Source organism: Lepidochelys olivacea, assembly GCF_965140295.1.
Source record: "Lepidochelys olivacea isolate rLepOli2 genome assembly, chromosome: 27".
NCBI lineage: Eukaryota > Metazoa > Chordata > Testudines > Cheloniidae > Lepidochelys > Lepidochelys olivacea.
Genome location: NC_140437.1, coordinates 3,786,457 through 4,067,327, shown reverse-complemented (window position 1 = coordinate 4,067,327; position 280,871 = coordinate 3,786,457). Strand labels below are relative to the sequence as shown.

The following is a 280,871-nucleotide window of genomic DNA, read 5'->3' as shown; positions in this document are numbered from 1 at the left end:
AGGGGATAATGATATTTACTCCTCTTTGTCAAGTGCTTACAGATCCACCCAGGCAGAGGACCAGCTCCCCAAGCTGCGTGTCTACCCTCAGACACAGGGCAAGACAGGGATCCTGGGGGATGGGATCCTTTTCCCACGTGGCTGGGGAGGGAGAAGAGAGCAGTGCCTAGTGAGACCCAAGGAGCTGTGGGTCGGTTTCTAAGCTGGGTCAGGGATTGGCTCTTCTTCTCACTGTGAGCAGAGGCCTGTCCTTTCTCTAGCACCTTACAGCCACGGGTATTGCAGCACTTTACACGCATTTCTGGACCCGCACAACCCAGTGTGGGCTAGGAGATCTCCCTCCCCAGACCAAGGGGCTGAAAGGTCACAAGCTAGATTTTCACAAGTCATCCAAGGTTTCATTTGGAGCCAGCAAGGGCTGGGCTTCCTGAGGCTCTGAGCACCCCCGCGCCGGGCGCCTGCCCACGTAAAAGTGGGCCTCAGGACTTCTGAAAATCAAGCGGTGCCCCCACAATGGATGTGCCCCAAATCATGGCTACTTGTAGCCAAAGTGACTCGCTCGGGTCACAGTATGACTCTGTGTCAGAGGTGTCAACGAAACCCAGTAACCTTGCAGGGGCAGCAGGTTTGCATAACTTTTGGTGGTGCGCAAAATGGGAGCAAGTCCTGCCCCCCCTCCAACCTGCCTAAGGCTCTGGAAGAAGTTTGGGTGCAGGAGGGGGTTTGGGGTGCAGGGCTTGGGAGGGAGTTTGGGTGCTGGGTGCAGACTGTGGGCTGTGGTGCAGGCTCTGGGAGAGAGTGGGGGTGCGGGAGGGGTGTGGGCTCTGGGAGGGAGTTTGGGTGCTCAGTGCAGGAGGGGGTTTGGGTTCTGGGTGCAGGCTCTGGGTTGGGACAGATGGTTAGGGTGCAGGGCATGGGGCTGGGCATGAGGAGTTTGAGGTGCAGCAGGCAGGCTCCCCTGGGGACTCCCCCCAGCCCTCTCCCTGCTGGCAGCAGCAGTGAGCTCTGGGGGAGAGGGGGACCCCTCCCCCGCATGACACTCACCCAAGCCCCCCTCCCAGCCTGCTGCTCAGGAGGTCCAGCCAGTATAAGCAGCCTGCCCTCAGTGCCACTCCCTTGTAGCCGGCTGCAGCAGCAGCTGACAAGCAAGCACAGTATGGAGCTGCAGAGGGAAGCCACCCGCTACCCAGGGCAGGCAGGGCTGCTTGGGGAGGTGTGTGGGGGCAGCAGGCAGGGCTGGGGGAGAGACCAGGCCCCGAACGTTGGTGGAGCCGGGCCCCTCGGGCCCTGAATTTGCTGGAGCCTGGGCACCAAAGGCCCATATAACTTGCTGCCCCTGACCTTGACTCCCCGCTCTTGTTTTAACAATGCTCCCTTCCAAGGGACAGCAGCTGGCTTAATTTCAGGTCAGGGAGTTTGATAGATATTGGGGCACAATCCAGACAAGTGGGGGCTGTGTCACCCTTGACCTGCACCTTGGACACCTTACCATACCCTGCTGAAGTAGCTTTCAGCTGGGCCTCTCACAAACAGCCTCCAGCATGCAAGCCACAGCCTGAGAGTCTGTGTGTAACTGCAGCCTGCCAGCCACTCTCGGGTTACACTCTGGTTCTCGCCAGCCTGGGTTATACTGCAGGGCAACCCTGACACACTCCCATCCCAGATCTTCCTCCAGAAAGGTCTGTCCGGTCCTGCCCAGCCCTCTCCTGGACAGTCCAAATATATGAAGTCCGTTATTCCTTTATGCCAATAATATGCCAGCTTACTATTTTTAGAGATACCCAGACACTTCACTGAAGCACAATGGCTTACATAAACAGTAAAGCAAGTTTATTAACTACAAAGAGAGATTTTGAGTACAAGTAATGAGGCATAAAAGTCAGAAATGGTTAAAAGAAAAATAAAGATAAAACACTTCCTAGTATCTACTTAAGAAACTATCTTAGTTGCAAAGCCCTCTTTCTCATTACATGCTCCCACAGATTACTGACCAAACTTTCAGGTCAGGACCCTTCCCCCAGAATCCAACGGCTGTTTCCTTTTATCTTCTCAAGTGCGGAGAATGTGATGGGCAGGGAGAGAGAGAAGGGTGACTCGGGGTGTTTGCCCCTCCTTTTAATAGTTTCAGTACCACTCTTGAAAAATATTTCCACCTGGGCACCAGGAGACTGAGTCTGTGTGGTAAGATGTTCCCTGCTGGTTTTTCCCATCCGTCTTAGCTTCCTTTATTTCCCTTCCTGCTCGATAACTCCGCTTAGTACTTAAATGCAAACTAAGGCACACACACATTGTTTTCTTTGTTTAGGACAGACCTGACTTCTGCCTGGGCAGGGCTGTGGGCTTGGCATATGGGTTAATAACACCATACAGTGGAACCTCATAACATCCCATACATCGTTGCCACACATTTTATCAGAACAATGCTGACCAACAAATTAGGAGTTTCAAATGATCCCTGACAAGGCACACCTTGTACAAAGATTGTCACAGTCATGTGCAGGGTGTGAACACGGGTGTATTCCGTCAGCATTAAAGCTGCTTTCCAAGTGCCAAAGCTTCTCAGGTTTGCTGTCTACACTGATGAAAACCTGTCTGTCCACAGAGCACAAAACCGCAGGCAGCCCCTTGCTGGGCAATCACAGCCGAACTGGAGTCAGCGAACGCTCTGCTGTGACTCAGTCACTTTCCCCATGGCCTGCTGCCCACACTGGGCATGGCGAGGGCTCGGACACCTCGCTGGATGTTTCTTGGGGCTGGAGTATCTCAGTTAACAAGAACTTGGAAAATTATGAGTCACTTTGTTTTGGAGGGGGGAAATGTGGCACCCCAAGATCACCTTCTCCTTGAGGCTGCGGCTGTTTCAATGCATCCCCAGCAGCAGGCTGCTGCTGGGGGTGCCCTGAAGCAGCAGCAGCAGGATCCGCCCCCCCGTTCCCATCCTCCCCTCTCCCCCCAGCCTGCTCCCTTCACTCCCAGAGCTCTCGGGCTGGATGGGACTCCACCTGAGCTGCCTGGCCTGAGCAACACATCGCAGCTCCTCTTTCCACCCTCGAAAATGCCCCGACTCACACTCTGCAAAGCAGGCAGGGGAAGCCCTTGCACTCCAGCAGCAGAGAAGGATAAGCAGCCCTATGTAGTGTGTGGGTGAGCTCAGCCTGCAGCCAGTCGCCCTGCTTCTTCCTCCCTCCCTCCCTGTTCACGCAGACATGGTGAGTGCTGCAGCCAGAGGGAGCCGCTGTCTCCTCACTGCTGGGCATCCAATGGGTTTACAATGGTGCCAGTGGCTCCATGGAGCCAGGCCCATGCTCAGACGCGGCCCCGGCCTGCTCCACTTGCACTGCGTCCCAAGACCCCGCCAGCTCGTTGGCTCCCCCCACCCATCACTTGCCCCTCAGGCCGAGGGCTCCTCTCCACCCCCTGGCCCCACGCCCTGCTCTTCTCTGCCCCCTGGCAGGTCTACAGTGCACCTCTGGCTCCAGGTATGGTGCCCCGCCTGTCTCCTCAGAGCTGAGCTGCCTTGGACTGGTGCAGAAGCCTGCCCAGTCTCAGCCAGGTGAGGGGGGATGACAATGTTGGGGGCTTGGCTGAGTCCCTCCAGGCAAGTGGGTCCTGAGGGAGCCTGGCCAGGGCAGGCCGTGGCCTGGCTTATCATGCCACTCCCGAGAGGCTGTAGTGATTCCCCGCCCCAGGACCAGCTCTGGCTGCGCTGCCGGCTCACCCCAGCAGACACAGTCACCTCCCAGCCGGGCTGGTGAGTGCAGCCGGGAGATAGGAGGTGGTGAGCGGGTCTCTGGGGGGTGCTGGGCTGTGAGGTGGCAGGGAAGATGTGTGTGTGTTGGGGCACTAGGGAATGGAGCTTCTGAGGTGGGGGGGGACCTAACCACATCAGTCACACCATCAGGGACTCGTTCACTTGCACATCTACCAATGTGATATATGCCATCATGTGCCAGCAATGTCCCTCTGCCATGTACATTGGCCAAACCGGACAGTCTCTACGCAAAAGAATAAATAGACACAAATCTGACATCAGGAATTATAACATTCAAAAACCAGAAGGAGAACACTTCAATCTCCCTGGATACTCAATAACAGAGTTAAAAGTGGCAATTCTTCAACAAAAAAACTTCAAAAACAGACTCCAACAGAACTGGAATTAATTTAAAAACTGAACACCATAAAATTAGGCCTGAATAAAGACTGGGAGTGGTTGGGTCATTACAAAACTTAAACCTATATTAATTTCCCCCATATTAATTTCCCCCTACTGTTAGTCACACCTTCTTGTCAACTGTTTGAAATGGGCCACTCATTACCACTACAAAGGTTCTTCTTCTTCTCTTGGTATCCTACTGTTAATTGAATTGTCTCATTAGACCAGGGGTCGGCAACTGTGGCACGCGAGCCGATTTTTACCGCCCCCGCTCAGCCCTCTGATGGCCTGGTGAACGGAACCCCAGACCGACGGCGGGCTGAGCTGCTCAACCCACCACCGGTCTGGGGTTCTGTCTGCTGGCGTAGTGTATTAAATGTCTCCCCACAGGAATGTGCTACTTGCGGATCACCAGGACTGGCAGCTGTAAGCAGTACACTGTAAGTAGCATATTCCTACGGGAAGAAATTTAATACACTACACTGGGGTAGGGAAGGCTGTGCCTCCCCAAACAGCCAGCCCACTTCCTGCCCCCTAATAACTCCTGACCCATCCAAACCCCCCCCCAGCTCCTTGTCTCCTCACCACCCCCTCCCGGGATCCCCCACCCCTAACCACCCCCCAGGACCCCACCCCTGCATCCAAGCCCCCCTGCTCCCTGTCCCCTGACTGCCCCCACCCTTATCCACACCCCCCGACCGGCTACCTGAGACACCCACACCTATCCAACCCCCCCGTTCCCCGTCCCCTTACCATGCTGCTCAGAGCATCAGGACTGGCATCCGTAAGTAGTACACCACGAGAAGCACATTCCTATGGGGAGCCATTTAATACACTACACCCAGCCCCGCTTAGCCCGCTGACAGTCTGGAGTTCTCAAAATACGTTCTCTCACCCCTTATAAAAAATTACAGTACAATTAGCTTAAAAACTTGAAAACTTAAAAACTTTGTTTGTATATTACGGTAATCATTAAAAAATGTATACTGTTAATACAGAGGTTTGATGAAACAAAGTAGTTGTACTTATCTGCCTGTGCTTAATTTGTGTTTTTCATGATTTACCTTCTAAAAAAACTCACATGTCTCACACCCCCAGAAAGGGCATCTTGCACCTCCAGGGGGGGTGTGTTCTCCAGGTTAAGAATCACTGCACTAAACTGATAAGATCTGCATTTTAATTTAATTTCAAATGAAGCTTCTTAAACATTTTAAAAACCTTGTTTACTTTACATACAACAATAGTTTAGTTACATACTATAGAATTCTAGAGAGAGACCTTCTAAAAATGTTAAAATGTATGACTGGCATGCAAAACCTTAAATTAGAGTGAATAAATGAAGACTCGGCACACCACTTCTGAAAGGTTGCTAACCCCTGCGTTAGACTGACGTCACACTTGGTAAGGCAACTCCCATCTTTTCATGTATTTATACCTGCTCCTGTATTTTCCACTCCATGCATCTGATGAAGTGAGTTCTAGCCCACAAAAGCTTATGCCCAAATAAATTTGTTAGTCTCTAAGGTGCCACAAGGACTCCTTGTCGTTTTTTCTGATACAGACTAACATGGCTACCACTCTGAAATCTGTTACATGTAGGGCATCCGCTCCCTACCCCTCCCACAACTCCTTGGGCCGTGCTGGTAGACTGTTGTTCTGCAACCTAGCCGGAAATACAGAGGCCTGTTAAGAGAAGGCTGGTAACCACAGGTTGGGATTTAGCTGGCTGCTGCTCAGACAGGCTGCTATCAGTGTAGTGGCTGCCCCAGGCAGAGCTGTGGTCCTGAGTCTGATACAGTCCAGTCTTTCCTCCCAGCTGGCTGCTCTACCAGCACCCAAAGACAGGGCTGAACTGTCCCCCTCTCCCCCACCAGAGCCTGCCCAGTTTCAGTGTGGAGTCTGAAGAACCCGTACTGGGGAGGGGAAGAGTACTTTTCCCAGGGAGAATCACACTCACGGACAGAGGCAGGAAATGTTTGAGGGAGCTCCTTGCTAAAACTTCAGCAGCATGTCTGTCTTCTAGGCTTTGGGGCACTGAAGAAACAAAGACTAAATCAAAGAACATTAGTTAGGTTGCCACCTGTGCACCGAAGGCAGCAGTCCTGTGGGAAACCACAGTGACCATATAGTGAAAGACTGTTTTGTAATGCAGATTCGTCATGTGCTGTGGGCCATAAATTTCAATGGGTGCTGGACAAGTGGCACAAGGAACTGGCCCTGTGGATTTCTTACAAAGGTAGCAGGTACTGACTCTGTAATAGCCTGTGCATGCCCTTGGTCAGCAAAGCCAGAGGGGGTGACCTGCAAGTGGGATTGAGGAAGCAGGATTTCTGTTAAGTCCCTCACCCAGTTTCTCTCTTTTGGGAGAAACAGATGGAATCTGACTGTCCTGCTGCAGACACAATGGGGAGCTTGCAGACACCTGGTAACTAACAGCCTGGTTAGTGAAATGGAGAAGCAGAGATTTGATATCCAGAAGGCTGCTCCATTTCTGTTGTACAGTGTTGGAGCTACACACAGCGCCCAGCACAACAGGCCCCAATCTCACCTGGCCCCCAGGCTCTGCTGTAGGAAACATAATAAATAAAATAAAAACTCAGAGATTCCGGATTCCACTCATGGTCTGGGAAGGGAGTGCCCAAATAACACCGATTATGTTGGAAGAGTCTAGGACCATCTTGCTAAGCTGTCCTGGAAGGCTCTGAGCCTGGATGCAAACTCTTCCTACCCCCCGATCAGGTGGAGAGGAAATTAGAGCAGAAGGAAGATCAGAGACTGTTGTTTGCTCAGGAACAACGGGGGGCGGGGCGGGGCGGGGCTGGCCCGGCCCGGCCGGGGAACACCGGGCACGGCGGCCCCCTGAAGGCAGCGACCGGCCTCTCGCTCCGCCCCGCGGGGCAGGGCGCCCTCGGCTTCTAGCGACGAGGCGGCTGGTGGCCAAGGCCTGGGGTTAGGGCCGCGGAGACTGCGCGCCGCCCCCCCCCGGGACACCGCTGCGCGCGCGCACCCCCCCCAGGGACACCGCTGCGCGCGCACCCCCCCCCAGGGACACCGCTGCGCGCGCGCACCCCCCCCCAGGGACACCGCTGCGCGCGCGCACCCCCCCAAGGAAACCGCTGCGCGCGCGCACCCCCCCCCAGGGACACCGCTGCGCGCGCGCACCCCCCCCAGGGACACCGCTGCGCGCGCGCACCCCCCCCCAGGGACACCGCTGGCGAGGAGCCTGCCTTCAGCCGGCCCCCCGGGCCCTTGGCTCTCAGCGGGAAGGGGCCTGAGGCCTGGGCTCCCCCCCACCACAGGGGGGCGGGGCTAGGCGCCGGACGCCTGGGTTCCTTTCTCCTCGCATCCCACGCAGGGAGCTGTAGCTCAGGAAAGCTCATGCTCAGATAAATGGGTCAGTCTCCCAGGTGCCACAAGCCTCCTCTCCTTTTGTCCCCCACCCACCCCCCAGGCAAACATGACCTTTGACCTCCCCCAGGAAAGCCGGCCTGCCAGAGGGGGGGTCACAGGAGTCTGCGCAGGCGCACGCTCCCGCGAACGAGCCTCTCCCCACGCCCCGAAGGGCGGGGCCAACAGCCCACTCCCGAGGGTTGAAATCCCAGCGGCCTATTGGGTCGGACAGTTATCAATCAAACAGCAGCGAAGCCCTATTGGCTAAAAACGTGACATGCCGGACCCCGGCCGCAGCTCGAGTCGGTTCCTCCGGCCTCCGCGGGGGGCGCTGTTTTCCCGCCGGCGGGACCCCTCGGCGCGGCCGCCGGGCTAGCGGCATTTCTGCTCATCCCACCCCAGCCCCGCCCCGCGCTGGCGCAGGAGACCGCCTCTTCGGCCGGCGCAGGGGAGGAGGTGCCGGAAGCGCGACCTTCCTGCGGGGCGCGCGCAGTCGACGCACCTTAGCTCCGCGCTGAGGCAGCTGGCGCGCATGCGCCTGAGCGGGGCGCCGCCGCGCGGCCCCGCGCTGGGGCCGGATCCCCGCCGCCGCGTGCGGCGCTTCCCGCGCGCCTGGGTGCGGGGCCGGCCCCGGGGCTGCGGTGCCCTCCCGCGGCCTCTCGCACGCGCCTGGGTGCGGCGCCGGGGCCTCTCGGGGCTGGAAGGGCCCGCAGGAGGCGTCTCGCCCAGGGCAGGGCCAGCCCCCCCCAGTTGCCCCAGACCCCTCAGTGGCCCCTCCGGGATCGAACTCGGGGCCCGGGGCCCAGCAGCCGGCGCTCGGACCCCGGAGCCCCCCGGGCGGGCAGGCTGGCCGGGGGCGGGGAGGCTAGTTTCCCTCTGGCGCCGCTCGGTGGGCGAGGTTCGGAGCCGGGTCCAGCGGGGCTCGCCGGGGGCTCGCCGGGGCTCTGGGGCGGATCCTGTCCGGCAACGCCCCTGCTCCGCCCTTAATCAGACCTCGGTCAGGGTCCTGGGTCCGCAAAGGCCCTCTGCAATACGAGGGAATGCTAGGAAGAGCATTGCACCTTTCAGCCCCACCGGTTACTCGTATATTGCCTGGGATTCACCGCTCCTGGTACTGCAGCAGGACATTTAATTCAGTGCTGCCATATGTATCATGCACACTGTTCCCCCTAAGCCCTGGGCGCGCGCAGATCCTAAACCCCGCGCACATGGCAAACACTGCACACAAAACTTCGCACAGAAGAAAATTTTTGGCCACACAGCCTGTCAAAAATTAGGGGGAACATTGATCATGTATGCAGTAGTTGCATGTATCTTAGAAAATAAACCTAACAGCATAATCCCCAGGTCCAAAGTTTGTGTTAACTGGAATCACAGTAGCAAGATCACATGGTTACCTTGGCGGTGTGGGTATCTTATCCATTTAAGTGCTGAGTTATCACAGAAGAAGTGTCTTATGATGGAGAGACTTGAATGAAGATAGGGTAGTAGGCTGATTACTTCTGGATAAAGAGCAATTTAAGAACAAAAGAATGGCCACACTAGGTAAGACCAAAGGTCCATCTAGCCCAGTGTCCTCCCTTCTGACAGTGGCCAATGCCAGGTGCCCCAGAGGAAATGAACAGAAGAGGGAATCATCAAGTGATCCATCCCCTGTTGCCCATTCCCAGCTTCTGGCAAACAGAGGCTAGGGACACCATCCCTGCCCATGCTGGCTAATAGCCATTGATGGACCTATCCTCTATGAACTTATCTAGTTCTTTTTTGAACCGTTATAGTCTTGGCCTTCAAAACATCCTCTGGCAAGGAGTTCCACTGGTTCACAGTGCATTGTATGAAAATATACTTCCTTTTGTTTGTTTTAAACCTGCTGCCTATTTATTTAATTTGGTGACCCTTATTTCTTGTGTTATGAGAGAGTAAATAACACTTCCTTATTTACTTTCTCCTTATTTATTATCAGTCCTTACAGCATATACTGTACCATAAGGCAGGGCATTGTGCTGTACTGACAGAATAGTATAACAAAATCATAATACTTGTCATGTGGCCCAAAGGTTCTGAGTTGTTCCCTCCTCAGCTGAACCTCAGGGCTACTGGTATCTTTCCTCAGCTCCAGAGGACCGTGACAATCTTGGCAGATGAGCCCAGATACAGCTTTATGCAGATGAGAGAGGACCGGAATACCTTTCTCTGCACAGCACCTGCAGGTGGCTCCAAAGCTCCTAGGTCAGAAAGCTCTACCTAGCAAGAGTCTGTCTAGACTCAAAAATGGATGCAAAAAATAAAAAAATTTAATATACCAAAAAAACCCCAAAACAAAGCCTCTTACTTTCAGTCTGTCACAGGGGTGGGCAAACTTTTTGGCCCCAGGGCCACATCTGGGAATAGAAAATGTACGGCGGACCATGAATGCTCACAAAATTGGGGTTGGGGTATGGACTCCGGGGTGGGGCCGGAAATGAGTTCAGGGTGCAGGAGGGGGCTCCGGGCTGGAGCAGATGAGTGGGGTGCGTGTGTGTGAGGGTTCTGTGGTGGGGCTGGGGATGAGGAGTTTGGGGTGTAGGAGGGTGCTTCGGGTTGGGATCGAGGGGTTCAGAGGGTGGGAGGGCGATCAGGGCAGGGGGTTGAGGTATGGGGAGAGGCTCAGGGGTGCAGGCTTTGGGCGGTGCTTACCTCAAGCAGCTCCCAAAGGCAGCAGCATGTTCCTCCTCCGGCTCCTACATAGAGGTGTGGCCAGGTGGCTCTGCACGCTGCCCCGTCCGCAGCCCATTGGAGCGCTTAGGAGCCGTAGGGGGGCCATGCCTCTGCTTCCAGGAGCTGCGTGGAGCGGCCCCCGACCCTGCTTCCCAGCTGGAGCGCTAGAGGGTGGCCAGGCCGCGGTTTCCAGGAGCCACGTGGAACAGCCCCTGACCCTGCTGGAGTGGGGCAAGCCCAAAACCCCGCTCCCCAGTGGGAGCTCGAGGGCTGGCTTAAAATGGCTGGTGGGCCATATGCGGCCCGTGGGCTGTAGTCTGCCCACCCCTGGCCTATCAGCTGAAATTTGCGTTACTGTATTGGAGTGGCAGGTTCCACCCTCTTTTGTTAGAGCCCGTCCCCAACCAGCTTTTGGAAGGTTTGGAGCTTGTTGCCCCCCTCCTTTTCTCTCTGCTCAAGACAGTTTCTGTTCTTGAGTCAGCTTCACTATCTGCTTTCACCCTCAGCATTTTCTCTTCCATCTTACTTTTTTTTACACGACGCCTGATTGTGCGGCGCATAAAGCCATTAAGAGTTTATTTTTGCTATCTAGTTTCCTTGCTCCCTAAACTTATTAGCATGCAGGCTGTGTCTGCGTTCTGGATTTCCCAAAGTTTCCCCACCGTTACGGGCTCACCTGTGCTAACGCCGCTGTAGGCTGGCCACCGGGACCGTCAGCACTAGACAGGGTAGCAAAAAATGTCAGAGGGGCAGCGCTGGGGCGAGCACGAGCTCGTCCGCGCTTTGGGGCGGTGACTGTCTTTTTGTTCGGTTTGTACAGCACCGAGCGCAGCGGAGCCCTACTCCATGACTGGGGTGCTCAGCGCGACAGCAGTACGGACGCTTTGTCGCCATACTGAATAACAGCAGCCCCACTGGCAACGGCAATGGGAAGGCGGGGCCGGGACAAGCCCCACAAGGCCAAACTGCCCCACGGCTTCCACCTTCTCCCCCGCCAATTGCCCTCCAGCCTCCCCCTGCCATGTCCCTGCCCCAGGCCCCTGCCTCCCGCCCTCCTCTGAGGCTCTGCTCACGCCCCTCTCCGCCCCTCGCCCCCCCGCCCCAGACCCGCACTCATGCCCCCGCCCCCCCCGCGGCAGGGCAGGAGAGGGCAAAGCCGCGGGGCAGCCGCTCAGCTCAGCGCGCATGCGCGCGGAGGCCTCAGGGCGCGCTCCCGCGCGGTGGCGCAGCGCGCTCCCGCCGGCGGCGCGCGGCGCTGGGAGCGAGGCCGAGCCGGGCGGCGGCGGCGGCTGCGGAGGAGACGGGCGGAAAATGGCGGACAGGTTCTCCCGCTTCAACGAGGACCGGGACTTCCAGGTAACGCCGGCCGCCCGCCCGCCCCGGCCCGCTCCCCTGCGCCCCCCGGCTGGCGCGAATTCGGGACGGAAGGCGGCGATCGCGGGGGGGCTCCCGGCCTCTGCCCCCCCCGCGGCCGAGCCCAAAGTGGTGGGGGGGGCGGCATCTGCGCCCTTCTCCCCCCCCCGCGGCCGAGCCCAAAGTGGTGGTGGGGGGGGCGGCATCTGCGCCCTTCTCCCCCCCCCCGCGGCCGAGCCCAAAGTGGTGGGGGGGGCGGCATCTGCGCCCTTCTTCCCCCCCCCCCCGCGGCCGAGCCCAAAGTGGTGGTGGGGGGGGCGGCATGTGCGCCCTTCTTCCCCCCCCCCGCGGCCTAGCCCAAAGTGGTGGGGGGGGCGGCATCTGCGCCCTTCTTCCCCCCCCCCCCCCGCGGCCGAGCCCAAAGTGGTGGTGGGGGGCGGCATCTGCCCCCTTCTCCCCCCCCCCGTGGCCGAGCCCAAAGTGGTGGGGGGGGGCGGCATCTGCCCCCTTCTCTCCCCCCCCCGCGGCCGAGCCCAAAGTGGTGGGGGGGGGCGGCATCTGCCCCCTTCTCTCCCCCCCCCGCGGCCGAGCCCAAAGTGGTGGGGGGGGGCGGCATCTGCCCCCTTCTCCCCCCCCCCGCGGCCGAGCCCAAAGTGGTGGGGGGGGGCGGCATCTGCCCCCTTCTCTCCCCCCCCCGCGGCCGAGCCCAAAGTGGTGGGGGGGGGCGGCATCTGCCCCCTTCTCTCCCCCCCCCGCGGCCGAGCCCAAAGTGGTGGGGGGGGGCGGCATCTGCCCCCTTCTCTCCCCCCCCCGCGGCCGAGCCCAAAGTGGTGGGGGGGGGCGGCATCTGCCCCCTTCTCTCCCCCCCCCCGCGGCCGAGCCCAAAGTGGTGGGGGGGGCGGCATCTGCCCCCTTCTCCCCCCCCCCGTGGCCGAGCCCAAAGTGGTGGGGGGGGCGGCATCTGCCCCCTTCTCCCCCCCCCGTGGCCGAGCCCAAAGTGGTGGTGGGGGGGCGGCATCTGCCCCCTTCTCCCCCCCCCCGCGGCCGAGCCCAAAGTGGTGGGGGGGGTGGCATCTGCGCCCTTCTGCCCCCCTTCTTCCTCCGAGCTGCAGCGTGGAGGTTGGGGGGTCTTTGGCCGCTGCAGCTTCCCCCCCCCACGGAGCCCAGCGTGGGGGAGAATTCATCTTTTCTCCCTTTTCTGTAGAGAATCTAGTTGGGGAAGGGGAGAGGCATGCACTGGTCTATTTCCCCTTCTCCTCCCCCAGAGAGCCCAGTGTGAGGGGTTTCGCTGCCCTCTGGGGTGTGTGGGGTTGTGGGGGGTCCACACTTCTCCCTTGTGTCCTCAGACTCCTAGAGTTCACTAGTCTGTACGCTCTTCCTTGGCTCATTCTGGACCCTTTAGTATGTAGGTATCACCAGCCTCTGCTCCCTCCATCCCTTCCCTCTCTGGCCATGATATTGGAGGATGGGGATCATTGTCTACTGAAGTAGCTTGTGAGCTCCTGGGTCATCTTTCCAAATCCTGGTTTTCAGTCTGAAGAGACAATCCACCTGTCCAGCCAGCGATTCTGCCAGGATGTAGCCTGTGCCTGCAGCAGGCGCACTCGCTGCCTGGAGAGGGTCAGTGTTGATGTGGGGTAGGGAGGGGGTTAGAAATGGTGCTTCAGAAACATTACCTAATCTGTGTTTTTAATTATTTACTTGATGCTTTGTTTGGCTTTTTAGTACTTGATTTTTGTATTGGTTTAAATGTCTGCTTCAGTGCCATGGTAGTGAGATGCTCTATTAATAAAAAGAAAGGGAGTATTTGTGGCACCTTAGGGACTAACAAATTTATTAGTAAATAAATTTACTATTACTATTAATAACATTTGAATGAATGCTATACATTACGTAATTTGAGGACCGACATTGAAATTTCCAGAGAGAAACTATCACTGGGTATGCTTGTCTGTTGATTGAAGTTTCTGGAATGGGGTAAATAATTTAGTTGTTTTTTCTGGAAATGTTAAGCATTCATTACAAAACACTGTATATTAGTTGGTATCTTTCTGAAATGAGCCTTAAAATCTGTCAACACTTGTTCTTTCAAATATCTTACTGTTGAGCAATGTCACTGGAAAATATTGAATAAGACTGACTAGAGTTTGCCTGTTCCCTGTGTAAAATGAAACCCCTGAATCGCAAAGAAACTGCTGCATTACTGCTGCATATCCTGGCAACAGTAATTTGGGTCAGGGGATGAATACTGGCACTCATTTTTTTTCCCCATCAGACTGCAGGTCCTTTTTTTAGAGTGGTATGAAAATAGCTGTGTTCAGGCAACCAGATTAAGCGGGATTTGGGATCTTTAAGTAACTGGGGCAGTAAATGGAAAATGCAGTTCAGCATAGATAACTGTTAAATAAGTCTGACAATGGTAGAGCAAAAGCAAGTATACACAGGAACGTTTATGCAGCATATGGAGCATGAAAACAATGGTTGAAAATCCTTGCAGTCATGAGCCTTCTATAAAAAGGATACTAGAAAATTAACAGAGAATTCAGCTCAAAATAAAATTACTGTGCTTTGTGCCCTAATGTAGAATATGGTCGTTCACTTTTGAATTCTCTTTCATTGGGTGGGGTGGAGAGCTTTTTGTGAAGAAGGTGTAACCTGGGATTGTTATAATTTTTAACATTATACTTAAAGGCTAAAGAGGGGTGAGCTGCTTCTCATCCTAGAGGATGGCAAGGTGACCTAATGAAAGAAGTCAAATTATAAAGGAGTTTAATAAAGTGGAACAAGACTTCAGAAATGTAACTTTGCAGATGGAAGGAATTTAAATTAGGAATGGGTACAATTTAAATATTCGGAAATTAAAATTATTGAGGAATTAAGACAAAATTTTTAAACCAATATAGCAAATATATACTGAAACAATTTAAAGGTTGGTAAACATCCTTTGGAAAAGAAAACCTAAACATTGACAGTGAAGTTATTCAGAAATTCAGTCATTCAGAAATTCAGTCATTTTAGTTTCTCCTTCAAAAACAACAGATTAGTATGTGTTTAAACTGGCTTTCTTCTTTGATCATTTTGATTCTATTATTCATGATGAACGCTACAGCAGATCAGGATTTCTAATGAGAGGCTGTTCAGTTTCCGGACTGGGTTACCTAACGTTCTCCTCTGCTTCTCAACTTGTTTCCTGCTTTCATACAGAATGGTATTTACACTTCTATTTGGGGAAATCAAAAAGAAACCTTCCCTGTTTCTCCAGCTGTCTTCAGCATGTGCTAAGGTTCCTAACTTAAGGGGAAAGAGCATTCTTTATTCTTGTATAAAAATTAATTGATTCATTCATTCCGTAAAATTAACATTTGCTGCCATGTGTTAAACTGAATTTTTTCATACTGTTTGAAAGTAAATGAATATGTATTTTAAAAAGAAATTGGCATTATTGTTTTGGAGGAAATGATAATTGGTATTCCCTAGCCAAAGCATAATGAAAGATTCTACTTATAATAAAACATATAATAATTATTCAGGGTGAATGACCATTAGAGAGCATATATTGATTAGCTTTTACGTATGAGGTGGTCATTATGTTGATTTAAGGTTCTTGAAATGATGTTTTGCACTTATATAATACTGCCTTTCATCCAAGAAGCCTAAAGCCTGTTTATAAACAGCAAATCAAAACTCACCCAAATCTAGTTAATGCATTAAGATTATTCATTTAAAAACAACAAGGAAATACAACAGTAATTCAGTCATGCTATGTATCTGTATATAATTGTATGTTTTACTACATAAAACATGTTAAGCTATCTGTTTAGAAACAATAAGAATGGAAAATAAAATGTACAAACCTAGTTGACTTGACTTTGCTGTTGGGTTGTCAGCTCTTGCATTTTCTGACTTTTTGTGAATTTTAACCGTGCGCTTTAAATGCTCCACTGACATAGTTTTTTTGCATAATTTCCTTGTTTTCTTTCTCAATTTAAAAATTAAAAATACTTAATATTTAAACAATCCAATTAGACTTTCAAGCCCCTTTCTGGGGGGGATGGGTGGGGTGGATTTCAACCTTTGGTTGGAGGCAGATTTCTATTTATCTTTTGAAAACCGTGTAGATTGCGAAAAATATTGCAGAATTCAGCCAAAAAATTGTTCAGACCCTAAAATCATGGGTTCCAGAATTTTTTCTTTGCTTGCAGTTTTCTTGCTTTCCTGTTAAGGGAGAATTTTTGACTTCAGTGAGACAGTTTCCTTCATGAAAATTGTCTCAGCAAGTCCTGTTATTGCTTCATTTTTCTGTTCTTGTCATGCTGTGAAAATGTGTAGTAATGTCAAAAAGGAGGCAGATCTCCATTAACCGTCTGTTAGAATCAGCTGATCATGCTCAGAAATCATTATTCAGACACAATTTTATTTTCCTATAAAACTAAGAAAAGATACTAGTCTTAGATATAGTCCTCACTAATGCCAAGTTTCTAGTTTTTGGTGCAGCCCTGTTTAAAAAATAAAGGGAGGTTAGCGTTATTGTAACAGTGTGGTAGGACTACTTTTCCTAGCCTCTCCCAAAAATTGCAAATTGATGGAGGAATTTTCTCTCATGCCTTTAAACTTTCCATTGGAGGTGGTGGGTGGGTATTAGTTGACTTTGGGAAGAGACCTAGCATGGAATAATTTGGCTCTCAGTTAGAGGTTACAGAAAACTGAGAATATTAAAGTGGACGGCTATAAAGAAAACTATATTCATGGGGTTTCAGAGTAACAGCCGTGTTAGTCTGTATTTGCAAAAAGAAAAGGAGTACTTGTGGCACCTTAGAGACTAACCAATTTATGCTCATATAAATTGGTTAGTCTCTAAGGTGCCACAAGTACTCCTTTTCTATATTCATGGGGGAAAATGAAGTGAAGTGTCTTGGCCAAGGTCACACTGAATTGGTGGTAGAGTGGGGAATATTGCCCAGGAATCCTAATTCCTAGTAGTTTATTCTAATCGCATCCCTCCTTAAGAATGTTTCATATTAAGACATTTAGTCTTGTTTACAGTTTCTCAGTTGGACTCATCTTTAGCTTTCAAGATAACTGCATCTTATGAAAGCACGTTTCTACATTTTTTTTCTGAACTCTGATTAGGGTCACTCCAGGTATAAGTTTGGGGTGTAGTAAACTCAGTAGAAGAGGAAGCAATTCAATATTTTGAACCTTTTAATTGCAACATATACCTTGAAAAGTTACCTTGTAGTTGAGCAGATGTAAAAACACTCACTGGTCTGCACTTCCCTAATTTTTGATCAGCAATATTCAATAATGACCTTAGAATCAAAAAGAAAGTAACTTCTTTCCCTGATTGATTTAGTGTGGTAGCTAAATTAATTTGTTCTAAATATTCTCTTTAGAAGCCTACCTACACTGCTGTTTCCAATGGCTATTTAAAAAGTCTTTCTTTCACAGAAGTGTGCAGCAACAAGAACAGATTAGTTTCAGGATCTATGCATCTCTGTAGTGTACAAGTGGGTCTTGGTTAAAAACCTACAGTTTGTTTCAGTGAGCACTGCATTGCCTGGCAATTTAGAAAGCAGATACTGGGATTTTTGCTGGGTGCCTTTGTGTGGATTGCTCTCCAACCAATTAATGTTAAACAAATATTTGAGACTTGTAGCCAGATTCTCTACTAATGTTAGCAGGTGCAACACCATAGCCGTCAATACAGTTTATGAGTTAATACTAGCTGTCAGTTTGGCCGCTTGTCGTTACTACTCCTGTGGTGCCATAGTTGAGCTTGATAAAGGCAAGACCTTGCTCCAAAGATCAAACAATCTAAAATAGGCATTGAACAACATGGGGGATGATAAAAGTGAGAGAGGGGTCATGGAGGAGGCCCTGAGACTTCGCTGTGAGCAGCTTATTTGGGATCTTGGTGATAGTCTTAAAATGGAGCAGGCAGAAGCCACGTTGCCGAACATATTGAAAAGAGTTGGGAGAGGAAGTGGAGACAGTAGGAGTATGTAAGAAGAGATGGGTGAAGGGAACACTTAATGGTTGGAAGAGGACAAGAGGGATACTCTGGAGTTAATAAGGAGGCCAAAGGAAGATGGGTGTGTGGAAAGGAGCAGTATAGGAAAATTCTCTGTAAATGGTATCAGTTTTTTTTTTCTTGGAAAGCAATTGGAGAGACTCTCGAGTTGGCATGGAAGTGGGGCATTAGAGCGACAATATGGGGTTGGAGTCAGTGAAGGATGGGTAGGCATAAGTCAAGAGAACTGCTTAGCATTTCACAATTGACAAAGAAACAAATGTAGAAGAAATCTGCATGGTCTTGCTTTCTTTGTAGATGCTCTGCAGAGGAAATGGATTACAGAGGAGGGTTGGAATTGGGGGTTGTTAGATGCACAGAGTGAAAGAGAAGCAAAATTGTTGACTAAGGGTGGAAATCATAGCTAAACGTTGGAGGGAGGTCAGTTCAGGAAGGACTGGGCTGAGAGCAGGAGAGTAATAGGAGATAGTAATAGACTGAATGTTGTGGAAAGGTAGTTTAATAGGGGGTGTGGAGAAGCAGGGTTGCTGAGAGAGATGGGTGCCAACTCAGAAATTGATAGATCAGAGGGACTATGGTGCTGGATGAAGATGAGGTTGAGTGACTGAAGTGATGGCTGCAGGAGTGAGCTGAGAGCTGATTGGGATGGAAGAAGTTTCCTGGAGGGAAGGAAAAGAAGGGTGGCCACTGGTGTCAGGAAGAAAGAGCCGAGCATCAGTTGGAGGAATGAGAGAAGGGAGGAGGCATTGAGAGCTGCAGGAATATAAGGCCTGAAATAGCTCCTGCATCCTATAGGGCAGGGGAATGAGAAGAGTAGTTGGGGAAGCTGTCAAGGGGACTGAAGGAATGGAAAATGTAGATTATAAATGACAGGTTTCAGAGTAACAGCCGTGTTAGTCTGTATTCGCAAAAAGAAAAGGAGGACTTGTGGCACCTTAGAGACTAACCAATTTATTAGAGCATAAGCTTTCGTGAGCTACAGCTCACTTCATCAGATGCATATCGTGGAAACTGCAGCAGACTTTATATATACACAGAGAATATGAAACAATACCTCCTCCCACCCCACTGTCCTGCTGGTAATAGCTTATCTAAAGTGATCATCAGGTGGGCCATTTCCAGCACAAATCCAGGTTTTCTCACCCTCCACCCCCCCACACAAATTCACTCTCCTGCTGGTGATAGCCCATCCAAAGTGACAACTCTTTACACAGTGTGCATGACAATCAAGTTGGGCTATTTCCTGCACAAATCCAGGTTCTCACATCCCCCCCACCCCCATACACACACAAACTCACTCTCCTGCTGGTAATAGCTCATCCAAACTGACCACTCTTCAAGTTTAAATCCAAGTTAAACCAGAACATCTGGGGGGGGGGGGGAGGAAAAAACAAGAGGAAATAGGCTACCTTGCATAATGACTTAGCCACTCCCAGTCTCTATTTAAGCCTAAATTAATAGTATCCAATTTGCAAATGAATTCCAATTCAGCAGTTTCTCGCTGGAATCTGGATTTGAAGTTTTTTTTGTTTTAAGATAGCGACCTTCATGTCTGTGATTGCGTGACCAGAGAGATTGAAGTGTTCTCCGACTGGTTTATGAATGTTATAATTCTTGACATCTGATTTGTGTCCATTTATTCTTTTACGTAGAGACTGTCCAGTTTGACCAATGTACATGGCAGAGGGGCATTGCTGGCACATGATGGCATAGATCACATTGGTGGATGTGCAGGTGAACGAGCCTCTGATAGTGTGGCTGATGTTATTAGGCCCTGTGATGGTGTCCCCTGAATAGATATGTGGGCACAATTGGCAACGGGCTTTGTTGCAAGGATAAGTTCCTGGGTTAGAGGTTCTGTTGTGTGGTATGTGGTTGTTGGTGAGTATTTGCTTCAGGTTGCGAGGCTGTCTGTAGGCAAGGACTGGCCTGTCTCCCAAGATTTGTGAGAGTGTTGGGTCATCCTTTAGGATAGGTTGTAGATCCTTAATAATGCGTTGGAGGGGTTTTAGTTGGGGGCTGAAGGTGACGGCTAGTGGCGTTCTGTTATTTTCTTTGTTAGGCCTGTCCTGTAGTAGGTAACTTCTGGGAACTCTTCTGGCTCTATCAATCTGTTTCTTTACTTCTGCAGGTGGGTATTGTAGTTGTAAGAAAGCTTGACAGAGATCTTGTAGGTGTTTGTCTCTGTCTGAGGGGTTGGAGCAAATGCGGTTGTATCGCAGAGCTTGGCTGTAGACGATGGATCGTGTGGTGTGGTCAGGGTGAAAGCTGGAGGCATGCAGGTAGGAATAGCGGTCAGTAGGTTTCCGGTATAGGGTGGTGTTTATGTGACCATTGTTTATTAGCACTGTAGTGTCCAGGAAGTGGATCTCTTGTGTGGACTGGACCAGGCTGAGGTTGGTGGTGGGATGGAAATTGTTGAAATCATGGTGGAATTCCTCAAGGGCTTCTTTTCCATGGGTCCAGATGATGAAGATGTCATCAATATAGCGCAAGTAGAGTAGGGGCTTTAGGGGACGAGAGCTGAGGAAGCGTTGTTCTAAATCAGCCATAAAAATGTTGGCATACTGTGGGGCCATGCGGGTACCCATAGCAGTGCCGCTGATCTGAAGGTATACATTGTCCCCAAATGTGAAGTAGTTATAACATTCATAAACCAGTCGGAGAACACTTCAATCTCTCTGGTCACGCAATCACAGACATGAAGGTTGCTATCTTAAAACAAAAAAACTTCAAATCCAGACTCCAGCGAGAAACTGCTGAATTGGAATTCATTTGCAAATTGGATACTATTAATTTAGGCTTAAATAGAGACTGGGAGTGGCTAAGTCATTATGCAAGGTAGCCTATTTCCTCTTGTTTTTCCTCACCCTCCCCCCCCCCCAGATGTTCTGGTTTAACTTGGATTTAAACTTGAAGAGTGGTCAGTTTGGATGAGCTATTACCAGCAGGAGAGTGAGTTTGTGTGTGTATGGGGGTGGGGGGATGTGAGAACCTGGATTTGTGCAGGAAATAGCCCAACTTGATTGTCATGCACATTGTGTAAAGAGTTGTCACTTTGGATGGGCTATCACCAGCAGGAGAGTGAATTTGTGTGGGGGGGTGGAGGGTGAGAAAACCTGGATTTGTGCTGGAAATGGCCCACCTGATGATCACTTTAGATAAGCTATTACCAGCAGGACAGTGGGGTGGGAGGAGGTATTGTTTCATATTCTCTGTGTATATATAAAGTCTGCTGCAGTTTCCACGATATGCATCTGATGAAGTGAGCTGTAGCTCACGAAAGCTTATGCTCTAATAAATTGGCTAGTCTCTAAGGTGCCACAAGTACTCCTTTTCTTTTTAGATTATAAATGTTAATGTCTTTATTGGAAATAGGGCAGAAATTCCAGAGAGAGTAGGAAATAGGCTGCGGAGGGGACGGGGGGACGACAGCACAGGAACAGTCTGGGATTCAGACTAAGAATGGAGACAGTGAGGTGAATGTGTTCGCAGAGAGGAATCTGAGAGGTTTATCTATGTAATGTAACGTAAATAATTCCAAGGTGGCTGTATATTGATTACAAAAATGATTAGTCCGGTGGCACCATAAAGACTAACAGATTTATTTGGGCATAAGCTTTTGTGGGTAAAAAACCCACTTCTTCAGGTGCATGGAGTGAAAATTACAGATACAGGCATAGATACTGACACATGAAGAGAAGGGAGTTACCTTACAAGGGGAGAACCAGTGTTGACAAGGCCAATTCAGTCAGGGTGGATGTAGTCCACTCCCAGAGGGGCATTGCTGGCACATGATGGCATATATCACATTATTAGATGTGCAGGTGAATGAGCCCCTGATGGTGTGGCTGATGCTGGGTCCTCTGATGGTGTTGCTAGAGTAGATATGGAGACAGAGTAGGCAAAGGGGTTTGTTACAGGGGTTAGTTCCTGGATTAGTGCTTCAGTGGTGTGGTGTGTAGTTGCTGGTGAGTATTTGCTTCAGGTTGGGGGGCTGTCTGTAAGCAAGGACTGGCCTGCCTCCCAAGGTCCGTGAGAGTGACGGATAGGTTGTAGATCATTGATGATGATCTGGAGAGGTTTTAGCTGGGGGCTGTACGTCATGGCCAGTGGTGTTCTGTTGCTTTCCTTGTTGGGCCTGTTCTGTAGTACGTGACTTCTGGGTACCGGTCGTGCTCTGTCAATCTGTTTCTGAATGCTTGATAAAGATCTTGTAGGTGTTTTTCTCTGTCGGAGGGATTGGAGCAAATGTGGTTGTATATTAGGGCTTGGCTGTAGAAAATGGATGGTGTGATGTGTCCTGGATGGAAGCTGGAGGCATGTAGGTAAGTATAGCGGTCAGTAGGTTTCCGATATAGAGCGGTGGTTATGAGACAATCACTTATTTGCACTGTAGTGTCCAGGAAGTGAATCTCTTGTGTGGACTGGTCCAGGCTGAGGTTGATGGTGTGGTGGAAATTGTTGAAATCCAGGTGGAATTCTTCAAGGGCCTCCTTCCTGTGGGTCCATATGATGATGTCATCAGTGTAGCACAAGTAGAGGAGGAGAGCTGAGGAAGCGTTGTTCTAAGTCAGCCATAAAAATGTTGATATACTGTGGGGCCATGTGGGTACCCATAGCAGTGCTGCTGACTTGAAGGTATAAGTTGTCCCCAAATCTGAAATGGTTGTGGGTGAGAACAAAGTCACAAAGCTCATCCAACCAGATGTGCTGTGGCCTCATCAGGGATACTGTTCCTGACAGCTTGTAGTCCATCCTTGTGTGGAATATTGGTGTAAAGAGTTTCTACATCCATGGTGGCCAGGATAGTGTTTTCAGGAAGATCACCAATTCATTGTAGTTTCCTCAGAAAGTCGGTGGTGTCTCAAAGATAGCTAGGAGAGCTGGTAGCTTAGGGTCTGAGGAGAGACTCCAAATAGCCAGATGATCCTGGTGTAAGAGTGCCAATGCCTGAGATGATGCGACATCCAGGATTTCCAGGTTTATGGATCTTGGGTAGCAGAATACCCCTGGTTGGGGCTCTAGGGGTGTCTGTGTAGATTTGTTCTTGTGCTATATTGATTGACTCTTGCATTTCAAAACAAAATATTTCATAGTATATCATTTCTGTGTTTTGTAAAGTAGCCTGGAAATCTGTGCAAAAGGTGCAGATCCACTATGAGAAATACAACCGTGTAATGTGTTCTGTGCCAGTACCCTGCTCACAAAAAACAGGAAACGAAACTGAGCGGATGGAGATTAAGGGTAATGGAGGCAAAATGTTACTAATTTCAGAAACAGGGAGATGGAGCTCCAAGTTAAGTGACTTGGCCAAGGAGAGACAGTCAATCTGTGGAAGATCTGAGAATAAAATTTAGGGATCCCAGTTCCCTTACTTTTATCCCTTAGACCACACTTCCTCGCGAAAGATGTCTACAAAGGGAATGGGATGGGATGAGACCTTGGTTCCCAGCTCAGAGTGGAGATGGTGTGGGAGCGGAAAGAGAGGATACCCCCTAGATTGTGCAAAAAAGCCTTCCAGACATAAAGCCACTGTAAGAGTGTCAGTAAAGCAGGCTTCCCAAAACTAGGCGATGCAGAGGAAATGGTAAAAAGGATTCCCTTCTTCTCAGGGTGAAGCCCTTCATTGCCAGTGACAGCCTCTCCCACTGCCTTTTACAGAGGATGGAAATTGTCCAGTGGGGAGTGGGGGTTACCCGTGTATGGGTACCCCCAGGCAGTGCAGCCTCCATCCTCCAAACCTCAACCCTGCAAATGCTACATCTTGGCACCTCTCAAGTGAAACATGTTTAAGCATGCTACTTCCTTGACCAGTGCAGCTAGGGCCAATTATGAATGTACAGTATGCATAGTAGTTACAGATTTGTACAGGAACATGTTATAGCATTTACATGCTAGAATGGGCTGCCAAAGAAGCCTTAATAGATCACTTTTCCCCCTATAACGGTTGTTCTCAAACTGGGGGGTCATGACCCCTCATGTGGTTATGTGGGGATTGTGAGCTGGCAGCTCTGTGGAGCTGACATCCCCTAGCCACCATTAAATTAACCCCCCCTATTTTTAAGGGGGGTCACACTCAGAGGCTTGCTGTCTGAAAGAGGTGGACTTTGCAGTTTCTGAAGAGCGAGCAAAGTTTCTGCTGAACATGTTTCATTCTGTGCTCTGCTTTGTGGGATGATTTACCATGTAGAATGAGTCGGTATGCAGCTTGGTTGGGAGAGACTGCAGCAATGTGGTTTGATGTTGTCCATCCAAATTCAGCTTCTGAACGCTGGCCCTTTTTTGCTACTATGGCACGGTTTTCTTGTTTTCTGTCAGCTCTCCCCTGTTGTCGTGCTGCTCCCTTCCAGACTCTCTCATAAGCATTTCCCTGAGCATGTTGGTGGACTGAACATATCCAGGTCAGACAGATCTGAGTATCTCTTCTATTGTTGGCTTATCTGTTTTGAAAGCTCAGGTACGTATAGTGTCTGCCATCCGCTAGGGATGTGCTTTTGGCAGTCTTCCACACCAGAGGGACAAATTCTCCACAGTGCTCATGTGTCAAAATAATGTTAAGATGGATTCACCCAATTCAAAAGTAAAACCTTCCCATCAGCCTTTCTGAAGCTGAATCTCGGCCTTTATTTTCCTGGGTGGTTCTGCAGCCTCTACTGTCACTTGCAGTGGTCTATGCTGTGATCTGGGGATCACTGCTGTGACCTTCCTTCTGAAGTTGCCTGCATTTTCAGAGGTGACAAAGGCTAGGTCAGGATTGACAAGTATCAGAGGGGTAGCCATGCTAGGGCATGGCTACACTTGCAAGTTAGAGCGCATTAAAGCAGCCCCGAGCGCCCTAACTCGTGACGCTTCCACGCTGGCAAGGCACGTAGAGCACCCGGACTCTATAGCTGGAGCACTCCTGGTAATCCACTTCCATGAGAAGCAGAAAGCTTGCTGCTCCCTGGCTGGAGCACCGCAGCACCAGTGTGGACCCCCTAGTCTGTTAATGCGCTCTGATCGGCCTCCAGAAGTGTCCCACGATGCCTGTTCTAGCCACCCTGGTCATCGCTTTGAACTCTACTGCCCTGCCTTCAGATGACCAACCATCAGACCTGCCTTTTAAATTCTCTGGGAATTTTGAAAATCCCCTTCCTGTTTGGTCAACCAGGCTTGGAGTGCTCTCAGTGAATCTTTGGGATCCCAGTTCAAGACACGACGAACCTGATTCCCAGGCGTGACACCTGCGCAAAGCTCCAGCCTAGGTCAGAGAGAGATGCAAGTGTTGAAGTAAAGCAGCAGTCCCTTAATGAAAATCAAAAAGCGCAGAAGTGGCGGGAGAGTGAAAGGAGGGTCTGCCAGCAGAATGCGGATTGCCGGCACCAGAGCGGCTGCTAAGTATTATGGAGCGCGAAGCGGACTCAATACAGGGGCTCGTAGCAATGCAGGCAGAGCACTTCCACACACACCCCCCTCACCCCTCTGCAGCCCTTGTCCCAGAACGCTTTTCCTTGTGCCCCCATGTCACCTCCAACCCACTTTCCCCAACATCCGGGTTCTTATCACCACCAGCTGCCTCCCAACACCTGTAGCTTCACCACCCAGCCCTGCAAACTGCCCATGCACTCAGCCTCCATCACCATGCATTTTAGCCAGCCAGAATTGCAGCACTCGTTGCACAGCACTCCAGGCAGGAAGGCTGAGTATGATAACAGGACATACACAAATCTGTGGTTGTACCATTCCCCACCCCACCCCCCCTTGCCCTCTTGTTTCTTTATTATTGCATTAAGTAAATGATACCTTAGCCCAGGAAAGCAACAGGCACCACAAGTCAGTGGAGCAAACAGAGATTCCTACTAACATTGGAACCACTGCACTTCACTCCTATGCAGGGCACCAAACATTACTGGTGGTTTTCAGCCTCAAATTGCTCCCTCAAGGCATCCCTAATCCTTGCAGCCCCACACTGGGCCCCTCTAATAGCCCTGCTCTCTGATTGTTCAAATTCAGCCTCCAGGTGTGGAACCTCCAAGGTCGATGCCTGAGTGAATCTTTCACCCTTCCCTTCACAAGTGTTATGTGGGGGTATAGCACGCAGGTATAACTGTGGGGATGTTGTCATCTGCCAGGTCCAGCTTCCCGTACAGAGAGCGCCAGCGGCCCTTTAAATGGCCAAAAGCACACTCCACAGTCATTCTGCACCAACTCAGCGTGTTGTTGAACCGCTCCTTGGTGCTGTCAAGGCTCCCTGTGTAGGGTTTCATGAGCCACAGCATTAAAGGATAAGCAGGGTCTCCAAGGATCACAATGGGCATTTTGACATCCGCTTCTGGTCTGGGAAGAAAGTCCTGTCTTGCAGCTTCCTGAACAGGCCTGTGTTCAGAAAGATGTTTGTGTCATGTCAATGAAACACCCACGGTGATCTACAAGCTCCTGGAGAACCGTAGAGAAATATCCCTTCAGATTAACGTACTTTGAGGCTAGGTGGGCTGGTGCCAGAATTGGAATATGCGTCCCATCTATTGCCCCTCCGCAGTTAGGGAAACCCATTTGTGCAAAGCCAGACACAATATCATGCACGTTATCCAGAGTCATGGTTCTTCTGAGCAGGATGCGATTAATGGTCCTGCAAACTTGCATCAACACGACTCCAGCTGTCAGCTTTCCCACTCCAAACTGCTTAGTGACTGATCAGTAGCTGTCTGGAGTTGCCAGCTTCCAGATTGCAATAGCCGCCCACTTCTCCACCGGCAGAGCAGCTCTCAATCTCGTGTCCTTGCGCCGCGAAGTGGGGGCGAGCTCCTCACACAGTCCCATGAAAGTGGCTTTTCTCATCTGAAAGTTCTGCAGCCACTGCTCATCATCCCAGACTTGCATGATGATGTGATCCCACCGCTCAGTGCTTGTTTCCTGAGCCCAAAAGCGGTGTTCCGCTGTGGTGAGCAATCTTGTGTCACATCTGTTATGCGAGTTGACATCATCGGACTCCTCACTGTCAGTTTGTAACTAAGGAGTAACTCGACTGCCATTTGTGACGTGCTGGCGAGATCTATCAGCATATTCCTCAGCAGTTTGGGATCCATTCCCGCAGACTGAAAGGGAAGACAGCGCGTGCAGTACAAAAAGCGTTGAAAGATGGCGCCAAATATGGATAGAAGCCCAGGGATTGCTGGAATGTGGCGTTGGGACAGGACCCAGAATCCCTGCAGCCCCTGCCCCCTTCCCACAAGCCACAGCGGCAGAATGGGAAGAGGTGCTCTGGGGGATAGCTGCCCATAATGCACCACTCCCAATGCCGCTGCAAGTGCCGCAAGTGTGGCCACACCAGTGTGCTTGCAGCTGGTAGTGTGAACACACTGCAGTGCTTTCCCTTCTGCGCTCTCCGAGGGCTGGTTTAACTCACAGCGGTCTACATCTACAAATGTAGCCGTGCCCATAGTCTTTAAGGTGCCACTGGACTCCTCATTGTTTTTGTGGATACAGACTAACAGATTTATTGGGGCATAAGCTTTCGTGGGTTAAAAAACCCTCACTTCAAATGCATGGAGTGAAAATTAGATACAGGCATAGATATACTGACACATGAAGAGAAGGGAGTTGCCTTACAAGTGGAGAACCAGTGTTGAGAAGGTCAATTCAGTCAGGGTGGATGTGATCCACTCCCAATAAGAGATGAGGAGGTGTCAATATCATCCTCTCACCTCATTTTTATTTGTGGATTAAAAGAGGAAAATGAGCATTCTTGTTTTTTCAACTCCCAATCAGCAGTTCATTGAACTAGCTAAATCTACTGAAATTAATTTAATTTGAAGTATGTTTATTTTGAAAAAAGAAAAATATATTCAATTTAAATAAAATCAGGTTTAAGTTTAAAAAAAAAAGGTTTAAAAATACTTTTAAAACCTTTTTAAAAAGTCAATTTTTATCCGCCATGCTGCACATACCGGTTGCAAATACTACTCTAGAGGGCGTTTTGTGCCAAAAAATTAAAAATTCTGTGCCAAAAAAATGAAACTTCGGTGTACAATATTTTAAAATTCTACAAATTTTGTGTCAAATAAATTTGGAGGCTCCAGCATGGCATTGGGGAGCACAGGCCACTTACTGCACAGAAGTGGGAGATCACTGTACAGCTCCCTCCCTGGGACCCGGACTCAGCGGTGAGGCTGCACCCAACCCTGACACAGTGCAAGGACCGGGCCTGCCCCAGAAACACCCCAGGGTACTGCCCCTCCATGCTGGTCCACCAGGTGTGGGGCAGGCAGGCTCAGTAAGGCAGGATCCAAGTGTGGAGGGGCTTAGTGTGGGAGAATCCAGGTGTGGGTTGAAAGGGTTCTGTGTGGGACAATCTGGGTATGGGCGGCTCAGTTGGGGATCTGGGTGCAGAGGGGATCTGGATGCACAGAGGCTTGTTGGTGGGGTTCTGGGTGCAGTGGTAATGGGACTCTGCAGGGGGGTCCAGGTGAAGGTGGTTGGGGCTCAGCAGGGGGAAGTGGTCTGGTTGTGGGTGGTATAGAGCTCGGTGGGGGGGTCTGGGTTGGGGGCTCAGTTGTGGGGTCCAGATCCTGGGGGCTCAAAGTGGTGGGGATCCAGGTGCAACTGGTTGGGGCTCAGTGGGGTGGGGATCTGGGTATGGGTGGCTTGTCAGGGTGGTCCAGGTGCAGGGGGAGTGGGGCTTATCGGGGGGGGGGTTCTGAGTGCAGGGTGGTGAGGCTCAGCAAGAGGGTCTGGGTATGAGGGGTTCTGGATGCATGGGGTTTGGGTGGATGCAGGAGCAGCACCCTGTACGAGGATCACTCCCCCTACAGCTGAGGAACGGTGGGCGCAGGAAGCAGTGGGGGGGTCGGGTGGTTGTAGAGTTTCCCTCAGCCAGGGTAGAAATTGGGGGGTGGGTCTGACCCGACCTCGGATGCTGTACAGGGGTGGCGTAAGTCTCGTCCTCTGCAGCCCAGCCTGCACTAGCAGCTGAGCCTGGCGCAGGTTGGGAGCCACCAGCTGTGTCTTTTCCAGTCCCGATTCCTGCCCAACAGTGATTTACCTCTCTGCCGGCTGCCCTGGGCACTTAAAGCTACTGTTGGGTTGAATTGCATGACCGCTCTTGTGGCTTCCTTTTGCTTCTCCATCAGAAAGTCATATTTCTGCTGGGAATCAAAGAAATCTGCAGGGGACATAAATTTTGCACATGCGCAGTGGAGCAGAATTCCTCCAGGAGTAAAATACTCTCTTGCTATTGGCAAGTGAAGGGAGGAAATTTGTCAAGATATGGCATTATCACCATTTTACACTAAGGTAGTTGAGGCATAGAGAGGCAAATAAACTTGCTCAAGGTCCTGGCTTCCTTGCTTAGACCCCACTGTATTTCTCAACTACTCTGTAAGTTGCTTTTTTCATCGGGCTGTTTTGTACCTGAATATTTGTAGTAATGCATTTTTTCTAGCTTAAGGGTCTCAACTTGTTTCAAGATATGACTCTATTTTGATGGTGTTGATTTCTCTTGGTGCTTAACGACTTAAATATCAATTCATTTCCTGTCAGTCATTTTTTTACTTTTTTACTTTACTTATTTTTTACTTGTTCTGTAATTTCAACAGTGTCATCTTAAATAGGTAATTACAAGGCGCTCCTGAAAAAGGTGGGGGGGGAAGGCATTTTAAATTCATACTGACAGGTTTCAGAGTAACAGCCGTGTTAGTCTGTATTCGCAAAAAGAAAAGGAGTACTTGTTGCACCTTAGAGACTAACCAATTTATTTGAGCATGAGCTTTCGTGAGCTACAGCTCACTTCATCTGATGAAGTGAGCTGTAGCTCACGAAAGCTCATGCTCAAATAAATTGGTTAAATTCATACTGAATCTTAAGTAATTTGATCGCTTTTGTTGTAGTAAAATTATCTCGCATTTTAAGCATTCTCAAATGTAATTATGGTATATTCACTTATCTAAAACTTAAAGGCTTGCTGCAGCTTTCACAAAAACCTGACTGCATGTATTTTCAAAATTATTTTTGTCCATAGGTATGCATTGTCGATACTTGTACTCTGCTTATTTACAACAGAGACAAAGCAATGTATTGTAATAATGCCCTGGATGGCATAAGAAAACTAGCTGTTGCCTTCTGCATTTTTTTTTTTTTCCTGTTAGAAAAGTACAAGCTAAGCCATCTGGTACATTCACATGATTTCAGGAGACTCGTGGAAAGAGAGATGTCCAATATTATGTGAGGCTTTAACAAAATATTTCTAGGTCCCAATGGAATCTTTGCAGAGCTGCCTTTATATTCCGTTTTTCTAGATCACAATACAAGTTACTTGACTTCTAAAAATCCTGAGAGTAGTTCTAGTGCAGGCAATGGATGGGATACATTTGCCATCATAGATTGAGTTAAATTTTTGCTTTTAAAGAGTAATATCTGTTATTCTGACTAGATAATGAGTGTTCTAGAAAACCTACTTCTAAACCTTGTTTTCCTCGTGAATTATTTCACACACGTCTCTAGACGTGACATTTCTCTAACACCGACACCACTTCTTACATCAGTTAGGTATTGGAGGTCTCCTGTCTGCCTATTGACTCAACATGATCTTATTGGGCTTGTAGGAGCTGCATAAAGCTCTGTTAGTCTTGAATTTGCAGGCAGTCATTTTAAACAGGAAGCTTGCATTAAACAAGTAATACGGATGTTGTGATGAAATTGTAAAACCAGTAGTTTTTGGTTCTGGTGTGTCTATGTCATAAAGAGCTGACTAATTATGATTCACTAGTTTTAGCCATCTTCCATATGTATAACTCATTCCAAAAACTACTTTGAAGAGGGCTTCACGTATAATAGAGCTCATAGAGATGCCCACACTGAATATAACTTAATGCTTTCCATTATAAGCCCCTGTTTTCCATTGCTTACATCCTTGCCAGTCTTTAAGCAGAAATTTTCCATACTTGCTCTCTGCCTTAGGATGATTTTTTTTATAAAAGGTTTTGCCCCCTTGTAATTCCTCTCTCCTGGATGCAGATCCTGTCTCTCTTCCCTAGGATCAGAAGAGAATTACTTGTGTATCATACATCAAAAGTACATACAGTTGGTCTGAGGTCCAGAAGGAAGTGAGAGGTAGACCAGTTGAAAATATCTGGGTAATGATAAAAGGGATAAAAAAGGGGTTACATGTGATGGCCTTTGGTGTTCTGTTGCTTTCCTTGTTGGGCCTGTCCTGTAGTATGTGACTTCTGGGTACCTATCTCGCTCTGTCAGTCTGTTTCCTCATTTCCCCAGATGGGTATTGTAGTTTTAAAAATGCTTGATTTAGATCTTGTAGGTGTTTGCTGGCACATGATGGCATATATCATATTAGTAGATGTGCAGGTGAGTGATACAACCGCATTTGTTCCAGTCACTCAGGCAGAGACAAATACCTACAAGATCTTTTATAAAATATTCTTAAAACTACAATATCCAGCTACAGTAATATACTACATAACATTTATTTATTAACAATCACCGAAAACAATGTGCGCGCACACGTACAGTGCTCACCACTCCCAGTAAGACAGCTGAATTTTTCTCAATGGCCAGTCAGGATCAGGTCCATCTGGGGGACTCCCGTTTCTGCACGGTGTCATTGGCAGAGTGTTGAGGTCTGGCAGCTGTGATCATTGGGGCTGTGTCCGGGAGTTGGTTCCTAAAGAACATCCTTTTGGACCCCAGTTTATATTGTGAAATTTGAGTCCTTTTTAGCTATACCGTAACCAATCATTGTACTAAAATTTTACTAACCAATCCTAACAATAGTGTAAAAAAATTCTTTAACCAATCCTACCTGCAGGGATGCAGAGCGTGGTAGGAAGCCCCTGCCAGCCTCGCCAACCCTCCCAGCTCCAGCAGGGGTCCCAACTCCAAGGTCATACACCACAACCTGCTCCTCTCCCCCTCCCCCAAGTGCCTGCAACACCCCCCCCCCCAGCACTAGCGGTGCCCCACCCCACCCTGAGCACCCACAGCCCTCTGCCCAAGTTTTAGTCATGGGGGTATTTTTAGTAAAAGTCATGGACAGGTCACTGGCCTGTGAATTTTTGTTTATTGCCCATGACTGGTCCATGACTTTTACTAAAAATACTCATGACTAAAACTTAGCCTTACTGATGAGTGCCATCTTTGGCTGAGGCCCTGAAAAGAGCTGTTAATGTTGACATTAGACACTGAGACTGTAATAGAAGACAATTGTCAGATTTGTGTCAGAGTAGCAGCCGTGTTAGTCTGTATTCGCAAAAAGAACAGGAGGACTTGTGGCACCTTAGAGACTAACAAATTTATTTGAGCATAAGCTTTCGTGAGCTACGGCTCACTTCATCCAATGCTCCAGTGAAGTGCTCTTTTTCTTTTTGTCAGATTTGGTCTCTCACATGGTTAATTGCAATAGGAGATTAACAGGGGTCATGATGTGAATGTATCCGACACACCCCCCATCTTGCAACATTATTTAATTGGATTTTTTCAGAGGCAATAAATAGGCGTGGTTAAGGACATGGCTACACTTGCAGATGTAGAATCATAGAATATCAGGGTTGGAAGGGACCTCAGGAGGTTCTAGTCCAACCCCCTGCTCAAAGCAGGACCAATCCCCAATTAAATCATCTCAGCCAGGACTTTGTCAAGCCTGACCTTAAAAACGTCTAAGGAAGGAGATTCCATGTAGAGATGTAGAGCGCTTTGAGTTAAACCAGCCTTTGGAGAGCACAGTAGGGAAAGCGATGCAGTCTGCCCGCGCTGACAGCTTCAAGCGCACAGGCGTGGCCACATTTGTGGCACTTACAGCAGCATTGGGAGCGGTGCATTGTGGGCAGCTATCCCAGCATGCAGGTGATTGCAATGTGCTTTTAAATGGGGTGGACAGGGTGGAGTGACAGGGAATGTGTTTTGTATGTATGTGGTGGGAGAGCATGTCAGCATGCTGTCTTGTAAGTTCAGACAGCAGCAGGACCCCCCCCACACCTCTCTCTCTCTCACAGGGCATTTCACACTAATGGCTTGCTTTGTCCTGGAGCAGATAAGCAGCGGGCTGTCAGAAACGGACCTTTCAAAGGGCATATCCGCATTCCTTGCAGCGATTCAAAAACAATGACAAGAGTGGCCACTTGACTTAAGGGGATTATGGGACGTTTACGGAGGCTGATCACAGCGCAGTAATGCAACACCTCGTTCACACTGGCGTCGCAGCGCTCCAGCGGGGGCGCAGCAAACGTTATTCCACTCGCCGAGGTTGAGTACCAGCAGCGCTGTAGCGGCGGAGTCAGAGCGCTCCACGTGCCTTGCCAGTGTGGACGGGGAGTGAGCTAGTGTGCCTGGGGCTCCTTTATTGCTCTGTAACTCGCAAGTGTAGCCAAGCCTTACGTGTTAGGTGGAGTAACAAGTCTGGCTGAAAACTCTGTGTGAATATTAGCCTTTTGGTGGTTGCTGATTTTATCATTTTGGCATCCAAAAGCATGTGGTAGGAATGCATCCATGGAAGTTTGAGGTTTATTTCTGTTGGACTAATCAATAGTTAACCTCCATTTAAAATGTTTGCTGGGATACATTAATTTTACTAAGTTTTTTTGGATTCTGTTATCTAAAATAGAAACCTTTTCTTTTGCAGCGTTCTTTTTCTGCTCTCCAGCCACAGAGGTTCTGTAGTAGGTTTATAGAGTACCAATCATATGTTCCTCTCCCAGGCAATTTAGAAAATAGTGATGATGAGCCTGGTGAGGCTTTCTTTTTCCCCCCTTCCTTCAAGGAAAGTTTTTTTTTCTGCTGATTACTGTGCAGGCAAGCCATTGCAATTTATAGAACATTAGGAAAGGGATTGGTAATAAGCTGGAAAATATCAAACACTGTAGCACCCACACCTTGAATTCTGTGTACAGTTCTGGTCTTCCCATCTCAGCAAAGATATTCCAGTTGGAAAAAGTACACAGAAGGGCAACAATTAGGGGTATAAGTGAGAAATCCATAACAAAAAGGAATGCTGATGCAGGCTGTGAAAGCAAAACATCAAATTCCTTTTGTCAGATTTAAATTTCCCCATTTAGCTGGCATTTAGTCATCATTCAACTCCAGAGCTCACATTTACCTGAGTGTTCTGATTGATGAGGAAATGAGGTTGAAGTTGCAAGGATGCTAGCTCTGAAGTGACTGGAGGGAGAATACCTGGGGAAAAATGTTGGTCACACTACAACACAAGTCACATGGATGTTGACTTCAGGTAGGGTGAAGAGACTCCTAAGTTAAGGCCCCAGTTCAGCAAGGTACCTTGTGCACGAGCCTAGGAGAGTGGGTAAAAATATCCGATTTTTAAATTTACATTAAATATTAGCAAAAAGAAAAGGAGTACTTGTGGCACCTTAGAGTCTAACCAATTTATTTGAGCATAAGCTTTCGTGAGCTACAGCTCACTTCATCGAAGCTTATGCTCAGATAAATTGGTTAGTCTCTAAGGTGCCACAAATACTCCTTTTCTTTTTGTGAATACAGACTAATACGGCTGTTACTCTGAAACCTGTCATTAAATATTAGTTGTTTTTAATGAACCTATTTAAAATTAAATGTGAAATTATGACAGCCTATGTTAAGGCCTAATATTTAAGTGAAATAAGAATAATATTTAGTACCTGTTTTTGTTGCCAAGTTTTAAAGAGAGTCAACCACTGAACTGCTGGAAGTGACTGGCTAAGCACCTGGAACCAGAGTTTGAAGTGCTAAACTAGCTTTTGACAGCAGTGGCCTCTTCTGCGGTGCAGAGAACGTATTTTCTTCATTTCAGTGTATTCAGCTAGTTCATTTCAATGGCTCGTTCATTCAGAGTTAAGAAACCAACTGGAGATGAAAAAGCAATAGTTTGTTTTCCACTTCCAATCTATGCAGAAAACTTAGGTGTGGAAGGGTGAGATCAACCACTTTTTACACCTTGAAGGACGTGGTAACCAAAACCAACTGGTTCAGTTCACTGACTATAGACAATGCTGCCTTAATTTTAGAAGTAAAATGTGTTTTGATGAACTTTTTATAAGCTTTTTTTCTTATGTTCTAGCACATTTAAGGTAGGTTTATTTCACTAATAGTTATTTAAATGCTGTTTTTGTGCATTTTTAATTGAATTTGAATTTCCATCCAAATTAAGCTTGATGCAAATCACAAGTAAAAAAATTTTAAAAATCTAGTAAATAAGATTTAACATAAACAAGAATATGAATAATTGTCAGGCTATGTAACTGTTAATAACGTATATAGACATAGTATATCCTTTAGTTATCAAAAAGAAGCACCAGTATAAAGCCTATATTTAGTTGCAAATCAGCATGTTTTAATGGTTACCAACAATGAATTAGAATGAACATCTCTTTGAGAAAATAACTATAAACGTCTAAAATACCTTGTTTAAAATCAAGGTTTCCTCCTGCTGATTTAAGTTATGATTGAAATCGGTGATTTAAATCCATTCACCTTGGTGCCTAGTCCCACAAAAGTCAGTAGGACTACTTGTGCTAAAACTAAGTATGTGCCTAAATACCTTGGTGAACCAGGACCTAAAGCAGTAATGGATGTAAAGGAGATTCCTACACCTGAGCCATTCTTTTTAGGTGACAGATCTGAAGAACAGTCGCAGATTGAGAAGGTTTTGGAACAAATTGACGAATTAAGCAGTAATAAGTCACCAGGACAGATGGTATTCACCCAAGAGTCCTGAAGGAATTTGTATGAAATTGCAGAACTACTAACTGTGGTGTGAAGAAAAGGAGTACTTGTGGCACCTTAGAGACTAACAAATTTATTTGAGCATAAGCTTTTGTGAGCTAGAGCTCACTTCATCAGATGCATTCAGTGGTATGTAACCTGTCCCTTAAATCAATCTTTATACCACTTTAATGGAGGGTAGCTAATGTAATGCCTGTTTTTTAAAAAGGCTCCAGGGGCAATCCTGGCAATTGCAGGCCAGTAAGTCTAACATCTGTACCATGCAAATTGGTTGAAACGACAGTAAAGAACAGAAATATCAGATGCTTGAATGATGTGAGGACACTTGAATGATGTGATGAAACCTTGAAGAGGAAGAGGACACACTGAGGAAGAGTCAGCACGGCTTTCGTAAAGGGAAATCGTGCCTCACCAATCTATTAGAATTCTTTGAGAGTGTCAAATGTGAATAAGAGTGATCCAGTGGATATTGGAGCAGTGTACTTGGACTTTCAAAAAGCCGTTGACAAGATCACACACCAAAGGCTCTTAAGCAAAGCATGCAGTCGTGGCCGATCCTGTCATGGATCTGTAACTGCTTAAAATATAGGAAACAAAGGATAGGAATGAATGGTCAGTTTTCACAACAAAGAGAGGTCAATAGCAGGGTCCCTTAAGGATCTGTACTGGGACCAGTGCTGTTCAACATAAGAATGGCCATACTGGGTCAGACCAAAGGTCCATCCAGCCCAGTATCCTGTCTACCGACAGTGGCCAATACCAGGTGCCCCAGAGGGAGTGAACCTAATAGGTAATGATCCAGTGATCTCTCTCCTGCCATCCATCTCCACCCTCTGACAAACGGAGTCTAGGGACACCATTCCTTACCCATCCTGTCTAATAGCCATTAATGGACTTAACCTCCATGAATTTATCCAGTTCTCTTTTAAACCCTGTTATAGTCCTAGCCTTCACAACCTCCTCAAGCAACTTCCACAGGTTGACTGTGCGCTGAGTGAAGAAGAACTTCCTTTTGGTTGTTTTAAACCTGCTGCCCATTAATTTCATTTGGTGGCCCCTAGTTCTTATATTATGGGAACAAGTAAATAACTTTTCCTTATTCACTTTCTCCACACCACTCATGAGTTTATATACCTCTATCATATCCCCCCTTCGTCTCGTCTTTTCCAAGCTGAAAAGTCCTAGCCTCTTTAATCTCTCCTCATATGGGACCCATTCCAAACCCCTAATCATTTTAGTTGCCCTTTTCTGAACCTTTTCTAATGCCAGTACATCTGTTTTGAGTTGAGGAGTCCACATCTGTATGCAGTATTCAAGATGTGAGTGTACCATGGATTTATACAAGGGCAATAAGATATTCTCTGTCTTATTCTCTATCCCTTTTTTAATGATTCCCAACATTCTGGTGGCTTTTTTGGCTGCCGCTGCACACTGTGGACATCTTCAGAAAACTATCCATGATGATGCCAAGATTTTTCTCCTGATTAGTTGTAGCTAAATTAGCCTCCATCATATTGTATGCATAGTTGGGGTTATTTTTTCCAATGTGCATTACTTTACATTTATCCACATTAAATTTCATTTGTCATTTTGTTGCCCAATCACTTAGTTTTGTGAGATTTTTTTTTGAAGTTCTTCACAGTCTGCTTTGGTCTTAGCTATCTTGAGCAGTTTAGTATCATCTGCAAACTTTGCCGCCTCACTGTTTACCCCTTTCTCCAGATCATTTATAAAGAAGTTGAATAGGAATGGTCCTAGGACTGACCCTTGGGGAACACCACTAGTTACCCCTCTCCATTCTGAAAATTTACCATTTATTCCTACCCTTTGTTCCCTGTCTTTTAACCAGTTCTCAATCCATGAAAGGATCTTCCCTCTTATCTCATGACAACATAGTTATAAATGATCTGAAAAAGGGGGTAAGGAACATGGGGCAAAGTTTGCAGACAATGAAAAATTACTAAGATAGTTAAGTGTCAGAGTAGCAGCCCTGTTAGTCTGTATCCGCAAAAAGAAAAGGAGTACTTGTGTCACCTTAGAGACAGTCTCTAAGGTGCCACAAGTACTCCTTAAGATAAAGTCCAAAAATGGCAGATGAAATTCATCTATTGATAAATGCAAAGTGTTGTACAACACAATCCCAACTACAAAAAAAAAAAAAAATGATGAGGTCTAACTGATCGCTATATTTGGGGTCAGGAGAGAATTTCCCCCCAGGGCAGATTGGCAGAGACCCTGGGAGAGTTTTTCACTTTCTTCTGCAGCATAGGCATGGGTCACTCGCAAGTTTAAACTGGAGTAAATGGAGGGTTCTCTGTAACTTGAAGTCTTTAAATCATGATTTGAGGACTTCAGTAACTCAGCCAGAGGTTAGGGGCATAATGCAGGAGTAAGTGGGTGAGATTCTATGCCCCCAATGTGCAGGAGGTCCCTTCTGGCCTTAAAGTCTGTGTCTATGAAAATGCCAGACAGGAGAAGAGATAAGAAAGACTTGGATGGTAGGACATTTCATCAGATGGGTTCAGGAATATTTGACTCGAAGTGTGGAATCTTAAGCTGTTGTAGTTTATGGGAATTTTGTCATTGCTTTATTGGGGCCACAGTGTCACTCTAGATTTTCAGATTAATGATATAAGAGGAAGTTTGGGTTTAGGACTTGGTTGCTATGAGTGGAATAACATTGCTTTTTATATACAGCCTTTATTTTGTGATTTGGAGCTCATTTACAGTGACGCTTTAATCAGAGGTAATTAATTGGCACTATGAAATAGGAAGAGCATCCTTTGTGATACAGCTTGAGTCCACACAAGATATGGAAAGAATTCAGATAAAATTTGGTCAGTTTAATGTTTCCTTTTTACCAGGTTGCCATAAATGTCAATTATGTTTCAGAGTAGCAGCCGTGTTAGTCTGTATTCACAAAAAGAACAGGAGGACTTGTGGCACCTTAGAGACTAACAAATTTATTTGAGCATAAGCTTTTGTGAGCTACAGCTCACTTCATCGGATGCATTCAGTGGAAAATACAGGGGGGAGATTTATATACACAGAGAACATGAAACAATGGGTGTAAATTATTGTTTATGGTATAATTAAATAAATGTGTGTACTTCCATTAAAGATTTAATGTTACGATATTTGATGTCTGTGACTGATTCTAGACACAATAAAAACATCAGTTTAATGTGCCACATTGAAGGGTTTTGGACATAAAAATTAGATTAAGAAGTTGATCCTCCTTCCCCCTCCTCCCCCCCCCCCCAAATAAACCAAAGTCAACAGGAAGGGTATTCCACCAACTCCGGGGTGTGGAGGGAAAGAGAGGAACAGTGCTCTTCTACTCTGAGCTCCAAAAGCACTGTAACGTTTCAGGCAATGAGTATTTAGTTGTCTAGGAGTTCAAGAAGACTCTGTCCATTAAAAGCTTCAGATATTAATAGGTAACAGTCATCTTAAAAATTACACTTCAGTTTGATTTAACTTTTTTTATAATTAATAGGTAACAGCTGAGGTTATTGCAACTGACATTTGACTAGTATTTTTCTTTTTCATCTTATTTGATTAGTGTATTTGCAAACACTCTCTGCATAGTCAGTGTTTCCCATGTTCTTATGGGCCTTTCACACAGCTGCAGGTAGAAGGACATTTTTAACTATAGGAAAATATAGTTGAAAGGCCTCAAATTGGCGGGGAAGTTGTTTTGAAATTGGCTAGATTTCAAGTTGGCCATGTCCCTTTATAAGCAAAATGACAGGTTTCAGAGTAACAGCCATGTTAGTCTGTATTCGCAGAAAGAAAAGGAGTACTTGTTGCACCTTAGAGACTAACCAATTTATTTGAGCATGAGCTTTCGTGAGCTACAGCACACTGTAGCTCACAAAAGCTCATGCTCAAATAAATTGGTTATTCTCTAAGGTGCCACAAGTCCTCCTTTTCTTTATAAGCAAAATGTTACACTTTATACATGTCTTGGCAGGCAGTGCAGAGGAGGAAATGGTAGGTAGGCAGAGAAGCCCTTCTGCCAACCCCTGGCAATTGAGCTGTCATTCTGATTAATCTGCAGGCAACAAATCAGCCTCTTTGGTAGCCCTCAAGGTACATTGTACCAATGCGACTCTGTCAAAAAGGGCAGCTATCATGGTGGTTGGATACACAAGAGAAGAGATATGGCTTTAATCTGGTGACTTGCTTTAGAGAACAAAATCTTGCAGCCTTTTGACTATGACCAATGTCAGGTTTCTGAAGTAACTTCCCATAAAATATTGGAGATGGTTTTCTGCTCCTATTTTCTATTTGAAATAATGTGTATAATTTTGTTTTTGCTGAGATTCAATTTCAAGCAGTTTAGACTCATCCAGTCACAGATTTCAGTGATGCATTCCATCTGTGGCCTATGTGGACTGTATCTGTTGTATGTAAGAGTCATTTTAATTTTACTGTGAATTTAATCCTACAATATTTCTTCCAACTCAGTGTTTCTTAGGATCAGCATTTTCACTTACTTTACTAAAAGTAGCACGTGGTGTCAGTTTAAATAGTTATCTGGCATTCTGAAACCTTCTTAGTTTATGAAGGTCATCAATCCAGCATAGCTGGGATTACATCAGACTGTCATTTTTACGTCCTAATTATTTGAGTCTTATTTAATCAGTTGATTTCTTTTGCTGTCTAATATGAGTTTGGGGCTCAATTTATATTATGAGTGGGAATTACATAGTTTTGGGAAATGTCTTGATTACCATAGAGAAATAACAAAAAATATTCTTCTTTTGCAGGGTAATCACTTTGATCAATATGAAGAAGGACACTTGGAGATTGAACAGGCATCTCTAGACAAGCCAATAGAATCGGTAAGATACACATATCATCACCGTCGGCCCACCAGCAAATTAGACAGTGATCGGATGGGACTTGATGTGAATGCAGTTAAATTTGACAGGACCAGGCACTAGTGTGTAAATAGCAGTTCAGGGATATTCTTTTCTAAGATGCTTGCATGTCCTGCATTAATGTTAAGTGGGCCTGGGCTTCAATCTTTAAATAGTACTTTTTATAATCTAGGTTACTGTAAAAATAGTTCAGCTTGATATTTGAGAAACTATTTGAAATAATACATTATTTATGGCAAGTTAGTTTGCTAAATATTAAATTTTGTTGAGAAGTTAGTTTATTTTTGTGAACCTAATGAAAGAGGAGTAAAATGTATTTTGATCCTTTTAGCTTACATTTCCTGAATAGTCAGATGACCAACTAGTGTATATAACAATTTAATAAATGTTAGAACTACCATTAGCAGTGAAGAGAACTGAATTTTAATTGATATGCTTCAATAATGATAAAATCTGCCCGAAAAATTATCTTTCACATAAAACAACATTCCTGTGTAGTTTTTAAAAATGTCATTTTACTTTGTTGAATTAGGTATGGCAATTAATAATATCAAACTGTAGAATGGGGAAAGGTTCAATTTTTGGGTAGCTTTTCTTTTAAGCTTCTGAATCTTTTAACTTTGCACAGTATCACTTGCTAGTCTCAGATGTACAGTAACATTTCTTCTTACGCTGCCTAAATTTGTCCTGGGGGTTCAGCATTTAACATTAGTGCTTAGATGCAAATATTCATCTATAGTCTTAGTGGAGTGAAACCTGTGATTGGGGTGAGGGAGGAAAAAGGGAAGCTTACTGGTGATCTGATTTAGGCTCAATTTTTATTAAAGATTAGCACTTTTCAGATAGCTTTTTCCCTGAAGAAACTAAAATTGACTCTGAAGTTTCATCCCTTTAGTGTGCATTTTTTAAACTGTAGTGTTAGCAAAGGATCAATATATATTTGCATCCTATGTAGATTGGTGTTGTGTGTGTCTGTGTGCGTGTTTAGATGTTTACAGAAATTTACACAACTTGGGGTGTTCGACATTTTTCTTCCGCAGCAGTTGGCCCATATTAGCTAAGCAGCCATGATCTGGTTTGTATTGCACGGTCTGCCTTTTTTAATTTCTTTAGGGTTTCCTTTCCCCCTTCTTATTTCTGTTCTTCTGGTCCAGTGAACACTGCATACAGTACCTATTGTCTTAATGTGCTGGCATGATGCTAGATTTAGGCATGGCAGTAATTGATGACGCATGAGATAATGCTGCAGAGGGGGGAATTTGCATTTGATGTTCTGCTGAATAGTTCAATCTTGTGTTGTGACATGAGAATCTTTACTGACATGCCAAGCCTACTTCCCTATGTAAATGTCATGAGAAACAGCTAGAGTTAGCATCTATTCCATACCACGTTGGGGATTATCATTAGACAGATTATTCAAACGTTATCTACAGGCTAGACCAAGATCTCACTTTTACAAGTGTTTGTTTTTTCCAGAATAGAGGAACAAAGCATGTGGGTGACAAATTAAAATACTGCATGTATGTTTAAAATTTAAATCTCTTCTGGCCATTATTATGGAATAGTCAGATATACAAAATTATACAGAAAATGTAAGTACATCATATGCCCTATCGTACACAATGCCTAGGATGATAGTCACTGGGTGACCAGTGTATATGATATTTGGCTGCAGTTTGAGGAGTTTCAACAGCAGCAGATACCTTTGGTTAAATTACAGCACAAGTATTTATTATTCTTACATACGCTGTAGTGCAAATATAGGGACGTTATCAAATCTAAATACTTTAACTTGGGCAGGTTTTTATTTTAATATATAAAATGTACACAATTCGAAGTCTCATGACCAATAGTAAAAAAACGCATTTAGTGGAGAAGACAAGAAGATGGTCTGCCTGTTTGGTGTGGGGGACCAAAAAAATTCAGAATAATTCCTACCCTACCACCCAATTGGTTAAATTTTTTTCTTCTGTCTGTAGAAAGATAGGCTTTAAAAAAAAAAAAAAACACAAAAAAAACCAACCACCCGCATTTGGGAATTCGGGAATTGAATTATGTTGCATCAGAGAGAGAGAAATATATTCTGTAGAGGACAGACTGCTAAAAAAATTCTGTTTTGTGATCTGTTGGGTCAGGTATCTGTTTATAATAAAATATTTATCTCCCCAAAAATATTTAGTGACCAGTTGTCTGCTGTATGGTCATAGTATATATCAGAGGACTGGCTAGTAATTATTTTTGGGGAGAAAAGCTTTTTAAAAAATACATTTTTCTATGGAAACAAGAATTTTTTTTAAAAAAAGGGGATAGCCAACCTAATTTTAGATTAGGAACCAAATTTTACTTTTGAAAAAGATGGATCATCTTTCTGTTCTCTCCACTAAATATGTTGTTTGTGTTTAAAATAATCTACAGCTATTAAGATTAATATAATTTGTTACATAAACTGAAATTATTAAAAATTGCTTAAGCTCCCAAATTGTTTAACTGAGTATATTTGTAATCTTTACAATTGCAAAATTACAAATACATTTTAAATAAATGGGAGTGGGTTTTTTACCTGCTAAAACCAGAGTTTAGGGTTCTGTGTTCCTCCTGCAAGAGTTGGATCTCATACCTAAAGCAGCGTGGGGCATCAGATTTCTTTCTCTGCTTTGGGTGTGTGTTATATTATTTGGCTCTTCCAGAAGAGAGAATAACAACCATGAACTTAGATCATGAGAGGTAAGTAAAAGGAAATAATTTTAAATATTTAGTTTTAAAATGTGCTGTATTTGCAATTTTGAAGTTTACCAATTTGTTGTATTAATGATTTATGATCTTAAACAATTCTCTGTTAGTGTTTCAACTCACCTTTTTGCAAAGAAATTTAGCGGTAGCCGCACTAAGAACCCATTCCTGCACCATTGAAGTCAATGCAAGTTTTGCCATTCGTTACAATGGAAGCTAAACCTGAGCCTCTAAGTGTCTTCATCAGTAAAGAAAAAAAGAGAACCTGTTTTTAGCAGTGAATGTTAAAGCATTTTTCAGTTAAATTTTAGGGTTAATATAGAGAATTTACAGAATTAAAGTACATCCTATTAAAAATAAGTGGGTTTCTTTACAAGATTTTCAGATCTTCTAGGAGTGTGAAAACTATTTGAAGCCTAGTAATTGTAGACCACTTTTGGAAATGCCTAGGGAAAATGGCTTTGCTTGGAGCATACATTTTGGAGTATCACTGCTGAATTTAGATCCATCTCTGCAGCATTATCTGTTGAGAGATGCTGACTGTACTGCTACAGCATGCAACTCAAAGGTGGCTGAAATCGCTTAGGTTTGGGAGTCTACAGATCACTACACTGGTTAACTGTTTTGAATGACTGTACTGCATATTTTAAAAAAGCAGTCTGCAGCAGCTGGTGTCCATGGAAATCCTACATTGTACTGCTAGTGTAGGCCAAAGATGTCTCTGAACTGAGGCATGAGGAGAATATAATGATGAGAATATAATTCAGGTATTTCTTCTTCGGAAAAGTAGGATTAGAGCAAGTGGAAAGCAGAATTAGAGGAAGCTAGTGGCTTGGAAGTCAGAGGTAGAACAATAAAGGTAAAGCCTTAAGAGGACTTACATTTCCAAAATGTTACAAGTTAGTGAAATGATACCAAGATTTATTTTTCCTTCAAACCAAAACAGGAAAATATATTTATAATATTTAATTATTTGAAAGGTTTTTTATTAGAAGAGATTCTTTAAAGAGAAACAAATTTTTGTTGGGCTAAATGAGAACCAACTAGTCTACATTTCATAAAAGGGAGAAAATATTCAATATAGATTTATGCAAACGTGCAAGTCATTGGTCATATTTACAAATGAGATGGCTATGGAATTGGAATCAGATTTTTTTTAAATTTAAAAAAAAGCAACAATGAATTTGTTCTTTAAGGCGGCAGATCCTACTTCTTACAAGACTGTTGTCCTGCTTTAAAAGGTTCTGGGCGCTCTCAGCTCCTCCTCCTGAAGTAAATGGGAATTGTTGGCATTCAGAACCATTTGTTTTGAAACAAGCAGTCTGATTTTCAGCTATGTAATGAGCTGCGCACATTCGATTTGAAACATTGTAGGACAGTGCACTATTTCTAGGTTATGGACTGAGCAGTTACCAAGTATTGCTGCTGATTTACTAGAATCCTTGTTGTCCTTAATGTTTTACTAAGGAAGCTTGTAGACAGTTCTAGTTTTTTGTCGTGCTAATACAACTTCAGGAGTTCAGTATTAGTCTTAGCCTGGTCTACACTATATAGCTAGTTTAACGTAAGCCGCTTATGTTGCCCTAATTATGTCCATGTACACACTATAGCCTTGTCCTGCTGATGTAAGTGCCCTACTACACCAACATAACTCCGCGAGAGGTAGGGCTTACGTCGATATAGTTAGGGCAAGGCAGTGTCTGTGTAGACACTGCTTTACTTACATCTGCTGTTGACTGTCTTGTCAATTTCACAGCTCCAATATGGAGCTGTGAAATTTACAAGAAAGCCCAGCTGGGAATGGGGGGGAAGATGGGCTCCTAGCAGGAACCTGCACAGAGCTGAGAGTGGCTGTAAGTCAACCTAACATAGGTCAACTTAAGTCTGTAGTATAGACATGCCCTACACAAAAATCCACTGTCCTCTCCCACTACACACAGTATGCAGAATGTCAGAGTTAAATCAAGTTGTCATTGTCAGAGGTTGGAAGTGAGACTGCACATCATTCACTTACTCTTAAGCTTCTTGTTAGTTTGTCCTTGTCAGAACTAATGAATATCCTTTTCCTATATAGTTCTGCGCAGTTGCCTGAGGAGGCTCTTTAAAACTCTGCTGGGGTTCAGATTCCAGGTGTTACTTGCTGAAGATGACAGTTCAGTCCTCTCCTCTAGAAGTCTACAATAGCTTCTGAAGTTGCCTTTTGTCACATGGCATATTTGTGCAGATCTGTGGACTCCACTAGTTCCAAAGTATAACCTGATAAGGCTGCTGATTTGACATTTAGCAGTAGCCATATGTGGACAGCGCTATAAATAATATGCGTCTTGAAGCTGAATGGTGTAGCATTACTGTTTGTCTTTTCTCTCTAGTTTTCGTTGTCATCTGTAGTGAGCTATAGGTTTTGTGTTGGGAATCTTTACAACCTTTTGTTTGCATGGGTTCACCCAGTGGCATCCAGTCCTTGCTTATAGGTAACTTGATACACAGTCAGCACAGCTTACAAGCCACTCAAGAGATGTATGGTTCTTGTTTATGCTGAAATCAGATTAATAGTATAAAAGGAATGTCTCTGGGGCGGCGGGGGGGACTTTGGGAGGAGAGGAGGTGTTAGGCAAAATTAGCGTTTGGCATATTTGTAATAGTTGAACAGTTCAACATCTTCTTGTTGTAATTGTTAGTTACGATATTCCTCACACAATGCCATCAAAACCCTTTGTGTCATTTCCCTTGTGTACATGTCAGTTTACATCTGCCAGGGCCATTGCTGGAGACTCTTACTGCAGGAAGCATGATCAAGTATCATTGGTACATGTGAAAAGTAATTAAATAAGGCCGTCTTGTCTAGTGTTTACAGTACAAGACTGCGTTGGGAACTCTGGGTTCTGTTTTGTGGGCTCTCAAGGACTAGTTGTGTCCTCTTGGATATGTCACTTGAGATAAAATTTTCAAAAAGGGCTTAACCAAGTGACAAGTTCCATTGACTTTCAGTGAGACTTAGGCTTCTAAATTATGTAAACCAATTTGAAAATGTTATGCTTAATCTGTGTCCCAGAGTTCTCCATCTGAAAAATGTGAATGATCTCTCTTTTGTTAGAGCTTTCTGATCTTGGGATGAAATGTGCTGTATAAGAGTCAAAGTAATGTTAAAATAGTAGTAAAGCACATGAAAAGATACTGTAAACCATTCACTAATCTGTTACAGTTATGTGACACCACATCATTGGTTAAGAGGACAAATAGCATGGCTCCTGCATACATAGCTGGCTGGTCCTGCTAAACTGTCTTGATTGCCTGGGGGTTCTACTGTATCATTCTAGTCAAAAGCATATTGAGTGATTTTGTTGACTTGGCTGACTTGACAGCTTTTAATGTGACTCTCACTTCTGAGGTCCTTGTAGCATAGCCAGTGAGTTATAAGAGTAATGTCTGCATATGCTCTGAGGAACGAGTTGTTTCCTTGGACTGGCCAATGGCATGTTTGGGAACTGGCACACATGCTTAGAAAAGTACAGAAAGGAGGAGAACTACTACAAAATGGGGTTGATTTATTCAAAGGGAATATCAGTTCTTGACACCAAGAGGAGGAACTCTGTAAGTAAAAGGGATTTTCCTCTAGAGATGAACAAAGTTAATATATTATTCCAGAAAACGACCACAAGCCAGCAGCCTGGCTGCGATGCTTTGTGCTGCTGAATGAGAGATTCTGATCTGACTAATAGTGCGTCTCACTCTAGAGGCCAATAGGAGCTAATAGCAGTGCAACGCTACACTAGCACCACTCCCATCTGTGACCCGTGCAATTCAACCTCTCGTTTTAAGGGCAGCATTTAACCGGCGAAGAGCGCTCCTGCCGGCCTCCCTTAGCCAGAGCCATTGTCGCACGGAATGAATGTAGAACGAAGGGATAGATGGAAAATGGGAGGGGATCATTAATCTCTTAAATTCCAGTGGGGCCTACACGCTGAATACCTGACCCTTCGGAATGTTATCTTCACAATAGCAACAGAAAATGTGCCATTGCAGCTGCCTGTTTTTAACTATCCAGCAGTTTCACTGCCTAGTCGATGCCAAACATTGTGTTTAACTAATTTTACATCAGAAGCTATATATACAAGCAATGCTATTGGGAGAAAATGCCCCCTTTTTCCTGGGAACTGACATGCAGTAAGATATAAGTTTATTGCAAGTTGAAAAACATGACCATCCTCTTGAGTGGGTTTGTAAAAGTGGTGCTAATGTGTATAACTCTTCTGAATCTTTCTTTTTCCCCCTTTAACATTTGTTTACCTCTTCACTGTGTCAGTCACAACACCACTCTTGAATCTCCCTGCTGGTCTTGACTTGTTAAATTTATTTTATGCTCTCACTCTTCTTTAATAAATACATTACTTGCAAGCAGTGAATTGAAAACAAAGCAAAAGAAAAACTACCATTAGTGATTGGACAGTTTCTTACTTTGTGTTACATTTAACTGTTCTTTTGACAGCCCAGTTTTTAAAGCCAGGTTCGTATGGAAATGCTTTCACTCCACTTGCACTGCTTTTGGAAATAGCAAACTGCTTCATCTGTCTGTTTATTTTAGTGCATTCATGACACAACTCAGTCAGCACAATGTCTCATCTCCACTTAACAAACTATTGTACGGCAGTTCTTGTCCTTCTTTAAAAATGCAGCCATTTATGTCAGCATCAGCTTTTTAAATTTGATTCCCATAATCCTTTGTCAGATTCAGTTAATATGTTCATGTAGAAGGAACAATTACAATGTAATAGCCATAAAAATGGGGATCTGTGGCCCCATTTTACAAGAGGAACATGCAATTGTTGTCATTGTGGCATAAATGGTCTGCAGCAGTTACTCTCACAGGTAAGTTCTTGTAAACCTTAAAGTCTAAAACGCTCTTCCATGGTGTTCATAGTTGGAAACCATATTTGTTGTTCGTTTTTCTCTTTCACTCATATTGATTTAAATATTTATATCTTGGCATATTCTTACTGCTCCTCGTTTTTCAATGTAGAACTAACTACTGCTTCATAGAGAGACCCCATAGTGTGGGAAGGACATTGTTGTACACTCTTGTCTTGAAAAAGTTAGTGAGACTAAAATGTCTTTTTTTACCTGCAGAGCAAAAGAAAAAGGGCTCTAGTCACTAGAATTTTGGGGGGGAGTAGGGTGGAAGGGGGAAATGCATCCAGGCACACTGTAAATCTCAAACTCTTGTGCTCTTTAGGTCTGATACACCAGTGGCATTCACATTATTCAGTCATGTACACCAATGAGTGTGTAAAACACTGCTGTTCTGACTTCTGGGTTTTTGTTTAATACTTCATTACTGAATTAAACTAAAATTGTAGCATTTTTATTAGCTGACTTTTGGATACAATGCATCATTGTGTCACAACCAGACAACTCATTACAATTCAGGATATTCTGTAATATCCTGAGTTGTAATGGGTTGCATAACTAGAAGAATTTATGACAATGAACTGTATGTTGAGTTTAAAGACATTTTTAAAAAAAGGCTCTTTAGGCAATCCTGGAAATTACAGGCCAGTAAATCTAATTTCAGTACCAGGCAAATTGATTGAAATTATAGTGAACAGAATTATCAGATAAAAAGAACAGGAGTACTTGTGGCACCTTAGAGACTAACAAATTAATCTCTAAGGTGCCACAAGTACTCCTGTTCTTTTTGTGGATACAGACTAACACAGCTGCTACTCTGAAACCAGAATTATCAGATGAACATGATACACTGAGGAAGAGTCAACATGGCTTTTGTAAAGGGAAATCATACCTCACCAATCTGTTAGAATTCTTTGAGGGTGACAACAATCATGTAGACAAGGGTGATCCAGTAGATATAGTGTAGTTGGACTTTCAGAAAGCCTTTGATAACGCTGCTCACTGAAGGCTCTTAAGCAAAGTAAGCAGTCATGGGATAAGAGGGAAGGTCCCCTTGTGGATCAGTAACTGGTTTAAAAGATAGGAACCAGAGGGTAGGAATGAGAGGTCACTAGGGTCCCCCAAGGATCTGTACCAGGACCAGTGCTGTTCAGTTTATTCATAGATAATCTGGAACAGGGGTACACGGTTAGGTGGCAAAGTTTGTAGACAACACAAAATTACTTAAGATGCAGTAAAAACTGTATTATCCAGCATGTTACCAACCAGAAAGCTCTATAAAGTGGCATTTCTGATCTTCAATAGGGTCCGGTTGGCACAGGGCTGGCAGGCTCCCTACCTGACTCTGTGTCGCTCTCTGAAAGCGGCGACATGTCCCTGCTGCTCCTAGGTGGAGGAACGGCCATGGGGGCTCAGTGCACTGTTCCCGCCCCGAGTGCTGGCTCCACAGCTCCCATTGGCCCTGGCCAACTGTGGCCAATGGAAACTGCGAGGGTGGCGCCTGCAGGTGGAAGCAGCGCGGAAAGCCGCCTGACCACACCTCTGCCTAGCAGCAGCAGGAACATAATCGCTGCTTCTGGGGAGCCGCTCGAGGTGAGTGCCACCCGGATCCGGCACCCCGAAACCCCTTCCGCACCCCTGCCCCGAGCCACCTCCTGCACCCAAACTTCTTCCCTCTTAATTAACCGGAATTTTTGACTTAGCAGCACCCACCATTCCCCAGCATGCCGGATAACAAAGCTTTTACTGTAGTTAAGTCCAAAGCTGACTGCAAAGGAGATCTCACTAAACCAGGTGACTGGGCAAGAAAATGGCACATGACATTAAATGATGATAAATGCAAAGTGATGCACGTTGGAAAACATAATCCCAACTCTGCATACAAAACGATGGGGTCTAAATTAGCTTTTACCACTCAAGAAAGAGATCTTGGAGTCATTGTGGGTAGAGCTCTAGAAACATCTGCTCAATGTGCTGTGACAATCAAAAAAGCTAACATGTTAGAAACCGTTAGGAAAGGGATAGTTAGATGAAAAAATATCATAATGCCACTATATAAACCCTTGGTGCACCCACACCTTGAATACTGCGTGCAATTCTGGTCGCCCCATCTTGAAAAAGATGTATTAAAATTGGCAAAAGTTCAGAGAGAGGCAATGGAATGATTAGGGGTATGGCACAGCTTCCATATGAGGAGAGATTTAAAAGACTGGCACTGCTCAGTTAGAAAAGAGATGACTGGGGGGATATGCTAGAGGTCTGTAAAATCATGTAAAGGAGTAAATATGACTTTCTCCACACTATTCATCACACATGAAGCAGGGGTCACCCAATGAAATTAATAGCAGATTTAAAACAAACATCAGGAAGTATTTCTTCACACAACAGAGAGTCAACCTGTGGAACTCTGCCAGGGGATGTTGTGAAGGCCTAAAGTATAATTGGGTTCGAAAAAGAATTAGATAAGTTCGTGTAGGCTCTTAGCCAAGATAGTCACTGACTCAACCCTATGCTCTTGGGTGTCTCTAAATCTCTGACTTCCAGAAGCTGCCCCTGATGGCTGGGGATGGATCACTCAATAAATTGCCTGTTTGGTTCATTCCCTCTGAAGTGTCTGGCACTGGCCATTGTCAGAGACAGATTGCTGGGCTAGACAGACCATTGGTTTGACCCAGTATGGCTATTCTTATGTTCGTTCTTGTATTTCGTTTTCTGTGACGGATTCTTTTGCAAAATGTAATGAACCCTTTTTCTTTAGTCCCAGTCAAAAGCTGACATTTATTGCTGGACCAATACCTTTCAACTTACTTTATCATGAAATAGCTCTTTTTCTTTAGGAAGATGAGACATTATGCTTATTGTTTCCCCTACATGCACTAATGGTTCCTTGCTGTTAACTTATTGCTAGGCCTGTTTCATTCTAACATCTTAGTATTTTTGTTAGAGTATATGTGAAATGCATCACCCAGTCTGTGCTTGAGCTCATTTTATTTTATTTGATTGATTTTTTTTTTTTTGTTTCACTAACCTCACTGTTTTTATCAGTTTAATATTGGCTGCATGCTAGTTTATATATATACATATATATAAAAAAAACCCAATCAAGTCTAGCCTGGATTTTGCTATGATTGTGTTTTGGTTTCTAGTGGTGGGGCAGTCTTGCACTTACAACTTACTCAGTATTCTAAAAGCCTGACACAAAAACAAAATGACTAAACACAATGTAGATTTTCTTTACAAAAACAATCTTAAAGTGGTGCTGTCTAGGTGATGGATATGATTGTATAAATAACTTGATTTTATGCTTTTTAGTGTCAGTTTTTTTTATTGGTACAATTTATTTTCTCCCATATTGCTTTTTTTATTTTAAATGTTATGCACAAAAGTTGCCCAGAACACCATCAGAAAGTGACCCTCCCCAAGACCCCGTCCCCCTTGAAAAATGATAGCCAGCAATTTTTTGACATTTGTCTTCCCTTTTATTGGGCATCTGTTGCCTTTTCAGTAGCATTTTTTTGCATGCACATATGTAGAAAATCTCTTGCTCGTCTCATGTTTAAATGTCAATGGGAAGGGAAGAATATATTATTGGAATATTTTTGGTTTGTTTTCTCTGTTCTGTCTGTCAGGATAATATTGGACACCGCTTACTCCAGAAACATGGGTGGAAGCTGGGCCAGGGATTGGGAAAATCTCTTCAGGGTAAGTTCAAAAGTTTGTATTTGAGAAACAGATTCAAAACCAGATTCATTTTTTAAATTGATTATTTCTGCTGTTTTTCTAGTTTAGATTTCCCCCAAATGCTAATGTATCCAAACAAATGCACTGTTTAATTTTCATGTTTAGCAAGTTGCAAGTGGAAGTTGCTGCCTCCCTTAACTATACAGGTGTGTGTGATGTAGGTTTGTGAATGACTTTGTTTTTGGAGGGAGAGGAATTAACTGCCTACCTAGTAACAGGTAGTTTGTGCAGCTTCTAAAATTACATTAATATTTGTCAGACTGGAACATGCAGATGTTTGGTGTTAAGGGGAACTGGCAAATAAGAAATAGATGTGATGACTTCTATGAACATTCAGTGGTGTCAGAAGCCATTAGAAGGCAAGTAAAAGGGCCCACTGAAGACTGAAGTGGTGGCAGAGGTAAAAAGTGGTATGAGAGCATTGGGAGACCGTTTTAGAGAGCAGGATGTGGCAGTATAAGCAAAATAAATATTCAGTCATCTGCTCTGAAAGCCTACCAACCTCTCTGCAAGAATCCTATTCGACTTTGACCCACTGAAAGCAGGATGAGAAATACCTACCAGAAGACCTAAAACACGATGGCTGGATTGTGTCAACAGACACCTGTCTCTCACAGGCATCCTACCCTGTGACACATTAGGTTTGGCTCAGGACAGCACATGGTGAAAGTGCATAACACCTTTAGTGGTCTCTACATTGTCTAAGCAACACATAAGATTAACTAATCAACCTAACCGTATTGCCAGGCTGGCCTTGCATGTGTTATCAGCTGGGATGGCTTTGTGCATCTCGCCATATGATTAACTTCTGCAGGTTGCAAAGTTGATACTTATCAACATGCTTTTTCATTTTTATGTAGTTTTTAAAAGTCTGATTCTAGGCATAGGAGCAAGGGCTTCCCCTGACTTCCAGTTAACCAAGTAGGGAATAGGTGTATGTCACAATATCTCTGCCAATCATTAAATGGTATACCTCCTCAAATAGAGTCAGAACATTATTTTCACCCTCCCCTTCCTCCTGAGTTTCTTTAAGAACAGTTTTCTGTGCTGTGTGTCTGAGGTATGTTGGCTTTGTCTGTGTTTGTAACATGGTTCAAAACCAGCAAGTTGAGAGTGCATAATTCTGCATCTTCTCTGCATGGATAGTAGCTGCGAGTTTCCAAATTCACACTTGGCAATGGCCAGTGGCAGAATTAACTATAGCTGTTGTAGTACTGATTCTTCCATATGTTAGCTCATTCTCCACAAAGTTCCTAAAACAGGACAACACTTTGCATAGTGGAGTTGTTATATGACTGTTACAAGATATCAGCGCCTTGGTAACTGTTTTTGTAATGCTGATAGGAAATCCAGCATTGCTTGCATAAGGAAACATGTCTATCTGATATCCCTATTAAGTGACAGTTCACATGGTTAGTGTTCAAAGAGCACTGTCCTAAAAGGACTTTCATAGAGTTAAAATATAGCTTCTCTTAACTTATGTATTTAAAATACTAGATTTAAAATAGAGAACATACTTAGATATATCAAATATCTGGTATGATAAGGGCTGCCACCTGTGAACCTACTAACATTATGAAGCTGACTGTTTAACATTTGTTTGGTTCACAGCATACATACACAAATTCAGCAGGGGCATTTGTCCCCTCAGCCCTATATCTCTCTCATGTTGACACATTTTTGGCAAACAGGTTTCATTATTATACACAGTAAAGGCATGTTAGCCAAACCAGTAGCCAGCAAACATTAAAAAAAAAAAACCTGACCGAATAGAGCTCGTCAGTTGCCTAGCAACACCTTCAGCACTGGCCGTAAAGAGTGTCTTCTGGAGGTATTTTGCTCCAGAGATTGTATAAGGGTGGTTTTGTCAGGAGCAACATCATGGCAATTGCAAACCATTTCTCCTTTTTTTCTGGGAGAGGAGAGTGGGAGGGATGTGTGTGGAAGAGATGATTCAGGGACTTGGGCTAGTTGAAAAAGTTAGATCACCAATGGCATAGGCACTGACTCCATAGGTGCTCTGTCTCTCAAGCCCCACAGGAGAAAAAAGGGGGTGCTTAGCACCCACCAGTCGCAGCTGTTTGGCTGCTGGTGGGAGCACTTGTGGAAGCGCAGAGAGCCTTGGGGAAGGGGCAGAGTGGGGGCGGCAAGAGGCAGAATGAGGGTGGGGTCTCGGGGTGGAGCACTCACCAAGAAAAATAAAACTCAGCACCTGTGACCAATGGATACCTAGTCAGTAAACTCAGTATAGGAACAACTCTCCATAAAGATACAGCATAGGAATGTGAGGGGGCTCCCGCTAATTTTCATTTTGAGGCATTGGAAACGTGCTAAGTGAGATTGAATAGGAGAGGACTAAGTACAGATTGAGGATTCTGAATGAACCAGAAGAGGACTGTGAGGAGGCTAAGTTGAATGTAGAGGGGGAAGAACAAGTTTTCCCCATGGTAGTCAGTGCTGTGAAGCTGACTAACCATAACGCAAAGACAAGGAGGTTAGAACAGTGTGCTGCCTGCCTCCCAGAAGTTGAGAATCTGTTCTGTTAGAAGCTAAATAGGATCACAAAAGCAGCTTGAGAGAAAACACTCAATTCAGATGTTGCAAAAGAGGTTGAGAACCATCGGGCAAAATATTGACTGAAATTTGTGAACAATATGGAAAATGTAGGTAATAAGTGGATGGCTCAAGTGATCTGTTTTTGTAATATAAATGATGATTCTACAGGAGTATTTACTGACTCTGCCTTGAACACCTGCCTCAGGTTCACACTTGAATAACTTTGCCATTGTCCAGTTGCTTTTGTGAGCAAAGTGTCGTAATTATCCTTCAACATTTCTTTAGTAGATTTACTTATTTTAAGTATTATTAGCAGCATGTGCGTTTTCTTAACTCCTTTCTATGCAGAACACAGAAATTAATGTCTTAAAGAAGTCATGTTAAACTTCCCTTTACCAGAAATTGCCTGTATTTACACACACTGTTGCAGTTTGAATAGTTAGTATACCTGAAGCTTGTAGTCGTGTTGGTTTAAAGTGCTCCCATTGGATTATAGATACCAGATCTAGTTGTTGACTTTCATATATTTTGTCCAAGAGAATATTAATCTGGTGTCTCTGAGAGATACATGAATCAGAATTTAGTATCTTGGTACACTAACCAATAGCTAACTGATAACCCTGTCAGTGTAACAGTTGTTTTAGTGTAAGTTAATATTTCTCTGCTGAATCAAATCATTTTGGTTCTGTTTGTTTGGTCAAGAAGGGAGCTTTGTCGGTAAAAATCTGGGGCTCTGGAGTGTGTGTTTGCTCCTCAAATCGTCTGGTGTGAAGCCTAGGCAACTCCTTTGTGCTCTTTTGTTGCCATAGAAATATTTAGCTACATTCTGTTCCATATAGTCTCTTATACTGTACTCATCACCATAGTATCCGAGTGCCTTCTAGTAGTGCATAAAGTGACATAACATCTGTCGTGTTTTGTGTGTTCTCTCATCTCTTCTCCTGGAGGAGACATGTGCCATAGAGTGTCTTGTTTTGGTAGGATGTCGTTTCAAATATATATGTTGCTGTGTATTAGAAAAGCAATGCTGAGGAAATGTCATGCATGGGGAGCAGAAGGAGGCGAAGTTTGTGATGGTCCTTAGTTCCTGTGTGGGGTGTTCATTTCATAGTCTTGGATCAGCCCCCACGAAAGTGCCATCTCCCACACAGATGAGCTTTATCCTTCTTCTTGTAGAGAGTTCCATTGGGCCAGAGAAGCAAAATTATCAACAGAAGTCTTCATGTAGACTGGGGAGTGCCTTGAAAATAAGAACCAAAACCTTGAACTTGATTTGATATTCTGTGGGAAGTCATTGTAGAAAGTGGAGAATGGGTTTAATATGCAGGTGTTTTATTTAAAGGTGGTATAGCAACACCTAGTGATGTCTCTATTCTCATATCCGTTACACAGGGGACTGAAATATATGGTGGTTATAATAGATGGGGGGGATGCATTGAGGAAAGTGGCAGCCTTATAACTTTGGGGTTCTTTGCTTAAGTCAGTTCGTTATTCAATTATAGAAGGAACTAGTAGTATTTAGGTTTTCTAATACTTTCTTATAAAATGGAGATCTTGGGGGCAAGAAGTGCCAACACCTTTGCATGCAACAGGGAGATGGTCCTTGGCCCTGAGAAATGCCTTTTCTCTTTCACGGCATTTAGTTGAGATGCTGTGGAAGATCATCATTTTCTTTTTTCAGAGTAGCAGCCGTGTTAGTCTGTATCAGCATGAAGAAAAGGAGTACTTGTGGCACCTTAGAGACTTGACTTAAATTTGTTTGAGTATAAGCTTTCGTGGACTACAGCCCACTTCACTGGATGCCTAGAATGGAACATATAGTAAGAAGAAATGTATACATACAGAGAACATAAAAAGGTGGAAGTAGCCATACCAACTGTAAGAGGCTAATTAATTAAGAGGAGCTATTATCAGCAGGGGAAAAAACAACTTTTGAAGTGGTAATCAAGATGGCCCATTTCGGACAGTTGACACGAAGGTGTGAAGATACTTAACATGGGGAAATAGATTCAATTAGGGTATGACCGAGCCATTCTCGGTCTCTGTTCAAACCTAACTTAATGGTATACCATTGGTACACTAATTGAATCTATTTCCCCATGTTAAGTATCCTCACACCTTCGTGTCAACTGTCGGAAATGGGAGATCTTGATTACCACTCCAAAAGTTAAGGAGTACTTGTGGCACCTTAGAGACTAACCAATTTATTTGAGCATGAGCTTTCGTGAGCTATGCATCCGATGAAGTGAGCTGTAGCTCACGAAAGCTCATGCTCAAATAAATTGGTTAGTCTCTAAGGTGCCACAAGTCCTCCTTTTCTTTTTGCAAAGGCAGACTAACACGGCTGTTACTCTGAAACTCCAAAAGTTGTTTTTTCCCCTGCTGATAATAGCTCCTCTTAATTAACTAGCCTCTTACAGTTGGTATGGCTACTTCCACCTTTTTATGTTCTCTGTATGTATAAATTTCTTCTTACTATATGTTCCATTCTAGGCATCCGATAAAGTGGGCCGTAGCCCACAAAAGCTTATGCTCAAATAAATAAATGTGTTAGTCTGTAAGGTGCCACAAGTCCTCCTGTTCGTTTTCTTTTTGTTGCTTATGTTATCAGCAACATTTTGACAACATGTCAAAATCACTGAACGTGAATATTCTGAAAGGTCAGCCACACCTGCCTCCACAGCATCAGCAATGCACACTGCACTGGGAATCTCAGGAGCAGACAGCCTCTCTGTGATTGGGGGAAAGAGCCACCATGCTGGGCTCTTTTGGATAGCCCACCCTTCCAGACCTAGCATATGCGCCTTGTAACCAATCCTCCTCTTTGGGTGCACCACGTGAGGCCATGAGCTCCTTTCCCAAAGGCCTGCTCCTCTCCCCAGGATAAATTGCCTTTACCTGCTGCCCAGCTAATATTCCGGTAGCCCAAGCTGTGCTGAAAGTTCGTGGTTCAAACCTTAGTGATGTTGCATGGGATGGGGAGGTGTTACAGCAACACTTAGTGTTTTTAGCTTTTTCCTTTTATAAAACCTAGTGAATTACACACACACACACACACACACACACACACACACACACACACACACACACCCTCCCCTGTTAAAAGAATGTTATTTGGATTTCAAAGTCAAACACTTGAAAGTTAGAAAATGTCAGGATTTAGGTTGTGTATGCAACCTTACTTCTGCCTCTTGTGCATATGCATTATGATAGTTTTTATTTACATGATCACTACTAAGTCAGTACAAAAACTGTGTATAGACCAGGCCTGTTTTTTGTACAGGACCCTTTCCTCATTCAGAGCACAGGGTATATGGTATTAAACTAGGGGTGGGCAAACTGCAGCCCATGGGCCATATTCGGCCCACCAGCCGATTTAATCGGGCCCTCGAGCTCCCGCTGGGGAACAGGGCCTGAGGCTTGCTGGGCTCCAGCTGGGGAGTGGGGTCGGGGACTGCTCTGAGTGCATGTGCCGTGGCTCTGCATGTCTCCTGGAAACAGCAGCTTGTCCCCCCTCTGTGTGCCGCCCCTGCAGCTCCCATTGGCTGCAGTTTGCGGCTAATGGGAGCTGCGGGGGTGGTGCGTCAGGTGGGGCGGCGTGCAGAGCCACCTAGCCACACGTCCGCCCAGGAGCCAAAGGGGGGGACATGTCACTGCTTCCAGGAGCTGCTTGAGGTAAGCACCACCCGGAGCCTGCATCCCTGAGTCCCTTCCACCCCCCAGCCCTGATCCCCTCTGAACCCCTCAGTCCCACCCTGGAGCAGCACCTTCCTACACACCAAATCCCTCGTTCCCAGCTCCACCCCAGAGCCTGCACTTCCAGCCGAAGACTTCACCCCAAGCCCGGAGCCCCCTCCTGCACCCTGAACTCCTCATTTCTGTGCCCACGCCAGAGCCAACACCCCCAGCCGGAGCCCTCACCCCCTCCCGCACCCCAACCCCAATTTCATGAGCATTCATGGCCCGCCATACAATTTCCATAGAATATCAGGGTTGGAAGGGACCTCAGGAGGTCATCTAGTCCAACCCCCTGCTCAAAGCAGGACCAATCCCCAATTAAATCATCCCAGCCAGGGCTTTGTCAAGCCTGACCTTAAAAACTTCTAAGGAAGGAGATTCTACCACCTCCCTAGGTAACGCATTCCAGTGTTTCACCACCCTCCTAGTGAAAAAGTTTTTCCTAATATCCAACCTAAACCTCCCCCACTGCAACTTGAGACCATTACTCCTTTTCCTGTCCTCTTCTACCACTGAGAATAGTCTAGAACCATCCTCTCTGGAACCACCTCTCAGGTAGTTGAAAGCAGCTATCAAATTCCCCCTCATTCTTCTCTTCTGCAGACTAAACAATCCCAGTTCCCTCAGCTTCTCCTCATAACTCATGTGTTCCAGACCCCTAATCATTTTTGTTGCCCTTCGCTGGACTCTCTCCAATTTATCCACATCCTTCTTGAAGTGTGGGGCCCAAAACTGGACACAATACTCCAGATGAGGCCTCACCAATGCCGAATAGAGGGGGACGATCACGTCCCTCGATCTGCTGGCAGTGCCCCTACTTATACATCCCAAAATGCCATTGGCCTTCTTGGCAACAAGGGCACACTGTTGACTCATATCCAGCTTCTCGTCCACTGTCACCCCTAGGTCCTTTTCCGCAGAACTGCTGCCTAGCCATTCGGTCCCTAGTCTGTAGCGGTGCATTGGATTCTTCCATCCTAAGTGCAGGACCCTGCACTTATCCCTATTGAACCTCATCAGATTTCTTTTGGCCCAATCCTCCAATTTGTCTAGGTCCCTCTGTATCCTATCCCTGCCCTCCAGCGTATCTACCACTCCTCCTAGTTTAGTATCATCCGCAAATTTGCTGAGAGTGCAATCCACACCATCCTCCAGATCATTAATGAAGATATTGAACAAAACCGGCCCCAGGACCGACCCCTGGGGCACTCCACTTGACACCGGCTGCCAACTAGACATGGAGCCATTGATCACTACCCGTTGAGCCCGACAATCTAGCCAGCTTTCTACCCACCTTATAGTGCATTCATCCAGCCCATACTACTTTAACTTGCTGACAAGAACCCAGACATGCCCAGATGTGGCCCTGGGGCCAAAAAGTTTGCCCACCCCTGTGCTAAAGGAAAGAATTGCAGTTTTTGATTGATTTAAGCTTTTTGAAGGATTCCTGCCTTATTAACATGAGAAGTTCAAAGGTGTGAAGGGAGCAAGGCAGGGGACTGCAAGAAGAAAGGATGGTCTTGTGGTTAAGATAGGTGAGTGTTTCACAGGAGAACCCAGTTCTCTCCCTGCCTCTAATGGCCATCTTGTGGTATGCTACTGAACAAGCCACTAATACCAAATTTTGGCAGGTGGCCACTAATTGTGCATACCTCATTTTCTGGGTACCCACCTTTGAGGTACCTGGGGACTGATATGCAGAAGTTCTGAGCACTCAAGCAGCTGAAGTTAATGGAAGCTGTGGATGCTCAGCACCTCTGGCAGTAAAGTAGCGTGGTCTGGAGCAATGAGAGTCTGGAGGTCCTTAATTCTAGTCCTGGCTCTGTCGCTGATTCACTGAGTGGTGTCAGGAAAATATTTGTCTCAGTTTGCCCAGCTGTAAAATGGAGGTAAAAATGCTGTCATCTCACAATGGGAAAAAAAGTTTCTGAGGCCCTCAAATACTACAGTGATGAGCTCCCGAGAAAAAGACCATGAGGCAATGAATTTAGCTCCAGTGTAGAATAAATAAAGCAGCATTACGAATGATGAGGATAAAAATATTGAACTGCTGCCGTATTCCCAGAGCGCTGTCTATCTTGGGCACTAAATGAGGCAGACATCCTATAGAAAAAACCAGTATTGTAGTGAAGGACTGTATCAAACAGCATATTACCAGGGGCAGAATGCAGGTTGCACGGGCAGCCTAACTTCTGACATACTCTGATTTCCAGGTGCATGACATTGCAGCCTCAATGCTTTTAATAGATTCCTGCTTAAACTTAGGAAGTAAAGAAACTGGAAAACATACTTTTAAATATTTCCATTACAATAGCTGTTTCCGTTACTGTGTCAAAATACATGAGTTATGACAGGGCCCAAAGGGAGATTTGACTTGATGTATCAGGTCTGAGCCTCCTTATGAGAGCAAAACTGTTGCCACGCTTGTTTATAATGGACAAGATCCTTCCCTTAATGATGGAGTATGGTTTTGTGGATCCTTTGAACACAATATAATAAATTGATCCATTATTCTTTCAGTGACATGAGTACATCATAATGGAGAGAAATGATCTTCTCTTGACCTAATATCAGACTTCGGTGTGTTTTGGGCCTGATATGCTGCCAGAACTATTCATAGTACAATAAAATTGTGCAAATGGCCATTTCTGGTTTTGGCCACAGATGAACTGCCTTCCAACCCCATGAAGTAGTCTCAAACCCACAGAACCATTGCTTGGTTCTGTCTACTTACGAAGCACCAACACCGTGCTCACTGTTGTACAAGACACAAAGGAAGACCCTGCTGCTTCCCTGAAGAACTTATATTCTATATAAGCAAAGGAATGCTCAATACAATCCAAATAGACATGCATACCTACTATGGTATGCCTCCCAGGTTATGCCCTTCATTGCAGGGCTTCATGATTTGGACAGGATATCCAGAGCTCATGCTTGGGCTAGATCACATCTGGACACCTTACTAAAAAAGGCTTGCCTTTCTTTTAATCTGCTTTGTGTTGCAATGACCATACCAAGAGTTAAAGAAGTAAATGGTGCTCTTCTGAGCTCAACAATACTGCTTCTGGTTGGGCAGTAAGAGGAGTTGTTGAACCTCTGAAGGGTTGCCCTCCAACAAGAATTGACTATGTCACCCCCCTGTTAGTCCCTTCCTGGCTTGCAAAATGAGAGAATTGGAATCTCCCACTTGGCAGCACATTTGTGGTCATATAGGTATTGTAGACATACAATAAGTGCTGGCAAAATTTTCATTTTAGAGTAAAACAGTAGTTCTCAAACTATTGTATTGGTGATCCCTTTCACATAGCAAGCCTCTGAATGCGACCCCCGCCTTATAAATTAAAAACACTTTTTAATATATTTAGCACCATTATAAATGCTGGATGCAAAGCGGGGTTCGGGGTGGAGGCTGCCAGCTCGCGACCCCCCCCCAGTAATAACTTTGCCACCCCCTGAGGGGTCCCGACCCCCAGTTTGAGAATCCCTGTACTAAAAAAATAAAAATAAAATCAGTCTTCAACTATGAAAATAAAATCCTTCTTTACTCCTTCAAATCCTTTTTTAGAGGCAGTATGGTATAGTAGTTAGAGGTCTAACCACCACAGGATAAGTACTACTAGTGTTCATGTGTGACTGAGACAGCCAGTTTGACTTTCAGAGCCCACGCTGAGTTTGTGGAATGAGTAGTTAAAAATAACTATTTACTTGTGGGTTGTGCAAATTCAATCAAATTAATTGACACAGTAAACATAGAACCTAATGATGCCATTATCATGCACACTTAACTTTTCAAAGCTACCATTAGACAGCTTTGCTTCTTATTTTCACCCTGTTTCCAAGTTTTAGTACTTTTTAAGCACATCCAATTTAGAACCCCCTGAAAAACACATCCAGTTTCGTTTTCATTAGTGTTATGAGAATAACAATAAAAGCAAAACATCCTCTGCACTCTGTGTGACTTTATCACACACTCCTTTAAGAAATGTGTGTTATAAAAATAACTGAATTCAGAGGAACTGACACCTACTGAGATTCCGCAAGGTGTCTTCCTTCAGTCCATTTCCTCCCCTCCCCCCATGCTTGTTGGATTATCTTTCAGACTTTTGCAGATCACTGAGCAGATCCAGTGCTTCAGTGTGAAATGTAACTTGCAGGACAGATTTAAAGGCTGAACAATTTTCAGAGATCTGGAGAGAAGTCCTGCTTTTTTTTTTTTTTGATGAAAAAATGAAGTGAGCTATAGCTCACGAAAGCTTATGCTCAAATAAATTGGTTAGTCTCTTAAACATGCCATTTGGCTTCGGTCACATCATCCTTGCTATGAATCTTGTCTGAAAAGAAAAGGGATTGTGACTTTGCTCTAGAGAGTACAACTTGTCTGATTTGTTTGGAGGAAAAAACAAGAGTGTCATCTGTGTGATTCACCTTTTTGAAGTGGACTAGTTGTTGGTGCCGATCCTACATAGCCATATGACCGTTTGAGTTCCTGCCCTTCCTTGAAACCTCAACAACAATCCCTTTAGAGGGGTAGAAACTAAACACAGCTCTAAGGAGATTCACTTAAAATCTGAGAGAACCCAAATCTACGGCTACTTGTGAAATGCTTAAGATCACATTGTGGTATGAACTAACCAAGATCTGCTTATTTTTCTTGCACTGGTCGTCAGAGATCCCTCACTTTTTCCCTTTGTTCTCTACCCCTACCCCACTAGGCTTCACATTGCAGTCAGCGGGGTTAGATGTGTGTTTGTTCCCTAGCTAGTCGTTACATTTCTCTGGAGTCCGCCAGAGTGGCTTACTAGCATGAAACTGAAAAAAGGAGGAGTCCTTGTGGCATCTTGGAGACTAACAAATCAAATAAATGTGTTCATCTCTAAGGTGCCCCAGGGACTCCTGGTTGGTTTTGCTGATACAGACTCACACGGCTACAGCTTTCCCCTCTGAAAGCTGTTAGGATGAAACTGAAGTCTCCCAGTTGCTGTGGGCTCAGATTCTGGTCTTCTGCCTGGCGGCGCGTTGCCTGCACCCCACGCCGTTGGGCCTGCCTCCGCTATTTTAGTGACAGAAGCGCTCAGCGCTGCACATAGTTGCAATTTGTGTTTGCGCTACTAGAACCTGGTGCCTGCTTGGCCAGCTGCCAGGGTCGGCCAGCTCTCCCTCCCGATGAAACAAGGATGGTTCTAATTAAACTCAGGCAGCAGTTTGAGTAGTTAAAAAGTAACATTTCCCTTCTCTTGTATGAACACGCTATACCTGTGTGAAATGCCTCCTTGACTTCTTGCCCTTTAAAATATTTTTAATTACCTCAAGATCTTGATTTTTAAAATCTACATATTTGAATTTGAAAAAATGCAGCATCTCTTAAAACTGATTAATCACCAGGAGGTGAACCTCTTCCAACACCTGCTAAATCCTAAGCGAGAGCAGTTGTGAAAGCAAACAGTAGCTGCTCAAAACTGACCCCCTCCTATCTCCCCCATGCCACAGGGCGAAGTGTGGCAGTGGGGATGGAGGGGTGACGAAGAAGCCTTTAACCCATCCTGTCTGCCTACTGCCAACGGCCTATTTTCTGCCCCTAAAGGTTTCTGCCTAACAAATGGTGTTTCTGTTTTACAGCATTTTGATCCTGGACTTGTTGTGGTGATGGTAAACTTAGCAGTGGTAATTTTTTATTTTCAGACTGAATTACTCCTTTTGTCATCAGTGCACCAATATGTTAGGCTTACTTTCTCTGTTGTAGCCTTCATCCTTCTGCTTGGTCTTTCATTTCCTTTCCTTTCTTTATGCACACTTGTCTGATCCTTGTTCATTAAAGGGTATTGCTAAGAAGGGATGTTTCTGTTTGTGTTAGAACTGCCAAAAATCAGTTTAAACATAAAATTCTAATACTGTCCAAACTTGATTTTCCCCAACGTGATGGGCACTAGCACTTGCTACTGCAATTTATGAATTTTAAAAACTTTGACTGCCTTAGAAGGCAAAAGTACTGACTCATTGTTTGTATACAGGGGTTTACCAAGGTAATGAGCTTGCATATAAAGATTGATTCTTGCAGAAACAAAACAAAAACTGGAAAACAAAACAAAATAAATTCTTTTTGCACTTGTTCTCAATCATTCTATTGGGTCTACCTTTTACCAGTAAATCCCTGGCTGAGACGTTATGAAAGTGATATTGCACCTAGGAAGTCATTTTTATAACCTGTCTTTAATTTGGTCCTTTTGCTAAAGATTGCAGTCACTGCTTACTTATTATACCATTGGGCGTAAGAGAAACTTAATCTGGGTGAAAATTTTACTGTTAATACCTACATGAAAGCTAAATAGCTAAAAGCTGTTTTGGGTTGGCTGAGCTGGCTTAATAAATATTTTTATCTTTGGACTTGTTACGTGCCCAACTAAACGATCTCTGGGCATATGTACAAAAATATAAAAATGCAGTTGTTATAAATATAAAACTAAATACATGTCTGAAGTGGAAATTAATCGTACTTATTTCCTAGTTTAATTATTAAAAATACACCTGTCTTTAACAATCCTTAGGATCTCCTTGATGTCCCTGTGGAGTTGGAGGTCCATGGATTAATAGTTTTTGAAGGAGCTAGAAAGAGTTTCCCTTGGAGAACAGAGAAACTTGATGTAAATCAGAGGCTTTTCTGACGTGGTTTAAGAACTAAACCTTTTTTGTGCATGTGGATTGAAATAGTGTCTTAATTTTGGCATGATTAAAACTAGATCTTTTAGCCCAAAGGTATAATATATGTGTATATGTGTGTATAACAAAACAATTGTTTACACCAACCCAAGAATAATAATAAGGGAAGTAAACATTCTGTTTTTTTACTCAAGGTATGCACCGGATAAGGTAAGTACTTCTCAGTGGGCTTACATCACAACAAACAGTGCAAGTTGTGATGTAAAAAAGCTGTGGTAGTAAAGTGCTTGTCTGCCCCATTTTGCTTTGTTTGGCTGGTTATGAGTGGATTAAAGATATGTAAAAATCTCCAGCATAGTTTGATTAGTTCAAAGTCAATTTTCTTCGCAACTAGTCCTTTTCACAGCTTACAGGTTACACAGTAAGTAATAGAGCGGTTCTTGGTGGGAACGTTAGGAAGCAAGTTGTGATTAAATACCTGTTCTGGAACTAGTGCTCATTTTTTCATGAGAGAATTCTGGCCTACCCATGGCATCAGTTCATTTTTTTTTAATTAATAAGATGCAAAACTTGGGAAACTAATGAGTTGTACAATAAAACATGTTTGGTACTTGTTTTTCCACTGAGGGGTCAGAAGATCAGGGTTATGATCGAATAGTGTGAGGGTAATGAGAAAAGATCCTTTTAATCTCCTGGTGCCAGGACTTGGCAATGTTGAACATTAACCAGTTATGCAAAATGTACTTGTGGTTAATGTTCTGAGATTATAAGCACCAAAGGTCTAATGAGTACAGTTAACCTTAACAGGTTTGGAGCTGAGAGAAGCAGGTTTGGATGTAAGCTGTGAGAATGGCTTGTGTTTGGTTCACTGTAGCTTTCTGGTCTCTGCACTCAAAGGCAAGATCTCTAACCACCCAAACCTAATGTGTAAAGTGAGCTGTTGGAGCAGACTTGGCCTCTCACCTTGTTTGTGTGTTTCTGTTACAGGTAGAACAGATCCCATCCCTATCGTCGTCAAGTATGATGTCATGGGCATGGGCCGGATGGAAATGGAGGTAAGTTGATCCTGATACATCTTATTCTAAAATGCATTGCTTAATTTACATTGGGTCCAAAAGTGCAATCGGATAATGATGTAAAAGTAAGAACTTTGAGCAGCAAAGCTGGAGAAAAACTTTGCCTTAAATCTGAACTATAGGAAAAGCTTTTCTCCTCAAAACACATACTTCAGTTACCCATGGTTTACTGACTTTTGAGGCCTGGACTCTTTTCTTTAATTCCTTGGCTGTGTGAGTTGGGTTTCCATAAAGCTGAGCCCATTATTGGCAATGGATGTGCCTGCTGGAAACCAGCAGCATGGAAGGGTTAATGAACTATTTTGTAGGCAATGGGATGGCAAAGCAAGGAAAGTTAAGCACAATACTCACAAAGATTCCGTTTTTAAACACTTGAATAAATGACATTTTCTTGGCTGTTTGGGTACCACCAAGAATTTACGGGAGTAATTGCATATGTTCTTGTTGCTAAGCTTGATTATGCCGAAGATGCCACTGAACGGAGGCGTGTACTGGAGGTGGAGAAAGAAGACACCGAAGAGCTGAGGCAGAAGTATAAGGTACTTAAATGAACACATTGATGCCTGAGTTTCTATGGGCTGAATGGGAGAGACTTAGTTCTGCTAGGACAGAGCAGTCTGGTCATTCAACTCCAGTACTGATGGCACTAGTTAGTTACTCCTTGGTTGTATAAAATCATGTGCTTTGCTTCTCTCTTCTTTCTTTAATATGACTGCTGAATGCAGCATTGCCAGTTGAAGGTCCCCTGTTTAGTCACAGAACAGCTACTGCATGGGCAACAGCTATGCAAGTTTCTACAACACTGCCCCCTTCCACTGTGCCTCATCCCTGACCTGGATGGTAAAAAGGAAGTGTCGGTCTCTGTGGCCTATTTAATAGCCCTTAGCTTTCTGCTGAACCTGCCCACAGAGGGCTCATTTGTGCAAAATCAACAGGTGGAGTTCATATTATCACTCAACTGGAAAATGGAGTGAGTAGACCTCTTTGTATTGCCTCTGATTCCCTCAATAAATGGAATATCACTGTAATATTGAATAAATGCTGGTTTTATTAGAAGGCAGCAACCCTGCTCTGGTGTAGAAAAAATTGATTGACTGCATCTACTTAGCAGAATTTTTATATGCTGCCAATATATACAGCATTGTCGTGTCAGTTCTGAAGCAAGAATTTTTCCTGTTATATAGTCTGCAAAAGCCTGTGTTTAGCAAGCCAATGCGCTGCTGTGTTTTTTAATAATAAAATTAGGCTACCCTACTGGCACTGAACATGCTCCATTGCAGTGTATCTGGGTTCAGGACCAACAACTGACTTTCCTGTTTTGAGACCAATGGAGAGTGTATTGTCTCCAGGGTATTGGCTGGTAAGCAGAAGAAGGGATATGGAACAGTGCGTTTCCTGTGAAACACATTAAATCTTGGGAAAACTTGCTCATTCAGCTGTCCGGGGGCGTCTGCGGTGATAAGGATGAAGAAAAGTAGCAAGATACTAGATTTAAGGCATCCATTTTACCTAAAGTTTCATGCTTTTGGGAGTGGTGGACAGAGTTCCAACTGCATTAAAGTAAAACAAAGCCATGTCAATTATAAAATACTTGCCACTTCATTGGTGAGATAGGTGGCACTGAAAGCAGTTTATTCAACAGTAATACCTGTATGCTCCCTCTTACTTTGTTTTTTCTTTATTAATTAAGACCGTAACTTGCCTGTTACATGAACTTCTGTGATATTTGCCGTTTATTTTTATAATGATCATGTTAATTATTTCTGAAAATTACCCCTTAGTTTTGAACTGAAGTGCAGTTAAACAGGTCTTTTGTCATATTTAAAAGGATAGTATGTTTTTAAATGGTCATTTGCAGATTATAGTAAACAGTACATTTCCATATGTCCCTTTGGCACATTTCTACTTTAATATAGTCAAAATGTGTCTTTCATTTTGGTGTGGCATACTGTCCGACAAACCATTCACACACTGCAGAAGAAGTGAGGCTTTAGTTCTGACATTAGCTGTTAGAAAGCAATGTGTGACTAAAAGCTGGAATTTGTTTTCCTTGGTCGTGGTTTCCCTACAATATACCCCAAGCTGTGCTGCCAAGGATCTGTAGGCAACAACAGCTGAAGGCTATAATTTATATCTGCATTACATATTGGTGGGCAGGAAGCCCTTCTTCTCTTTTGTGAATTGTGTAATGTCTTATCTTATTCTGCATTGCTGTTTTTATAGCAGAGTTCTTAGAGTTTTTCCGATTACCTTTTCAAATGCAATTGAATGTGTGTATTATTTTTACAACTGAAAGTGTATTGCCTTTGTAACTCTTTTTTAAATCTATCTTTTTGCCAGCATTCAGAGCACGTTCTTTAAGAAACTGTTATTGAGAGCACTGACAAGTTTCTCCCAACACAGATTTGTTTTATTAGCATGCTTTATCACTAGGCTATTGCATTTCTGTATTAATCTATGGAAGTCTCCCCAAGCACAATTATTTCACTGCTTTAGAGCAAGCCATTATGTAATTGCCAACTGTGGCCACATTATTATTAGCCATTCACGGGGTCTCAAAGGAATTTCAGATAGTTCTCCAACCAAAAGTGAAGCAAGAAACTGTTTAATTTCCTTCCCTGGTGTAGATTCTAAGCAGGACTATTAGAAGAGTTACATTGTTCGGCCACGGGATGTTCTTTAATCTTTTTAAAGGTTCAGGGGAGGAAATCTGCACATGGTTTCAGAAGCAGAACTTTAAATGCCATTGTTCTCCAAACCTCATGTTGTTTTGCTTTCCTTTTCTAGCATCTTCATACTGAACATTTCTAGACTCAAGCCCTTACTTTTTTCATATCCATGTCCTTAGATAGTAAACACATTCTTCATATTGAAGCTGTGACTTAAAATAGATTTTTACCTAAATGTTCAAAATCCCTTTAAAAAAATTGTAATACCTTGTAACAATAAGGTCTTAGTGAGGATTTTTTTCCATGTGCTCTAAGAAATATTTGAACTTAATCTTGCATTTTAGAAATATGTCAACCTGTATAACGCTCACCTTTAACAGTTTAAAAAACATAATTCACACATGAGGAGTCAAGACATTAAAAAGCAACTAATTCCTCTTGGAGAAATTCCTAGCCAGTGTATTTAGAAGCATTTTTGCATGTACGCTGGTGGTTTTTCTATTTCCTGTATTTTCTGTTCTTTAAGGATAGTAGCATGAGGATTCAGAGCTCATCTGCACCAGGTATTTATTCTCTGTAAAGAGTCATAAGCTTGTTTTTAGTGACATCACAACTGGTTTGTGGTAGAAAGAATTGAGGTTACAAATTTAAACTGTAACTTCAGAGGAGCAGCAAGCAGCTGGTGCAGATGAACTCCAAGGGTTCTCGTCTCGAATAAATAAATGCATAATTATAGCACTGCATTAGACTTACTGTAGTTCAGAATGTAGGCTTTCTTTAGAAACCCCTTCTCAGCCTTGAAGTTACAATTTTAACAAATAATCCTTTCAAGCTGAAAGCTGAGCTTTGAGCATATAAAGTGGTTTAAAAATGCTAACTACTCTGAAAAATCTGGCCCTATGCATCTCAAAATGGGCACCCAAATCTTTTATGTATAAGCTGGATAAGTAAAACAGAATGTGTGCACGCATAAGCACATTGTGGATGCTGTTTTGTAGCTCAGGGTTGAAGGAATGCAAGAATCTATCCACCGATCTGTACTTGATATAAAGAATATCTTGCTTTCTGGTTCTTACAGCTAATGGAGAATCTGTGTCAGCTCAGTAAGTGAAGCTACTGTTTTGTGATGCAGCGTTCCTGGTTCAAGTTCATAAATAAATATCAAATGAGGACAAGCCTTCATTTGAATTTTACTGGGTTGCATCCCTCAATCATGGGTCATTTTCTTGACTGGATACACTTATTCGTATAGTACTCTTGTATATAATAATCTTAATATTTCTCACAGATTTTGTGAGAGGATAAAATAATGGAACAACTGGGAAAGGTTGGTGACCACTGCTCACCATGGACGGAACCCAGCATAAATTTTACATGATGTTTTGCACTATGTAAGCCCTAGAAGGCCACATGCATTGCAGGTGCATTGGCTGTAATTTCAGTGGAGCTGTGCCTGCTTATTCCAGTGGTGAATTTGGCCCAGTGTTTCTAATTAAAACTGATTCTTCTGATCCCTTAGATGGTAGTTGCTATCTTGCTGAAAAGTGGATTGTTACCAGGAGTCCTTTGTGAAATCCAATGTCAGTTTGAGTACCAGTCTCTCTTGTGCCCGTGTTAGTTTAAGACATAAGACCTTCACTGTATAGTAATTAATGAAAGTGAACATATACATTAGTTATCTTTCAGAACATGATTAAAGTAAAACTAATTGACAGTCTAGCATACTGCTCCCCAACAGATTGTTATACTAATTTACATTAATGTAAATTTAATGTATTTAAGATAAATTATTTTTAAACAGTTAAAAGTAGGATTTCAGTTTTGGAACTGCTAGCAAACCCTAATCTCTGTGGTATTACGGGTTCCTTCTGTATAACAGAAAATCAACCTGAATTTCTTTTTATGCTGGTCAACTTTTTGCAGGTGCCATTTCCAAGGTGCTACAATGCACTTTCACTCTTCAGAGTGCTTATGGTTTGTTTTACCCCAGAGTTTAGTAGTCACCGGGAATATATCAGATATAATAATGTTGCCATTGCATGCTTTATCCTGTAACACAAGGGAAATTTATTCTTCAATATATGTTTGTACAAAAGTTTCCAATCAGCCTTGTTTGAAATAAACTAGGGCTGTCAAGCAATTAAAAAAATTAATCGCGATTAATCGCACTGCTAAACTATAATAAAATACCATTTATTTAAATAGTTTTGAATGTTTTCTACTTTTTTCAAATATATTGATTTCAGTTACAACACAGAATACAAAGTGTACAGTGCTCACTTTATATTTTTGATTACAAGTATTTGCAGTGTGAAAAAAACAAAAGAAATAGTATTTTTCAGTTCACCTAATAAAAGTACTGTATTGCAATCTCTTTATCATGAAAGTTGAACTTAAAATGTAGAATTATGTACAAAAAAACTGCATTCAAAAATAAAACAATCTAATATTTTAGAGCCTGCGAGTCCACTCAATCCTATTTCTTGTTCAGCCAGTTGCTCAGACAAACAAGTTTGTTTACGTTTTCAGGAGATATGGTAAACAAGAAGTGGGCAGCATGTCACCTGAAAGTGAGAACAGGTGTTCGCATGGCACTGTTGTAGCTGGCGTTGCAAGATATTTACAGGCCAGATTTGCAAAAGATTCATATGTCCCTTCATGTTTCAACCACCATTCCAGGGGATATGCGTCCATGCTGATGACGAGTTCTGCTCGATAGCCATCCAAAGCAGTGCGAACCGATGCATGTTCATTTTCATGATTTGAGTCAGATGCCACCAGTAGAAGGTTGATTTTCTTTTTTGGTGCTTCAGGTTCTGTAGTTTCTACATCAGAGTGTTGCTCCTTTAAGACTTCTGAAAGCATGCTCCACAACTCGTCCCTCTCAGATTTTGGAAGGCACTTCAGATTCTTAAACCTTGGGTCGAGAGCTATAGCTATCTTTAGAAATCTCACATTGGTACCTTCTTTGCGTTTTGTGAAATCTGCGGTGAAAGTGTTCTTAAAATGAACATCGTGCTGCGTCATCATCTGAGACTGCTATAACATGAAGTATATGGCATAATGTGGATATAACCGAGCAGGGGACGTACAATTCTCCGCCAAGGAGTTCAGTCACAAATTTAATTAATGCATTATTTTTTTAATGAGTGTCATCAGCATAGTGATGGAATGGTGGCCAAAGCATGAAGGGGAATATGAATGTTTAGCACAGGGGTCAGCAACCTGCGGCATGCGAGCTGATTTTTAGTGGCACTCTGCTGCCAGCCGGGGTCCCAGCCGCCGGCCCCACTCAGCCCACTGCCAGTCTGGGGTTCCAGCCGCCAGCCCCTGGCACGCAAAACCTAAAATTACAGTAAATAAATCAAAACTTGGCACACCACTTCTCAAAGATTCCCTGGTTTAGCATATCTGGCATGTAAATACCTTGCAATGCGGGCTACAAAAGTGCCATGCAAATGCCTGTTCTCACTTTCTGGTGACATTGTAAATAAGAAGAGGGCAGCATTATCTCCTGTTAATGTAAACAAACTTGTTTGTCTTAGCGATTGGCTGAGCAAGAAGGACAATTGAGTGGACTTGGAGGCTCTAAGGTTGTACATTGTTTTGTTTTTGAGTGCAGTTATGTAACAAAAAAAAATCTAGCTTTGTAAGTTGCACTTTCATGACAGAAATTGCACTCCAGTACTTGTATGAGGTGAATTGAAAAATACTGTTTCTTTTTTATCATTTTTACAGTGTGAATATTTGTAATCAAAAATAATAAACGCTTTGATTTCAGTTACAACACAGAATACAATGTGTATGAAAATGTAGAAAACCATCCAAAATATGTAATTCCTTTCAGTTGGTGGTCTGGTTTTAACAGTGCGATTAAAACCACAACTAATTTTTTTAATCGCGATTAATTATTTTTAGTTAATCACCTGAGTTAACTGCGATTTAATCGACAGCCCTAAAATAAACACTTTCTTCTCAGCTCCTGAAGGGCAAAACTCCTTAAAATCATCCTTGGGTTTGGTATTGCTATTAACGTACCAATTGTAATAATTTGGTTTGTGAAGTAGGATGGGTAGGCCCAGGGTTTTAGGTAGTAACAGACTGGCCTTTCATTTCCAATAGCAGGTCCAGCTCAGAACTACATTTCAGAATAATTACAACAGCCAATTTGGCTAATCATCGAATAACTGGTGTCCAGATCACTGATGTATAGTAGGAAAGCTGCTTTATAGGCTGAACCCAGCAGACCTGGTTGGAGCACCGTGGAGTTAAACCGTGGTCTTTGTGCTGTGAGATTAATTGGCTGGATTAGGATTTGTACTGTGAGAGGAGAGAATGGAACAATGGGACCCAGAGCCTTTTGGCATTATCACAGTACAAAAAATAACCGTCCTTTCTAAGGAGTGGTAACAGTTCACTTAAAATTATATCAACCACAAAATATCTCCACCACCATTGGGATGTTAAATTCATGTGCATTTGATGGTAGACTGATCTAGCTGGCACGATTGCTGTGCATACATCTTCACTTTAAAAATTCAGTTTCCCCATTATTTCTGGTAAACTGCAGCTACCTGTGCACCTTCTCATGCAGCCGTCACCCTACTGGGGCACAACTTCACTTGTTTTAACTAAATCTAGTGGGCATCCTCATTCCTGGTATAGTTTAATAGAATTTGGTAGAAATACACCAGGGATGAACTTGATCTGCAGGTGTTACTGCATTGCTGTTCTTAGTTTGTGCTTGTACTCATCCTTGTTGAATTACATACCACTTAAGATTAGATAGAAAAGCTCCAGGTATCCCTCAAAACGCAGAGAATGTCAGTACTTGTAGATGGAGTTTTGTGTTCCACAGCAGCGAGATTGATCTTTGGGTGGGTTAAGGAAGTTCAGTCGGCATTTTGGTCTTAGCTTTATGTGAAGTAGCAGCTGCCAGTTTTAAAATTATTTTATTAATTGGCTTGAAAATTTGAATTGCTTTTTTCTCATGTGAGCTCAGCTCATCTGATGCACTTCATTTGTAGCCATAAGGTGGGTTTATTAAATAGTTGTACTAAACATTTTGTCAGTCTCCAGCTACAGAACCACACATTCTAGATTGTAAATTCTCAGTGAAGGTGCTGTTCTGTACGGTTGTGACCACTTAACAAATGCATTAGTTATAAGAATACTGTTTTCTGATGTAGAACATGTAAAGGCCAGTTTTAAAAAAAAAAATTATAATTAAATTTCTCACAACACTCACATATATTTTAGTTTGTAGGAGAACATGGGTGTATCATTAAGTTGCTCTAAAACAATGTTTATATTTTAACCAGTGTCATGTTAAGGTTTCCATACGAAGGCTTTTTTCCTTAATGGAATTGTTCAGTTTCACTGATTATTTTACAGGAACTTAACGGTACTGACTTTCATTAATATTGCAGGATTATGTCGACAAAGAAAAGGCAATTGCCAAGGCCCTGGAAGACCTCCGAGCAAACTTTTACTGTGAACTCTGTGACAAGCAGTATCAAAAACATCAAGAGTTTGACAACCACATAAACTCTTATGACCATGCTCATAAACAGGTAAACAGCTGCTGTCACTGCAGATAAGCACCATGATATTCTCATTACAGAGCCCTTGCGTGTTAATATCTTGAATGTCCCTATATCCCCAGGAGAAGCCTCTTGCTGCTCTTGGTTGAGATGTGTTCTATTGTCAGCAATGGAATACTCATTGAAAGTAATGTATCTGCTGGCATCAAGGGGTTAAGCTTTGAACTAACCATGTTCAGGAGCAGGCTGCAGTCAGACTGAAAAGGAGATTAGGTGTGTATGGATGGTTCCCACTTAATTCATCAATGCTTTGAAATGAGCACTGCGGCATCTGAGGCCCAAGTAATAGGCCCTATGGTGAATTCTAATAACTGGGATATCTGGCTTCACATACTAGACTGCAAATGGAATAGAGAACTGTGAATCTGGCCAACATAATAGATTTTATTAAAAGAATGGCCGTTGCAGCAAGAAAAAAGTCATTAGGAGTAATATCCGAGTCCTGTAACTCCATTGAGTTGGCAAGTTCTAAAAAATTCTCTGTTGAAACAGACTGAATTTCAAAAGGTGGCCTCTGTTGTGATATCTATAGACATCTTGCTTTATGTTCATTACTAAAAGTTCAGGCCTCCGACTTAGTCTGTTCAGACACTTTAGACCAGTTGTTTTCAAACTTTTTGTATTGGTGACCCCTTTCACACAGCAAGCCTCTGAGTGTGGACCCCCCCCCACATTAAAAATGGGAGGGGTAATTTAATTTAATGGCGTCTGAGAGCTGATAGCTTGCAACCCCCATGTAATCACCTTGTGACCCACTGAGGGGTCATGACCTCCAGTTTGAGAACCCCTGCTTTAGACCGATTGAGTTTTAGGCATTACATAACTTTCTGTTTTAAATGTGTCTCTATAGCTAGACCGGGTGGGTGAGGTAATATCTTGAATTGGACCAACTTCTGTTGGTGAAAGAGACGCTGAAGAAGAGCTCTGTGTAGCTCGAAAGCCTGTCTCACCAACAGAAGTTGGTCCAATAAAGCTATTATTTCACCCACCTTCTCTCTCCAATATAGTGGGACCAACACGGCTACAACAGCTCTGTCTATAGATATCAGTTCTCAGAGAGAAGGGATTTTGGTCTTCCGTAATATTACATCTAATAGAACCTCATTAATTTGTGCTGATGACTGGGGGAAGTATTGTGCATTACTGACTTTTGTAAAACAGGAAGTGAGCAACAAATCCAATTTTAAAACCAAGGAGAATGCATCACAAAATATACTTTGTTCATTTAAGTGTAGAATTTGATACTAAATAAATTCAGTATTTTTTAAAAGTAATAGTCTTAATAATATGAGACCTCACTATAGCACTCCTCAATTCTCCAAAAACAATAGTGCAATGAATTATGAGGTTTACAGACTAGCAAAGTACAAATTAGTGAGTTTCTATGGAATTATGGAAAACCGTTATACAACGGCTATTTAGACTAAGTTGATGGACACATTAGACTGCTAATGATGGAGTTGTTTCAACCTTCTGATTTAATATGGTTTGGACTTTTCATCGGTTTGGCTGAAATTTGAGTGCATGGCAACAGGGAGGGCCTGTTTAATACCATATCTTTCAGTGTGATGATATATTAATGGCAGCTCTTGATAAGTGTATCTGTGCAATTAACAACAATGCTCAGTGGTTTGAGCATTGGCCTACTAAACCCAGGGTTGTGAGTTCAATCCTTGAGGGGGCCGTTTAGGGATCTGGGCCAAAAATTGGGGACTGGTCCTGCTCTGAGCAGGGGGTTAGACTAGATGACCTCCTGAGGTCCCTTCCAACCCAGATATTCTATGATCCTGTGATCTACAGGAGAGTGACTGAATTGATAGTGTATGTTTCAGCCACTGCTTAGAGAGGCTTATAAAGTAAAAACTGACCTGCAGAGCACGGGCCAACCTCATGCTGGTGGAAGAACTGTCCACCACTAGTTCCCGAGAACAGGGTGGCGGAATTAAAAGCTGCTTGGGGAAAACTTTATGCTGGCACAGTCTTCTCATCCGTACAAATAGATTTCTGCTTTTGGTGAAAAACTGTTGGTGGTGGCCATCTGAATGGATACCACCACTGGGTAATTGCAGCTGTTACACCAGTATTGAATGAGTCCTGGAGCTCGTGAGCCGCCAGATTCTTTTTTTTATGGGAAATCATCCAATAAACAGTTCAGGAAGTCGTCTATAGAAAGTTAAAGGCAGAAGAAATCAAGCTGCATTTAGGAGTTTGGCCTGTGCAGTATTACGGTGCAGGTGGTCTTGCTAAGAAGATCTGAGTTTAGCAGCAAATCTGAAACTGCCTGGGAATAAGTGAAATAGAATCTTGCAGTAGAGAACTGTATCTTAGTATGTCCCATTGCCTTTACTAATTACAATTGAAGGTAGGGTCACTTTTGAGGGACAGATATATCCTTTTTATGAGGATAGCTTTTAAAATACTAGTCTGTAGTTTCGATGCCAGACAATAAAAGGTATATTGACTGTTCAGATTTCCTAGAATCATCTTTGATCAGTGAAGGAAGCAGTGATGTGAAGAAGACAAAAGCAAATATTCTTCTTGAGCATTGACTTATGCAAGTAGTTATTAAGGTTAGTTAATTAGCCCAAAAGGAGGACTAGTGTGCTAAAGTAAACCAAGTGCAAGTTGTTCTGCATAACCTTTAGTTGAAGTTGAAAATTTTTAAAAAGCTCTCCCATTTTCTAGAATATTTTTCCTTAGTTGTGCAGCCTCTTCATGGAAAAGGCAGCAGTAATGGTTACCTTCCAAAGAAATAATGAAGGTGGATTAGAGAGGACATTTTAGAAGTGAGTTGACTTTTTATTATCTAATTCTATACAGTAGAGAGATTCCAACAGGAAAAGAGAAGATACAGTTAAGGTGAATCACCTTCTGCCTATTGCCAGAATGTATCGGGGACTGAGATTAAATAAAGCACTTGCATTCATACTTGCTTTGGATCATTTTTCTTCTCAACTAAAACTTGAGTATGACGTAGGCTGGGAACTTGTATTTCCCATTTGGCTTTATTGCTGGGGAATACAAGACCCCACAACATCCTTAGTGATAAATATACCAAACCTCTGTAGTCACTGGAGTTTGGTGTGCTTGGCAATAGTGATCTGATACAGATGTGTGAGAGGGAGAAATTCTTAAGACAATAACTTCAGTTTACATTTTCCATAGCATATTACTTGTCAAGAGTAAATTTCCTTTGAGAATAGTCTTTGCTTTTAAATACTTTAAAATGGCAGTTTGCTTATTTCTAAAACTGCTCAGTGGACATTACTTTATCCCTATTAAATAGATCTTCCATCCCTACATCTCCTTCTATCCCCAAGATATAAAGACACTGTCTTGTATTCCAGGAAGGAACTCAAGATTATTGCGAATCAGGGACAATAGGTAAGTGTATGGATCCCTACCCAGTAAATTTTGGACCTGCCACCAAGTTGTCAACATTAAAAGTATAAAGGGAAAGTCCTGGTTATGTTGGGTTGTTAATGGAGGGATATATTTGAGTTCTCCAGCCGCGCTACCAAATTCAAAACACCAGGAATTCTCTTTCTGGAATTTTTCAGATTTTGAATTGTGCATTAAATTGTGAAATACATATTCTTGTGACTGCCAAGACTCATTGGCTGGTTTAATTCTCGAAGTTTTTAACCAGAATATCTGGGAAATAACAATTTTTTGTCCTTAAAAATAAGGTTAACGTTTGAAAATAAGAAGATGTAATGGATGTTTTAAAGAGTATAACCCCATCCTCAGAGTAGTAAATTCCTCTAAGGAAAAACTTGAGGACTACTTATGGCAACTGATATTCATGCAGAAGGGGAAAAATGACTCCAATAAATTAAGCCTTTTTGAGAACATTGAAAGAGCAGTTAAAAAGGGTTAATTTTGCTTTGTGCCATGGAAAGCTACTGTAATTTTTAATGGAGATTTCTAAATGAGGGGAGAGCTGTTGGGTTTGACAACCAAACGTTAACTGTTGTGTGAACTGTCCCACCTCTGAAGCTGCAAAAATGCCGATGACAGCCTTTTATTAAAGGTTCAAATTCAAAAAGAAAGTGTAGATAAAGGGAAAACTTTGGTAGCTAGCAGCTGATTTAGTGATATAGAAAAGAACCCCTCCTCACAGTTAATCCCTCAACTCAAATGCATGCCATTAGGCATGTAGAGAGCCCACCAAAGCCCTTGTGTTTTACGGGGGTGGCAGATTTCTCCCTTTCTCTATGGTGCTACATCAGTCACCTTTGAATTAAACCAGCTCTATGTGGCTTGGAATGATACATGTAGCTTTCCAGCCTCGGCACTCAAATATTCTATATTTACATTAAGAAGCAAAAATGGCCATTCTCCTTTCTTAGGGCCCTATCCCTATTTTAATAAGTCATACAGTATTGATGACCATCAGATCAGACAGGGATCCTCCATCTTCTGAATTGTGTATTATCATACACTACAGCTTTGCAAAACTCCTGAGCCTGTAACCGTCCTCCTCTTAAATCTTACAGCTTCTGGCTTTTTTTTTTTTTTTTTTTTCTTTAAATCATCCTCTCATTTGACTCCAGGAAGTTTTAAGTTCTGTAACATAGCATTGATCAAATGTTTTCTGAACTTTCCTATCTATATCCATTGCTACTGTGCCAAGAGAGGGAGAAGCACCATTGCACCGCCCAGCAGAAAGGAAAGTGCTCCATGTGTAGCACAGGATAGTTGAGTTTTCCGTGGCAAGTCTTGTCTTCAAATGGGAGCGCCCCAGAATGTTCACATGTGTGAGGGCTGCAGATTTACTTGAAATAGAATGCAACTCATGCAACAGTATGATCCGACTAGAGAATCCATCCCTTCCCGGCTACTGTCCTCATCTCTCTGCCAACTGTTATTAAAAAGTACTCTAATTTTATTTAATATATAACAGCAGATACTGGTTTTCTGAACCTTTTACATGAGTTTGTCCTGTATTATATAAGCTGCTGGGAGAGAACTATATGGTCTGTCATTCATTGTGCATACTTCCAGAGATTCTGGATTTCATTTCATAAAAATGAATAGAACTTTGCACTTGTTTTTTACACTCATGTAGCAAGACAAGTGTTTTTGCACCAACTTGTGTGTTGGACACGGACATGGTGTGACGGAAGTGGATTCTCATTTCATCTTTGACTCACTGAAAGCTATTGCCCTTCGCTGATATTCTTAGCATTCACAAAGCAACAAATTCCAGATGTGGTGTAGACTAAGATATAGTTCTGTAGTATGCCCAGAGCAGTGGGGATCCAGTTCTGTTAAATAACTTCCCATGTTATATATGGAATAAGGCAGACACAAGGGGAAGAGCATCAACAAAATAGCCTTCCAAAATGTGCCTTTCTTCATAAAAACTCCTACATCCTCATATTTCAGTTGGTTCTAAGATACTTGTTTCATTTTTAGAGCAGACTATTACTGCTTTAGTGTTGCCAGAGTCTCTACTTTATAGCATACAACACCGAGCAGCTTCAGGGTATTCTCTTCACTGTGTGAACTCCTCTGTACTTGAGTTCTATCTGAAGACAGATACACACTAAAGACCATGAGTAAACTTTTCTCCTTTCTCCCCACAACTGAGATCTATGCATGATTTTGTTTCAGATTAGCTTTCTCCTTCTGTCCAAAGAGTTCTGAGCTGAAAATACATACTCCGCAGACTCAGCTGTCTTGTACGCTAATAAAATAGGTACCAGATTAAATGGTGTAAAGTGAACTTCAGCCTGGAATGCTTTGGTTACTTAATGGGTCAGAATTCTGGCTTCACTGTTCGTTCTTACATGCTCTACTGAGCAGCTGTTTGTCTTGACTGAGTCTTCCTTATGTGTCTGTGATGGGCATATCTCCAGAGTCTTGTATGTAGCATAAATTTTAAAATCATCCAGGAATGTAGTCTGTTTGAGCTCGAGAAGTCTGTGGGCATATTTTGTAGGAGGGTTGCAAGTTAGTTGCTTTAAATGCCAGCAGCTCATGGCATCATAAGACACACTCCTTTACTTCTTTCTGTGCACCAGATTACAATGGTAACTAGAGAGCTCTAGAAACCCTGTTCTGCAAGCTCCTGAAATCATTGGGAATTTTGCCTTCCATGGGCACAGGATCAAGATCTAAGTCTCTCATGAAAATATTCGCACTGTCCGTCCAAGCTGAGGTTGGTGGCTGTGGATGAAAACACCACCAATCCTATGGGATGAATCATTTCAGAGTGTTTTGTGATGTTCTCCTCAGTGCAATCTGAGTGCCTTATCCAGCTTAAGTGTCTAAATTCTGGTAAAATTCATTTAAAGGCTTGGAGACTTGTGTGTTTCTTGATTGGCTAGTTTGTGTGATTTTGTGAAAGTGGTCTCTCAGTATAACCATTACTGCATTTTGATTAATAAAGTGGTGAATAATACTCTTGGTTTTCTGGTAACTTTCGTTCTGAAGTAGGTCACTAAATGTATTGCTACTTGGAAAGCATTTCTGCTTCCTAGGAAAACCAGTTCCTCAAGCCATGCCTTTTTCTTTTCAGGAAAAAATATTTCCTGATTTCTAAATCCTCTTGCAGCATGAAATTATAATTTTGGTTTAGTAAAGCTCATAACAGAAAAATCTCTTATTAATCAGTATTTAAGAAAGGAGTGATGTTCTTGTTGATGAGTTTAGGGACCTTAGAATTAGCTGATGAGTATTTGTTTAGGGATTTTAGATGAAAAAATGATTGCTTTAATACAAGGCAGATTATTAAATAGCTTTCTGTGCAAGTTGAGGCCTTGTGTGTTGAAAAATGTAAATTGGCATCCCATAATTGCGGATTCTGCTAGATTTAGGCCTTGATGGTTTTGGTTGTGTCTATCCCAATTGTGTTTGGATCGGTGGGTGGTTTTATTAGTATTGTAATTCCATTGACTGGTCATCCATTGGTGTGTTCATATGTGCTCCTTAGTTCAATTCTGGGCTTGGAAAGGAGGGGCTAATTGTTCTTTCCATGGCAGGACTTTGTATAAGACCACTCCACAAGTTGCTCTGCACTTACCAAACTGCCTATGAACAAGGACTTTTGGATCTTGTGTCCATAATAATCTGTTTTTATAGGTTTGCAAACTGATCTTTTGTTTTTCCATGGTTGTTAACATGTTTCACTTACAAGTAAATTAGCCAGATTTCTTGGCATTTGGCTACTTCCAAACTTTGTTTTTGCTTGAAAAAGAATCTTTCATAGAGCCAGAGAGACTAACTACATAATATTCCTCATTTTACATCTCATTTGGTACAATTCTGAAGAATGATGGTGCAGTGTTGTGTGGGAGAGTTTAAAATGCTAAAGCTAGCAGTTAGATCATCCTTACATCCAGTGAATAAAGTTAATGTGCACTGTTGCTGAATTAAATTGAAGATTAACCTGACCATTGTCTGTTGGTATTAAAGGAATTATGCCTCGTGTCCTGTAGTGCAGTATTCACAGGTCATAATTATCAAGAACATACTGTAAATGAATTTCCCATTGCACTATTATTTACTTAGACTTTCTTACTGATTGAGAATAGTTGACAGTACACGGAAGTTTTTATATTGATAGTTAGTGTCTGGAATACACTATGGATTGGGGCATGTTATGCAGAGTTTATGTAAAATCAGATAATTGTTTTTCTGGAGGTGGGGGATAGCACAGATTTTTGTGGATACAGACTAACACGGCTGCTACTCTGAAACCACAGATTTTAGGACACTGTTGGTTTGGCTCTTGAAAACCGTGTAATTACTGTTGTCCTACGCAAATCACAGGTAAAGATTCAGCTCAGCTATCTCATTCCCTTCCTTTACATAGTCGGCAGCATATTTGTATAGTATAGTGATACTGCACTTCCTAGTGCTTTGCATTATATTTCTCACTTCAAAATCAAAAGTGGTGGTGTGTGGAGGGGGGAAGAGCAGCGTTGAAGGAAGCATTAATTGTCTGGTTAAATTGTGTGTGTAATGAAAACAAGATTACACTGTGGGCAGCACCACCATATTTAAGCCTGCAACTCTAGTGAGCCTGCATTAAGTTCCAAAGGTGGGTGTTTAAAGCCACATCTGAAGGATGGCAGTGGGTTTCTGGGAGTTCTGCGTTTGCACCCTGCATTTACTCATACAAAGTGAAAAGTTGTAATTCATTTTTATTGTAAATAGCTGGGTCATTTTTTCCCCAAATCGTTGAAAAATCCAGAAACTTGGCATCGAACCCCAGTTAAATTGTTTTGCCAGCTGTTGGTGACTTTTAACTTCCTGGAGCATTTAGATAAGCAGTTTTAATCAGCATGAAAAAGCTGATACCATTGCTTAGCCTGTTCTTCCTCTCGAAATAAATTTACTATTCATTATTTAACATGTTACCCTTTTCCGCCCTCCCCCAGACCCTAAGCCCTTTTCATCCTGGTCGAAGTAGCAGTTATTCCAGGTGGGATCATTGCTGTGTATGTGTGTGTGTGTACATGCATTCCCTTCCTCTTACCCCTGAAACTGAACCTTTTAGCTTTGGTGGATCAGCTCCTTAGTCAATATAATAGTTTGCAGATATACTGAGAGCTTGTGTAGTAATGCTTGCTTTTATTTTTTCTCTTTTCCACTCTTGTTATATTTTTACTTTCTTTTTTCTTTGTGATGTGACATTTTCAGCTGATGTGTTGAAAGCAAATCCTTCTAATTTTGGAGTCCAGATCACAAGAGTGAGTTTCCTTCTACTAGTGTCTGTAGCTGTATTTCTTTTTTTCTTATTTTGTGTGTGTACGCGTGTCCTCCCTTCTGTTTTTGATAAAGCTCAATCACATTTAGTAAATATTATTAGGTAAGAGAATCCCCCCGTCTTGTCAAATCTTCATCTTTTTCACAAAGCAATGTTCACTTTACATTGGGTAAAATCAGTTCCTCAAACTTGATCCGTTTGATGGATTTTCAGATCCTAGCATGTGAAGAATATCTCTGTGCAGTTCTGTTCTAATCAAGAGTCAGCCTTCAGTAAAGGTTATATTTTGAAGTAAACAATTGTTAAATTATAGGCCAAGGTTTTTCAAAAGTGACTACTGATTTTTGAATTCCCCAATTTTTAGGAGCTCAACGTAACACACTTTACAGGGATCTGTTTTTCAGAGGGAGAGTGCTCAGTACTTTCTGAAAATCAGGCCCTTTTAAAGTGTCTCAAATTGGATACCAAAAAACAGGCAGCCAAAATCACTAGTCCCTTTTGAAAATCTTAGCCAGAGCTACTTGTTGTTTTTCTCTGTGGATCAGGACAGCACTCTTAAACTAATTGTGTATTTTTGCAAGCTAATCAGTGGAAAAAGCGTTTTTTCCCTAAGTTTTAAGACTGAGATTTTTCAAAGCTGCCCAATGGATTTGGACACCCAGCCTATTAAAGTTAATGGGCTTTGGGGATCACGCTCTCCTAGGGGCTTTGAAAATTGCTTCCTAGGTTAACTACTTGGACCTAGCTCCGTTTCCCCATTATACCCCAAGCTTCCAGTCCGTGCCTCTCCAGCATCCAGTGCCACTTCTGATTCTCTTTCAGGGGACTTACTAAGAAACTGGCAAAGCCATGCTGCATTCTTGCTAATATTGGAAGTTTTTCCACGCTGTCCAAACACTACATACAGGAAAATGAGTTACTGCTCTTGGTAGAAGGTGTATTCCATTTTGTTGATTAAACTATCACTTTCATAATGAGTTCAGTTCTAGTGTCTCTTTCCGCCCACCCCCCAACTGTAATTTGTACATTGCTTTTCGAGATATGTACCTGGATCATTTTTCTGCACTAGCTAATCCCTTTTCGTTCTTTGGCGCATACTATCAAGACTTCTGTCAAGTATATTTGCACCCTGCAAGAACAGCAGAGTAAAGTCATTTTTTTTTCCTTCCAGAATTTGCTTGTTGCTTTGAAATCAGCTTTATTGTACATGCTAAGGAAAATGTATAAACGCTGATTGGAACTGCAAACATTAGATGTGAAGTAGTAGCCAAAAGTGATCAACAGTTGTCTTTCCATTTAACTACTGGGAGGATGGCAATGTGTTCTGTTTGGCTTGTTGGACTGAGATGCTGTCACTCCATCTTAGCTCAGTAAATTTTTACTGGTTGGTGGTGGGGTGGGATGACAACACACTTTCCAGTGTTACAGCAGAGAAAAACTTCAATGCACTGATTCACTTGCCATTTTCATCTGATCTCTCTTACCGTCTCTTGCCACAGAGGCTGAAAGATCTCAAGCAAAGGGAATTTGCTCGCAATGTCTCTTCAAGATCGCGTAAAGATGAGAAGAAGCAAGAGAGAGCCCTCCGGCGTCTACACGAACTGGCTGAGCAGAGAAAGCAAGCTGAATGGTGAGTGGTTGAGATTTACGTCCACAGCTAGACAGCACTGAAATGGGTTTTGCCTGAAATAAAAAGGTTACAAAAACTACTGCTTGTAACCTGCACATGGTTTTTGCTGCTGTGCATCTGAGCCCAGTGCGAAGTGATGCATTTGCAAATAGCAAGGCTTGGGCCTCAGCCTTTTTTCCATTGACCTTCAAATGAGTAAATTAATCACTATGCAAAACAGTTGTATTTGTCTTTCATACCAGCCATAACCCACAGCTCTTCATAGTGCTAAAGAATGCAAGACATTGGGCAGTATTGGGTAAAAATGACCCTGAAAAGGGTGTAAAGCCATTATTTTAATATATTTACCATATATTTACTTATGCTGAGAACAGGCCTGGGGGCATTAGAAATTAAGCATTGGCAGGAGAAAGATGATTTAAATCGAGGTATGACACCACCTATAATCATATGTGAATCTCTCTAATCAGCCTTCCCCTCTATTTTAAAACATTCCATAGCGCTCCTGGAAGTGGGCCCATGTTCAAAACGACCACTGTGGCTGTAGATGAAGAAGGTGGTGATGATGATAATGATTCAGCAGCTTACAGCAGTTCTTCCATGCAAACAACTTCTAGCCAGGCCACAGAAATAACCACGGACAGGGGGGTCATTCTGAACACTGGACAAGTCAGCAGCACTGTTCTGTCAGGCCAAATGCCAATCCAGGCAACACAGGCAATCAGTTTTGGCCTTAAGAATAATTTGGGAACTCCACTGCAGAAGATAGGAGTGTCATTCTCATTTGCCAAGAAGGCTCCAGTAAAGCTTGAGTCTATAGCGTCTGTTTTCAAGGACCATGTGGAGGAATCTAATCCTGCAGATGGAACAAAAACTGAGGAGAGAGCCTCCTCTGATCAAGGGACTTTGCAGAAGACTGGTGAGGCCGAGCCCACAAATAGTCCTGACAACAGAGTTGAAGATGATGACCAGCACGAAAAAGACAATGGATCTCTTGCCACTACATTATCTAAGTTAAAAAAGATGAGAAGAGAAGATGGACCAGTGCCGCTAGAGCCAGAATATTACCATTATATTCCCCCAGCCCATTGTAAAGTAAAACCTAACTTTCAGTTCCTGCTTTTCATGAAGTCCACAGAGCAAATGGAAGCAGAAAATGCAAGCAAAAAAACAGTGCATGAAAGTAAAAAGAGTAATTCTCCAAAACCCAAAGCTGGCAAGCACACAGAAAAGACAGCTGAGTGCACTGTGCAGCAGAAGGAGCCAAGTACAACTGAACTTACAGATCAGAGAAGCAAAACAGAAGCAAAAGAAATTCCAGAAAATGCAAATGTACAAGAAAGCAAGCAGTCTACAGAAAGCAATCCCCCAGAACAAGACACTACTAAAGAAGCCATTCAGCCTGTCCCTGGTCGTAAAGAAGTCACCGAGGGACCGAAGCATCCAATGGGACCCTTTTTCCCAGTTTTGAGTAAAGATGAAAGCACTACTTTGCAGTGGCCTTCAGAACTTCTGATATTCACCAGGGCAGAGCCATCTGTTTCATACAGTTGTAATCCCTTGTATTTTGATTTTAAGCTGTCACGCAACAAAGATGCTAAAGCAAAAGGAGTAGAAAAACCGAAAGACACATTAGGTCTTTCTAAGGAAAATATACAGTCCACAGAATTTAGTGACATAAGCAAAAGTAAGGAAAGAGGAAGCACAGCTAACAGTTCTGCTGCAAAACCAGAAAATAAACTGGTCTCTGTCTGTGGTACCCAGAGCAAGCAGGAGTCCAGCTTGGCAAGCATTAGCAAACTGGAAGAAACGGATGACAGTAGTAAAACTCTAACCAATAAAAAAGATAAGGCTGGGAAATCCCACAAACATAAAAAGAAAAAGAAGCACAAAAAGTCCAGCAAGCACAAACGTAAACACAAGGAAGAAGCTGAAGAGAAAAGCCGAAAAACTGACATGAGGGAGGAGAAACCCAAGAAACGGAAAAAACACAAACACAAAAAAAGCAAATTGTTTCTTCCTTCTGAATCTGAACGGGTGCTGAAACCTGACATGCCCGACGAGGGGGGCCATCTGCAGAAGAGAAAGCACTGCTTTCAGGACCCTCAGCGGAAACCACTCTCTGCCGAAGAGGGTACTAGTGGCAAAAAAGAGGACAGTGGTAACTCTTCCCAAGAGCACAGCAGCAAAAAACACAAGACTGACCTGCAGCAATCATCTTCTGCCTCAAAGAGGCGGTGTTCTGCTCCTTCTCTTGGCAGGTCCAGCTATAGGAGCCGACAGAGTAGTGGGGACTATGACAGTGATGAAGGCTCTCACCGAAAAGACTTCCGACAGAAATCAGTGTCACAGTACAGTGATGATTATGACTCTGGTAGCGACCACTCCAGAAGCCGTTCCAGATCAGGGCGAAGACATTCTTCTCGCAGGTCCTCTCGAAGATCATACTCAACGAGTTCTGATGGCTCTTCAGACCACAGTAGGTATAGTCGCAGGAGAAGTTATTCAGATGATAGCTATAGTGACTACAGTGACAGATCAAGGTGTCATTCAAAGAGGTCTCATGACTCAGAGGATTCTGACTACAACAGCTCAAAACGCAGATCAAAAAGGCACAAGTACTCCTCCTCAGAAGATGACTACAGTCTAAGTAGAAGCAGGTCTAGAAGTCGGAGCAGGAGCCGAACCCACACTAGGGGAAGGTCGAGAACAAGAAGTCGGGGTAGAACACGGAGCAGCAGTTGCAGCCGCAGTCGAAGCAAGAGGAGAAGTCGAAGCATAACTGGCCGCAGTTGGAAACGAAGCCGGAGCTACAGCAGAGATCGCAGCCGGAGCACAAGAAGCCATTCAGAGAGATCTCTTTCAAGAAAGGGCTCTCGGGATCATGAGAGCCCTGAAGACAGGAGATCTGGGCGAAGAGACTTCATCAGATCCAAAATATATCGCTCGCAGTCTCCGCACTATTTCAGAGCAGGCCGAAGTGAAGGGGCTTTGAAAAAAGAGAGCAGAGGAGATGAAACAAAGGGAACTAGCTCTCTCCCCCAAAATAGCTGTAGTTCTGGCTTGGGGAAAGCTCCTGAAAGTGACTGTGGTCCAGAAGAAAAGAATTCAGTCACAGCAAAACTGCTACTAGAAAAGATTCAGTCCAGGAAGGTTGAAAAGAAGCCCAGTGCTAATGATGAAATCCTAACAGGGGCAAACAAGGTTGGGATAAAACTTAAAGATCCTCCACAGGGGTACTTTGGCCCTAAGCTTCCTCCCTCATTAGGCAACAAACCAGTTCTCCCTTTAATTGGGAAGCTCCCTACGATCCGAAAACCAAATGCCAAGAGGTATGAAGAGTTGGGAGTAGAGAGGGGTGAGGAACAGGAGCTGTCGGAGGCTGAGGAAGTTCCCCAGGGTAGCGGGGAGAGTCAGTTGGCAGGCCAGCCTCTGCTGGAGGAGGAGGTGGTGGTGTTGCTGCAGGACAAACCCCTGGAAGAACAGAAACCTGCTGAACCTGCTGTGGAAACACCACCAATTCCTCTTGAACCGCAGGCGCTTCCCGAATGCTACAGTTCTGGAGAGCTCGTTATGCCGCACAGCTATCTCTCTGATCCCAATGATGGTGATGTATTAGAACCTGTGGAGAGTAGGAACCCACCTGTCCCTGTAGAAACCAGCATGATGCCTTTAGTTCCAGATGTTGAACACTTTCCTGGTTACGTGACTCAGAGTGGGGAGCCAAGCATTGACGGAGAGCCAGAAGGAGCAGAAGATTCCTCCCTGGCACCACTTGAGAGCCAACCAATCACTTTCACGCCTGAAGAAATGGAGAAGTACAGTAAGCTTCAGCAAGCAGCTCAGCAGCACATTCAGCAACAGCTTTTAGCAAAGCAAGTCAAAACCTTTCCTGCTTCAGCAGCGCTGGCCCCAGCAGCACCTGCTCTGCAACCTATCCACATTCAGCAGCCAGCAGCTGCAGCTGCAACATCCATCACCACTGTGCAGCATGCCATTCTGCAGCATCATGCCGCTGCGGCTGCTGCAGCCATCGGAATTCACCCCCACCCTCACCCCCAGCCTCTTGCTCAGGTTCATCATATACCCCAGCCACACTTGACACCCATTTCATTGTCCCATTTAACCCACTCTATTCTTCCAGGGCACCCTGCTACATTTCTAGCCAGCCATCCCATACATATCATTCCTGCGTCTGCTCTCCATCCAGGTCCCTTTACCTTTCACCCCGTTCACCATGCTGCTCTTTATCCCACGCTTCTTGCCCCTCGACCTGCTGCTGCTGCAGCTGCTACAGCTTTACATCTGCATCCCTTGCTCCACCCCATTTTCTCAGGTCAGGACTTGCAGCACCCTCCCAGCCATGGCACCTGAAGAGATGGTAACTCCGCCTCGGAGCGGAGACGTGCACATTTCGAAAAGTCGGGTGACGGTGATCCAGCAGACAGGTGAGGCCTGAGAATTTCCTTTCACTCCTAACAGCCATGGAAGTGGGGTCTGGCTTGAAGGCCATAGAGATGGTGCAGCGGTTCTGTTTTGTGCGTGTTGTGTGCATTTGTTTACTATTAGGGATTTTCTCACGTTTCCCCATCTGAGAGAACATATTCATGTAGCACCATCATGGCCCAGATGAATCATCTCAAATTCAGACAGACAAGATGCTTTGTGAAGCGCTTTTTTTCCTGTATTCTTACGTCTTTATTCATCTTCCTTCTGCTCTCTTGTACATTACACAGTGTTTCATACTCTGGCTAATGGCTCTCTCTCTCTCTCAAATCCTTGTAATGAGGTCATCTAATTAAAATGGTCTACATGATTGAATCCTGGTTGTAATCAGTGATGCTGCATGCATAAAACATATAATAACTGACAGCTGTGTCCCGCCAAGGGGACTTTGCTGGAAGGGCATAGCCACTCTTGGTTTTGCTGGGGCAGTGACCAGTTAGCAGACATTGCAGAAGAGTTTTTGGTACCTGATGTCACATACCCCACTGTCTGACGTAAGCAGTGAAGGTGGAAATAAGATTTAATTTTAAAGCTTTACTGAACAAAAGAGCTAACTGTGTTCAAAGCTTGGGCACTTCTCCATCATGCGTTAACATTCTGCTCCCAGGTGAGGATTGTGTGGTGAAGCCTTTTGTGTGAAACAGAGAGGTGTTCTTAGATTGCTGGCTTGTGACTTTGGTCTAGGCTTTGACCACTGTACTATTGAGAGAGATCTTTCATACTCCGATCTCCCGAAGTGTTGTAAAAAGGAGGCATTTGAGAATGAAAAGAAAATCCCTTCCTGAGTTGAAGCAATACGGAGGACTGGAACCCAATAACAATCTGGAGAAATTAACCAGAATATGTAAAGTGTATTCTTTCCTCTGTAATATTGATGTTTGTTTATTAATTTATAGGATTTTTTTAAATGTAAAGACTTGCACTGAACTCTGTAAACGTAAAAATGCTGCTTTTTGTAGCTCATATAAGAAAGGTTACACACTTGTAGTATACTGCAATGATATTTTTTACAGCCCGTTCTTTTAGTGGTACTTGTTCTGGTGGCTTTTGTGTAAATATGTTTGCTGTAGTTGAAATAAAACACTTGTAAAGGTTAAACTAATCGTTTCAGCTAGATATAAAATGACTAAGCATGTATATTTTATCAAGCTCATGTATTTTTGGAGTTTTTATGTACTATAAAATGTAAAAAAAAAAAAATCTTCATTTAGCATTTTGCAGAAGAAAAATGTGAGATTTGGAATAAATGCGGTGCATTGAAGACACTGATGACTCTAACAGCTAATGAATTGTATCACGTTGGAAGGTCACGACTGCTGGATTTGTAAAATGCTGTACAGATGGAAGCAACATAGGCATATATTGCATGCTTGTGGTCTGGAGCTAAGCTGCCAGCTTCATAGGAATCTGACCCTGATGGCAGATTCAGGAGGGTCAGGAAATTGGGTTAAGTCCCATACAGAACAAAATGCCCATGTTTATTCCTGGGTTTGAACCACTGACTTGCAGATGTCACCCTAGCTACTCGTCAGGCACAAGTCCACTATTCCAATGATAAAAGAACTGTTGGCTTTAAAATGTGCCTTTTTATTTTGAGAGCGAGGTTTTTTGGCTGATCACTAATTAATTCAGACTCCTTCCACCGGTGACCTTTTTCTGAAGGGATTTGTTCACATATCAGCCCCATAACTTTAGAGACTGACTAACTCTGGAAGCTCTGTCCCTCCACTGAATAGCTGTTCCCATTGCATCAGCCCTAAACCAGGAGCTCCTCTCCCGCTTGGTGTGGAGGAGTTAAAGTCCAGTCTCTGGTTTAGTGCATTTTTCAAACGGAGCCCTGCACAGTTTACAGTAACTCCCTTGTGGTCTAGATTGGAAACATGGCCAGATTCCATGCTCTGTGCTGTCAGACCCAGGCCAAGGCAGGCCTGCTCTGAGATGAAGCAATGGGCATGGCTACAAGCATAACTAGCGTTCCTGTTCTTCCCTTTCCTCTCCACACCCCCTGAACACTGTACAACTGAGAAATCTGGGGTGAAAATTCAAAGGGTTTGAAGCCCTGAGATTCCTCGCTATTTAAAATAGAGAAATTTGCATTTTGAACAAATAGCACTGAAAAAAATCACCTGTTAGAATAAAGGGACTCAATTTATTGTAAATATTTTAGATATGGACGGAATTAATGTTTCAGTGCGGAGCTTCATGAGCTTTGAGATTCAGTGTGTGTGTTCTGGCACCTGGCACTGCAGTGGGGGGAGAGGGTTGACTTCCAGAATAGTGCTAAAAATTAACCTAACCAGCATAAACATACTGTATTTAACTTTGTGTCTCACACACACACACACACACACACACACGTGTGTGTGTGTGTGTCTGTATGTTGTAAAATGAGGGAAAAGAAACTTTCTAATAAACCAATGATTTGTGGAAAAATGGTGTAGTTCTTCCCAAAAACACAAGACAAGCTCTTGCAACTGGTGGTTAATCTTAGTAGTGGCATAGCACATTCATTGTTATCCTAAAGGAAAGATCCTCTCAGGCCAAGCAGAATTGACTCTTCCATCAAGGACATTTTTTTTTTTAAGTTTTGTAGATTTTTAGTTAATTGGAAACTTTAGTCAAAATAAAGTTTCAGCCAGATACACTTGAGTTTTCTGACCACCTCAGGTACTGGTGACAGAGGACTGTCAAGGTGTTCTGAAATCTGATTTCCTCAATCAACAGGACAGGTACAGCAAGATTCCATCCGGCTGTGGCAACCCTGTCATGGAGAAACCAGCTCTGAAGCAGAAAGCAGAGTTTGGTCTCTGTGACTCTGAAATTGTCAAAAGATCTTGCCGTTTCCTGTGCTGGTTTTAGGAACTGGAGTTAGTGACATATGTGCAGTGAGTTTCTGATCTAACCCCCATGAAACTAGAACGGTTTTCCCTTACCAAGGACTTGGGTGCAATTGGAACTAGCAGTTTAGAGATGGAATGACTCTACACCTTAGCACACTTCATCTCAGCCCTCCAGGCTTCTTAGCTCTGTTTGATTGTCCTTATATTATTTTGGCTTTTATCTGTGTAATCTGGGAAATCTCAGGCCCCTTTCTCCATCTCGTGGCTGCCTGCTTTGCCAGTCTTGCCAGGCCTTTGCAAGCCTGACTCATTAAACAGGAATCTGCTTAGCTTGGATTGTGCTCTCAACCTTAATCCACACTTGGTTTGGTTAAAGGTGACGTACAAAAGAAATGGGGGGTGCTGTCCTTTCTGGCTCTTTTGTTTTATAAAGAGCTAAAAGTTTGGGGTTTTCCTGTTACATTTCATGAGAATTTCAGGTTTTGAGGCCCAGACTCTGTAGATGAGTGGGTAAGCAGTGCGCTGGCATCTCAAGAGATGGAAACGGAGACGTTGGGGGTGGAATTTGGGTTGTCTTTTTGCATTCTCAGTCTTCTGGATTTCAGCTGTTTTAAAGGTTCATGGCAACAGAGCAGTACTGAGACCATTGCTACTAAGAACGGCTGGGTCATGTAAAGACCTGTCTTCTAGTGCTCGCTGTTAAGTGAGCACAAGCGTTTCCTCCCGTGTTTGTAAACGTGGTCTCTGGCCTCCCGGCATCTGGGGCTCTTAACAGGCCACATTTATGTATAAATTACACATGCAGAAATATCTCAGCTGTAGTCTCCAATATGCTGGTCTGAGCCTTGCCTCCAGAATTTTAGCTGCTGCTTTCCCAACTCCCAGCTGCTCTAATCTTTTCCCAGAGTGTAACACAGCCATCCTTTCCCTGCCTTGCCAGCAATGCGTTTGTGTCTGGTCTGTAGAGATGGGGAGGTGGAGGATAAAAAGCCCAAACTGATCATTCCTTAATTAAAGACGTTGCTTTCTTTAGGCCTTCAGCAGCACCCATTTCTTAGTACATTAGGCTTCAAGGAGAGAACTGGATCTTCCTTTTGAAAATGCCCCTCACGGTCACATCCTCCACCAGGCTGCGCTGGCTTTAAATTACAGCCATTAGGTGCTGGAAGCTTGTGGAAGGCTTGAGCCAGCTGCCATGAGATGGCAGGCAAAGCTTAGATTAGGTAGCAGAGGCTGCAAATGAAAGTCCTAGGTTCCCTCCTCTGAATCATAGAATATCAGGGTTGGAAGGGACCCCAGAAGGTCATCTAGTCCAACCCCCTGCTCGAAGCAGGACCAATTCCCTTCCCTCTGGGAAGGGAGAATCAGCCACAGGTCACTGCTTTGTGCTGTGCAAGTTGTCTTCAGGCTCTCTGCGTTAGTTCAGTGCCCAGACTCATTGGACTCAGATGAGAGCATGGAGATCAGATGCCAAATTTTTAATGTGGCTAAATGCAGTTTAGAAAGGTGGAAATTCCTCTAATGGGTTGCTTGTTTGGAGAAATGTACTTGGTTTTTAATTCCTGCTATACAGGGAAGTTGGCGATGGCCTAGTGTATCCAAAATGTCTAATCCGGATCAGGCTTCAAGAGGAGCATGTTCAGTCCTTCCCCCACTCTAGAACATGGGCGGCTATGGCTGATGTCTTCAGCAGCTGGACAAGGAATGAGGCACACTGGCTTGGCCTTACTCCGCAACACACTTTCTGGGTGAGAAGAAAAGGAGTACTTGTGGCACCTTAGAGACTAACCAATTTATTTGAGCATAAGCTTATTTGAGCTGTAGCTCACGAAAGCTTATGCTCAAATAAATTGGTTAGTCTCTAAGGTGCCACAAGTCCTCCTTTTCTTTTTGCGAATACAGACTAACACGGCTGTTACTCTGAAACCTGTCATTATTTCTGAGTGAGGGGAGTCCTGCAGTTCCAGACCTTTATCACAGCCCCAGTTTCAGTAAAAATTTACCATGATCCTACACAACCCTGGCCTTTCACATCATCTTTGTGCCTAGTGTGCAGAGGGCAGCCTTTCAAACCATTTGGGAAGGGTCCTTCCCCACGGCATAGAATCATAGAATATCAGAGTTGGAAGGGACCTCAGGAGATCATCTAGTCCACCCCCCTGCTCAAAGCAGGCACAATCCCCAATTTTTTTTTTCTTTGCCCCAGATCCCTAAATAGCCCCCTCAAGGATTGAATTCACAACCCTGGGTTTAGCAGGCCAACGCTCAAACTACTGAGCTATCCCCCTGAGTGCATTCAATTGATGACCAGGGATTGCCATCTTGATGAGCAAGTGACCATGCAAGCGGTCTGTCTGTAGGGGAGAGGTCTCTTGCAACATGTTCACACTTGCAATCATTACCTCCCACAGACTCGTAGTGTAATTAAGCTCCAGCAGGTGCCAGATCCAGAGGGGGTGGGATGGAAGAGGGTGCAAACAAGTGTGATTTCCTTTATCTAGTCCACAAGGGTGGTTTGGGAGTGGCACGGCTGCATGGCACCTGCAAGGCCATGATTTCCAGATCATCTTGGCTGTTAGCAATAGTTCCTCTCATCTTCCTCAAATCGGAGGGCACAGTTTCCAAGGTCCATTGCTTATCTCAGGCTTTATCTGCCCATTCTTTCAGGGAATTTCTATAGTCTCTAGACCAGTGTTTTTTAACCTCTGGGCCCTGGGGATCCACAGACTAAGATGTCTAAAGGGGTCCATGCTTCCAGTCAAAAATGTTTAGGGGTCCACAAATGAAAATGGTTGAAAACCTCTGCTCTAGACCATGCTTGCCGGCTGTCCTACAATCAGAGTTTACGGCCCTTGGGGATGAATAGTTGCTCATTGCCGTGAAAGGAGCAACGTGCAAGAAGTCCAGGAGAAATGGTTGGAAATGAACACCGAAGAGAGACTGTAGCTTCCTTCCAGGTAGCAGCACGGGTGGGGAGTGTTGCGGCCACCCACAACCAGGTACTACTTAAAGCACCTATTTTCCTGCCCTAGGACTGTCAGTTCCCCCACCCATCCCTCATGGCTGCTGTTTCTTGCTGTGAGCAGAGCCATCCCTTCCACTTTTCTCGGTTGTGGTTTGTGGCTGAGAAGTGCTCTGTCCCGGTCAGGCCCTGCAGTGTTAGGGTGGCCCGCAGCCTTTCTCACGGTTGCTGCTAGTCTCTATCTTGTGTATCTAAGTGTGTATCTTCTCATTTAAAAGCCGTTCTCCAGGGGGTATTGGTGAGGGACTCCAGCTGGGATTCAGCAAACTGCTCTGATTTCACGGCCACACCAACAAAACCATCCAAGAGAACTTGTTTCTCCACAGCTTTCTCACCCATCTCCTCTTCGCTTCCTGCAACCTTCCCATGGTGCCAGTACGTCACAATCAAATACTACCTGGGCTGTATCTTCCTTGTGCACATTCTTCATGTGCATCCCCTTCTCCCTGCCGCTCTGGTCCACTGTACGCAGGACCCTGTACAGGTGCGTGTGGGTGGCATTTTACGCACTGGCTGCTTCTGCAGGCAGCCAAAGCCGACTCCGTGGGCAGGAACTGACCTCTCCCTGGTGCAACTCAGGCTGCCAGCTGCTATTATTAACACAGAGTTCCTGCCACTGCCCTGCTACGAGTGGCGAATCCTGGGGGAGTTTGCAGCCAAAGTCCCGTTCCTCCTCTCCCCCCCCCCCCGCCCCCAGAAATAAAACCAATCCCCTTGTTTGTTTTCTATGACGTGCTTGTAGGTTGCATGATGGAGACTGGCACTAGCCTTCCCCACTGCCTTAGTCTGTGCCTGGACTGTGATGCTCAAATTCCCCTTTTAATGCCCAGCTTGTGTCCTGTTGTTTTCTCTCTGTCATGTGCTAATGCAAAACACATGCTAGTGTCTGGCTGAGCATAGAGCGGGGCCAGCTGTGTGAGCCAGGCCCCTCTTCTTTTGGCAGCGGGGAAGAGGGAGGCATGTGACTGCACCTCCGTTGTCTGTCCTGACTCCAGCCTGCGGCCTCTGCATCAGCCCTGGGCCTGAGGGCCGCAGCCAGGTGCTCACGGGCTCCCCCCGCGCCATCCCATCAAGCCCAAATGCCAGCCTCATTCTCGAGGCGTTTCCGGTCCTAGCCCTGCCCTCAGCCACTGCTCCTGCCCCGCTAGTGGCAAATGCCCATTTGCCACGTTTCCCAACAAGCAGCATCCTGCTGTACTGCCCCTCTGTCTGTGTGTGGTGCTCCCCATCACACCCAGTGTCCTAAGGCCGGCCTAGCCCCCCATGTGCTGGGATGCCTATGGCTGGCCCAGGGTCAGGCAGCCAGCTTGCTAGGGCTGATGCTTAGCCCGCTGACCAGGCTGCCCTAGGGGGCTGTGCCCACCTGCTGTCTCCTGGCTTAGTCTGTGCGTGTACTAGGCTGGAAGGGAAGCCAGCATTTCCCAGCGCTGGCCCACCATGCCACCCCTGGGCCCTGGCAAACATGGGATGGGTCCCACACTGCCGCAGGCTAGACTGGACCTGGGTGGTGCCCCCCCCCCACCCAGCCCCGGGGAGCTGCTCTGCTGGGGCCAGTGCAGGCGAGCTCGGGGGAAGGGGGGCAGCAGGATGGCTCTGCAGCTCATTGCACGGTGTGAGTGGGGCACCCTCAGCACCCATGGCTTGTTCCCGCGCTCATCACCCCCAACCCAGCCTGCTGGTTGGTTATCGTGGATTACAGCGGTTCCTAGGGTCCCCCTGTGCCCCACACCTTGCCCTAGGGACGGAGAGGGGCAGTGACTTGCCAAGTCACCCAGCCGGGCGCACAGCCCAGGTCTCCTGATCCCCAGGTCCACCCTCAGTTGCGCTGGGGTAGGCTGGTCCTAATCGCTGTCCATTTTGTGTCCGAGTGCTGGGTGCCAGCCATGCCCTGCAGTCAGCCACGCCCGAGGAAGCAGTCCGCAGCATGGCCACCCGTTAGAGCGGGTGTCTAGCAATCAGCACTCCTGGGGTCTGTTCCTGGCTCTGCCACGGGCCTGCTGCATGATCTAGGGCAAGTCATGGCCCTGCTCTGTGCCTTAGTTTCCCCCGGCACAAACATCGTATTACTACACTAGTGCCTAGCAGGAGAGGTCCCCAGTGTGATCAGGGCCACACTGCGCTGGGTCTGCATCTCCCCCCCACGCCCCCCACGCACTCTTGAGCTCACAGTCTCTATAGATAAGACAGAAGGTGGGAGGGGAAAGAAGGGCTTAGAGAGATGAAGGGACTTGCCCATGGTCAGCCAGCAGGTCAGTGGCAGACCTGCCAATAGAGCCCAGGTCTCCTGTCGCCAGGCCTGGTGTCCTGCCCCTGGGGCCTGCTTGCTCAGCGCATTGCAGCTGGACAAGGGCTAAGTGCACGGTATGGGGAGAGGGCGGAGACCTGTTTAAAAATAAAAGCAACTCCTCCAGCCACTGCTGGGCCGGAAGCTCCCGTGGCCCTCCTGCGCGGAGGTTCCCCTTTGCCCGGGTAGAAGTCGGCTGGAGTGGCGCGATAGGCAAACCGTGCTGCTTTATCTCTCACAGCCACGGAGGCCGGGGGCAGGAAGACAGGCCAGGCCAGGCCAGGGTTATATTTAACCCAGCCTGGCACAGGAGACCGGGTGCTGTAGAGGGAACTGTCAGGCCCCGCTGGGTCTTACAGGCCCGAGAGCAATCGCCTCCCCTGCCTTGGATGGAGAATTCTTCGTGCAGCTTCCGTGGGATTGGGAGTCTGCTCCATGGCGAACCTTCCCCGTAATCCCTCCTCTGGGCTCACCCGGGCGGCCCGAAATCCCCAAGTTGCCCGGTAGCCCCGTCACCTGTGGAGAGTTTCAGCCACCCCCTGAAATGTAGCCATCTCTGGGGTTGCAGTGTGAGAGCACCCCACACCACAGACACCCACCCCCTGAGCTGACCCAGCCCTACCCGCAAACAAACTGCTGCCCTGAGACCCAGCCACCCCTGTGTGAGAGCATTCACCCTGACACATAGCCCCACACCACAGACCCCCACCCCGGGACAGCCCCACACCACTCACCAGACACAACCCCGCCAGGCTCAGCCACCCCTGGGTGCAGTAAGAGAGCCGGGCTTTGGGCTAGGAGGGGAAGGAGAACCTGGCAGCCCGAGCTCAGCCCAGCCCCAGCTGCACCATTCACCCTGCATGAGGTGCTGCAGGATCTTCTGTAAAAAGAACAGGAGGACTTGTGGCACCTTAGAGACTAACCAATTTATTTGAGCATGAGCTTTCGTGAGCTACAGCTCACTTCATCGGATGCATGCCGTGGAAGGTGTAGAAGATCTTTTTATACACACAAAGCATGAAAAAATATCTCCCCCCACCCCACTCTCCTGCTGGTAACACACCCTACCACTGGGGGCAGCCTGCGGCCCCACCTACCCCCAAAGGAAAAACCCAGACATCTGATCGTCCCCCCACACTGTTCTCCAGGTAATACCAGCAGGAGAGTGGGGTGGGAGGAGGTATTTTTTCATGCTTTGTATGTATAAAAAGATCTTCTACACTTTCCACGGTATGCATCCGATGAAGTGAGCTGTAGCTCACGAAAGCTCATGCTCAAATAAATTGGTTAGTCTCTAAGGTGCCACAAGTCCTCCTGTTCTTTTTGCGAATACAGACTAACACGGCTGTTACTCTGAAAAAGGATCTTCCGTGAGCGCAGTGGGGGGGACAGGGAGAGTCCTTGGCTTGCAGCTGCCCTACAACGCTGCTCCGGGGCCCACTGGGATTCTAGCGGCAGGAACAAAGCTCTCGTGTGACTTCCGCCGTGCAAACACCTGCTCTGAGTGGGAATCCCAGGGCACCGCTGCGCCCTGACCCACCCTGGCAGTCTTGCCTGGTCCTGGAGCCAGGCCCCTGCTGGTCTGAAGAAGGGTCCCCAGGCCACCCCTCGCTGGCCTCCTGGTGCTACTTTCCTTGCCACTGTCGCCCCATGCACGGCTGCGTTCTGGGGAACGGCCAGGGCTGGGGCAGCTGGCCCGGCTTGGGCGAAGGGGGTTCCTAACCATACAGCATCTGTACCCTAGAGTTCAGAGTGGGGAGGGAACCCTGACAGGGTGGCAGAGCGGTGGGATCATTTTGAACCAGAAGCTCAAACCTCAGGATATTAAAAGGACTTTTTTTTTCTTTTCCTTTGGCTGCTTGGAAAGCAGGGAGGTTTGGGGGGTTGTTTTTTTTAAGGGACATTTTTTTTTCTTTTAGCTGAGAGCAGCTGGAGTTTTTACCCCCTGCCTCAGGGCAGAGTAGTTAAATCCGGCAAGGGAATTCACAAGCTGTGTTTTTTTTTCTTTCTAGCTCTCGGGTGAAGCTAGGCTAAGTGCAGAAAGGCTAGGATGACAGAAAGTGACATCCAGAAAAAAATGGAATTAACTCGATTTGAAGCTGAGGGAAGGAGAGAGGAACCATGAACTGGAGATGGAGAAGGCAAAGGCTAAGCAAAATATACCAGACAACCTGAGCACTCCTTTTCCAGGTACCGCTTCCCATCCCAGGAAGTTCCCCACCTACAAGGCAGGCGACGACACCGAGGCCTTCGTAGAAAACTTCGAACGGGCTTGCCTTGGGTACGGCATCTCTGCAGACCAGTCCATGGCGGAGCTGAGGACGCGGCTCAGCGGACCCTCAGCCGAGGTGGCGGCTGAAATGCCGAAGGAACACAGGAAGAGTTATGAACTTTTTAAAACACAGGCCGGAATCAGAATGGGGCTAACCCCCAAGCAGGCCCGTCGGCGGTTCAGAGCCCTAAAGTGGAAACCGGACGTGGCATTTTCCCAACACGCCAACCACATTGTGAAACATTGGGATGCCTGGATATGAGGAGCCAGCGTTAAATCTCTGGAAGATCTGTCTCTCCTAATGCAAATGGAGCAGTTCTCAGAGGGTGTTCCTGAGGAAATAGAAAGGTACATAGATCACAGAATCCTACAATCTCCGGGTTGGAAGGGACCTTAGGAGGTCATTGAGTCCAACTCGAAGCAGGACCAATCCCCAACTCAATCATCCCATCCTAGACGGGAAGCCCAAACCGGTAATCGAGGCGAGGGAGATTGGAGCCACATGGGTGGAGGTGGTGGAGAAGAAGAAAGCTAGTAGCAGTTGGAGCAGCTACCAGAAGGGGCAACGCGAGGCAACACCCTACCACCGGGGGCAGCCCGCGGCCCCACCTTCACCCCAAGGAAAAACCCAGACACCTGGTCGTCCCCCCACACCGTTCTCCAGCCGCCCAACTCGCCCCAGTGACCCGTCAGCTGGGCGATGTTTTAAATGTTACGAGCTGCGGCGTGCGAAGGCCAACTGCCCCAAGAACCCCAACAGATTACAGCTCGTTGCACCAGCGTCACACCCCAAGGCCCTCAGGCCCAGACGCCTCCCAGGTTCCCTCAGAGCGAAGGGAAACTCTGAGTGTGGGCGGGAAGAAGGTCACCGGGTGGCGGGACACTGGAGCACAGTGTCAGCTATCCACCAATCCATAGTGGACCCCACATTCATCAACCCAGAGGCCCAAGTGACGATTCAACCCTTCAAGTCAAACTCTTTTGACTTGCCTACAGCCGAGTTGCCTGTCCAGTACAGGGGCTGGTCAGGAATGTGGACTTTTGCAGTCTATGATGATTATCCCATTCCCAGGCTGCTGGGGGAAGACTTGGCCCACCATGTGAAGCTAGCCCAGAGAGTGAGAATGGTCACCACAGACGGGCTAAGCGAGTTTCCACACCTATCTCTGTTCCTGAGCCTCCTACGAGGGCCCCGTCTGTGTTACCAGAGACCCAAATGGAGGGGGTGGAACCGGATCCCCTGCCAACGACTGCAATGGCCGTAGTGGATCCAGTCCCAGAGACCCCGCCAAAGCCAGTCCCCGAACTGGAACTGACGAAGCAACCAGCACCAGAGCCATTTCCAGCCCTGAGTCCAGCACTTGCAACCCCGTCTGCAACCCCAACGCCGGAGGGCCCCACCGAGCCCGCCCTGGCAGCAGCAGATAACCCTACCCAAGAGGCTCAGCCAGAGCCTGAAATACCCCATAGTGCACCCATGGAGAGCGGTTCGTAGTCCACGGAAACAGCCCCATCCCCTGCATCGCTCCCCGAGGGACCAAGCCCAAGTCCACCATCCAGTGAGGAACTGATGTCTCCAGCATCAAGGGAACAGTTCCAGGCTGTACAGGAAGCAGATGAAAGCCTCCAGGGAGCTTGGACAATGGCACAGAACAACCCACCGCCTCTCAGCTCTTCTAATCGATCCAGGTTTGTTGTAGAAAGAGGACTTTTCTTTGAAAACTCGTGGCAAACCGGGGAAGTCCCGGATGACTGGAAAAAGGCTAATGTAGTGCCAATCTTTAAAAAAGGGAAGAAGGAGGATCCTGGGAACTACAGGCCAGTCAGCCTCACCTCAGTCCCTGGAAAAATCATGGAGCAGGTCCTCAAAGAATCAATCCTGAAGCACTTGCATGAGAGGAAAGTGATCAAGAACAGCCAGCATGGATTCACCAAGGGAAGGTCATGCCTGATTAATCTAATCGCCTTTTATGATGAGATTACTGGTTCTGTGGATGAAGGGAAAGCAGTGGATGTATTGTTTCTTGACTTTAGCAAAGCTTTTGACACGGTCTCCCACAGTATTCTTGTCAGCAAGTTAAGGAAGTATGGGCTGGATGAATGCACTATAAGGTGGGTAGAAAGCTGGCTAGATTGTCGGGCTCAACGGGTAGTGATCAATGGCTCCATGTCTAGTTGGCAGCCGGTATCAAGTGGAGTGCCCCAAGGGTCGGTCCTGGGGCCGGTTTTGTTCAATATCTTCATAAATGATCTGGAGGATGGTGTGGATTGCACTCTCAGCAAATTTGCGGATGATACTAAACTGGGAGGAGTGGTAGATACGCTGGAGGGCAGGGATAGGATACAGAAGGACCTAGACAAATTGGAGGATTGGGCCAAAAAAAATCTGATGAGGTTCAATAAGGATAAGTGCAGGGTCCTGCACTTAGGACGGAAGAACCCAATGCACAGCTACAGACTAGGGACTGAATGGCTAGGCAGCAGTTCTGCGGAAAAGGACCTAGGGGTGACAGTGGACGAGAAGCTGGATATGAGTCAGCAGTGTGCCCTTGTTGCCAAGAAGGCCAATGGCATTTTGGGATGTATAAGTAGGGGCATAGCGAGCAGATCGAGGGACGTGATCGTTCCCTTCTATTCGACATTGGTGAGGCCTCATCTGGAGTACTGTGTCCAGTTTTGGGCCCCACACTTCAAGAAGGATGTGGATAAATTGGAGAGAGTCCAGCGAAGGGCAACAAAAATGATTAGGGGTCTGGAACACATGAGTTATGAGGAGAGGCTGAGGGAGCTGGGATTGTTTAGCCTGCAGAAGAGAAGAATGAGGGGGGATTTGATAGCTGCTTTCAACTACCTGAAAGGGGGTTCCAAAGAGGATGGCTCTAGACTGTTCTCAATGGTAGCAGATGACAGAACGAGGAGTAATGGTCTCAAGTTGCAGTGGGGGAGGTTTAGATTGGATATTAGGAAAAACTTTTTCACTAAGAGGGTGGTGAAACACTGGAATGCGTTACCTAGGGAGGTGGTAGAATCTCCTTCCTTAGAGGTTTTTAAGGTCAGGCTTGACAAAGCCCTGGCTGGGATGATTTAACTGGGAATTGGTCCTGCTTCGAGCAGGGGGTTGGACTAGATGACCTTCTGGGGTCCCTTCCAACCCTGATATTCTATGATTCTATGATTTTATACAAGGAAACTCTCTCTGGTGGACACCAGGAAGACTGGCATCTGCAGAGACAGTTGGTAGTTCCAACTAAGTACCGGGTAAAGCTCCTGAGCTTAGCCCACGCTCATCCTAGTGGCCATGCTGGGGTGAACAGGACCAAAGACCATTTGGGGAGGTCGTTCCACTGGGAGGGAATGGGCAAGGACGTTTCTACCTATGTCCGGTCTTGTGAGGTGTGCCAAAGAGTGGGAAAACCCCAAGACCAGGTCAAAGCCCCTCTCCAGCCACTCCCCATCATTGAGGTTCCATTTCAGCGAGTAGCTGTGGATATTCTGGGTCCTTTCCCGAAAAAGACACCCAGAGGAAAGCAGTATATACTGACTTTCATGGATTTTGCTACCCAATGGCCAGAAGCAGTAGCTCTAAGCAACACCAGGGATAAAAGTGTGTTGTCACGGAGCGTGGGGGAGTCCGGGCCCTGCACCCCTCTTCCTAGGATTCACTGTGACTCTCAGCCAGCCAGTAAAACAGAAGGTTTATTGGACAACAGGAACACAGTCTAAAACACAGCTTGTGGGTACAACCAGGACCCCTCAGTCAAGTCCTTCTGGGGGAGCAGGAAGCTCAGACCCCAGCCCTGGGGTTCCCTGCGTTCCTCCACCCAGCCCCAAACTGACCCCAACACCACTCCCCCCCACCACACAGCAGGCTCTCTCCTGCCGCCTTTGTCCACATTCCTGGGCAGAGGTGTTACCTCCCCCTCCCCCTCCCCCTCCTGGCTCAGGTGACAGGCTCTCAGGTCTCCCATCCCCAGTGAAAGTCCCCTGCCACATTCCCAGGTCAACAGTCCCCCCTCCCTGCTGCGTCACATGTGTGCCAGGCATTAACAGACATTTTTGCCAGGGTAGGTTGGCCCTCCGACATCCTTACAGATTCGGGAACTAATTTCCTGGCAGAGACCATGAAAAGCCTTTGGGAAGCTCATGGGGTGAACCACTTGATTGCCACCCCTTACCACCATCAAACAAATGGCCTGGTGGAGAAGTTTAATGGAACTTTGGGGGCCATGATACATACATTTGTAAATGAGCACTCCAAGGATTGGGACCTAGTGTTGCAGCAGTTGCTCTTTGCCTACAGGACTGTACCACATCCCAGTTTAGGGTTTTCACCATTTGAACTTGTATATGGCCACGAGGTTAAGGGGCCAGTACAGTTGGTGAAGCAGCAATGGGAGGGGTTTACACCTTCTCCAGAAACTAACATTCTGGCCTTTGTAACCCACCTACAAAACACCCTCCGAACCTCTTTAGCCCTTGCTAGAGAAAACCTAAAAGATGCTCAGGAAGAGCAAAAAGCCTGGTATGATAAACATGCCAGAGAGCGTTCCTTCAAAGTAGGGGACCAGGTCATGGTCTTAAAGGCGCTCCAGGCCAATAAAATGGAAGAGTCGTGGGAAGGGCCATTCACGGTCCAGGAGTGCCTGGGAGCTGTTAATTATAAGGAGTAATGGTCTCAAGTTGCAGTGGGGGAGGTTTAGGTTGGATATTAGGAAAAACTTTTTCACTAAGAGGGTGGTGAAACACTGGAATGCGTTGCCTAGGGAGGTGGTGGAATCTCCTTCCTTAGAAGTTTTTAAGGTCAGGCTTGACAAAGCCCTGGCTGGGATGATTTAATTGGGGATGGGTCCTGCTTTTGAGCAGGGGGTTGGACTAGATGACCTTCTGGGGTCCCTTCCAACCCTGATATTCTATGATTCTATGATCTCATAGCATTCCCCACCTCCAACCAAAAGCCTAAGGTGTACCATATTAATTCTCTAAAGCCCTTTTATTCCAGAGAGTTAAAGGTTTGTCAGTTTACAGCCCAGGGAGGAGAGGACGCTGAGTGGCCTGAAGGTGTCTACTACGAAGGGAAAAGTGACGGTGGCGTGGAAGAGGTGAACCTCTCCATGACCCTTGGGCGTATGCAGCGACAGCAGATCCAGGAGCTGTGCACTAGCTACGCGCTGACGTTCTCAGCCATCCCAGGACTGACTGACGGGGCATACCACTCCACTGACACAGGTAATGCTCGCCCAATTAAAGTCCAACCTTACCGGGTGTCTCCTCAAGCTAAAACTGCTATAGAACGGGAGATCCTGGATACGTTACAGATAGTGTAATCCGCCCCCTGGAAGTGCATGGGCATCTCCAGTGGTTCTAGTTCCCAAACCAGATGGGGAGATACGTTTTTGCGTGGACTGCCATAAGCTAAATGCTGTAACTCGCCCAGACAACTATCCAATGCCACGCACAGATGAACTATTAGAGAAACTGCGACGGGCCCAGTTCATCTCTACCTTGGACTTAACCAAGGGGTACTGGCAGGTACCACTGGATGAATCTGCCAAGGAAAGGTCAGCCTTCACCACACATCTCGGGCTGTATGAATTTAATGTACTCCCTTTCAGGCTGCGAAATGCACCCGCCATCTTCCAAAGACTTGTAGATGGTCTCCTAGTGGGACTGTGAGAATCTGCAGTCGCCTACCTTGACAATGTGGCCATCTTTTCTGATTCCTGGGCAGAACACCTGGAACATCTAAAAAAGTCCTTGAGCGCATAAGAGAGGCAGGACTAACTGTCAAGGCTAAGAAGTGTCAAATAGGCCTAAACAGAGTGACTTACCTTGGACACCAGGTGGGTCAAGGAACTATCAACCCCCGACAGGCCAAAGTGGATGCTATCCAAAAGTGGCCTGTCCCAAAGTCAAAGAAACAGGTTCAATCCGTCTTAGGCTTGGCCGGTTATTACAGGCGATTTGTACCGCAATACAGCCAAATTGCCACCCCACTGACAGACCTAACCAAAAAGAAACGGTCAAATGCCGTTCAGTGGACTGAAGAGTGTCAGAAGGCCTTTAACCAGTTTAAAGGAACACTCATGTCTGACCCTGTGCTAAGGGCCCCAGACTTTGACAAACCGTTCCTAGTAACCACAGATGCGTCCGAGCGTGGAGTGGGAGCAGTTTTAATGCAGGAAGGACCGGATCAAGAATTCCGCCTTGTCATGTTTCTCAGCGAGAAGCTGTCTGAGAGGGAAAGCCACTGGTCAATCAGCGAAAAGGAATGTTACACCATCGGGTACGCTCTGGAAAAGCTATGCCCTTACATTTGGGGACGGCGTTTCCACCTGCAAACTGACCATGCTGTGCTGAAGTGGCTTCATACCGCCACGGGAAATAACAAAAAACTTCTTTGGTGGAATTTAGCTCTCTGAGATTTTGATTTCAACACACAGCACATCTCAGGAGCTTCTAACAAAGTGGCTGATGCACTCTCCCGTGAAAGTTTCCCAGAATCAACTGGTTAAAATCGTCCTTGAAATGTGGAAAATATTGTTAGTTTTTATATACTCTGTAGTATATCCAGAGGTGCACGTGTCTTATTCACTCTGTTTTCTCCTAGAGCTCCAGGAAGAAATCCCAGCCAGCGTGGAGCAGGCTGTCCAGCACCATCTGTGATCTGGGGGGGTGTCATAACCATACAGCTAAGAGTAGCCTAGAATTCCTCCTTACCTGTGAGGGGTTAAGAAGCTCAAATAACCTGGTTGGCCCCTGACCAAAAGGACCAATGGGGAAAGAAGATACTTTCAAATCGGGGGTGGGGCGGAGGCTTTGTTGGTGCTCTTTGTTTGGTGTGTTTCCTGGGGAAGTAGAGAAGCATCAGGTCAGAAAACTCCTTCTCCTAAAATCATCCTAAAATGAGTCTCAATATTGCAAAGAGAGTAAGTAAATAAGGCAAGGCGCATTAGATTATCTTTTGTTTTTAGCTTGTGAATTTTCCCTGTGCTAAGAGGGAGGTTTATCCCTGTTTTTTTGTAACTTTAAAGTTTTGCCTAGAGGGGAATCCTCTGTGTTTTGAATCTGATTACCCTGTAAAGTTACCTTCCATCCTGATTTTACAGAGGTGCTTCTTTTATTTTGTTTTTCTTTATAATAAAGTTCTGTTTTTTAAGAATCTGGTTTACCTATCTGGTTGGTAGATTATTCTCAAGCCTCCCCAGGAAAGGGAGTGAAGGGCTTGGGGGGATATTTTAGGGAACAGGAACTCCAAGTTGTCCTTCTCCTGAATCTTTGTCTAACTCACTTGGGGGTGGCAGCAGTACCCATCCAAGGACAAGGAAGGATTTGTGCCTCGGGGAAGTTTTTAACTTAAGCTGGTAGAAATAAGCTTAGGGGGTCTTTCATGCGAGTCCCCACATCTGTACCCCAGAGTTCAGAGTGGGGAGGGAACCTTGACAGGGGGCAATTCCCAGCTCAGCCAGGTGTGACCTGGAGCAAGCCATACCCTCTGCCTCAGCTCCCCTTCCGCCCACTGCGGACATCCACCCTGCAGGGCGCTGGGAGCCTGGAAAGGGGAGGAGGGACTGGGTGACCCCAAGGGAGACAAGGAGCCAGGCCTGCTGACCAGCCCCCTTGGCCAGCGTGGGCCCTTGGGGGTGCCTCAAGCTGGGAACCCCAAATCACTCCTGGCTTTTGGCCACTTCAGCCCTGTCCTCCACCTGCCCCGTGTGGTGCTGACGCCATGGGAAGCGTGAGGCCGCGCCTGGGGCAGATGAGGGTGGCAGGCGGCCCAGTGGGACAGTTCCGGCCAGGAAGGGGTGAGAAAGCCCCCGGCACACCAGCGCTGCCGTTTCCCACCTCCATGTTGTGGGTCCATCTGGCCCCGTGCCCTGGCTCTGACATGGGCAGCACCAGCTGCTGCAGAGGAAGGGGCAGGAACACTGCAGTGCCAGCTGTGTGATAATCGCCCCCCCAGCCTCAGCCTGGCTCTGACAGGCAGAGATTGGCTTAAACCTTGCACCAGGTTTCACCTCCACTGTCCAATGTTCGTCATCATTAATGAGGCCAGCTCTGGATTTGCCTGTTTCCTACAGAAATGTCCTGTCCCTTTCTGAATCGTGCTAGGTTCTTGGCCACAACCACATCCTGTGGTGGGGAGTTCCACAGGCTAATGACATGTTGTGTATTTCCCCCCTTGTAATTTCACTTGCTGTCCCCTGGACTCGTATCACGTCCCCTCATTGGTCTCCTCTCTAAGCGATTGGGCCTTTCCACCCAGTTCCACTCCCCTGGGCCTTGGCAGGGCCGGGGCCGTGCAGCTCTCCTCTCAGGCTGATACTCTCCCCAGCCCCTCTGGGCAGCGCCCCAGGCCTACCGGAAGCGGCTGCATCCCCTCTGATAAGGACCCGCTGGCAGCCGGGCCGTTTGCAGGGGCCTGCCTGGAGCGTTCGATCCCCACGAGGCAGAGGAGGAGGGATGCCACGCGCCAGGATGATGGCTGGAGCCCAGGGACCGTGGCTGCCGCTGCCTCCCCTGTGGCTCTGGTGCTGGGTCCAGGTGCTGCTGGCTCCCCCGGGGCTGTGGCCGGCGCGAGCCTTCAACTTGCGCTCGGACCATCCCACCGTCTACGCCGGGCCTGACCACAGCTACTTTGGCTTCGCCGTGGACTTCTTCAAGGACAAGAAGGGAGGGTAGGTGATGGGGAGGCTCATGCCCCCAGCCACATCCGCAGGCCCCACTTGTCAGAGCCAAGAACTGAGATGCTCAGGGGGGCACCTGCAGAGCAGGGTTTGGGGTGGGGGGTGAGAATGGGGGTGGGAGCAGGGTGAAAGACGGGTTGGGATGGGGGGTGAGCATGGGGACAGGGTGAAAGCTGGGTGGGGGTGGGGGTGGGGGTTGGGGTGAAGGCCGGGTTGGGCTGCAGCGTGAGTGTGGGGGCAGGGTGAAGGCCGGGTTGGGGTTGGGGTTGGGGTTGGGGCAGGGTGAAGGCCAGGATGGGGGTGGGGTGGATTGTATTGGAGACAAGTTTTTAGTTCAGAAGGGGGAGGAAGCGACCAGGGTAGAGGCTGTCCTGGGTTCGAGTCTGACACAGGTGAGTTTGAAGGCGGAAGGCAGCTGGGGTTGAGCTAGTTCCCTTTGGAGCCTGGTAGGAGGGAAAACAGCACAATAAAGACAATGGATTTCAGGAGGGCACTTTAGCAAACTCAAGGAGTTGGCCGGTAAGATCCCCCGGGAAGCAGGTCTAAGGGGAAAACCAGTCCAATTTATCGCTCCCCTCCCCTCCCTCCTGCTTCCCGGCACACTGGACTGGCTCCCACGCTCTGCCCCCCAGGATCATGTCCACGCTCCCTATTCCCCCCCAACCCCATGCTCCAGCCTTCCCCAGTAAGCTGGCAAACTGCAAGTGCACAGACCAGCCCCCCACCCCCAGCCCCCCGACTGCCTCCTTTTCCCCCCAGGGGTTTCTCCTGCTGTGAAATTCTCCTGCCCAAAGACCTACACCACTGTGGCCAGCTGCCCCTGTGTGTGCTTGTGGGCACGTGTGCATAGGTGTGCATGTGAAGTGTGCACACACATGGAGTGTGATGCACGTGTGCACGGGGGGGGGTGCGCACGTCTAACACTGAGCCCCCTGCCCTTTGCCTCCTACCGCGCACGCTGCTGACAAGGTCCCGGCAGGCGTGGGGCTCACCAGGCTCGGAGCAGGGGCCTGGCCCAGGGCAGGGACCCCGGGGCAGTTTGCTCAGGGGCCAAGCAGCCTGGGAGGTGTCAGGTGTCCCTGGGGCCGAGGGGAGATCGGAGGGTCATGTCATCCAAGGGGCCAAGGAGACCCCTGGGAGCTGACAGGAGCCGGCCCGGCTCTGGGGCTCTGCCTGCCCCATGAGCAGGTGACGGGGCAGCTGGGACAATCCAAGGGGTGACCTTCCCAGTGGCTTGGCCCCACCGGCTCTCTGGGGCTCGGGGCAAAGCCAGGGCGCCTGGCTCCATCCACCAGTGGGGGAGGGAATGGCCCAGCTAGTGCCCCCAGTGGGGGAGGGCAGGCGAGGACGGCACTGGGGCTGCAGTGGGGTGAGGTGTTGGGCTGACCCTCTGCCCAGGGGGTCCACAGGAACAGCTGTCCCCTGGGAGGGTGCCAGGCTCTGAGCGGGCGGGCTGCGGTGCTCCCCCTCCTGTGCCATGTCGCTCTGGCCCCAGGGCTGGGCTGGGCCAGGGGGTGAGACTGGCAGGGCCCCCCCAGCGTCTGTGCCAGGCACCTGTGGGCATTGCCCAGACGCTGCTGCAGACGCAGACCCAGTGGATTAGGCCCCTGACTCCTGGCTGGCTCAGTCCGTCTGAGGAGCTGAGCCTGGACCCCGCTGCCAATGTCCTTCATCCCCCGATTGTCTGAGGCTGCCCCCCTTCCTGTCCCCTCCACCAGGTGGCGCTGCATTGCTCTGTCAAACAGCAGCCAAGTCCCACCCCAGAGGGGGCTGCATTGCAGTGGGGGTGGGAGGGTGACAGGACTCTGCGGGGCTCTGAGACCGAAGGCACCGGGATCTGGGGGGGGGAGGCCTGCAGGATGAGGAGCCGGGCCAGCTCACATCCCAAAGCCACCCTCCCTGCAGGCCCCCGGAGCCCAGTCTGCTCCCGCCCGCACCAGGGGTCCTGCCCTGACAGCCTCCCCCTGTGCCCATAGCATGAGTGTGGTGGTGGGCGCGCCCCGGGCCAACACCTCGCAGCCCGGCGTGGTGGAGGCTGGAGCTGTGTACTTGTGCCCCTGGGCGCCCGGCGGGACCCAATGCAGCATCATAGAGTTTGATCCGAAAGGTGAGTGAGCCAGAGCCGGCCGAGAGGGCAGCTTGCGGTAAACAGGGGGTGTTAGTTACTGTGGGCCAGAGGGGGCAGGGGGGAAGGTGGGTCTCGGGGGGGAGGTAGGGACCCCAGGATAACATGGGTGCAGGGTGGGTGGGGTGGGTTTTGGATCGGGGGGGTAGGGACCCCGGGGTGAGGTGGGGGGGTGGGTTGTGGTTCGGGGCGAGGTAGGGACCCCGGGCTGAGGTGGGAATGGTGGGATGGGTTTTGGTTTGGGGGTTAGGGAGCCCGGGGTGGGTGGGGCAGGTTGTGGATCAGGGGTGTAGGGACTCCAGGGTGGCAGTGGGTGGGGCGGGTTTTGGATTGGGGGGGTAGGGACCCAAGGGTGAGGTGGGGGGGTGGGTTGTGGTTCGGGGCAAGGTAGGGACCCTGGGGTGAGGTGGGGATGGTGGGACAGGTTGTGGATTGGGGGGTTAGGGACCCCGGGGTGAGGTGGGGCAGGTTGTGGGTCAGGGGGGTAGGGACTCCTGGGTGGGGGGGCTGGTTGTACATCGGGGAGGGGGAGGGACCCTGAGGTGGGGGAGGCGGCTTGTGGATCAGGGAGGGGTAGGGACCCTGGGGTGAGGTGGGGGTTAGGGAGGGTTCTGGGGGACAGGGACCCCGGGGTGAGGTGGGGACGGGTGGGACAGGTTGTGGATTGGGGGGTAGGGAGCCCGTGGTGGGTGGGGTAGGTTGTGGGGCAGGGAGGCAGGGACTCCAGGGTGGGGATAGAGAGGCAGGTTGTAGATTGGGGAGGGGTAGGGACCCCGGGGTGAGGTGGGGAGGGTGGGGGGGTCAGTTGTGGATCGGGGTGCGGTAGGGACCCCGGGGTGAGGTGGGGAGGGTGGGGGGGTGGGTTGTGGATCGGGGCGGGATAGGGACCCCGGGGTGAGGTGAGGGTTAGGGAGGGTTCGGGGCGGTTGGATCTGGGGGGTAGGGACCCCAGGGTCGGGTGGGGGGGTCAGTTGTGGATCGGGGCATGGTAGGGGCCCCGGGGTGAGGTGGGGACAGGTGGGGCGTGTTGGGGATCCCGGGGGGGGGCGTTTCCGGGTGTTTTTCCCACAGTTGCACTGCAGTCTGTGCTGACCTGCCCGTCCCCACAGGGGACCAGGCCGAGAGCAAGGGATTGCTCCAGCTGAAGACCTACAAGTCTCACCAGTGGTTCGGGGCGTCTGTGAACAGCTGGGACGGCAACGTTGTGGTGGGTGCCCCGGGCACAGCCCCTGCCCCTGCCCGTGCCCATGCAGCCTGGCAACCGCCTGGCGATCGGCCGCCTTGGGGAGCTGCGCAGGGTCGGGCTGGGTGGGAGACCCCTGGCTGGGGGCGTCTCAGAGGGCAGGGAGTGACCCCGTCCCGCACCGGCCAGGAGGGGATGTGCTGAGATGAGGGGCTCAGCTGGGGCCCTGGCTGCCCCTGGCTCCCCAGAGCAGAGGGGTCTGGTTCTTCTCCCGATGCTCTCAGCCGCTGTGTCCTGGTAACCTGCTGCCGTGCTCTGCCCCAGAGGCAGCTGCATTTCAGTGCTGGGTCTGTCCCGCCCCGGGGAGACGAGGTGGGGATGTGGGCGCTGGTGGTTTGTTGTGGGTTGGACGGACGCTGGGGGTGGGGGGACAGGGCAGCAGGGGGAGCCCAGCCCAGGGGCGGGAGGTTCCAGGCCGTGCTGGGGGGCGCTGGGCCTGGCCAGGCGAGGGGCAGGTGAGCTGGGATTCCACCTGCAGCGGATGGCGCTGAGTGTCCGGTCGTCCTGCCAGGCCTGCGCCCCCCTGCAGCACTGGAATGTCTTCGAGGGCACGGCCCAGGCCACCCAGACGCCCGTGGGCACCTGCTTCGTGGCCACCGAGGGCCTGAGCCGCTTCACCGAATACGCGCCCTGCCGCTGCCACCACATGGAGGCCACGTACCTTCATAGGCGCTACAGTAAGTGACGCCCCCCCCCCGCGGCCACGCCGGTTCCCTGCCCCCGATGCCCCCCTCCTCCATGGCCAGGCCAGCTCTCCGCACCCACCGCAGCCACGGCGCTTCGTTTTCGAGTGGTTGCTCGTGTCTGTCCACACCAGGTGGGCGTGCTCACCGCGGGCACCGGTGCCGGAAGGTTTTCCCCTAGCCGCACCCGTGGGGGGGGCCCCCCGCGACCCCTGGAGCGGCGCCTGCCGGGCGCGGTATAAGGGGGGCTGCGCGCTCCCCCCACCCTCAGTTCCTCCCTGCCGCCAGCGAAGGGCGTCGGAACCGCTCTGCTCCGGGGGGTGAAGCTCGTCCCCAGAGCCGTTGGTTCAGGTTAGTACGAACTGTAGTTCGTTAGCTGTTCAGTCAGTTTAGTCAGTCAGTGAGCCCGGGCCGGGGCATGCCCCGCGCCCCGGGGTTTACGTCGTGCGGCTCTCGCAGGCGTTCTATGCCAAAGACTGTCTGCGCTGCTTGGGAGAAGCCCATATCAGCAAAAGGTGCAAGATTTGCAAGTCGTTTACGCCTCGGACCAAAAGAGAAAGGGACGTTAGGCTCCGGGCCATCCTGATGGAGTCGGCCCTGACCCCGACTCCAGCGTGCCGCTCCGAACCAGTACCTGGCACCGCGGCATCGGCACGCGGCGACCCTCCGGGGCCAGGCCTGGTCGGCACCGCACCCCACCCACAGGGCACACCGAGAGGGCCAGGAAGACTCCGTCTTCGCAGCGGCACCGAGGGAAGTCAGGGACAGAGGCCAGGCCCATGTTGGGCAGTCCCCGATCCCCACCGGGCCCCAGGCCTCCGTCTCATGTTGAGCGGAGTAGCCCAGCCCCTTTGGAACAGGCCTCTCCGGATGTCCGGATGCCGTCCGCGCCTGAAGCCCTCCGGCTGGCCTGGGACATTATGTCCATGCCGGTACTCGGAGCGCCGCCGCTGGGATCTCCACAGTCGCCTCCAGCCTGGTACCGGTCTCGGTTGAGGGAACGTTCCCGACGCTGATCACGGCCCAGCAATCGCTTGGGGAGAGTCCAGGTGGATCGCCCTCAACGCCGACCAGACTGTCTGGCTGGGTTCCGTCGGGCCGGGACTCGCTTGTCCTCAAGGAGCGAATATCTGCAGGACCTCAGCGGGCTTCGCCGTCGGTCCTCATCTCGGAGAGGGTACCGCAGTCAATCACGGCACAGTCATCGACCCCGTTCCAGCTCGGACTCCCGCTCCAAATCTCTGCCAAGACATCGCAGCCCCGGGTGTCGATTGCCAGTATTTTGCCATCGTGGGTCTGCTGGTCGAGGCCGTTCTCAGAGCAGCTGTTACCGCCAGTACCGGTCCTCCGTGTCGAGATCACGGTCCCGTGGCCGTCGTAGCTCTTCCTGGTCCAGGGACAGCAGCAGATCTTACACCAGCCCGGTCTCCATTCGTAGCCGTCCTTCGATGGGCCAGGCCAGGCAACCCAAACAGGTTTGCAGGGGCACCGAGCGTCATGGCCGGCCCAATGGTACCCGTGGGCACCGTGGCCTCCGGCGCAGCCCCGGTGGGAGCTCACTCAGTGGCTGGAACTTCAGAGGCACCGTCGGCCTCCCTCTCCAGACCCCCGAGAAAGGAGTTGGTAGGACGTGCGTCCCCGGAGTCCAACCAGGTGGTGGACCCTCCGGTGCCGGCCGACACCCAGAGCTCTGCACCGGCCTCCTCGCCCTGCCCGGAGGAGGCGATTGCTGCCCGCCCCCCTACGTCCCGCAGGAGGACTTCACGGCCCACCAAGAACTCTTAAAGCGGGTGGCAGCAAGCCTCCACCTCCAGGCAGAGGAGATAGAGGAGCCCTCAGACTCCCTGGTTAATGTGCTGTCCCCTTCGGCACCGGGCAGGGTGGCCTCGCCTCTCCATGAAGGGGTGGCTAAGATTTCAAATGCCCTGTGGCAAACACCAGCCTCGTTGGCCCCCATCTCTAAAAAGGCGGAACGCAAGTACTCTGTACCCGCTAAAGGGCATGAGTATTCGCATACCCACCCAGGGCCCAACTCCCTGGTGGTCAAGTCGGCCAACCACGGGGAACGTCTGGGTCAGTCAGCCCCGACCCCAAAGGACAAAGACTCTTGGAGGGGGGGAGGGATAGCTCAGTGGTTTGAGCATTGGCCTGCTAAACCCAGGGTTGTGAGTTCAATCCTTGAGGGGGCCATTTAGGGATCGGGGCAAAAATTGGGCATTGGTCCTGCTTTGAGCAGGGGGTTGGACTAGATGACTCCTGAGGTCCCTTCCAACCCTGATATTCTATGATTCTATGACTGGACTCTTTGGGAGGGAAAGTTTATTCATTTTGAGCTTCCAGTTACAAGTGGCAAACCATCAGGCTCTCCTGGGGCTGTACGAATTCAATCTGTGGGGCTCCCTGCCCAAGTCTGAGGACTCCCTCCAGGGGCGCGATAGGAAAGAGTTCAAGGCGCTAGTGGAGGAAGGGGCAGCGGCCCCTAGGGCGCCCTGCAGGCAGCCTCGGATGCTGAGGACACGGCCGCACGATCAGTGGCCTCCGTGGTGCGCATGAGATGGGAGTCGTGGCTCCTGCTCTCTGGGCTGCCCAGCGAGGTGCAGACTGCCATGCAGGATCCCCTGTTTGATGCCAAAGCTCTGTTTGCGGAGGAAACAGATACAAGGCTGCATGGCATGAAAGACTCCCGCACGACCCTCCAGACTCGGGGCCTCTATGTCCTGGCTCCAGCAAAACCTAAGTTCAAGCCGCAGCAGACTCCCACCCAGGCCGCCCTCCCGATGTACAAGGCCTCCCATAAGAAGCAGCGGGAGACGCCCTCAGAGGCAGTCTCGGCCTGCCCCGCAGCCTGGGTCCTCCAAGGGCAAGCAGGCGGGGAAAAGGCACTTTTGACAGGACACTCTGGGGCACCCCGCCAGTCCTCATCAGGGATCCACCCCCAATAAAGCTACCCTTCTCCAACCGGTTGTGTGCTTTCCTCCTGGAGTGGTCGCGGCTGACCTCGGACCGATGGGTCCTCAACACCATCTCCCGGGGTTACACCCTCCAGTTTACTTCCTCCCCGCCCAACCACCCCCTGCCCCCGTCCCCTTTGTGGGATCCCTCGCACGAAGCTCTGCTCTAGCAGGAGGTGGGGCGGCTCCCAGGTCTAGGAGCGATAGAGGCGGAGCCCGAGGAGTTCATGGGCAAGGGGTTCTACTCCCGGTATTTCCTTATCCCGAAGGTCAAAGGGGGCCTCAGGCCCATCATGGACCTCTGAGGTCTGAACCAGTACATGGTGAAGCTCATGTTCCGCATGGTCTCCTTGGCCTCCATCATCCCCTCCCTGGATCCCGGGGACTGGTACGCTGCCCTCGATCTGCAGGACGCATACTTACGCATCCACATATTCGAGGGGCACAGGTGCTTCCTCCGTTTCGTGGTGGGGCAGAATCACTACCAATTCGTGGTCCTACCGTTTGGTCTGTCCACTGCCCCCAGGGTCTTTACAAAATGCATGTCGGTGCTAGCAGCCTACCTCAGATGGCGGGGGGGGGGTCCAGATATTTCCCTATCTGGACAGCTGGCTTGTCAGGTGAGGGATCACGTGGCACCCCTCCTGTCCACGTGCACCACCTTGGGCCTGTTGGTAAACAACACCAAGTCCACATTAGTCCCGGTCCAATGCATAGGGTTTATGGGGGTGCTTCTGGACGCAGCGTCGGCCAGGGCCTCTCTCCTGCCAGATTTGAGACCCTGAAAACTCTCATCGACTCGGTCACAAGGTTCCCGGTGACAACAGCCAGGGTTTGCCTACAACTCTTGGCTCACATGTTGGCGTGCACGTACGTGGTCCGTTACGCCAGACTCAGGATGAGGCCCCTCCAGCTCTGGTTGGCCTCGAAGTTCTCCCAGGCCATGGACAGGATGGACAAGGTCCTCACTGTGCCAGACTCTGTGATCACCTCCTTACGGTGGTTGTCCGCCCCAAACAACATGCTCCAAGGGGTCCCATTCAGGGACAGGGCCCTATCGTTGGAGCTGGTGGCCGATGCGTCGGACCTGGGTTGGGGGTCCCATGTGGGGAACTTTCAGACCCAAGGCCTGTGGTTGGCTCAAGACCTGACCCTACATATAAACGTCAAGGAGCTCAGGGTGGGGCAGCTGGCGTTTGTGGCCTTCCGCTTGCACCTAGAGGGCAGGGTGGTCAGGGTCCTCACAGACAACACGGCCTCGATGTTCTGTATCAACAGGCAAGGCGGGGCCCGATCCTCTGCCCGCTGCCACGAAGCCCTCAGGCTGTGGGATTTCTGTACAGCCCACGACACCCACCTGAAGGCCTTCCACCTACGGGGTGCCCAGAATGAGAAGGCAGATCGCTTGAGCAGGGACTTTTCCTCGCAACACGAGAGGTCCCTCCACCCAGAAGTGGCTCACCAGCTCTTCCGAAGGTGGGGAACTCCCCAGGTGGACCGATTTGTGACTCGGCAGAACCGGCGATGCCCCCGGGTTCTGCTCCGAGGGGGCCTGGGGAGGGGCGCTATCTCCGATACCTTTACTCTGTCCTGGTCAGGCCAGTTTCTCTACACCTTTCCCCCGCTCCCTCTAATCAGCAGGGTCCTGGAGAAGATAAAGACGGACAAGGCCCGGGTCGTCCTGATTGCCCTGGCGTGGCCCAGGCAGAATTGGTTCGGGACCCACACGGGCCTGGCAGTAGCTCTGTCCTTGCCACTCCGCCTGGACCTGCTCTCTCAGGACCAGGGCCGCCTCCTGCACCCCAGCCTGGCGGCTCTTCACCTCACGGCATGGCTGCTCAGTGGTTAGGTGGAGCGGAAAGTTCGTGCTCAGAGCAAGTTCAGTGTGTCCTCCTCGAAAGTAGTCGGCCCGCCACTCGCCGCGCGTATTGGGCGAAGTGGTCCCGGTTTTCTAGGTGGGCGGTGGACCAGGGTGTCTTCCCGGTGGGTGTCCTGATCCAGCTTATCCTTGATTACCTCCTCCACCTGAGGGCCCAGGGCCTGGCGCCCTCGTCAGTCAGGGTACACTTGGCAGGCATATCGTCCTTCCATCCCCCGGTGCAAGGGCACGCGGTATTTTCCCATGCTATGACTGGCCGGTTCCTTAAGGGTTTGGACCTTTTTTTCCTGTATTCTAGACCCCCGGTCCTGCACTGGGACCTAAACCTGGTGCTGGCTCGTCTCACAAGGCCCCATTTGAACCACTGGCCACGTGCTCCTCGTCCCACCTCTTGAGGAAGGTGGCCTTCCTGGTTGCAATCACGTCAGCCAGGCGAGTCTAGGAGCTCAGGGCCCTGACCTCCAAGCCGCCGTACATGGTCTTTCATAAAGACAGGGTCCAGCTCCACCCACACCCCGCGTTCCTCCCTGAAGCGGTCTCCGCCTGCCACATGGGTCAGGACATTTTTCTGCCGGTCCTCTGCCCCAAGCCCCACGCGTCCAGTGAGGAGCGCTGTCTCCACACGCTCGATGTGCGGCGGGCTCTAGCTTTCTACCTCGAGCGGACCAAGCCGTTCAGAAAGTCCTCGCAGCCGTTTGTTGCCTCGGCCGAGCGCGCGAGGGGCCAGCCGATTTCCACTCAGCGGCTTTCCCATCGGATCACTTCGTGCACCCGCTCCTGTTATGAGCTGGCAGGTGTCCCCCCACCACTGATTGTGAGGGCTCATTCAACTTGGGCACAGGCCTCGTTGGCTGCCTTCGTGGCCCACGTCCCCATCCAGGACATCTGTAGGGCCGTCACGTGGTCTTTGGTTCACACGTTCACTTCGCACTATGCGATCGTCTCCCAAGCCAGGGATGATGCCGGGTCCGGCAGGGCTATGCTCCGTCCTGGGAACTTGTGAACTCCTCCCGCTCCCACAGTATAGCTTGGAATCACCTACTGTGGACTAGACGTGAGCAGTCACTCGAAGAAGAAACGCCAGTTACCTTTTCCGTAAGTGGTGTTCTTCGCGATGTGTTGCTCACGTCTATTCCGCACCCCGCCCTCCTTCCCCTGTCGGAGTTGTCCGGCAAGAAGGAACTGAGGGTGCGGGGGAGCGCTTAGCTCCCCGGGTACCGCCCCATGGAGGCGCCACTCCAGGGGTCGCGGGGGGCGCTCCCCCTACGGGTACGGCTAGGGGAAAAACTTCCGGCACTGGTTCCCGTGGCGAGCACGCACACCTGGTGTGGAATAGACGTGAGCAACACATCCCGAAGAACACCACTTATGGAAAAGGTTCTGTCTTTTCCCTGCCCCAACACCCACCTCCCCCACAGACCCCCCGGCTCTCTGCACCACCCCCCGGCAGCCACACCGGCTCCCTGCACCCGCCCCCCCAGCCACAACTGTTCCCTGCCCCCAATGCCCCCATCCCCCACAGCCACGCGGACTCCCTGCACCCCCCCGCAGCCATGCCAGCTCCCTGCCCCCAATGCCCCCATCCCCCACAGCCACACGGACTCCCCGCACCCCCCCTCAGCCACGCCAGCTTCCTGCCCCCGATGCTCCCATCCCCCACAGCCACGCCAGCTCCCTGCACCCCCACCGCAGCCACGTCTGTTCCTTGCCCCCAATGCCTCCCTCCCCCACAACCGCCGGTTCCCTGCCTCCGACACCCCCTCCCCACGCAGCCACACCAGCTCCAGGCTCCCCCGGCCTCAGGTAAAATGGCACTCTGGGCGAACTTGCCTTTTGGTGTCCCTGGCCCCCGTGGGCGTGGCATCCCTCCATTGCCCCTGGCCCCCATGAGCTCCCCGGGCTCCCCACCCTCCCTTCTCTCCCAACCCCTGCATTGTGCCCCCTTCGCCCCTGCCTGCTTCTGCTCCGGCACCCCAATCCCTACACCCCCTTCCCTCCCAACCCCTGCCCCCTCCTGCGCCCCAATCCCTTGACTCCTGCCCCCTGCACTGTGCCCCCTTTGCCCCTCACCCCAGCCCCTGCCCCCTGCCCTGGGCCCCCTTTGCCCCTCACCCCAGTCCCTGCCCCCTGCACTGTGCCCCCTTTGCCCCTCACCCCAGTCCCTGCCCCCTGCACTGTGCCCCCTTTGCCCCTCACCCCAGCCCCTGCCCCCTGCCCTGGGCCCCCTTTGCCCCTCATCCCAGCCCCTGCCCCCTGCCCTGGGCCCCCTTTGCCCCTCATCCCAGCCCCTGCCCCCTGCCCTGGGCCCCATTTGCCCCTCACCCCAGTCCCTGCCCCCTGCCCTGGGCCCCCTTTGCCCCTCACCCCAGTCCCTGCCCCCTGCCCTGGGCCCCCTTTGCCCCTCACCCCAGTCCCTGCCCCCTGCACTGTGCCCCCTTTGCCCCTCACCCTTGCATCCCGCTCCTGCACCCAAGTGGGGGGAACCTGACCTGGATTGCCCCCCCCCGACTGCTGCCCCTTGGCCCGCGCAGTCCTGGGGGCTGGCAGGGGGGAGCGAGCCTGCGGGCTGGGTCGGGGGAGGGAGGCAGCCCCCGGTGCCGCCCAGCCCGGGGCAGGGGCCTGGATGCAGGGAGCCCCGGTGTGTGTGTTGAGGGGAGTGTGGGGGGGATGGGGGTGTGAGTGTGTATGGGGGGTGCGTGCCTGTGTGTTGACGGGACTGTTGGTGGGTGTGGGTGGTTGTGTGTGTGGGAGTGGGGGTGTTTGGGGGTGTGTTGAGGGGAGTGTGGGTGTGTGTGGGTGTTTGGGGGATATGGGTGTGGGTGTGTATGGGGGGTGTGGGGGGGTGTGTTGAGGGGAGTGTGGGTGTGGGGGGTGTGGGTGTGTATGGGGGGTGTGGGGTGTGTGTGTTGAGGGGAGTGTGGGTGTGGGTGTGGGGGGGTGGGGTGTGTATGGGTGTGTGGGGGTGTGTTGAGGGGAGTGTGGGTGTGTGTGGGGTGTGTTGAGGGGAGTGTGGGGGTGTGGGGGTGTGGGGGGTGGGGGGTGTATGGGGGGGTGGGGGGGTGTTGAGGGGAGTGTGGGTGTGGGTAGGTGTTTGGGGGATATGGGTGTGGGTGTGTATGGGGGGTGTGGGTGTGTGGGGTGTGTGGGGGGTGTGTTGAGGGGAGTGTAGGTGTGTGGGGGATATGGGTGTGGGTGTGTATGGGGTGTGTGGGGGGGGTGTTGAGGGGAGTGTGGGTGTGTGGGGGGGTGGGGGTGGTTTGTGTATGGGGGTGTGGGGGTGTGTGTATGGGGTGTGTGGGGGGGTGTTGAGGGGAGTGGGGGGGTGTTGAGGGGAGTGGGGGTGTGGGGTGTGTATGGGGGGTGTGGGGGTGTGGGGGTGGGGGTGGGGTGTGGGGGGGTGTTGAGGGGAGTGTGGGGGGGGTGTTGAGGGGAGTGTAGGTGTGTGGGGGATATGGGTGTGGGTGTGTATGGGGGTGTGTGGGGGGGTGTTGAGGGGAGTGTGGGTGTGGGTGTGGGGGGTGGGGTGTGTATGGTGGGTGGGGGTGTGTGGGTGTGGGGGGGTGGGGGGTGGGGTGTGTATGGGGGGTGTGGGGGTGTGGGTGTGGGGGGGTGTGGGGGGTGGGGGGTGTATGGGGGGTGGGTGGGGGGGGTGCTCTGTCTCTTGAAGCTCTCAGGGGCAGGAGCCTGGACTAGGGTTTTTCAGCCCCCAGCAGCTCAGACTCCCCCTCCCAGTGGAAATTGGGTAACGGGACCCCCCCCCACAGAGCCGGCTGGGCACGTGGAGCTGGGAGGGCACCTGCCTCGGAGGCTGTTCTCCCAACTGCCCCCTGCGTGCGGCTGCGCCCCCCCATCTCGCGACAGCCACGCGCCTCGACACCCCCCCGCCAGTCCCCCCCCCCCGCTCAGCCCGTGGGGGCTGTGCCCAAGGCCGATGCTGCTGCTCCTCTTGTGCCGACTCTCAGAGCCCCCCAGGGCCCCCCGATCCCTCGCCCCCCAGGGCCCCCCCCGGCTTCCCCCATGGCGTGGCTTGGGTGCTGTTCTCTCCCGCCCAGCCTTCCAGCCGAGCCCTCAGCCCCTTTGCAGTGAAGTAGCCACGCTCCCGTATACAGATGAGGAAACTGAGGCACAGAGCCCAGGGCCAGCCTGTCACTCTCAGCACCCACTGGGCACGGCTCCCCTTGTGGCACCCAGGCCAGGGAGCTCCCGGAGACCTCATGAGGGGCAGTGGCTGGATCCGGAGGCATGGGGGCACTGGTGGCATCCGGGAGGCCCCTCACTCCCAGGCCCCCGTGCCCGCGGCGGGCTCAGCCCATGGGCCCCCCGGGGTCCCGCGTAGGGAGATTTCTGCCCAGGCCTTTGGGCCCCAGATTCACCCCGGGAAGGCCAAACCCAGGCGTCCGGCCGCCCCGTGGGCCCAGCAGCTCGCTCCCTGCAGAGCAGGCTGGCCGTGGGGCGCTGACCCATGGACGGACACCAGAGCAGCTGGCATCCCGCTGCTCGGGGGCAGATGAGAGGGTCGCCGGCCCAGTCTGGAGGCCGGGCTCTGCCCAGCAGAGATCACAGCCAAACTCTGCAGGGGCGACCCCCGACGTCCCTCAGCCCCCCTGCCCCAGGAGCGTGGCAATCACACGCCTCGTGCCCCTCTCCACAGCCTACGACAAGCGGTACTGCCAGGTGGGCTTCAGCACCGCCATCACCCACGTGAGTACGGCCCGGGGCGCCCCGGCCAGCAGAGGTCCCTGGGGGTGGGGGTCCAGCGGGAGTGCCCCTGGAGGTGTGTGCGCAGGTGCCCCTGGGGGGGTGCATGCCCACGGGGGGTGTGCCCATGGGGGGTGTGCATGCCTGTGCCCAGTGGGGGGGGCTGTGCGTGCCCGTGAGGGGGGTGTGCCCGGGGGGGGCTGTGCGTGCCCGGGGTGTGTGTGCCCAGTGGGGGGGGCTGTGCGTGCCCATGGGGGGGTGCCCAGTGGGGTGTGTATGTGCGTGCCCATTGGGGGCTGTGCATGCTTGCGGGGGGTGTGTGTGCCCACGTGTGCCCATGGGGGGCGTGCATGCCTGGGGGGGGGCGTGCCTGTGGGGGTGTCTCCGGGTGGGGTGCTCACTCAGGCCTGTCCTGTCCCCTTGCAGGCTGGCAGGCTGGTGCTGGGTGCCCCGGGAGGATACTACTTTGTGGGTAAGGGCTCTGGTTCCTGGGGGGCTCTGGGGGCTGTGGGGGGAGGGGGAGCCCGTTGCCCCTTGGCATGGCTGCCATCACCTCCGACGCTTCCATTGGAGCCATGGCAACACTGACAGCGCCCGCCCCAGGGCTCCCCCTCAGCTGGGCTGCGGGCATCGCCCTGCCTGTGCCCAGGGGGCTGGAACGGACCCACCTGATCCACAGCCCCAGGCCCAACCTGTCCGTGGTGTCCCACTGTGGCTGGCAGAGGCTGCCCCCCCCCGGGTCTGTAGCTAGAACCCCCCGAGCTTGGAGCATCCCTCTCGGGCAACGAGCTGCCCACGGCACATGGGAAATGCCAAGCAGCCCCCGCCCCCCATGGGGACCCCCAGCCCCAGGAGCTGGCACGTGGGGCTGGCGAAGGGGGTGCTGTGGGGTGGGGGTGCAGGATGACCATGTTGGGCTTGGGCATCCTCCCTCTCTTACCATCCCTAGCCCCTGCCTGCTCCATGCAGGGCCCCTGGCGCTGGCTCACGGGGGGCCTGGATGTTCCCCCAGGGCTGATCTACTCGGTCAATCTGTCGACAATCGTGTCCCACTTCCCTGGCAGCACCCTGCTCTGGTCCGTGGCCCCCGAGCAGGTCACGGAGGACATTAACTATGATTATGACGACGCCTACAGAGGTGAGCGCGGCCTCCCACAGCAACCTGCCCGCCTCGTGGCTGGGCATGGGAGAGATTGACTCTCCCTGGTGCCAGCAGGGCCCTGGCACCATCCACATTGCCCTCAGTCTAACCACCAGACCCCACTTCCCTCCAGAGCTGGGGAGAGAACCCAGGAGTCCTGGCTCCCAGCCCCCCTGAGCCAGGGAGAGGACCCAGGAGTCCCGGCTCCCAGCCCCCCTGAGCCAGGGAGAGAACCCAGGAGTCCCGGCTCCCAGGCCCCACCCCTGCTCTACCCCACTAGACCCCACTCCCCTCCAGAGCAGGGCGAGAACCCAGGAGTCCCGGCTCCCAGCCCCCCTGAGCCAGGGCGAGAACCCAGGAGTCCGGGCTCCCTGCCTTAAACCCACCTCCTGCTCTAACCACTGCCACCTCCTTGCCCTGGGTGCCAGTCGTTCTGCTCTGGGCGTGTGCGGCAGGCAGGGGCGTTCGAAGGGTTAACCCTGCTCCCTCTCTCTGCAGGGTACTCAGTGGCCGTGGGGGAGTTTGACGGGGACCCCACCGCGCCAGGTAGGGGATTTGCCCTTGGCTTGTGTGATGCCCCCCCAACCCCTGAAGCTGCACAGGGCTCTGGGGCTGCCAACCGGGCTCCATGGGCAACAGTATGGAGCAGACTTGGCTCACCCACCCCAGCCGCACCCCTGGTGACCCCACCCCCACCCCTGCCTGCCCCCAGGGCACAGGGCTGGGAGCAGGGAGGGTGAGGGGCTCTTGCCACCTGCCACCCCCAGGCAAATGGGGCCTCTGCCCCCAGCAATGGCTTGGAGCCTGGGAGTCCATGCCCACCAGGCCCCCCGCCCCACTCCCAAGTCCTCTTCCCGGCCGCCCCTCCCCGAGTCCCCCACCCGCTGGGCTCCCCTGCCCCGGAGTCCCTGCCCGCCAGACCTGCCCCCCTGCTTGCTCATTGTCCCTGCCAGCTGGGCAGAGTCCTCCAGTCGCGGGGCTGTATCCGATTCTACCCCCCTCCCCGAGGGTGGGGGCTCCCCAGTCTTGCCCAGGGCACCCCACGCACCTGGCTTCCCGCTGCCCTGGTCGCTGCATAGGCAGCCAGCGCCAGCCCTTCCCGGAGAGGGGCAGCCCCTGTTCCTGTGCCCTCCACCCCCCCCCCCGCCCGCCTGCCCCCTTCAGGCCCCCCATTGGGCTGGGGGGGGCGCTGGGGCTTTGCCCTGGCTTTGGGACGGGGCACTCTCTGCCAGCAGCTCAGCACGCTCTGTCCCCGGGTGTCGTGGGGACTCTTGTGTTGCCTTCACAGAGTACGTTGTGGGCGTCCCCAACAAGAGAACGACCTGGGGGGTGGTGAGTATCGGGGGGGGCACCATTGGGAAGAGCTGCTTCCATGCCTGGGTTGGGGGGAGAGAGCAGCCCCCATCTCCCCGGTGCCTGGGGGCGGAGGGTGCAGCCCCCATCTCCCCGGTGCCCGGGGCGGGAGGGAACAACCCCCATCTCCTCAGCGCCCAGGGTGGGGGAGCAGCTCCCATCTCCCCAGTACCCAGGGGGGAAGGAAGCAGCCCCCATCTTCCCAGCACCCGGGTGGGGGGAGCAGCCCCCATCTCCCTCCTGACTGATTTGTTTCTCCCTGCGGCAGGTCGAGATCTTCCGGAGCAGGAAGTCTCTGGTGCTAGTACAGAGCATCCAGAGTGAGCAGGTACCTGCCCCCCTCCCCTACCCCCTGCCCCCCTCCCCTACCCCCTGCCCCCACATCTACCCCCTTCCCTTTGCCCAACCCCCCACTGCCCCCATCACCCCTCCCCTCCTTCACCTCCCCCTGCCCCGCCCCGCCCCACCCCAGCCAAAGGAGAGCCAGCCTCGAAAGGCCCCACTCCCAGTCTCTCCCTGGGCTCCCAAAGCAGTGGGCTGCGGGTTGGGAGTGAGGGGCATGGTAGAGCTGGGGGGGAACCCCAACTATGCATACAATATGATGGGGGCTAATTTAGCTACAACTAATCAGGAGAAAGATCTTGGAGTCATCGTGGATAGTTCTCTGAAGACGTCCACGCAGTGTCCAGCGGCAGTCAAAAAAGCGAACAGGGTGTTAGGAATCATTACAAAAGGGATAGAGAATAAGACTGAGAATATCTTATTGCCCTTGTATAAATCCATGGTACACCCACATCTTGAATACTGCATACAGATATGGTCCCCTCATCTCAAAACAGATGTACTGGCATTGGAAAAGGTTCAGAAAAGGGCAACTAAAATGATTAGGGGTTTGGAACAGGTCCCATTGAGGAGAGATTAAAGAGGCTTGGACTTTTCAGCCTGGAAAAGAGGAGGCTAAGGGGGGATATGATAGAGGTATATAAACTTATGAGTGGTGTGGAGAAAGTGAATAAGGAAAAGTTATTTACTTGTTCCCATAATATAAGAACTAGGGGCCACCAAATGAAATTAATGGGCAGCAGGTTTAAAACAAACAAAAGGACGTTCTTCTTCACTCAGTGCACAGTCAACCTGTGGAACTCCTTGCCTGAGGAGGTTGTGAAGGCTAGGACTATAACAGGGTTTAAAAGAGAACTGGATAAATTCATGGAGGTTAAGTCCATTCATGGCTATTAGCCAGGATGGGTAAGGAATGGTGCCCCTAGCCTCTCTTTCTCAGAGTGTGGAGATGGATGGCAGGAGAGAGATCACTCGATCATTACCTGTTAGGTTCACTCCCTCTGGGGCACCTGGCATTGCCCACTGTTGGAAGACAGGATACTGGGCTGGATGGACCTTTGGTCTGACCCTGTGTGGCCATTCTTATGTTCTTATGGCTGTGCTAGCAGGGGCTCCGGGTCAGGAGTGAGGGGCATGGCAGAGCTGGGGGGACCCCAGGACTGGGAGAGCAGGAGGCTGCGGGTCAGGGGTGAGGGTCACAGCAGAGCTGTGGGTCAGGGTTGACAAGCAATGGCCAGCCCAGCATGTCCCCTGCCCTCAGCCCCTGTTATGCAGACAAAACTACACAGGATCGATTCAGGGCACAAGACAAGACGTCACATTTATTATCACACACTTTGATTTATGACCAATAACTAATATCTAATACCTATGTGTACACACACACACGTTCTGCAGCTGCTGTATAGTTACCAGTCCCGAACGTAGCTTGAGTTCGTGGCTGGGGTCCGTAGCTTGTGGCAGCTCACTGGCCAGGAAAGCCGGGCACAAGGGAGGGCTGGGTCTGTGTGGGGCGTGCACCGATGCCCTTCCGCGTTGGCAGCGGAATGTGACCCTCCAAAGTCTTCCATCTCCCCTGTCCTTTTCGTAGGCTTTAGTCTGAATCCAGAGTCGATCGGTCTTGCTGTGTCAGGCTGCCTCTGGGTCCGGTGTGAGTAATCCCCCGTCAGCTGCAGACGTGACTTTCAGCCTGGGGCCTGGCTTTGGTGTTTCCTCAGTTGTACTTTTGTACTTTTCTTTTGAGGGTGTTCTCTTGCCGTTGGTGTTTACACTTTATTTCATCAGGACAGGCTGGGGCTGGAGGTTGATTCCATCACCCATCCGTCCCTCATTCCCACAGCGGAACTACACCAGTCAGATTTCAGCCGGGTTTAGCGAAAGCGAAGGCTGCAGCAGGGTTTACAAACTGGACTGAGCATTTGACCATGGAGTTCGGGACACGTTGAAATGGAGTTTGGGTTACACCAGGGACGCGTGTGAGGAGCGGCAAACAGGGAGCAGAAGGTGCAATGTTGAGGCCGTGCAAGTTTCAGAGATTTAAGCAGCAATTGGATTGTGAAACTCAATTAGCCAGTTATTGGGGTAGCCGGTTTTATGAATGAATGTTGTTTCATTCGTAAAACTTTGCTTATGAAGTTATATTAATAAAGTGAACAATTAAAAACAATTTCATTGATCAGTTCTACGCCCCCACCCGCCCCCGTGTCTTCCAGGTGGCGTCATACTTTGGTCACACGGTGGCTGTTGCTGATGTGAATGGCGATGGGTAAGGAGGAGGCTGGCGCTCGCTTGGCAGCCAGGGCGCTGAGACCAAGTGCCCATGTCTGCCCCCAACCACTGCCTGGGGGGGGCACGGCCGTTCACTCAGCCCTCCCATCCTGGGCGCTGGCAGGGCAGGGGAGAGCCGGGCCGGGGCTGCTGGGCTCCATCACCCCCAGGAGCCTCTGTGCTCCGCTTTGCCCTGGCCTGTGGCACAGCCCTGTGGGGCCAGAGCCCCCTCCGGCCTCGTGTCTTCAGCACCAAGGGCCGGGGGCCCGGCTAGGAGCTCCAGGGTCCCCTCTGCCGGGGCCCTGGTGACGTGCTGGCCATGGACTGTGCAGCTGGTGAATCCATGGGGCAGTCGCGGTGCCCTGAGGAGGGGCAGAAGGGCTGAGTCCTGCCCCCGGCCGCCAGCAGGGCCTGTGCTCCGGGCCCCCCAGCCGGCCTGGTTGGTCTCCCCTCATCCCCCCACGTTGGCTTCTGCTGCCATCTGGTGCCCACCAGCCTGCACTGCTCCTGGCAGAGCCTGGTGCCCGGCAAGCAGGAGCAGGAGGCAGGAGTGGGCAGAGCCGCCCCAGCTCCCTCCGGGGCAAAACTGAGTCGAGGGGTAACCCCAGCCCCCAGCACAAGGCCCAGCTCAGCCCGGGAGGGAGCCTGGGCCCTGAGGGGACTGAGGCCGGACGGGCGGACGGACAGAGCTCAGGGGGTGTCTGTGTCCAGGAGCACCGACTCGTGTGAGCCCCAATGGCCCGATGCATCCCTCCAGCAGCGGGTGCTACACCTCCCACCCCCCGGGGGGCTGCCCCCATCCCGGCTAGCTGCACCCCCAGGCCATGGGATCATCCTTTCGGCCCGTCGGCCCCTGCGGCCTGGCGGGGAGGGGAGCCCAGAGCTCCTCCCCCTGCCACCTGCCCCCTTTGCCCCCAGGAAGGACGACGTGTTGGTGGGGGCGCCCCTCTACATGGAGCGCCGCTCCGACCGCAAGCTCTACGAGGTGGGGCGTGTCTACCTGTACACGCAGCGCCGGGGCCCCCACGCCTACCGGATCCCCTGGCAGACCCTGACCGGCACCGAGGTCTACGGCCGCTTCGGCACAGCCATCGCTCCTGTGGGGGACCTGGACCAGGACGGCTACGTCGGTAACGCCCAGCCGGGCCGCAGCCCCGGGTGCCAGCCCACTAGTGCTGCTGGCGAGGAAGCTGCTCCTGGTGGCTCTGGGTGGGGGGGGCTTTGGGTTGGCACAGAGACCCCCCATGGGATACGAGACTGGCGGGGTCTGGGGCAGGGCACCTGGGGTGCCAATCAGCACAAGACTGAGTGCCGGGACCCGGTGGGACACCCTGAGGAGGTGTCTGGGCAGCCCAGCCACACACAGTAGCAGAGCTAGGAACAGTCCTGACTCTCAGCCCCCACCCCCAGCTCTAACCACTAGTCCCAACTCCTCCCCCAGAGCCAGAGATCGAACCCAGGCGTCCTGGCTCCCAGCCCCCTGCTCTAATCCACTGGACCCCCTCCCCTCCCCAAGCCGCGGATAGAACCCGCTCTGGGTCCCCTTCTGGTCGGTGTGTGATGCCTGGGGCCGGTCACTGCCTCAGTGGGTGGGATCCTGACCCTGGGGGTGAGGAGCGACTGGTGCCCGGGGCTCAGCTGCTCTGGCCGGGGCCCGGCTTGTGGGCCCTGCGGTCCTGTCCCCTCAGACGTGGCGGTGGGGGCTCCGTTCGCCGGGAGTGGCCGTGTGCTCATCTTCAGCGGGCACAGCGAGGGGCTCCGGACGCCGGCCTCGCAGGTCCTGGAGAGCCCCTTCCCCGGCCGTGCCGCCTTCGGCTTCTCCGTGCGTGGCACCACCGACATCGACGCCAACGGGTACCCAGGTACAGCCGCCCTCACAGCCCCCCGGCTCCGGCCTGTGCCACCCCCGGCCCGCCAGGGTCACAGGCCTGGAGCTGGGCAGCACCCATGGCCCGGACGCTTCGGGGAGGGAGATGAGCATGTGGGGAAGAAGGCTTGGCCTCCATCTCCCTGCCTTGCCCCTGAGCCCCCGCTCCCGTCCCGGGCGCTGCTCCCTGGGCCCCCCCTCCCGTGCCAGGCTCTGCCCCTGGGCCCCCCTCTCATGCTGGGCGCTGCCCCTGGGCCCCCCTCTTGTGCCAGGCGCTGACCCCTGGGCCCCCCTCCCTTGCCAGCCGTTGCCCCTGGGCCCTCCTCCTGTCCCGGGCGCTACTCCCTGGGCTCCCCTCCCATGCCAGGCTCTGCCCCTGGGACCCCCTCCCGTGCCAGGCTCTGCCCCTGGGCCCCCCTCCTGTGCCAGGCGCTGCCCCTGGGCCCCCCTCCCGTGCCATGCGCTGCTCCCTGGGCCCCCCTCCCATGCTGGGCTCTGCCCCTGGGCCCCCCTCCCGTGCCAGGCGCTGCCCCCTGGGCCCCCCTCCCGTGCCGGGTGCTGCCCCCTGGGCCCCCCTCTCATGCCGGGCTCTGCCCCTGGGACCCCCTCCCGTGCCGGGTGCTGCCCCCTGGGCCCCCCTCCTGTGCCAGGCGCTGCCCCTGGGCCCCCCTCCCGTGCTGGGTGCTGCCCCCTGGACCCCCCTCCCATGCCAGGCGCTGCCCCCTGGGCCCCCCTCCCGTGCCAGACGCTGCCTGCTTCCCCTGGGTCACCCCATGCTGGGTGCTGGACCCTGGGGAATGCTGACCACCCTTCCCTAGCAAGGTGGGACGCTCTGGACCCTGCAGGAGGTGTCCCCTGGGCTGGCTGGAGCGCTGGCTCCCTGCCCTGGCTCCTGCTGGCAGCTTTGCCAGACGGCCGAGCTGGCAGGATCCTGTGCCCGCCCCATGCAGCCCAGTGTGACCCTTGGCTTGTGCCCCCAGATGTGCTGGTCGGGGCGTTCGGCGCCAGCAAGGTGGCCGCGTACAGGTGAGTGCCCAGGGCTGGCTGGACAGGGGGTGGGTGAGTCCCCAGGGGCCGCGACTCCCGGGCTGCGTCCCTGTGCCCACGAGCTGCACCCAGAGCCAGCAGCACTGAAGTCCGTAGGAGCTGCTGCCCCCAGGGTCGGGGCCCGAAGCCCTGGCTAGGGCTGGGCAGGGTCAGTAACGTGGTGCCCAGCACAGACCCAGCCCCTCCTCCCTGTCAGCTGCCCTTGCCTTGGGGATAACAGAGCTTCTCTGACGGGCCAGGCTTCCGGCCCTGGGGCTATTGCTTCTCGCAGCTGGGCTGGGCCTCGCTCTTACCCCGGGGCTGGCGTTGCCCCTCACTGCCAGCCCCGGCATTACAAAGCCAGCGCCATTCCCCCGGGTTTGACTGGCTTGGTGGTGCCCGCAGAGCCCAGCCCGTGGTGGTGGCCAGTAGCCAGCTGTTAGTGCCAGATGTGCTGAACCCCGAGGAGAAGACCTGCAACGTCTTCGGGACCCCTGTCAGCTGGTGAGCAAAGGGGGCATGGGGGGCCGTGTTCAGGGCAGGCGCAGGGCTGGGCGGGGGGGGCGCTGAGGGCCTGGGAGTTGCTGGCTCTGCCCCCGGGCCCCTCCCACACCAATGCCTGGCAAAGCCCTCACCAGCCTGTGTCGTTCCCCGGCAGCTTCCCCATCCGGCTGTGCGTGGGCGTCTCGGGGAAGAGCCTCCCAGAGAGAATCAGTGAGTGCCAGTGGGGAAGCCAGGGGGCGGTGGGGCTGGGGCCCAGCGGGGGCCAGGGGTGTGGCGGGGCAGGGGTGTGGCAGGAGGCAGCGGGGCCGGGTGCTAGGGGGCCGGTGGGGCCGGGGGCCAGGGGTGTGGCGTGGCCGGGGGCCAGGAGGCAGTGGGGCCGGGGGCCATGGGTGTGGTGGGGCCGGGGGCCAGGGGTGTGGCGGGGCAGGGGTGTGGCAGGAGGCAGCGGGGCCGGGTGCTACGGGGCCGGTGGGGCCGGGGGCCAGGGGCCAGAGGTGTGGCAGGAGGCAGCGGGGCCGGGTGCTAGGGGGCTGGTGGGGCCAGGGGCCAGGGGTGTGGTGGGGCCGGGGGCCAGGGGTGTGGCGTGGCCGGGGGCCAGGAGGCAGTGGGGCCGGGGGCCATGGGTGTGGTGGGGCAGGGGTGTGGTGGGGCCGGGGGCCAGGGGTGTGGCGTGGCTGGGGGCCAGGAGGCAGTGGGGCCGGGGGCCAGGGGTGTGGCGGGGCAGGGGTGTGGCGTGGCCAGGGGCCAGGAGGCAGTGGGGCCGGGGGCCAGGGGTGTGGTGGGGCCGGGGGCCAGGGGTGTGGCGGGGCAGGGGTGTGGCGTGGCCGGGGGCCAGGAGGCAGTGGGGCCGGGGGCCAGGGGTGTGGTGGGGCCGGGGGCCAGAGGGGCGGCGGGGCCGGGGGCGTTGCGGGGCCGGGGGCCAGAGGCTAGCAAAGGCCCTGGGGCTGGGAGCCTGGTGACAAGGGGCACGGCAGCCCCCCTCCCCTGCTGGCCCCTCCTCCCCGACCCTCTGCTCCCCAGGGCTGGCCGCCGACCTGCAGCTGGACCGGCTGAAGCCGAAGTTGGGGCGAAGGGTCTGGGAGCTGCAGACGCGCCAGGCGGGCCGGAGCCTGGAGCTGCAGCTGTCGAGGGAGGCACCATTCACCTGCCAGAACCTCACAGCCCACCTGCGGGTACGGGGCGCGGGGGGCTCAGGGCGGGGGCTGCTCCGTAGCCGGGGTCCCTGCGGGCGCCCCAGGGCAGTTCCTGGCTGATCCCTCTCAGGGGCACGGCCCAGGTCTCACGCAAGCCACCGTCAGGGCCAGCCCCCGCTCCCGCTCCGCCGTGGCCACTGAGCCCCTGGGCCCAGCTCCGGCAGCCCTGAGTTGTGCTTGCGGGTCCGGCTGAGCCGGGCTCCTGGGGCCAGCGCACCCCAGCGGGGGTTACGGGCCCATCGGGGTGATGGGACGCCCCAGGGCCGGGGCTCAGAGCTGGGGTTAGAGCCTCGGCTGGGTGGGTCGTCCCGGAGCACGGCACCAGGCAGGCTGCAGTGACCCCTTGGTGGGCTCCAGCTCTGACCTCCACACCCGGCCCCATGGCTCCAGCTCCAGCCCTGGCCCGGGCCCTGCCCCACGGCCTGCTGGCGCTCTGACCCCCGGGTGGTTTCAGCCAGCTCCTCAGCGCCTCTTCGCTCCAGCTGGGCGGGGTGACGCTCCCTATGTCGGCCTGCTCCGAGCGCCTGCTCCCCCCAGGCACCCCGCAGCCCCCAGGGGAAACCGAGGAACGCGTAGCGGAGCCAGCAGTGTTACCAAAGATTCCGCTTCGGTCGCGTCTCTGTCCTGCGGGCTCAGGCTAGACCCGGGCAGCCGCCAGTCGGTCCGAGCGGGAAGGGTTCACGGTGCGCCCGGGCTGAGGCCTGCGGGGAGGGGGGTCACCTGCCCCATCTCTCCTCTCCCCTCCACCCCAGGACGAGGCTGATTTCAAGGACAAGCTGAGCCCCATCGTGGTGAGCCTGACGCTGACCCTGGCAGCTGGGCCGGGCACCGAGGAGCTGGGGCTGGTGCTCCGCGGGCAGACGGTGGTGCAGGAGCAGGTGTGCCAGGCCCAGGGCCCCCTCAGCCCCGACCCACAGCGCCTGCCAGCCCAGCGCCCCCTCAGCCCCGACCCACAGCCCCTGCCGGCCCAGCGCCCCCTCAGCCCCGACCCACAGCCCCTGCCAGGCCCAGCGTCCCCTCAGCCCCGACCCACAGCCCCTGCCAGGCCCAGCGCCCCCTCAGCCCCGACCCACAGCCCCTGCCAGGCCCAGCGCCCCCTCAGCCCCGACCCACAGCCCCTGCCGGCCCAGCGCCCCCTCAGCCCCGACCCACAGCCCCTGCCAGGCCCAGCGCCCCCTCAGCCCCGACCCACAGCCCCTGCCAGCCCAGCGCCCCCTCAGCCCCGACCCACAGCCCCTGCCAGCCCAGCGCCCCCTCAGCCCCGACCCACAGCCCCTGCCAGGCCCAGCGCCCCCTCAGCCCCGACCCACAGCCCCTGCCAGCCCAGCGCCCCCTCAGCCCCGACCCACAGCCCCTGCCGGCCCAGCGCCCCCTCAGCCCCGACCCACAGCCCCTGCCAGCCCAGCGCCCCCTCAGCCCCGACCCACAGCCCCTGCCAGGCCCAGCGCCCCCTCAGCCCCGACCCACAGCCCCTGCCAGGCCCAGCGCCCCCTCAGCCCCGACCCACAGCCCCTGCCAGGCCCAGCGCCCCCTCAGCCCCGACCCACAGCGCCTGCCAGGCCCAGCGCCCCCTCAGCCCCGACCCACAGCCCCTGCCAGCCCAGCGCCCCCTCAGCCCCGACCCACAGCGCCTGCCAGCCCAGCGCCCCCTCAGCCCCGACCCACAGCCCCTGCCAGGCCCAGCGCCCCCTCAGCCCCGACCCACAGCCCCTGCCAGGCCCAGCGCCCCCTCAGCCCCGACCCACAGCCCCTGCCAGGCCCAGCGCCCCCTCAGCCCCGACCCACAGCCCCTGCCAGCCCAGCGCCCCCTCAGCCCCGACCCACAGCGCCTGCCAGCCCAGCGCCCCCTCAGCCCCGACCCACAGCCCCTGCCAGGCCCAGCGCCCCCTCAGCCCCGACCCACAGCGCCTGCCGGCCCAGCGCCCCCTCAGCCCCGACCCACAGCCCCTGCCAGGCCCAGCGCCCCCTCAGCCCCGACCCACAGCGCCTGCCAGCCCAGCGCCCCCTCAGCCCCGACCCACAGCGCCTGCCAGCCCAGCGCCCCCTCAGCCCCGACCCACAGCCCCTGCCAGGCCCAGCGCCCCCTCAGCCCCGACCCACAGCGCCTGCCAGCCCAGCGCCCCCTCAGCCCCGACCCACAGCCCCTGCCAGGCCCAGCGCCCCCTCAGCCCCGACCCACAGCCCCTGCCAGGCCCAGCGCCCCCTCAGCCCCGACCCACAGCCCCTGCCAGCCCAGTGCCCCCTCAGCCCCGACCCACAGCCCCTGCCAGGCCCAGCGCCCCCTCAGCCCCGACCCACAGCCCCTGCCAGCCCAGCGCCCCCTCAGCCCCGACCCACAGCGCCTGCCAGCCCAGCGCCCCCTCAGCCCCGACCCACAGCCCCTGCCAGCCCAGCGCCCCCTCAGCCCCGACCCACAGCGCCTGCCAGGCCCAGCGCCCCCTCAGCCCCGACCCACAGCCCCTGCCGGCCCAGCGCCCCCTCAGCCCCGACCCACAGCCCCTGCCGGCCCAGCGCCCCCTCAGCCCCGACCCACAGCCCCTGCCGGCCCAGCGCCCCCTCAGCCCCGACCCACAGCCCCTGCCGGCCCAGCGCCCCCTCAGCCCCGACCCACAGCCCCTGCCAGGCCCAGCGCCCCCTCAGCCCCGACCCACAGCCCCTGCCAGCCCAGCGCCCCCTCAGCCCCGACCCACAGCGCCTGCCAGCCCAGCGCCCCCTCAGCCCCGACCCACAGCCCCTGCCAGGCCCAGCGCCCCCTCAGCCCCGACCCACAGCGCCTGCCAGGCCCAGCGCCCCCTCAGCCCCGACCCACAGCCCCTGCCAGCCCAGCGCCCCCTCAGCCCCGACCCACAGCCCCTGCCAGGCCCAGCGCCCCCTCAGCCCCGACCCACAGCCCCTGCCAGCCCAGCGCCCCCTCAGCCCCGACCCACAGCCCCTGCCAGCCCAGCGCCCCCTCAGCCCCGACCCACAGCCCCTGCCAGCCCAGCGCCCCCTCAGCCCCGACCCACAGCCCCTGCCAGGCCCAGCGCCCCCTCAGCCCCGACCCACAGTCCCTGCCAGCCCAGCGCCCCCTCAGCCCCGACCCACAGCCCCTGCCAGCCCAGCGCCCCCTCAGCCCCGACCCACAGCGCCTGCCAGCCCAGCGCCCCCTCAGCCCCGACCCACAGCCCCTGCCAGGCCCAGCGCCCCCTCAGCCCCGACCCACAGCCCCTGCCAGCCCAGCGCCCCCTCAGCCCCGACCCACAGCCCCTGCCAGGCCCAGCGCCCCCTCAGCCCCGACCCACAGCCCCTGCCAGGCCCAGCGCCCCCAGCCCCGCCCCTCAGCCCCGACCCACAGCCCCTGCCAGGCCCAGCGCCCCCTCAGCCCCGACCCACAGCGCCTGCCAGCCCAGCCCCGACCCACAGCCCCGACCCACAGCCCCTGCCAGCCCAGCGCCCCCTCAGCCCCGACCCACAGCCCCTGCCAGGCCCAGCGCCCCCTCAGCCCCGACCCACAGCGCCTGCCAGCCCAGCGCCCCCTCAGCCCCGACCCACAGCCCCTGCCAGGCCCAGCGCCCCCTCAGCCCCGACCCACAGCGCCTGCCAGCCCAGCGCCCCCTCAGCCCCGACCCACAGCGCCTGCCAGGCCCAGCGCCCCCTCAGCCCCGACCCACAGCGCCTGCCAGGCCCAGCGCCCCCTCAGCCCCGACCCACAGCCCCTGCCAGCCCAGCGCCCCCTCAGCCCCGACCCACAGCCCCTGCCAGGCCCAGCGCCCCCTCAGCCCCGACCCACAGCCCCTGCCAGGCCCAGCGCCCCCTCAGCCCCGACCCACAGCGCCTGCCAGCCCAGCGCCCCCTCAGCCCCGACCCACAGCGCCTGCCAGGCCCAGCGCCCCCTCAGCCCCGACCCACAGCCCCTGCCAGCCCAGCGCCCCCTCAGCCCCGACCCACAGCCCCTGCCAGGCCCAGCGCCCCCTCAGCCCCGACCCACAGCCCCTGCCAGCCCAGCGCCCCCTCAGCCCCGACCCACAGCCCCTGCCAGGCCCAGCGCCCCCTCAGCCCCGACCCACAGCCCCTGCCAGGCCCAGCGCCCCCTCAGCCCCGACCCACAGCCCCTGCCAGGCCCAGCGCCCCCTCAGCCCCGACCCACAGCGCCTGCCAGCCCAGCGCCCCCTCAGCCCCGACCCACAGCCCCTGCCAGGCCCAGCGCCCCCTTAGCCCCGACCCACAGCGCCTGCCAGGCCCAGCGCCCCCTCAGCCCCGACCCACAGCGCCTGCCAGCCCAGCGCCCCCTCAGCCCCGACCCACAGCCCCTGCCAGCCCAGCGCCCCCTCAGCCCCGACCCACAGCCCCTGCCAGCCCAGCGCCCCCTCAGCCCCGACCCACAGCCCCTGCCAGGCCCAGCGCCCCCTCAGCCCCGACCCACAGCCCCTGCCAGCCCAGCGCCCCCTCAGCCCCGACCCACAGCCCCTGCCAGCCCAGCGCCCCCTCAGCCCCGACCCACAGCGCCTGCCAGCCCAGCGCCCCCTCAGCACCGACCCACAGCCCCTGCCAGGCCCAGCGCCCCCTCAGCCCCGACCCACAGCCCCTGCCAGGCCCAGCGCCCCCTCAGCCCCGACCCACAGCGCCTGCCAGGCCCAGCGCCCCCTCAGCCCCGACCCACAGCCCCTGCCAGGCCCAGCGCCCCCTCAGCCCCGACCCACAGCCCCTGCCAGCCCAGCGCCCCCTCAGCCCCGACCCACAGCCCCTGCCAGCCCAGCGCCCCCTCAGCCCCGACCCACAGCCCCTGCCAGCCCAGCGCCCCCTCAGCCCCGACCCACAGCCCCTGCCAGGCCCAGCGCCCCCTCAGCCCCGACCCACAGCCCCTGCCAGCCCAGCGCCCCCTCAGCCCCGACCCACAGCCCCTGCCAGCCCAGCGCCCCCTCAGCCCCGACCCACAGCCCCTGCCAGGCCCAGCGCCCCCTCAGCCCCGACCCACAGCGCCTGCCAGCCCAGCGCCCCCTCAGCCCCGACCCACAGCCCCTGCCAGCCCAGCGCCCCCTCAGCCCCGACCCACAGCGCCTGCCAGGCCCAGCGCCCCCTCAGCCCCGACCCACAGCGCCTGCCAGGCCCAGCGCCCCCTCAGCCCCGACCCACAGCCCCTGCCAGCCCAGTGCCCCCTCAGCCCCGACCCACAGCCCCTGCCAGGCCCAGCGCCCCCTCAGCCCCGACCCACAGCCCCTGCCAGGCCCAGCGCCCCCTCAGCCCCGACCCACAGCGCCTGCCAGCCCAGCGCCCCCTCAGCCCCGACCCACAGCGCCTGCCAGGCCCAGCGCCCCCTCAGCCCCGACCCACAGCCCCTGCCAGCCCAGCGCCCCCTCAGCCCCGACCCACAGCCCCTGCCAGCCCAGCGCCCCCTCAGCCCCGACCCACAGCCCCTGCCAGCCCAGCGCCCCCTCAGCCCCGACCCACAGCCCCTGCCAGCCCAGCGCCCCCTCAGCCCCGACCCACAGCCCCTGCCAGCCCAGCGCCCCCTCAGCCCCGACCCACAGCCCCTGCCAGCCCAGCGCCCCCTCAGCCCCGACCCACAGCCCCTGCCAGCCCAGCGCCCCCTCAGCCCCGACCCACAGCCCCTGCCAGGCCCAGCGCCCCCTCAGCCCCGACCCACAGTCCCTGCCAGCCCAGCGCCCCCTCAGCCCCGACCCACAGCCCCTGCCAGCCCAGCGCCCCCTCAGCCCCGACCCACAGCCCCTGCCAGCCCAGCGCCCCCTCAGCCCCGACCCACAGCCCCTGCCAGGCCCAGCGCCCCCTCAGCCCCGACCCACAGCCCCTGCCAGCCCAGCGCCCCCTCAGCCCCGACCCACAGCCCCTGCCAGCCCAGCGCCCCCTCAGCCCCGACCCACAGCGCCTGCCAGCCCAGCGCCCCCTCAGCACCGACCCACAGCCCCTGCCAGGCCCAGCGCCCCCTCAGCCCCGACCCACAGCCCCTGCCAGGCCCAGCGCCCCCTCAGCCCCGACCCACAGCGCCTGCCAGGCCCAGCGCCCCCTCAGCCCCGACCCACAGCCCCTGCCAGGCCCAGCGCCCCCTCAGCCCCGACCCACAGCCCCTGCCAGCCCAGCGCCCCCTCAGCCCCGACCCACAGCCCCTGCCAGCCCAGCGCCCCCTCAGCCCCGACCCACAGCCCCTGCCAGCCCAGCGCCCCCTCAGCCCCGACCCACAGCCCCTGCCAGGCCCAGCGCCCCCTCAGCCCCGACCCACAGCCCCTGCCAGCCCAGCGCCCCCTCAGCCCCGACCCACAGCCCCTGCCAGCCCAGCGCCCCCTCAGCCCCGACCCACAGCCCCTGCCAGGCCCAGCGCCCCCTCAGCCCCGACCCACAGCGCCTGCCAGCCCAGCGCCCCCTCAGCCCCGACCCACAGCCCCTGCCAGGCCCAGCGCCCCCTCAGCCCCGACCCACAGCCCCTGCCAGGCCCAGCGCCCCCTCAGCCCCGACCCACAGCGCCTGCCAGCCCAGCGCCCCCTCAGCCCCGACCCACAGCGCCTGCCAGGCCCAGCGCCCCCTCAGCCCCGACCCACAGCCCCTGCCAGCCCAGCGCCCCCTCAGCCCCGACCCACAGCCCCTGCCAGGCCCAGCGCCCCCTCAGCCCCGACCCACAGCCCCTGCCAGCCCAGCGCCCCCTCAGCCCCGACCCACAGCCCCTGCCAGGCCCAGCGCCCCCTCAGCCCCGACCCACAGCGCCTGCCAGCCCAGCGCCCCCTCAGCCCCGACCCACAGCCCCTGCCAGCCCAGCGCCCCCTCAGCCCCGACCCACAGCGCCTGCCAGCCCAGCGCCCCCTCAGCCCCGACCCACAGCCCCTGCCAGGCCCAGCGCCCCCTCAGCCCCGACCCACAGCCCCTGCCAGGCCCAGCGCCCCCTCAGCCCCGACCCACAGCTCCTGCCAGCCCAGCGCCCCCTCAGCCCCGACCCACAGCCCCTGCCAGCCCAGCGCCCCCTCAGCCCCGACCCACAGCCCCTGCCAGGCCCAGCGCCCCCTCAGCCCCGACCCACAGCCCCTGCCAGGCCCAGCGCCCCCTCAGCCCCGACCCACAGCCCCTGCCAGCCCAGCGCCCCCTCAGCCCCGACCCACAGCCCCTGCCAGGCCCAGCGCCCCCTCAGCCCCGACCCACAGCCCCTGCCAGCCCAGCGCCCCCTCAGCCCCGACCCACAGCCCCTGCCAGCCCAGCGCCCCCTCAGCCCCGACCCACAGCCCCTGCCAGCCCAGCGCCCCCTCAGCCCCGACCCACAGCCCCTGCCAGGCCCAGCGCCCCCTCAGCCCCGACCCACAGCCCCTGCCAGGCCCAGCGCCCCCTCAGCCCCGACCCACAGCCCCTGCCAGGCCCAGCGCCCCCTCAGCCCCGACCCACAGCCCCTGCCAGGCCCAGCGCCCCCTCAGCCCCGACCCACAGCCCCTGCCAGGCCCAGCGCCCCCTCAGCCCCGACCCACAGCCCCTGCCAGCCCAGCGCCCCCTCAGCCCCGACCCACAGCCCCTGCCAGCCCAGCGCCCCCTCAGCCCCGACCCACAGCCCCTGCCAGGCCCAGCGCCCCCTCAGCCCCGACCCACAGCGCCTGCCAGCCCAGCGCCCCCTCAGCCCCGACCCACAGCCCCTGCCAGCCCAGCGCCCCCTCAGCCCCGACCCACAGCCCCTGCCCCATCGCCAGCCCAGCGCCCCCTCAGCCCCGACCCACAGCCCCTGCCAGCCCAGCGCCCCCTCAGCCCCGACCCACAGCCCCTGCCAGGCCCAGCGCCCCCTCAGCCCCGACCCACAGCCCCTGCCAGCCCAGCGCCCCCTCAGCCCCGACCCACAGCCCCTGCCCCATCGCCAGCCCAGCGCCCCCTCAGCCCCGACCCACAGCCCCTGCCAGCCCAGCGCCCCCTCAGCCCCGACCCACAGCCCCTGCCAGCCCAGCGCCCCCTCAGCCCCGACCCACAGCGCCTGCCAGGCCCAGCGCCCCCTCAGCCCCGACCCACAGCCCCTGCCAGCCCAGCGCCCCCTCAGCCCCGACCCACAGCCCCTGCCAGCCCAGCGCCCCCTCAGCCCCGACCCACAGCCCCTGCCAGCCCAGCGCCCCCTCAGCCCCGACCCACAGCCCCTGCCAGCCCAGCGCCCCCTCAGCCCCGACCCACAGCGCCTGCCAGGCCCAGCGCCCCCTCAGCCCCGACCCACAGCCCCTGCCAGCCCAGCGCCCCCTCAGCCCCGACCCACAGCCCCTGCCAGGCCCAGCGCCCCCTCAGCCCCGACCCACAGCCCCTGCCCCATCGCCAGCCCAGCGCCCCCTCAGCCCCGACCCACAGCCCCTGCCAGGCCCAGCGCCCCCTCAGCCCCGACCCACAGCGCCTGCCAGGCCCAGCGCCCCCTCAGCCCCGACCCACAGCGCCTGCCAGGCCCAGCGCCCCCTCAGCCCCGACCCACAGCCCCTGCCAGGCCCAGCGCCCCCTCAGCCCCGACCCACAGCCCCTGCCAGGCCCAGCGCCCCCTCAGCCCCGACCCACAGCCCCTGCCAGGCCCAGCGCCCCCTCAGCCCCGACCCAAAGCCCCTGCCAGGCCCAGCGCCCCCTCAGCCCCGACCCACAGCCCCTGCCAGCCCAGTGCCCCCTCAGCCCCGACCCACAGCCCCTGCCAGGCCCAGCGCCCCCTCAGCCCCGACCCACAGCCCCTGCCAGCCCAGCGCCCCCTCAGCCCCGACCCACAGCGCCTGCCAGGCCCAGCGCCCCCTCAGCCCCGACCCACAGCGCCTGCCAGGCCCAGCGCCCCCTCAGCCCCGACCCACAGCCCCTGCCAGCCCAGTGCCCCCTCAGCCCCGACCCACAGCGCCTGCCAGGCCCAGCGCCCCCTCAGCCCCGACCCACAGCGCCTGCCAGGCCCAGCGCCCCCTCAGCCCCGACCCACAGCCCCTGCCAGCCCAGCGCCCCCTCAGCCCCGACCCACAGCCCCTGCCAGGCCCAGCGCCCCCTCAGCCCCGACCCACAGCCCCTGCCAGCCCATCGCCCCCTCAGCCCCGACCCACAGCCCCTGCCAGCCCAGCGCCCCCTCAGCCCCGACCCACAGCGCCTGCCAGGCCCAGCGCCCCCTCAGCCCCGACCCACAGCCCCTGCCAGCCCAGCGCCCCCTCAGCCCCGACCCACAGCCCCTGCCAGCCCAGCGCCCCCTCAGCCCCGACCCACAGCCCCTGCCAGCCCAGCGCCCCCTCAGCCCCGACCCACAGCGCCTGCCAGGCCCAGCGCCCCCTCAGCCCCGACCCACAGCCCCTGCCAGCCCAGCGCCCCCTCAGCCCCGACCCACAGCCCCTGCCAGGCCCAGCGCCCCCTCAGCCCCGACCCACAGCCCCTGCCCCATCGCCAGCCCAGCGCCCCCTCAGCCCCGACCCACAGCCCCTGCCAGGCCCAGCGCCCCCTCAGCCCCGACCCACAGCCCCTGCCAGCCCAGCGCCCCCTCAGCCCCGACCCACAGCGCCTGCCAGGCCCAGCGCCCCCTCAGCCCCGACCCACAGCCCCTGCCAGCCCAGCGCCCCCTCAGCCCCGACCCACAGCGCCTGCCAGGCCCAGCGCCCCCTCAGCCCCGACCCACAGCGCCTGCCAGGCCCAGCGCCCCCTCAGCCCCGACCCACAGCGCCTGCCAGGCCCAGCGCCCCCTCAGCCCCGACCCACAGCCCCTGCCAGGCCCAGCGCCCCCTCAGCCCCGACCCACAGCCCCTGCCAGGCCCAGCGCCCCCTCAGCCCCGACCCACAGCCCCTGCCAGGCCCAGCGCCCCCTCAGCCCCGACCCACAGCCCCTGCCAGCCCAGCGCCCCCTCAGCCCCGACCCACAGCCCCTGCCAGCCCAGCGCCCCCTCAGCCCCGACCCACAGCGCCTGCCAGGCCCAGCGCCCCCTCAGCCCCGACCCACAGCCCCTGCCAGCCCAGCGCCCCCTCAGCCCCGACCCACAGCCCCTGCCAGGCCCAGCGCCCCCTCAGCCCCGACCCACAGCCCCTGCCCCATCGCCAGCCCAGCGCCCCCTCAGCCCCGACCCACAGCCCCTGCCAGGCCCAGCGCCCCCTCAGCCCCGACCCACAGCCCCTGCCAGCCCAGCGCCCCCTCAGCCCCGACCCACAGCGCCTGCCAGGCCCAGCGCCCCCTCAGCCCCGACCCACAGCCCCTGCCAGCCCAGCGCCCCCTCAGCCCCGACCCACAGCGCCTGCCAGGCCCAGCGCCCCCTCAGCCCCGACCCACAGCGCCTGCCAGGCCCAGCGCCCCCTCAGCCCCGACCCACAGCGCCTGCCAGGCCCAGCGCCCCCTCAGCCCCGACCCACAGCCCCTGCCAGGCCCAGCGCCCCCTCAGCCCCGACCCACAGCCCCTGCCAGGCCCAGCGCCCCCTCAGCCCCGACCCACAGCCCCTGCCAGGCCCAGCGCCCCCTCAGCCCCGACCCACAGCCCCTGCCAGGCCCAGCGCCCCCTCAGCCCCGACCCACAGCCCCTGCCAGCCCAGTGCCCCCTCAGCCCCGACCCACAGCCCCTGCCAGGCCCAGCGCCCCCTCAGCCCCGACCCACAGCCCCTGCCAGCCCAGTGCCCCCTCAGCCCCGACCCACAGCGCCTGCCAGGCCCAGCGCCCCCTCAGCCCCGACCCACAGCGCCTGCCAGGCCCAGCGCCCCCTCAGCCCCGACCCACAGCCCCTGCCAGCCCAGTGCCCCCTCAGCCCCGACCCACAGCGCCTGCCAGGCCCAGCGCCCCCTCAGCCCCGACCCACAGCGCCTGCCAGGCCCAGCGCCCCCTCAGCCCCGACCCACAGCGCCTGCCAGGCCCAGCGCCCCCTCAGCCCCGACCCACAGCCCCTGCCAGCCCAGCGCCCCCTCAGCCCCGACCCACAGCGCCTGCCAGCCCAGCGCCCCCTCAGCCCCGACCCACAGCCCCTGCCAGCCCAGCGCCCCCTCAGCCCCGACCCACAGCCCCTGCCAGGCCCAGCGCCCCCTCAGCCCCGACCCACAGCCCCTGCCAGCCCAGCGCCCCCTCAGCCCCGACCCACAGCCCCTGCCAGGCCCAGCGCCCCCTCAGCCCCGACCCACAGCCCCTGCCAGGCCCAGCGCCCCCTCAGCCCCGACCCACAGCCCCTGCCAGCCCAGCGCCCCCTCAGCCCCGACCCACAGCCCCTGCCAGCCCAGCGCCCCCTCAGCCCCGACCCACAGCCCCTGCCAGGCCCAGCGCCCCCTCAGCCCCGACCCACAGCCCCTGCCAGGCCCAGCGCCCCCTCAGCCCCGACCCACAGCCCCTGCCAGCCCAGCGCCCCCTCAGCCCCGACCCACAGCCCCTGCCAGCCCAGCGCCCCCTCAGCCCCGACCCACAGCCCCTGCCAGCCCAGCGCCCCCTCAGCCCCGACCCACAGCGCCTGCCAGGCCCAGCGCCCCCTCAGCCCCGACCCACAGCGCCTGCCAGGCCCAGCGCCCCCTCAGCCCCGACCCACAGCCCCTGCCAGCCCAGCGCCCCCTCAGCCCCGACCCACAGCCCCTGCCAGGCCCAGCGCCCCCTCAGCCCCGACTCACAGCCCCTGCCAGGCCCAGCGCCCCCTCAGCCCCGACCCACAGCCCCTGCCAGCCCAGCGCCCCCTCAGCCCCGACCCACAGCCCCTGCCCCATCGCCAGCCCAGCGCCCCCTCAGCCCCGACCCACAGCCCCTGCCCCATCGCCAGCCCAGCGCCCCCTCAGCCCCGACCCAGAGCCCCTGCCAGCCCAGCGCCCCCTCAGCCCCGACCCACAGCCCCTGCCAGCCCAGCGCCCCCTCAGCCCCGACCCACAGCCCCTGCCAGGCCCAGCGCCCCCTCAGCCCCGACCCACAGCCCCTGCCAGCCCAGCGCCCCCTCAGCCCCGACCCACAGCGCCTGCCAGGCCCAGCGCCCCCTCAGCCCCGACCCACAGCCCCTGCCAGCCCAGCGCCCCCTCAGCCCCGACCCACAGCCCCTGCCAGCCCAGCGCCCCCTCAGCCCCGACCCACAGCGCCTGCCAGGCCCAGCGCCCCCTCAGCCCCGACCCACAGCCCCTGCCAGCCCAGCGCCCCCTCAGCCCCGACCCACAGCCCCTGCCAGCCCAGTGCCCCCTCAGCCCCGACCCACAGCCCCTGCCCCATCGCCAGCCCAGCGCCCCCTCAGCCCCGACCCACAGCCCCTGCCAGCCCAGCGCCCCCTCAGCCCTGACCCACAGCCCCTGCCAGCCCAGCGCCCCCTCAGCCCCGACCCACAGCCCCTGCCAGCCCAGCGCCCCCTCAGCCCCGACCCACAGCCCCTGCCAGGCCCAGCGCCCCCTCAGCCCCGACCCACAGCCCCTGCCAGCCCAGCGCCCCCTCAGCCCCGACCCACAGCCCCTGCCCCATCGCCAGCCCAGCGCCCCCTCAGCCCCGACCCACAGCCCCTGCCAGCCCAGCGCCCCCTCAGCCCCGACCCACAGCCCCTGCCAGGCCCAGCGCCCCCTCAGCCCCGACCCACAGCCCCTGCCAGCCCAGTGCCCCCTCAGCCCCGACCCACAGCCCCTGCCAGCCCAGTGCCCCCTCAGCCCCGACCCACAGCCCCTGCCAGGCCCAGCGCCCCCTCAGCCCCGACCCACAGCCCCTGCCAGCCCAGTGCCCCCTCAGCCCCGACCCACAGCGCCTGCCAGGCCCAGCGCCCCCTCAGCCCCGACCCACAGCCCCTGCCAGGCCCAGCGCCCCCTCAGCCCTGACCCACAGCCCCTGCCAGGCCCAGCGCCCCCTCAGCCCCGACCCACAGCCCCTGCCAGCCCAGTGCCCCCTCAGCCCCGACCCACAGCCCCTGCCAGCCCAGTGCCCCCTCAGCTCCGACCCACAGCGCCTGCCAGGCCCAGCACCCCCTCAGCCCCGACCCACAGCCCCTGCCAGGCCCAGCGCCCCCTCAGCCCCGACCCACAGCCCCTGCCAGCCCAGTGCCCCCTCAGCCCCGACCTACAGCGCCTGCCAGGCCCAGCGCCCCCTCAGCCCCGACCCACAGCCCCTGCCAGCCCAGCGCCCCCTCAGCCCCGACCCACAGCCCCTGCCAGCCCATCGCCCCCTCAGCCCCGACCCACAGCCCCTGCCCCATCGCCAGCCCAGCGCCCCCTCAGCCCCGACCCACAGCCCCTGCCAGCCCATCGCCCCCTCAGCCCCGACCCACAGCCCCTGCCCCATCGCCAGCCCAGCGCCCCCTCAGAGCCGACCCACAGCCCCTGCCAGGCCCAGCGCCCCCTCAGCCCCGACCCACAGCCCCTGCCAGGCCCAGCGCCCCCTCAGCCCCGACCCACAGCCCCTGCCAGCCCAGCGCCCCCTCAGCCCCGACCCACAGCCCCTGCCAGCCCATCGCCCCCTCAGCCCCGACCCACAGCCCCTTCCCCATCGCCAGCCCAGCGCCCCCTCAGCCCCGACCCACAGCCCCTGCCAGCCCAGTGCCCCCTCAGCCCCGACCCACAGCCCCTGCCAGGCCCAGCGCCGCCTCAGCCCCGACCCACAGCCCCTGCCAGCCCATCGCCCCCTCAGCCCCGACCCACAGCCCCTGCCCCATCGCCAGCCCAGCGCCCCCTCAGCCCGGACCCACAGCCCCTGCCAGCCCAGCGCCCCCTCAGCCGCGACCCACAGCCCCTGCCAGGCCCAGCGCCCCCTCAGCCGCGACCCACAGCCCCTGCCAGGCCCATCGCCCCCTCAGCCCCGACCCACAGCCCCTGCCCCATCGCCAGCCCAGCGCCCCCTCAGCCCCGACCCACAGCCCCTGCCAGCCCAGCGCCCCCTCAGTCCGGACCCACAGCCCCTGCCAGCCCAGCGCCCCCTCAGCCCCGACCCACAGCCCCTGCCAGCCCAGTGCCCCCTCAGCCCCGACCCACAGCCCCTGCCAGCCCAGCGCCCCCTCAGCCCCGACCCACACCCCTGCCCCATCGCCAGCCCAGCGCCCCCTCAGCCCCGACCCACAGCCCCTGCCAGCCCATCGCCCCCTCAGCCCCGACCCACAGCCCCTGCCAGCCCATCGCCCCCTCAGCCCCGACCCACAGCCCCTGCCAGCCCAGCGCCCCCTCAGCCCCGACCCACAGCCCCTGCCCCATCGCCAGCCCAGCGCCCCCTCAGCCCGGACCCACAGCCCCTGCCAGCACAGCGCCCCCTCAGCCCCGACCCACAGCCCCTGCCAGCCCAGCGCCCCCTCAGCCCCGACCCACAGCCCCTGCCCCATCGCCAGCCCAGCGCCCCCTCAGCCCCGACCCACAGCCCCTGCCCCATCGCCAGCCCAGCGCCCCCTCAGCCCCGACCCACAGCCCCTGCCAGCCCAGCGCCCCCTCAGCCCCGACCCACAGCCCCTGCCAGCCCAGCGCCCCCTCAGCCCCGACCCACAGCCCCTGCCAGCCCAGTGCCCCCTCAGCCCCGACCCACAGCCCCTGCCAGCCCATCGCCCCCTCAGCCCCGACCCACAGCCCCTGCCCCATCGCCAGCCCAGCGCCCCCTCAGCCCCGACCCACAGCCCCTGCCAGCCCATCGCCCCCTCAGCCCCGACCCACAGCCCCTGCCCCATCGCCAGCCCAGCGCCCCCTCAGCCCGGACCCACAGCCCCTGCCAGCCCAGCCCTGGGCTCCCCATCGCCAGCCCAGCGCCCCCTCAGCCCCGACCCACAGCCCCTGCCAGCCCAGCCCTGGGCTCCCCATCGCCAGCCCAGTGCCCCCTCAGCCCTGACCCACAGCCCCTGGCAGCCCAGCCCTGGGCTCCCCATCGCCAGCCCAGCGCCCCCTCAGCCCCGACCCACAGCCCCTGCCAGCCCAGCCCTGGGCTCTCCATCGCCAGCCCAGCGCCCCCTCAGCCCCGACCCACAGCCCCTGGCAGCCCAGCCCTGGGCTCCCCATCGCCAGCCCAGCGCCCCTTCAGCCCCGACCCGCGGCCCCTGGCAGCCCAGCCCTGGGCTCCCCATCGCCAGCCCAGCGCCCCCTCAGCCCCGACCCACGGCCCCTGGCAGCCCAGCCCTGGGCTCCCCATCGCCAGCCCAGCGCCCCCTCAGCCCCGACCCACGGCCCCTGGCAGCCCAGCCCTGGGCTCCCCATCGCCAGCCCAGCGCCCCCTCAGCCCCGACCCACGGCCCCTGCCAGCCCAGCCCTGGGCTCCCCATCGCCAGCCCAGCGCCCCCTCAGCCCCGACCCACAGCCCCTGCCAGCCTAGCCCTGGACTCCCCATCGCCAGCCCAGCGCCCCCTCAGCCCCGACCCACAGCCCCTGGCAGCCCAGCCCTGGGCTCCCCATCGCCAGCCCAGCGCCCCCTCAGCCCCGACCCACAGCCCCTGGCAGCCCAGCCCTGGGCTCCCCATCGCCAGCCCAGCGCCCCCTCAGCCCCGACCCACAGCCCCTGCCAGCCCAGCCCTGGGCTCCCCATCGCCAGCCCAGCGCCCCCTCAGCCCCGACCCACAGCCCCTGCCAGCCCATCGCCCCCTCAGCCCCGACCCACAGCCCCTGCCAGCCCATCGCCCCCTCAGCCCCGACCCACAGCCCCTGCCCCATCGCCAGCCCAGCGCCCCCTCAGAGCCGACCCACAGCCCCTGCCAGGCCCAGCGCCCCCTCAGCCCCGACCCACAGCCCCTGCCAGGCCCAGCGCCCCCTCAGCCCCGACCCACAGCCCCTGCCAGCCCAGCGCCCCCTCAGCCCCGACCCACAGCCCCTGCCAGCCCATCGCCCCCTCAGCCCCGACCCACAGCCCCTTCCCCATCGCCAGCCCAGCGCCCCCTCAGCCCCGACCCACAGCCCCTGCCAGCCCAGTGCCCCCTCAGCCCCGACCCACAGCCCCTGCCAGGCCCAGCGCCGCCTCAGCCCCGACCCACAGCCCCTGCCAGCCCATCGCCCCCTCAGCCCCGACCCACAGCCCCTGCCCCATCGCCAGCCCAGCGCCCCCTCAGCCCGGACCCACAGCCCCTGCCAGCCCAGCGCCCCCTCAGCCGCGACCCACAGCCCCTGCCAGGCCCAGCGCCCCCTCAGCCGCGACCCACAGCCCCTGCCAGGCCCATCGCCCCCTCAGCCCCGACCCACAGCCCCTGCCCCATCGCCAGCCCAGCGCCCCCTCAGCCCCGACCCACAGCCCCTGCCAGCCCAGCGCCCCCTCAGTCCGGACCCACAGCCCCTGCCAGCCCAGCGCCCCCTCAGCCCCGACCCACAGCCCCTGCCAGCCCAGTGCCCCCTCAGCCCCGACCCACAGCCCCTGCCAGCCCAGCGCCCCCTCAGCCCCGACCCACACCCCTGCCCCATCGCCAGCCCAGCGCCCCCTCAGCCCCGACCCACAGCCCCTGCCAGCCCATCGCCCCCTCAGCCCCGACCCACAGCCCCTGCCAGCCCATCGCCCCCTCAGCCCCGACCCACAGCCCCTGCCAGCCCAGCGCCCCCTCAGCCCCGACCCACAGCCCCTGCCCCATCGCCAGCCCAGCGCCCCCTCAGCCCGGACCCACAGCCCCTGCCAGCACAGCGCCCCCTCAGCCCCGACCCACAGCCCCTGCCAGCCCAGCGCCCCCTCAGCCCCGACCCACAGCCCCTGCCCCATCGCCAGCCCAGCGCCCCCTCAGCCCCGACCCACAGCCCCTGCCCCATCGCCAGCCCAGCGCCCCCTCAGCCCCGACCCACAGCCCCTGCCAGCCCAGCGCCCCCTCAGCCCCGACCCACAGCCCCTGCCAGCCCAGCGCCCCCTCAGCCCCGACCCACAGCCCCTGCCAGCCCAGTGCCCCCTCAGCCCCGACCCACAGCCCCTGCCAGCCCATCGCCCCCTCAGCCCCGACCCACAGCCCCTGCCCCATCGCCAGCCCAGCGCCCCCTCAGCCCCGACCCACAGCCCCTGCCAGCCCATCGCCCCCTCAGCCCCGACCCACAGCCCCTGCCCCATCGCCAGCCCAGCGCCCCCTCAGCCCGGACCCACAGCCCCTGCCAGCCCAGCCCTGGGCTCCCCATCGCCAGCCCAGCGCCCCCTCAGCCCCGACCCACAGCCCCTGCCAGCCCAGCCCTGGGCTCCCCATCGCCAGCCCAGCGCCCCCTCAGCCCTGACCCACAGCCCCTGGCAGCCCAGCCCTGGGCTCCCCATCGCCAGCCCAGCGCCCCCTCAGCCCCGACCCACAGCCCCTGCCAGCCCAGCCCTGGGCTCTCCATCGCCAGCCCAGCGCCCCCTCAGCCCCGACCCACAGCCCCTGGCAGCCCAGCCCTGGGCTCCCCATCGCCAGCCCAGCGCCCCTTCAGCCCCGACCCGCGGCCCCTGGCAGCCCAGCCCTGGGCTCCCCATCGCCAGCCCAGCGCCCCCTCAGCCCCGACCCACGGCCCCTGGCAGCCCAGCCCTGGGCTCCCCATCGCCAGCCCAGCGCCCCCTCAGCCCCGACCCACGGCCCCTGGCAGCCCAGCCCTGGGCTCCCCATCGCCAGCCCAGCGCCCCCTCAGCCCCGACCCACGGCCCCTGCCAGCCCAGCCCTGGGCTCCCCATCGCCAGCCCAGCGCCCCCTCAGCCCCGACCCACAGCCCCTGCCAGCCTAGCCCTGGACTCCCCATCGCCAGCCCAGCGCCCCCTCAGCCCCGACCCACAGCCCCTGGCAGCCCAGCCCTGGGCTCCCCATCGCCAGCCCAGCGCCCCCTCAGCCCCGACCCACAGCCCCTGGCAGCCCAGCCCTGGGCTCCCCATCGCCAGCCCAGCGCCCCCTCAGCCCCGACCCACAGCCCCTGCCAGCCCAGCCCTGGGCTCCCCATCGCCAGCCCAGCGCCCCCTCAGCCCCGACCCACAGCCCCTGCCAGCCCATCGCCCCCTCAGCCCCGACCCACAGCCCCTGCCAGCCCAGTGCCCCCTCAGCCCCGACCTACAGCGCCTGCCAGGCCCAGCGCCCCCTCAGCCCCGACCCACAGCCCCTGCCAGCCCAGCGCCCCCTCAGCCCCGACCCACAGCCCCTGCCAGCCCATCGCCCCCTCAGCCCCGACCCACAGCCCCTGCCCCATCGCCAGCCCAGCGCCCCCTCAGCCCCGACCCACAGCCCCTGCCAGCCCATCGCCCCCTCAGCCCCGACCCACAGCCCCTGCCCCATCGCCAGCCCAGCGCCCCCTCAGAGCCGACCCACAGCCCCTGCCAGGCCCAGCGCCCCCTCAGCCCCGACCCACAGCCCCTGCCAGGCCCAGCGCCCCCTCAGCCCCGACCCACAGCCCCTGCCAGCCCAGCGCCCCCTCAGCCCCGACCCACAGCCCCTGCCAGCCCATCGCCCCCTCAGCCCCAACCCACAGCCCCTTCCCCATCGCCAGCCCAGCGCCCCCTCAGCCCCGACCCACAGCCCCTGCCAGCCCAGTGCCCCCTCAGCCCCGACCCACAGCCCCTGCCAGGCCCAGCGCCCCCTCAGCCCCGACCCACAGCCCCTGCCAGCCCATCGCCCCCTCAGCCCCGACCCACAGCCCCTGCCCCATCGCCAGCCCAGCGCCCCCTCAGCCCGGACCCACAGCCCCTGCCAGCCCAGCGCCCCCTCAGCCCCGACCCACAGCCCCTGCCAGCCCAGCGCCCCCTCAGTCCGGACCCACAGCCCCTGCCAGCCCAGCGCCCCCTCAGCCCCGACCCACAGCCCCTGCCAGCCCATCGCCCCCTCAGCCCCGACCCACAGCCCCTGCCCCATCGCCAGCCCAGCGCCCCCTCAGCCCGGACCCACAGCCCCTGCCAGCCCAGCGCCCCCTCAGCCCCGACCCACAGCCCCTGCCAGCCCAGCGCCCCCTCAGTCCGGACCCACAGCCCCTGCCAGCCCAGCGCCCCCTCAGCCCCGACCCACAGCCCCTGCCAGCCCAGCGCCCCCTCAGTCCGGACCCACAGCCCCTGCCAGCCCAGCGCCCCCTCAGCCCCGACCCACAGCCCCTGCCAGCCCAGTGCCCCCTCAGCCCCGACCCACAGCCCCTGCCAGCCCAGCGCCCCCTCAGCCCCGACCCACAGCCCCTGCCCCATCGCCAGCCCAGCGCCCCCTCAGCCCCGACCCACAGCCCCTGCCAGCCCATCGCCCCCTCAGCCCCGACCCACAGCCCCTGCCAGCCCATCGCCCCCTCAGCTCCGACCCACAGCCCCTGCCAGCCCAGCGCCCCCTCAGCCCCGACCCACAGCCCCTGCCCCATCGCCAGCCCAGCGCCCCCTCAGCCCGGACCCACAGCCCCTGCCAGCACAGCGCCCCCTCAGCCCCGACCCACAGCCCCTGCCAGCCCAGCGCCCCCTCAGCCCCGACCCACAGCCCCTGCCCCATCGCCAGCCCAGCGCCCCCTCAGCCCCGACCCACAGCCCCTGCCCCATCGCCAGCCCAGCGCCCCCTCAGCCCCGACCCACAGCCCCTGCCAGCCCAGCGCCCCCTCAGCCCCGACCCACAGCCCCTGCCAGCCCAGCGCCCCCTCAGCCCCGACCCACAGCCCCTGCCAGCCCAGTGCCCCCTCAGCCCCGACCCACAGCCCCTGCCAGCCCATCGCCCCCTCAGCCCCGACCCACAGCCCCTGCCCCATCGCCAGCCCAGCGCCCCCTCAGCCCCGACCCACAGCCCCTGCCAGCCCATCGCCCCCTCAGCCCCGACCCACAGCCCCTGCCCCATCGCCAGCCCAGCGCCCCCTCAGCCCGGACCCACAGCCCCTGCCAGCCCAGCCCTGGGCTCCCCATCGCCAGCCCAGCGCCCCCTCAGCCCCGACCCACAGCCCCTGCCAGCCCAGCCCTGGGCTCCCCATCGCCAGCCCAGTGCCCCCTCAGCCCTGACCCACAGCCCCTGGCAGCCCAGCCCTGGGCTCCCCATCGCCAGCCCAGCGCCCCCTCAGCCCCGACCCACAGCCCCTGCCAGCCCAGCCCTGGGCTCTCCATCGCCAGCCCAGCGCCCCCTCAGCCCCGACCCACAGCCCCTGGCAGCCCAGCCCTGGGCTCCCCATCGCCAGCCCAGCGCCCCTTCAGCCCCGACCCACAGCCCCTGCCAGCCCAGTGCCCCCTCAGCCCCGACCCACAGCCCCTGCCAGCCCAGCGCCCCCTCAGCCCCGACCCACAGCCCCTGCCAGGCCCAGCGCCCCCTCAGCCCCGACCCACAGCCCCTGCCAGGCCCAGCGCCCCCTCAGCCCCGACCCACAGCCCCTGCCAGCCCAGCGCCCCCTCAGCCCCGACCCACAGCCCCTGCCCCATCGCCAGCCCAGCGCCCCCTCAGCCCCGACCCACAGCCCCTGCCAGCCCATCGCCCCCTCAGCCCCGACCCACAGCCCCTGCCAGCCCATCGCCCCCTCAGCTCCGACCCACAGCCCCTGCCAGCCCAGCGCCCCCTCAGCCCCGACCCACAGCCCCTGCCCCATCGCCAGCCCAGCGCCCCCTCAGCCCGGACCCACAGCCCCTGCCAGCACAGCGCCCCCTCAGCCCCGACCCACAGCCCCTGCCAGCCCAGCGCCCCCTCAGCCCCGACCCACAGCCTCTGCCCCATCGCCAGCCCAGCGCCCCCTCAGCCCCGACCCACAGCCCCTGCCCCATCGCCAGCCCAGCGCCCCCTCAGCCCCGACCCACAGCCCCTGCCAGCCCAGCGCCCCCTCAGCCCCGACCCACAGCCCCTGCCAGCCCAGCGCCCCCTCAGCCCCGACCCACAGCCCCTGCCAGCCCAGTGCCCCCTCAGCCCCGACCCACAGCCCCTGCCAGCCCATCGCCCCCTCAGCCCCGACCCACAGCCCCTGCCCCATCGCCAGCCCAGCGCCCCCTCAGCCCCGACCCACAGCCCCTGCCAGCCCAGCCCTGGGCTCCCCATCGCCAGCCCAGTGCCCCCTCAGCCCTGACCCACAGCCCCTGGCAGCCCAGCCCTGGGCTCCCCATCGCCAGCCCAGCGCCCCCTCAGCCCCGACCCACAGCCCCTGCCAGCCCAGCCCTGGGCTCCCCATCGCCAGCCCAGCGCCCCCTCAGCCCCGACCCACAGCCCCTGGCAGCCCAGCCCTGGGCTCCCCATCGCCAGCCCAGCGCCCCTTCAGCCCCGACCCGCGGCCCCTGGCAGCCCAGCCCTGGGCTCCCCATCGCCAGCCCAGCGCCCCCTCAGCCCCGACCCACGGCCCCTGGCAGCCCAGCCCTGGGCTCCCCATCGCCAGCCCAGCGCCCCCTCAGCCCCGACCCACGGCCCCTGGCAGCCCAGCCCTGGGCTCCCCATCGCCAGCCCAGCGCCCCCTCAGCCCCGACCCACAGCCCCTGCCAGCCCAGCCCTGGGCTCCCCATCGCCAGCCCAGCGCCCCCTCAGCCCCGACCCACAGCCCCTGCCAGCCCAGCCCTGGGCTCCCCATCGCCAGCCCAGTGCCCCCTCAGCCCTGACCCACAGCCCCTGGCAGCCCAGCCCTGGGCTCCCCATCGCCAGCCCAGCGCCCCCTCAGCCCCGACCCACAGCCCCTGCCAGCCCAGCCCTGGGCTCCCCATCGCCAGCCCAGCGCCCCCTCAGCCCCGACCCACAGCCCCTGGCAGCCCAGCCCTGGGCTCCCCATCGCCAGCCCAGCGCCCCTTCAGCCCCGACCCGCGGCCCCTGGCAGCCCAGCCCTGGGCTCCCCATCGCCAGCCCAGCGCCCCCTCAGCCCCGACCCACGGCCCCTGGCAGCCCAGCCCTGGGCTCCCCATCGCCAGCCCAGCGCCCCCTCAGCCCCGACCCACAGCCCCTGGCAGCCCAGCCCTGGGCTCCCCATCGCCAGCCCAGCGCCCCCTCAGCCCCGACCCACAGCCCCTGGCAGCCCAGCCCTGGGCTCCCCATCGCCAGCCCAGCGCCCCCTCAGCCCCGACCCACAGCCCCTGCCAGCCCAGCCCTGGGCTCCCCATCGCCAGCCCAGCGTCCCCTCAGCCCCGACCCGCGGCCCCCTGCTATCCCAGTCCTAGACTTTCCCCCAGTTCTGCTGGTGCCCCTCAGTCCAGCCCTGACCTCAGCCTTTCCTCCCCCGCTGGGTTGTCTGGGGCAGAGCGGTGCCATGGCTGGTGCCCCATGGCGTCACTGGCTGTGAGGCTGAAGAGCTGCTCTTGCTTTGTGTTTTGCTTGGCCCCAGACGCGCATTGTGCTGGACTGCGGCGAGGACAACGTCTGCATCCCAGAGCTGCGGCTTGCCGCTCACACGTAAGTGCCTCTCGGGTTGAAGCCAGGTCCACCCTCAGGCCACTGGGCTGGGGGTCAGGAAGGAATTTCCTTCCCTGGCATGCTGCAGCATTTGGTGCATGGGGCGTTCGGCTGGCACTGGCCGCTGGTGCTGGCAGGCCACGGGACCGATGGACCGAGCTGACCTGCCGATCCCTGGGGCTCGCAAGGGCTCGTTCCCCATTGGCCACGGTCCACTTTCGCACAGCTTCCACTGGCCGACACGCAGCGTAGGCGGCTCCTATTGGCCAAGCCCTGGATTCCTCAGGCTCCTCCCCTCTGTCTCTCAGGCCCGTGGCCCAGCTGTTCATCGGGGACGAGAACGTGGTTCACATCCTGGCCGACGCCACCAACGTGGGCGAAGGCGCCTTCGAGGCCGAGCTGCGGCTGCAGCTGCCACGCGACGCCCACTATCAGAAAGCCACCAGCGACGTCCAGGTGTGGGCAGGGCTGGGCAGGCTCCCACAGGGCACTGCCATGCTGGCACCTTTCCCCCACTGCAGGGAATCCCTGGGTAAAGGGATCCAGTGCAGCGATGACTTCCCCAGGGGTCCCCTCACCCAGGGGGCACCTCCCCCAGCAGGTAGAAGGGGGCCACCCCAGAGCTCTCCGTGGGGCCCCAGGTGACACCCCACTGCAGTTGCAGTCACAGTCCCGCTGTGGTTTCCATCACTCTGCCATTGCATCGTCTGCCCTGTGCCATCAACTGGGGTTTGAACCGTGAACCACCAGCCTTGCCCTCTGTGATGGGGTCACTCCGCTAGCTGGCTGCAGTGAGAGGTTGTTATCCTGCAGTGAATGCTGCACTCACTTTGGTCCCAAGCGGGCCTGGGATGGGGAGCTCCCATGTGGGGGTGTCCGGGCCCCATCCAGGCCCACCCCACGGTGAACATCCTCAGCCTCCTGCCCCCAGCTGTTCCCTGCTGTAACCCCCTGCCGCTGTCCCCCGGCTGTAGGGGCTGGAGAAGCTGATCTGTAACCCCAAGAAGGAGAACGAGACGCGTGTGGTGATCTGCGAGCTGGGGAACCCCATGAAGAGTGGCACCAAGGTAGGGGTGTTTCCTCCCCCCGCAGGCGCCAGCCATCACTGCCGCCTCTGGGCTGCCCTTCCTTGGAAGATGGGCCCTGGCCGGACACGCCCTTGCCCACCAACTCCTGGGCACCTTGCTCTGTCCCTCGGCGATGGAGGTACCCGAGCATGGTGGTGCCCGGAGCTGCGATCCCCCCCGGCTCAGCCTGCCCCACTCCAGCACAAAGTTGCCTCCCCAGGTGCCCCCCACGGACTGTCTGTACTCCTGGCATGCCCATCACCATGGCCTCTGAGCACCCCGGAGCTAAGAAGGGGCTTTGCCTGCGCCCCCCACCCCCGGCCGAGGAGCCCTGCCCGCACCCTCTGGCCAGGCAGACACCAGTTACCCTCTCCCCACAGATCGCTGTGGACATGGCGCTCAGCGTCAGTAACCTGGAGGATGCCAGCGACACCATCGAGTTCCAGCTGCAGCTGCGGAGGTGATGGAGGGCCCCCCCACCCCCAGCAGCCTGGCGAGTGCCCGGCTCCCTGAGCCACCCCCAGGCCGTGCTGGCTGGCCTGGGACACTCCTTTCACCTCACCCATCGGTCACTCTGGGGCAGAGCCCAGGCAGGGGCCCCAGCTCCCGCCCCACTGCCAGCCTGCCCCAGGCCCTGGGCTCTGAGTGGGGCAAAGCTCAGCCCAGAGCAGCGGGGAAGGCTCCCAGGGCTGGCCCTGTCTTTGGATCTCAAAGCGCTTTGGGAACGTTACCAAATTAGCCCTCCTGGGAGCTCGCAGCCCCAGGTTGCCCAGGAGTGGAAGCAGGAATAGGACCCAGAAGTCCTGGGTCCCAGTTCCCTGCTCTAGCCACTAGCCCCAGTTCCCTCCCAGGCCAGGAATAGGACCCAGGAGTTCCCATCCCCCGCTGTAGCCCCTCGCGCCGGTCGCCTCTGCCCGGCTCTGTCCCAGCAGGGCCCCGCCGGATGCTGCGGCTGACCTGGCTTTTCCCCTGTGGCCGCAGCAAGAACAGCCACAGCCCCGACAGCAACGTGGAGCAGGTGCAGATCCCCATCAAGGCCGCCGCGCTGCTGGACCTGCGAGGGTGAGGGCACCGCGGGCCCGGGGGACGGGCAGAGCAGGGCCCGCTGCCCTGGGGGAGCAGATCTGGGATCCAGAGCGGGGTGGGGTTGGGCGGTGGCGGTGGCTGAGACACCATTCAGTGCCACCTGGGTGCCCTCCGACGGCACCTCCGGCAGGGCTGGGGTTAGCGCCACGTAGCCTCCCCCTGTGGAGCGCAGCAGCCCCGCTCGGGGAGCCCTGCCGAGCCTGGGGCCAGCCGGAGCCTGCAGCCGACCCTGGGGTGGGTGGGAGCCAGGGCCTAGCGCTCGAAAGTGGGAGCCCTCAGCCTGCCCGCCTTGGCTCCCGCAGGAATTCGCTGCCAGCCACCGTGGTGCTGCCAGTGGCGGGCTGGGAACAGGTGGAGGGCAGCCGCCGGCTGGAGGAACACGGGCCCAGGGTGGAGCATGTCTATCAGGTATGGCCCCGCAGCGCGGGGGGACACAGGGCCGGGGGCGGGCTGGGCCTCCTTCCCCCACCCGGAGCTGGGTAATGGGCCCCCTAGTCCTGCCCCCCGCCTGGAACCGGGCAGTGGGCCCCCCGGTCCTGACCCCTCCCAGTGGCCCATGCCAGATGTTTCACAGCTAGGCCCCCCGCCATGGCCCAGGTTGAATTCTGCCCCTCCCCAGCTGGTGCCTGATGTCATCCAGGAGCACCCCGGGGTGGAGAGCCCTGTGCACGGCTCCTCTGGCTGGGAGGCTCTCCGAGCGCCCGTCCTGGGGGGATGCATGGGCTGGGGGGCAGCGGGGCTTGGCTTTGGTTGGTACAGGGAGCCTGGGAGGCTCGTGCGTGGCCCGGGGGAGAGCTGACTTCAAGGCTGGGCCTGTGTGTAGGCAGAGCAGGGCCCTGGCACCCCTGTACCCCACTGCGCCAGCTCAGAATGGGGCTGATCAAAAGGGGTCAGCATGGCTCCTGGAGACCACGTGTCAGCCTCCTGCACACCCCCCCCCACACACGCGCGATGGTACACACCCCCGGGCACTCACCCTGCACACGCGCTGGTACACATGCCCCCGGGCACCCACCCTGCACACGCGCTGGTACACACGCCTCCGGGCACCCACCCTGCACACGCACTGGTACACACACCCCCGGGCACCCACCCTGCACACGCGCTGGTACACCGGCACCTGGGCACGCCCCTGCACACGCACTGGTACACATCCCCCCTGGGCACCCACCCTGCACACGCGCTGGTACACACACCCCCGGGCACCCACCCTGCACACGCGCTGGTACACACGCCCCCGGGCACCCACCCTGCACACACGCTGGTACACATGCCCCCGGGCACCCACCCTGCACACGCACTGGTACACATGCCCCCGGGCACCCACCCTGCACACGCGCTGGTACACACACCCCCGGGCACCCACCCTGCACACGCGCTGGTACACACGCCCCCGGGCACCCACCCTGCACACCCGCTGGTACACATGCCCCCGGGCACCCACCCTGCACACGCACTGGTACACACACCCCCGGGCACCCACCCTGCACACGCGCTGGTACACACCCCCCCGAGCACCCACCCTGCACACGCGCTGGTACACACCCCCCTGGGCACCCACCCTGCACACACGCTGGTACACACATCCCCGAGCACCCACCCTGCACATGTGCTGGTACACACACCCCCGGGCACCCACCCTGCACACGCACTGGTACACACGCCCCCGGGCACCCACCCTGCACACGTGCTGGTACACACGCACCTCCCCGCACACACGCTGGTACACACACACCGGGCACCCACCCTGCACACACGCACTGGTACACACACACCGGGCACCCCCTCCTCACACGCGCTGGTACACCCGCACCTGGGCACCCCGGTACACCCGCACCTGCCCCGGTACACCCACGCCCATACACGCTGGTACACACACACGTGTACACCCGCACACGTGCATGCACCTGCACTGGTATATACACACGCAGGTACACCCACACCCACACGGGCTGGTACACGTATGCACACGCGCTCTGTTCCATACTGCCCTCGCATGCTCCATTCAGCATTGCCGGGCGCACCCCCTATCCCTGGTTGTCTCGTTGCGAGCCGCCCTCCCCCCCCACCCATATGTGTCCCCCCCCAGCACTATTTACTGCATCACGTCCCAGCCTCATCAGGCTTTTCCCAAGCGTCAGCGTCCCCCTAGGCTCAGGTGAGGGGGGGAAGGAGGAGTCACCTTGCTGGGACCCTGGGCTTCCAGACCCCCCTGCCTCCTCCCGGTTAACAGCCCCCAGCTGATGAGCTGGCTCCCCTTGCCAGCGGGTTAATCACCCAACCCTGCACCCTTCTCTTAGATATATCTATGTCATGTTGCCTCTATATAAATCCATGGAACGCCCACACCTGGAACACTATGTGCAGATGTGGTCGCCCCATCTTGAAAAAAAATATTGGAATTGGAAAAGGTTCAGAAAAGGGCAGTGGAAATGCTGAGTGTCTGGAACAGCTTCCGTTGTAGGAGAGATTAATAAGCCTGGGACTTTTCAGCTTGGAAAGGAGACGACTGAGGGGGGATATGGTAGAGGTCTATCAACTCATGACTGGTGTGGAGAAAGTGAATAAGAAAGTGTTATTTACTCCTTCTCAAAACACAAGAACGAGGGGTCACCCAATGAAAGGAATCGGCAGCAGGTTTAAAACGAACCGAAGGCAGCATTTCTTCACACAACGCACAGTCAGTCTGTGGAACTCTTTGCTAGAGGATGTTGTGAAGGCCAAGACTATAACAGGGTTCAAAAAAGAATGAGGTCGGTTCCTAGAGGACAGGCCCACCAGTGGCTATTAGCCAGGATGGGCAGGGATGTACCCCATGCTCTGGGTATCCCTAACCTCTGACTGCCAGAAGCTGGGCCTGGATGAGGGGGGCTGGCTCACTCTATGGTGGCCTGTTCTGTTCATTCCCTCTGAAGTATCTGGCACCGGCCACAGTCAGAGACATGGACTGGGCTAGACGGACAAAGGCTCCGAGCCAGTGGGGCTGTTCTTCCGTCCTCATAGCAAAAAATCAACCTGCACAGCTGCGAGTCTCAGTTAAGTGACTCAGGCTTGTGCTAAGGGGCTAAAGCTGGCATCAGAGAGACATTACCCCCCTCGCTGGGTCCCCAGCCCAGGCTCCAGCCCCAGCCCCAGGGGCCAGGCTGCTACGTTGTGTTACCAGCACACATTAGGGCATCCCACCTTTCCCCAGTTCATAGGGCTCCAGGCAAAAAGCAGCTACCCTTACCCAACTCATAGGGCTCAGGGAGTAACTAACCCGGTCAATTTAAGTACCCACACTCTTTCCCAATACGTAGGGTGTATCCTACTTCTGCAGGCGTGTAGGACCTTTTACCAGTGACCGAGCCTTACACGGTAATATCCTGATCCTCTATTTATTAACACTTACCAAGCAGAATGCTCATTAAGCCTACAACGCCCTACTCACCAGTCCTGATCATGCAGGCAGACTTTCCCTGTTGGCCAGGCAAGGTTGGTCTTGTCTGGGTCCTAGTTGCTGCACATCACGGTCGTGCAGAGGATTCTTAACAGCTCTGATCTTAGGCTGAGTCTTGGGGGTGAGTTATTCTTCTTCCAAGCTTTTCCTTCTTATTCTTCTCTTCCCAGCTGGTCTCATTCTTGGACCCCAGTTTATATAGTGAAACTTGAGCCCTGCTAAGCTACACCCATGCTACAAGAAGGATGTGGAAAAATTGGAAAGAGTCCAGCAGAGGGCAACAAAAATGATTAGGGGTCTGGAGCACATGACTTATGAGGAGAGGCTGAGGGGACTGGGATTATTTATTTATGACGAGATAACTGGCTCTGTGGATGAGGGGAAAGCAGTGGACGTGTTGTTCCTTGACTTTAGCAAAGCTTTTGACACAGTCTCCCACAGTATACCTGAAAGCAAGTTAAAGAAGTATGGGCTGGATGAATGGACCTTAAGGTGGATAGAAAGCTGGCTAGATCGTCGGGCTCAACGGGTAGTGATCAATGGCTCCATGTCTAGTTGGCAGCTGGTATCTAGTGGAGTGCCCCAAGGGTCGGCCCTCAGGCCGGTTTTGTTCAGTATCTTCATAAATGATCTGGAGGATGGTGTGGATTGCACCCTCAGCAAGTTTGCAGATGACACTAAACTGGGAGGAATGGTAGATACGCTGGAGGGTAGGGATAGGATACAGAGGGCCCTAGACAAATTAGAGGATTGGGCCAAAAGAAATCTGATGAGGTTCAACAAGGACAAGTGCAGAGTCCTGCACTTAGGACGGAAGAATCCCATGCACTGCTACGGACTAGGGACCGAGCAGCTAGGCAGCAGTTCTGCAGAAAAGGACCTAGGGGTGACAGTGGACGAGAAGCTGGATATGAGTCAGCAGTGTGCCCTTGTTGCCAAGAAGGCCAATGGAATTTTGGGATGTATAAGTAGGAGCATTGCCAGCAGAACGAGGGACGTGATCGTTCCCCTCTATTCAACATTGGTGAGGTCTCATCTGGAGTACTGTGTCCAGTTTTGGGCTCCACACTACAAGAAGGATGTGAAAAAATTGGAAAGCGTCCAGCGAAGGGCAACAAAAATGATTAGGGGACTGGAACACATGACTTATGAGGAGAGGCTGAGGGAACTGGGATTGTTTAGTCTGCAGAAGAGAAGAATGAGGGGGGATTTGATAGCTGCTTTCAACTACCTGAAAGGGGGTTCCAAAGAGGATGGATCTAGACTGTTCTCAGTGGTGGCAGATGACAGAACGAGGAGTAATGGTCTCAAGTTACAGTGGGGGAGGTTTAGGTTGGATATTAGGAAAAACTTTTTCACTAGGAGGGTGGTGAAACACTGGAATGCGTTACCTAGGGAATCTCCTTCCTTAGAAGTTTTTAAGGTCAGGCTTGACAAAGCCATGGCTGGGGTGATTTAGTCGGGGATCGGTCCTGCTTTGAGCAGGGGGTTGGACTAGAACCTCCTGAGGTCCCTTCTGTGACGCAGCAGGGAGGGGGGAGTGTTGACCTGGGAATGTGCCCTGGGGATGGGAGACCTGAGAGCCTGTCACCTGAGCCAGGAGGGGGAGGGGGAGGTAACACCTCTGCCATTTTAGCCTTTTTGATCAGATTTCTCCCTGGTATGCTGTTGGGCTGGTCTTGTCCACAGTGTTCCCTGGGCCTTCCCATTTCATACCCAAAGAATGAGCTTGTTCTGCACATTTCAGATGCAGCACCTGGTCTCCAACCTCCTACTCAACCGGCCTTTTTACCCAGCCTGGCCTTTTATCCACCTTTTTTACATTAAGGCCCAATTGTTCTGCTCTTTTCTTGTGGGTTTCTGTTAGCACCTTTCAAAGGGACCGGATCCACTGGTCATTTAGCACTTTGGGTTGCCACCCATCTGGAATATCTACATCTAGCCACCATTGTTGGGGTGGTCTCATGTCCCTTCCTGTCATTGCTACAAAGGAGTATAACCGTGACTTGCTGCGACTGACCTTAGGGCCATTAGAATCAGAGGCAGTTTTTTATCCCAATTTTTTTCATTTTCTTTTACCATTTTTCTTAAAGCCTCCTTTAGAGTGCGGTGAGTTCATTCCACTTGTCCTGAGGATTGGGGGTGGCCCGCAATATGGAACCTTTGCTTAATGCCTAATAATTTACATATTTTCTGCCTGGTTTCCCCAGTGGAGTGTGGCCCTTGGACTGAATCGATTTCTTTGGGCAGCCCCCACCGGCTAAACACCACATTAAACAATTGCCGGGGTATAGTCAAAGCTGGGTTAGTCTTTGCTGGGATGGCCTGTAGCCATTTTGTAAAGGGCTCTTGTGATGATGTGACTCAGCAGGGAGGGGGGAGTGTTGACCTGGGAACGTGCCCTGGGGATGGGAGACCTGAGAACCTGTCACCTGAGCCAGGAGGGGGAGGGGGAGGTAACACCTCTGCCCAGGAATGTGAACAGAGGCTGCAGCAGGGAACCTGCTGGGTGGGTTTGGTTTCAGTTTGGGGCTGGGTGGAGGAACACAGGGAACCCCAGGGCTGGGGTCTAAGCTCCCTGCTCCCCCAGAAGGACGTGATTGAGGGGTCCTGGTTGTACCCACAAGCTCTGTTGTGGACTGTGTTCCTGTTGTCCAATAAACCTTCTGTTTTACTGGCTGGCTGAGAGTCTCAGTGGATCCCAGGAAGAGGGGTGCAGGGCCTGGACTCCCCCACACTCCGTGACAACTGGTGGCAGCGGTGGGATGTACTGCACCCCGTGAACGGCGCTTCCTGCAGTAAGTGACTGGGGAGCAGTAAAACGAAGGGGGATTGACAGGGACCAGGCGTGCTGAAGATTCAGAGAGAGACGGTTTCGGGGGGCGGTTAACCCCTGGGAATGTGTGACCAGAGAGAAGGACTTTTGCAGTAACAGGGTCCCCCGGGGGATTGCAGCGAGCGGTCCCAGGGGCGGAGGAGTCTGCAGCTCGACCCTGGCAAAGAGGTGGTGACCTCAAGAAGGACTGGCACACGAGGGGTTTTTCCTGGAAACCGTGGGAAGCTGCCCGGCCTGTGAGTGGCCAGCAGGGAGATGTACGCTAAACGCCTTAAGAGCGACCTGGTGGAGCTGTGCAGGCAGAGGGGGCTGCGCATCGGGAGGTCCACCAAGGAACAGCTGATTGCCCAGCTGGAGGAGAGGGATCGCTTGGATGACCCGATCCCTGTCCCTGAGGGAAGCTGCCCGGGGGACGCAGCGTGGGCCCTGGGGCCTGACCGGGCTGGGAGGGGTCAGACTGCTGCTGAGGACATCCCGAGACCCTTCCTACCTATGTCCGGGGGAGGGGTTGGGGGAAGCCCAGCGAATACCGAGGGCACCCTGACCCCGGCACCCAGCAGGGGATCCTCCCAGCGGAGCTCCCCATCCCTGGAGCGGAGGCGGCTGGAATGGGAGAGGGAGATGAAAATGAGGGAGCTGGAGGATCATGAAAAACAACGTCAACATGAGGAGAAACAACGTCAACATGAGCAGGAGGAGAAGGAGAGGGAGCGTCAGGAGAAGGAGAGGGAGCGTCAGGAGAAGGAGAAACAAAGACAGCATGAACTGGAGCTGGCCAGGCTGAGGAGCAGTGGGGCCCCGGCTGCGGTGAGTGTGGGGGGACCCAAGACTGCAAGGAACTTTGATAAGTGCTTCCTGGCCCAGCGTAAGGAGGGGGAGGACACAGATAGCTTCCTGACGGCCTTTGAGAATGCCTGTGAGCTGCACAGGGTTGACCCTGCAAACAGGCTCCAGTTTCTCACCCCCTTACTGGACCCCAAAGCCGTGGAGGTGTACAGCCGAATGACAGGGGCGGAGGCAGGGGACTATGAACTGTTCAAGCAGGCCCTGCTCCGTGAGTTTGGGCTGACCCCCGAGATGTACCGGAGAAGGTTCCGGAGTCAGCGTAAAACGCCTGAGGTCACCTACCTACAACGGGTCAACCGGATGCAGGGGTATGCCCGCAAGTGGACAGCTGGGGCCCGAGCTAAAGAGGACCTGCTGGACCTAATCGTACTGGAGCAACTGTATGAACAGTGCCCGTCCGACCTGAGGCTGTGGCTGGTGGACAAAAAGCTCGAGAACCCCCAGCACGCAGGGCAGCTGGCCGACGAGTTTGTGAACAGTCGGTCAGGGGGTAGCTGGGAGGAGTCCCAAAAGAACAGGCCCCCCCCGATGCAGAGAGAGAGTCACCAGGGGGCCTCCCAGCGGGGAAATAGGGAGAACCCCCTCCCAAGGGGAACGCCTGGCGTCGGGCCCCTCTGACCCGCTCGAGGGGACCAACGTGACCTGAGCTGCTATCACTGTGGCCAGAGAGGCCACGTACGGTCCCAGTGCCCCGGGCTCAGGGACAGACTGAGCAGACCCAACCTACCCAGGGTTAACTGGGTAGGGACCCAGCTGGACGAGGGGCAGACGACCCAGAAAAGGGGGCCTACCAGTTTACCACCTGCCCCGGAGGGAAGAGTACCCCAGGCCAGCTCCACCAGAGGGCTGGAGGCTCTGGACTCAGGGTGCTCGGTTTACAGGGTGGGCGCGGGGCTGTCCCTCCGGAGAGAGTGCCTTGTCCCCCTGGAGGTGGATGGGAGGAAGGTCAATGGATACTGGGATACGGGCGCGGAGGTGACGCTGGCCCGGCCCGAGGTGGTGGCCCCAGATCGGGTGGTGCCCAACACCTATCTGACCCTGACAGGGGTGGGCGGGACCCCATTTAAGGTGCCCGTGGCAAGGGTACACCTGAAATGGGGGGCCAAGGAGGGCCCCAAGGATGTGGGGGTACACCACCATTTGCCCACTGAAGTTTTGATGGGGGGAGACCTAGAGGACTGGCCAAGCAAGCCCCAGACCGCCCTGGTTGTGACGCGTAGCCAGAGCCGGCGAGGGGCACTGCGCCCTGACCTCGGGGAGGGTATCACACCGGAGGCGCAGGACCCTACCCTGGTGGGGAGGGAGGGCCGAGGGGCACGGCTCAGAGAGGCGGAGGCCTCAGACCTGGCCAGCGAGAGGGAACCGGGCCCCGTCCCTGCCCCAGCTGCTGAGTTCCAGGCCGAGTTGAGGAAAGATCCCTCCTTGCGGAAGCTCAGGGACTGGGCCGACCTCAGTGTGGGACGGACCGTGAGGAGAGGCTGCCAGGAGAGGTTCCTGTGGGAGAAGGGGTTCCTGTACCGAGAATGGGCTCCCACAAGGGAAGTAGAGTCCTGTGGGATCAGGAGGCAGCTGGTGGTCCCCCAGAAGTATCGCCGCAGGCTCCTGTACCTGGCCCATGACATCCCCCTCGCAGGGCACCAGGGAATCCGGCGCACCCGGCAGAGGTTGCTACAGAACTTTTACTGGCCCGGGGTCTTTACCACGGTCCAGCAGTATTGCCGATCCTGTGACCCCTGTCAGAGGGTGGGGAAGGCCCGGGACAAGGGGAAAGCGGCTTTGAGACCTTTGCCCATCATAGAGGAGCCTTTCCAGAAGGTGGCCATGGACATCGTGGGGCCTCTCAGCAAGACGACCCGGTCGGGGAAGAAATACATTCTGGTGGTGGTAGATTTTGCCACCCGCTACCCCGAGGCAGTGCCCTTAGCTTCCATTGAAGCAGACACCGTGGCCGATGCGCTCCTGACCATTTTCAGCCGAGTGGGGTTCCCCAAGGAAGTCTTGACAGACCAAGGCTCCAACTTCATGTCGGCCCTGCTCCGGTGCTTGTGGGAGAAATGTGGGGTCCGGCACGACTGGGCCTCAGCTTATCACCCCCAGTCCAATGGGCTGGTGGAGAGGTTTAACGGGACGCTAAAGATGATGCTGAAAACCTTTATGAACCAGCACCCGCAGGACTGGGACAAGTACTTACCTCACCTGCTGTTCGCGTACAGGGAGGTGCCCCAGGAGTCGACCGGATTTTCGCCTTTCGAACTGTTATATGGCAGGAGGGTGAGGGGCCCCCTGGACCTGATGAGAGACGAGTGGGAGGGGAAGGCCACTCCCGATGGAGAGTCAATGGTGGAGTATGTCCTGATCTTCCGAGAGAGACTGGCTGAACTCATGGGCCTGGCCAGGGAGAATCTGGCCAGAGCCCAGAAGAAGCAGAAGGTCTGGTATGACCGCACGGCGCGGGCCCGTGCCTACGCCACCGGGGATCCGGTGATGGTTCTCATCCCTGTGAGAAAGAACAAACTACAGGCCGCCTGGGAGGGCCCTTTCAAGGTCGTCAAGCAGCTCAATGAGGTAAACTATGTGGTGGAGCTGTCAAACCGGGCGCACCACCGCCGGGTGTACCATGTGAATATGATGAAGCCATATTATGCCAGGGGGAATGTGGTGTTGGCCGTGTGTGGACAGTGGGAAGAGCAGGGAGATGACCCTTTAGTAGATCTATTCCCTGGGACCAGAGCTGGTTTCCCCCTGGAAACAATTCCCCTCTCGGATCAGCTAACCCCTGCCCAGCAAGCTGAGGTCAGGGGGGTGCTGCATCCGTACCGACAGCTGTTTTCCAACCAGCTTGGACGCACTAATCTGACTGTCCACCGGGTGCAGACAGGGTCACACCCGCCGATAAGATGCTCCCCCTTCCGAGTCACAGGGAAAACTGCTCAGGACCTGGAAAGAGAGGTCCGGGACATGCTGGCTTTGGGGGTGATCCAGCCATCTGCCAGCCCTTGGGCCTCGCCGGTGGTGCTGGTCCCCAAAAAGGACGGGTCGGTCCGGTTCTGTGTGGACTATCGGAAGCTCAATGCCATCACTGTATCTGATGCCTACCCCATGCCCAGGCCGGACGAGCTCCTAGACAAGTTGGGAGGAGCTAGGTACCTTACCACCATGGACCTTACAAAGGGCTACTGGCAAGTGCCGCTGGATGCAGATGCCCGACTGAAATCGGCCTTTATCACCCCTCTGGGGCTCTATGAGTTCCTGACCCTGCCTTTCGGCCTCAAGGGAGCGCCGGCCACCTTCCAGCGCCTAGTGGACCAGCTCCTGAGGGGGATGGAGAGTTTTGCCGTGGCGTATATTGATGACATCTGTGTCTTTAGCCAGACCTGGGAGGACCACGTGTCCCAGGTTAGACAAGTGCTGGACCGACTCCAGGGGGCTGGGCTGACTGTAAAAGCGGAGAAGTGCAAGGTGGGGATGGCGGAAGTATCTTACCTGGGCCATCGGGTGGGGAGTGGCCGCCTAAAGCTGGAACCAGCCAAGGTGGAGGTGATCAGAGACTGGCCCGCTCCCCACACCAAAAAGCAGGTCCAAGCCTTTATTGGGATGGCAGGATACTACCGAAGATTTGTGCCCCACTTTAGCGCCATCGCCACCCCCATCACGGAGCTATGCAAGAAGGGGAAGCCAGACAAGGTGGTCTGGACCGAGCACTGCCAGGTGGCTTTCCGAGCGCTGAAGAAGGCTCTGGTCAGTGGCCCAGTTCTGGCAAACCCAGACTTTGACAAGCCCTTTGTGGTGTTCACCGACGCCTCAGACACGGGACTGGGGGCGGTGTTAATGCAGGAGGATGAAAAGGGGGAGAGACACCCCATCGTGTACCTGAGCAAGAAGTTGCTACCCCGGGAGCAACACTACGCGGCCATCGAGAAGGAGTGCCTGGCCATGGTGTGGGCCCTCAAGAAACTAGAGCCCTATCTCTTCGGGCGACACTTCACTGTCTACACCGACCACTCTCCCCTGACCTGGCTGCACCAGATGAAAGGAGCCAACGCCAAGCTCCTGAGATGGAGCCTGCTCCTGCAGGATTACGACATGGACGTGGTCCACGTGAAGGGAAGTGCCAACCTGATAGCGGATGCGCTGTCCCGGAGAGGGGGCCCCGAACTTCCCCAGGTCACTGGTCAGCGTGACCCCGCTCAGTTCAGTCTCGAAGGGGGGAGAGATGTGATGATGTGACTCAGCAGGGAGGGGGGGAGTGTTGACCTGGGAACGTGCCCTGGGGATGGGAGACCTGAGAGCCTGTCACCTGAGCCAGGAGGGGGAGGGGGAGGTAACACCTCTGCCCAGGAATGTGAACAGAGGCTGCAGCAGGGAACCTGCTGGGTGGGTTTGGTTTCAGTTTGGGGCTGGGTGGAGGAACACAGGGAACCCCAGGGCTGGGGTCTAAGCTCCCTGCTCCCCCAGAAGGACGTGATTGAGGGGTCCTGGTTGTACCCACAAGCTCTGTTGTGGACTGTGTTCCTGTTGTCCAATAAACCTTCTGTTTTACTGGCTGGCTGAGAGTCTCAGTGGATCCCAGGAAGAGGGGTGCAGGGCCTGGACTCCCCCACACTCCGTGACAGATCTACAATCACCAGTCAATACTTGTTGTTTCTTGGGGTAACCGGTAGAGGTCCAATGTAGCCTATCCGTAACCGGCCCCATAGACCCTCAATCCTTCGGTGAGCAATGGGACCCTTTTGTACCTCTGGATCTTCTTTGACCGTAGTACATGCCCTTCCTCATGCACGTATTGAATCAATTCAGTCCTAACTTTCTTAGGCACTAGCCACCTTTTAGGCTGTTTCCCAAGGTCTGAGTCATGCCCCATGACCCACACTGCCCCTTGTGGGTCTTTTTGTACATGCCATTTTCCTCTGATTGTTTCTTGCTTCAGTAATTGTTTAATTTCTTCATCCCCTTCTTGCAGAGTTTGCAAATCCAATCTCTGGACTTTTCACCTGTTTTCATGTTCTGGTTACTACATGGATTACCTCCTCTTCCCCTTGTTTGGCTAACACATCTGCCCTGTTATTCCAAAGTCCTTCCTCTCTCCCTGGTCTCTGATGGGCTTTCACACGTGTTACGTAAGTATCCAGCCTTCTACCCTTTCCTAAAGCCGCCAGTTGCTCCCACTACTGTGCATGAGCTCCTGGCTTTCCATCTCCCGGGCACATACCCCTCCCGGCCCAGATGGGCAGCCACCCCACTGTGGCTCTGCACACCCAGTCCGAAGAGGTAAATATTGCCAGGGGGGCTTCCTGATCCTCCCCCTGGAACCCCTTCAGTACCGCCTCGACTTCTGCAGCTTGTGTGTCTTTACTGGAGCCTTTTGGTCCTGGTTGGTATTTACCGTCACAGCTCCATACCCGGTCTTAGCTCTCTCAGCACGAAAATAGCTCGACCCAGCCACGACCCAGATTTGTGCATTTTTCTCCTCAGCTTTCTTTAGGGTGAGTCCTGATTTCACTGGCCCCTCCACCTTGTTATACTCTGGCAGGGGACACTCATGCTCTTGTCCTTGAGCTACAAGGCCACATGGTGCAGGGGACAGCACCTTTCCCCTTTCTACAGTTATCCCTCGATTTACAAGGACCAGCGTCCTTCGTGCCAACCTAGGATTAGATACCTGCCCTTCCTGCGCCTTTCCTGGTATTACGTATTTCAATGGGGAATGTATTGTTTGTACTATGACTTTGGATCCTCCAATTATATATTCCCAATGCTGCAAGGCCCACACTAAGGCCAAGCTTAAGCGTTTTGCACTCATAAGCCACAAGTCGTAACTTCCCCAAGCTTTCTGTAACAGCGCTGGTTCTAGGGCGATATCAGTACTAGCCAATTGCAGGATAAACGATTCTCCCACGTTCGGGTATGCTAGGGCTGGGGCCTGGGCCAGGGCCTGTTTCAGGGTCAGCAATGCCTCTGCGTGATCAGGCCCCCACTCCCACTGCTGCCCTTTCTTTAGGAGAAAATACAGTGGGTGATTCTTGTCCGCTGTGACAAAGTTCCTCCTCTACCTTGGTGGATCTTGCGCTTATCGGCGGATTTGCTCGCCTTGGAGCTTCATGGCAGCCCTCAGCTTGGCCGTTTTTCTGAATTCACAGTCCAGGTCGACGACTCCTCTGTCTGACCAGGAGTTGGGAGGATCTGGGGGGAACCCGGGCCCGCCCTCTACTCCGGGTTCCAGCCCAGGGCCCTGTGGAATGCAGCTATCTAGAGAGCCTCCTGGAACAGCTGTGTGACAGCTACAACTCCCTGGGCTACTTCCCCATGGCCTCCTCCCAACACCTTCTTCATCCTCACCACAGGACCTTCCTCCTGGTGTCTGATAACACTTGTACTCCTCAGTCCTCCAACAGTCCGCGTTCTCGCTGTTAGCGCCTCTTGCTCCCAGCTCCTTACAAGCGCACCACAAACTGAAGTGAGCTCCTTTTTAAACCCAGGTGCCCTGATTAGCCTGCCTTAATTGAGTCTAGCAGCTTCTTGATTGGCTGCAGGTGTTCTAATCAGCCTGTCTGTCTTAATTGTCTCCAGAAGGTTCCTGATTGTTCTGGAACCTTCCCTGTTACCTTACCCAGGGAAAAGGGACCTACTTAACCTGGGGCTAATATATCTGGGGTGTATAAGTAGGGGCATTGCTAGCAGATCGAGGGACGTGATCGTTCCCCTCTATTCGACATTGGTGAGGCCTCGTCTGGAATACTGTGTCCAGTTTTGGGCCCCACACTACAAGAAGGATGTGGAAAAATTGGAGAGAGTCCAGCGAAGGGCAACAAAAATGATTAGGGGTCTGGAGTACATGACTTATGAGGAGAGGCTGAGGGAACTAGGGTTATTTAGTCTTCAGAAGAGAAGAATGAGGGGGGATTTGATAGCTGCTTTCAACTACCTGAAAGGGGGTTCCAAAGAGGATGGATCTAGACTATTCTCAGTGATAGCAGATGACAGAACAAGGAGAAATGGTCTCAAGTTACAGTGGGGGAGGTTTAGGTTGGATATTAGGAAAAACTTTTTCACTAGGAGGGTGGTGAAACACTGGAATGCGTTACCTAGGGAGGTGGTGGAATCCCCTTCCTTAGAAGTTTTTAAGGTCAGGCTAGACAAACCCCTGGCTGGGATGATTTAGTTAGGGATTGGTCCTGCTCTGGGCAGGGGGTTGGACTAGATGACCTCCTGAGGTCCCTTCCAACCCTGATATTCTATGATTCTATGATCTGCCTTCTGTTACTCTCCTGTAGCCATCTGGCCCGACCCTGTCATACCGCATACATTTCAATGAAATCCCTCAAGAAGTTCAGGGTTCCCAAAATGGCTCTTAAGGATGCCACATCAATAGGGTTGAGAAGTTTTCCAATCCGTTTCACCCATTGTGCATCCGGGGTTCATCCTTCCTTTCCCCATATGACCCTTAAATATTTTACCTCTTGCTGTACCAGCTGGGCCTTGGCTCTGCTAACTTTCAATCCAGTATCCTGAATGATTTGTAACACATTCTCAGTGATTCTACCAACCTCCTCCCTATTGTCATGAGTTTTCTCCATACTACCATTCTTAATCCCTCCTCACCTCCTTTGCTTTGCATCTGGTATCCACATCCATTTCCCCTTCTTGTTCCCCTGCTGCCTGGAACTCCTCCCCATCCTCTTCCTCTAGCACAGTGGTTCTCAAACTGGGGTTCGTGAAATGTTACAGGGGGTTCTCAGGAAATAATTCCCTAATGGCGGACAGAGTTGTCCCTAGGAACCCTGGGCAGCCCGGGGCCAGCAGCCCGGAGCCCCTGGACTTCCAAGAGCTAAGCAGATCAAAGCAGGCACATCTATCACAGTGAGGAGATTTAAACTTCGAGACTCCTTATAAGAAATGGAAAGGGAGGTGGATGTTTTTTGTTGTTTTTAAAATTCAATAGGCAGCTAGTTTTGTTTTTAAAATTATTCTGAAGAACAAGTTTAAGCTTCGTTGTAACGTGCGTTGTTTGCCTGGACTGCTCAAGACCTGACTGCTTGTGTAGGAGGAACTCTTTCAGTTGGCTTCTTAAATATCTCCCTGCTGTTTCACATCTGATACTCCTTGATGAAACCTAGGAGCCTTGTCTTATAACAGGCTTATTCAACGTGATACAAGCTACGAAAGTGAGATCTGGGAAGATGTTGCTGTTTTCATAATGTAATAAAAATATAGCCATGATAAATAATAATTAATAATAAATAGTGTGTAATAAGCATGTCATAAAAAATTATATTTTCAAGATCACTGCTTTCATAATTTATACTCAGGTAAAGGAGAAAATCCCTGGAAATATTCATTTTTAGGAGGGGGTTTGCGAGACTTGACATTTTATTGAAAGGGGTTCACAGGTTGTTAAAGTTTGGGAACCACTGCTCTAGCATACCATTGTGCATTGGGCCCTTCTGTCCCCAGATTCCCTTGGTCAAATGGGGGCCATTGTTGGCAAAAGTTACTACCTGGACCAGTTCTATTTTCCTGTCCTTATTTCCTTTTCCCACTTGTCCCTGTGTGTCTTGAAAAATTACAGCTGCTCGAGAAATGTCCTGTTTGAACTCGGGGTATCCCCTAGCTGGATCTATGGGTCCTAAAATTACTTTCATTTTTGAATTCAAACTGTCTAACACTGCAGCCTTAAAACCTAACACATTGTAACTGGGGGGAATCCCAATTTCCGTTGGCACAATGCCGGCAGCCAGGGCCAGTATCTCCTTTTTAGTAAGATACAGTTCTGGGGACTCCTGGGGGCCCTGTTCTGTTGCATAGAACAACCTCCCCAGTTGCTGGGCTGACATTATTTGCTTTGCCCAGTCCCACACGCTGGCAGCAGCATTGTCTGCAAATAACCGCTCCCCCGCATCCCGTATTACTGCCCAGTCAGAAGCATTAGTACAGGCCTGGGCTAAAACTTTAAACTTTGCCTGTTTTGCAAGGTAGACGCCTCCTAACTCTGGAGGGAACCAAGTCTGTTAGAGAACCAGGCTTGACAAAGCCCTGGCTGGGATGATTTAACTGGGGATTGGTCCTGCTTCGAGCAGGGGGTTGGACTAAATGACCTTCTGGGGTCCCTTCCAACCCTAATATTCTATGATTCTATGAACCAGGAGGCAACCCCGCAACTCCTGTCTCCCCCCTTCCTCCCGCTGCAGGGCTGCACCTGGGGGAACCTCATCCACAGCCCGTACACAGCGCCCACACACTGCACCCGGACACACACTGCACACACTGCACCCGGACACACACTGCACCCGGACACACACTGCACACACTGCACCCGGACACACACTGCACCCGGACACACACTGCACACACTGCACCCGGACACACACTACACCCGGACACATGCTGCACCCGGACACACGCTGCACCCGGACACACACTGCACCCGGACACACACTGCACACGGACACACACTACACACGGACACACACTGCACCCGGACACACACTGCACCCGGATACACACTGCACACACTGCACCCGGACACACACTGCACCCGGACACACACTGCACACACTGCACCCGGACACACACTGCACCCGGACACACACTGCACACACTGCACCCGGACACACACTGCACCCGGACACACGCTACACACGCTGCACCCGGACACACGCTGCACCCGGACACACACTGCACCCGGACACACATTACACACGCTGCACCCGGACACACACTGCACCCGGACACACGCTGCACACGGACACACACTGCACACACTGCACCCGGACACACACTGCACCCGGACACACACTGCACACACTGCACCCGGACACACACTGCACCCGGACACACACTGCACACACTGCACCCGGACACACACTACACCCGGACACATGCTGCACCCGGACACACGCTGCACCCGGACACACACTACACACGCTGCACCCGGACACACGCTGCACCCGGACACACACTGCACCCGGACACACGCTGCACACGCTGCACCCGGACACACGCTGCACCCGGACACACACTGCACACGGACACACGCTGCACCCGGACACACACGGACACACACTGCACCCGGACACACGCTGCACCCGGACACACACTGCACACGGACACACACGGACACACACTGCACCCGGACACACGCTGCACACACTGCACCCGGACACACACTGCACCCGGACACACGCTGCACCCGGACACACGCTGCACACACTGCACACGGACACACGCTGCCCACGGACACACGCTGCACCCGGACACACACTGCACCCGGACACACGCTACACACGGACACACACTGCACCCGGACACACGCTGCACCCGGACACACACTACACACGCTGCACCCGGACACACACTGCACCCGGACACACACTGCACCCGGACACACGCTGCACACACTGCACCCGGACACACACTGCACACGGACACACGCTGCACACGGACACACGCTGCACACACTGCACCCGGACACACACTGCACCCGGACACACGCTGCACCCGGACACACACTGCACCCGGACACACACTACACACGGACACACGCTGCACCCGGACACACACTGCACACACTGCACCCGGACACACACTGCACCCGGACACACACTACACACGGACACACGCTGCACCCGGACACGCACTGCACCCGGACACACACTGCACCCGGACACACACTACACACGCTGCACGTGGACACATGCACACGTCACACACACACATACGCTGCACACACTGACTAGAGACACACAGACACTGCACACGCACACACACACTGACTAGAGACACACACACGCTCACTATGGACACATGGACGCCCGGTGTCCGACACGCTCCCCCTCAGTCCTGCCCATTCGTAGCTGTGTGTGCTCCCAGGTACGCATTGTGCGGAGCTGAGCAAACAGGCGTCTTTGCGCAGACTGCACAAAGGGCTGCGAGACACTGAAACGCCACAAGCCCAGCCTGGCCAGGGCCTCCCGATGCCTCCCTCCAGCGCGGCGCCCCCTCTCCCGCCCAGCATTACTCGTCTCTCCTTCCCTCCCCAAGCTGCACAACCAGGGCCCCGGCACCGTGAGTCAGGCGGAGCTGTGGGTGGAGTTCCCGAACCAGTTCCAGGACGACTTCTTGCTGTACATGACGGAGCTCAGCACGGAGGGGAGGATCAACTGCTCTAGCCCCACGGGGCTCAACCCTCTGGGGGTAGGAGTGGGGATCTGCTGCACCGGTGGGGGGCAGGAGGCTACTCCCAGGCCAGGGGCCCCTGGCTCTGTCTACTAGCAGACAGGCCCCTTGTCGCCATCCCAGCTCTGCGGCCAGGCACCTGTCCCTCCATGAGCCAGAGTGGACGGGAGCTGGGGGCAGCGCAGGTTGCATGGGGCCCAAAGGGAGGAGGTGACAGGTGAGATGGAGCGTGTGGCCGGAGTGCACCTGGCAGGCTCTGATGTGGGATCTTCCCAGGTGCCGGCAGGCAAAGCGGCTCCAGTCCTGCCGTCCCAGCCAGCCGCCAGCCTATGGGGCCAAGCTGTGAGGGTGTGCTGTCCGTGTGCTGGGAGCAGAGCCGGCTGCGCCCCACCAAGCCGCAGGGTGGGAGCCCGAAGTGGACCCTGCCGCAGGTTTCCGAGGAAGCAGCGTTTAGCTGGAAAATGCTGATTTGTTGAAGGCCACGTTTCCACGGGAATCAGGCGGTTTCCGGGTGGGTTGGTCAGGAGTCCAGGCATGCAAGGTCTGCAGCTCCAGGGCAGCCCTGGCACATGGACTCACCCTGGAATGGGGGAGCCCTGGGGTCCCCAGCCCTGGGCCAGTCCGCGTGGCAGCTGCTGACGGAAATAGATGGTCATGAGTCTTGTCATTTTCGCTGCTGCTCACCACTGAGGAGCAGCTGTGAAACTGATCCTTTCCCGTCAGTTTCAGTCGCGGGCTACAGGACCCTGGAAGCAGAGTCTGGTCTGGAAACCCAGGGTTCATGTTTTCTACGCAAACTCGTTTGCAGTTTCCAGTTTGAAGGAAATTCCAAACATCAAAACTCCCCAAGAACTGGTTCCATGGGGCAGCATCTGGGGGCTCTGCTCAGGCTGCCGGGGGTGCTGAGCTGGTGTGGAGGGGCTGAGGGGGACCGAGAAATCCCGGAGCTGGTTTGGCACGGAGGTTGGTCCATAGGGCCTATCCCCGCAGCACTGGGATGTGGAGATGAGGCCGTGTCCCCTCTCTTTCCAGCTGGAGGGCCAGAGACCAACAGCCTCCCCTGGCCACATGAGCTACCAGCCGGTCCACAGGCGGGAGCGACGGGAGGTAGACAAGGCCGAGGCAGGCCCAGCCACTCTCAGGGAGCCCACCCTGGTGGTAAGGAGAAGGGGGGAGGTTTCTGCCAGGAGACCTTGCCCCAGCGGGTGCTGGCCAGGCCCAGCACTGTGCAGAGAATCTGGGGGAGCGGGAGCCCCGGGTGTGGGGAAGGCAGTGCCCCCAGGGGTGTGGCTTCCTGAGCTTTAGCCTCCCTGTCATACACACGAGGTGGCTGCAAAGTGGGTGGGAGGGAGCCCCCCCATGGGGGGGTGGGGGGCTGTAGGTCAGATCGCCGTTTGAGGCCTGCAGCCAGAGCATGGCTGGGAGACCATGAAGACTCTGTGGGCGAGATGGACTGTGCTGTCGGGGAGAGAGCTCTGTTTCTGCTCCCCCAGCGGCCGCACACCCCAAAGCCAGCTCCAATGCTGGGCCGGCATCCTCCCTCCCTCCCGCCCTGCCCCCCATCTGCTTTGGAGCTGGGTGCCCAGGGTGGGACCTCCCTGGGAGGAGCGTGAAGACCCAGATGAGGACAAATTAATTCCCACCCCCAGGCTCTGGATCCAAACCCTGCAGCTGGCTGGGGTCGCGGGTGTCATAGGGGGCAGGGGGCGGGGGCCCAGGGGTCGGGGCTGACTCACTGTCTTGTGGCAGAACTGCAGCAGCCAGTCCTGTGCGGCCGTGCTGTGCAAGGTGGAGATGCTGGAGAGGGACCAGCGGGCCATGGTGACTATCCACTCCGTCCTGTGGATGCAGAGCGTCAGGAAGGTGGGGATGTGGACTTTTCCCAGCTACTCGCCCGTTGGCTGGCATGACAGGTTTTGTCGACCCTGGGGCAGATTTGACCAGGCCAAGGCGAGAGTCCCTTGGAAACCTGCCGGTATTTATTCCCAGGTCCACGCCTCCGGCAGGGAGCTCTCCAGACCCCAGAGCACTGGCTGAAGCCCAGCCTCTCAGGGCTGGCAGCGTGAGCCCCGCCCTGGCAGTGCAGCATCCCGAGCTCTGGTCTCTGGGACGTCGCAGGGCCAGACATGCTGTGCACACCTCCTTTGAAAGGCACCCTGGGGCGGAGGCCGGAAGCTCGGGGTCACCGAGCAGTGACAGCCTGGATTTTCAGGAGCCCTAGCACCCATCGTTTGAACTGCTGGGGCCTGGGAGGGTGACTGGTCCAAGCTCGCACAGCGAGTCCGTCGCTGAGCTGGGGATAGAACCCAGGAGTCCGGGCTCCCTGCAGGGCAGGACCGAGTCCCCCGGAGCTTGGAGACGCTCCATCAGCTCCCTTTGGATGGGCAGAGGCCCAGCTGCCCTGCTTCCCTTGGGGTCTCACGGCCCCACAGAAGAGCAGAGGGCAGTGGGGCCCGGCCAGGGGGCGGTGGAGTCCAGCCTGTCGTCACGTCCCCCTCATGCCCCTGCTCCGGGATCAGCCCCTCCCAGATGCTGCCTGCTGGGCCCAGCCCCGCCAGTGGCCAAAGCGCCCATGCAGGGCATTCAGCCCCTCGCAGGCACGGCCAGTCACTGCAGGCCTGGGCACGTCCCCAGCGGGACAGCCCTGCCAGTGAGCGCTGGGCCACTCCTGCTGCCCCCCGGGGCTCTCTCTCGCACAGTGGCCCTATGACCAGTTCATCATCCAGTCGCAGGCCTGGTTCAACGTCTCCGCCATGCCCTACCGCATCCAGCCCGAAGTGCTGCCCAGCGGACACGCCACGGTACGTCCTTGGGCGGGGGGCTGCAAGGGAGAGGGGCCACGGCCAGTGGGAGGGGCCACCGGCAGCCCCCTTGCTCTGTGCTGGGGGCTGGGCTGGCTGAGCACTGGGCTGGTTCTGTTAGCCCTGCAGCGTCCTGCTGATGCCCCCAGGCCCTGCCCCCCAGATACCGATTGGCATGGGGCCCATGGCTCAGGACCTGGCTCCTGCCAGTAAGAGACTGAAGCCGGCACTGAGCACCACGCACCCCGGAGCTTGGCCAGGGCGCGCTCTTCCGCCTGGGGCTGGGGCGCTCCTGTGGGTGGGGAGAGCCGAGCCAAGCGGATCCAGGGCACGGTGCCCTGGCAGAGCGGGCAGCCAGCACCTTGGACTGGCCCCAGGGCACATTGATGGGGCACAGAGGGTGTGGGTGAGAGCACCCCATCCCGCACTGGCTGCAGCTCCCTGGGCCAGAGGGCGGCACCGTGGGGCACCTGATACCAGACCACTGACCTGGCTGTCCCTCCCCAGGCCCACACGGAGGTGGTGCGGGCGAGCCCCGATGCTGAGAAGGAGATCCCCGCCTGGGGGGTGGTGCTGGCTGTGCTGGCCGGGCTCCTGCTCCTGGCCCTCTTCATCTGCGCCCTGTGGAAGGTGAGGCTGCCAGAACAGAGCCACTCCCGGGCAGATTAGCCCAGCCGGGGCCGGGGGGCTCCTGGCATCAGGATCCCCACATGGGCAGGGCAGGGCCAAACCTGACCCTGGGGATAACCAAGGAGTCCACGGTCGGGTTCCGGGCCAGGGTCGATACCAAGGGTCGGGGCCAAGTCAGGTGTCAGGAGGCGAGGCCAGAGCCAGGAGTTGGGGAGCAGACAGGGGCGTGGCAGCTACAGGAGAGCCAGGCTGGGTTTATACAGGGCGGGGAGCCAATCAGGAGCCAGGAGGCTGCTGCCTGTCAGACCCCTTGAGGCAGGACTGCCATGGTGTCACGGAGTCCCTGGGCGATGCTCTGGAACTGCTCCCCATGAAGCCAGTCAGGACTCTGGGGTAGTCGCCTTTCTGTGAGCAGCCTGTCTGCAGGACACACAGCTCACACAGCTTCCACCTTCCTGGGTCTGACCTCGGAGCATTCAGCATCCTCTGCCCCTCCGTGCGCTTCCCCCCAGTGAGTCCACTCAGGTGGGGCTCCTGGGGAAGCCAGAGGGTCCTGCACCCCAACTCCGCAGTCAGACGGGACTCTCAGCCAGCCAGTAAAACAGAAGGTTTATTAGACGACAGGAACATGGTCTAAAACAGAGCTTGCAGGTGCAGAGAACGGGACCCCTCAGCTGGGTCCATTCTGGGGGGCAGTGAGCCAGACAACCACGTCTGCACTTCACTCCATGTCCCAGCCAGCCCCAAACTGAAACTCCCTCCAGCCCCTCCTCCTCTGGGCTTTGTTCCTTTCGCGGGCCAGGTGGTCACCTGATTCCTTTGTTCTCCAACCCTTTAGCTCTCACCTTGCAGGGGGGGAGGGCCCAGGCCATCAGTTGCCAGGAAACAGGGTGTCGGCCATTCTCTGTGTCCAGACTCCTGCACACACCGGCCCTCTAGGGCTCTGCAATGATCATACACCCTTACCCCACCACCTAGATACTTAAGAACTGCCTAGAGGAAACTGAGGCACCCCCACACTATTCAGAGGAAACATTAAGAACAGTCCCACTTCGTCACACATGGTCAGAGTCCACAGCGGGTCGTTACACGGGCTGGTTACAGCTGCTGCTGGGTGGCAGTCTGGAGAGGCCGGCTGCCTGGTAGCTCTGCAGCCCTGGGTACTAGACCTGCAGGATCTTACCTCATAGAATCATAGAATCATAGAATATCAGGGTTGGAAGGGACCTCAGGAGTCATCTAGTCCAACCCCCTGCTCAAAGCAGGACCAATCCCCAACTAAATCATCCTAGCCATGGCTTTGTCAAGCCTGACCTTAAAAACATCTAAGGAAGGAGATTCCACCACCTCCCTAGGCAACACATTCCAGTGTTTCACCACCCTTCTAGTGAAAAAGTTTTTCCTAATATCCAACCTAAACCTCCCCCACTGCAACTTGAGACCATTACTCCTTTTCCTGTCATCTGCTACCACTGAGAATAGTCTAGAACCATCCTCTTTGGAACCACCTCTCAGGTAGTTGAAAGCAGCTATCAAATCCCCCCTCATTCTTCTCTTCTGAAGACTAAACAATCCCAGTTCCCTCAGCCTCTCCTCATAAGTCATGTGTTCCAGTCCCCTAACCATTTTTGTTGCCCTTCGCTGGACTCTCTCCAATTTATCCACATCCTTCTTGTAGTGTGGGGCCCAAAACTGGACACAGGACTCCAGATGAGGCCTCACCAATGTCGAATAGAGGGGAACGATCACGTCCCTCGATCTGCTGGCAATGCCCCTACTTATACATCCCAAAATGCCATTGGCCTTCTTGGCAACAAGGGCCCACTGCTGACTCATATCCAGCTTCTCGTCCACTGTCACCCCTAGGTCCTTCCGCAGAACTGCTGCCTAGCCATTCGGTCCCTAGTCTGTAGCTGTGCATGGGATTCTTCCATCCTAACTGCAGGACTCTGCACTTGTCCTTGTTGAACCTCATCAGATTTCTTTTGGCCCAATCCTCCAATTTGTCTAGGTCCCTCTGTATCCTATCCCTACCTGCCACCGTATCTACCACTCCTCCTAGTTTAGTATCATCCGCAAATTTGCTGAGAGTGCAATCCATACCATCCTCCAGATCATTTATGAAGATATTGAACAAAACCGGCTCCAGGACCGACCCTTGGGGCACTCCACTTGACACCAGCTGCCAACTAGACATGGAGTCATTGATCACTACCCATTGAGCCCAACAATCTAGCCAACTTTCTACCCACCTTATAGTGCATTCATCCAGCCCATACTTCTTTAACTTGCTTTCAGGTATACTGTGGGAGACCATGTCAAAAGCTTTGCTAAAGTCAAGAAACAATACATCCACTGCTTTCCCCTCATCCACAGAGCCAGTTATCTCATCATAGAAGGCGATTAGATTAGTCAGGCATGACCTTCCCTTGGTGAATCCATGCTGACTGTTCCTGATCACTTTCCTCCCATGTAAGTGCTTCAGGATTGATTCCTTGAGGACCTGCTCCATGATTTTTCCGGGGACTGAGGTGAGGCTGACTGGCCTGTAGTTCCCAGGATCCTCCTTCTTCCCTTTTTAAAAGACGGGCACTACATTAGCCTTTTTCCAGTCATCCGGGACTTCCCCCGTTCGCCACGAGTTTTCAAAGATAATGGCCAATGGCTCTGCAATCACAGCCGCCAATTCCTTTAGCACTCTTGGATGCAACGCATCCGGCCCCATGGACTTGTGCACGTCCAGCTTTTCTAAATAGTCCCTAACCACCTCTTTCTCCACGGAGGGCTGGCCACCCACTCCCCATGCTGTGTTGCCCAGCACAGCAGTCTGGGAGCTGACCTTGTTAGTGAAGACAGAGGCAAAGAAAGCATTGAGTACATTAGCTTTTTCCACATCCTCTGTCACTAGGTTGCCTCCCTCATTCAGTAAGGGGCCCACACTTTCCTTGCCTTTCTTCTTGTTGCCAACATACCGGAAGAAACCCTTCTTGTTACTCTTGACATCTCTGGCTAGCTGCAGCTCCAGGTGTGATTTGGCCCTCCTGATTTCATTCCTACATGCCCGAGCAATATTTTTATACTCTTCCCTGGTCATCTGTCCAATCTTCCACTTCTTGTAAGCTTCTTTTTTATGTTTAAGATCCGCAAGGATTTCACTGTTAAGCCAAGCTGGTCTCCTGCCATATTTACTATTCTTTCGACACATCGGGATGGTTTGTCCCTGTAACCTCAATAGGGATTCCTTGAAATACAGCCAGCTCTCCTGGACTCCTTTCCCCCTCATGTTATTCCCCCAGGGGATCCTGGCCATCCATTCCCTGAGGGAGTCGAAGTCTGCTTTCCTGAAATCCAGGGTCCGTATCCTGCTGCTTACCTTTCTTCCCTGTGTCAGAATCCTGAACTCAACCAACTCATGGTCACTGCCTCCCAGATTCCCATCCACTTTTGCTTCCCCTACTAATTCTTCCCGGTTTGTGAGCAGCAGGTCAAGAAAAGCTCCCCCCCTAGTTGGCTTCTCCAGCACTTGCACCAGGAAATTGTCCCCTACGCTTTCCAAAAACTTCCTGGATTGTCTGTGCACCGCTGTATTGCTCTCCCAGCAGATATCAGGGTGATTGAAGTCTCCCATGAGAACCAGGGTCTGTGATCTAGTAGCTTCTGCGAGTTGCCGGAAGAAAGCCTCATCCACCTCATCCCCCTGGTCCGGTGGTCTCTAGCAGACTCCCACCACTACATCACTCTTGTTGCTCACACTTCTAAGCTTAATCCAGAGACTCTCAGGTTTTTCTGCAGTTTCGTACAGGAGCTCTGAGCAGTCATACTGCTCCCTTACATACAGTGCTACTCCCCCACCTTTTCTGCCCTGCCTGTCCTTCCTGAACAGTGTATAACCATCCATGACAGTACTCCAGTCATGTGAGTTATCCCACCAAGTCTCTGTTATTCCGATCACGTCATAATTCCTTGACATCACCAGGACCTCCAGTTCTCCCTGCTTGTTTCCAAGGCTTTGTGCATTCGTATATAAGCACTTGAGATAACCTGCTGGTCGCCCCTCTTTCTCAATATGAGGCAGGAGCCCTCCCCTCACAGACGTTCCTGCCTGTGCTTCCTCCCAGTATCCCGCTTGCCCACTTACCTCAGGGCTTTGGTCTCCTTCCCCCGGTGAACCTAGTTTAAAGCCCTCCTCACTAGGTTAGCCAGCCTGCTTGCGAAGATGCTCTTACCCTCTCTTCATTAGGTGGAGCCCGTCTCTGCCCAGCACTCCTCCTTCATGGAACACCATCCCATGGTCAAAGAATCCAAAGCCTTCTCTCCGACACCACCTGTGTAGCCATTCGTTGACTTTCACAATTCGACGGTCCCTACCCAGGCCTTTTCCTTCCACGGGGAGGATGGACAAGAACACCACTTGTGCCTCAAACTCTTTTATCCTTCTTTCCAGAGCCACATAGTCCCCCCCCCACCCTTTTAGGGGTGCCCCCTGCTGGCGGGGTTTGCTGGGAGGGGCTGCAGCAAAGGCAGGTTGGGGGCATGGACTTGGGCTGTGGGCTCCCAGGATTGCTCTTCTGGGCCACAGCCCAACCCGGCTCTGAGGCACCAGAGAGAGCCGTGTCTGATTTTTGGAGTCCAGTGTCTCATGGACCACATCCTCCTCGTGTCCTCGAACCCACACTGGAGAGGGCAGAGGTTGAGCTTGGTGAGGATACATGAAACCCAGGTGTACTGTGAGCGACCTGGGTAACTGACGCATCCCGCTCACTGGGCCGATTGGCTGGCGGATGGAATGTGACTCCAGGGATCAGGGGTCCAGTTTACAACATGGCCGGCTGGTGTGGAGGTTTAGGGCTGAGAGTCACCCTTTGTGCCCGGCGGTGAATGCCGGCGGTCAGCGTACCGCTTTTAGTTCTCCTCAGCCTTGTCCAGGTGGGCCTTGCATTCTTGGACCCCATGGATGTGCTGCACTCCGTCAGTGGCTGCAGGACTGGTGGAGTTGTTGGGTATAGCTGAGTGGAGATGGGGGTGCAAGCCACAGCTGGCACAGAACAGACTCTGCCCAATGGAGACACGGCTGGTGTTGCTGCCAGCAAACTCTGCTCGGGACTGGAGGCTCGACCCGTTGTCCTGGTGGAAATTCATGAAGCAGAACAGGCATCGTTCTAACCGTTGATTCCCTCGTGTGGCCTGACTGTCCGTTTGTGGGGAGAGACAGTGGATGTGCAAGTGCAGACCCCAAGCAAAACCGCGACACAAACTGCGGACCCGATCACTGGTGCCGCTCTGCAGGGACCCGGGGAGGCAGAGGATGCAAGGCGCCGGGAGCTGGGCCATCTCTTCTGCAGAGGGCAGGTGCACAATGGGGATGCCATGGACCACTTTTGTCAATTGGTCGACCAGCGTGAGAACCACAGTGTGCCCCTTAGACACAGGCAGTAGGGTGCCGAGGGGTTGCGAGCGCGGCACCTTGGAGCGGGTGCATCTTTCACAGGAATCAGCCGTCAAGCGGACTGTAGTGCATGTTCGGGGCACCTGAGGTGAGGGCGGCCAAACAGAGAGTCTCGAGGTGCCCCGGTGGCCTGCTAATGGCGAGTCAAGACAGAGCCGCAGTACCTCAAACTGGGGGGTCCTGGTGGAACATACAAGCGGCCCTTGACATAGAGCAAGCCATCCTGGACCTAGTGTTGGCCCTGGCCTGCTGTCTTCAGTTCCTTGGGAGGGGGCACCTTCCGTGTCGCTGAGTGGATCAGTGACATGAGGTCTTGGGGAACTGTAGCACCCAGGAAGTTCCAGGGCTTAAGATCATGTGGGGACTCCACGTGGGGGACTCCTGGATGGCGAGATATTCCCCTCTTTGGGACAAGGCACCAGCAGTCTTGGTCTGGGTCCTCGGCTGGTACGTGACGGTGAAATTGAAGTGTGGGAAGAACAGGGCCCAGCGAAGCTGCCTCTGGTTCGATGCTTTGGTTCAGCGGAGATACTCCAAGTTTTTATGTTCCGTGTAGACCTGTACTGGGTACGATGCACCCTCCAGAAAGTGGCACCATCCTAAGAAGGTCGCTTGGATGGCTAAAAGCAACTTATGTAGAGCTTTGTGATTCTGTTCAGCTGGAGTGAGCATCTGAGAAAGCAGGTGCAAGGGTGGAGGTGCTGTTGGGGACCATGTCTTTGAGAGAGTAAGGCCCCAATTGCCACACTGGAGGCATCAGTCGGGATGGACCAGGAGCGGGGAGCTGGCAAAGATCATCTTGAGCCGGTCGAATGCTTGTGGGGCTGCCACAGCCCAGGTAAAGGTGGCGTCAATGGGGCAATGTCGCCTGCAAACGCAGAGGTGAAACATCTATAAACGTTAGTGAAACCCAGGAAGCGCTGCAGGAACTTGATGTTTTGGGAGAGTGCCCCACCTTCTTGGGGTCCATTCACAGAGCACTGGTCAAAGCTGCACTTTTCCAGCTTTGATACAGGCTGTGTTGGCAGAGCTGTTCCAGGACCGACCGGACATGCTGGGCGTGTGACGGGCTGGGTCACAGAAACCCCCTGGGAGTGGCTACCTGATGGGCCAAGGCTACTTCTGCTCCTGCTTTCCTGCCCTGCCAGCGTAGGACTCCAGCGCCCTGCCTGGCTTGAGCCAGACCCGCGAGCCTGCTGCAAACCCAGACCCAGGTCTGAACCACGTCCCCTAACAGCTGTAGGCTCAATTGAAAGCAGCTTACAGAAGTGTTCCTGCCTTTAACACTCAGATGCCCAACTCCCAATGGGGTCCAAACCCTAAATAAATCCATTTTACCCTATATAAAGCTTATACAGGGTAAACTCATAAACTGTTCGCCCTCTATAACACTGACAGAGAGATATGCACAGCTGTATGCCCCCCCCCGGTATTAATACATACTCTGGGTTAATTAATAAGTAAAAAGTGATTTTATTAAATACAGAAAGTAGGATTTAAGTGGTTCCAAATAGTAACAGACAGAACAAAGTGAATTACCAAGGAAAATACGCAAGTCTAAGTCTAGTACAGTAATAAAACTGAATACAGATAAAATCTCACCCTTAGAGATGTTTTAATAAGTTTCTTTCACAGACTGGACACCTTCCTAGTCTGGGCACAATCCTTTCCCCTGGTACAGCCCTTGTTCCAGCTCAGGTGGTAGCTAGGGAGGAGCATCATGATGGCTCCTCTTCAGTCTGTTCCACCCACTTATATATCTTTTACATAAGGCAGGAATCCTTTGTCCCTCTGGGTTCTCAGCCCTCCTTCTCAATGGAAAAACACCAGGTTAAAGATGGATTCCAGTTCAGGTGACATGGTCACATGTCCTGTGAGACCCCAAGCCTTCATTCTTCCCAGCCTGGCTCGCAGGAAGGCCTGCCTGCAAACAGAGCCATCCACAGTCAATTGTCCTGGCTGCTGGGAGCCATCAAGATTCCAAACCACCATTAATGGCCCATGCTTTGCATAATTACAATAGGCCCTCAGAGTTATATTTCATATTTCTAGTTTCTGATACAAGAGTGATACATTTATAGAAATAGGATGACCACACTCAGGAGATTATATGCTTTGTAATGATACCTTGCAAAAGACCTTTTGCATGAAGCATATTTTAGTTACATTATATTCACACTCATCAGCATACTTTCATAAAATCGTATAGAGTGCTACGTCGTAGGGCATGTTGCTCAGGATCCTCAGAGAAGACGGGGATATCATTTAGGTGGATGGTGATGTACTGGTCTGGAATGCCATGGAAGACCTTGTTCACTAAGCGCTGCAATGTTGCAGGGGCGTTTGTGAGGCCAAATGACATTCCCAGGTATTCGTAGTGGCTGAACTGGGTTCAAAAAGCCATCTTTCACTCCTGCTGATGGATCCGAACCAGGTTGTAGCCCCCTGTAGGTTGAGTTTCTTGAATACCTGGGCTGATTGTATAGGGTCCAGTAGTTCTGGGATGAGTGGAAGGAATAACCAGATTGAGGGCCAGTAATCCACACATAGGTGCACGGTTCCATCTTTCTTTTTAACAAACAGAACTAGGGCCCTGGCAGGAGAGGTAGATGGCCATATAAAACCCTTGGCTGGGTTCTCCTGGAGGTTGGAACCCGAGCTGGCTGATCTGTGTTACTACATCATGCAGATATGGCCAAATGGCATCTTGGCCCCTGGGTGCAGCTCAGTTGAGCAGTTATAAAACCGTGGTGTGGTGCGGTGTCAGTGGTTTTCTTCTTGAAGACGTCACAGCAGTCGCTGTGCTTGGGGGACAGTGCCAAAGCCAACTCTGGTGATGGTCCCAATGGACCCATGGCCAGGGCCGGGGCGTGTGTCTGGTTTCTGGGGTTTGTCAGATGGCGCATGCAGGGCAGACATGCTGGAAGAATTTGGAGCAGAGGCTAACTTGGTGCTCATGCCAAAGGATATGTGGGTCATGAGCTAACAGCCATGAAACGCCAAGGATTATGGGAAGAGTGGTGAGCAAATTGTCCCAAACTGGAGGAGGTCCGATGGTCCTGAATGGCAACTTCCAGCGGTACCGTTGCCTGTGTCACTGGCCCGATGACAGGAGCCATCTATAGTTCCAACTCGGTCAAGGACCGTCTTTGGTTGAACTGGATGGGCTGCTTTGTCCGCTGCCCCGGAATCCACCAGTGCCCACTGTGGTGGGATTCGGTGAGCTTCTCCGCAACACAGAGGCAGACCTGGAGCTCAGGGTGCGGGGAGTGCTCACCACGCCTGGGACATGGTTTCCATCATATGCAGGGTTTACAGTTTGGGTCAGTGGCTCTCAGCACCCGCCACTGTGCACATTGTCCCACTGCCCGCAAAGAGCCTGGTTCTCTGGCGCGAGCTGCGACATTCGGTCTCGAAGGGTGGGGAGCTCCTGGAAGAGGTCAGCCCCCTTCTGCATCTCCAGGGCCCGCTGGGGCAGGCCGACAGAGTGGTCTGCTGCCCCTGTGTCCCCCCAGGGTAATGCGTTTCCCGCACCACAGGCCAGGGTGGCTCAGGCAAGCTGTCAGGATCCAACACGGGCAGGCAGGCCCCATGGCAGAGCCGGGGGCATGGAGGAGTTCGTGGTCAGGTTCCAGGCCAGGGTCGATACCGGGGTCAGGAGGCGAAGCTCAGGCCAAACCAAGGCGGAAGCCAGGAGCTCAGGAGCAGGGGTGGGTGTTGGAGCAGTTACAGGTGTTCGGAGCTGCTGCCTGGACACTTCCTGGAACGCCCCTTGGGTGGCGGGGAGCCAATCAGGAGCCATGAGGCTTCTGCCTGTCAAACTCTGGAGGCGGGGCTTCCCATAATCCGCCTCCACCGATGCGTGGTTGACGGGGCAGCCCGTGCCGGCTACAGGTTCTAGCCCTGCAGGTCTCACGCCCAGGGAGGGGGGCCCAGCCGGGGGCCCAGCTAGTCGCGGGGGCACCCTGGAGGTCTGGCTCAGTGCTCAGAAGGGTCGGGGGGGGGGTCTGTCCCTGCAGAAATGAAAGCAACGGTACATCTGCCGGCCCCCCAACCCTGGGGGCCCCACATCCCCGGCCCCAGCCAGCGGGCTGCAGTGGGGGCCCTGCTCCTTCCAGGCGGGTGCCGCAGGTGCGTGGGAGGAGGGGCAGAGGCTCCCTCCTGTCCCCATTGCTCACAGGAGGGGGGAAGGAGAGCGCGGCCTGCCACAGCCCTGATTGGCTGCTCTTCCCCAGAAGGCGGGGCAGTGGGGTGGGCAGCCAATCAGAGGAAGTTTCATCCCCCAGATGCGCTGAAATGTGGCCTCCAGCTGTGGGGCTGCAGCTGGAGAACCAGATTTCCCAGGTCCCATTGAGCCTGCTGCTGCCGGGGGTGGTGGTGGGGGGCTGTTGGAGGGGTGTTTGTGGGGCTTGGGGGGAACGTGCCTGCGGGGGCTGTGGGGGTAGGCATGCCCTTTGGAAGGGCCTTTTTGAGGGGTTGTTGGGGGGTGCTGTTCAGGGGAACCCTGTCATGTCTGGGGGCTGGGCTGTTCGGAGGTGTTGGGTGATCTGGGGCCTAGGCCAGGTCCGGTTTCACTATTTCCCTCTCTCACAGATGGGGTTTTTCAAGAGGACCCGGCCACCCACGGACAACCAGGAGGAGCTAACGAGTGATGAGACGGGGGAGCCATGCATAGGGAGGGGCCAGTAGGGGGCGCCCCCCCAACTGGTCCCCTCCTTGCGCTCCCGTCACTACCTCCTGCCGGTGCAGCCCGTGCCTGGGGCCTGTCCCTCGGTGGCCTGCGCCAGCCAGACGGACAGACGGCTCCTGCCCCCTGCTCCTCTGTCATGTGCACAGCCCTGCCCCTCGCCAGCTGGAGCTCCCCAGCCCACAGCGACCTCCTCTCCCAGCTGCTGCCCCTCCCAGCCAAGGGGCCCGGGCTGCACCCTGTGGCAGGCCGTGTCCAGGTACGGACAGGGCTGGCCAGAGGAAAGTGCCCCTCCAGCCATGCCAACGGCTCAGCCCCAGGAAGGCCGTGCCTGGCTGGGATCTCAGTCCTGCCCCCTGGCACTCGCGGGGGGGCTGAGACAGAGTCCAAGGCCAGAAGGGGCTGTTGGATCAACTCGTCTGCTCCCAGTACAGCCCAGGCCCCCGGTGCTGAGCCCAGAGCTGGGGGAGACCAGGAGCGACCGAGGGCCCCGAGCAGGGAATTGACAAGGTGACAGATCCACCCCCAAGGCTTCAGAGGAAGTTGGAAACCCCCTCAGGTCCCTGCCCAGCTGCCCTGGGGGGAAACTCCTCCCCCACCCCAGACGTGGCAGAGCAGCTGGCCCTGGAGCCTGCTGCCCAGCCCCATGCCCCACGCAGCGGCTGCCCTGTGAGCCTGGCGCCTGGCGCTGCCTCTTGAGCAGAGGCTGATCAGCTCTAGGGCGATCAAACAGCTGCCGAGGCCCCCCCCCCTTGGAGGGCAGAGCACCAAGCCCCCGGCTGCACCCTTGGGGGGCCCTCTCCCATTCCCCGCCCACTGCTCCTGCACCACAGGCCCCACTCCTGGCCGTGGGGAGCAGGGAATTGTAGCCTCCCTCCTCTTGCTCCCTCTGTGCAATAAACGTGCTCACAGCCCCCTGTGCAGGGCGTCCTTTCCTGGTCCGCAGGTAGGGGGGGCAGGCGATCGTGGTGCAAACCTGGATGGGAGTGGGGGTAGTGTGGGGTGGAGGTGGGACCCTCACGTGCAGGGCAGTGGTGCCAGCATCCCTGGGGGGCAACAGCTTTGCCTCAGCCCTTTGGCACAGAGGCAATAAGAAGACCCTCCCCCCCCCGGATGCTGGGATTGAGTCGGGGCATGAGAGAGCTGGAATCTGGGGGGAGGCAAGGGGAACTGGGGCAGGGCTGCATGCAGCTCAGCCAGGTCTGCCCCTTAGCGACTGGGGGGGGCGACATGGGAGGATTTGGTGCCAAGGGGGTGGGAATTAGCCCTAGGCCTGGCTTTGGGCTGCCACGGGGCTGAGCATTCGTCTCTTGTTGCTGCAAACCTGCCGCGGTGCCTGGCCGCTGGTATACGGGGCCACTAGCCCAAGGGGCCCACTGCTGCCAGCATGCTCACCATTGGCCTCCGCATAAAGGTGTCCCGGGGGGGGGGGGGGGGATATGTCACAGCTCCCAGGGCCTGCAGTGGGAGCAGTGCTTGCTCAGCCCCTCCAGAAATCAGGGCCTGGGCGGTGGGGGCGTCCACTGGGGCCCAAGGAATGAGGTCTCCTGGACTCTCCTACAGGCCACCTCCAATGGTGGAGCCCGGCGTTAGCGACTACGGGAAATGACCCTGATGCCGCCCATGCCAATGCACGGGGCCAGGGAGGGCTGGGAATATCAGTGGGCGTTAAATGTCGGGAGTGAGGGGCAGCAGCAGAGTGTGGGGTGCCCAGGGCTGGGAGCGCAGGGGGCCGCCGGTTGGGAGTGAGGGGCACCGGCAGGGCTGTGGGGAGCCCAGGGCTGTGGGTCGGGAGGGAGGGGCGTGGGAGGAGGTCAGGGTTGCAGCGGGGAGGTGAGGACAGGGACAGGGCTGGTTTCTTCTAGCTCACAAAAGCTCATGCTCACATAAATGTTAGTCTCTCAGGTGCCACAAGTCCTCCTGTTCTATTTCCTTCACTGTCCCAATTCTCCACCCAGCTAACAGGTAAGGTCCAGGGACACTCATCTTCCACTCTCCTCGCCTTCCCACCCCGCTGACTAGACACAGCCATCAGCTCACAAGGCTGCCTAGGCTCATCCAGACTTTCCTTACCAAGCACCTTGCCACTCCCCAGAGATCCCCTGCCCTGCCTGTGTCTCCCCCCACTCAGCTGGGGTCTTATCTCCCCCCTTGCTCAGCGCTGCCCTTGCTGTCCCAGTGGGGGTAGGCAGCGAGCTCGCTGCTTTCCTCACTGCATCAGAGCCTGAGCCCCCTAAGCCCCCCTCTCCGGTGTGCAGGGGGGTGGGGAGCATCTCTCTGTCCCACCCAGCCCCAGGGGTCTGGTTACAGGAAGGCAGGTAGCCTGAGCCTAGCCGCTCCTCCCCCTGCCAGCCAGGTCATCTGCATTTTCACTGACTGTTTCCCTCTCCACCGTTTTGTTCCCTGGATTCAAATTCAAACCCTTGGCCGTTACAGGAGCAGGGCCTGGATCCTGTCCCAAAGAGACACAGTCACCCCACAACAGGGTCTCGCAGCTAGTGTCCTGGAGCACCCCAACAGCCAGCCAGCCCGACCCCTCCTGGGTCTGCACAGGGATCTGGGCCATAGGGAGGGCGAGGGGCTTCGTCCCTGGGACCCTCACCCAGCTCACACAGCCCCTCAGCATCTGAGGCTGCACCACCCAGGGCCTGACACCAGTTCTCTCTGTCCCAGGATCTCGCCACGCCAGGAATGTCTCCCCATTGACCATCACCTTCCGCTCCCACTGGGGGTCTGAGGGGCCTGGCCCCAGGAGACTCCACACAGACATATAGGCTGGGACCAGGAGTGGGAGCCTGTCCACCTCCCCACCCATCTGGCTGACGGAGTCTGTGGCCTTGGGACCCAGCAAGGGAGCTAGACACCGGGGCTTTTCCGCAGGGTCCCCCTGGTTCAGATCTCCAGCCTGCTCAAAGGCAGTGAGGTGGCATCCACATCCCCCCCCTCCTTAACCAGGGGCAGCAATTTAGTCTTGAGGTTCCCTGCGGAACTGGCCCCCCGGGGTCTATCCCCACTCACCCCGGGGAGGTCCCCTAGGCCTCTCCGCTCTCCCACCGCCAGTTCATGCTGCTGCTGCTTCTGCAGCTCTTTCTCGGGCTCTCGCTGTCTCCCACAGTCCTCTGGCTCTCTCGGACTCAGCTCCAATCCCGTCCATCTCCGATCCCCCGATGGGGAACCCGATCGTGAAGACCCTCGTCTGGTCGGGGACAGGAGTCTTGGGGGTGCCTGGCTCCCACTCCAGCTGCTCCCAGATCCTGCTATAGCCCCATTTGGGTCAGGAATCTGTTCCTTAGAGTGGTCATCCTCCTCCAGCTGCATGATGAACTGTGCTTTGGTGAACTTTCCAATGCGCAACCCTCTCTTTCTGCACAGGGTTACAATGTCCTTCTTAAGGAGACGGTGACAGGCCGTCACTCCGCTTTTCCCAAGTTGTTGTGGACTCACAGGCCTGTGTGCTCTCAGCTCCCCACGGTTTCCAGGGAGAACCCCTAGTGTGCCAGCCCTTCTCGAGGTCACCACCTCTTTGCCAGGGTCGAGCTGCAGACTCCTCCAGCCCTGGGACTGCTCACTGCAATCCCCAGGGGAACCCTGTTACTGCAAAAGTCCTTCTCTCTGCCAGGGCCAAGCCGCAGGCTCCTCCGCCTCTGAGACGGCCCACCACAGTCCCCAGGGGACCCCATTACTGCACAGTCCTTCTCGCTGGTCACACACTCCCAGGGGTTAACTGCCCCCCGAAACCGCTCCTCTCTGGGCCTTCAGCACACCTGGTCCTCGGCGATCCCCCTTCGTTTTACTGCTCCCCCATCACTTACTGCAGGAAGCGCCACCCACGGGGTGCAGTACATCCCACCGCTCCCACCAGTTGTCACGGAGTCCCCGGGCGATGCTCTGGAACTGCTCCCCATGAAGCCAGTCAGGACTCTGGGGAAGTCGCCTTTCTGTGAGCAGCCTGTCTGCAGGACACACAGCTCACACAGCTTCCACCTTCCTGGGTCTGACCTCGGAGCATTCAGCCTCCTCTGCCCCTCCGTGCGCTTCCCACAGTGAGTCCGCCCAGGCGGGGTCCTGGGAAAGCCAGAGGGTCCTGCCCCCCAACTCCGCAGTCAGACGGGACTCTCAGCCAGCCAGTAAAAAAAGGAGGTTTATTAGACAACAGGAACATGGTCTAACACAGAGTTTGTAGGTACAGAGAACGGGACCCCTCAGCCGGGTCCATTTTGGGGGGGAGTGAGCCCGACAACCCTGTCTGCACTTCACTCCATGTCCCAGCCAGCCCCAAACTGAAACTCCCTCCAGCCCCTCCTCCCCTGGGCTTTCTCCCTTTCCGGGCCAGGAGGTCACTTGATTCCTTTGTTCTCCAACCCTTTAGCTCTCACCTTGCAGGGGGGAAGGGCCCAGGCCATCAGTGGCCAGGAAACAGGGTGTCGGCCATTCTCTGTGTCCAGACCCCTGCACACACCTGCCCTCTAGGGCTCTGCAACGATCATACACCCTTACCCCGCCCCCTAGAGACTTAAGAACTGCCTAGGGGAAACTGAGGCACCCCCACACTATTCAGAGGAAACATTAAGAACAGTCCCACTTCGTCACAGCGTGTGTAGGGGTTGTGCATGGATAGGGGCACGTGTGTGCGCACACTGTATATGTGTGTGTAGGGGTGTGTGCATGAGCAGGGATGTGCGTGTGCGTGTGTAGGGGGTGTGTACGCACACACGTATGTGTAGGGGTGTGTGCATGTGTATAGGGTGTGTGTGTGTGTAGGGGTGTGTATGCACAGAGGTGTGTGCATGCGTATAGGGATGTGTGTGTAGCGGGTGTGTACGCACGCACGTGTGTGTAGCGGTGTGTGCATGTGTATAGGGGGGTGTGTGTGTATAGGGGTGTGCGCGTGTGGGGTGTGTGTGTAGGGGTGTGTGCACACAGGGGCGTGAGTGTGCGCATGCGGGGGGTGTGTGTGTAGGGGTGTGTGTGTAGGGGTGTGTGCACACAGGGGCGCGAGTGTGCGCATGCGGGGTGTGTGTGTGTGTGTAGGGGTGTGTGCACACAGGGGCGTGAGTGTGCGTGTGCAGGGTGTGTGTGTGTGTGTAGGGGTGTGTGCACACAGGGGCGTGAGTGTGCGCGTGCGGTGTGTGTGTGTGTAGGGGTGTGTGTGGGTAGGGGTGTGTGCACACAGGGGCGTGAGTGTGCGCGTGCGGTGTGTGTGTAGCGGTGTGTGCACACAGAGGCGTTAGTGTGTGCGTGCGGGGTGTGTGTGTGTGTGTAGGGGTGTGTGCACACAGGGGCGTGAGTGTGCGCGTGCGGGGTGTGTGTGTGTAGGGGTGTGTGCACACAGGGCCGTGTGTGTGTGTGTGTGTAGGGGTGTGTGCACACAGGGGCGTGAGTGTGCGCGTGCGGGGTGTGTGTGTGTTTGTGTGTGTGTGTAGGGGTGTGTGCACACAGGGGCGTGAGTGTGCGCGTGCGGGGGGTGTGTGTGTGTGTGTAGCGGTGTGTGCACACAGAGGCGTGAGTGTGCGCGTGCGGGGTGTGTGTGTGTGTGTAGGGGTGTGTGCACACAGGGGCATGAGTGTGCGCGTGCGGGGTGTGTGTGTAGGGGTGTGCACACAGGGGCGTGAGTGTGCGCGTGCGTGGGGGTGTGTGTGTGTAGGGGTGTGTGCACACAGGGGCGTGAGTGTGCGCGTGCATGGGGGTGTGTGTGTGTAGGGGTGTGTGCACGCAGGGGCATGAGTGTGCGCGTGCGGGGGGTGTGTGTAGGGGTGTGTGTGTAGGGGTGTGTGCGTGCAGGGGCGTGAGTGTGTGCGTGCAGGGGGTGTGTGTGTGTAGGGGTGTGTGTGTAGGGGTGTGTGCACACAGGGGTGTGAGTGTGTGCGTGCGGGGTGTGTGTGTGTGTGTAGGGGTGTGTGCACACAGGGGCGTGAGTGTGCGCGTGCGTGGGGGGGGTGTGTGTAGGGGTGTGTGCACGCAGGGGCATGAGTGTGCACATGCGGGGTGTGTGTGTAGGGGTGTGTGTGTAGGGGTGTGTGCACACAGGGGCATGAGTGTGTGCGTGCAGGGGGTGTGTGTGTGTAGGGGTGTGTGTGTAGGGGTGTGTGCACACAGGGGTGTGAGTGTGCGCGTGCGGGGTGTGTGTGTGTGTGTAGGGGTGTGTGCACACAGGGGCATGAGTGTGCGCGTGCGGGGGGTGTGTGTAGGGGTGTGTGTGTAGGGGTGTGTGCACACAGGGGCGTGAGTGTGCGCGTGTGGGGTGTGTGTGTAGGGGTGTGTGTGTAGGGGTGTGTGCACACAGGGGTGTGAGTGTGTGCGTGCGGGGTGTGTGTGTGTGTGTAGGGGTGTGTGCACACAGGGGCGTGAGTGTGCGCGTGCGTGGGGGGTGTGTAGGGGTGTGTGCACACAGGGGCGTGAGTGTGCGCGTGCAGGGGTGTGTGTAGGGGTGTGTGTGTAGGGGTGTGTGCACACAGGGGCGTGAGTGTGCGCGTGCGGGGTGTGTGCGTGTGTGTAGGGGTGTGTGTGTAGGGGTGTGTGCACACAGGGGTGTGAGTGTGCGCGTGCGGGGTGTGGGTGTGTGTGTAGGGGTGTGTGCACACAGGGGCATGAGTGTGCGCGTGCGTGGGGGGGGTGTGCATTGTGCAGCCAGTTGGGAACGCGCAGCCCAACCCAGCTCTCCCACCAGCCCCAGAAGCACCGAGTGGGCCCGGCAGAGCCTAACCCCCTGTCCTGCCCTCTCTGGCCCCCAGCTGGCTGCGCTGCCTGCAGGTAAAATGCTCTCAGCAACATGGAGGCCCTGAGCTGCCGGGAGCCCAGGCCGCTCTGCTAGACAGTGGGGCAGACGGTGAAGATGGTCTGGTTGCCATGACGCCAGCCCCTTCCCCACTGCTGCTCTGCTCTGCTCTGCTCTGCCAGGGGCAGCGCCAGGAGCTCTAGTGCAGACGAGTCACCAGCAGCACATGCCCCGTGGCCCTGGGCTCCGGGCTGACAACCTGGGCTCCTGGCGCTGGGAGGTGGACAGGCCCATCGGGGCCCTGTTCTGCCCACGCAGGAGCTCTCCCTACAGCCCGGGTGTCCCCAGCTCCCCCTTGGGCCACTCCCAGCACTACCCCCATGTGCCCCATGCAGCGTGCCTGGCCAGGGCCATCCTGGTGCGTGTCCCCTGGGCTAGGGGCCAGGCTGCATTTGGGGAAGGGGCTCGCGGGGGCGGTGCCTTTTACCCAGAGCTGCAGCGGTTTGTAGGTGACGTGGTTAGAACGGGGGTAGGCGGCAGGACTCCTGGGTTCTTGCCCTGGCTCTGAGGGGCCTGGGCCAGTCACATTTCTGGAGCTCATTGGTTTCCATGGCAGCCGGGGGGACAGGGGACAGGCATTACGAACATGATCCTCCCCCTTTTGCTGGTGGGGCAGCTGAGGCCAGAGGCGGCCTTGCCCGGGTACTGCAGCAGTCCTGGCTCCCAGCCCCATGCTCAGCCCAGCCCCACCCCAATGCTCGTGTTTAATTTCACCCGCGTCGCCCACGCCCCAGGCAGGGGAGGGCCTTGGGGAGCAGCAACAGAGCCCACACGTTGGCGCACTTAGGCTGTGTTTCCCCAGGACGTTATGGCTGAGAAGGGTTCAGAGGGGCCCCCGCATCGCCCATGGGGCCCCCCTCAGCTCCCTGCAGCGGGGCCTCTGCTGGTCCCTGCTCTACGCAGGGCTTGGCTGGCAGGATGGGGGGATTGTCCCCAGAGTTATGACAAGCAGACAGCGAGATGAGGAAATGACCCAGCCCACTGCCCAGCCCCGTGACAGCGAAGGCGATCTCCTCCAGCCCCCCAGCAGCAGCTTGCAGAGGGGCCGCCTTCGGGGAAGCTGTGAGCAGCCTGGCGCAGTGCACCCAGAGGGACGCTGGCCGGACGATGCCGCCCAATTCACCAGCTGTTTGAACTGCCCCCAGGTGACAGAAAACCCCATTTCCCCTGTGGGAGAACCTGTCTCAGCTGGTGACCCAGGGCCAAAAGGTGCCAGATGGCAAAGGCCCCTATGAGCATCCACAGGGCGAGAAGCCCCTGCCCATGGGCCTGACCTGGGGGGTGGCGGTGAGAGGGAAGAGGGGGGAGGCCAGGGTCCATCTGGAAAACCCAAGACGGAGGGGAGTGGGAGCGCGGCAGAAGAGAAGAATGAGGGGGGATTTGACAGCTGCTTTCAACTACCTGAAGGGGGTTTCCAGAGAGGATGGCTCTAGACTGTTCTCCGTGGTAGCAGAGGACAGGACAAGGAGCAATGGTCTCAAGTTGCAGTGGGGGAGGTCTAGGTTGGATATTAGGAAAAACTTTGTCACTAGGAGGGTGGTGAAGCACTGGAATGCGTTACCTCGGGAGGTGGTGGAATCTCCACCCTTTGAGGTTTTTAAGGTCCGGCTTGACCCAGCCCTGGCTGGGAGGATTTAGTTGGGGATTGGCCCTGCTCTGAGCAGTGGGTTGGACTAGATGACTCCTGAGGTCCCTGCCAGCCCTGATAGTCTGTGATGCTAAGGGCCAGGCGTCAGGAGGTGCTTTCCCTGGGAAGGGACCCGCTTCTGACCTGCCTGCTGAGACTGGGGTCCCTGGGGCAGGGCCCGGGTCCCTGGGGCAGGGCCCCGCTCCCTGCGTCTGTGCAGCGCATGGCACCGAAACACAAACAGGGTCCGGTGGGAAGCGGGGGCGCAGCTGGGGAGAAGAGGGAGGAGGTGCGGAGGGGGATGGAGCTGGGAAGGGGGCTGAGGCAGGGGAAAGGACTGAAGGAGGGAGGGGTCTGGCAGAGCGGGGGAGCCGGGGAAGGGGGTGGACCTGGGGAAAGGGCCGGCGGGAGCCGGGGAGGGGGCTGAGGGGGGCTGGCCAGGGGGCGGGAGAAGGAGCTGAGGGGGGCTGGCTAGGGGCTGGGGGGCGGGCAGCCGGAAGCCGGGGAGGGGGCCGAGGGGGGCGGCGAAGGGGGCGGGGAGCCGGGCGGGGGGCGGCCGTGCCGCAGAGCCCCGGCAGAGGGAGCCCGGCTCTCGGGCTGGCCCCGCCGGGCAGGGAGCGAGGGGGCGGCGCGGTGCTGGAACAATCGCGCCGGAGCGGATCCGGAGTCGGAGCCGGAGCGGATCCGGAGCCGGGCCCCACCCACCAGGAGCCGGGCGGCGGCGGGGCCGTTTCTCTGCGGGGCCGGGCCCATGGGCGGGTAGCGGCCGCCGGGCGGATGCTGCGGGCTCCGGCTCCCACGATGCCGCCCCGGCGCCGCCTCCCGCTGCTGCTGCTGCTGATCGCGGGCAACCTCCGGCCCGCGCCGGGCAAGTCTGCGGGGGAGCCGCCCAGCCCGCAGGGTGAGCGCGGGGGCTGCGGGGTCCCGGGGGGGCTGCGGGGTCCCGGGGGGATCCCGGGGGGGCTGCGGGGTCCCGGGGGGGGGCTGCGGCGTCCCGGGGGGGTCCCGGGGGGCTGCGGCGTCCCGGGGGGGCTGCGGGGTCCCGGGGGTCCCTGCGGGGGGGCTGCGGGGTCCCGGGGGGGCTGCGGCGTCCCGGGGGTCCCTGCGGGGGGGCCCAGGTCCGGATCGACGCGTCTGGCCGGTTTGGAAGCATCCCCCGGGCCTCGCCGCCGCTCGAGCCCCGCGGGCGGCTCCCCCTTTCCCCCGCGCCGGGCGCGGTTCGCGGATTTGCTGCCCGGATTCGGCGCCCGCATCTCCCTGCTTCGGGGCCGGGGCCGTTGGCGGGGGGCTGGGCTCGGGGAGCCGGTGGATCCGGTTCGGCGGGGGCTCGGGGCGGAGCCCTCCCCCGCCCTTGTTCTCTCCCTTTGCGGCGCTATTGTCCGCCGGAGACGGCGCCTTGCTGCGGGCCCCGCTCCCCGCCCGGCTGCTGGGCCCCGCACCCCGCGCACACGGGGGCCTTTGGCCGCAGGGCAGCCGCTTTGCAGCGCGGCGAGGGGGGGAGAAAATATCCCCATTGCCTTGATCGGTGCTGATGGATCCGATCTTCACCGAACATCTGTCCGACTGTCTGTCCCCCCGTGCACCCCGCTGTCCGACTGTCTGTCCCCCCGTGCACCCCGCTGTCCGACTGTCTGTCCCCCCGTGCACCCCGCTGTCCGTCCATCCGTCTGTCCCCCCGTGCACCCCGCTGTCCGTCCATCCGTCTGTCCCCCCGTGCACCCCGCTGTCCGTCTGTCCCCCCGTGCACCCCGCTGTCCGTCCATCCGTCTGTCCCCCCGTGCACCCCTCTGTCTGTCCCTGTATACGCCCCTCTATCCATCCATCCGTCTGTCCCCATACGCCCCCTCTGTCCATCCGTCTGTCTCCCTGCACGCCCCTCTGTCTGTCCATCAGCCGCTACACATCTGTCTCTGTCCATCCCCGGGCACCCCTCCACGGTAAAGCCCTGTGAGGTTGGAGCTGGCTTTTGAAGGGCCATGTGCAGACTGGCCCCGGAGCCAGGTGCTGCCATGTCCGGCCGACGGTTTCCATTAAATCCTCCGGCTCCTTCTCCAGGAGGACGCAAGTGGCTGCGGCTGGAACAAAGATGGTGGTGGGCTGGGGAAGAGGCTGGGGGGGCCCAAGCTGGGGAATTGGATTCTTCCCCACTTGCAGCCTGGGGGCAGGATCGTCCCCTGCCATCTGTCCCCTGTGCCGCAGGGGTTTGGGCTCCTTCCGCTCGCACCTGGCCTGGCTGGTGGAGCTGCGCCGGCGAGGAGGGGCTGCTGGCGGGGATGGCTCGGGGTGCGCCGTGCCCAGCATCCACGTTCCTGGGCAGCGTCAGCCTGGAGGCCTTGGTGATGGGGCAGCAAAGGCAGGGTCAAGCCTGGCAGAGCTCAGCGCCTTGCCAAGCTGGGCAGGGCTGGGGTTCAGAGCCCTGCAGGGATGCCACCCCCTGCCCCTGAGGTGCGGTTGGACTTTAGGGAGCCTGTCCCGATGCTGGGGGGAGGGGAGATGCCCCACGTTTGGGGTGCAGGCAGCCCCATGTGATTGGCAGAGGGGTCGCCAGCCCCCACCTTGGAAATGCCCCTGCTGAACCGGGCAGAGCCTCGGTGGGGCAAGGGTTCCTGCACTTCAGTCCCGCACCCTCACTCCGGTGCCACCAGGCTCCGCTCACCAGGGCCTCTGGAGGCGAAGGGGAGAGGGGTGGGGGGGTGGTCACACGCTCGCCCCCCAGTGGAGATGCGTTGGCTGGGCTAGGATTGACCCCCCCCATATATGGGGTTTTGAATGCTCTCATCACAGTGCCCGCGGGCACCGCTCCCCACAGCCCTGGTGCCCTATGGCATTGCCGCGGGGGAGTTCCTGCCTGCGAGGAACTTACCATGGGCACCAGGGTCTCCAAGGACTCACTGAGCAGGGCAGGAGAGCCAGTGTCTGGGGTGCTGGGAGGGGCCGGGGTGGGGGTGTAGGTGAGGTTTGAGCCTTCCCTGCTCCTAGTCGCCCCATCTGTATTTCGGCATCCACTGGCTTGAGGCTCCCCGCAGCTGTCCCATCCCCTCCCCTGCACCCCTCTCCTTTCACCCATCCCCAGGATGTCCTGCCCCCTTTGGCCCAAGTAGGGGACGGTGGACAGGCTCCCCTGCACCCCCCTATGACCAGCACCATCCCTGCCTGCTTCCCCTCCTGCTGGGGCTCCAAGGAGGCCCCGTCGCCCCGGGAATGGAGCCGAGGTTGGGGTTCTCCTGCAGAGCCAGCCCAGAATAGGCCTGGCCCAGGACCTGGGAGTTGGGTGCCCTTGGCAGCGGGGCTGGGCGAGAGGGGCTGTGACCTGGCAGGGCGGGGATGGAGGCCCAAGGCCCTGCCGCTGGCTCCCTGGGCATCGGCTTAATGCGTTGGACAGGCCCAGGGAGGCAGACCAGAGCATGTGGCCAGGGCAGTGCTAACGGGTGTCCTGGGCCCAGCCCTGCCCTGGGCTGGCAGGGGACCCCAGGTTCCTGGGCTGGCTTTGGCGGGAGGGGCTCTGATGAGCAGCTGGGAGTCAGGACTCCTGGGTTCCAGTCTTTGCTCTAGGGCAAGATACCCTGCGCCTCGTTTTCCCCATCTGTCAATAGCTCCCCTCCTGCCCTGGGGGTTGGTGTGGAGCTGAGGGATTGCCAAGCGCTTTGTGCTCCTCCTGTGGGGGGCACTGGGCCGGGCAGCGTGGGCTGGATTCTGTGCTTGGCATCTCTGGGCTGGGAGTGCACCTGTGGGAGTGGGTTGGGGCCAGTTCCCCCTCGGCGTCTGGGCCCTGGCATCTCAGGCCTGGCCTGGCCTTCTGCCGGAGGGTATTGCCTGGGTGCCAGGGTCCCTTCGTTCTGCCCCGAGCCTGGCTGTGGGTATGAATCCAGCCCCGGGAGGGGAGAGTGACATCCCCTGGGCTGGTGGAAGGGGAGACCCACCACTACCACCGGCCACACCGAGAATCTCAGGGGGGGAAGGGACCTCAGGAGGTGTCGAGTCCAACCCCCTGCTCAGGGCAGGACCAGTCCCCAATGTTTGCCCCAGATCCCTAAATGGCTCCCTCAAGGATTGAACTCACAACCCTGGGTTTAGCACGCCAATGCTCAACCCCCTAAGCTATCTGCCCCCTCCCTGCCCTGCTTTCCCCACATCCTGTGTCTGCCCCCGGGTGCACTCAGCCCCTCTGCTGCCAGGGTGGGGCTTTTGATTGAGGTTGGTAGCACCTGGGACACTGGCAAGGGGGCTTGGCCCTGGAGGGCAGCAAGGGGGGCTGCGGCAAGCGAAGTGCCACGTGGCAGGCAGGGGAAGCTGCTGTATTTGGGGGTGACACAGGCCTGCGAAGGGCCAGGAGAGACACGGGTGGGCGGGAATGCAGAGCTCCTCTTGTCCTTTCCCTGTCTCGGCCACCTCCCCCTTCTCTGCCCTCTCCCTCCCCCCCGGGTACCCACCTCCCCCTTCTCTGCCCTCTTCCCCCCACCCCCGGGTACCCACCTCCCCCTTCTCTGCCCTCTCCCTCCCCCCCGGGTACCCACCTCCCCCTTCTCTGCCCTCTCCCTCCCCCCCCGGGTACCCACCTCCCCCTTCTCTGCCCTCTTCCCCCCACCCCCCCAGGTCCAGCCTGTTGCGGAGGGGTTGAATCTGGGCTCTGCTGTTCCCTAGGGTCCGTGGGGGTCGTGCAGGGGTGGGGGGATCTGCACTCAGAGGCCCCCCCTTCCGTCTCCTGCTCCTTTCGGAGGGGCCTCCCAATTGGGGCTTGCCTGGAAATCTCCCTTGGTTGCCATGGCGCCAGCTCCTCTGCCCACCCCCCTCCTGCGGAGGCTGCAGCCACTGCTGTGCAATGGGGCAGAGGAGCCGGGGCCCAGCACATGGGGCAGCAGGGCCCTGAGTCTGCCTGGGCCAGCTCATCCCACGGGGGGGCCAGAGCAGCAGGACAGGCCCCTAATGCTGCGTGCCAGGCGGAGTTACGCGCCCTGGGCATGGAGCCCCCCAGCCCTGGCTCAGGTGCCCGTCCCAGAGCCAATCTCTGGCCCCCAGAGACTCACTCCGGCCCCCAAACCCAACCCAGCACAGGCTGGGAGGGGCCCCTGCCGGCCACACCCAGGCCTGGCAGCGAGGAGCCGAACCGGGCAGGGGTCACGGGAGCTTCCTCCCCACCGCGCTGATGGTGCCCCTCACTCCCGACCCGCAGCCCCCTGCTATCCCAGCCCTGCCCCCCCGCCCAGCTCTGCCAGCGCCCCTCACTCCTGACCCGCAGCCCCCTGCTATCCCAGCCCTGGGCTCCCATCCCAGCTCTGCCGGCGCCCCTCACTCCCAACCCGCAGCCCCCTGCTATCCCAGCCCTGCGCTCCCCCCAGCTCTGCCGGCGCCCCTCACTCCCGACCCGCAGCCCCTGCTATCCCAGCCCTGGGCTCCCCCAAGCTCTGCCGGTGCCCCTCACTCCCGACCCGCAGCCCCTGCTATCCCAGCCCTGGGCTCCCGTCCCAGCTCTGCCGGTGCCCCTCACTCCCGACCTGCAGCCCCTGCTATCCCAGCCCTGGGCTCCTGTCCCAGCTCTGACAGCGCCCCTCACTCCTGACCCGCAGCCCCCGGCTATCCCAGCCCTGGGCCCCATAGCCAGTTTGGCTGATGCCTCTCCTCCCTGTTCTGCTGCCACACCCTCTTTTTCACTCCACCCAGCCCAGCTCACCAGTGGTCGGGGAGGAGCCCCCGATTCCTCCAGGCCCAGCTGCAGAGGTGAAGGTGCCTTGCCCTGGTCACAGCCCTCTGTGGCTAGGCTGGGGTCTGCACTTTCCCCTGCAGGGCACGTGGGGCTGGGTGGCCCCCAGAGCGGATGGTCTAGTCCCCAGGGATTCCCTTCAGTGCTGAGTTGGGTGGGGGACCTAGGTGCCCTGCGGCCCGCGTGCCCCTCCCCTGAACTGGCTGCTGTTTGCTGGGTGCAATCTCGGGGCTGGGGCTGCCAGACACGCTGGAGCCACAGACCCAGCGATTTGCCCTTTGGGAGATGGGCACTCCCCCCGCCAGGCCCTGCGCAGCACACAGGAGCTGGCTCCAGGGCGCAGGGCAGCTCCTAACCCCGTTGAGTAAGCAGTTCGGCCTGATGGAGGCATCCCTGGAGGTCTGGGCGACTGGGGTTGCTGCCGCCCCAGGCACTGGGGGCCTGGCCAAGCTGTCTGTCCTACTTGCTTTCCTCCCAGATCATGTGACGATGGCAACACCATGGGCAGCTGGGGTGGGGGGCAGGCTGGAAAAGGAAGGTGCCCCCCTGCCGCACGTGGGGAGGGAACTGGCAGGGGTGGCAGCGGCTGTAAGCAATCCATGTGGGAGGGTGAAAGCTGCTTAGACCCCCCCCAAGCCAAGGGAGTGGGTCCCTTTGGCCCTAGTGAGAGGAGGTTGGGGGGTGACTGCGGGGTGGGGGTGACTGTGTTGGGGGGGGGTCTGCCCTCCGCTCAGCAGCTCACGTTCCAGCCTGAATTTCAAACCCATGTTGTTCTGCTGGGTCCAGATTTGTTTCGCCAGCCCTTGGCGGCATGCGGGTGGCCATGCCCTGGGCCGCGTGTCTGTCAGCAGCCGCACTCTGCACCGGAGGTGGCTGCATTTCATTGATGCTCTGTGTACCCGGACAGTTGTGACCAGGTAGATTTTACACAGGGCCAGTCATCAGTGCTCCTGGGGCTCATTCCTGACCCTTCCACCAGCACACTGGGTGATCTCGGATGGTCCCCACCCCTCTGTGCCTTGGTTTCCCTCCCTGTGAAATGATTCTTCTCCACTGAGGAGCCATGTTCTGAGATCTGGAGGTGGAGACGCTGCGTGGGGCAGGGCTGGCAGTTCCTGGGCTGTCTGGGCTGTGAGAGGCTATCGCCCGGCTGGCTGGGGGTGCTGGAAGTTGGGATCCAGGACCAGACTCCCCACACGGTTGCAGTTTCTGCCTGGATGCTCCCCATGAGGGTGGCTTTCTTCTGGGGAGATGCCCTGGGTGTCCCCACACCCTGCCCTGTGCTCAGTCTGCCTTGGCCCCATGCATGTGCTGAAATGCAGCACCTCTGGGGTGGAGCCCAGCCACTGCCTGCTGCACAGCAGTTCATCCAGCTGCAGTCTCCTCCTTCGGCCTCAGCTTGTTGGTTCTGCCTTTGGGTTGGTGTAACTGGAGCTGGGGAATCCTGCCAATGCCCAGCTTGCCTTCCAAATGGGCCATTGGCCCCTCCTTTGCTCCTTTGTAGGGCTTCCACTCAATCAGTAAAGCACACGGGGGATCCCAGGAAGTAAGGGCTCAGTCCGGCCCCACAGATAGCCCTGCGGCTTGTGACTCCACTGTGTTACTGTTAGGGACTGACAGCTCCTTACGCTGGGTGTGTGGATCTGGGGGGACCCGCTGGGGGGAACGATAGGAAGGGGTGTGGGAAGGCACTGGGCAGGACTTAGGAGGTCAGGGATCTATGTCCTGCTTCTTGGCACCATGTCCCGTAGGGCCGGATTTTCAAAGGCTCAGACCTGGGGTGAGTTTTGGGTGCTGAAAATTCTGGCCTTAATCTCCCTGTGCCTCAGTTTTCCCAGTACAGCTGATGCTTCCTTCTCCCACCTTGGTTCTGCCTTGTCTGTTCGCTGGGGCTCTTCTGGGCTCTCTCGCAGTGTCTGTGCAACACCCGGCCCCCAGCCTGGCTGCAGCATAAAGTTGTTCTTAGCTGCCGTTGTTTGACGCTGTTGGTTTTGCCCTGCCTGTTCCTTGGGGCAGCCCCATGTTGGGCTGTCGTGGGGGAATGGCGGGAGGCTGGTGTGTCCCTGGGGATCAGGCTCGCGCTCAGTGCGGAAGGGGCTGGGCGGCTCTGGGGGAGCCTCGGGGGCATGGAGGAGGATGGGGGAGATTTGGCAGGGGGAGTGGGACTGCAGTGCGGCTTGGCCTGAGGACGGTGGTGCTCTGGGGATGCAGCACTGGGGTCTGGGGCAGGGGGCCGGGGGCCCCCAGGCGTGGCACTGCCTCGCTCTGCAAAGCAGGCATGGACCCGGGCTCTGGGCAGGCTGGTGGGTGGCGCAGTCTGGAGCTGCAGTATTGGGGTACAGGCCACCCCTGAGGGCTCGACAGGCAGGTGGCTGGATTTACTGGGCCCTAGTCTGGCAGGAGGGCAGTGGGGTCCAGTTGTGAGAGCGGGGAGCCGGGGCGATGGGGTGAACTAGTGGCTCAGTGCAGGAGAGGGAGGCACAATTCTTGGGTTCTCCCTGCCTTGCCACACCCCCTCCCTGAACCTCAGTTTCCCCATCGTGGGGTGGGGCTAGTGAGAGCTGGAGCAGGGCTCAGACCTTGGGGGGGGGGGAGGCCTGCAAAGGGCATTTCGGGAGGAGGTCCCTGGGCTTTGCCCGTTTCACCCCTTCAGGAGGGGCCAGATGGCACAAGGGAGGAAGTGCCAGGTGAGTGATGGAGTCGGGGGGGGGGGGCAATTGCCAGCTCCTGCCCCCCAGGGTGCAGGCTCATCCCAGCAGGAGTGGGGCTGCTGGCAGTGGCGGATGGGCGATGAGCCTGCCCTGCGTGTGGAGGGCGGGAGGTTGGGGGGAGCTGCAGAGTGTTCACAGGCTGTGGCTGAGCTGTGGGTCGGTAACTGGCGAGTGGGTCTGACGTGAGCCCTGCGTGGCGGGTTATGCCGGGCGCAGCCCTGGGGGGAGGGCGGAGCCGGGCGCAGCCCTGGGGGGGAGCTGGGCGCAGCCCGGCTCTGCTGTCCCCGTGCTCAGGAGAGACCCCCGTCCCCTCGGGATCTGCTCACTCGGGGCCCGACCCGCTCCTGACACGGCTGGCTGAGCGGATGTCTGCGCAGTTGACAGGCTGTGCCAGCTGCCGGGGCCTGTGTGTGGTATGCGGCTGCAGGACGGCCGTTCCCTGGAGCAGGGACATTCCAGCCACCGGCCCCCAGCCCACCCAGCCTTTGCAATGTGTCCGGCTGTTCCTGGTATGCATGGGGGTGGGGGAGCCCCCTGCGCCCCCTCGGGCACGGCTGCTCCAGGCCCCGGCTGATGGGATGTCACTAGCACCAGCTGCTTAGAATTCCTGGTGTTGAGCGGCCCAGCCATCTGGGAACATCTGGGCCCGGACACCGCAGGCTGGCTGTTGTGGGGGCCTGGGGTTTGGGTGCGCTGTCTGCTGCCCCTCAAGGGATTCCTCCCTAGTCGGATCAGGCACCCGGAGTGGCAGAGGTTCCACCAGGTGTGGGCCGAGCCGGGACCCTGTTCTCAGCATGGCCTCGCCCCCCTGCCAAGGCCGGATCTGGGCTGTGCCTGGTGGTGCCCGGAGCCGTGCTGGCCCCGCAGGCCAGAATGGCCCCTTGGGACTCCCGCACTGCTGGGTCTAGGTTCCTGTTGCTCCCCGAGTGGAGCCGAGCCCTTTCCCTGGGCTGCACGCAGCGTGGGCTCGGGCCTCTGGAGCTGGAGGTCCCCGGGCGGTGCGAGAGGCACCCGGAGCCCAGGATGCAGAGATGACGAGCTCCGAGCAAACCTGGCTTTGCAGCGAGTTCGTCTGGAGGCCAGGGGCTTTCCCGGGCAAGCAGGGCTCACAGCTGGGTCCACAGACTGGCCTGGGGTTGGTTACAGACGCCTCCGCAGTGTCGGGCATCGTGGTGCTGTCAGCCCCTAGCTCTGACTGCTAGACACCACCCTTTCCTAGAGCCAGGAATACAATCCGGGGTCCTCACTCCCAGCCTCCGGCTCTAACCCACTAGACTCCACCCCGTTCCAGAGCTGGGGATAGGACCCAAGAGTCCTGACTCACAGCCACCCCCTGCCTCCCTGGCTCTAACCCACTAGACTTCACACCCTCCAAGAGCTGGGAGAGAACCCAAGAGTCCTGACTCCTGGTCCCCCCTTCCTCTGCTCTAACCCACTAGACCCACCCCCTCACAGAGCCCGGGAGAGAACTCAGGGGTCCTGGCTCCCAGCCCCCAAACTTCCCTGGGTGCAACGTGGGGGTCACAGGGTCACCCAGTAAAAATGGGCTGATCCCAGAAATACTGGGGCTGGCTGACCCTATGACACAGCGTCACATAGGGGGTCGCAGCCTTGTGGTCTGCACCAGCATCGTTCAGAGACTGTCCAGTGTGAGCTCCTGGCTAGTGCAGGCTGGAGACCTGCCCCGAAAGAACCCCCAGAGCACATTGCGCGGAAGACCACCCTGGCATGGTTTAACAATGGCCCAAGGGGGAGAATCCCCCCCTCAGTGCGTGGGATGTAGCTGGTGACAGGCACTGCTGAAATTAGGAGTACATTTTGCTGTCTGAATTTGTCAGCGCTGGCTTCCAGCCGTGGGGTGGTGTGACTTGGTCTGGGCTGATTCCTCCCACTCTGAGCCCGAGGGGCTGTGGGGCTCTGCAAGCTGGGCCAGGGGCTTTGCCGTGGCCTTGGTGGAGGGCCCTGCAGCGCGAGCCGGTGCGGGTTGTGTTAAGGGGGGGCCGAGCGACCTGTGTGTTCCAGGCATGTGTATTAATAGAACAGCGCTGGGAATCGATTGGCTTTTGGACCCCATAACCGAGGGGGCTCTGAGCCCAGGCAAGGGAGGCGTGAATGCCCTCACGTCCAGGCCCCTGTGGCTGGGAGAGGCGGGCATTGATCGATGCTGTGCTCGGGGTGTGAGGGGAGGCTGGGGGCTTGTCGATCGCAGGCTGGGGTGGGTGCCAGGCTCTGATCCAGAGACAGGGTCTCATTAGCCTCCCAGGTGCTGGTTAGTGTGAGCAGGTGGAGAGCCCCTCCTCTATCTTCCGGTAATTTCCTTGGGAGTGGGGTGGGGTGGGGGTGACCAAGGGACACCCCTGGGTCCTGACTCGAGCCACTTCCCTTTGAGGAATGCAGAGCACTTTGCAAACTAGCTATTTCAGCCTAAGCCCCTCGCAGGGTGGGCCAGTATTATTCTGCTTTGACAGATGGGGAAACTGGGCCGTGACTTGTCCAAGGTCACCCAGTACAGAGCTGGGTGGAACCCAGGAGTCCTGACTCCTAGTCTGCTGCTCTAACCACCAGAGCACACTCCTGTCCCTGAAAGCTGCACTTGGAAGCCAGCAAGCCTGGCTCCCTGCACTAACCGCGGGGCCACTCCTGGCCCTGGGATGCCAACAGGATGTCTGCAATGGGACACTGCTGAGTGGCCTGTCTTGCACCTCTCAATAACGCACCAGCTGTTGGATTTACCGGCCGGGGGGCTGGGTGCCACACTCCTGGGGTCACCCCCCGGCCTCGCTGTGCTGTGGGTTTGGTTTGGTTTTAGTGTCATCCAGAAATACGACATCATAGAATCCTAGAATGTCAGGGTTGGAAGGGACCTCAGGAGGCATCTAGCCCAACCCCCTGCTCAAAGCAGGATCAATCCCCCACTAAATCATCCCAGCCAAGGGATGCTTAAAAAGCTCTAAGGAAGGAGATTCCACCCCCCCCAGGTAGCCCATTCCCGTGCTTCACCACCCTCCTCGTGAAATAGGGTTTCCTAGTATCCAACCTAGACCTCCCCCACTGCAGCTTGAGACCATTGCTCCTTGTTCTGTCATCTGGGTGGCAGGCGCCATCCTCCTGGGATGAATTGAAACGTTCCAGAAACGGTCCTGCCGGGAGCCAGGTCCTGCTTCGTCCTTGGGCCTCCTGCGCCCACCCAGTGCCAGTGATCGGCGCCCGCCCACCCCAGCGGGGCAGCTCGCGGCGGGGAGGGGGGTGGGTCTGGGCGGAACAGGCCCCTCGTTTACACCGAGCCTGTGGGGTGGAAGCTCCTGGGGGGCGGCGGTGGGCCCAGACTGGGGGCTTGCAGTCCCGGGCCCCGTGTTGCGGGCGTCTGTCGCTCGCTGGAGACCTGGGGCTGGCAGAGGACGCATGTCCCCCCGCTCAGCGGGCGTGTTGCTGCAGGGTGTTGGCACAGGGGCTCAGGTGGGGGGAGCCAGGGCCCCCCAGACAGGAGCCTGCCGCTACCCCATTGCTGCCATGGCAACCCCTGGCCCTGGTGCCTGCCTGGCCCTGGAAGCTGCTTCCTGTTTAATGGGGGGGGCCGTGCCATCAGTCCAGCGCCCGCTGTTTGGGGAGTGCGGGCCGAGCCGGGGCCAATGGTGTCGTTGCCAGGGTGATGGGAAGTGGCTCTCGGAAAGCTGGGCTGGCTGCCGGAGGCTGAAGGCTGCAGCCGGAAAATCACCGGGCTGGGGGGCATTGTGGGGGTGGCGGCTGCACTGGGAAGCCAGCTCTCGAGACGGGGATGGCAGCCCCTGAAAGCCCCCGAGAGCAGCGCCCGTGGTGTTAGCAAAGGGGGCTCCCTCCCCTGGCGGGGCCGGAGGCGGTTCTGATCTGGCTCCCCCTTTCCATGAGCCCCGCTCTGCCAACGCCCCCCAGCGTGTAAGGTACAGCTTTGGCCCGGCAGTTTCGCTGCGTGGTTCCCGGGCCCCGTCAAATGGCCGCAGTAGCTGGGAAGGGGTCAGCCATGCTCAGACCGGGAGCCCATCTGGAGAGGGAATCCCTGAACCTGGCATTGCCCCCGCTCTGTCCCAGTGGCCTGGGTCTGTCCTGCATCGGCAGGACCAGAAGACCCAGCACCAGAGTCCCCCCCACCCCCCCCGTGCAGGGGCGGGAGGGGTGCAAACCCCTGCGCTTGGCACAGTGCCCTGGGAGCCACGGAGAGTGGGTGGGACCTTGGATTTTCAGCTCTCAATTTACAGCCACCCCCAGTGCATGGGGTGTGTGCGGCGCAGAGCAAGCCTAGCGGGCCCTGGGGTGGACCCAGAGACACGAGGCAGGTTACGTAATCAGTGGCTGGGGGCAATGCCCATAGCAAAGCCTCCTGGCAGTTGGCACTAATAAAACAGCTGGTGGGGGACGGGCACTGACCTCTCCTGTTCTCCCCAGCAGCTGCCGGGCTGGCACCTCTCGCTGGCGCTGATTCATTTGCCTTCAAAACCCAGCCCCACCCCAAACAATCTGTGCTCAGAGCCTGACTCTGCCTGGGGACCACGCAGACCCTGGGGGCAAAGGCCCCCACAGATCGGGACCCCCAGCAGCTGGGGCCGTTTGAAATGCTGATCCAGCATCTGTACCATGGGCTGAGCCAAACCTGAGAGGGCACCTTGCGTCCAGCGGCTAGCAGCCAAGCCTGGCCAGCCGTCCGGCAGCATCGTGCACCCTGGCGCAACCCAGCCCTCTCCCAGTTGCTCGGGGGCACCCTGCAGGAGAGGGGGTTCCCCCTTGGTGGACGCGTGGTGGCGGTTCCAGCCGTGGAGTGCATGGGGCTGAGGGCAGCAGCCCCGGTCCAGTTGAAGGTGGTGTGGCTCATGGCCCCTGACCACTGTGGGGGCTGGGGGCTGGAGCTAGGCGGGCTGGGCTGGAGCCTCCCTGTGGCTCCAAGGCTGCTCTTGCTGCTGGGGGGCCCTGAAATCGCTGCATCGGGTCCCTGAGTTTCCGTGGGGCTTCTGCTGCTGCGTGGGCACGTTGGGAGCTCGCGCCGCCCTCGGCCCGGGTCCCTCTGATCCTTCCAGGGTCATAGAATCATAGAATATCAGGGTTGGAAGGGACCCCAGAAGGTCATCTAGTCCAACCCCCTGCTCGAAGCAGGACCAATTCCCAGTTAAATCATCCCAGCCAGGGCTTTGTCAAGCCTGACCTTAAAAACCTCTAAGGAAGGAGATTCTACCACCTCCCTAGGTAACGCATTCCAGTGTTTCACCACCCTCTTAGTGAAAAAGTTTTTCCTAATATCCAATCTAAACCTCCCCCACTGCAACTTGAGACCATTACTCCTCGTTCTGTCATCTGCTACCATTGAGAACAGTCTAGAGCCATCCTCTTTGGAACCCCCTTTCAGGTAGTTGAAAGCAGCTATCAAATCCCCCCTCATTCTTCTCTTCTGCAGGCTAAACAATCCCAGCTCCCTCAGCCTCTCCTCATAACTCATGTGTTCCAGTCCCCTAATCATTTTTGTTGCCCTTCGCTGGACTCTCTCCAATTTATCCACATCCTTCTTGAAGTGTGGGGCCCAAAACACTCTACTTGATACCGGCTGCCAACTAGACATGGAGCCATTGATCACTACCCATTGAGCCCGACAATCTAGCCAGCTTTCTACCCACCTTATAGTGCATTCATCCAGCCCATACTTCCTTAACTTGCTGACAAGAATACTGTGGGTCTGGTCTGTCGAGATTAGTGGAGATCTGCTGGGCCATGCTGCCTTGCCAAGGCCTGCTGCTTGCTTCACCTCTTGGCTGGGGGGTGCCGAAGCTGGAGGGGGCTGAGTGCTGCTGTGCACCCCTTGCCTGGGGAGCTCTGGGAGGGACGTACTGTCCACACCCGGGGGCAGCCCCAGCTGAGGGACTGTGGAGGTGCTGCTCATGGGGCTGGCACAGCGGGGTTCCCCTGGCCTGGCCACCCTCTGGCTTCTCTCTAGCGGGAGTTCGAGGGGTTCTGGCCTCTGCTTGGAGCTGGGTGGGGTTGGGCCCGGGTGTGACTTGGGGGGTGGGGGCCTGGCTGGCTCTAGGCAGGGAGAATATTGTGACAGGCCCAGCCCCCCTAACCCCTCTCCCCCTCCCCAGAGGTGCTGATCAAAGTCCAGGTGTATGAGAACAGCGACCTCTCCCCACTGGCCCAGGCTGCCGTGGAGGTGTATGGGAACCACACGTCGCTGGCCTCAGGCTCCACCGACCATGAGGGCGTCGGGATGCTGCCCGTCAGCTACCGCCTGGGCACCTGGATCCTGGTCACCGCTGCCAAGCGTGGTTTCGTCACCAACTCTGTGCCCTGGCGGGTCGACAAGCTGCCGTGTGAGTGCTGCTGGGCGCCGGGCATTGGGGTGGGGGACTGGGGAGTTTGGGGACACTCCCTCCGTGGGCTGGTAGTTTGCAGATACCCTGGGATTTGGGGACAGCCCCTTAGCTGGTCGTCCCCCCCAGCAGAGGGAGGAGGGGGGCAGTGGGCACATCACAGCCCCTGGGCTGTATGGGGTGTATTGGGCTGGGAGGGGATGCGGGCTGGCACCAGGTTAATAATACAGCAGCCGGGAGGGGCTGATGGGGGTAAGAGGGGCAGAGACACCCCCTGGGGAGAGCACGGGGCTGGGGGGGCAGAGCTCTGCTCCTAGTGCGGGGCTCTGGGGGAGGGGAGGAGCTGCGGGGGAGGGGGAGAATAGTTTCCAGTTCCTGACACCTGCAGATGCTCCGGGAGGGTGGCCCCCTGTCTCCCCCCCATCCCTGTGATGGTGCCTGGGACCCCCCTGCCCTGTCCCCAGGGAGATCCCTTCCCTTGTCAGGGCTGGGGGGGGTCAGCGTTAGCCTGGGCTCTGTGCCAAGCAGCAGCTGCCCGCAGGCCGCGTGTTGACGAGGTGCAGACAGGACGGTGGTGTGGGGCCGCTCGCTGCAGAGGCTCAGATGGGGTCGATAGGGGTGACTTTACTGCAGGCAGTGGGATGACCTCACGCGGACGTCAGTGCCCCCAGCTGGATGCGCGTGGGAGGGCCCATGGGCAGGGGGCTGTCTGCAGCCTGGGGGGGAGCAGTGGGGCGGTGTGTGCATGGGGGGTGTGCGCAGCCTGGAGGAGGCATGTGGGGGGCGGGTGTTTGCGGGGCCGGAGGGGAGGATCTGGGGGGCAGGTGTGTGTATGAGACAGGGTACTGCCCCACACTGGAGGGGCTCAGTGGGTGTGGTGCAGCGGGTGCATGTGAGCAAGCTCTTACCCAGCTAATTAGAGCAGCTCCCCGTACCCCTTCCGCCCTGGGTACCAGCTGCCAGCTCCACCTTCCAGTGCGGGATCCCCCCCTGCACCCAGCTGGGCCCCCCCTCACTCCACTGGGGTGGGTGGGGCAGAGGGGCTGCGGCTGTAGCATCTCCCTGGGCAGAGCTGGGTGCTGGGTGTGTAATTCCTGGGCACAGCTGCCCCTGGGGTTGTAGCTGGCACCATCTGTCTGACACCCTCCCTGCTCCCCCCCCCCACAGCGCTAACCAGCAGAGCTGGGCTATTTATACAGATCCCCCCCCCCACCCCGCCAGCTGCTGTGTCCCAGGTTATTTTAGGAAGAGCTGGAGGGGTGTGACTGTGGGGGGGTGCCACCCCAGGAGGCCCCCAGTCCCCCACCTCTCTCTGCCCTTCACTGTGAGGGGTTGGCTGCTTTTACTTTGGGCTATGCCTGGCCCACGGTGTGGCTCTGACAGGGGCTTCCAGCGGCCCATCCGTCTCTGTGTCAGGTGCCAGAGTCATTAGCGATGCTCTGCTAGGTGTCTGCTCTGTGCCAGGTTCTCCGCTCCGTGGGTGGGTGCCAGGCTCCCCTCCCCCAGCAACACATGCCCCATTCCCAGTGCATTCTCCCGCTGCCCTGCCCCACTGCGTTGCAGCTGCTGTGCCCCGCGCCTCTCGCCTGTTGCTCACATGCCCTGTGTCTGTCCGGTCCCTCTGCAGTGTATGCCTCGGTCAGCCTGTACCTGCTGCCGGAGCGGCCCGCCACCCTCATCCTCTATGAGGACTTGGTGCAGATCTTGCTGGGATCACCAGGTGAGGCCCGTGACTCGCCAGCCCCTTCCCTGTGCATGGGAGGCCGTGGTTAGAGCAGGTGACGGGGAGCCAGGACACCTGGGTTCTGTTCCTTTCTGTACCACTGCCCTGTGCGGGACCTAGGGCCAAGTCACTGTCCCTCTGCCTGGACAATGGGGGAGACCCCCCGCTTCCAGGATTCACCAGGGAGGTGCTGCAGCACCAAATGTTACCCGCTCCCCCTGGCCTTGTGCAGGGGAGCAGGAGGGGCCTGTGGCTGTCTGAACCTGCCCATCTGGGCTTTACCCTGGAGGGCAGCGGGTGGATGGGCCAGGTGGCTTGGGTCGCTGTGGCCCTCAGCCAGCCCCGGCCTGCCCATGCCCCTCCTAACGTAGCCCAGAGGCAGCAGGGAGAGCTCTGGGGACGGGAGGTGGTTGATTTTAAGCCCCCAATGATATTGGTGTTGGCTGCATGCCCCTGCTACCCTCTCACTGGGGGGCGGACGTGCCCTCCAAGGTGCGTGGCAGGGGCTCTGGGGCCGGGAGCTGCGCGTGTACTCTCACCATGGCTCAGGCTGTGTCCTTGTGGCAGGCTGACACGCCTGGCTGTCTCTGGCAGGGGCCTGGATTCCCTCGCCTGGCTGGCTGGGGCTCGGAGCTGCCACTGCAGCCAGTTAGTGCCCTGCCGGCCGCCCCTTGAGAGCAAGCTGCCCGCCAGCCACCCGCCCGCCATCGTCACAGCCCGGGCAGGGGTTGGAGCTTGGCCCCCGGTCCCGGAGGGCCCCTTGTGCTTTGGCCGATCTCCGCAGAGACCCCGCTGGGCGCCGTGTCCGGGGCTGAGGGGAGACGCCCTGGACAGGTCGCTGGGGCGGGAGGCTGGCTCCCTTCAGCGAGGCAGCGACCGTGGGGAGTTCCCGGCTCGCCCTTTGCCAGGGGGTGAGGGGCACGCGCACAGGAGGGGCGGGGAGAGGCTGCCATCTTGGCGGGCAGCCTGCCCCGGCCCTGCGCGCGAGGCCTACAATGGAACCATGGGTGCTGCAGAGCCCATGACGCTGGCTCGGGCCTGGGGCACCCTGGGGTCCCGCCGAGGCTCTGGCCGGGCAGGGCTGCAGGGCGAGCCTAGTGCCTCATGCCCGTTGTCGTTGCAGGGGCCAAGAGCCAGCCGTGGGTGCAGTTCCAGCGCAAGGCGGCCCGCCTGCCCCGCAGCTCCACCTACAGCCAGCTTTCCGCCTCCCTGACGGCCGCCAGCGGAGCCCACGACATGCGGGGCTTCCCCTCCTTCATCGGGGCCGAGAGCAACGGCAGCGGTACGGGGCCGGGGGGGCGGGGAGAGGGGCGAGGGAGGGGCTGGGGGGCGCAGGGATCGGGGCGGGGAGCAGTGAGCCCCTCTGACGGCCTCCTCCCCTCCCAGCCAACAGCACCTGGCTGGAGCTGGTCCCCATCGCCGCCGTCAGCGTCCATCTCTTCACGGGCAACGGCACCGAGGTGCAGCTGTCGGGCCCCGTGCACCTGTCCATCCCGCTGCCTCCCGACTCCGGAGCCACCACGGCCACCAGCGTGCCAGCCTGGAGGTTCGACACCAAGAGCGGTAAGGGCCAGCAGGTTGGGGGGCAGGGCCAGGCTGGGCATGATCTGGGGATTGGGGGGCAGGGCCAGGCTGGGTGCCCCGTTGATCTGGGACTGGGGGGCAGGGCCAGGCTGGGCGCCCTGTTGATCTGGGGCTGGGGGCGGGGGGAGGCCAGGCCAGGCTGAGTGCCCTGGAGGTTTGGGGGACCCACATAAGTGGTGAGTTTGGGGGGGTCTCAGCCTGGCTCCCAGTCACTGGCTGGAGGAGGTGCTGGGGATCCCCGCTGGCTCTGTACCAGCGTTTCTGCATGGGGGTGGGCCAGCCCATGGGCATGCCACACATCGGCATGGGACGGGGGACTTGGGGATGGCAGGTGTCAGACTGATGCTGCGATTCCCTCCCCAGGAAACGCTGCTGGCTGGGGGGTGAGGGCCCAGCATTGGGATCCCATTGAATTAACAGACTGGGGCACAGAGAGTGTGTCTCCCCCAGTCCGGCTGCTCCGCATGCCAGCCCCCTCCCGCCCTGTGGCCACAGGGCACCTCCACGAAACTGCCTCAGTGGCAATAAAGCACCATTATGCCCCAGGCTCGTGGGAGAATGGCAGCGTGGGAGGGGGTAGGGGGCCACAGGATTGCGGGGGAGGCTCTGGCCCAGAGACCTGCTGCTCTCCTCCATGATGCCGCCAGAGGCAGCCAGAACTTATCATGGGCTCTTCTGCCAGCCAAGGCCCCTGTATCGACCCTCGACCAGGGAGCCTGGCTCCAGGGATGCCCCTGCCTGGGGCAGGCTGCCTGGCAGGGAGGAGTAGAAGGCTTGGAGGGAGGGAGCCTGCCACCTGTGGGAGGCCTTGGCTCAAACCCAGTTTGGGTCACAAGTGAACCGAGTGTGGGGATCTCAGCCTGGTCCTATGGAGTGGATGTTCGGAGTCCAGAAGGTGGGGGTGAGAAGGGAGCAGCAGGGGGCTGCAGGAGAGGATTGAGGGGCAGGGGGTCGGCAGGGCAGGACTAGGGTATTAGCAGAGCTGGGGGTCGGCGGGGTGGGACCCTGGGGCAGTAGCAGAGCTGGGGGTTGGCGGGGCGGGACCCTGGGGCAGTAGCAGAGCTGGGGGTGGCAGGGCAGGACCCTGGGGCAGTAGCAGAGCTGGGGGTGGCAGGGCAGGACCCTGGGGCAGTAGCAGAGCTGGGGGTCGGCGGGGCGGGACCCTGGGGCAGTAGCAGAGCTGGGGGTCGGCGGGGCGGGACCCTGGGGCAGTAGCAGAGCTGGGGGTGGCAGGGCGGGACCCTGGGGCAGTAGCAGAGCTGGGGATGGCAGGACAGGACCCTGGGGCAGTAGCAGAGCTGGGGGTCAGCGGGGCGGGACCCTGGGGCATGAGCAGAGCAGGGGGCAGAGCTGGAGGTCAGGGGAGGCTGTTAATGAACATGGATCCCGCATTGAGCACCAGCTATCAGCCCCACGACGGGCGTGGTGCCGTCGAGACAGCTGGTTCACAATCGATCTTTCTAAGTTCTCTAAAACCGACACAGTGGGATTGTTGGGAAGCTGGTGCCTCCGGAGGGGGCGTGGTGGGGCTAGTGACTCAGATTTGGAGTCATCTGAGTTGGGGGGGCTGGAGATATTACTCCCCGTTCCCATCCAGAAAACCAAACTGTTGCTGTGACTGTGGATTAGAGTGGTCTCCGTCCACCGAGGATTACCGGGGGGGAGGTGCATGGCTCCCTGAAATCTTTGGGGGCCCAGGCTGAGAAGAGGAGTTACACGGATGTACGTTTTTACACTATGCGGGTGCCCAGACAGAAAACCGGCTTGAGATTTCCACTCCCATCTTTTTACAAGCTCTTTCCTGCTCTAAACCCAGAACGGTTAGTCAAACTGCTTTGGATTGAGGGGGCCTCCTGGGCGTGGGAGTAGCATTAGTGATCCAGATTGGCCGTCATTTGACTGAGTTCCAAACCAGTTGCCTTCTGCAGCCCTGGGGTGTTACCGGAGCCATGCCACTGCCAGACCTGGCTGAGATTGATGGCTGCAAACCCCCCCTTCAATTAACACACCTGAGGACGAGTGAATCCCTGCCCCTCACCTCAGGCAAAAGGCATTTGGGGCTGAGGGCAGCAGGTTGAAATGGTGTGTGAGTCCCCGGGGGGGCAGGTTTAGTTTGGGGGGTGGAATCAGAGCCTTTGGGGGCAAAATGAGATGCGTGGCTGCTTCCTGGGAGGAGGGGGGATGGGGGGAGAGGGGTTTGGGGCTGCAGCAAGGAGCAGGGTGGAGGGGGAGGGAAGCTAGGGCACGCGGAGGGGTGGGACAATGGGAAGGGGTGTGGGGTGATTGGTACGGGGCCGGGGGGGGGGAGAGTTGGGGCAGGGGCCTTTGTCAGGCCCACATTCTCCCGTCCCATGTGTGTGCCCAGCTCTGGGGGGTCTTGCCCTACCAAGAGGGTCCGTGTCCCCCAGGAAAGAAAAGAGGCTGGCCATGCCCCGCGCCCTGTGTTCTCCAGGGGGTGACAGGAGGCAGTGGGCGTCGGTGGGCCAGGTGCCCCCACAGTGCGTGGCACCGGCTGCAGCTGGCCCTGTGGTTTGCTCTGAGGATGTGTGAGGTGTGGGACTGAGCTGGGACGAGATAGGAGCACGGGGAAGCGGTGCTCAGGTGTATTCAGGCTGCACTGTTCCTTTGGCGGTGGGTGTGGGCGGTCGGTAGCAGGGCAGAGGCTCTTCGAACAGCTACCATCTGCAGCGAGGGGGCCGTGGCAGGTGCCCGTGGTCGGTAGGTGATGGTGCAGGGCACGCGGGGGAACCGAGGTAGTGTCCGGGACTCATCTGAGGCTGGCAGGTGGCTCTGGGGTTGGGCCCATGGTCTGTCCTTTCCAGTGACCTAGCTCTGTGTGAGCTTTCGTGGGCTCCAGTCGCGTCAGGCGGATGCTGTGGTGAAGGGGATGGGCTGCATATTGAGATGAATGGGGGGCAGAGTAAAGGGGGATGTTACGGGGCATTGCTGAATGAGGGCAGAGTTAAGGTTGCATGGGCAGCCCTACTGCTGCATTTCCTGCTTTTCACACGTCTCAGTTGGGCTCGGCTCAGCGTCCTGCCATCAGTGTGTTGCCACTGAATTTCTCTTCAGCTCCAGCCTGGGGCACAGAGAGAAGCCTGCCACGTCCTAGTGAGCCAAGGCTGCAGGAGCCAGCGCCATCAGGGGGTAGCGTTGTGAGGGACTCATTCCTCAGGGAGGAGAGGCCTGAGGAGCCCTTGAGTAGTTGAAGGAAAGAGGATGTAATCTGGGGAACTCTCTGCTGCAGTATATTGTTGGATCCAATAATGGAGAGCAAGGTTCAAACAGGGGAACAGAAATCCCCTCGGCGAGACTCTTCACCCTCATGCTCCAGGGCATGGGCTGGGACAGGAACTGCCCCACCCCTGGTCCGAGGATTGCGCAAGCACAGAGGTGGCTAGGGAACCGACTCCTTCCCCTGGGGCATCTGCTGGGGGCCATTGACAGAGGCAGGACACATTATGGCAGGAGAGGGGATTTGGGGTGAGGTGGGCTGGGGCCTGATCCAGCAGGGATGGTGCACAGCTTCAGGGGAGACGGGCCAGTGGTCCCATCGTGTCTGGGTGCTGGGCCGGAGGGGCCAGTTCGCTCCCGGTTGACGCTGTTTTGTTGCCCCCAGGCCTGTGGCTCCGGAACGGGACAGGGCTGATCAGGAAGGAGGGTCGCCAGCTGTACTGGACATTCGTCTCCCCCCAGCTGGGGTACTGGGCTGCCGCTCTGCCCTCCCCCACCACAGGTGAAGCAGCTGCCTCCAGCCTCCCCGCCGCAGGGGAAGGGTCCAGGGCTGGGAGCCGTCTGGCCAACAGAGCAAGTAATGGGGAGGCAGGAAGCAGGGCCCCGTGGGCAGGCCCGGCCTGGACCCTTCCTTCCAGCTGTCGCTGCCGTGTCCAGACCAGGCGTTGTTCCAATGGGCTCCCAGGCAGAGCAGCCCCCAGGCCACAAAATCCTGAGGTGGGTCAGTCCTGGCCCCCATCCCTGCACTGGAGCCAGCCGACATCCCTGGCTGGCCCCATGGGGAGCCTCATGGCTCTAGCCCTGCGGGCTTCTCCAGGGTGTGGGGGGCCCCTTTCTGGGGCAGGCCCTGGGGTGCCCTGCGCGGGGCCCCCAGCCGGAGGAGAGCCTCTCTCAGGCAGCCCCTGTGGACCTTGGGCCTGGCTGGGAGCAGCTTAGCTGCTGGCGGGGGGAAGGGGCGGGAGCCCCAGCGGGAGCGAAGGGCGCCAGGAAGGCAGCAGCCCCCAGGGGAGCAGCTGGTCTGAACCTTGGTGCTGCGGATGCCACTCAGGCAGCAGCTGGGAATGCCAGCTCCCTGCCCTGGGCATTGCTCAGTGCCTGGCAGGGGGTGGGCACCCGGGATGGGTCCGTTCCCAGGGTGCTCACTTTTGGGGGGGCTGGCCCCCCACCTGTGAAATGGGGAGCCTGTGCTTGGCCAGCTGCTCGCTGGGCGGGGTGGGGAGTGCTGGCAAAGAAGGGGGAGGCCTCAGGCTCTTGCCCCACAGAGCAGGCAGGGCCGGGCACGCTGCTGCTCCGTTCCTGGGATGGGAAGGCCTGGAGGCCCTGGCCAAGAGCCACGTCCTTCCGCACCGGGGGCTGCGGACCCAGGACAGCCCCTCCCCAAAGAGGACGAGCGGGATTGGGGGAGGGGAAATGGCGCCGGGGGCAGGAGTGCCTGGTCCAAGGGCACCCAGAGCTGAGGCTGGACCCCAGGTGTGCCGACGGCAGGGCCCCCGTTACGGCCGCCTGCCCGTCTCGCCCCCCCGGGCCTCAGCCCCTCCGGAAGCGGGGAGGAAGCAGCTGGCCAGGCAGGCCCGTGGGGGAAGGAGAGGTGCTGTGCTCGGGGAGCGGTGTTCCCGGGCCTGTCTCTGACCCGCTGCTGCCTGCCCCCCTAGGGCTGGTGGCGCTGGCGACGGGGATGAGGGACATCACCGCGTACCACACCGTCTTCCTGCTCACCATCCTGGGGGCGCTGGTGCTGCTGGTGCTGAGCCTGCTCTGCCTGCTCATCTACTACTGCCGGTGAGGCTCCCCCGCCAGGGGCCCTGCCCACGGCCGGGCAGGGGCCAGGGCTCCGGAGGAAGCAGTGGGTGGCGGGTGGATGGAGGGGCCAGCTTGCCCTGCCGTTGTAGGTCCCGGGCCCTGGCAGGAGCCGAAGCAGGGAGGGTGGAGGGAGGCCGCCGTGGGCATTGTGTGGCTGGCACCAGGGCAGTGGGGGCGGGGATAGATGCAGGAGCCCAGCCCCCTAACCTGCCTTGCACCCCGCGCATCCTCCTGGCCCTTCCCAGCTTTGATCTCTGTGCCCCACGGGGGGCCCGGGGGCCAGCTCCAGGCCTGGCTCAGCCCCCTGCCCTGCCCAGCTCCCTCCCTCGGGCTTTGAGCTCCCCTCGGGGCAGGCGGCTCTGTGCTGGCCCAGGGAGCCTGCGGCGGGGCGCTGGTAACCGGGTCCTGTCTCCCCAGGCGGAGGTGCCTGAAACCCCGACAGCAGCATAGAAAGCTGCAGCTGCCCGGGCCGCTGGACACCTCGAAGCGAGACCAGGCCACCTCCATGTCCCAGCTCAACCTGATCTGCACCAGCCACCTGGAGACCGCCTCCTCGGCCGGCGACACCGACGCACACACGCCCATCCTCAAGTCGGCCTTCTCCAGCTCCCGCGAGCTGGGCGGCTCCCGCGAGGAGTTCTTCCGTCACAAGCTGCGGCATGTCAGCAAGGCCTCCACGGAGACGCTGAGCCAGCGGGGCGCCCCCAAGGAGGAGTACCCGCGCCCCGGGGAGAGCTTCTCGCTCAAGGCCGCGCGCTCCGTGGACGGCCCGGGTGTGCTGGAGCCCCCCGTGCTGGAGGAATACAAGCGCGGCTTCTCCCACCAGCGCGTGGAGGACAAGGGCGCCGAGCCGCCACGGAAGCACTCGAGGAAGGAGAGCAAGCCCTACCTCCAGGAGCCGCCCTCCCCGCCGCCCCTGCCGCCCCCCTTCGACCACTATGTGGGCCACAAGGGGGAGCCCAAGCCCCCCGACTTCATGCTGTCGCAGTCCGTGGACCACCTGGCCAGGCCCACCTCGCTCACCCAGCCGGGGCAGCTCATCTTCTGCGGCTCCATTGACCACATGAAGGACAGTGTGTACCGCAACGTCATGCCCACCTTGGTCATCCCGGCCCATTACATGCGCCTGGCGTCGGATTACCCCTCCGGGGAGCAGGCCCTGGCCGGCCCAGCGGAGAGCCAGCCCGAGATGGAGGGGCTGCCCGGCCAGGCCGGGATGACCATCCCGCACCAGTTCGGGCCCCAGGACCAGCAGCGGCTGCAGCTCCAGCAGGGCGAGGACTCGGAGGGCAAGGGCTGGGGGGCACACCCCTCCTCGGTCAGCGGCTCTGTCACCATCCCGGTGCTGTTCAACGAGTCCACCATGGCCCAGCTGAACGGGGAGCTGCAGGCGCTGACGGAGAAGAAGCTGTTGCAGCTGGGGGTGAAGCCCCACCCGCGGGCCTGGTTCGTCTCCCTGGATGGGCGCGCCTCCCAGGTGCGCCACTCCTACATCGACCTGCAGGGCAGCGAGAAGGGCCGGAGCAATGACGCCAGCCTGGACTCGGGCGTGGACGTCCACGAGGCCAAGCCCCACAAGCGGGCCAAGGAGGAGCGGGAGCGGCCCCCGGCCCCCGCCGCCTACTCCAAGCTGGCGTTCCCCGAGGACCCGGAGCAGAGCAGCAGCGAGAGCCGCACGGCCATCTGCTCCCCCGAGGACAACTCCCTGACGCCCCTGCTGGACGAGGCGGCCGAGGCCCGGGCCGCCACCATCCCCCGCCGGGGCCGCAGCCGGGGCACCAGCTCCCGCAGCAGCGCCAGTGAGCTGCCCCGGGACTCCATGACCAGCCCCGAGGATGAGCTGACCGACCCGGCCGAGGGCGGCGACGAGCCGGGCGACAAGAAGAGCCCCTGGCAGAAGCGCGAGGAGCGCCCCCTCATGGTCTTCAACGTGAAGTAAGCGGGGGGGGGGCCTGCGCCCGCTTCCCCTGCCCCCTGAGCCAGCCCCAGCCCCTGGGGGGCAGAGGAGGGGGCGGGGCCGCACGACGGACAGCTCCGCGCCCCCGAGGCGACTCCAGACCAGGACCCCAAAGACCCCCCGTCTTCTCCGCCTGAGGGCTGAGCTCTGTCGGGGAGCAGGGGAAGGGGGGACCCACACTGGCAGGCAGTGGGGCTGACCCCCAGGGCGGTCCGGATGCAGAACCAGTGACCTGCTCCCTCCTGCAGCCGGGCACTGCCCGTCGTGCCCCCCGCCATTCGAGGGACGGCCCAGAGCGGGGAGGAGACGCTGTGGCAGCAGGACGATCTCCCCACCACCAGGATCACGTCTCGAGGCTGCTGCACGCCTGGCCCCGAGGGAGGGGTGACTCGAGGACTCAGGAGGCCCCCTACCCCCGCTCTAGGCTCAGCGGGCAGAGTGAAGGGATTGAGTCCGGGCAGGGGGGGCAGGGCCTGGGCAGCCTGGCCCGGGCCTGGGCAGCCTGGCCCAGCCCGTTTCCGAGCCCACTCTCCGGTTAGCCTGGGCAGACCATCCAGGGGAGAGCCCGGAGCCAGAACGAGCTGCGGCTGCTCCTACCCCGTGACACCTGGCCGGAAGGGGTTAACAGCAGCCTGCTGGCAGCTGTACAGCTCTGGGGCACTGTCCAGCCCCAGCTGCACCTGCCTGCCCGGGGTGGGGCAGCCCCACCCCTCGCCTGGGGCAAAGCAGAGCCCAGCTGCGCTCCTAGGGCACGGCCGCCCTGGGCGCTGCCAGAGGAACCTGACCCTCGTCAGCGTCTCTAACGTTCTCGCCAAACACCCTGGGGCTGCAGAGTCTCCGGCCCCAAGGTGCCAGCCGCGGGCCGCTCCCCACCCTCTCCTCCAAGTGCCTTTGCGCTGCAGGGCGCGTGGCACAGCTGGGCCCTGCACGCAGAGCTGGGAGCCGCCTAAATTCTCCTCATTCCTAATCTGCTTTCGCCAGGCCGGCTGCTGCCTCCAGGGGGGTTGGGGGGTGGCAACATCCCACCGCGCAGGCTGGGTCCCCCCGCCCCCGGCCCTCGCGCCTGGCAGGGGATCAGCCAGCCCTACACTGTGTAACGGGCAGGAGACCGAGCTGGAGCGTAGGATCTCCCCACGCCCGGGCTGTGGGGCAGGGCCCGGGAGGCTGTATTCTCAAGGCACTTCCCACTGCACCCACTCGCGCCGCCCTGGGGTGCAGATGCACTTGGGCCGAGAAGCAGCTGCTGTCGGCCTCTGCACCCAGGCAGGCGCTAGCCAGGGTCGCTGTGGCAGAGAGAGGGGGTGCTGCTAGGAGGTGGGGGGATCCCTCGGGAATAAAACACCCACCTGTGGCTTTTACTTTCACCTCTTAGTGTCTTTTTGCCCTGTTTCTGCTGCTGCCCCACCTGCGGGTGAGGGAGGCTTGCAGCCCCCGTGCCTCTCTCAGGCCTGCGCCCAGGTGGAGGGTTGGTGTGTTGTGCCCATCACTCCTGCCGGCTGCGGTCACCTTCTCAGCTGGGGCCTGTTTGTGTCCTGTATCCACTCTCCCCTTGAAGTGGGATGGACTGTGCTTTTTGGGGCATCATTTGCCTGTGGAACTCCTTGCCACTACCTCCTTAGGCTTGACAAGGGGGAGATGTCTCTACAGCCGCCAGGCCCATCATCCAGTCCCTGCAGCATGCTGTATCGCTCTGTGGAGCGGGCAGGGCCCAGCACTGGGGCTCTTCCACCATCATCTGGCCATGGGCGTGGCTGGAGGCCTGGGGGGTGGCAGGCTGGGGGTCATGGGAGCTGTATTCTACTCAGGGGTAGAATACATAACCAGCTTCTAGCCCCAGGCAGCTCCCAGCCTGTTGGGGCTGTCCATGTTACAGAGCAAGGGGGGGGGGCTGATCCCAGCCAGTTCCCTCGAGTGCCCCAGAGAGGGGCAGGGGCCCTGCTCTCAACCGTGAGGCTTGATTGGCAACTGCCTGCTGCAGGGAACTAGCATGGGCAGCACCCCTCCCTTGGGGGATTGGAGGGGGCTTGGTCAGGCTTGACAGCTGACTCTCCACAGCATGAGTGTGCGCCCCACGTTGGACACAGGGAGCTCTAAGCCCCCCACCCATCCCACCACCAAGAGCAGCTCCAGGCTGGGGCCGTGCAGGCCCCCACGCTCCTTGTTCCTAGAACACCAGCCTCTGACCCACAGGGGTGGAAGCTGGGCTCAGGCCCCCCTGGTTTGCTTGGATTTTAATGTTGGTATTTCTGAAATTCTCTCTGAGGCGAGAGGAGAGCTGTGACTGTGCCCGGACCCTGTCAACTCTCCCACTGGCAGAGGCCCATGGGCAGCCTGGCACAGATCTGTGCCCTGGCACCTACCCTTCAGCCCACAGGTTGCACATGAAACCCCCTGAGTTTTATCCAGGGAGCGAGGCTGGGGCTAGCTTGGCCTGTGGGGCCCCCCCTCCCCCTGTGTGTTCTCTAGAATGGCATTAATATATAAAAACCCTTCAACTCCTGCCCGTGTCTGGCTGGTTCCTCCATGCGTGCGGTGCCGCGAGCCTGCTGCCTGCCAGCTCCCAGCTGCTGGTGAGCAGCTGCGCAATGCTAGCCCATGCCTGTTTCCGCTCCAGGCTGGGCCCACACAGCTCAGTGGCGGTCACTGCAGAGTAGCCTGGAACTCACTCAGTGCAAGCAAGAGTGTTGGGGTGCAAGGCCTGCTGGAATGCAAGAGCCTGGAGCTGGGCCCCCCCAGCAGCTTGGTACAGCTGGGAGGGGAGGCAGGCAGCCAATGGGTGGCTGTGCAATGCTGCTCTGGAGCTCACATGGGTGCTGGCAGCCAGCACAGCAGCTGGCCCATTGACATTAAAGCAAATCTAGGCTCAGAGTAACACCTGGCAGCTGCCCAGGGGAGGGGGGGTAGGCAGTTTTGTGCCATTCTCCTGCAAAGCAGAACCATGGAGCAGCCGCTTTGCACCCGTTCAGTGCCCAGGGCAGGCAGTAGGCCCATGCCTCGGGCCCAGCTGGGCCATTACAGCACCCCTGCTGGACCAAGGCCCCCATCCTGCCACACTGCAGCAGTGGGGACTGGCGCTCCCCCCGGGGCTGGATGGGCCACAGCTGCATGCCAGGAGGGACAGCACTGGAGGCCAGCTGTGTTACAGGGAAGAGAAGGGAGGACAAGGCTGGGCCCTGGAGTCCAGGCTGGGGTGAGCAGGGAGATGTGCACGCTGGTGGCACAGTCCCCTTGGCTGGGGGAAGTTTTGCAGAGGGAAGGAGACAGGATTGACGCCAGCACCGTCCTCCACACCCTTTATTGGTTCTCACTCTCTTCCAGCCACTTCAACCCTAATGGCACCAGGCACTGGGCCCCCGTTCCTGGCACAAGCCCCAGCCACAGGTGGGGCACTCTTAGAGGCAAGGGAGCTGGTGACCAGAGGGCATGGGCCAGTCTGGCCCTGGGCTCTCGGGGCAGCTGTGAGGGGGGCAGGGGCTGGGCAGGCAGCAGAGACTCCTGGCACTGGGGGGCTAGCAGACACAGTGCAGGCACGAGCTCAGGGCAACGCACATTCAGGGACTAGGGTAGGAGAGTGCCAGGAGCCAGACTGCAGTGCCCACCTTCCAGCCTTCCCAGCCCCGGCTTTCACAGCCAGCACAACAGGACCCAGGGAGGGGCCCGAGTGCCAGGGAGAAATGGGGGGAGACACAGATGCCAAGGGGGGCTGTAGAAAGCAAAGCAGCCCAGCTGCCTTGCTCTTCAACCCAGGTTCCCAGGCCCTACTGCAGCCCCTAGCTCCCAACAGTGGGGGAGGAGGGCCTGGCCTGGCCCAGCCCAGCCTCAAAGCCCCCACAGAAGGAGAAGAGCCTGGAGTGGGGTGGGAGCCTTAACCTTCCAAGCTCCCAGCAGGAAAGCAGCAATGGGAGCAGAGGACGAAGCTGCATGTGCCCAGACCGCTGTGTCCAGGGTTAAACTCCCATGGCGGGGGCGCTCTCCCATGTGCTTAGCCCCAGGGGGCTGGGTGGGACAGGTCCTGCAGAGCATGGGGCCTGTGTGTCCTGGGGCAGCCAGAGAAAAGGCCCCCGAGGCTGGAAGTCAGACAGACAGACTGAGGGGCCAGAGCAATCCCCACTCCCCCCTCAGTGTGGGCACAGGGGTGCCCTCACAGCAGCCAGGGGGCACCGGCGTCCCAGCGTGGAGGCCAGTGCCGCTTGCAGTCGAGGCTCAACCTGGAGCATCGGTAGCCCCAGGGACAGCAGTGGCGTTGGTCGGGGCAGCAGGAGCCCTGTGGAGAGATGAGGCATGTTACTGTCTGCCGGGGGCAGCCGGGCTGGAGCACAGAGGGGTCCCCCGCAGAGGGAGCAGCTGCCCTGCAGATGGGGCAGGTCACAGAGTCCCCAACCTCCCCCGGTTCCCCTGCCAGGGGCCTGGCCCATAGAACGACCTCCAGCCCTGGTCACTGGGGGCCGAGGCCACAGCAGGCAGACAGGTGGGGGCCAGCAGCTGGGAGGGGCTGAGGTCCAGGGTCTGAGCAGGCAGCCGGCGGGAGGGGCTGGGCGGATGTTGGAGGCGTCAGAGGCAGGGCTTTGTGCTGCCCTGGGGCGGGCAGCCAGCCCCTGCCCGTCGCTCACCATGAAGTAGGGGCAGCCAGCCCCTTCCCGTCGCTCACCATGAAGTAGGGGCAGCAAGCCCAGGTGCCCGAGGCAGCCTTGCAGCAGGTCTGGCGGGTGCGGCAGTAGTGCTGGGCGTCGCAGGTCACCTGGTTGCTGGGCTCCGGGCTGGCGGGCAGCAGGGAGGCGACGAGGCTCAGGGCCCCGGGCAGCACCCGCCCAGCCTGCTGCTTCTCACAGCTCTGCGTGGCCAGGTTGCAGGTGTAGCCCCCTGGGCAGCAGTGCTGGTGATCCTCACAGCACACAGCCTGGGGAGAGAGCGGTCAGCCAGCACCGAGCAGAGACAGAGCAGCCTGGCAGGGCTCACAGGGCATCACCCAGGGCAGAACCCAGGCGTCCTGGCTCCTGACCCCTCCCACCGCCACTCTAACCCACCAGACCCCACTGCCCTCCCCACACACAGACTAACCCAGAGGGTTTCCAACTTTGTTTCTGGTGACCCAGTTGAAGAAAATTGTTGATGCCCGTGACCCACCCAAACTAGGGATGAGGGGTTTGGGAGGGACTCAGAGGGTTGGGGTGCAGGGGTGAGGGCTTTGGGGGAGCTCAGAGGCTTCCTGCCTCTCCTGGCACCGCGCTGCGCCCCGGAAGCGGCCAGCAGCCGGTCGGCTCCTAGGCAGAGGCGCGCAAGCAGCTCCATGCAGCTCTCGCCCACAGGCACTGCCCTCCCCCAGCTCCCATTGGCCGTGCGCAGCCGTGCTTGGGGGAGGGGCAGCAGGTGAAGCCCCGTGGCCCCCCCGCCTAGGAGCCGGACCTGCTGCTGGCCACTTGGGGGTGCAGCGCGGTGTCAACAGGTAGGCACTAGCCTGCCTGAGCCGGGCAGCATCACCAGTGGGGCTGTTAACGGCCTGGCCAGCGGTGCTGACCAGAGCCGCCATGACCCAATGCCCGACATTCCATGACCCACTTCTGGTCATGACCCAGTTTGAAAACCATTGCTCTAACCCACCGGACCCCAAGCCCTTGCCAGAGCCAGGAAGAGAACCCAGGAGTCCTGGCTCACACCTTCTCTAAGCCCTGAAGACATCCTTCTTCAGGCCAAGGGGCGAGGTGGGGCACAGCGCAGCCACAGGGCACAAACATGGCTGTGAGGAGCCGGGGCCTCACCTTGCCCCCGGCACCCCTTGGCACTGAAGAAGCCTGGCAGGGACACCTAGTGGCAGGGGTGGGCCGTGCGCCTGCACGCCCAGGAGATGGGCACAGCCCCCCGCCCTGCCCTCACATTCGGCAGATGGCAGCAGGCCCAGGTGCCCGTCTCGCTCTTGCAGCAGGTCTGCCCGTCCTCGCAGCTGACTGTCTGGTTGCACTTCACACCTCTGCTCTGGGCGGCGCCAGGAACGTGTGCTGGAGCCTTGGGTGCCCAGGGCACAGAGAGCAGGGCCTGCTGGCAGCTGCCCCCCACCGGGTCGCACGTGTGTCCCTTGGGGCAGCAATGGACGTGGTCCTGGCAGCACACGGCCTGGGCAGGGGAAAGAGACAGCGCGCGTGACCACAACACGCATCCGCCCTTCCAACTCCTCCATTGGGCGCCCCCCATCCCCTCCCACTGTGTGCCTGCCCCCCCAACCCCGACCCACAGGCCCACCACTCCCCTCCTCTGCTGCGCACCCCCCCCAACACCAACCCGCAGCCCCACCACTCCGCTCCTCCGCTGCGTGCCCCCCACCCCGCAGCCCCACCACTCCGCTCCTCCGCTGCGTGCCCCCCACCCCGCAGCCTCACCACTCCCCTCCTCCGCTGCGTGCCCCCCACAACGCCAACCCGCAGCCCCACCACTCCCCTCCTCCGCTGGGAGGGACAGGGGGTGGAAGCTCAAGGGCTGCAGCCCCAGGCAGGGGGCCTGTAACCTGAGCCCTACCACCCCCAGGCTTTAGCTCAGGCCCATGGCCCTAGAAAGTCGAAGCCAGCCCTGGCAACCCCATTGAAACTGGTTCCCGACCCACAGTCCGAGAAGCACTGCTCCAAGACCTAAGCTAAGGGCAGCGCTGCCAGGGACAACCTCCCTCCGCTCCGCACCTCCGGCAAGGGGCAGCAGCCCCAGTCCCCGGTGGCCAGCCTGCAGCAGGTGCTGCCCTCAGGACAGCTGGTCTGCTCGTCGCACTGCACGTCCCGGCCAGCAGAGGGCGCTCGCACCCGCGCCGGGGTTTTCTCCAGCCAGGGGACAGGGGCAGCGGGCGGGTGGCAGCTGCCCCCCGCCGGGTCGCAGGTGTACCCCTTGGGGCAGCAATGGACGTGGTCCTGGCAGCACACGGCCTGGGCGGGGGGAGGAGACTCAGCATGTGTGATGACAACATCCACCCCCCACTTACTCCGCTGGACACCCCCAGCCCCACCACCGCTATCCACTGCTGGCCCCCACCCCCCCCCAAACCAGACCAGCAGCCCCACCACCCCCATCCACCGCTGGGGGCCCCCCCCAACGCCCAGCCCCACCACCCCCATCCACCGCTGGGGACCCCCCCCAAACCAGACCAGCAGCCACACCACCCCCATCCTCCGCTGGGGGCCCTCCCCAAACCCAACCCACAGCCCCACCACTGCCATCCACTGTTGGCCCCCACCCTCCCCAGCCCCGACCCGCAGCCCCACCACCCCCATCCACCACTGGGGACCCCCCCCATACCCGACCCGCAGCCCCCATCCACCACTGGGGACCCCCCCCCCAAACCCGACCCGCAGCCCCACCGTTCCCGTCCTCTGCTGGTCACCCCTCAGTGCCGACTGTGTCCTGTAGCCTGCGCTCCGACCCACCTCCTCCAGGGGGCAGCAGCCCCAGTGCCCGGTGGCCAGCCTGCAGCAGGTGCTGCCCTCAGGACAGCTGGTCTGCTCGTCGCACTGCACGTCCTGGCCAGCAGAGGGCGCTCGCACCCGCGCCGGGGTTTTCTCCAGCCAGGGGACGGGGGCGGCGGGCGGGTGGCAGCTGCCCCCCGCCGGGTCGCAGGTGTACCCCTTGGGGCAGCAATGGACGTGGTCCTGGCAGCACACGGCCTGGGCGGGGGGAGGAGACTCAGCATGTGTGATGACAACATCCACCCTCCACTTACTCCGCTGGACACCCCCAGCCCCGACCCCCACCACCGCCATCCACAGCTGGGGGCCCCCCCCAAACCCGACCCCCAGCCCCACCACCGCCATCCTCCGCTGGGGGCCCCCCCCAACCCGACACACAGCCCCACCGCTGCCATCCACTGCTGGCCCCCGCCCCCCCAGCCCCACCACCGCCATCTACTGCTGGGGTGCCCCCCCCCCAGCCCCGACCGCCAGCCCCACCACCGCTATCCACGGCTGGGGGCCCTCCCCAAACCCAACCCACAGCCCCACCACCCCCATCCTCCGCTGGGGGCCCCCCCCCAAACCCGACACACAGCCCCACCACCGCCATCCACTGCTGGCCCCCACCCCCCCCAAACCAGACCAGCAGCCCCACCACCCCCATCCACCGCTGGGGGCCCCCCCCCAACCCCCAGCCCCACCTCTAGCCATCTCCACTGGGGGCCCCCTAGCCCCGACCCCCAGCCCCACCACTGCTATCCACGGCTGGGGGCCCTCCCCAAACCCGACCCACAGCCCCACCACCCCCATCCACTGCTGGCCCCCACCCCCTCCAGCCCCGACCCCCAGGCCCACCACCGCCATCTACGGCTGGCTCCCCCCCAAACCCGACCTGCAGCCACACCACCCACATCCACCGCTGGGCCCCCCCCAACCCCCAGCCCCACCACCCCCATCCACCACTGGGGACCCCCCCCAAACCCGACCCGCAGCCCCACCGTTCCCGTCCTCTGCTGGTCACCCCTCAGTGCTGACCGTGTCCTGTAGCCTGCGCTCCGACCCACCTCCTCCAGGGGGCAGCAGCCCCAGTGCCCGGTGGCCAGCCTGCAGCAGGTGCTGCCCTCAGGACAGCTGGTCTGCTCGTCGCACTGCACGTCCCGGCCAGCAGAGGGCGCTCGCACCCGCGCCGGGGTTTTCTCCAGCCAGGGGACAGGGGCAGCGGGCGGGTGGCAGCTGCCCCCCGCCGGGTCGCAGGTGTACCCCTTGGGGCAGCAATGGACGTGGTCCTGGCAGCACACGGCCTGGGCGGGGGGAGGAGACTCAGCATGTGTGATGACAACATCCACCCCCCACTTACTCCGCTGGACACCCCCAGCCCCGACCCCCAGCCCCACCACCGCTATCCACTGCTGGCCCCCACCCCCCCCAAACCAGACCAGCAGCCCCACCACCCCCATCCACCGCTGGGGGCCCCCCCCAAACCAGACCAGCAGCCACACCACCCCCATCCTCCGCTTGGGGCCCTCCCCAGCCCCCACCTGCAGCCCCACCACCCCCATCCTCCGCTGGGGGCCCCCCACAACCCGACACACAGCCCCACCGCTGCCATCCACTGCTGGCCCCCGCCCCCCCAGCCCCACCACCGCCATCTACTGCTGGGGTGACCCCCCCCCCAGCCCCGACCGCCAGCCCCACCACCGCTATCCACGGCTGGGGGCCCTCCCCAAACCCAACCCACAGCCCCACCACCCCCATCCTCCGCTGGGGGCCCCCCCCCAAACCCGACACACAGCCCCACCACCGCCATCCACTGCTGGCCCCCACCCCCCCCCCAAACCAGACCAGCAGCCCCACCACCCCCATCCACCGCTGGGGGCCCCCCCCCAACCCCCAGCCCCACCTCTAGCCATCTCCACTGGGGGCCCCCCAGCCCCGACCCCCAGCCCCACCACTGCTATCCACGGCTGGGGGCCCTCCCCAAACCCGACCCACAGCCCCACCACCCCCATCCACTGCTGGCCCCCACCCCCTCCAGCCCCGACCCCCAGGCCCACCACCACCATCTACGGCTGGGTCCCCCCCAAACCCGACCTGCAGCCACACCACCCACATCCACCGCTGGGCCCCCCCCCAACCCCCTGCCCCACCACCCCCATCCACCACTGGGGACCCCCCCCAAACCCGACCCGCAGCCCCACCGTTCCCGTCCTCTGCTGGTCACCCCTCAGTGCTGACCATGTCCTGTAGCCTGCGCTCCGACCCACCTCCTCCAGGGGGCAGCAGCCCCAGTCCCCGGTGGCCAGCCTGCAGCAGGTGCTGCCCTCAGGACAGCTGGTCTGCTCGTCGCACTGCACGTCCCGGCCAGCAGAGGGCGCTCGCACCCGCGCCGGGGTTTTCTCCAGCCAGGGGACAGGGGCGGCGGGCGGGTGGCAGCTGCCCCCCGCCGGGTCGCAGGTGTACCCCTTGGGGCAGCAATGGACGTGGTCCTGGCAGCACACGGCCTGGGCGGGGGGAGGAGACTCAGCATGTGTGATGACAACATCCACCCCCCACTTACTCCGCTGGACACCCCCAGCCCCGACCCCCAGCCCCACCACCGCTATCCACTGCTGGCCCCCACCCCCCCCAAACCAGACCAGCAGCCCCACCACCCCCATCCACCGCTGGGGGCCCCCCCCAACGCCCAGCCCCACCACCCCCATCCACCGCTGGGGACCCCCCCCAAACCAGACCAGCAGCCACACCACCCCCATCCTCCGCTGGGGGCCCTCCCCAAACCCAACCCACAGCCCCACCACTGCCATCCACTGTTGACCCCCACCCTCCCCAGCCCCGACCCGCAGCCCCACCACCCCCATCCACCACTGGGGACCCCCCCCATACCCGACCCGCAGCCCCCATCCACCACTGGGGACCCCCCCAAACCCGAACCGCAGCCCCCATCCACCACTGGGGACCCCCCCCCCAAACCCGACCCGCAGCCCCACCGTTCCCGTCCTCTGCTGGTCACCCCTCAGTGCCGACTGTGTCCTGTAGCCTGCGCTCCGACCCACCTCCTCCAGGGGGCAGCAGCCCCAGTCCCCGGTGGCCAGCCTGCAGCAGGTGCTGCCCTCAGGACAGCTGGTCTGCTCGTCGCACTGCACGTCCCGGCCAGCAGAGGGCGCTCGCACCCGCGCCGGGGTTTTCTCCAGCCAGGGGACGGGGGCGGTGGGCGGGTGGCAACTGCCCCCCGCCGGGTCGCAGGTGTACCCCTTGGGACAGCAATGGACGTGGTCCTGGCAGCACACGGCCTGGGCGGGGGGAGGAGACTCAGCATGTGTGATGACAACATCCACCCCCCACTTACTCCGCTGGACACCCCCAGCCCCGACCCCCAGCCCCACCACCGCCATCCACTGCTGGCCCCCGCCCCCCCAAACCCGACACACAGCCCCACCACTGCCATCCACTGCTGGCCCCCGCCCCCCCACTGCCATCTACTGCTGGGGTGCCCCCCCCCAGCCCCGACCCCCAGCCCCACCACCGCTATCCACGGCTGGGGGCCCTCCCCAAACCCAACCCACAGCCCCACCACCCCCATCCACTGCTGGCCCCCGCCCCCCCAGCCCCACCACCCCCATCCTCCGCTGGGGGCCCTCCCCAAACCCGACACACAGCCCCACCACTGCCATCCACTGCTGGCCCCCGCCCCCCCCAGCCCCGACCCCCAGCCCCACCACCGCCATCCACCTCTGGGGACCCCCCGGGGGGGCAGCAGTGCAGGCGATCGCTGCAGCAGACGGCCTGGAGTGCCGGGGAAGAACCCATGCCCGGTTAGACCCACTGTATGGCCAGGGCCCCGGGGCAGGCAAATCCAGCTCCGGGGCAGCCAACCACTGGTGCGGTGGGGGATGTCCCCCAGGGGCTCAGCGCCAAGGTAGCCGCCAGCCCCTCCCTCAGGCAGGAACTTGGCTGGCAGGGCCCCCTAGGCCCCAGCCATTTCTACAGCGTCTTCTCTGGGCACACCCAGCCCCCAGCAGCCCTGCAATGCAGCCACTGCTGGGGGGACCAGCTAGGGGACGCAGCCCAACAATGAACTTCTGAGAGGGGCCCTTAGGAGCTGGGACATGCTCAGAGCAGGCCTGAGGGAACCTGCCTGCCTAGCACGGTGTGAACCTGGCCCCCGAGGCTCAGCACTGGCATCAGTCTGGGGCAGATACCAGAGGCGGCGGCTGTGTGGGCAGATCGCTGGTGCCAGTCCAAGGCAGGAGACCAGCAGGAGCAGAGCCTGGCCAGCCGCACGCTAAGACATGACGCAGACTGCCAGACGCCCTGTTCTGTGCAGCGTGATGCCCACCCAGGGGTGCCCCCCCAGCCCACTCCCCTCCCCCAGGCCGGGCTCTCTCCTCTCCACAGGCCTGGTGCATCACCACCCCCTGGGCCGCGTTGTAGCGGGGGCCGGATTTCACCTGCCCAGGGGCGCAGGATGCCAGACCGGACTCCGCAGCACTTCTGTGCCACGGGGCAGGCGTCAATCCGAAAGGGGCTGGCGCCTGCAGTGGGGCACAGACATCCCAAGTCATGGGAGGCTCCTGGCTGCCCTAGGACACCAGGAGGAGGGGCAGAGGGAACAGGCAGCTCACAGAATACCCTGGGAGGGGTAACTCGTAACCCACGTCCTGCCCTGCCCGCCCCATCCTCACTCACATTCTGCAGTGGGCAGCAGCCGTCCTGGCTGGTGGGCAGCTGGCAGCAGGTGGTGCCATCCGGACACGCTGACTGGTGGCCGGGGCAGGTGATCATGATAAATGAGGCTGGGGAGGGCAGGGGAAGCAAGGTCAGGGGGGCACAGACCAACCAAGCCCTCCCCCACCCCCCCAGCTGCCCCACCAGGGCCCTGACAGCACCTGCCACCCCACAGGCCTCTGCCCCGGCTGCAGGCAGGGCCCCAGGAGCAGGCTTGGGGTCACCTCCTACCATGGGGGCTGTGCCTCCCCGTAAGGTGAGCTCTCAACCCGGCTCTGGGGACAGCCGGTGACCCCTGTATCCAACTCCTCTTCCCAGAGAAGCTGAGGGGGTGTCCTACTGAATGTACACACCCACCACTGCAATGCAGCCACCTCTGGGGGCAGCCTGCTTGCTGTTTAACAGTGCACAGGAAGGGAAGCAGCCCCTGGGTGTACGACACGCCCCCACCTCGCCCCCAGGATCCCAGGGCCGTCTCTGCTGCCCGAGCAGCCCTGTAACGAGCGTCTTCCATGACGATGCGGGGCAGGGGAAGCCCCTGTAGCACAGCGCGCCCTAGACAAGGGGCTAGCTCACTCCTCCAGCCAGGGTGCAGGCCCGACACAGAGGGCACCACATGGCACGGTGAGCCCCGCCCCCCCAGCCTGCGCCCCGGGACCCCCACACGTGGGGCCGAGCAGCCCGTGGGACCGCTCCCCACCCCCTGGCCGTGCCATACCTGGCACTCCCTGCCATGGCGCACGCTTCTGGGCCGGCACCTTGCTGCCCAGGGGCTGCTCGCCGGCGGCTGAGAGGCAGCGGGCATGTTCCAGGTCGCAGGTGCTGGCATGGGGGCAGCAGTGCACCTTGTCCACGCAGCACGCGGCCTGCCAGAGACACGAGACGTGGCAGAGCAGAGAGGGAGCCAGCAACCCCGCCAGCTCCCTCCCTGGCCCCCCACCTCGACCACACGGCACCCAGGTCGACCCCCAGCACCTCTCACACCAGCGCCTCGCCCTGGCTTGGCACAGCTGCCCCAGAACCAGCCCTGACCCATGGCCCCCTGTATACCAGCCCTGCCCCCCCACCGACCCACAGCCCCCCGTATACCAGCCTGCCCCCCATACCAGCCCATAGCCCCCTGTATCCCAGCCCTGCCACCTGCCAACCCACGGCCCCCTGTATCCCAGCCCTGCCACCTGCCAACCCACGGCCCCCTGCATCCCAGCCCCACCCCCCTGTCAGCCCAGGCCCCCTGTATCCCAGCCCCACCCCTGCCTCCACAGCTGACCCACAGAACCCTCTATCCCAGTCCCACCCCCTGCCAACCCAGAGCCCCCTGTATCCCAGCCCCACCCCTGCCCCCCTGGTGTCCCAGACCCACCCTGCTCCCCCAGCTGACTCACAGCCTCCTGTATCCCACCCCTGCCGCCCCACGTCCCCCTGAGCCCTGTGTATCCTGGCCTGACCCCTGTCCCCCCAGTCAACCCACGGACCCTCATATCCCAGCCCTGACACCCACCCACCCACGGCCCCCTGTACCCCAGCTTTGCCCCCAAGCCGACCCACAGCCCCCTGCATCCCAGCCCATCTCCTCAACGTTCCCTATATCCCAGCCCTGAGCTCCCTGCACACACCCCCAGAGCCCTCTTCCTGCCACCCGGTACCTGTGGCATGGGGCAGCACCCCCAGGAGCCAGTGGGCATCATGCAGCAGGTGGACTCATTGGGACACTCTGATTCGCCATCAGGGCACTGGACAGCATCAGCGGCCGGGAGACCTGCCAAGAGCGTGACCAGCGCCTGGCACTCAGCAGGGAGAAGCCAGGGCAGCCCTGCCCTCAGCCCCTCGCCCACAGGCAGAGGCCACTCGGCAGGCACCACCTGGGCAAGCAAGCAGCTCCACCAGCAGGTGCCAGCTGGATTCTCTTGCTCCAGGGCCCTCCCCAGGGGAGTCCAAGACCCACTGGGGCCCGGGTAGGGGAATCCACGAGCCCCTGCCCCCAGTGCGATGGGAACGCCCCTGCTATAGACCCTGCCCCCCACAATCCAACAGCTGGAGGACTAGAAGCCAAACCCTCCCACACCAGTGCAGCCAGGCATGTGGCGTGGCCGCCATGAGCCGCTGGGCACTGGGCAAAGCTCCTGGCATTGGGCAGAGCCCCTGGCATCGGGCAGAGCCCGGTCGGCACCAGACCCGGGGCCAGAGGCAGAGGCTGGAAGTGCCAACAGGGTCCCCTTGTGTCATGCAGCAGCCACACTCGGACGCTGGGGCCCCGGACACCCGGAGGTCACGCCGGTCCCCCCCGACCCCATACCTGGGAACACAAAGCAGGATTTGCCGTCGGCACTGCAGTGGGACCCCTGGGGGCAGCAGCGATGCCTGTCGGCACAGGCGACGGCCTGAGGAGAGACAAAGGAGATGGCTCTGGGCGGCCCAGACAGCCACGGGGCAGAGGGGAGGGGCTGCTGCAGCATATCCCAGCACCCTGAACCCTGGGACAGGGGACAGTGGCTGGGTGCAGCCACATGGGCCACGGGAATGCACCCGAGGCAGATGGACACCAGCACCAAGCAGCTCCGACCCCTTGACCCCAACATTTCCCCCCCCCACACACACACACACACAGATGGGGAAACTGAGGCACAGTGAGGGGACAGAACTCAGTGGAAGAGGATGGGGAACAGAACCCAGGAATCCTGAGACCCCCAGTTCTAAGCACCGGAGAATGCTGCTTCCCCCAGGCCAGAATAAACACTGCCCCCCTGGGCTACGGACGGGGGGAGGTAAAGGAAAACACCCAGCCTGTGGCCAAGCAGGAGTTTTCAGGACCAGGGAGAGCCAGAGCCATGCACTACAATCCATTCTGCAGCTGGTAACTCCCGGCACTGTACCGCCCCCATGCCCTCTACTCCCACATAGGCACCACGGGCCACCCAGCCCCATGTCCTGTCTTCCGCAGGGGCCAGCTCCAGGTGAACCAAGAAGCCCCACAGTAGCAGATGTAGTATAATCTGCTCCCCCTCCCCAGCCAGCCCGGAATGCCTCATCCTAATCTGAGTCAGGCTGAAGCCCCGAAGGAGGAGGTCTGAGCTCCCGTCCTCGCTAACGGCAATGGTGACAACTCGGAGTGTCCCATGGACCCACAGGAACAGCCAATCCCTTCTTGGCCTCCCTGCAGCAGGGAGTTCCACAGTGTGACTATGCCCTGGGTGGAAGGTATTTCCACTGACCCCCAGGGGAGACCCCTCTCCCCACACCCTGCCTACAGGCAGGGTCTGAACCAGCCTGGCAGCTGGCCAGGAAGCTCTCTGGGGAGTATGGGCCAGCCCAGCAGCCCACCCTGGGACTGTGGGTACGGCCGCTCACGTCCCAAGAACAAGCTGGACAGCAAACCCACGGAGACCCCCACCCCCTGGGCAAGGCACTTACCTCTGACAATGGGCAGCAGCTGAAGGAGCCGGCCGACGTGCGCAGGCAGCTGTGTTCCACGGGGCACCAGGTACCATCGGGGCACACGGTCCCGGCAGGCTTGGCCACGCTGCTGGCCTGGGTCATAGGCACGGAGTGCGAGGAGCCCTGGTGGAGGAGGCAGAGGGTGAGAGGGATGCAATGCCGGGAGCCCAGAGCACAATGGCCCCCCAAAACCACCCGCTGGCTCCTGGTCAGAGCAGGGGGGCTGAGTCATGGCTTGGGAGCAGCCAGACTAAACTGCCTTGAGCAGACCCTCAAACACCCCCAGATCCCACCCCAGGGGTGCCGGGCTCTCAGCGGGGGAGACGTACAGCAAGCGCTCACAGCCTGGGCTGGGAAGGGCACCCGGCACAGACATCTCTGCTTTCCACGTCGGGCACCAGCGCAACCAGGAGGGTGCTGGCGGGCAGGTCCCTTCCCCTTAACTGGCCCGGTTGGGGGCCCAGCTCTGCCCGGGGCACCTGCGACAGGGCAGGAGACCCCTGAGTTTCGGCAGTTTCTACCCATTTTTGGCTGGGGGGTTTTGCCCTGGTGTATAGACCAGGGTCTGCCCCCCAGCACGCAGAGCTCAGGGCAGGGGGTCCTGTTCACTCCCAGACAGTGGGCCCAGGCTGCTCCAGAGGGCACAAAGGGACTGGATCCCCCCCCCCCCTCCCCACATGAGGGAAGGGCCTCAGCACCCGGTGGAGGAGGGTTAACTACAGGCTCCTGGCAGCGCGGGGTGGGACAGCAGATGAGGCAAGCAGGGCAGTTAATCACAGCCAGGTTCTGCAAGGCTTCCGCTAGGGATCTGGGTTACGACAATGCTCCCGCCCGCCCCACCCCGGGCTCTTCCTCCCGTCCCCAGGAGCGACTCCCTCCACACCCCCAGCCACGAGAGCAGCTCAGGCCCTGCAGCGTCGTGCCAGCTGGGGCACTGGCCAGAGACCCAGCGAGCTCACTCCACGCAGGCCAGAGCGGCTGGCTCTGAGAGACCTTCACCGCCCATAGCGACCCCTCCAGCCCTCGCCAGGGATGTGACGCAGACACTCACCAGAGACGGTGGGCAGCAGGCATAGCCATCCCCTCCGGGATCCCGGCAGCAGACATCAAGCCCCTGGCACACCCGGCCATCGGGGCACCGCAGGGAGGTCACTGCTCCAGACAGCGCCAGCCACAATGGCACGAGCGACCACATCCTTGGGGAGAGACCCTGCGAGGGACCAGCCAACAGCTGCTCAGACGCCTCACTCCACCATGTTTCCTGGGGCACCTGGCTTTAACCCTGAGCCGCCAGCTGGCTGTGGGGCTAGGCAGGACCCCAGACGCAGCCGGGGGTAGGGAAGCAGAACTCCTTGGTTCTGTCCCTGGCTCTGCTCCCGACATGCTGTGCAGCCGGGGACAAGCAGAATCATTCACCTGCCTCTGTGCCTCAGTTTCCCCATCTGTAAAATGGGGGTAAGTACTTACCTTTTCCCACACCCCTGAACCAGGAGACCCCACTGCACAAAAACAGCCACAACACCAGCCCCAGCCCCACCCCTCCGGCTAATGCAGCAGGCCACTTCCCCAGCCAGGGCCCCCCACCCGCTCTGAGAGCTGTTCTCTGGCACCAGCCTGCTTCTAGGTGAGGGCCCTGGCCGCGGCGGTGACCCCACAGCTGCACCTGGCCGGACCAGCAGATCCCAGTGCTGGGGTGGGGGCTGTGGTTCAGGTGTGGTCCCTCCTGCCCCCCTCCGGCTGGGACCCACCAGCACGGCAGCTGCCCCCCTTGTGACACTGCCTCGTGCCCGTCCCACAGTGCTCAACCGCGCCCAGGGAAAGCCCCCGCAGGCTGCACAGGCGCCTTACGCTGCTCAGAGCCGCTGGCGCGATGCAGGGTTCAGCTGGCGGGCTAGGCCCTGGCATGCAGCCTCCGCCCCCTTGCTGTTGGGAACCAGCTCTGGGAGGGGATCAGTGACCAAACCAGCCCCACGGCACAAAGTCCAGGCTGATAAGAGCTTCCACCCAGATCTCCAGCCTGGCCCCCTCCCCCAGCGCTGCGGCCCCAGTGGGGATCTGGCCACAGGCCAGCAGAAACACGGATGCAGCAGAGAGGCGGAAATGCAAGCCGTGTATCAGGGCACAGCAGCTTGGGAAGCAGCTGGGCCTGTCGGAGACATGTCTGGCCCGTCCTCCCCGGCTTCACAGCCCCTTTGAGCTCCAGCAGCGTTGGCCAGTGGTTAGAACACAGAGCCAGGACTCTGGAGTCCTATTCTGGCCCGACAGCCCTCTCCTGCCCTGCTGTGAGCTGGCGAGGCCCATGACCCCGGCCAGGGAGAGGCCGGGCAGCTCATTCCTTCTGCTCCGGGACGTTCGGGCTGGAAGGGGCTACTCACGCTCCCTGGCTGCTGCAGGGGACTCTGGAGTCGACCTGGGTGAACCGGGCCCACTGCCACTCAGCCATGGGTCTCACGTGTACGCACGGCAGGGACCTGCAGGCCGGCTAGGCAGGCAGGGTCTGTACTGAGGCCAGGGCGGTGCTGAGAGGGGCTGTGGGCGGGCAGTGTGCCGGGGGAGGTCCTGCAGCACCACTGCAGCCCGGGGAAGTGCTCACACCTGCACGCCTGCCGGCAGGGAGGGGCAGCTGCAATTTGCTCGGTGCAGGTGTCTCCCGGACAGAACTGGGGGGGGGGGGGGGAATCACAGCCTCCCCCTGCCCTGTGTTCATGGTGCCCCCCAATGGCAGGCAGCGTCAAGTGCCCACTGGGTCAGGCGAGGAACAACTCCACCTGCCTAAATTCAAGAGACAAGCCCTGAACAGTGGGGCAGGCGTCGCTCAGCCCCTTGGGAAGATCCCACCCGCCCCAGAAAGCCCCTCAGAGACGGGTGGGGGGGGGCGGGATAGTGGGGAGCAGGCCTGGGCCGGAGCCACGACTCATCTCCCCGATCTCCCCCGCTCCCCGGTGCTCTTGATCCTGGAACCGGAGCCCCAGCATTGGCTGGACCTGGCCTGACAATGGTCCCACAGCTCCTGCGCTGCCCAGAGCACGCCCCCCCGCCAGCCCACCAGAGCCCAGGGAGTTTCACTCCATGCAGCCAGGGAATCCTTGTCCCATCCTGCTCCCAGTCGCCCCACCCACCAGCAAAGCACAGGGCCCTACAGGCTCTCCTCTGCCCCCGCAGAGCAACCCCTGGCACTGGGCCGGTGGGATAAGGGTTTGCTTGCCTCCATCGGGGGCGGGAGGGGGCGTCTCACCCGGCCCCTGCCCATGGGCATGGAGACATGTGCCCGCCCTCCACCTGGCTCCAGGCCCCAGCAGCTGCATGCGCCTCTAGCCGCGTTCCCCTCATGCACTGTAACCACGAGACGCAACCCTTAGCTGCGGCTCCCCGATAGCACGCAGCCCTCACCTCATGCTGCAGCCCAAGGGGCATGGCTCAGCCTGCTGGGGCACGACAGCCCCCCAGCAGCTAGGCAGAGGGTCGTTCCTGGGCAGAGGCAGTTCTGTCCTGCCACCCGCCCCAGTGCCGCCGCGTCGACAGCTCAGTGTTTGCTCATGGGGCAAATGAGGGCCAGATCCCCTCCTCCCGCCAGAGAGCAACCCCTGGCACTGGGCCTCTCACCCCACAAGTCCCCCTCTGCTCCTACCAGCTGCCCCTGGAACGCTGCACCCCCAGCTCCCAGCACCCAACTCAGCCTGGAGAGCCTGTGCCCAGCACCAGGGCTGCTTCATGCCAACAACCGGGGGACAGACCGGCACAGGCAGGGAGGGCTCTGCGCCAGGTACCAGAGCGGCAGGGAGTCAGACGCCTGCTGGCCAGAGCAGGCCCCCACGTGCTCTCGCTTCCCCCCTGCCCACACGCTTTCTCCTGCCTGCCAGCCAGCCCTGGGAGTCTGGTTCTGGCTCCCCCCGCCTCTGGCCCAGCGCTCCTGTCAGCAGGCTGGAGAGGCAGGTCACAGCCAGACAGGGGTGATAAGCACTTGTGGGAGAGCAGCCACCACGGGGACAGCCTCCCGGCCCGGGTACAAGCCTCTGGGTGACGGTGTGGTTAACCAACTCCCCCCAGCTCATCAGCGATGTTATCGTCGAGCCTGAGAGCGCGAGTCCTGTCGGCTCAGCAGCCTTTCACGGCAGTTCTCACACTGCAGCGCCCAGCCGTAGGAGGGGGAGCCCCATTGTACACGTGGAGAAACTGAAGCACTGAAAGGGGCTGCGATTGCACTAAGTTCAGGCAGCCAGTCAGCGGCAGAGCTGGGGACCAAACTAGCTCCCAGTCACTTCTGAGCCCCCGAGGGCTTGGTAAGGGGCAGCAAAGCGGGTCTGGCTCTGGGCACAGTTCATAACCCCACAGTGGGAACAGGGCGTGCGCTGAACCTCAGCTCCTTGCAATCCTTGGGACTCTCGCTGGAGCACAGCTCCCATGGCTCTAGCTGAAAAGAAGCCATCCCTGCACCGAGTTGGGGGCCAGGACCTGTCTCCCATTGCCAGCGCACCACTGACCTGCTGGGTGACCGGGGGCAAGTTCCCTCCCCAGGTCTCAGTTTCCCCATCTGCCAGGGGACAATGCTTCCCCAGGGTAGGGCTCAATCCCCACCTGTGGAGGGCTACGCGCCTCTCAGCACAAGCATGTCCAGAAGTGCCTTCCCGGGGGCACATCACGCACAGACACAAGCAAAGGACCTTCCTGCCTCCCCCACTGCTGCTTCCCACCCCTAGATTCATGTGCATTCTGGGCCCGCCACCATGTGCCCTCCTAGATTGTGCAAAGGAGCCTCAGGCGTGTCCCACAGCGCTCACTCACCCCAGCTGCCCCTTGCCCTCGGAGAGACCTGTAACAGTATTTGCAGCGAAAGCAGCACGCAGTGTTTACAGCTCATGTAGAGCGCCAGGCGAGTGTGCAATAAAGATCCGAGCGAGTGCACTGGAGCTGGGGGTTGCCTCCACCAGTTCCTCTTACTTCACTCACATTGCTGAGTTTGCACCCAGTTTCTACCAGCTGTGAAGGAAACAAAACCCCATGACAGAGGAGGACAAGCCAGATGGGGAAGCAAAAGTAGAAAGACGGGTGGCAGAGTGCGGTGCAAACAGCTGGGTCCCTCAACACACCCCACCCTTTCAGGGCCCACTACACTGGAAAAGCTACCATGTAGGGGAGCTGATTGAGGGTACAGCCACACCCTGATATGATTAATACTATTTCACCTGGTACTGTAGACAGGACCTATCTGTCCCACTGAACCCCAGGCTGCAGCCCGGTTTGGGGAGATGGTTAGACACTTGATCAGCTCCCATCCAGCTCACGAACATGGGGATGCATTTTAGCTGGGTCAGGGGCCGGGGAAGATGACCATATTGTAGCGGAGTCTCCCCAACACTGCTCTTCCTGTAGTGTAGATGGGAGCCAAGGCAGGGATGCAAACAGCTATTGCACTAGGGCGGGGGGGGGGGGGGGGGAGGGCGAGGGCCCCACCCCCACCCAGCAGGACCAAGGCACAGCATCTAAACTGCAGCAGTCCTGGGAAACCCGCCCCAGGCAAAGAATTTGACACATCCGTAGAGTCACCTGGACCAGACGACTGGGCACCAGACAGACACTAGCTGGCTGGGCTTTGCTCACAGAGGGCTTGAGATGCACGTAGGGCTGTTTCCCAGAAGGGCAATGCCAAAGCAGAGGTGTCCCCACGTCAGGGACAAGAAAACGGAACAGCAGCGCCAGCCCACGGGCACTCGGTCCAGAAACTGCTGGTCACACAGCTCGGGCTCGCAGCAACCTGCCTGGGCCATTCCAGGTCCAGTCCAAGGCAGCTCATCCACATGCCAGGGGCATGACGGGCCCAATGAGCCGGGTCACAGCCACCAAGCCGGGAAGGGACTTGGGGAGTCTTCACTGCCCAGTGGGTGTGGCGGTACCAGGAGAGAGCTGCCTGCACTTGCCTAAACTCCTGATGGAGACATGGCTCTGGATTTTACTGGGACCTAGCGAGGGGAAGCCTGGGTGTGGGAGGAGACAGCACCACCCTCCCCGAGCCATGGCAGGGTAGAAAGCCCTAGATTCCTAGTGCAATGGTTAATGCGCTCATTTGCCTGCTGTACACCCAACCCCCTGTGGCCGTGGAGACCCAGCTGGGCCATGGGCCCTCACGGAGGGGGGCCAGCCCCACACCATCCCACATACTAACACCATGGTCAAACCCGCCCCAAGATAAGCGAGGCGGAGGGTGCTGGGGAGAGGCCAGTTTTGGCAGAGCGTGCCCGCTAGGGGAGCACCGGTCTTATGTCATCTCCAGCAGCCAGCACCTGCCTAGGAGACGAGATGCCAGGCAGGTGCACCAGGATCCAGGCAGCACGGCTGGGCTAGTCACATGAGTCTTGTCTCTTTGCTCACTCGCTCCCACATCACACGGGGATATGAATCACGCCCTGGGTAGCCAGGGGACGACAGGCCGCCAGCAGGAGTCGTGCCTGGGCAGCACCACCCAGTCAGCCACACAACCTTGGGAAGAGCAGCACCCACCACCACCACAGAAGGGGAAACTGAGACACAGAGCTAGCCTGGCCTGCCAAGGTCCAGAGCCAGGAACAGAACTCAGGGCCCCTGGCTCCGAGCCCTTCCCCTCCCACGCTAGCCACAGGGGAAGCGCTGCGAAGTGCTGGCCCAGCTGGGCACCGGCTGTGGGCAGCGGGGCGACGCCACCCAGGAGCCCTTACAGCCAGGCCAGCGCGCCCAGCGCAGCCGGTCCCGCCGGGCACTGGTGCAAGCGGCACCGCCCGCCACAGCTGCAGCCCCGGGCCCGGTCTGGGCCCCGCAGCGCAGGGGCCACGTGCCGACCACGCATTGCACCAGGGACCCGACCCGAGACCCGACCGGACCCGAGACCGGACCCACGACCCGAGACCGGACCCGAGACCCGAGACCGGACCCGAGACCGGACCCACGACCCGAGACCGGACCCGAGACCCGAGACCGGACCCACGACCCGACCCACGAGCCGAGCCGACCCGAGACCCGACCGGACCCGAGACCGGACCCGAGACCCGACCGGACCCGAGACCGGACGAGACCCGACCCACGACCCGAGACACGAGCCGAGACCGGACCCGAGACCCGACCCGACCGCGCCCCTACCCGCGGCGGGGAGCCCCGGGGTGCTGCAGATGGGGCGCGGAGGGGGCTCCCTGCCGGGACAATAAGGGGCCGGGGCCGGCAGCAGCCAGCCGGGCTCCCCCCGGGGCCCCACGCGCCAGCCCCCCCGGAAAAGCCAGGCCGAAGGGGACCCCCCGCAGCGCGCCCGGCCCCGCACCTGAGGCTGCACCGCGCGCACCGACCCGGCGGCTCCCGACCGGCTGCAGCGCCCGGGCCCCGCGAGCCCCGCTCCAGCCGCCGGCCCCGCCCACTCCTCCGGATTGGTCACGGGGCGCGGCCTGCCTCGCTCCCATTGGGCGCTGCCCTCAAAGGCGGCGGAGCGCGCGGGGGACTGCGCCCCGCGGGAAGCCCCAGGAGGTCATGTGATGAGCCAGTCACGTGACCCAGCGGGTCCGCGCACGTGGTTGCCCCTGCGGCCTGGTCTGCGCCCCCCGCCCCCACACCCCGCCCGGCTCGAGGCCGCCCCCGCGAGCCCCCCCCAGGGTGACCCCCCCGCCAGGCCCGAGACCCCCCGGGTGCCGCCCCAGGGAGCCCCCCTCGCGAGCCCCCCCGCCAGGTCCGAGGCCCCCCCGAGCCCCCCCAGGGTGACCCCCCCCGCCAGGCCCGAGGCCGCCCCCGCGAGCCCCCCCGCCAGGTCTGAGCCCCCCCGCGAGCCCCCCCCAGGGTGACCCCCCCGCCAGGCCCGAGGCCGCCCCCGCGAGCCCCCCACCACAGGGAGCCCCCCTCGCGAGCCCCCCTGCCAGGTCCGAGCCCCCCCCGGGTGCCCCCCCGCGAGCCCCCTCGCCAGGCCTGAGGCCGCCCCCGCGAGCCCCCCCAGGGTGACCCCCCCCGCCAGGTCCGAGGCCCCCCCGAGCCCCCCCAGGGTGACCCCCCCCGCCAGGCCCGAGGCCGCCCCCGCGAGCCCCCCACCCTAGGGAGCCCCCCTCGCGAGCCCCCCTGCCAGGTCCGAGCCCCCCCCGGGTGCCCCCCCGCGAGCCCCCTCGCCAGGCCTGAGGCCGCCCCCGCGAGCCCCCCCAGGGTGACCCCCCCCGCCAGGTCCGAGGCCCCCCCGAGCCCCCCCAGGGTGACCCCCCCCGCCAGGCCCGAGGCCGCCCCCGCGAGCCCCCCCCAGGGTGACCCCCCCCGCCAGGCCCGAGGCCCCCCCGAGCCCCCCCGCCGGAGGCGAGCCCGGTGCCGCAGACACAAGCCCCGGCGCGCCCCGGAGACGGACCGAGAGCGGCTCGGCGCGGGGCCAGCAGCGTTTCCCGAGGGGAGCCGGGCGGGGGCGGCCCTGGGGCTGCCGGCTCTTGGCGGCTTCTCACGCCGCTCTCGGGGCCGGACCTGGAGGCCGGTCCCTGCTGCAGCGTCCGGCTCCCTCGGGCGGGGGCTGACGATCAGCTGCCGATTTTGCAAACAGCTTAAGATCCGGCCCAGGGCGACAGCCGGCAGAGCTGGGAAGAGAGCCCAGGGTGCTCCCCGAACACAGCCAAGCCCAACCGAGCCGGTGCCCTGCTCCCCGAAACCCGCCGGCGCCCTGCTCCCCGAAACCCGCCGGCGCCCTGCTCCCCGTAACCCGCCGGCCCCGGCGCCCTGCTCCCCGAAACCCGCCGGCCCCGGCGCCCTGCTCCCCGCAACCCGCCGGCGCCCTGCTCCCCGCAACCCGCCGGCGGCCTGCTCCCCGAAACCCGCCGGTGCTCCCCACCCTGCCAGTTGACTGATTTTAATGGGCTTTTTTCCAAAGAGCTGATCGTGGTGGGTGCTGAACCTTTAGAGATCTGGCCTGGGGGTTGGCCCCCTCCCGCCCCATGGTCTTGGCACTTTCTCCTGCTCAGCTTTCTTCTACATGCACTTGAACTGAAAGACTGTTCCGCTTCCAACCCCCCGACCCACCCGCCACAGAAACCTGTGGGCGCTGGCAATCTCTGAAAAAGCGGAAGTGCGAGAGGCCGCAGGAGTGGCTGGGCTGGGGATCTCACGGCCTCCTTGCTGCTGGGGGGACAAACTGAGAGGCCAGGGAGAAACAGAGCTCACCAGAGCCCTGCTCTGCAGCCTCAGAGAAACCTTCCTACAGCGTGGTCCTGGCTGGGGCTGGTGTGAAGCGGGAGAGGGGCAGGCGCTCCCCTGTGGGGCAGGGTATGGAAGAGGGCACCGCCCACCTAGAGGGACTTCAAAGGGCGGAATCTTTCGTTCCATGTCCTGATTTTCCAGTGAGGGTTCTTTGTGTAACCAGCATGATATGGGACAGGGATCACATGTAACCAGCATGATGTGGGAGCGTGGGGTGACTTGTCCTGCTGTCCGGAGTGGCCCGCGACCATGAGTGCCTGCCTCAGGGCAGACTGTCAGAAAACAGAGCAGACACCCACAGCTGGTGGGGTGGTCTATCGTTAGATTTCACCAAGCCAGTAACAAATGTGAACTCCTGGATCACTATCCCAGTCTGACCATGGAGTCACAGACAGTCCCCTTGGACTCTCCAGTCTATCTTGCCACCCCGACAAACGGGACTTTGGGAGAAAAGGTCATACCAAAAATCACAGCACATTCAGGTTGCTTCCAGTCCCGAGAGCCCAGTCACTTGCCCCAGATCCATTGTTACCCTAGATCTTCCGCCTGCAGCCAATCCTGTGATAAGCTCTGGCTATATCTGTACTAAGATCGCTCATATAGTCACCCTACGCCGATGGGAGACAGCACTCACGGCGACTTAATTAAACCACCTCCAACGAGTCGCGGTAGCTGCCTTGGCGGGAGACGCCCTCCTGCCGCCATAGTGCTGTGTACACTGTCGCTTATGCCAGTGAAAGATATTCGTCGGGGGGGTGGTTTTTCACAGTTTTGCCCCAGGGCGGTGGGTATAATAGGCCAGGGAAGGCTAAGCCTCTCCTGGCCCAGCCGCTGCCAAGGGACACCGGGCCGCGGTGGACCCGCCCCTTCTCTGAGGGCCCCCCCAGCGCCTACTGCTGCTGCCACCTGCCTACCTTCGCTCCACCTCCCCCCCTTGGGGGCGGGGGAGATGCTGCGAGCAAGCGGTGGGCGTGGGGGTCTGGTGGGGGAGTGAGGTGGCTCGGTCAGGCATTGGGCCTCGGGGGAGGGGGGTGCTGGCTCTGCCCAGCACTTGGGCGGGGGGCAACTCGGCCTGGGGCTCAGGTGAGGGGCAGGGCAGAGCGGCTCAGCGCTCCTGGGGGGTCGGCTCGACTTGGCCTGGCCCTGGGGCCAGCCCGGCCTGGCGCTCCGGGGGGAGCGGTTCGGCCTGGTGCGGCGCTCGGCCCAGTGCTGGGGCTGGCGGGGCTGGCCCAGGGTGGCTGGGGTGGGTGAGCCGGGGCTCCTCTGATCGCAGGGGGGAGGGCTCAGGACTCCTCCTATTATGGGGAAGGGGGCGTTTCGGGGCTCTGGCATGTGGGGCGCAGGGCCTTGAGTGGAAGGGTTGGGGCCTTGGGGGAAGGGGCGGGGCTGGCAGGCTAGACTCCCCAAAGTGGGGGTTCGCCCGCTGCCCATGGTTTTGCCAGCGTATGTGGCAACACAGACGTGGCCTAGCTAAAGGTTGGTTAATTAGGAGAAAGAAATAGGAGCGTTATTGACAGGTTAAAACTATCCAGCACAGACATACCGGTTGTAGTGATCTGTCAATTCAAAGTGTTTTTCAGGGCAGACCGAGGAGCTTACCCCTGGGGATCTCTGGCTTCAGTCTGGGGTCTCTAGACCTGTCAGAGTTCAAATGGGGAAGAAGTGGGAAATTGTCCTGTGTCTCTGTGCCTTCATTCAGCTTCCAGGTCCATAGGACAAGCTTCCTTGGAGGGATAGGGCCATTACCCAAGCCTTTGTATTGGGATGTTCCCTGAGGGCCCATCCGCTGTTGATAGTCCCGGAGGGGCAGGGAGGTGATCCCTGTACCTGGGCTCACAAGTTCAAAGCAAACATTTCCACAGTGATAAAGTCAAAGGTAGAAATTTCCTCATTCCCAGAGAGATCCCTGCAGGCAGCAACGTACACGCATTTCACAGAGTCTAACTACTGTGACGGGGCAAGGCCAGATGGCTATGGAAAAGTAGTGGGAGATAGATATATTAGCTCCATGCTAAACAAATCCCTGGTACCAGGTTAAGTGAAATGGAAGCTGCTCCAGGTCAATTAAGACACCTGGGGCCAATTAAGAACTTTCCAGAAGGCAGGGAGAAGACTAGGTTGATTGGGACACCTGAAGCCAATTTGATTTAATTGGGTATGGGTCCTGCTTTTGAGCAGGGGGTTGGACTAGATGACCTCCTGAGGTCCCTTCCAACCTTGATATTCTATGATTCTAAGCCAGTCAGGGGCTGGCTGAAACTAGTTAAAAGCCTCCCAGCCAGTCAGGTGGGTGTGCATGTCAGGAGCTGTGGGAGGAAGTTGCGCTGTTGGAGAGGCTGAGCAGTACACACCATGTCACGCACAAAGAAGGAGGCCCTGAGGTAAGGGTGAAGTGGAGCTTGAGGAAGTGAGGGCTGCTGTGGGGGAAGTAGCCCAGGGAATGGTACGTGTCATGTTTCTAAAAGGTCAGCTACCATAGCTGATACTATTAGGGTCCCTGGGCTGGAGCCTGGAGTAGAGGGTGGGCCTGGGCTCCCCCCCCCCCGACCTTTGCCCCCTGATTAATCACTGAGACTGGGAGACAACAGAGATTGTGCAAGGAAGGATAATTTCTCCTCACCTCCCTCGCTGGCTTATGATGAAAATGGCTCAGTAGACTGTGACCCTTGTCTCTAGAGAGAGAAGGGTTACGTGGAGGGCCACAGGGAGCCTCTGAGGCTAGTGAAATCCGCCAGGAAATGCGGGACCCACGGAGGCAAGGACAGAGCTTTGTCACATCACTCAATACCTTCTTGCCGGACTCATCCCTATTTTGAACAAAACTAACACGCTGGTGACCTGCTCTGGTCTCCAGCTACGAGGGTGTCAGTTCTTAGCTAAAGCCTACAGCCTGGGCAAGAGCTGGTACCTGGCCTGCCAGCATCACGCCCCCAACGCTAAACTAGTGTATGAAGGGGTGTCACGGACGTTCTTGAATAAACCTCACCCTCCCCCATTCTCGATAAGGCAGCAGCCACTGCATTCTCCTTTCTCTTGATATGAATTACTTCCATGTCAAATCCCTGGAGGGCTACACATCAAGGAAGAACCCTTAGCTTGGGGCAGCCCTGTCAAAGGGGCATGACCACTTAGCACAGTGAATTGTTAATTACACAAAGAAGGTTTAAGTTGCATAACAGCCCAGACAATGGCCCAGCTCTCTGCCTCCATGACAGCCTAGTTTGGGTAATTACCCATTACCTAGCTACATAGGTAATGGGATGCCTCTTACCCCAACCCCATCCTGCAGCAGCACTGCACCTAGCCTAGCGTTAGCAGCGTCCATGTGAATCACAAAGGATTTGCTATCAGCAGGACTGCCCAAACCAGGCTCTGAATAAACCCAACCCACTGCCCACCCTGTGTCCTAGGCAGGACACCTCCGCAGCCCCCAGCTTGCACTTGGAGACCTTGCCAGTGAGGTTGGCTTCTCTCAGCCTTTGTAGCACAATTCCTACATGGTTCAAGTGGTCATGCTACTGAAAATAGCCCAGGCATCTATATGGGCTCTGGCAAATGTGTGTAACCCCTGCAGCACGTCCCTGACAAGCCCCTGAATATGTTAATCCAAAAGGCAGAACTGTAAACTCATACAATCCAGATTCCAATAGAAAAGCGGAGTTTTCCTGGGGCTTAGCGTCTAAGGGAATTTGCCAGTACCCACGAGTCAAATCCAGTGTGCTTATGACTTTTGCACCCCCCAATAGACCCAGTGAGTCCTCTATTGGGGGTGTGGGGTATGGGTCAGGCTGGGAAAGCATACAGCTTCCTGTAATCCACACAAAAGCTCATGGTTTTGTCCTTTGAGGTACCATTACAATCAGGGACACCCAGGGGCTATTTGATTTACTAGTTACTTTCATTTCAAGCAGGTTTCCACCTGCTCCTGGATTTGTTTCTGCATTTCCCTGTTAGCCTGGTACGCTCTGCTAGGAGGACGGCGAGGCCCGTGGGTTGCAAAGGAGTGTACAGTCTTGTCAGTTAAACCTGGCTGGTTGGAAAATACCTGGTTGTGGCGCTTTAAACGAGCCTGCACTTCCTGCTTTGAGGTTGGATTGAAACCACCCCAAACTCAATGCTCTCCAGGGGGGTTGGGGGCTCTTCCCTGCTCTCCCTGAGCAGATCAATTAATGGGGCAGAGAACGTTCCCTCAACAGCACAACAAACCATATTCACTGCCATCACCCTTGTAATCTATCAACCTTCCTGCAATATCTCTGGGGTGAGGGGCCCTCCTCACACTGTGGGATCCCCCACGACACCTGCCCTGCAGCTCAGCTTCAGGAAAGCAGGGTGCAGGCGCTGGCATGATGCCACCATCCCTCTCCCCTTAGAATCATAGAATATCAGGGTTGGAAGGGACCTCAGGAGGTCATCTAGTCCAACCCCCTGCTCAAAGCAGGACCAATCCCCAATTAAATCATCCCAGCCAGGGCCTTCCCCTGCCAGCTCCCTGGTTCTGTGTTTCGCAGGAACATCCCTCTGGTAGCACAGTTCCCCCCCTTCCTCCCCCAACCCGGGCCTCTGTTCACTCTGCACTCGGAGCACCCCTAGGCTTCCCTTGGGTGTCTCTCAGCCAGACCCCAAGCCCCCCTGCCTAGCTGGCAGGATGGCGCTGTGCTGCCCTTCCCCTGCTGTCTCTGTGACAAACCCAACAGCGAGCGAGGAGGCCAGGCTGAGGGAGCACTGAGCAGCAGTGACAGAGGGGCTGCTGGGTATGTACAGCACCGAGCACCACAAGGCCCACTCCCGCCCAGCGGGCTCCCATACGAACAGCAATAGCAGTGGGGGCTGCAGCCACCAGGTCCTGCCCATGACTCCCTAGCGGGCAGCTGCTGTTTGCAATCCTTCCTCTTCCCATTCCACCCGTAAAGGCTCTGAGAGCCCCACGCTGCCTTCAGAAGCCCCAAAGGCCTGGCCAGGTTCATAGCCAGAGGTGTGGCCAGCAACTTCCAGTCCCCTCCCACTTGAACCCGAGACCTCTAGCATCAGAAGTTGGAGCCTCCAGGGTGCAGGGGAATATAGCGGGTTTGGGGCAATGAGCCAGTGCTGGTGACAGTGTATTTCTGCTGTCTCCTAGTGGACACAGCGGTGAAGAGACGCATGAGGGTTTCTTCAGCATGAGGCTGAATTCTCCCTGTGCCATGAGTGCTTTGGAAGGGAAGGAGCCGCAGACTCTGCTGAGGGAAGCTGTCAGAGCACCAGCTTTCATCATCGAATCATAGAATATCCGGGTTGGAAGGGACCTCAGGAGGTATCTAGTCCAACCCCCTGCTCAAAGCAGAACCAATCCCCAATTTTTGCCCCAGATCCCAAATGGCCCCCTCAAGGATTGAACCCACAACCCTGGGTTTAGCAGGCCAAAGCTCAAAGCACTGAGCTATCCCTCCCCCACCACTGATGCCTCATGGCACCGAGGTCCCTGGGCTGCAGCAAGTGGCACCTGGCAAATTCCCAGAGTGAGGTGGAAATCCACACTTCCCAAGATGAGAGGCAGGTGGCTGAAACATGGACCCCTCATGCCCCCCACCCCACAAGGGCTGGACCGAGGGCAGCGCTGTGGATGTGTACAACCGGTTTGCAGGCTGTATCCCCAGCGTGTTTGCATGTGTCACATGCAATCACAAACCCCAGTAGGGCCGGAGCCCTGGAACTCCAGCACGAGGCTCCATCACCTGGTCTAGAGCAGGGGCTCTCAAAGTGGGGGTCGGGACGCCTCAGGGGTCACGAGGTTATTACATGGGGAGGTGCGAGCTGTCAGCCTCCACCCCGAACCCCGCTTTGCATCCAGCATTTATAACGGTGCTAAATATATAAACAAGTGTTTTTAATTTATAAGGGGGGGTCGCACTCAGAGACTTGCTATGTGAAAGGAGTCACCAGGACAAAAGTGTGAGAACCACTGGTCTAGAGGAGCACATCTAGCCAGGGGCAGATTAAGACTTACTGGGGCTCTGGGCACAAAGAACATTCCCCCCACCCCCATTTTTAACATGGGCCTAGTAGCCTTGGGCAGGCGGCAGGGGCTGCGCTTTGCTGTGGGGAAGCTGATAAGGTGATCAGCTCCCCCCTGCTCGCACTGCCAGCCTCTTCATGGTGGGGGTCTGAGGTGGGCCTTAGCCCCCCTTGCCATGAGGTCCCACCCCCTGCTCCTCCTCTTCCCCCGAAGCCCCTCCTCCTGGCCAGGCCGGAGGTGGGCTGTGGTAGGAGCCGCCCAGGGGGGCCTGGGCTGCTGTGGGGAGCCCTGGATGCTCCAGCCGCCCTTGGGGCGGCTCTTACCACATCTTGGCTCCTGCCCGGCTTCTGGCCTCGCCAGAGGGCAGGGCCTAAGGGGAAGAGGAGGAGCCGGGCACAGTTCCGGCACTGGTGGGCTCCCCAATTCTGCAGAGGTTCCGGTGCTCCTGTGGGGGCCCCCAAATTGTCCAGGGCCACGTGGGCCTGTGCATTAATCTGCCACTGATCATAGCCAGCCTGCAGGGAGCCATTCACTCGTAAGGACATGCTGTGCTTTTCCCGGCCCTGGTTCATACATGGGGGGTCCCAGCCCTCCCGAGGGCTGGGGGTTGCTGTGACCCCGTTGCCCTCACACACACACGATGAGAGGTGTCTTCACTCCGGCCCTGAGAGATACAAACTTGGCCCTCAGTAACATTTTGAGTATTGCTTCCCCAAAGAGGTGTGGGGGGGAACGGGGCGGGCGGGCGTGCATCAGCTGGGATAAAGCCAAAGCAGCTGAGATCAGCTGGGGCAGGAGCAGAACCCAAGTTAAAGCCCCAGTGATGGCCAGAAGCAGTTAGAAGAGGTGAAAAGAACAGGAGTGTTGAGGATACAGACTAACACGGCTGCTACTCTGAAACCTGTCATTATGGAAGAGGTGAGTTTGTCAAATACTTTCGGGGAGGCTGTATCTCTGAAGTCTGTTGCTCAAATAATCCCAAATTTGGACCACTCGCCCTGCGTTGCACCCCCATAGGGCACAGCAAATTTCAAGCTAATACGCACACAGAGTATTAATATAAAGTAAATATTAGTAAAGTATTAATAGTAAAAAGTAAAGTATTAATATAAAGAGTATAAATTTCAGAGCATCTGGAATTATCCACCTTTAAACAGAAAGTGACACTCAACTGCAGAATACCGCCTGCCCCTTTGTCTGTGTCTGACTCGGGGTGGGTGAGGGGTGCAGATCCCTGCTCCACGCCCTCCTAGCCACGCTGTCACTGCTGTCCACTGCCGGACGCCTGGGAACACCCTGGCCTTGGCTGGACAGAAGGTGACTTCTGGGCAGGGTCTGGGTCTCTGCGCTTGTTGGCTTCCAGCCCTGGGCTGCTCGGTGCATCTCACGGCTTCCCTCTGCTGAGTGGAATTCACCAGTGCAGGGCAGCGCCCAGCGCCCACTTACGTCTCTTGTCTTTGTGTCTGTCTGTCTATGTCTGTGTGTCATGGCTAGCTATGTCTCTGTGTCTGACTGTGTCTGTCTATGTGTCTCTCTCAGCATCTGTCTGGTTTTGTCTCCGAAGACTCAATGATTTCAATAAGCATTTTCTTGTATTACATTACAGAACCCTGCTGCCCCTCCTCCCCCACGCTCTCCAAACTCCCAGACAAGCCAGCCGGTGAGCTTGTCCCAACGTGCTTTACCTTGGTCCCCAGGGAACGCTGCCCTGGGCTGATAAGAAGCTTCACCTTACCCAGAAGGCCAGTCTGTGCCTCTCAGGAGATGCAGCTTGTGAGAGGGATGGGCAGGGGCTGGGGCAGGGTTATGCCACCATTGCTCCTCCAGGACACGGTCTGGCTGGGGTACCCTACGGCGCCATTGAACAGCCTCCCATGGGCTGCTCCATTGCCCCAGAGTAGCAGGGGCCCAGAGCATTCTTGCTCCCTCCGCTAACACATCTCCTCCTGTCCCTGGTGGCCTTATGCTGGGGACTGCCTGGAGGAGGTGGTGCAGGGCTATTGTGCCAGCCCTACTCCTGGGGAACCCGCTGGTGCCAGGCAGGGGATCTTCCTTGGAAACCCCTTAAATCAGCTTTGCAGCAACTTCCTAGCAGCTGAGGCTCCGCAGAGCACTGCAGCAGCCCCAGGATGGGGGCCAGAGTTTACTGAGCTTCAGCCTGGGGTGTTTTTAGAAACAGGAGCAGCCTCTGGTATCGGTTTAAGAAACCCCTCCCACGGTCTGATTTCTCATGGGATTTTATTAATCAAAGCCCCGCTTCAACCAAACTACAAAGCAGCAGGGGACCGGCAGAAGCGCTTTGCCTTAGCTACCTCTGGTAACAGTTCAGTGTCAATATACTAATTGCTCTGCATGGCTCATGCAAATAATTGACCCCCTCAGCGCACCAAGCAGCGGCCTGGATGCCCTGAGAACATGGAGCGTCAGCCCTCACCGGGGCAGGCCGGGCCACCTCCGTCAGATGGCAGACTGCTCCTGCAGGAAGCTTTCTGCGCCCCCTGCGATGCTTCTCTCGGGCTCGGTGGCCAGAGCAGCTTCGCGCAGCACCGTCATGTGCTCCTCCGCGGCAGACAGCGATTGGTCGATCCAGTCCATGCCACTGGTTAGGTGGCAGGCGTTCCTGGTCACCAGGACGAGGTGGCTGACAGACAGCAGCAGGGCTGTTGTCCTGCAAGGCAACCGGGATGCTGTTACAAGTCTTAGGGACAACAACACCAGGCCTCTGTACCACAGCGCCTGGGCAGGAGGTCTGGCTGCTGCACCCTCCCCTGGATGGGACGGGACATGCCAAAAAGGGGCTTTATCAACCAGTAGCTTTATTAATCTCTCAGCAGGAGGCAATGTGGCTGAGTGGATAGCTTAGTGGATTGGGGTGCAAGACCCAGGTTTCTAGGCCTGACTCTGCCACTGGCCTGTGGGTGACCATGGCCAAGTCACTGCCCTGCTCTGTGCCTCAGTTTCCCCCTTTGTACACTAGGGATACTTGTACGGATTTCCTTTGTAATGCACCCTGAGCGTGATGCAGGAGCCAAGCGGTGGTGTTATTATATAGAGGTATTAGGACTACTGCAGTAGTGGCCCAAGCCCCAGGCACCGCATAAACCCAGCAGTCCTGTGTTGGGACACAGAGGTCCGTGGTGTTCACTGTGGTGTAATAGCAGCTCCTGGCAGGCCTAGCAAACTCACTGCCCTAGTGCACCGCTTTCCTGGCACTTCTCCATTAGTGATGTCCCGGGAGTTCCTCGGTCAGAGTGGGTGTTAATCTTGGTGTACAATGGTTGCACAGGTGCAGTGTCGGGAGTGAGGTGTGGACACTGACATTATGCTTTAACATCTGTCACCTATCAAAGAGGAAGGCAGGTGTTTTCCAGACAGGAGGTCAGAGGCATATCTCTGTCTAATTCAGCATTGTGAGCTCGCACGAGGGAAGCCACAGTTATAGATGAGGTGGACAGAGGAATGGGACATCAGCAGGGAAGAGCGCTCCAGGGAACAAGCAACAGGGGGGGTCTTACTGTCTCTGAGGACAAACAATGACCTCTGGGGATACAAGAAGAAGACAAAGAGACACTCCCAGGCAGGAACTGGACAGCCTGATTCCATTCATGAAAACAGGATGCTGGCCTGCCCTGGTGGGCAATGCCACAACGGACATTTGGGTGCAAGAAATGGCCTTAGCCAGAGCATAGCCTGGTAAGTTTAGGCTTTAGACGTTGCGTTCGGATTTGGTTTTCGAGGGAGCCTTTGGTTTCCAGTACCTTTGCTCACTAGCACTTGAAGCTCTCATCTCTGCTAATAAGCATGTTGTTGATTTCACTATAACAATACCCCAGTGCTGGGTGTTTTACAGGGCGCTGATCCTGACTTGAATCATTCACACTTTCATGCCCTGTTCCTGGGAGGCAGCAAACCTGCTATTCTTTGAGAGCTCAGTGGACAAGGGACTGGATACTACAGGGGACGCTACCAAGGGGCTCAGAGGGTGGGATGCACCTCTTGTTAACTGGCAAGGCAAAGTATGGGCTGGCACGGCCCTGGGGAGATGGTTTGGGGGGCCAACAGACTGGAAGTGTCAGGGAGTTGACACCCAGTTAAGCTCAAGTAATTTTTCCTCTCGCTGAAGGCAGGGGAGGAACAAGGTGACCCACAGTCCTGGGTACCCTGAGAACTGTCACATTTATGTTTCTACGTTAAGGCTGGGTTTGTGTTTTCACGTAACATTGGGACTGTTTGGCCAGCCCCGTGCAAACCGAGCCCTGTTCTCAGTGGGCCCCTGGGCACATCTGTCACGATTATTGTTCTTTAACCTCTTTGTTCTGGAGGCAGCAGAACCTAGCGTACCCTCCCCTAGTGCGCAGCAGAGAATCTGTGCGTACAGATGGAATTAGCGGGGAGAGATTTTCAATCAACTCTAAGAAAAGAAACGTCTGTAGCATCTCACCTTCTCCCACCTCTTTTGCTAATAAACGGCCCATCTGTGTCCTGCCCACTTTCCATGCAGTTAAGCTCGCTGCAGACGAGTGACAAATGCACCTAGGAGGGCACTAGTTGCAGTTAAGACAGGCCATTAATGCTGTTAATTTCTCTCTTTGCCATTAAACCATCCCTCCCAATGGTTGCTGTTTCCCACAAGTTACAATGGGCCAGGAGCTGCCCCATGGGCACAAAACTGCTCCTGCCCTCAGCAAAGATGGCCGCTATCTCACTCGTAAAGATGGCTGCTGCCGCTGGCTCTATACCCAGCATGCTCGGCCCAGCTCCTGACAATGGCCCAGAGGACAGCAGTTGTCTCTCGGCTGCAGATGGCCGTGCAGAGATGTGCCCGTCTGCCAGTGTAACCCACACCCAGGATGAGTGTGCGTTACACCAGGACGCTGCTTCCCTCCTGGAGGTGCCTGTACGGCCGCAGCCCTCTGTACAGGTCAAGTGTCTCTTTGGGTCCTTCCCCTTCTCTCCAGCCCAAGCTGACCACCTCGAGGTCATTAAATTACGACCCGCGGCCTGTGCCCACGCAGGGGGCTAGGGAGGTGAAAGGGACCCTGTATCCCACTGTGCGCTCCGCCTGCGTCACCAACATGCCGCAGAGTGCAGCCAAGATGGGCCTCGCGTGTGGGTGAGGGGCGGGCGGGGAGTGGCTGGCCCCGGAAACATCTCCCTCGAGCGAGGGGGAGGCAAGGGCCAAGCTGCGACTCTCAGAGTGGGGCACTGATCGTGGGCTCGTGGCAACATGCCAGAGCCCTGCATGCAAGTGCGGCAGACCTTACTCATCTCCTGGGGCGTGAGCACCTTCCCACAGCCCACACTCTAATTCACTCCCACGACCCAGCTGCTCCTCGCTCTTGGGGGAAGTCTGGGAAAGGCCAGGATCGGGCCCCCGGGGTGGATGCAAACAGCATGTTTCCATAGCATTAGCTTCTCCTGGAGCGCTGGGAAGGAATGTGTGCGCCAGAGCAAGGTGCAAACTCCACCAGGGCAGCAACGTAGGAATACAAATAACCATACGGAGCTTGTCCACAACAGGGCGCGGGCACCTAACTGCCAGGGTAGGTGCCTAAGTCCCAGAATCAGGCCTAACTGGGATTCACGAGTCCCCCACTCAGCAGCTGTCAAACTCTGTAGGTGCCTAAACCCTCTGGGCACCACATTTTTGCAGTACCAGCTGTCTGGGTGCCCATGTTTCTGCCTGCGTGCGTACGCACTGCAGCCCCCACTCGGCATCCAGATGTCCCAGCGGGACGTGTGAACTGGAGGAAGGCAGGCGACCCTCCGCCTAACTCCCTGTGGGCCCCAAGCCGGCAGGCGTGCTCAGAGTGTGCCTTCTTGCTCGGGGCCCTAAAGAACTGATGTACAATGGCAGTGGGAGAGGAGCTGGCAGGAAGACCCCCCTCATCATTTCTAGCCAAGGGATTAGCCTGCTCCCCTGGGATGTGGGGGAAGACCCCAGTTCAAGTCCCGCTCGGCCTGCTGAGAAGGGATTTGAACAGGAATCAGCCACCCCCCAGGGAAGTATCCTCACCACTGGGCTATGGGGCATTCTTGTGGGGATGTGTCCCTTGACGCTGTTCTCCTGTGGCTAAAGAATGACACCCTAAGAGCCAGTGTCTTTGGGAACCTCGCTCAGAGCTTACCGTGCATCCAGAAGCTTGGGATCCAGAGGCGGGTACATTGACCTCACAACATCATCCACCCTAGGGGGAAGAGAGAGCAAGCATTGCTTGTTTCTCACTGTATTTTGCAAGGGCCCTGGTAGTGATTTGGCTTTTTCCCTCAGCGAGCACATTTTAGAGCCTGGCATCTCTCCCTCTGGCTGTGAACCCCTACAGTGCAGGAAGGCACCTAGAGTCAGCGTCGCAGGAGTTCCCACAAGGGGGGGAAGCTGATTTTCATAAGAGTCCAGCTCCCATTTGGCAGCTCAAGGGAGTAGTGCCCAGATCTGCAAAAGTGCCTCTTGCCCAGCGGCCCCCACTGAGATCAAAGGGTGGCCATTTCAAAAGTGTCTAAGTGATTTAGGAGCACAAGGCCCACTGGAGGCCAACGGGAGCTTGGCTTTTAGACTCATATGCCAATCCCCAGCAAAACCAGACACTTATTGAGGTGCCTAACTGGAGCAGAGCTCTTTTGAGAATCTGGCCCCAGTTGTGGGTGCTGAGCCCTGGGAAATCGGATCTTGAGCCCTGTCACAGATGGCACTGGCTTCCAGCTTCCTTTCTGGCTGAAACACAAAGTGTTGGTTTTGATCCTCAAAGTGACAAGTGACAGGAAGAGCCACACAGCATTGCCAAGTCTCATTGATAATTGGTGTTTTTCTTAAAGCCCCAGCTCCTGGAGTCCTGTGATTAGGTGAGACTCTCAGCTTGCATTTAAAAAAAAACCAAGGAAGGTTCTAGCCCCTGTGGCTGTGGAGAAAGGCTTGGGAATGGGACCTCAATGGCTCAAAGACCAAACAGCAAATCAAAAGCCATTTATTATTATTAAGATCTCATGAGATTTGAAACCTCACATGAGTTTTGAATGTTTGGGGTCAGCACTACTGTGAATTTGCCCATGCTGTCATTCAGGGGCTATTGCAAATGCTTGATGTTTCCAGGAGTTGCCTGCCCTTTGGAACTGCAGAGCAAGTTGAAGCTGTACGCCCCCAGCCGAAACAGACTGCCAATCCCCTCCACTTACCTGGGGCTGATCCGCTTTGCGACCACAATAATGTCACTCAGGCTCGCGGGGGATTTCATTCTGGCCCCAGAGCCCATTGTCATTGCAACGAGCTTCTCTGTCAAAGTGTGACAAATCTGTTGAGAGTGCGAGAAGTGATCAGCTTGGCTCATTAGAGGCCAGCGAGAGGGAAGGACTTGGCAGCCAAGTGGTTAGGGTGCTTCCCTGGGAGACACAGCTCTCAGGCCAATGACTATTTACAAATTTCATACGCCGCAGAATAACTTCAGCAGGAGAGCTGGTGGGACTCCCACCCCCGAACACCTCCTTGTGGGAGGGGAGACTTGGGTTTGAGTCCCTGCTCCCAACCAGGCAGAGTGGGGACTGCAACCTGGGTTTCCTACATCCCAGGGGAGCTAACCAGTGGGTATTTGGCATAAGGGCACAGTGACTACGCCGGGCTGAGCTGGCCCCAGGAGAGGGGTCTCAGCTGAGAATCCCAAGCAGAGAGATGGGTGCCCAAATCCCTTAGGGGGCAGGGCTTAGGCCCCATCTCTCCCCTCAGCATTTCCTGCTGGCTAGTGTAGGTGGCTCCCTGATCATCTCTCTGGCTTCTAAGAAGCCCATTCTAAGGTGCCCAGCTCTGCCCATGCATCGTACAGGGAGCCTGGGGGCCCGGGGCTGTGGATTCCTTAAGAGCTGCCACGCCGGAGTGTAAATCTCCTGTGTGGATCGAGCCCAAAGCCTCTCAGAGAATCCTCCAGACCCCTTGCTTATTTCCTGGCGCTGATTCCCTGCACAGCAGCATGGGTTAATACGTGGGGGAGGCAGTTCTGTGGGAGACTTACCTTGAGGATGGCGATGCAGTGAGAGACCAGGCCCCTGTGAAGAAAGAGAATGCCTTTGGTCAGGAAAGCTGTCTGTCTTGTTACCAGCTCTTCTTCTGTCCACCAGCCGAAACTTCATCAGCTAAGCATTTCCCATGGGCTCCACAGAGCAGACCTCACTCAGGTATCATCACAATGTTACTTCACAACCAAGCCCTTAGCGATCCGGCTGGAAGCAGGGTCCACTTGTCTAATAGGGTGGGAAAGCCTGGTCCTCACCTAAAACTGAGGTCAACCTGCCTACGTGGCTGAGCAATGTGAAAAATTCACCCCCTGAGAGACGCAGTTAAACCACACTAAGCCCAGTGTGGACACGGCTAAGTTGCCAGTGGAATTCTTCCACCTCCCAGGCCAGTGCCTCTCAAGGGGGTGGAAAACCCGCTTCTGTCGCTGTAGCACGTGTTGCTGCAGCGCGGGTCATGTAACCACCTGCTGAGGGAGGAGGTGGGTTCTCCCTCACGTGACTCTTTCATAGACTCATAGAATATCAGGGTTGGAAGGGACCTCAGGAGGTCATCTAGTCCAACCCCCTGCTCAAAAGCAGGACCCATCCCCAATTAAATCATCCCAGCCAGGGCTTTGTCAAGCCTGACCTTAAAAACTTCTAAGGAAGGAGATTCCACCACCTCCCTAGGTAACGCATTCCAGTGTTTCACCACCCTCCTAGTGAAAAAGTTTTTCCTAATATCCAACCTAAACCGCCCCCACTGCAACTTGAGACCATTACTCCTTGTCCTATCCTCTTCCACCACTGAGAATAGTCTAGAACCATCCTCTCTGGAACTACCTCTCAGGTAGTTGAAAGCAGCTATCAAATCCCCCCTCATTCTTCTCTTCTGCAGACTAAACAATCCCAGTTTCCTCAGCCTCTCCTCATAACTCATGTGTTCCAGACCCCTAATCATTTTTGTTGCCCTTCGCTGGACTCTCTCCAATTTATCCACATCCTTCTTGTAGTGTGGGGCCCAAAACTGGACACAGTACTCCAGATGAGGCCTCACCAATGTCGAATAGAGGGGGACGATCACGTCCCTCGATCTGCTCGCTATGCCCCTACTTATACATCCCAAAATGCCATTGGCCTTCTTGGCAACAAGGGCACACTGCTGACTCATATCCAGCTTCTCGTCCACTGTCACCCCTAGGTCCTTTTCCGCAGAACTGCTGCCTAGCCATTTGGTCCCTAGTCTGTAGCTGTGCAGTGGGTTCTTCCGTCCTAAGTGCAGGACCCTGCACTTATCCTTATTGAACCTCATCAGATTTCTTTGGGCCCAATCCTCCAATTTGTCTAGGTCCCTCTGTATCCTATCCCTGCCCTCCAGCATATCTACCACTCCTCCCAGTTTAGTATCATCCGCAAATTTGCTGAGAGTGCAATCCACACCATCCTCCAGATCATTTATGAAGATATTGAACAAAACCGGCCCCAGGACCAACCCCTGGGGCACTCCACTTGACACCGGCTGCCAACTAGACATGGAGCCATTGATCACTACCCGTTGAGCCCGACAATCTAGCCAACTTTCTACCCACCTTATAGTGTATTCATCCAGCCCATATTTCCTTAACTTGCTGACAAGAATACTGTGGGAGACCGTGTCAAAAGCTTTGCTAAAGTCAAGATACAATACATCCACTGCTTTCCCTTCATCCACAGAACCAGTAATCTCATCATAGAAGGCGATTAGATTAGTCAGGCATGACCTTCCCTTGGTGAATCCATGCTGACTGTTCCTGATCACTTTCCTCTCATGTAAGTGCTTCAGGATTGATTCTTTGAGGACCTGCTCCATGATTTTTCCGGGGACTGAGGTGAGGCTGACTGGCCTGTAGTTCCCAGGATCCTCCTTCTTCCCTTTCACCCAAGGCTGGAGCTCTCTTCCCAGCAGAGGTGTTCTGAGTGTGCGGCTAATGTCACCGAGGGCCTTCGGATGCTGCTCTGCTCAGCACCGGAGCATCGGCTGGAGGTGCCCTGCCACCCAGCGGAATCCGCAGCCCCAAGCTAGGTGCCCATAGGCCCCATACAATGCAAAGGGAAGGCTCAGCACCTAAGACTGGGATTCTCAGTGGCCAGCCAACAGAGCAGGGAGTGGATGCAGAGGACAGGTGCAGGGCTTAGGGCCCAGATCCACCAGCTTACTTGGGCACCCCGGTCCCTATAGTTCTGGGCTGTAGGTGTCTGCCTGACAGGCCAGAGGGAGATGCCTCCCTTCCCTCGGGATTCACAGCGTGGACCCTGGCTGTCCTGGAGTGGGTGCCCGAGCCAGACCAGCCCTTTCTTATGCTAAACCAGAGAGAGCGAGAGACTCCGCCTGGCTACAGCCAGCAGCCCAGGATCAGTGCATTCCCCTGAGGTGTGCAGACCCGCTTCCAGCCCCTGCTCTGCCTGGGGACAGGGACTTGCTTTCAGCCCTGCCACGTTTCAGGGGAGTGCCCTGACCACCAGGCTATTGCACATGCTGGGTGAGGTTCTCTCAGTCTCTCCCATCGGAGCCCTTCCATTTTGAACACCTAACTCAATGTATCACGAGGGAGGGAGCACGCCCTGGACTCTCTCGCCTGGTCCAAGGGCACAGACTGGGCGAGTGCCAGAGTTCAGATCCCTGTTACCTGACAGGCCGAGCCAGAGTGCAAACATGGGTCTCCCACTCCCCTGTGAGCACCCCACCCTCGGGGCTGTGTGTTCCCGCCACAAGCATCCTCCTCCCCTCCATTACTTCCTAGCAGTCTGCGTGGGGGTCGGCGTGCTCCCCGCACACCTGCTGCATGGGCACCTCTCACGGTCTGAGACTCACGCTGAGGCTTAGGCATGGGGCACGTGTCGGTCGGGGGGGACAACGTCAGGACACAGGCAGCTGAGTGCATAGCTGGAGCCATGCCAGCCTAACCCCCTAGCTCCTGTCGCTCAGGGAGGTGGATGGAAAACCCCCTTCCAGAGCTGCAGGCTGCATCTGCACTACAGGGTTATGCTGGTGGAGCTATGGCACCGGGCTCTGCTGCTACGGCCCCGTCATGGAGACATCGCCTGAGACTCCTGTGGGGATCAAGGTACCTCCAGGGCGAGGCAGCAGCTGAGCAGCGTGTCTGAGCGTCAGCAGTGCCCAGATGTTGGATGGAGATGCTTAAAGAGACAGATCAGAGCCTAAGTCCCTTGGTGAGTCTCACACCTAACACAGGAACCACTGGGTTGGATGGTCTGGTGGCCCCTTCTGGCCTTAACCTCAACCTCTATGATCCTCTGTGCTAGGCAGGACCCTGGACTAGAGGAGGGTCCTTTCTGGCCTTCAAGTTTCTGAATCTTTACTAGCTTGTTAACCCCCCACCTCTAGGGTCTGTGTTTCGAAGAAGAATCACACCCACACCAAGGAAAATTCCTCACACCAAACCCCACCAACCACCCTGACAAGAAACGGCTCAGAGCACTTGGAAGCAAGCCAGAGATTCCAGACCTGGCTTCCATTTTTGCACCTGGGCACAAACATTGTGGCCAGGGCTTTGTACCCCAAGTATTTGGAGTTGCAAATTAGGGCCCTGAACACACCTGGGTTTGCACAACTGCACTCATGGCTCAACAGATATGCAGGCTCTGCCTTTAGGCAATGGGGCCCTGAATGATTGTGCTTTGTATTAGAGCAGCGCCTGGGGACCGGGCTTTGCCCCAGGGAGTTTACAATCTACTCAGCCAGAGGGGATGGGGTCGCCAGGAGAGCTGGGGCCAGAATCTGGGTCTCCTGATACCTAGGCCAAGGCTGCTCCACTAGACCATCCTGCTGCCTGCAGTAAGTGATTTTGCTCTTGATAAAAGCATGCTCCCAAGGCAGGCTTTGGCCCAGGCAGCAGGCGACCATCCTGGAGCCAAGGCAGGTAACCAGGCAGAGCTCGGGAGCCCGTTCTAAAGATCACCCAAGAGGCAGCTTTGAAATTCTTACGAAGCATCTTCAATCCAGTCCTCATTCTCTAGAATGGCCTCGATGTGGGGGTTTGTTATCACGACGTCGTCCAGCTCCAGCTCCGAGGGCTCCGGCTGCGTCTCCATCGCCCCAATAAGGTCGACGATCGGTCTGGGACAAACAGGAATGGGTCATTCAGCACCCGGCACAGGGGCAGTCGTGATGGCAATAACTAAGGGGCACGTTTTCTAAGCACCCAAGGGCCAGATTTACAAAGGACTTTAGGCACGTAGGGGCAGCGCCCAAACAGGTTGGTGCCCAAGCCCCATGGATTTCAGTACAAGTTAGCACCTAACTTGCCTAGGTGCTTTTGACAACCCTGCCCAGCTCCTAGTTCCAGCTTTGGGCACCCGACCATCTTTGTAAGTCTGGCCCAAAGTGATCGAAGAGCCTGAGCGGACAATATCCAAGAGTGCCTAACGCCCAGAGCCTCAAAGACATTTAGGTGCCTAACTCCCTTTGTCAATGGCAGAGTTTGAGCTGTTAGAGCCCTCTACTTTCAGCTGCATCTGGCCAAGATTTTCAAAAGTGACCTGTGATTTTGGGGGCCCAACTTGAGACTGCCCCATGGGTCCTGCTTTTCAGAAGGTGGGCACGCAGCATGCTGCCTGGGTGTAAATGATGTCCCAAGGTGCTGGGCTCTGGCGGGTGTGGCCCTTCCGGTTCTGCAAGAAATTCTCTCTTGGAAACGTTAGAAACACTATTACTGACCCACCTGGATTTTCTGTTCTGTTACCCTAGGGATAACCGCCACCTGGGACACTCAGAACCGACTGAGCGTCCCTGAGTCTGCACAGGCTGAGCTGACAGAGCGGGACGGGGTCAGTGGTCAGTTCAGATTCCTGCCCCAACGTATGCTCAATGCCAGTGACAGCCTGTTGTTCTCATCGTGCGCAGACTCGTCCACTGGGGAATAGTCTCCTTGCCACGTACAAATGTTAGTCGAGTCTAGTCTAGTCTCTGTAGGTTCCTCACCACCCCAGTATCTGAGTACCTTCCGGTCATGCACAAAGTGACGGGACTGCACATCTGTCTCCTGTGCTTTGTTCTCTCTCTCCTCCTCCACCTGCCGGGCGGGGAGCAGAAATGCAAAGAAACCATCTATGCTGGTTTTCAAAGGAGCGTAAGGGAGACGGGCACTCTGTTCTGATTGATTTTCAATGGGATCTGAGTTTCTAACTCCTTAGGCCTGTCCGACCCCCAGGTTTATATAACGCTGGCAGTTCGGGGGAGCGGATCGCTGGCCCAAGGCAATTCACCCCACTGGCCTGGATGTGGTTACACTGGGATAACGGTGCCTTGTATCTATTCCCCTTCCCACTTCGTAAAGCACTTTGATCTCCGTGCAACCACATCCGCACCCCAGGGTGCACTGCCTTAGGCCAGCAGTGCAGTCAAAGCCATACAGTTTTCTAATGAGGACAAGGCTTTTCTCTGCCGTCACGCTCTCTGCCTTAGTTCTCTGGCCATTTCTGTGTCCGTCGTCAGACACCAGATCACTCCCCCCGGCCCCGGCACACTGCTGCCGGCAGAGGCACTCGCTGCTGCGGCTGCCAAGCTGGGCAGACAGCCTGACCTGGCAGTGGAAGGTTCTGCAGGGCACCTCTGGTGCACGGAGCGCTGGCTCGTCCGTACCAGCAGCTGTGAGATCTGCAGGCTCTCGGCCCTTCTTTCCGCTTTTCCAACATTCTTTTCGCTTCCTCCCTATTAATTTGGTGCGAGTGGAGGAGGGGGCTGGACACTTACTTGGTATCGTAATGGTTCAGGAGATCCTTGGGCCGGCAGTAGCGCTGCCTGCAAACCACCACAAGCGCCACGAAGGACGCCAGGAAGATAGTAGCGAGCACGCTGATGGCAACTATCACCACGGTTTCCATTGCTGACAAGCTGCTCTCCTGGGCGCAGTCAGAGGTGCAGTTCCATCCCGTAAGGCACCTCCAGAAACGCTTGATCTGGAACAAAGCAGCACGGAGTGAGCGCCCAGAGAGCAAGCGTCATGACCCACCGCTGCTCCGATGATCTGGAAACCTCTAAAGAAGCAAATGTCTCCGTAGAGAGACGGCTGGCCAGGGAAACATGGGGAAACATTTCACAACCCTTTTTGAGACTTTCCCCCCATTGTTTCCAATTTCAGAATAGAACACTCCAAACTCCTTACGACTCGATAGGATCCGTCTATAGCGGGCCAAAGAATGAATGGGGCAGGGGAGAGAGGGATTCTCACCCACATTTTCCCTTTATTTTTCAATTGTTCAAAATTCCAAACTTCATAGAAATGTCAAAATTGGAAACATTTCTGGTAGCTCTAATGCGTCAGGTCAAGCTACACAGCGAGAAGAGAGCAGCTGGCCAGGAACTGACCAGTGGGACTGTATGACGCAGTGGCCTGTGGTGTGAGGCTGGGCTCAGTGGCCCAGGGGGTTCATTCCAGTTCTATGTCTTATGTTCTCAATTTCATGCTTCAGGGCTTCAGCCCATCACCTGCTGGGGTCAGGAGGGAAATTTTTTTCCCCTGATGCAGTCTGGGCTATTTTTTCTTCCTTCCTCTGAAGCATCAGAGATGGATGCTGCTGGAGACGGGTTCTGAGATGGTACAGAGAATCCTCTCTCTCAGATGCCTGGCTGGTGTGTCTTGCTCACATGCTCAGGGTCTAATTGATCATCTTCTTCAGGCTCGGGAAGAATTTTCCCCCAGATCAGATTGACCTGAGGGAAGGGAGGGATTCACCTTCCTCTGCAGTGTGGGGCATGGTTCACCTGCTCGGATCATCTGTTCACACCCCACTAATCAATTCCCTGCCACTGCAGAGGCCTTGGCATGCTGGCACCTCGGTGTCCCCGTTCTCTGCCTGTGGCACACTGCAGTTCACTCTCTGGAGGGCTGTAATGCTTTCATCTAATCCATAGCACTGGACTCAGTGCAGAGGCAACTGGGTGGGGTTTGGTGACCGGTGCTGATAGGGGCTCAGACTGGAGGCTCTGATGGCCCCTTCTGGCCTTAAACTCTACGATCAACTGGGTCAGACCTGGTGACCTGTGAGCTCTGATCAGGGCCAGAGTGACTGGCGCCCACCCTCGCGCTGAACACCAAGCACGGCAGCTAACCAAGTAACCCACAAGCATGGTTATTGCTTATTCTATGAAGGCACCTGCAGACCTCACCCAAGCGCAGGGACCCATTGTGGAGGTGCCAACACCCCCGGAGACAGCCCCTGCCCCAGAGAACTGACAATTGAAAGGGCAGGGACTTGCCCGAGGTCACCGGCAGAGCACAAATAGAAGCCAGGTTCCCTGACTCCCACGGCAGGGCCCTACCCTCTAGACCACACTGCCGGCCACAGACACAAGGTCTGTAAAGGTGAAGCTCAGGTTACGGCACCTCCCGGTGACCTGGCTAAACGCTGCCTCGCAGGAGCATTCGTTTCAAACCACTTAGTTAGGACAGGGTCAGGTCTTCCCCAGCCAGTCACAGAGACGCCCCGCTCCGAGAGTAACCAGCGCAATTGTCACGGCACCAGCAGAGCGCCAGGGCAGAGTTCCCAAAGCCCTGTACCCTGGCATTGAGCCAGCTCGGCTGAAGCAGCCCTGTGTGTGCAGTCGGGCACCTCAGGCCTGGTCTCCGCCTCACACGTTTCCCCAGCGTGACTGTTATGGTTCGGACAGCACCCAGGAGCAGCTCAGGGCCTGGCTGTGCCAGGCGCTGTACACAAGGTGGGCTCTGCCCCGCGGGGCTGACAATCTCAGTATGAGACACAAAGCAACAGAGGGAGACAGACAGACAAGGGGGCACAGGGGAACAATGAGGCAGTCCTGGTCAGCAGGCCGGGCAGTGGTCCCAGAGCACCGTCAGCCTAGTGCAGGTCAAGTCTTTTGCGGGCATCATGGCAAAGGACAGTTTTGAGGAGGGCCTGACCAACGGGGCGGCTTTGCAGGCACTCGGGGGGCCCTCCCAAGCACAAGGAGCAGCAGGAGTGATGGAGGCTGGGCTCCTGGGCCGCTCAGAGGCGAGGGTTGCCATTGTGATAGCGAACGAGAGATGCTAGGTATAGTGGGGACTGGGGACTTGAATGAAGGCAAGCGGCTTATGCTGGATGCGACTGGGAAGGAGATGCGATCAGAGCAATAGGCTGGAGAAATGAACTCTGCAACAGCTTTCTGAACGGACATGAGCGGGGCAGGACGGCACGCGCCAAGGCCAGCCAAGAAGATGTTGTGGTGAGCAGGACGCCATAGGATGGGAGCCTGGACCAGCGCTCCAGCTCTGGGGATAGGGAAGGCCGGAGCTGAGAAATGTTCTGCAGAAAGAGCCAGTAAGATTTAGACAGACCGATGTGAGGACCTAGAGAGAGAAAGGGCTGAATCAAGGGACGCCCAGTTTCCAGGCCTGAGTGACGGGCAGGATCGTGTTGCTGTCTTCTGTGATGGGGAAAGGAGGTAACGGGGAAAAACTGAGGGGAGCTGAGTTTAGCCATGTTGAGCTTGGGCTGATGTCTAGTCATTCACTAGACGCCGTCAGAGAGACAGTTTGGGCTGGGGACAGGGCTGGAGCAGAGAGGTAGATCTGGGAATCAGTCACCAGCCCCAAGGTAGTTGCTGAATTTGTTTGCGGGGGTGACTGCCCACAGATAAAGTGCGGGACCAAGGACAGAGCCCTGTGGAAACCCGCAGAATCTGGAGAGGCGATGAGGAGGATCCACCGAAGGAAAAATGGAAGGAGCAATTAGAGAGGTATGAAGAGAACGAGGAGAGGACAGAGCCCTGGCAGCTAAGGGAGGACAAGATTTCATGGTTGATGGTGTCAAAGGCAGCTGATGAGGATGGAGCACAGGCTTTGAGCTTTGCCTTGGAAGAGGTAATTAAAGACGTTGGCATAACAGTTTCAGTGGCATGCAAGGGCAGGCCCTAGGTTGAAGAGGGTCTTTGATGGGACTGGAGGAGGAACTCCAGACAGCAATTCAATGAGCGTAGAGATGGAAGGTAGGTAGAGAGCAAACGGGGTCCAGTGTGGGTTCTCTGAAGGTGGGAGAGACTAGAGCATGCTTGTATTGTGACGGAACGAGCCAGAGGAGAGAGAAAGGCTCCGGAGACAAGGCCAGAGGTGGTGATGTTGCTGGACCCCTGGCCAGCTCTCACTCATGATCACCTGTCTGCCAAGGCCATATGATGTTGTTTGCACTTGGCCAGTGCCAGCCTAACGAATTGCCAGCCGGCTGCGGGCAGCAGTCACGCTGGTGCTGTGAGGAGACTCCTGGCACTGCAAAACCCATTCTGTTTGCTGGGTGACTCGGCCAAAACTTGTTGCTTTTTAAAATCTCATGATTTTTAAGCCAGTCTTGTAACTTTTGGGGCCTGACACATGATTTCTGAACACTTGCGGGGCTGCCTTCGTCACCCCAGTCCCTCTCCCTCACTGGTCCTGGCTGGCCCCCCAACCCCGCTCTGTTTCCTCTGTCTGCTTCTGCCCTCAGTCCAAGTTCGGCTCCATGTCACTCTGTCTGTGGCCCTGCCCCAGATATTTGAAACTCCCAGAGCAATTGCAAGGGGGCTTCTTTTTATTGGTTGATTTGTTTTCAGCTTCTTTTCCAAAAATCTTAGTTTAGAATCTGCTAAGCTGCAGAAAATTGCCCCGGGTCTTTGTCAGGGGAAGATCCTGGAATCCTTAACCCAGGTAAATCAGGATTGTATTATTATTGTATCTTTATTGTCTCTGTCTGGCATCCCTCAGACTTCCCACTGTTGTTTGCCCAGCGCTGGGCCTGCTTCACAGGGACACAGGAGCAGCCAGACCCTGGGACAGGCCCACCCAGCACTGGCCCGTGGAAGTACCCCAAGCACATAGAGCCCATCAGTGTCTGGACCTGGCTTGGGCCCAAATAGCACAGGTCCCCGACCCCGTGAGCACACGCTTCATGGGAATCCCTGAGCACCCCGGCTGGCGGGGAGGGGATGTGCACTGTTCTTTGAGAGGTATAGAAAGACGCTGGGGCACCAGGGAGCTGGGAGGGGGAGTGCAGCATGGGGAAGAGTCCTGTTCACTATTCAAACAGAGTTCCTTGTTGTGTGTTAGAAAAGACATTTACACAGGGGCCCAGACAGCCAAGGGATCCAGGAGCGCCCATACTCACTCCCGGTCCAGACCACACAGAGATCTCGTAGCCCAGACCCCACCCAGGCCTGGCCCAGATGGCCCAGGGACTGCGGGATACCCAGGCTCAGCCCAGATGGCCCAGAAACCGTGGGAAACCCAGGCCTAGCCCAGGAGCGCCAGGTGCAAAGTGCCGTGGGTTCCCGCCAAGCTGCACAGAGAGTGACAAGTCCCAGCCCTGCTGGCATAGGGACCCACGAAAGGGGTAGGGAGCTCGGCCAGCTGCCGAGCTGAGCTTGGGCAATCTGGTTTGCAAGCCCAGAGCCCTTGAGCAGAGCAGGTTATTGCTGCTCTCGCAGGGCCGGTGCCTGCCCTTGGGGTCTCTGCCCTGGGGAACCTGGGCAGACAGGGATGTGGGGAGCAAGGAGGGTCATGGGGTGAGCTCAGAAGGACGGTCCGATCCTATAAACTGGAGTAAAGCTCCAAGTTTTCCTACCTGACTGCCGAGGAGCACAGCCAGCCAGCCGCGAGCACTTCCGCAGGGCCGGGAAATGGAGCAAACACCCGCAGCTCGGCCTGACCTTTACCCCAGTGATTAATATCCCAGCTGCTGCAAACCCAGCGGGGATGGTGCTGCCTGGCTGGGAGGCCTGGGGCGGCAGGGGCGCGCCTCCGCCAGCCTGTCACCCGCACTGCAGCGAATGGGGGGAGGGACTGCTCAGAGAGCAGCCCCAGGCCTATTGCTACATTGGCCCCCCCACCTGCTCCCTTTGGCCTGTCCCTGGCAGGGCCCACAGCCCTAGTTCTTCCCTTTGGGGAGCTCACCACTTGCTTTCTCCTGCCAAGCGCCGATTCTGAACTGAACCCCTGGGCTCCTGCTGTGCTCACAAGCGCCATGGGATGACACCTGATTCCTTGTTTTTTTAAAGCTAGCTCAGTGTTAAAGGCATGGGAGTCAATGGGGCTATTCAGGACAGAAAGTTAAGACAGTGAGCTCACAGTTAAAGGCTGCATTGTAAGGTCTGCACAGAAAGGCGCTTACCTGCACTTGCAGGCAGTGTGGTCCAGGGCTTTCAGAAATCTGAGTTCTAACCTGGCTCCTTCAGTGAGCTGCTTAAGTTAGTCACTTCACCCTTCTATGCCTCAGTTTCCCCTCCCATGCTTTGTGGATTTAGCTTGTAATACTGTCCCGCACTGTCTCTTGCTCTGTGTTTGTTCAGCACCGAGTGCAGTGGGGCTCTGGGCTCAGCTGAGATTTCGGTCTTTAACGTCTGATGTCCTCCCTGCTTAAATATGTAACGGTCACTTTTGACCATGTCATCTTCTGCCTGGCATTACATAGCGCGATTTGCCATATTCTACTGCCCAGCACTGGGCGCTCATCTCATAGGAACTATAACAACAGTGTGGTAAAAGGGAGTACAGTTAGGGTCCCCTGCCTGGGGCTGGACCTCACCCCACTTCCCGGCTTTGGGGTGAATGCAATCTCCCTCTTACTGTTGCAAGTTTTTTCTGGTCTAGTTTCACTGTTGTAATATTCCCATTTAGATGGTGGAACCATGTGTCTGGCCTGGTGGCCCGGATAAATGGCTGCAGAGAGTAATTCAGGTTCACGATGCACATTTCAGTCCCACCCTGCAAACACAATGGGGCTACTCATGAGAATGAAATCACTACTGATTTTCCCAGGGTTGGGCCTACCTCTAAGAAATTCCAAACAGAATTCTATCTACAGACTGCAGATAAACCCCCGAGACCAGCCGTCATTTTCGTGTTTTACTGTAGCTGATCTCCAAGCTCTAAACATACTGGACCAGATCCTCAGCTGGTGGAAACTAATGTGCTTCCACAATGCAACTGTCCTGATTTACACTGAGAACCTGGCCCACAAACATTTCTCTCCCACTGTATTGTGAAAGGGATGTCTCACATATTAACTCCATATTCTGCCTTCGGCTCATTTTAAGTTTATTTTAGAGAGCACCCTCCTCCCCCGCAACAAAAATTGATTGTCACTATCATCAGCAAAAGCCTTCCTATAAAGTCATGCTAGAGACCCGACGAGAAAGGAAAGAACAGCCTGGCCTTTCGAGTGAATTTATAACTTATTGCAAAGGAATTTCGATTTCATGATGGCTTCTCTAACTCCCAGGAGGGAAAAGAGCAATCGACAAAGTGCAGCCTCCCCCAGGAATGTCTGAATTCTTTAATAGGATTAATGCTACAGTTTGAATGTCTTTTCTGCTACCAAACTGCTCACAGAGTGAAAACAAAGCAGTGCTCAGGATTAGCCATTTACTTGCTGAATAGTTTGCTTTAAAGGACTAAAGCTAAGTTGCATGAAAGTTCCTTAAAATGTGTTTTCTCATTAGCAAGCCCAGCTCAAACACAGCCCGGGAAAGAACAATGCAGATCACATACCAAACTGATCCTTCCCCTTTGGAAGCAAGGCTGCCGGCTGCCCTCAGTCCTGGATCACTGTGCAGTTACCTGGAAATATTTTGTGTCAGACAAAAGGGTCCAACTTGCCAGCGCTGGTTAAACAATTTGCTTTCCCTTCAACCAAGATGGACTCTCTTCCAACTACTTAAATGTGGAGACGTGCCCACTCCGTTATCCGCACCGTGTGCTCTGGCTTGGGTGCATTCCTGGCTGGTGTGCTTGTGTGTGCTAGGAGTAAAACTGAACAGACTCGAACCTGACAGGGTAGTGACTCAACTGGGGGCTGAGAGCTCTCTGCTGGTCAGCTGCTCTCACACTGCACAGGCATTCCGGGACCCCTCTCAGAAGACACAAAGAACCACAACAACTGAGCAGATGCTTCATGGCTAGCTAGCAGGAAACTCCTAATCCAAACACTAAATGTCACCTTCGAATCTCTGTATTGAATTACCTCCCTGTCTGCCCCATACACATCTGTCCGTCCGGCTGGCCCCAATCACCAAGGGAGCTGAGAACCTCAATCAAGGTTTTCTCGTCACACACCCCTGTGAGCTAGGGCAGGGCTGTGCTCCCTATTGTACCGCTGGGGAACTGAGACCCGGAGAGACCAAGGGCACACAGGTTTCAGAGTAACAGCCGTGTTAGTCTCTATTTGCAAAAAGAAAAGGAGGACTTGTGGCACCTTAGAGACTAACCAATTTATTTGAGCATGAGCTTTCATGAGCTACAGCTCACTTCATCGGATGCATACTGTGGAAACTGCAGAAGACATTATATACACAGAGACCATGAAACAATACCTCCTCCCACCCCACTCTCCTGCTGGTAATAGCTTATCTAAAGTGATCACTCTCCTTACAATGTGTATGATAATCAAGTTGGGCCATTTCCAGCACAAATCCAGGTTTTCTCACTCTCCGCCCCCCCCCCCACACACACACACAAACTCACTCTCCTGCTGGTAATAGCCCATCCAAAGTGACCACTCTCTTTACAATGTGTATGATAATCAAGGTGGGCCATTTCCAGCACAAATCCAGGTTTTCTCATGCCCCCCCCCCCCTTTTTCCAAAAACCACACACACGAACTCACTCTCCTGCTGGTAATAGCTTATCCAAAGTGACCACTCTCCTTACAATGTGTATGAAAATCAAGGTGGGCCAATTACAGCACAAATCCAGGTTTTCTCACCCCCACCCCCCGTCCCACAAAACACACACACACAAACTCACTCTCCTGCTGGTAATAGCTTATCCAAAGTGACCACTCTCCCTACAATGTGCATGATAATCAAGGTGGGCCATTTCCAGCACAAATCCAGGGCACACAGGCAGACTGGAAGCCATGCACTGCATGCTCACGCAAACTTCAAACATTTCACGGGCACCAATTAACACCCATCCTGACATTCACTCCACTACAGCAAGAGGCTCACCAACAATTGAAATTTGGAGGGAAATTAACAAGGATCCCTGCAGCTTGGCATCTTCAAGACACACTCTCAAGGCTGCAAACCCAGCATTTGACCTCAGACTTACCCTCTGGATCAGGTGACACAGATCGCGTGAAAGGCTGCAGCAGGGTCCCAGCTCAGAGGGCTAAGGTGCCAAGGAATCTAGGGCACACTTCAGGCAGAGCTCCGACAAACAGGGAATGATCGTAATAACTGTAGACCCACAAGCCAGTTTGCAGGGAAAGGAGCTTATCCCAAGCCCAGTTTTGGTGCTTGAAAAGATATGAAAGCTGTGAAACTTGGATAAAATAAGGGCATTTTTATGTCAACTTCCAGATAGCCATTGGTGACTCTCTGGGCCTGAGTCTCTTCTCCCTCATCGCAGCATAAACCAGGAGTAAATGTAGCAATGTCAGAGTTCTAGTGACATAAAACCCCGTAAGCCAGAGAAGAATCTGACCCGCTGTTCCCAAACCTCCCAGAACCACTGTGAGCTCATTTTGGTGTCATCCCATCATCCTACGGGCCTTTCCTGCCTAAAGACTGTTCAGCAGCAAAGACTCCAGGTCCGAGTCTCCATTGCCTCATATGTCACCTACATTAGAAACAAGAGAACACAGATTTGCCATATGGTGATGCTAGCCTCTTTCCATTCCACTAGTATCTCTGGAGCAGTGGTTCTCAATCCACGGCCCGTGAGCCACTTGTGGCCCAATCAGCACACAGCTGCAGCCCATGTGACATCCTCAGGGCCATACAGGTAGTATATATATTTTGTGGATACAGCCCACATACCACATAGAGAGCTGCATATGTGGCCCATAATGGTAAATAAGTTGAGAACCACTGCTCTGGAGCATGTTAAACAGATGGTACTAAAGTCAGACATTGTTAAATCAGTGGGTCCAGATACCTTACATCCAAGAGTTTTAAAAGAGCTGGCTGAGGAGCTTGCTGGACTGTCAATGTTGATTTTCAATAAGTCTTGGAGCACCAGAGAAGTTCCAGAAGACTGGAAGACAGCTAGTGGTGTCCCAATTTTTAAAAAGGTAAATGGGATGACCTGGGTAATTATAGGCCTGTCAGCCTGACTTCAATCCTGGGCAAGATAATAGAATGGCTATTAATTAATAAAGAACTTCAGAAGGATAATGTAATTAATGCAAATCAACATGGGTTTATGACAAATACAGCCTGTCAAACTAACTCAATATCTTTTTTTGATGAGGTTACAAGTTTGGTTGATAAAGGTAATAGTGTTGACGTAATATACTTCAACTTGGTGCTGCATGATAGTTTCATTAAAAAACTAGAATGATATAAAATTAACATGGCACACATTAAATGGATTAAAAACTGGCTAACTGATAGGTCCCAAAATGTAACTGTAAATGGTGAATGTTCTGCAAGGAGCAGGTATTGGCCCTACGCTATTTACTGATTTTATCAATGATCTGGAAGAAAACAAAATCACTGCTAAAGTTTGCAGATGACACAGAAGTTGGGGGAGTGGTAATAATGAAGAGGACAGGTCACTGATTCAGAGCGATCAGGATTGCTTGAGTAAAGTAGGTGCAAACAAACACAAAAACAGTATGTGTTTTAATATGGCTTTCTGCTACAATGGTGACCAGATGCTCCCAATCTACCGCTTCTGTACTGACATGCTACTAATTAGTTTGGATACCTAGTTCTCTGAAAACATCCACTCAGTGTTCACCGGCAGTCAAAAAAGCAAAGAGAATGTTTGGAATCATTAAGAAAGGAATACATAATAAGACAGAAAATATCATTTTGCCTCTATATAAATCCATGGTACGCCCACATCTTGAATACTGTGTGCAACCTGGTTGCCCCCATCTCAAAAAAGAGATATTGGTATTGGAAAAGATACAGAAAAGGGCAACTAAAATGATTAGGGGTATGGAACAGCTGCCATATGAGGAGAGATTAATAAAACTGGGATTTTTCAGCTTGGAAAAGAGACCACTAAGGGGGGGATATAATAGACGTCTATAAAATCATGACTGGTGTAGAGAAAGTAGGTAAGGAAGTGTTGTTTACTACTTCTCATAACACAAGAACTAGGGGTCACCAAATGAAATGAATAGGCAGCAGGTTTAAAACAAACCAAAGGAAGTATTTCTTCAAACAATGCACAGTTAACCTGTAGAACTCCTTGACAGAGGATGTTGTGAAGGCCAAGACTATAACTGGGTTCAAAAAAGAACTAGATAAATTCATGGAGGATAGGTCTATCAATGGCTATTAGCCAGGATGGGTAGGGATGGTGTCCCTAGCCTCTGTTTACCAGAAGCTGGGAATGGGGGCAGGAGATGGATCATTTGATGATTCCCTGTTCTGTTCATCTCTCTGGGGCATCTGGCATTGGCCACTATCGGAAGACAGGATACTAGGCGAGAGGGACCTTTGGTCTGACCCAGTGTGGCCATTCTGATGTTCCCTTAAGGAGTGCTCAGAGCTGCACACAGTATCCCTGGGCGGGCATCCTGTTGATTTTCACAATGGCATCATGAGACTGCCTGTAGGGATTAACCAAAGTGATGATGCATCATCTGCAAATTTTGCCACCCACAATTCACGTCCTGTTCCAGCTCATCTGTTACCCAGGTGCCTTTATATATATAGGTGGCGTAATGCTGGGGCCAGTTTTTCACTCCAAGCAGAGCTTTGAACTCTGTGTTGTGTAAGCAGAATACAATGTGCCCTCACACGGCCAGCCCGCAATCTGTGGGCTTTCTGGCCATTTTAAAGTAAATCTGTTAGTTTACAAGTGAGAATGAATGAAAAACAGTTATTAGAGACTGGGTCCCCCATCTTTGCTTTTCCCTACTTCCCTCCACTTGAAATGGCTGCCCCATCCCATAACTGGCAATGGGCCGGATGCGGCCCATCAGGCACTAATTAGTGCCATAGTTAAGCTGCTTTAAGCGACGCTTGCTCACTGGGGCAATTAAATCATCCAGGTTTTTAAAAAAGAAAACTGCCAATAGGTACAGCCATAAGGATGGGCTCATTGGCAGGCTTGAACCCTGGCCACTCAGTACCACAGGACAGACCGCTCCCGTGTGAACAAAAGGGTCGCTACCCAGACTGTGGTGTGGCCAGTACAGGGCGACTTTGCCACTGATTTGCACAACTCTTTGCTGTAAAGCTGTAGGACTCCTGGCTTACGTTCCTGGCCCTTGGGGGGGCTGGCCTTTGGGGGTGTCTGTGGTTATAACCGTGGCTACAGATTACATGCACACGTACATGGGGGTGGCCTTTCTGTGTCACTGAGTGGCTGCGGGAATTCGCTCTCTTGTCACGAGCGGGCAGGGTTCTGGGCCCAGAGCTGCCTGCACAGGTGCTATCCAACTGCTCTGGTTTAGTGGTTATAAAACAGGGCTAGGCTGATACTTGCCTGTCTCTCAGTGAGGGAAGTGCGGTGTTGCTCTGTAATCCAGGTCATGCAGCACTGCATGGACAAGCTGAAATTTGCCTGCCCGTGCTCCAAGCCCAACACCCCTTCCTCTGCACTCAGGGCAGCGGGCGGAGGAGGGCTTGCTCCACGCCAGCTTGCTGAGCTCCTGAGCCAGCCACCCGCCAGCACACCTGAGCACACACGTGCCACGGGGGAGTGACGCTGCCCCTAGTAAAGATGGCTACCGCCAATGCCCATTGTTGTCAAGCTAAGCAGTTTAATTCCTTTATTTAGGCTTCTTTTTTAAGCTGTTGCCAACATTTTTACAAGCTCCCTCCCCTGCCCCCCCAGCCCACACACTCCATTTCCACACTGGTGTCACTCTGCTGGTTTCTGGTACCTTCCTGCTCCCCGGGATGTTGACTGTAATGCCGCTCTGGTCGCTATTACCATGTGTTGTGCTCACGTGACCGGTCCTGGGTCAGGCCAGCTGTGGTTTAGATGCCCCGGGGTGGACTTTGCACACCTGCGACTGACACACATGCTGCAAGGCAGCGGGCAGTCAGTGCTCAGGCAGCTCGTGTGCACAGTGGGTGTGCAGGGGGAAGGGGGCACACTGATTGTAGGGCAATGCTAGCAGAGCTAAGTAGCCTTGGGCTGTCACTGCATTTCTGCCACCAGTGGTCACTGTGAGATGCTGTGCACCCAGCCATGCGCCCAGTCCAGCCCAGCCAAAAAAAAACCCCTTTTCGTTTTTAATAAAATTTACCTTTTTTTAAGAACAGGATTGGATTTTTGGTGTCCTAAGAGGTTTGTGCATATGCTGTTTGGCTAGCTGGGGGGCAACAGCTAATTTCCTTTGTTTTCTTTCTCAGCTCTTCCCCGGAGGGGGGCGGTGAAAGGGCTTGCGGGTACAATTCCCAAGTGCTCCTTCCTGGGTCCAAGGGGTTTTTTTGCATTTGGGTGGTGGCAGCATTTCCCAAGCCAAGGTCAGAGAAAAGCTGTAACCTCGGGAGTTTAATACAAGCCTGGAGTGGCCAGAATTAACGGTTAGAGTCCTTGCGGGCCCCCACTTCCCGCCCTCGGAGTGACAGAGTGGGGATTCAGCCTTGACAACAACTGACTACCCCGGGAGTCCCTTTGTCCAGGCGTTGCTGTAGTAACCACGGCTTGCTCAGGCCACAGCAGGATGGCTGCAGGGACGCCCGGACTGCAGGCAGTTTGCAGGGGGTGGGGATGGGGCCTGTGCCCCCACGGCCTCCTTTCCTGGGGTGGGGATGGGGTGTGTGTGCGAGGAGCTGACAGCGGCCTGTGTCTTCTTCACTCTATACCAGGTGGTCGGGCATACACCAGGCTGCGATGGAGTGATTTGGGCCTCACCTGTCAAACCAGCCGGCAGTGACCTGCCTCTGCCTGCTCGGTGAGGTGCCGTCGTGTCCTGCTGCCCACGGGACAAACCCTCTCTGCAGCTGACAGCCTGTCGGGGGGGCTGCTCTCACCACTCAAGCATCTCCTGCTCCGGGCGCCAGCCGGGTGCTGCCCTCGCTCGGCAGGTCATCAGCGGCTCGGGCTACCGGCTGGGTCACACACCAGCACAGCCCCCCGCCGGGGTAGCAAGAGTCCAACAAAACGCTTTGGCTGCCCCCCACTGGTATCTTCAGCCCCTGCGCCTGCCCTTTACATTCAGCCCTTTTTGCGGGCTTCCAAGGAACCGGGTCTCCTTCTCAGGGCTCACACCACTTCACCAGTGGCTGGTGCAGGGACCCAGGCCTGCCACCGCTCCGGGCTCCAGCCCAGGGACGTGGCCCACAGCAGCCGAGCCCTCACTGCAACCCTGGGCCTCTGCCACCCGGCCCCTTTCTCATCACCCCTTAGCTCAGGGCTAACGGTCTCAGCCTCGCCCCCCCCCCCCCAGCAAACACAGCCGGAGCCGCGCGCTGCTTATCCCTCAAGCGCCTGCGGCCAGAGGGAGAGAGCGGGGAGGCGCACCGTCTCACTGGGCCCCGCCAGGCACTGATCTCCTAGGGCCCTGCAACGCCTTTGAGCGGAGCCTTCCCTGGGGCAGGGTGTGGTAGAGGACCCCGGGGCCAGGGACACCCCTGATTTCCTGAGCCCTCAGAGGAGGCTGATGTAAAATGCTCTCTAGTGCAACATGAACCTCTGGGCTTGCTGCAGCCCGCCCTGGGCAAGGCTTTCCAGCCCGTGATATGCAGGGGGTCAGAGTAGACCAGGGGTGGGCAAACTTTTTGGCCTGAGGGCGACATCGGGGTTGCGAAACTGTATGGAGGGCCGGGGAGGGAAGGCTGTGCCTCCCCAAACAACCTGGCCCCTGCCCCCAATCTGCCCCCTTCCACTTCCCGCCCCCTGACTGCCCCTCTCAGAACCCCCCACCCATCCAACCCCCCCTGCTTCTTGTCCCCTGACTGCTCTGACCCCTATCCACACCCCGCCCCCTGACAGGCCCCCCGGGACCCCACCCCCTATCCAACCCCCTCTGCTCTCTGTCCCCTGCCGCCCCCCTGGAACCCCATGCCCCTTATTCAACCCCCCCTCCCTCAGGAGCTCGCTGCCCAGCCGGAGCCAGCCATGCCGCCCGTGCTGCCCGGCAGGAGCGACAGGCCAGAGCGCTGGTGGCCCGGCAAGCTGAGGCTGCAGGGGACGGGGGACAGCAGGGGAGGCGCCGGGACTAGCCTCCCAGGCCAGGAGCTCAAGGGCCGGGCAGGATGGTCCCGTGGGCCAGATGTGGCCAGTGGGCCATAGTTTGCCCACCTCTGGACTAGACCATCACAGTGAGCTGTTCTGGCCTTTAAATCTATGAATGACCCTAGGTAATTAGGATCAGCATTCACTGGTAGATCCCGTCCCTCAGCCCCATTCTCCCCTTGCACCATCCCTTACGCCTGGAGGCAGTCAGCCAGCCAGCCTCACTGTATCCAGGTGTTTCAGAGCCATGCTTGAATTCAGCTAGTTAGTGTTTATAACACCAATGTTAAGGATGCAGGCCAGGCCATGTGCTCGCTCAAAGTGGCAGATATATCAGCGAATGGGGTGTGCTCTGTCTGGGCAAATGCTTGCAGAGCACCACACTGAGGAAGAGTGGGTTAGATGTGTTCATGCCAATAACATAGAATGAAGAGTTTCAGAGCAGCAGCCGTGTTAGTCTGTATTCGCAAAAAGAACAGGAGGACTTGTGGCACCTTAGAGACTAAAATTTATTGAGCATAAGCTTTCGTGAGCTACAGATCACTTCATCGGATGCATTCAGTGGAAAATACAGTGGGGAGATTTATATACACAGAGAACATGAAACCATGAGTGTTTATCATACACACTGTAAGGAGAGTGCTCACTTAAGATGAGCTAATAAATACCACCAGGAGAGCGTGGGGGGAGAGGGGGGGGGAGACCTTTTGTAGTGATAATCAAGGTGGGCCATTTCCAGCAGTTGACAAGAACGTCTGAGCAACAGTGGGGGGAGGGAGGGAAATAAACACGGGGAAATAGTTTTAATTTGCGTAATGACCCATCCTCTCCCAGACTCAATTCAAGCCTAAGTTAATTGTATCCAGTTTGCAAATTAATTCCAATTCAGCAGTCTCTCGTTGGAGTCTGGTTTTGAAGTTCTTTTGTTGTAATATTGAAACTTATTACAATATTGTGGTAATATTGGATGAAGAGAGGCAGCTTTCGCAAAGTGTTCTGTCCAGATTTCCCGCTTGGGTTGCTAATATTGGCAGATCATGTGATGTGCACTTCCCCTCCCACTGTCCAGACATAGCTTTGGAAAGTATTACTTCCCCTTGGCAAATTGTATTTTTAAAACCCCCACCTCTCGGCTTTCGTTGGGTGCAGCTGGCAAAGGTGTTCCCATCACCAGCCTCTTTGTTCTACAGGGACGTTTTTCATGAACATTTTCACTTTTTTAATCAACAATTTTCCTTTGCTCGTTTTCTGGTTTTGAAAGGAAAAAATTTCCAGAACGATTTTTTTAAAAAACGCCGATGTTTCCCTTTGTTTTGGGTGGTGAAGCCAAGGGGACGGAAAGCCCACCCTGGGGGTGAACCAACCAAACGCTTCCTTATTTCAAAACTGGTCAACAGTCAATGAAATATTTCAGTACAAATTGCCGATAAAAAAAA

The 280,871-nt window shown here is 56.5% G+C and overlaps 5 protein-coding genes across 12 annotated transcripts; 3 read left to right on the top strand and 2 right to left on the bottom strand.

Moving 5' to 3' along the window:
• Positions 1-11,492: 11,492 nt before the first annotated feature.
• Positions 11,493-91,182, top strand: GPATCH8 (G-patch domain containing 8). 3 transcript variants are annotated; one of them, XM_084616018.1, is made up of 9 exons: positions 40,100-40,180; positions 47,436-47,453; positions 51,484-51,556; positions 63,506-63,550; positions 65,531-65,598; positions 66,072-66,158; positions 73,718-73,861; positions 84,110-84,240; positions 84,741-91,182. In XM_084616018.1, exons 5-9 carry the CDS (start codon positions 65,572-65,574, stop codon positions 88,612-88,614), a joined length of 4,263 nt encoding a protein of 1,420 aa, XP_084472144.1. In that variant the 5' UTR covers positions 40,100-40,180; positions 47,436-47,453; positions 51,484-51,556; positions 63,506-63,550; positions 65,531-65,571; the 3' UTR covers positions 88,615-91,182. The 3 variants fall into 3 exon arrangements, with proteins under 3 accessions (XP_084472142.1, XP_084472144.1, XP_084472143.1); XM_084616016.1 differs by lacking the exons at positions 47,436-47,453; positions 63,506-63,550 and adding an exon at positions 11,493-11,596 and having other exon boundaries at positions 40,106-40,180; XM_084616017.1 differs by lacking the exon at positions 63,506-63,550.
• A 16,442-nt stretch (positions 91,183-107,624) lies between these two features.
• Positions 107,625-188,080, top strand: ITGA2B (integrin subunit alpha 2b; the record flags this gene model as incomplete). Its single annotated transcript, XM_084615661.1, has 30 exons — positions 107,625-107,839; positions 109,825-109,955; positions 111,083-111,180; positions 111,728-111,893; positions 121,381-121,430; positions 121,854-121,899; positions 122,440-122,565; positions 123,067-123,114; positions 123,857-123,900; positions 124,190-124,249; positions 126,477-126,529; positions 127,450-127,661; positions 128,220-128,393; positions 129,379-129,424; positions 129,830-129,928; positions 130,083-130,138; positions 130,949-131,100; positions 131,874-131,999; positions 153,082-153,149; positions 153,458-153,605; positions 154,124-154,216; positions 154,597-154,676; positions 155,198-155,278; positions 155,605-155,710; positions 173,461-173,613; positions 174,628-174,753; positions 175,345-175,458; positions 176,295-176,396; positions 176,904-177,026; positions 187,066-188,080. 30 exons carry the CDS (start codon positions 107,625-107,627, stop codon positions 187,159-187,161), a joined length of 3,192 nt encoding a protein of 1,063 aa, XP_084471787.1. The 3' UTR covers positions 187,162-188,080.
• Positions 188,081-196,120: 8,040 nt separating this feature from the next.
• Positions 196,121-220,710, top strand: FAM171A2 (family with sequence similarity 171 member A2). Its single transcript, XM_084615956.1, has 8 exons — positions 196,121-196,462; positions 210,069-210,296; positions 211,924-212,016; positions 213,143-213,301; positions 213,406-213,582; positions 217,223-217,339; positions 218,490-218,616; positions 219,055-220,710. Exons 1-8 carry the CDS (start codon positions 196,339-196,341, stop codon positions 220,574-220,576), a joined length of 2,547 nt encoding a protein of 848 aa, XP_084472082.1. The 5' UTR covers positions 196,121-196,338; the 3' UTR covers positions 220,577-220,710.
• Positions 220,711-223,870: 3,160 nt separating this feature from the next.
• GRN (granulin precursor) lies at positions 223,871-238,681 on the bottom strand. 3 transcript variants are annotated; one of them, XM_084615602.1, is made up of 15 exons: positions 238,551-238,681; positions 237,227-237,385; positions 236,152-236,298; positions 235,037-235,121; positions 234,387-234,499; positions 233,459-233,606; positions 232,702-232,808; positions 231,069-231,305; positions 230,280-230,516; positions 229,080-229,316; positions 227,995-228,231; positions 227,260-227,496; positions 226,466-226,702; positions 225,243-225,491; positions 223,871-224,858 (listed from the first exon to the last, which is right to left on the bottom strand). In XM_084615602.1, the coding sequence occupies exons 2-15, from the start codon at positions 237,368-237,370 to the stop codon at positions 224,736-224,738; spliced, it is 2,538 nt and encodes an 845-aa protein (XP_084471728.1). In that variant the 5' UTR covers positions 237,371-237,385; positions 238,551-238,681; the 3' UTR covers positions 223,871-224,735. The 3 variants fall into 3 exon arrangements, with proteins under 3 accessions (XP_084471728.1, XP_084471727.1, XP_084471729.1); XM_084615601.1 differs by lacking the exon at positions 238,551-238,681 and adding an exon at positions 238,024-238,095; XM_084615603.1 differs by lacking the exons at positions 231,069-231,305; positions 238,551-238,681 and adding an exon at positions 238,024-238,095.
• Positions 238,682-253,562: 14,881 nt separating this feature from the next.
• On the bottom strand, positions 253,563-273,313 carry TMEM98 (transmembrane protein 98). Of its 4 annotated transcripts, none has more exons than XM_084615660.1 (7): positions 273,291-273,313; positions 265,074-265,279; positions 263,307-263,438; positions 259,339-259,372; positions 258,512-258,627; positions 257,470-257,529; positions 253,563-254,009 (listed from the first exon to the last, which is right to left on the bottom strand). In XM_084615660.1, exons 2-7 carry the CDS (start codon positions 265,202-265,204, stop codon positions 253,799-253,801), a joined length of 684 nt encoding a protein of 227 aa, XP_084471786.1. In that variant the 5' UTR covers positions 265,205-265,279; positions 273,291-273,313; the 3' UTR covers positions 253,563-253,798. The 4 variants fall into 4 exon arrangements, with proteins under 4 accessions (XP_084471786.1, XP_084471785.1, XP_084471783.1 ...); XM_084615659.1 differs by lacking the exon at positions 273,291-273,313 and adding an exon at positions 271,903-272,111; XM_084615657.1 differs by lacking the exon at positions 273,291-273,313 and adding an exon at positions 271,834-272,110.
• Between the last annotated feature and the right edge of the window lie 7,558 nt (positions 273,314-280,871).

Bases quoted from the DNA above. Each gene is read 5' to 3' on its own strand.
- GPATCH8 (XM_084616016.1), top strand. From the start codon at position 11,552: ATGGCGGACAGGTTCTCCCGCTTCAACGAGGACCGGGACTTCCAG. The intron at 65,599-66,071 runs GTAAGTTGATCC...CTTGTTGCTAAG, and splicing joins TGGGCCGGATGGAAATGGAG to CTTGATTATGCCGAAGATGC. The intron at 66,159-73,717 runs GTACTTAAATGA...TTAATATTGCAG, and splicing joins AGCTGAGGCAGAAGTATAAG to GATTATGTCGACAAAGAAAA.
- FAM171A2 (XM_084615956.1), top strand. From the start codon at position 196,339: ATGCTGCGGGCTCCGGCTCCCACGATGCCGCCCCGGCGCCGCCTCCCG. The intron at 196,463-210,068 runs GTGAGCGCGGGG...CCCCCTCCCCAG, and splicing joins GGAGCCGCCCAGCCCGCAGG to AGGTGCTGATCAAAGTCCAG. The intron at 213,583-217,222 runs GTAAGGGCCAGC...TGTTGCCCCCAG, and splicing joins GAGGTTCGACACCAAGAGCG to GCCTGTGGCTCCGGAACGGG.
- GRN (XM_084615601.1), bottom strand. From the start codon at position 238,080: ATGCCAGGGCCTAGCCCGCCAGCTGAACCCTGCATCGCGCCAGCGGCT. The intron at 235,122-236,151 runs GTAAGTGCCTTG...GTCTCTCCTCAG, and splicing joins GCTGCTGCCCATTGTCAGAG to GCCGTCGCCTGTGCCGACAG. The intron at 231,306-232,701 runs GTGAGTGAGGAT...CCCCCCGCCCAG, and splicing joins GCTGCTGCCCACTGCAGAAT to GCCGTGTGCTGCCAGGACCA.
- TMEM98 (XM_084615660.1), bottom strand. From the start codon at position 265,204: ATGGAAACCGTGGTGATAGTTGCCATCAGCGTGCTCGCTACTATCTTC. The intron at 263,439-265,073 runs GTAAGTGTCCAG...TGTTTGTCCCAG, and splicing joins CTGAACCATTACGATACCAA to ACCGATCGTCGACCTTATTG. The intron at 258,628-259,338 runs GTAAGTCTCCCA...CACTCTCAACAG, and splicing joins ACTGCATCGCCATCCTCAAG to ATTTGTCACACTTTGACAGA.